The sequence below is a fragment of the Vulpes lagopus genome, chromosome 12 (assembly GCF_018345385.1).
Source record: "Vulpes lagopus strain Blue_001 chromosome 12, ASM1834538v1, whole genome shotgun sequence".
NCBI classification, from domain to species: domain Eukaryota; kingdom Metazoa; phylum Chordata; class Mammalia; order Carnivora; family Canidae; genus Vulpes; species Vulpes lagopus.
Genome location: NC_054835.1, coordinates 60,323,219 through 60,541,687, shown reverse-complemented (window position 1 = coordinate 60,541,687; position 218,469 = coordinate 60,323,219). Strand labels below are relative to the sequence as shown.

General features: G+C 54.1%; 9 protein-coding genes and 3 non-coding genes across 18 annotated transcripts in view; 8 read left to right on the top strand and 4 right to left on the bottom strand.

Annotated features, from left to right (window-relative positions):
* Positions 1-6,860, top strand: part of RAB40B (RAB40B, member RAS oncogene family) — a 19,662-nt gene extending 12,802 nt beyond the window's left edge. Inside the window, exons 2-7 of one of the 3 annotated variants that reach the window (XM_041726783.1) lie at positions 1,038-1,203; positions 1,964-2,024; positions 3,188-3,248; positions 3,767-3,844; positions 4,462-4,684; positions 5,829-6,860. In XM_041726783.1, the coding sequence (XP_041582717.1) occupies positions 1,038-1,203; positions 1,964-2,024; positions 3,188-3,248; positions 3,767-3,844; positions 4,462-4,684; positions 5,829-6,100 (861 nt within the window). In that variant the 3' untranslated portion in view covers positions 6,101-6,860. Of the gene's footprint in view, positions 1-1,031; positions 1,204-1,963; positions 2,025-3,187; positions 3,249-3,766; positions 3,845-4,461; positions 4,685-5,828 lie in introns of all 3 variants that reach the window. The other 2 variants (XM_041726782.1, XM_041726784.1) reach the window with 2 other exon arrangements.
* A 4,909-nt stretch (positions 6,861-11,769) lies between these two features.
* WDR45B (WD repeat domain 45B) lies at positions 11,770-35,088 on the top strand. Of its 2 annotated transcripts, none has more exons than XM_041725959.1 (10): positions 11,770-11,962; positions 17,659-17,733; positions 23,295-23,396; positions 26,549-26,636; positions 27,807-27,901; positions 31,110-31,300; positions 31,871-31,956; positions 32,664-32,765; positions 33,356-33,477; positions 33,830-35,088. In XM_041725959.1, the coding sequence occupies exons 1-10, from the start codon at positions 11,896-11,898 to the stop codon at positions 33,934-33,936; spliced, it is 1,035 nt and encodes a 344-aa protein (XP_041581893.1). In that variant the 5' UTR covers positions 11,770-11,895; the 3' UTR covers positions 33,937-35,088. The 2 variants fall into 2 exon arrangements, with proteins under 2 accessions (XP_041581893.1, XP_041581894.1); XM_041725960.1 differs by lacking the exon at positions 11,770-11,962 and adding an exon at positions 16,728-17,264.
* Positions 35,089-50,918: 15,830 nt separating this feature from the next.
* FOXK2 (forkhead box K2) lies at positions 50,919-123,230 on the bottom strand. The gene is made up of 9 exons (XM_041725192.1): positions 122,818-123,230; positions 76,270-76,464; positions 73,144-73,291; positions 70,745-70,891; positions 64,746-64,939; positions 63,791-63,966; positions 62,516-62,812; positions 62,127-62,336; positions 50,919-54,048 (listed from the first exon to the last, which is right to left on the bottom strand). The coding sequence occupies exons 1-9, from the start codon at positions 123,228-123,230 to the stop codon at positions 53,852-53,854; spliced, it is 1,977 nt and encodes a 658-aa protein (XP_041581126.1). The 3' UTR covers positions 50,919-53,851.
* On the top strand, positions 123,229-125,070 carry LOC121474036 (translation initiation factor IF-2-like). Its single transcript, XM_041726866.1, has 2 exons — positions 123,229-124,075; positions 124,323-125,070. Exons 1-2 carry the CDS (start codon positions 123,229-123,231, stop codon positions 124,400-124,402), a joined length of 927 nt encoding a protein of 308 aa, XP_041582800.1. The 3' UTR covers positions 124,403-125,070.
* A 13,873-nt stretch (positions 125,071-138,943) lies between these two features.
* Positions 138,944-139,015, top strand: TRNAM-CAU. Its single transcript has one exon. It is a non-coding gene; the product is annotated as a tRNA-Met (tRNA).
* A 97-nt stretch (positions 139,016-139,112) lies between these two features.
* On the top strand, positions 139,113-139,184 carry TRNAQ-CUG. The gene has a single exon. It is a non-coding gene; the product is annotated as a tRNA-Gln (tRNA).
* A 109-nt stretch (positions 139,185-139,293) lies between these two features.
* TRNAQ-CUG lies at positions 139,294-139,365 on the top strand. Its single transcript has one exon. It is a non-coding gene; the product is annotated as a tRNA-Gln (tRNA).
* A 2,270-nt stretch (positions 139,366-141,635) lies between these two features.
* Positions 141,636-159,082, bottom strand: NARF (nuclear prelamin A recognition factor). 2 transcript variants are annotated; one of them, XM_041726794.1, is made up of 11 exons: positions 158,952-159,082; positions 157,477-157,557; positions 155,137-155,280; positions 152,837-152,969; positions 149,700-149,834; positions 147,597-147,715; positions 146,432-146,561; positions 145,276-145,339; positions 144,356-144,493; positions 143,939-144,096; positions 141,636-142,895 (listed from the first exon to the last, which is right to left on the bottom strand). In XM_041726794.1, exons 1-11 carry the CDS (start codon positions 158,976-158,978, stop codon positions 142,654-142,656), a joined length of 1,371 nt encoding a protein of 456 aa, XP_041582728.1. In that variant the 5' UTR covers positions 158,979-159,082; the 3' UTR covers positions 141,636-142,653. The 2 variants fall into 2 exon arrangements, with proteins under 2 accessions (XP_041582728.1, XP_041582729.1); XM_041726795.1 differs by lacking the exons at positions 157,477-157,557; positions 158,952-159,082 and adding an exon at positions 155,951-156,101.
* A 6,240-nt stretch (positions 159,083-165,322) lies between these two features.
* On the top strand, positions 165,323-170,282 carry LOC121473392 (cytochrome b-245 chaperone 1). Its single transcript, XM_041725716.1, has 7 exons — positions 165,323-165,433; positions 165,945-166,066; positions 167,008-167,049; positions 167,622-167,695; positions 168,294-168,390; positions 168,822-168,966; positions 169,330-170,282. The coding sequence occupies exons 2-7, from the start codon at positions 165,982-165,984 to the stop codon at positions 169,448-169,450; spliced, it is 564 nt and encodes a 187-aa protein (XP_041581650.1). The 5' UTR covers positions 165,323-165,433; positions 165,945-165,981; the 3' UTR covers positions 169,451-170,282.
* Positions 170,283-170,429: 147 nt separating this feature from the next.
* Positions 170,430-184,830, bottom strand: HEXD (hexosaminidase D). 2 transcript variants are annotated; one of them, XM_041725712.1, is made up of 12 exons: positions 184,699-184,830; positions 180,361-180,470; positions 177,187-177,274; positions 175,348-175,512; positions 174,749-174,932; positions 173,912-173,983; positions 173,342-173,537; positions 172,672-172,754; positions 171,794-171,872; positions 171,616-171,717; positions 171,330-171,419; positions 170,430-170,792 (listed from the first exon to the last, which is right to left on the bottom strand). In XM_041725712.1, the coding sequence occupies exons 1-12, from the start codon at positions 184,780-184,782 to the stop codon at positions 170,594-170,596; spliced, it is 1,452 nt and encodes a 483-aa protein (XP_041581646.1). In that variant the 5' UTR covers positions 184,783-184,830; the 3' UTR covers positions 170,430-170,593. The 2 variants fall into 2 exon arrangements, with proteins under 2 accessions (XP_041581646.1, XP_041581647.1); XM_041725713.1 differs by lacking the exons at positions 180,361-180,470; positions 184,699-184,830 and adding an exon at positions 177,828-178,632.
* A 2,132-nt stretch (positions 184,831-186,962) lies between these two features.
* Positions 186,963-205,663, top strand: OGFOD3 (2-oxoglutarate and iron dependent oxygenase domain containing 3). 2 transcript variants are annotated; one of them, XM_041725714.1, is made up of 9 exons: positions 186,975-187,344; positions 188,920-189,137; positions 192,438-192,513; positions 193,813-193,855; positions 196,055-196,119; positions 196,579-196,635; positions 200,823-200,976; positions 204,213-204,336; positions 205,429-205,663. In XM_041725714.1, exons 1-9 carry the CDS (start codon positions 187,271-187,273, stop codon positions 205,563-205,565), a joined length of 948 nt encoding a protein of 315 aa, XP_041581648.1. In that variant the 5' UTR covers positions 186,975-187,270; the 3' UTR covers positions 205,566-205,663. The 2 variants fall into 2 exon arrangements, with proteins under 2 accessions (XP_041581649.1, XP_041581648.1); XM_041725715.1 differs by lacking the exons at positions 200,823-200,976; positions 204,213-204,336; positions 205,429-205,663 and adding an exon at positions 197,420-197,719 and having other exon boundaries at positions 186,963-187,344.
* Positions 205,664-214,229: 8,566 nt separating this feature from the next.
* On the bottom strand, positions 214,230-217,462 carry UTS2R (urotensin 2 receptor). The gene is made up of 2 exons (XM_041723698.1): positions 217,314-217,462; positions 214,230-215,497 (listed from the first exon to the last, which is right to left on the bottom strand). The coding sequence occupies exon 2, from the start codon at positions 215,495-215,497 to the stop codon at positions 214,280-214,282; it is 1,218 nt and encodes a 405-aa protein (XP_041579632.1). The 5' UTR covers positions 217,314-217,462; the 3' UTR covers positions 214,230-214,279.
* Positions 217,463-218,469: the final 1,007 nt, after the last annotated feature.

Below are 218,469 nucleotides of genomic sequence, written 5' to 3'. Positions count from 1 at the left end.
AGCCCAGGGCATGATCCTGGAGACCCGGGATCGAGTCCCGTGTCGGGTTCCCTGCACGGAGCCTGCTCCTCCCTCTGCCTGCGTCTCTGCCTCTCTCTCTCTGTGTCTCTCATGAATAAATAAAATATTAAAAAAAAAAAGCACAGGTTTAAAAACACAAGGGTGCTTGGGACGGCCTGGCTGGCTCGGTTGGTGGTGCATGCAACTCTTGATCTAAGGGTGGTGAGTTCAAGGTCCATGTTGGGTGGAGAGATTACTTAAAATAAAACAAAACAAAACGGGGGGAAAAAGCCTAACCCTTTAAAATTCTTTTAAATTTATGAAAACTTATTTTTTTTATTGTGGACCTAAAAAATAAGTACATGAGGACGTTTTGTGAGTCAAAGGAGCCAACCCAATCCAAACAGTGGGTGCACCTCCCAGGTCAAAGACGGAGCGGCTCTGCAGCCCGTGAGCGCCGAGAGCCCCCCGCCAAAGCCCGGCTCCGTGGGCGCCTGCTCGCTGCTGCACGCGGGGGCACGGCCGTGGGCGTTCGGGGCGGGAAGGAAACATTCCGAAATTAACTCTGAAGTTGGTCTCCGGGTGGGCTTTTGACTGCTTCTACACGTTCGATGGGCGCGTCCTGCGTGTGTATCATGCGGCCGTACCCTCTTTAGCACATGGTCCGCTTGATGCCTGCATGTGCACGGACCCTATTACAGGCGAGCGCCTCGTGCTCGGTTACGTGTGTGTCGCACGTCTGTCACTGTGCGCAGCACCGATACTGCGAAAGCGAGACGGCGGACGTTGGTTGCCCCTCAGATGCCTCAGCGGGACCTTGAGGGGCTGTGAAGAGCCCTTGGGGTCACTCCAAAGGGTCATCTCTCGGAGCCTGAAGCTGCCGACCCGGGATGTCTGCGCTCTGCCCCGACTCTGGGCACTGTCCCCTCAGGATGCAAAGCCAGCCCGGTGTCACCTTCCACCGTGCACACCCAGGGATGCGCTCAGCCTTTGTTATTTTTAAAAATATTTTATTTATTTATTCCTGAGAGACACAGAGAGAGGCAGAGACCCAGGCAGAGGGAGCAGCAGGCTCCCTGCGGGGAGCCCGACGCGGGACTCCATCCCAGGAACCCGGGGTCTCGCCCTGGGCCGGAGGCGGACCCTCAATGGCTGAGCCCCCCACCCTGTGTCCCGCGCTCAACCTACTTGAAAGACAGGACGGTTCGTGGATGTGCTGTTCTTTCTCGGGGCTTTGTGGGGGCGCCGAAGCCTCGGCATGGCCATCTGTCCTGGATCACGCCCTGGGCCAGGCATCCTGCTTTTTCTGATTTTAGAAGAAAAACACATGCTCCTTGGAGAAACTTGGCAACAGGGAAAGATTGGGATAAACAAACATAAACGCACTCCAGAAACTTCCGGGTGGACGTGGGCTGCTCCTCGGTGTCGCCCGCCTCCCGCCCCCCCCCCCCCCCGCACACACACGCACAAATACACGCGGGGTTTATCTTTACACAGTCGCAGTAACTCTTCGTATCTCATTTCCCACACGACACGTTTCAGTTCACGTCCTTAGTGTGATAACCTGGGGACCCGATCTGGGTTTAGCCTGGGAGTGCAGCTTAGGGGAGCAGCCCCAGGACAGGAGGTGGGGTCATGGAGGCCAGAGGCCAGTCAGGGTCCCCCCCCCAGGCCGATCGGTTCCGGACCAGAGTCCCCGACCTGGTCCCCTGGCTGTGCTGTACATGCATCGGGCAGCGGGTCGGGCCGCGAGGGACGGGAAGGCCGAGGCCCCACAGAGGGGGCGGGGGGCGGGGCCGAGCGAGTCCAGGAGACCCAAGCAGGGTCCAGTCCGTCCACCTCGAAAACTGTGACTGTGCCGGGTGGGAAGTCCTTTCTGTCCCCCAGGAGGGTTCTCTTCTCCGGTGCGTGGGCTTGAGAGTGACCTCGAGGCCAGCTGCACTAAGCTGCCCCCCCCCTCCAGGCATCGACTACAAGACCACCACCATCCTGCTGGACGGCCGGAGGGTGAAGCTGCAGCTCTGGTGAGTCGAGGCCCCCGGCCCCCACAGACCCAGGGCCTCCCCGGTACCAGGAGGGGCCACGCATGTGACGGGGACAGACCTCAGCAGGTGTGGGAGGTTGGGAGCAAGTCGCCCTCGCCCGGGTCTGGACGGGCCTCTATCTCCGCCCCCCACCCCCCGGCACCCCTGGCTCTGAGGTCTGGGTCACCCCCGGCCTCTGCCCCTCCAGCTCCGGGTTGGGGGGAGAATCAGGCTTTCCTGCTTTGACCGTCCACTGGGTTGGCCGCCCCCCCTGCAACCTGCCTGACGACTGTCCCCATGTTACCCCTGCCCCTGGACCACCTGCATGGCTTTCTGTGCCTGGACATGCCTAAGCCCCATGAGCTGGACGCCCCTCTGCTGCCATCCGCAGGTGCCCCTGCCCGGGGAGGTCAGCACCCGGCCCCTTCCCGCTGCCCGGCCCCTTCCCGCTTCCCAGCCCCCGAGGATGTTCGGGGTTGTGGGTACGGCCCTGCCTGGTGTTCTCTGAGCTCCCCGCTGCCGTGGGTCCACAAGGTCCAGGTGTCCTGCCCTCGCCTCTTGTCGCCCGACCCCTGCCTGCTGTGCCCGCCACCTGCCACCCCTGTCCAGGCCTGAGGCCTGCGAGGCCAGGGCTTCTCTCTCCCGGGAGACCATTGGGCCCCACTCTCAGCCCATCCCTCCCGCACGCCACCCCCAAGCGCCCACTAGACCTTCCTACAGACTCCCTGTCTCGCGTGAGCAGCGTGTCCTAGCAGGGCCCACCCTCTCGGTCAACAGCGGCACATGCGCCTCCTCGGCTGCTCCGGCCCCCCCGGGTTCGCCCTCATGTGCGGCGGGTGTTCCCACCTGGCGAGAGCCCCGGGCTCCCTGCAAAGCCAGTGGTTAGCGTCCCAGGCCTGCCTCCTTGCCCTTGACGGCTCCTCACCCCCGGATCCGGCGCGGGCCCTGCAGAACCTCGGGCCCGCCGCCCCCCCGCCCTCGGCTCCTTGAGGACTCAGAAGGCAGGCCCGGGTCACCACCTGCCGGGGTGGGGGGGAGCCATTCATACTGAGGATGGGCCTGGAGCTGCAGCCCACCCTCGTCCCTGCGTCCCCGTGCAGCACGTTTTCTCGGCTCCGGGGCAGCCGTGATTTCCTCTCACTGGCCTCCACCGTCTTTTGCAGGGACACCTCCGGGCAGGGAAGATTTTGTACCATATTCCGCTCCTACTCCCGGGGCGCACAGGTAACACCCCCGAGCCGGGAGGTCGGCCTCACCGAGTATGACCCCGCGCGGCTCTCTAGTGGGCGCCTGGAGGGCAGGGCGGCTCTGGCCTGGGGACTGGTGCAAGGTCTGCAAGAGGCCCTTCTTCAGCCCAGGGGCGCGGTGGTGCCTGCGTGTGCCTGCGGCCGTGCGTGTGCCCGTGTGCACGCTCAAGGGAGCGCTCCGTCCAGGGGGTGGCCCTGCAGTCCCCCACATGCCGCGTCCCTAGAGCGGCTGCTGGATGTGGGGGATGTGGTGCCCGTGCCCACCTCACCTGGACATTTGGGGGTTCACTGACGAGCTCCTGAAATACCACCAGGAATGACTATTTAGCTGCTCTACTTGGTAGATAAGTAAAAATAATAGGTTTTCTGTTAAAATAAGTAAACTGGTAGTTGAGCTGGTTGTGAGCCCGTGACCGAGTCGCCTGCGGCCCGGCCGGCGCGGCCCCGAGCTGTGCCCGCCTGTCCCGCAGGTGAGCCCGGTGCCTCTCCCCGCAGGGCGTGATCCTGGTCTATGACATCGCCAACCGCTGGTCCTTTGACGGCATCGACCGGTGGATCAAGGAGATCGACGAGGTAGGACCCGGTGTGGCAGGCGCCGTCCGCGTGGGCACGTGGGGGGTGGGCACGTGGCCCAGACACGAGGCTCTGGCAGCATGCAGGCGGTCACCTCCCAGAACAGCAGGGGCCCTCATGTGGGGACCCACCCGGCCCGCAGTGTGGACGCTCCCCGGGGCTGCTGGACGGCCAGTGTGGACGCGGAGGGGTCAGAACCGCCCCGTGGCATGGCTGTCCCGCTGCCTGCCCAAACACATCGCCGGAAACAACAGGAATCTATTGTCTCGCAGTTTGGAGGCCAGAAGTCCAAAATCCAGCGTCGGCAGGGCCGGCTCCCTCCAAGGCCCCAGGGGAGGGTCCTTCCCGCCCCCTGCAGCCTCTGCCGGCACGCGGTGTGCGCCCCGTGAGTCCCGTGTCCCCTCCTCCCCTGACAAGGACACCAGTGACTGGCTTTAGGGCTCCCCCCAACCTAGTCTTCACTAAGCACATCTGCAAAGACCCTGCCTCCGTAGGACACGGTCCGCGGTTCTGGGTGGGCACGAGTCCGGGACGGTGCATTTGCCTGTGCGCCCAGCGGTGCCAGCCAGCACCAGATCTGGTGCAGGTAACCCGCTTGCGTCTCTCTCGCCCCGCAGCATGCCCCTGGGGTCCCTAAAATCCTGGTGGGGAACCGGCTGCACCTGGCCTTCAAGCGGCAGGTCCCCACGGAGCAGGCCCAGGCCTACGCGGAGCGCCTGGGCGTCACGTTCTTCGAGGTCAGCCCCCTGTGCAACTTCAACATCACGGAGTCGTTCACGGAGCTGGCCAGGACCGTGCTGCTGCGGCACGGGATGGACCGGCTCTGGAGGCCCAGCAAGGGTAGGCACCTCCTCCCGCCCCGGGCTGCCTCCCACCCGCGTCCACCCTCGGAGTAAATGCGTTTAATCTGAGAGAAATCACTAGAACGTTTCTGTCGGGAAGTTCACGAGAGGCATTTCTGTGTGGGCGCAGAGGCGGAGGGCGTGTGCACAGGCGCTGGGCAGGCGCCCTGCGCCCACGGTTCTGGGAAGAGCACCGCGTCGGGAATGACTCACTTTAACTCATTTTGTTTGCAAAGAGGGGAGCTTGAGAGGAGCATCGAGCACTGTTGGCAGTCTCTAACCTGAGGCTGGAAACTGCTCAGAGCCTCGGTGTCAATCTACCCGAACGCCTGTGCCGACTCCGTCCACCTTGCGGGGACCCCGCTGGGACAGCCGCCGCGGATTTCCTCTGACGCCCCCGTCAGCAGGCGGCTGTCACAGGAAGGAAAGACAAGCTAGTCGTCGAGTGGGGCAGCACGGGGTTGAGGGAGCAAAATCCGATTCTTTTAATCAGGGATTCGCGGCCGCAGCCCTGCCTCCAGCTTGGACGGGAGGTTTCCCGGGGCGTCAGTATGTGCATCCCGCCTCCAGCTGTGGATGGACACCCAGTGTCCCGCGGAGTCGAAACCACCCCCAGCTGAGAGCCACGGTGCCAAGAGAGCTCCTGCTGGGCCCCCTGGGCCTGACCTTCGGGGCTAGGAGGTGGCGGCTGTGCCAGGAGGCCCCCCATCCCCATCCCGGGGGGCCTGACCCACGAGGAATGGTGGAGACGAGAGCCAAGCATTGGCTTCCGAGGCGTGCTCTCGAACACGCCCCTGTACAGCTGGTCACACGTGGGAGGGGGGTCACCCTGACACCCTGGGTCTCTCACCCCACGCCGCGGTCAGGCGAGTCCTGGGGGAGGACCTCAGCAGCCGCCGTCTCCCCTCCGGGTCTGCCCACCTTGGGGCCTGGAGGGAGGGCAGCCGGGTCTCCAGTCCAAGGCGCCTGAGGCCGGGTGGCCGGGTGGCCGGTGGCCGTGTCCCGAGGGCCGGGAGCGGGCGCGGCGGGCTGAGAGCCCGGCCCGGGGCGTGCGGCAGGGAGGCCGTGAGGCGGCAGGTCCGCCCTGGCGTCGCTCTGTGTCGGGCACGTGAACTAAACTCGGTTTCCTTTCCTTCCCCAAGTGCTGAGCCTGCAGGACCTGTGCTGCCGAGCGGTGGTGTCCTGCACACCTGTGCACCTGGTGGACAAGCTCCCGCTGCCCATGGCCCTGAGGGGCCACCTCAAATCCTTCTCCATGGCCAGCGGCCTCAACGCCAGGATGATGCACGGCCGCTCCTACTCCCTCACTGCCAGCTCCACGCACAAGAGGAGCGGCCTCCGCAAGGTGAAGGCCGCCCGGCCGCCGCAGAGCCCGCCCAAGCGCTGCCCCAGGAACAGCTGTAAGGTCTCCTGAAGCAGGAGCACGGACGGGCCTCCAGGAGAGGCTGGGCAGTCCCGCGAGGGACAGGGACAGGGACAGGGACAGGGTGGCGGGAGCCCGCTCCAGGGCCGGGAACGCACCTGCCGATCACTCCTGCGACCCAGCCGCTCCGAGCGCTGAGGACACAGCTTGACTCCGATGCTTCTCCACGGACAAGCACGAAGCTCTCGTTTGACACGCGTGTTTGTCCGGGGGCTTGGCTCTCGACGACACCGGCGCGGCCTCCCTCGTAGACCTGCTTTAGAGGTGCGGCGGCTCACGCAGTGACTGTGAGGTGCAGCGACTCTGGAAAGCAGCGGGAGAGAGAGATCACCCTCGACCCCACGACCTCACGAGGGCCCTTTGTGAACCTGCAGTTCACACCCACGCGCTCGTGGACGGGCGAGGCGGGAGTCGGAGATCACGCTCGGCCGTTCCGTCCAGCTCGGGTCTGACACGGATTTGATACAGTTTTTGCTATGTTATTTACCATGTTTGGGGATTAATAAGTGATTTATATGCATATTTTTCTGTAAATCTACATTTTTTTGTACAAGACGTTCCATAGGTTATGAAGCTAAGGGAAGAAAATGCCAAAGATACCTCTAGTTGCGTCGAGTCACAACGCATCCAGATCGGCAAGGAAACTACCGTTTGGGCCGTTTCGGTAAGGAATGCAGTGTGCCCTGTTGTTGAAGAACATGTTTCTGGACAATAAAATGCGTACCTGTTTCTTTAGGGCCGTCGGCTGGTCCTTTCTGATTCTGCTCATATTACTGATCACCGGGCAGGGTCTCAGCTTCCTGGGGGTACCTGCCCGACATCTCCCTGCAGCAGCGGGAGGTTACTACAGGGAATCCAAAAAAAAAAAAGAAAAACTATCAATGAGAAGATGCCCAGGTGTTCTCAGTTTCTATACACAATATACAGATTTTTAGATATTTAAGGGGCCTGAGAATTGGAAGCAACAGCTCTATCTGGAGATGGGCAGGTGAGGCCTAGAGAGGAGAAATGAGCCCAGCCAGCGCTGGTCGCCGCTGAGGGCCTAGGGCCAGGCTCCAGGCCACTCCTTAAGACGACTGGTAATGTTCTAGAAGGAATATCCTATAGTTCCCCAAGCCCCTGTGACCTGGAGCTCTTCCGGTGTTTCTGGAGCACACTGGTCCCCAGGGGGACACCAGAAGCTGGCCGAGCCAGTGAGGAGCCTCCAGGCCTCTGCCCACACCTGGATCTCAGGCTCTTGCCCCCCGGGGATAAGGGTACATTTCTACCATGCTCAGCACTCCCAGGGTGGGGCACTTTGTAATCGTAGCCCCGGGATGGGCCAGAATGGCCCCAAGATGGCCCAGGATGGCCCCGGGATGGGCCGGGATGACCCCAGGATGGCCCCGGGATGGCCTGGGATAGCCCCAGGATAGCCCTGAGGATGGCCCCGAGGATGGCCCCGGGATGGCCGTGGGATGGCCCGAGGATGGCCCTGGGATGGTCCAGGATGGCCCAGAGGATGGCCCCGAGGATGGCCCCGGGATGGTCCAGGATGGCCCTGGGATGGCCTGGGATGGCCCCAGGATAGCCCGAGGATGGCCCGAGGATGGCCTGAGGATGGCCCCAGGATGGCCCCAAGGATGGCCCAGGATGGGCCAGGATGGCCCCAAGGATGGCCCCAGGATGGCCCCGGGATGGCCTGAGGATGGCCCGGGATGGGCCAGGATGGCCCCAAGATGGCCCAGGATGGCCCCGGGATGGCCCGAGGATGCTCCTGCAAGTCATACTTCACAGTATAAAGTGCTCTTAGCAAACGGAAGGTATGGAAGTAAAGTGTGCATGTTTTGGTGGTGAATGTACTAAAATATGTAAAGTGAACCCTGGAAAAACCGCCCCCCACACTGTGTCTTCCCCGGCCCACCCCGCTGGCAAACCCACCCAGAGTGGAATCAGGAATATCTGATTGTGCCCCAGATGTTTGTAATTCTCTTTTTAAGCATCTAGATTCAAAACATCACAGACAAGTGCATCTTCCGTCGCCCTGTGAAGGTCACGGCCCCGCGCAGCAGCCTCCGGGACAGAGAACTCACGTCGGTGAGGGGCTGCGCAAGCAGACCCTGACCTGGGAGAAAGGGTCACATGAGGCTCCGTGGCATCGGCCTGCCCAGCAGCGGCAGGTGGAGCGGCTGCCCTCTCCAGAGAGCCTCCTCATCGAGGCAAGTGCTGGGGGGCAAGGGAGGCGGTCCAGCCGCAGGGGATCCCCATGGACAGCCGGACGGACACAGGAGGGCCCAGCCAGGAGGGCTGGCGCCAGGCCGGGGGTGTGCTCGCTGCCCAGAGCTACCGGAGGCTGTTGGCCAGACGGAGGGACATGGTGGGGACGGCGGCACACGGCTGCCAGGGACGGGCCCGCGGTGGCACCGGGGCGGCTGGAGCCGGGGCTGAGCCGCGTCCTAGGCAGGGCTCGCCGTCCTTGCCCCCGACCCTCCTCCCGGGCCGACCCGCGGCGGGGTCTGCTGGGCCGCTGAGCCCGCGGCCGCTTTCTCTCCTCTCTGGGTCCTCTCAGCCTTTCTTCCCACGACCCGCCGCTGAGCTGAGCGTGCGAGTCCGGCTTCGCACCGTGCTCCGTGCTGCGGCTCCCTCCCGCCCCATCCCACCCGAGCAGTGCCCCTGAGTTCTGGGGCAGGAGGGGGAAGGCGGGAAGGGAGCCGAGCCGGGAGCGGGGCGCCCCCAGCTCCCCAGACCCCGGGCGATTGTGAGCCGCCTGCGGACGAGCGTGTTTGGAAGGCGGGAGAACGGGCCCAGGTCCAGGCGGCCCGGGCACTGCCCGCTTCCCGGCCCCACGGGCTCTCCCCTCCGGGGCCGCGGTCAGGCGTGGGCCCGAGTGCCAGCCTCTCGGGCAGCCTTCCCGCCCCGACTCTGGGGAGCGCCTCACGGGGCCGCTGCGTGCTCTGCGGGCTTGATGCCGCCCCGAAATTGGGCCACTGCTTCACACTCGGCCTTCGAAATGGGGATGATGCGTGGCGGCTTCCTGGGAGGCTCTCTAGCCATTTTACCCGTGAAATAAATCACGTGCAGCCGCCTTGGAGCCTTGCCTCCGAAGCCGTCCGCACGCTGCGCGTCTCCCACGGCTGCTCTGCCGGGGCACTGCCCGCCAGCCAGGCCTGGTTCCTTCTGGAAGCTCCTGGAGACAGTTCGGGGCTGCTCCAGCTCCCTGGCTCCTGGCTGTCCCCAATCTCTGCCTCTGCGGTGACAGTGACACTCCTTGAAATGTCGTTACCTTCAGGGCCCACCTGGACAATCCAGGACAGTCTCTTCTGCCCCAAAAGGAGCCACATTTACAGGGTACAGGGGTGGGGATGCGGACATCGTCATCACTCAGCCCACCGCGTGTGCCTCCGGCAGTGGGCGATCCGGGTCTTGCCCCCAGGAGCGCCGCCATCCCCGATTCTGCGTACACCACACCCTTTGCCCTCCTTCTGCGACCATCCCCGTGCATACCTGCCCCCGAACAGCCGTGCTCCGTTCGCCGTTTTGAGCTTCACACCAGAGGTGCGCTTCTGCAACCTGGGTCTGATGCTCGACGTTGTCTGGAGACTCATCACCCAGACACCAGCGGCTCAGTTGGTCCCATTCGTGCCTCTGCACACCCGCGTGCTGTGGGTGGCACGCGCTTGCTTCCCCACAGGCGGCTTTGTGCAGCATTTCCACCCATTTTGGAAAACCCTTAATAACCCATCATGGCCCCAGACACCTCGCAGAGTACCCCCCCCCATGGAGACCCTCCTCGGGTCACGGGGACACACAGGGTATCCTGAGGCTCCGTGAAGCATTTCTGTGGCCTGTGTTGTTAAAACATTAGATGTCGTTTTCCTCCTAGAGATAGGGAGCTGGGCTTTGGGAAGCAACGCACCTCTTCCCTACGTCCTCCATCTCCGCCCAGCCCCGGTGTGCGTCCCAGAGGTAAGAATGTTCCCCCACCCCATTAGGAGAGGGATTCAGTGAGGAGCCTGGCCCTCATTTCGAGCCACTGCTCCCATCTTGGCCTGAAGGCTTGTGAGCTACCAGTGGGCCGTGCTGGTGTCCTGGGGTTGCCGCAAGCAGATGGCTCAACAAGGGACACCCATGTCCCCACAGCCTGGGGGCCCCGAGGGGAACCCCCTCCAGCTCCTGGGGGCGACGGCCATGCTCAGCATGTGCTGGCTGTGGCTGCACGGCAGCAGCGTCAGCCTCCCCTCAGGTAGCCATCCCCTCTATCATCTCGCCTTTTCTTTTTTTTTTTTTTAAAAAAAAAACTTTTTATTTTATTTTATTTATTTATGATAGTCACACAGAGAGAGAGAGAGAGAGAGGCAGAGACATAGGCAGAGGGAGAAGCAGGCTCCATGCACCAGGAGCCCGACATGGGATTCGATCCCGGGTCCTCAGGATCGCGCCCTGGGCCAAAGGCAGGCGCTAAACTGCTGCGCCACCCAGGGAACCCCATCTCGCCTTTTCTTCTCCACCAAGGACAACACTCGTCATGGACTTCAGGCCCACCCTAAATCCAGGGTGATCTCATCTTGGGATCCTTAATTACACCTGCAAAGAATCTCCAAATAGGGTCACAGTTACAGGTTCTGGGCGGGAGTATGTCTGGGGGCCACCATTCAACCTATTCCAGAGGGAGGTACAGCTTTGAGCGCCCGGGGTTAAGTCACAGAGGCTGCGGTGAGGGGCACGGCCACCAGCCCCCTCCCCAGCCGCCTGCTGCAGGTCACAGAAGGACACGGAGGGAGGTGTGGACCGCACGGGGCCCCAGACCAAGGGAAGGGCAGGGTCTCTGCCAGTGCCTGCCTGGAGCAGCCACAGCCAGCCGGGCGGCCTCTGGCAGCAGGGTTGAGTCTGGGGCTGCGAGGCCGATGGAGGTGACTGAGACCCTGCCCGGGGCCCTAATGACAGGCCCCCCTCCTGGGGAATGAGGCCCTGATGGTCCCCTGCTCCCTGCAGGCCCACACGGTCCCTTGAGGGGGTCTGTGCTCCGGGAGGGGCTGTGGCCGCAGGGGCTCGTCCGCGGGGTTTCTGTAGGGGCCTCTGTCTTCCACCTACTTCCACTTCCCCCGCGTCTCTATCCTTGTGTACGTTTTACTGCTGTTTATCGCAAAACCGTATAATGTGTTATCGTTATTTTTTAATTTTTGTTTATTTATCCATAAGAGACCCAGAGAGAGAGACAGAGGCAGAGACCCAGGCAGAGGGAGAAGCAGGCTCCACGCAGGGAGCCCGACGCGGGACTCGATCCCGGGACCCCGGGGTCACGCCCTGGGCTGCGGGCGGCGCTGAACCGCCGAGCCACCGAGCCACCAGGGCTGCCCTGTATTGTTATTATTTTCGCTGTTTTCAACCAATAAGAAGTCTCTTACACTTAATTTACATGGTTCCCGGGGAGGAGCCTCTCCCTGCGTTTGGGGCTCTGGGCCCGGCTGCTCGCGAGGGGCGCGGTGGGGCGCGGGCGCCGCTGGGAGCCGCACCGCCGTCCCGCGTGGGCTGCCCTCGGGACCCCCCGCCCCAGGCCCCGCCCCTCCGCGCAGGCCCCGCCCCCGCCGCGGCCCCGCCCCGCGCACGTGACATTCTCGGCGCTCCCCCGCCGCCCTGGCCGGGCCCAGGTGGATGCGCTCGGCGCTCCGCGGCTTCCTGGCTGCGCGCGCACGCACGTCCGCCCCTCGCTTCCGGCGCGGCGGCCTCCGCCGGACAGACGGGACCGGGCGCCCGGCCTCCCCGAGGGCATGCGGCGCTGAGGGGCGGCGGACCTCCGCGGCGGCGCCATGAACCTCCTGCCGTGCAACCCGCACGGCAACGGGCTGCTCTACGCCGGCTTCAACCAGGACCACGGTGAGGGCGCCCCTGCGCGCGCCCGAGCCCCGACCCGGGCTCTTCCGGAGCCTCAGTCCCCGCCCGGCCCGGCCGCTCCCTCGGTGCCCGCCGACCCCGGCCGGGCCCGCCCCCGACGCCCCGGACCCGACCCGGCCGCTCCCCCGACGCCCCCCGACGCCCCCCGACCCCGGCTGGGCCCGTCCCCGACGCCTCCGACCCGACCCGAGTCCTCCCCCAACGCCCCCGACCCCGACCCGGCCGCTCCCCGGACGACCCCGTCCCCGGACGACCCCGACCCCGGCCGGGCCCGTCCCCGACGCCCCCGACCCCGACCCGGCCGCTCCCCGGACGACCCCGACCCCGGCCGGGCCCGTCCCCGACGCCCCGGACCCGACCCGAGTCCTCCCCCGACGCCCCCCGACCCCGGCCGGGCCCGCCCCCGACGCCCCCGACCCGGCCGCTTCCCCGACGCCCCCCGACCCCGGCCGGGCCCGCCCCCGACGCCCCCGACCCGACCCGGCCGCTCCTCGGACGCCCCCGACCCGACCCGAGTCCTCCCCCGACGCCCCCCGCCCCGACCCGGCCGCCCCCCGCCCCGCCCCCCGGCGCCGCCCCCACCCGGGGCGAGCCCGCGCTCCTTCCGGGAGCCGCACCCTCCGGGGCAGCCCGGCCCTCGGCCCTCGGCTCGCCCCCGCCGCGTGTGCCGGGTCGGCGGAGGCTCCGCTCTCGGGGGCTCGGCTGCACCGCGTCGGAGGCGGCCCGAGGCGGCCCGGCCGCTGTAGCCCCGGCGCCGGCGGCGTCCTGAGCGGCCCCGAGCCCGCCGGCGCTTCTTCTCTCGCTGCGTGAAGTCGGCGGCGCCAAGGGCCGCCCCGGTGAGGGCACCTCCGGGAAGGGCTTGCGGCCGCCGAGGCCCGGGTGATGCAAGCGGAAGGCCCGCGGGGGCGGCGGCTCGGGAGCTTCGCGGCGTTGGCGGAGCCGACGGTGCTCGGTGCTCGGCGTCGCGGGCTGCCTGCGGGGGCCACACCTGCCCGGGCGCTGACCGCGGGGCCCCGCGGGGCTGGGGCGGGGCGGGGCGGGCCGCGGGGGCCGCGGGGACACGCGCTTGCCGGGGCAGCAGGAGTGGGGCCGACCGTGCTGGGGTCTGACGCGCAGAGGAGGCCCGCGTGAGAGATCCCTTTAAGGAGTTAACGGCGGCGTAACGAATCCCTAAGAAGTAGGTGTGCGGGGCGCCGGGCATCGGTGAAGGGTCTGCCTCCAGCTCCGGCCCCGATCCCACGACCCGCGGCCTGGGATTGAGTCACGCACCTGGCGCGCCGCTCGCTGGGGAGTCTGATCCGCCCCCGCCCCACGCCTCTCATGGATAAGTAGCATCTTTAAAAAAAAAATGGAAAGAGATGGCAGCCAAGTAGCAAAGGAGAGAAGTAACTATAAAACTGGTGGTACCTTTTGTGTTTACAAAAGTGAACAGCTGGGCCCCGGGCGGCTCGGGTGGAGCGTCTGCCTCCAGCTCAGGCGTGACCCCGGGGGCCGGCATCGAGTCCCACGTCGGGCTCCCCGCAGGGAGCCTGCTTCTCCCTCTGCCTGCGTCTCTGCCTCTCTCAGGAATAAATAAATGAAATCTAAAACAACAACAACAAAAAAAGTTCAGTGACTTGAACTCATTGAACGCAAGACGATCATTCTTAGACCTGCCTTGATCCTGAGGGAGGAATCTTCAAATTAAATTTCAGTATAGTGATCAGGGCTTGTAATGATGTGGATTAAGAAACCAGTGAAGTTTACGGTATTTTTACAAAGGTTCATCAAAGGTTGTTTTTTTTTAAAATGCAGTTGCGTAGGGCACCTGCGCAGCTTGGTCGGTGGGGCCTGTGAGTCTTGGCTTGGGCTCACGTAGGGGTCTCGGGTCGTGAGATCCATTGAAGCCTGCTTGGAATTCTCCTCTGAAAAAATAAATAAAATACAGCTGTGGCTCTTAAAAGGCTGTATTTCAATTGTCTGAAAAATCCCTTTCTGTAGGCCTAGCTCATTTCATTGTAACAAATTGTAAAGTTAATGTTTTTGAAGGAAAAAATATGCTTTTATACTTAACCTTCTGGTTACCCTTGGGTCAGTTCTCTATTCAACTTATGCTAGATTGTTGAATTTATTATATTTTGTTTTTACACATACGACTTTTAATTTCTACTCCGGATTTTTTAGATTTGAGAGAGAAAGTGTGTGTGAGAGAGTGTGTGCGTGTGCACACCAGGAGGGGGCCACAGAGGGCGAGGAGAACCCCAAGCCAGCTCCCTGCTGAGCAGGGATCCCTGTGGACAGGGAGCTTGATCTCATAACCTTGAGACCATGACCTAAGCTGAAACCAGGAGTCAGATGCTTAACCAACTGAGCCACCAGGCACCCTTCTACTCAGCATTTTTAATGCTCCTTGCAATTTTTGGCTTGAAGTCAGTGCTTTTTAAGAGTTTTTTAGTTGGAATATAGTTGACACATAGCATTACATTCATTTCAGGTATACAAGAAATGATTTTTGAAAAAACTGGCTCATAATTTTTAACATTTAAACTTTTATCTTCTAGAGAAAATTTGCGTGATGGTCTTCAAGACTCTTAAAAGTGTTGACATGTACATTTCTATAATTTGGCTCCCAATGTTCTTTCTAGCCCCTTGGGAAACTCAAATTTGAGTGTGTACCCTTTCTCCATATAGTTGCTTCTCGTCCCTGGATCAAGACCTGAGGCCACGGATTGCTATCCTTGGCCTGCTTCACTGTAGTTCCTGGGAGGGGGCGGTGGGCGGTGGGGGCTGGGGCAGGGGGTGGTGTAGTCGTGGTGTATTTGCACGTGGGCTCTATGTGAGGAGCCTGACAGGCACACCTCGGAGATACTGCAGGTTTGCTTCCAGACCACTGCAGTAAGGGGTGATCACAGGAAAGTCAGATGAATATCTTGATTTCCCAGGGCATGTACAAGTTACGTTTACACTATGCCATAGTCTGTTAAGTGGGCAGTGGCATTACGCGTAGAGAAAAACGCAGGGCAGCCCGGGTGGCTCAGCCTTCAGCCCAGGGCGTGCGATCCTGGAGACCTGGGATCAGGTCCCGCGTCGGGCTCCCTGCAGGGAGCCTGCTTCTCCCTCTGCCTGTGTCTCTGCCTCTCTCTGTGTCTCTCATGGATAAATAAATAAAATCTTAAAAAAAAATAAAAGAAAAATGTATATATACCTTAGTTTTTTAAAGATTTTATTTATTTGGGACACCTGGGGGGCTCAGTGGTGGAACATCTGCCTTTGGCTCAGGGCATGACCCTGGGGTCCCAGGATCCAGTCCCACATTGGAGGGAGCCTGCATGGAGCCTGCATGGAGCCTGCTTCTCCCTCTGCCTGTGTCTCTGCCTCTCTCTGTCTCTCATGGATGAATAAATCTTTAAAAATAAGAAATATTTTATTTATTTGAAGGAGAGATCACAGACAGGGAGAGTGGCAGAAGGAGAGGGAGAAGCCGATCCCCCCTGAGCAAGAAGCTTGACTCGATGTGGGGCTGGGGCTCTGGCTCTAACCCAGGACCCTGATACTGGGATGCCAGGATCATGATCTGAGCTGAAGGCAGATGCTGGGGGTTGCAGATGCTGGGTGACCCAACCGCTGCACATAACTTAATTAAAAATACTTCATTGCTGGCGCGCCTGGTGGCTCAGCCAGTTGAGCACCTGTCTTGGGCTCAGGTCATGGTCTCAGGGTCCTGGGATCCAGCCCTGCATCGGGCGCCCTGTTCGGGGAGCCTGCTCCTCCCTCCCTCTCCCTGCTGCTCCCCCTGCTGTGCTCTGTCTCTCACTCTGTCAGATGAGTAGGTAGGGTCTTTTTTTTTTTTTTTTTTTTTTAAGATTTTATTTATTTATTCATAGAGAGAGAGAGAGAGAGAGGCAGAGGGAGAAGCAGGCTCCATGCAGGGAGCCTGATGTGGGACTCGATCCCGGGTCTACAGGATCACACCCCAGGCTGCAGGCGGCGCCAAACCGCTGCGCCACCGGGGCTGCCCGAGTAGGTAGGGTCTTAAAGCTATTTCATCGCTAGAAGAACACTAGCCATCATCTGCGTCTCCATCGTAATCACTGATCACCAATCGTCGTAACAGAGCTAATAATGGAAAAGCTTGTCATCTTACTAGAGTTACCAGAACGCGACACAGAGACCTGAGTGAGCAGGTGCTGTGGGCGAGGGTGCTGATAGACGTAGTGGAGGCAGCGCTGCCAACCTTCAGTTAGGAAGACGCCAGGATCTGGGAAGCAGAATGACGCAAGGTGTGCCTGTCTGTGGGGCAAGCTCTGCCGTGATTCCAGCTAACCCGGGCTCCGTGGGGTCCCCAGCTTTGGGCGGGGCTTCCTCTGTGGGAAAAAGTTGGGTGAAGACAGCAAGGATGATGCCCAGCCTCTCTAGAGGGCGGTCGCCAACCTTGGATGTTTGCAATACCTTTCCTTCTACCTTTTATGGGAGTAGGCCATCCTTGACAGCACGCACGCCCTAAGTGTTGAGCTTGGCGAGTCTGCCAACCTGAAATCACCTTCCAGCAGCGGTCAGGTTAAGGAACCGAACCCACCTGGCCATCCTGTGCTCCGTCCAGTCACCGCCCCGCTGCCGTCTCACAGCGGTGTGCATTAGTTTTGCTTGTCTCTATTCTCGTGTCTGACTTTTTTCTTCAACATCACATTTGTGACACATTTTCCACACTGCTGAGGATCATTGTAGATCAATCTACCGTTGTAGGGTGAGGGGGCATTTGGGTGGGTTCCCAGTTTTTGGCTATTAGGACGTACTAGTGCAGCTGTGAACATTCTTATGCACGCCTTGGACGAACATGCCTTGTCACTTCTGCAGGGCATATGCACGTCGGGGTGGAGCTGACCACTGTCGTACCTCGCGCACACAGTGTCCCAGAGCCGTGGTAGTGGTTTGCAGTCCACCAGCGGGTTGAGAGGTCCCAGGCCTCTAAATGTACTGTATATTTGTCATGTTCACCATCTTGGCCTTTTGGGTGGACGTTAATTGGACCATTAACAACCTGGTGTGTGACTATGACGGATTTAAAGCTTAGGCTTGTTGACAGGTGGGAGGAGGTCGTGGGAGGCCTCAGGCCACCTCTGAAAGGCCGCACTGCAGCAGCCCTTTACTCCCCTGCCCCGGTTTGCTGTGTCCACACTTGCTGGGATTGCTGGCTCGCAGCTGTCCTCTGGGAGGCCTGGGCTTTCCTGTTCTGTCATTGCCTTTCCAGATCTTGGTGTATGACACACAGCACTGGAGAGACATGTTCGGAGTGGGAAAGCCAGTGGTGAGTGTTAGCTAGAGGCAGGTGTTAAGGGAAGCGTGTGGCGGTGGAAGGGCTTGTGGAGGTAGCTGGTGAGCCCCTCCCGGAATTAGTGTTTGGGCAGAGCTGGTCTTCAGCAATGCCAGAGAACGACCCTGCAGGAGGAAGCTGGAGTGATTCCAAAGGCTCTTTTTCAAGTTAGATGACCGAAAGTGTTGTGCTGGGTTATGCACGTCGTGTGATAGCAGCCCTGGGAGGGTAGTTGTGGCGAGAGCAGACCACGTCCGTGTGGTCAGAGCATCTGCAAGGGGCTTAGGAAAGGCAGCTTTCTCCAGTCCCCTTGTTTTTGCCATTTTGGGCCTGGGGTCCTTAGCTGAGATCTCACTGCAGTGATTAACGTGTCTCTCTCACACTTTAGGATGCTTTGCATGTGGGATGGAAAACGGATTCCGAGTCTACAACACCGATCCGCTTAAAGAAAAAGAGAAACAAGGTAAGAGTAGGTGACATTTCACGGTGTCTCCCTTTTTGCAGCCCTCAAAGAATCTGCATTTTATCTCATGTTTGGCAGAGCGGAGGGGTGGGTGGGGTGCTGGTTTTGAGAATTAAATAGGAGGTTCATGGCCCTCTGCCCCCCTGGACGGGGTGGGGGTGCAGGGGTGGTCCAGATGGCACGGCCCAACTCTGATTGCTCTGGTGGGTGTGAACCTTGAAGCGTCGTGTGTGTTTGCCCCGTCTTCAGGTCTCGCTGGTTGCAGTGGGAGAACACGGTGTAGTTGTTGCGGGCCATTCTCTGTCCCTGCTGAACAGGAGGGCGTAGAGAACTCAAGTAATGGGTTTAATAGAGTATATGGGACTCTTGACCCTTGATAAATGACTGCTTAGAAAATACTATTTGTAACAGTAAGTGTTTTTAAATTTTTTTAAAAAATATTTTATTTATTCATGAGACACAGAGAGAGAGAGAGAGAGAGGCAGAGACATAGGCAGAGGGAGAAGCAGGCTCCATGCAGGAAGCCCGATACAGGACTTGATCCCAGGATCCTGGGGTCACGCCCTGGGCCGAAGGCAGATGCTCAACCGCTGAGCCACCCGGGCTGCCCTGTAGCCATGAATTATAGTGGCTTCTGTTTACATATTTCAGTGTTTTAAGTTATGTTTTTGTGGAATACAAGTTTTCAAAAGCTTCTTAGGTGAAGTCAGGACTTCTGTATACTAATATAATGGTGGGCTTTTTTGCCATTTGACAGGAAAAAGTGGTAAATTTTGCAGGTAGAATTTTTCCAATTTATTTTTCTCCTAATATATTTTTCTTAAGCTTTTGGTGTCTCCTACGCTTTACTTGATTGGAGAATCAAGCTCTGTCAACAGATGAACAAATCTCAGATCAAAGAAAATGAGAAACATCCTTTTTCTTCCTACAGTTGTGGTTTTCGTTTTAATTCAGTGCACAAGTTATATTTTCTGAGTGGAACTGTTTCTTGTCTGTAGGAGGTAGTTACTGCATCCACTAAACAGCCCCCTTTCATTATCACAACTAATAATCCAGCTTCAGGGATTTTCAGAAATCTTTCTGACCGTGGCCGTGGCTTGTAAGACAGTGGTGCTTTCCACCTAGGACTTGACTTTGTGGGCTCAGCTGTACAACTTCCATTATCAGAGAAAGACGGCGCAGGGACTAGTTCAGGGCTCAGGTTCTAGGCCCACACTGTTGAGCGGAATCTGGCTCTATCCCTCACCAGCTGCTGTGTGACGTGGGGCGGCAAGTTCCTCACCTCCCCTGGGCCCCGCGCCTTGCGGGAAATGAAGGTGATACCTGTCTACCTCCCAAGATTAGTGTGACGATCAATGAATTAGGTGCTCAAAACACGTAGGTTGGTGCCTGGCACGCTCTTAGGTGCTGTGTAAGCTCGTGCCTTCCTGCTCTGTCAGCGGCCCTGCGCTCTTACAGGGCACGGGTCATGGTGGGAGTCTCCTATCAGTCTTCTAAGTATCTGACTTTTATTTTTTGGTTGCTTAGTGAATTAAGACAACTCTGCTTTATATAGATAAATAGTTACAAAATACTTTGAAACAATTTGACTTGTAAATTCCAGGATACTTTTTACTTAAAGTGCTCCAGAAGCTTAGGAGTTACAGGCTTAGTTTTAGTTTGAATCATTAGCAGTATATTGACAGCTATTTCCTAATTACTGAAATGTTTATAACAAATTCAGGATTTTTTCTAAAAATACGTTAGTCAAGAAGCTTTAAAAGTCTGAGTTCCAGGGCAGCCCAGGTGGCTCAGCGGTTTAGCGCCACCTTCAGCCCAGGGCGTGATCCTGGAGACCTGGGATCGAGTCCCGCGTCGGGCTCCCTGCATGGAACCTGCTTCTCCCTCTGCCTGTGTCTCTGCCTCTCTCATGTATAAATTTAAAAAATCATAACAAAGAAAAAGTTCCAGAAAGGTTTGCCATTGTCACACTGAGGGCAAGTACTGTCCTCCTGCTGCTCAGCTGAACTGTGTCTGTGTCTGGAGCAGGCTTTCCCTCAGCTTAGCTCGGAGTGAGTTTGAAAAGGATCCTGGTGGGGCCACGCTGTGCTTTTTGATGGTGTATCTGGAGAAGTCCATGCCTATGCACTGTACTTGGTCTGCTGTTACATTTCTGGCAACTGACAACTGGACGCAACACAGCCTGGACCTTGTTCCTGTTTTATCTCGGCGCTTTGTGTTTCCTAAATGAGGAGGAAGGAAGTGTGCCTGCACTTCAGCAATCACCCCCAGATCTGGGCTGTCGGCCCTGTTGTCTCCAGTGTGACTGTGGCACTGAGTAGATGTGATTGGCCGTGAACTGCCTCTTGCAGTTGTGCCCGCCGCTGGCAGGGACTGGAAGCTATAGGAGCTGTTGGACCCTCCTAAGCATTGAGGGTCCTGGGTCTTATTCACACCTGAAGCGGTTGCAGCTCTGCTCCGCTCCAGGAAAGCCGTGGAGGCCCAGGGAGGACTGCCTGGCGTTCACGGTGATGCTGTGGGGCCCGAGTGTAGGACTCGGATTCACATCTGAGCATACACAAGACGGAAGGTTCAGGAATGATGCATTTGGATAGAATAATACCCAGTGATTATAGAAGTTAAGGAGTATTTTTTTAAAAAATTGTATTTATTATTTATGATAGTCACACACACACACAGAGAGAGAGAGAGAGAGAGAGAGAGGCAGAGACACAGGCAGAGGGAGAAGCAGGCTCCATGCCGGGAGCCCGACGCGGGACTCGATCCCGGGACTGCAGGATCACGCCCTGGGCTAAAGGCAGGCGCTGAACCGCTGAGCCACCCAGGGATCCCCAATAAGGAGTACTCGTTAAAAGTTAATTTCACCTTTTCATTTAGAAACAGCTCTTTTGTGGTGCACAGGTGATCAGAGCCTGCGTAGCCCACGCTCAGTGAGCGTACACAGCCTGCAAGGCGGGCAGAGGGGTTCGGAGGGGCTCCCGTTTTCCGAGTCCCTCACTTGTCCCTCCATGTGACCCGTGCTCTCCATGGGCTGTCGGCAGCCGTATGTGGGGAAGTAGCGAGGACACCGCAAGAAAGCACAGCATGTGACAGACAGGCGGTGCGCAGGTGAGGCCCGCCTGTTCCTGAGCCCGCGGGTGGTGACCGGTGCCTTCCCGTGTCGAGTGCTGCCCTGGGGCAGAGGACAGTGACGAACAAGATGGGCAGGGTCCTTGGTGACACACCCAAGTATCTAGAAATAAGAGGTGACCTGTTGTGCACAATTCCTGATGTCACCCAGTCCAGCAGCCTACCTGAGGTGACCGTGTGCTGGGGCCTTAATCCTCGTTTGTCTGACGTCCCAGAGGTTCACCTGGACTTCGTGCTCGTGCGCTCACCCGGCGTGTCCGAGATGAAGGGACCAGAGAGCGATGAGAGAAGCCTGCAAGGTGGGGGGCGTGAGCTGTCATGAGGGGTGGCGGTAGCGCGTCAGCGTGCAGCCAGGCGGAGGCTGCCGAGAAGCGGACCATGGCATGGCCTGTTTTACGGCCTTTTTTATTTTTAATTTTTTAAAGATTTTATTTATTTATGAGAGACAGAGTCAGGGACCCAGGCAGAGGGAGAGGCAGGCTCCCTGCGCAGAGCCCGATGCGGGACTTGTCCCAGGCCCCAGGGTCACGACCTGGGCCCAAGGTGGCCACTCAGCACTGAGCCCCCGGGTACCCCGTGTTTCGTGGCCTCAGTGGTACAGTTCAAGTTGGTAGAATCTTTTTGTAGGGTGATTTGGCAAAATGTGTTTCACTACGGACACACATACTGTTGGATTCACCAATTATACCCAGAGGATTTTATCTGAGAGAAAAAATTGGAAGTTACTAGATGTTTGTATAAAGATATTATTGTTGATCCTGAACAACACAGGAATTAGGGGCAGTCACACTCTGCTCTCCCCACTCTACAGTCAAAAATCCATGTATGGGGCAGCCCAGGTGGCTCAAGCGGTTTAGCGCCACCTTCGGCCCAGGGCCTGATCCTGGAGACCCGGGATCGAGTCTCACGTCGGGCTCCTTCCATGGCGCCTGCTTCTCCCTCTGCTTGTGTCTCTTTTTCTCTCTCCTCTCTCTGTATTCTCAGAGATAAATAAATAAAATCTTTAAAAAAAAAAAAAAAGAAAGAAAATCCATGTGTGACTTTTTTTTTTTAAGATTTATTTCTGAGAGAGAGAGAGAGAGAGAGAGCGCGCTGGAGAGAGAGCACGGGCATGAGCAGGGGGCAGGAGAGATGGAGCCAGAGAAGCAGACTCTGCTGAGCAGGGAGCCTGACATGGGACTTGATCCCAGGACCCCAAGATCATGACCTGAGCCAAAGCCAGATGCCCAACTACTGAGCCCCCCAGGCGCCCCCATATATGACTTTTGGGTCCCCCAAAACTTAACTGCTTATAGTATACTGTTGACCAGAAGCTTTTTATCAGTAGCAGTCAGTTAACATGTGTTTTGTTTTTTATACGTATTATATACCGTATTCATACAATGAAGTAAGCTCAGGAGAAGGAAACAGTATTAAAATCATAAGAGAAAACACATTTACAGTATCAGACTGTGTTTATTCAAAAAAAATCTGCATATAATTTGACCTGTGCAGTTCACTCCCGTGTCACTCAGGGTCAAGTGGATTGTCAGTCCTTTCTAGCGTTTCTACTAGGCCGTGAATTTTGCATTTCTCACTGAGTGAGCTGATGAACTTTGGAATCATCTCGAATAATCGTGACTGATCTGTTAATTTCTGACTTTCAGAGGTTTTGCTTTCTCTCTTGCCCTTTGCCGTGCCCTCCCTGTGCCAGGAGCTCTGGTCATTTCTCGCCAGAGCTGGGGAGAGCAGCGTGGGCTGGTCCTCCTCTGCCACAGAAACCTTCCAGAGTGGGGTTTGTCTCTCTGAACCCTAAACTTCTCACCAGGTTCCTGTTGCCTTCCCTGAGCAAGGGTTGTTGGTCTTCCTTTTGTCGTGGAGGACATCTGAAAATCTGCTGATGTTTTCTTCTTAACGTAATTCATGAATACTTTTTGAGCATTTCAGACCAGTGAAAGGTGTTTTAAATGATAAACTCAAAAAAAAAAAGTTATAAACCCTGCTTTTACATTGAAGCTTTTTTTTTTTTAAGAATTTATTTATTTATTGATGAGAGAGAGAGAGAGAGAGGCAGAGACACAGGCAGAGGGAGAAGCAGGCTCCATGCAGGGAGCCCGATGCGGGACTCGATCCCGGGACTCCAGGATCACACCCCGGGCTGCAGGCGGCGCTACACCGCTGAGCCACTCGGGCTGCCCTGGTCCATTGGCTTCTTAGGGTGCTGTGGGCTTCGCATTTATACCTGGAAACACGGCTCATGAGGATGGGCTGCTAAGGGAAGTGCAAGCCCACAGCTCTTTCTCTTGCCCGGCCACCCAGCAGTGTCCTTGCTGATGGGAGTCAGGTGTAGATGGCTGATAAAGTCAAATGCTGAGTGTTACGTTTCCCATTTTTTCCTGTATTTGAATTGTAAAATATACATGCTAACTTTTTTTTTTTCAATATCATTTCAGAATTTCTGGAAGGAGGAGTTGGCCATGTTGAAATGTTATTTCGCTGCAACTATTTAGCTTTAGTCGGTGGTGGGAAAAAGCCGAAATACCCCCCCAACAAAGGTAAAGTGACAGTGTGCTTAATGATCATGCCTCATGTGTTGTAATGTCGGGAACTTTTTAGAGCATCTGGGGTTTGCGGCTCCATTTGCTCTTCCCTGGTAGCCCTGTGGAGCGTGAAGGACTAGTCACCAACAGGAGGCATCTGGAGAGAGAGGCTTGATTCTGCTGTTCCCGGGAGTGTGTATGGCAAGGGTCACTTGCTTCTATTGACGTAAAGCACGTGCTTTTCAGTGAATGTTGGCCAAACAGGGGGCACGCCGTGCCTGTGGACCCGGTTTTGTTCTGCGTATTCAGCTGTGGGTTGGTATCATAAATGTTAAGGGGTTCGTTTTAAAGCGAGGTATGGGAAGGTTCTTCTTCCTACAAAGAGGCGCTGAGTTGCAGGAGCATCGCTTTGATCGCCACATAGAACAGAACCACACTGCTCTAGGTGTAAGAGCACTTTTGGTATGTGCGTGCAGGTCTGTGTGTGTTCAGAGATCGCGATGTAAGAGGTCTGGCTTTTAAAGTAGGGGAGAAACAGAGACTACCCACCACAGTTGTGTCCTTCCTGCCTTTAGACCCAGGAATCTCTCGGGGGAAGAGAAAGGAGGGCAGGACAGCGGAAGGGGTGGTAGGGGGATTGGGGCGGTGGGTGAGGACTTTGGGTACAGAGGAGGTGGAATCAGGAAAGCAGCCCGTCCTGGCTTAGGAATGTTCTCGTCTAGAAGCAGTGTGGTGGACACGGCCGCCCTTACTCACAGGAAGGGGTAGGGAGAGGAGCGAGTGGCAAGTGCTGGTGACCTGGCAGCCCTGGAGGACTGTGGGGTCGAGCCCACTGCTGATGGTTCCTGAGCAGGTGGGAGGGGGTGGAGTGCTCTCTTTCCAGCTTCGGCAGGAGGAGAAGGTTCCGGGAGGTGCCGTGGGTGTGAGCGCGAGCTGGAGGTCTCCTGGAGACCACCTGGGGTGCACGACCGTGGCAGGCTCTGCGGCCCCGGCTCAGAGCTGTCGGGAGCCCCGTGGAGGGCGTGAGTGGGGTGGGGAGCAGAGCTGCTCACAGGGGTGAGCCCGGGGGAGCAGAGCCTGTGGCTTGGGAGTCCTGAGAAAGGCCATCCCGACGTGACATGGAAGCCGGTGTACTCGGGGTGCAGGGAGGGGTCACTGTGGAATAGAGGTTACTTTAGGGGCATCTGGGGGGCTGGACGTTCAGCTCTTGACCTCAGAGTTGTGGGTTCAAGCCCGGCATGGAGCCGCCTCAGAATTCCTCCCCCTGGCACCTGCGGGGTCGGTGTTTGCCTTGCCGTGAAGCGTGTTACTGCTCACGGAGGAGGAAAGAGAGGGCGGAGCCCGGCCCTCCCGTGGCACCAGGGGGTGGGCCACCCTGGGGTCTCCTTCACCTGTCACCTTTGTTCTCTGTTACAAAAAAACCCAAGAAGTTAACGTCTCAGAAAATTTACAGACTTAGATGAAAGCCATTTTCTAACAAATTTTGAGTTAAACCTAAATTTATTTCTTGTAAAAGAATACTAAAGGCAGTTTTAAAAATCAGCTTGGTTTGTTTAAGCTTTTATGAGATTAAGGTTTTTTTCAATATCAAAATTGTTGAATTGACTTTTAATACTTTAGTAATTGCAGATAATAAGATCCACAGCGTTGACACGTGAAGAAGCTGGTGTTTGGTTTATGAAAGAGTTAAAATGAGACTGGAGATGGGTGGTCGCCGTGCGAGCAGGCGAGCAGGCCGGCTGCTCGGAGCCGAGAGGCCTCCTGATTCAGGCAGGAGCTTAGAGTTGCACAGGACGGAGAGTTCCAGAACTAGGGGACGCACCTGCTGTCAGGAACTGTTACAAGGCAGACCTGCCAAATCCCGGGCAGTACACAGAACCTCCAGCCACGGGGCCCGCGGGAGGCCGACGGTGACCCCGGGTCCGTGGATTTTTCTCACTGCCTGGGGCATTGCATCTGGTCACTTTCCTTTTGTGAGTGAAATTTTGTGCTGCTGGCTCTGGGGATCCGTCATGCTGTTTCCAGAAGTTTCTAAAAAGAGTTTACTCGTATTTGTGACACTTGACGTGGCTCATCTTTGGGACCCTGGCTGGATTGGGCCAGTTTACCTTTGCTTGAATTGCAGACTTGGCGTTAGGTTGCGGGGCCAGGGCAGTGTACTTGGGGGCTGTGTGCGAATCCTCTGCCTGCGAGGTGGTGATCTCAGCGAGGGGGCTGCGGGCGGACTGCCCCCACCCACCCCCTGCGCCCCCACCCCCAGGGGAGCCCACTTTGGGGATTTGTGAACGAAGAGACTTAGCAAACAGGGACGGTGTTTTGAAGGGGTAAGGACAGAAGCCTCTGCTCCATATTTGAGTGGTTATAAATTTTTACCTTCTCAGTAGTAAATTTTATAAAAGTTTGGTAGTTCTCCTAGGTACTGTGATCTTTTGATTTCAAATTGAGGTCCCGGAGTCCATTCTGGCAGAACTTGCCCCGAATCCCACCTCCAGGACTCTTGTTGGTCATGGGGCCGGGACCCCTGGGGACCGTGTGCCGCCCGGCCCACGACGGAGGCAGTGTCCCTCCCTCACGCTCTTCCCGGACAGCTCTGCGAGACGAGGCAGGGGTCGGGGTCCAGACGGCCCGTGCCTCATCCCCCTGCGCGCTCCGGCCCTCCTCATCCTCGGGGGTCATCTGTAATGTTCTCAGCCCTTGGGACGCAAACCACTGATGTTTCGTGGACCACATGAGTGTGCGCAGCAGAATGCGACTGAGGAGAGTGAGGACCGTCGGGCGGGGTCGAGAGAAACCCCCAGCCCTGGTTCTTTATCCACGGAAACGGAAGCCTCTCTTCTCTGGGTCCAAGGGTGTCTCCAGCTTGCTTTGGGTTCAGGCGGGTGGAAGCCAGGAAAGGGGGCTGGGGAGAAGTTCGCCTGGAAACTAGGCAAGGTGGGCAGCATGAGGAGGGGGTGCATGTGCGTGTGGGTTGCGGGGTGGGGGGGAGAGAGCGTCGGCGGGGGTGGTGGGAGGGAGCAGGTGAGCACCCCGCCGCCAGCCACTGCGTTGGGCGGGGTGCAGTCCCCTGCCCCCCCACTCTGAGCCTGGGCGCCGGGAGATCCACAGCTCCGCGGAGGTCAGGACCGTTCCGCGAGGCCCCCGCCCATGAGTTCTCTCTGAAATTTCAGTGATGATCTGGGATGACCTGAAGAAGAAGACTGTCATTGAAATAGAGTTTTCTACAGAAGTCAAGGCCGTCAAGCTGCGGCGAGATCGGTAGGTTTGCCATCTCCGTTTTGAAAGTGGGAATAGCCTCTTTCGCTCAAGACGGCTGAAATACTTGAGGAAAAAACGTGTTTGGGAAAATCGTGTCTTCAAATGTGATGATTGTAGTGATAAGCCAAAGGACGTGGGGTTCTCTGTGTTGCTGCGGGGGAGGCCTGAATTCTAGGGGCTTCCACGGATGGTTGGGAAGCAGTGGCTGTGCCTGGCCGCGGCCCGGGGGTGCTCAGTCCTTCCCAGGACAGTCCCCGTCCCACAGGCTCCCACTGAGGACGCAGGGCTGAGCCGCCCCTCGGTCCAGCGTTTCCACACGCTGCCTCAAAAACTGTTACCTGTGGGGCAGCCGCTCTTTCTGCTCACGGGTCCTGTCCCAATGCTTTAATAAAACCACCATTTTGCACCAAAAAACCCCCAAACTGTTACAAGTTGGAAGATGAAGATTTGGAGACTCCTCGCGGAGATGGTGGCTTTGCTGTCACCTGCTGAGAGTACGGGCCTCTCGCAGCCACCACCGTCATGGTGTTGAGGAGGACACAGAAGTCTTTCCTAGTAGGTTGAGCAAGATAGTTTCATTAGATTGGATTTTATTTATTTATTTATTTTTTTAGATTGGATTTTAGTTTGGTGTGATGCATATCGACGCTCCGCTACGGAAGGGGCGGAGCCGAGCAGGGTGCCTGTGAACAGGGAACTGTCACACCTGCCTTCTTGGGTAGCTTGTGACTTGCAGTAATGTCCTTGGTAGGGCCCCAACAATGCAGAGGCGGGGGCCATGTCCAAGGACCTGGCCGTTCCCAGCGTTTCTAAAGTATCCAGACGTGGCTCCGGTGGATAAATAACTCCTGCCCCGTGTATTCTATTTGGTTCTTAGTCTGGGTGAAATATTTGATGAGAATGTCCTTAAACCTCCGAGAGATCTGTTAGGCAGCCTGCGCCCAGGGGCCCAGGGGAGAGGCCCTCGTCCACCAGCGCCCGCCACACCCCGGGGCTCACGGGTGACCTGCGCCAGAGACGTCGCCGGCACAGGGCTCTGGTTCGAGAATGGTCCTGTCTGTGCTGTTTGGACTCTCTAAGTTTCAAAATTATAAGAACAAAAATCACAAAAGTCTGGAGTTTCGCTTTGGGGAATAGGAATTCTGATTGTGTTTTTTTTTTTCTTTCCAGAATCGTGGTTGTTTTGGACTCAATGATCAAGGTGTTTACGTTCACACATAACCCCCATCAATTGCATGTGTTTGAAACCTGCTATAATCCTAAAGGTAAGACGCTCAGAGGAGGGACGACGGGACTGGCTCGTGGGGACGTATGCGGGGTGCCCTCTGCTGCGGCGGGTCTGCGAGTGGCCGGCGGTGGTGAGATGGTGACACGGGTCCTGAGGCGCGTGGGGCCCCTGACGGAGACCGGCTTCTCCGTTTCCCACGCACGCGCTTCCCTCGGTGCCCGCCGCCGCCTCCTGGGAAGCTCAGCCCGCTGGCACCTGGCCTGCCAGGCAGGGGCTGCGCCCTCCCCTCCCACCACCTTCGGGGGCCGGGTGGAGGGACGTCCCCGTCCCCCACCCCGGGCGGCGGCGGCTGTTCAGGAGCCCCTTGGGGGACCTCACAGTTGGGTGTTTTCACTGGGTTCTGAGGGGTTTCCTTTCCTTTTTCTTCCGGAGCCAGGATTGTATGTGACACTGTTCCCCATTGTAGCATCTTAATTTCTTTTTAAGATTTTTAGTGTTTTTCTTCTAGCTTTATTGAGCTGTAATATGCATAAAACTCACTCATTTTAAGTGTACGGATTGATAACCCGAAGTCTTGGTAAATGCCGTAAGCAGCCGCGTAACCTCCGCCTCAGTGGAGCCGAGTCCAGGCGGCCCCGTCCGCAGCGGCCCTCGAGTTTGGCCTTTTCGGGCCTGTTCGCGCCTTTCTCCTGGCTGACCGCTTCTTAGATTCCTCCGTGTGTCGTGTATTATTCTTTTCCTTGTTTTTATTGCGAAGTAATCGTGCGTGGTGTGGAGAGAGCGGACTGTTCATCCACTGCGGTGGTTTGACTGTTACGAACAGAAGTGGCCGCGAGTGTTCACAGACACGCCTGTGCGTGGAGGTGCCGTTTGATTTCTCTGGGGTGACTGCTGACGAGATCGTTCGTGTGCTGGGTCATACTGTGATGACGTGTCCACGTTTATAAAATACCTACAAAATGTTTTCCGAAGGGGCGGTGTCTTCTTGAACCCCCCTCGGGGATCTAGGAGAGCTGGGTCGCGGCAGGTCCCTGCCCAGCACTTGGTGTCACTCCGTTGCCTTGGCCGCTGCCGTGGCCGCAGGAATAGTACGCGCCTGGGCTTGAGTTTGCGTGTGTCTCTCAGGACTGGCGCCGACGAGCGGCTGGTCATGTGCTTGTTGCCATTCAAACGCCTCTTACGAAGTGTTTTCACATCTTCTCCCATTTTAACATTGTTTATCTTCTCAGTTGTGAGACTTCTGCGTGTGTTCTAGGTAAGGCCCTGGGTCTACTAGTTTTGCAGAGATTTTCACTTGGTCTGTGGTTTTTTGCAAAAAAGATATTTTCTTCTAGAAGCTTTAGATCTTCACTTAGGTCTTTAATCCTTTGTGTGTGTGTGTGTGTGTGTGTGTGTGTGTGGCGTGAGCAAAGGCCCAGATTTGAATTTTTCTTTATGAATATCCAGTTTCTAGTGCCATTTGTTAAGACTACTTTTTCTGCATTGAATTATCTTGGTACCTTTTTTTTCTGATCAGGTGAATAGAAGATTTTTCTGGACTTTTTATTCTGTTCCAGTGGTATGTCCTTTTGCCAGTACCATACTGCTTTGGTATCTGGAGCTTTAAAATAATTCTTAAAATCAGGCTGTGTAAGTCTTCCAATCTTTTTATTTTACAAAAAAATTTTAGTCATTCTAGGACTTCACCTTTCCTTATAACTTCTAGTGTCGACTTGTCTGTTTCTTCAGAAAGGCTGCAGAGACTTGAATTGTGACCACACAGACCCTGCGGGCGGATGAAGATTCTAGCCGTGACCGTAGTAGATCCGATCGGGTCACTCCTCCATCTGTCAGATCTTTGGTTTCCTTTTTGTACATCGTGTTACAGTGTCTTATACAGATGCTGTTAAATTTATTCCTAAGTATTTTGACTTTTTATGTAATTGTTAATGGAGTTTTTAGATTTCACAATTCTGTATTCTCAGTGGCTGGCACTGTGGAGGACATACATTTGACAAAATACATTCAAGAATAAGTTCAGGGACGCCTGGGTGGCTCAGTGGTTGAGCATCTGCCTTTGGCTCAGGGCGTGATCCTGGAGTCCCGGGATCAAGTCCCACGTCGGGCTCCCTGCATGGAGCCTGCTTCTCCCTCCGCCTGTGTCTCTGCCTCTCTCTGTGTCTCTCATGAATGAATGGTAAAATCTTTAAAAAAAAAAAAAGGGGGGGGGATCCCTGGGTGGCTCAGCGGTTTAGCGCCTGCCTTTGGCCCAGGGCGCGATCCTGGAGACCCGGGATCGAATCCCACGTCTGGCTCCCGGTGCGTGGAGCCTGCTTCTCCCTCTGCCTGTGTCTCTGCCTCTCTCTCTCTCTCTCTCTCTCTCTCTCTCTGTGTGACTATCATAAATAAATTAAAAAAAAAAAAAAAAGGTAAGTTCAGCAGGGCAGCCCGGGGGGCTTAGCGGTTCAGTGCTGCCTTCAGCCCAGGGTGTGACCCCGGGGTCCCGGAATCAAGTTCTGCATCGGGCTCCCCGCAGGGAGCCTGTTTATCCCTCCGCCTGTGTCTCTGCCTCTCTCTGTGTCTCTCAGGAATAAATAAATAAAATCTTATAAAAGAAAAATAAGTTCAGCAGATGTTTCCGATTATGAGGCTGTCTCACTGGAGTTAGCTTTGTTTCTTTTTTTTTGTTGTTGTTTTGTTTTTTTTAAAGATTTTATTTATTTATTTGTGAGAGACACAGGCAGAGAGAGAAGCAGGCTCCAGGCAGAGAGCCCGATGCAGGACTCGATCCCCGGTCTCCAGGATCACCCCCTGGGCCAAAGGCGGCGCTAAACCACTGAGCCCCCCGGGCGCCCCTGGAGTTAGCTTGGGTTGGTCCTCTCGTACCTTTTACAATGAAAAGATTGTGTGCGTCCGATATAAACGGAAACCCTTGGGGGCGCCTGGGGGGCTCAGTCAGTTAAGTGTCCAACTCTTGGTTTCGGCTAAGGTTGTGGTCTCAGGGTCAGGGCATCGAGCCCCACATCGGGCTCCACCCTCAGCAGGGAGTCTCTCTAGCTTCTCTCTCTCCTCCTCTCCTCTGCCCCCTGTCTGCTTGGGCACGTGTGCACGTGCTCTCTCTCTAGGAAAAATAAAATCTTTAAAAAAAAAAACAGAAAACCCATGTGTAAGTCTTATTTTTTTATTTTATTTTTTTGTGAGGTAGAGGGCAGAGGCTTGTAGACAGTCGTGAGTCCTTGATGGGTTTTTTCTCTGTCTCCGAGCAGGCCTCTGCGTCCTGTGCCCCAACAGTAACAACTCCCTCCTGGCCTTCCCGGGCACGCACACAGGCCACGTGCAGCTCGTGGACCTGGCCAGCACCGAGAAGCCGCCCGTGGACATTCCAGCCCACGAGGGCGTCCTCAGCTGCATTGCTCTTAACCTGCAGGGAACAAGAATCGCAACCGCATCTGAGAAAGTGAGTGCGTGTCCCTCCGTTGACAGAGCCGCGCCCCTGCCCCGCCGCCCTTGCTCTCGGGACGTACCGTGTGGGCCCCGCAGAAAGGCAGCCCTTCCTTGGGGGTTCTGACTCTTACGGGTTCCCACCTTCTCTTGGGAATCAAGTCAGAGTTGACTAGACCGTGGAAAAGTCCCGTTACTTGGGGAAAGCTCCTGTTTTTGGCAGCAGAATCACTGTTGCTTTTTGTAACCGGCCGTGGAGTTAGAGCAAAGATGGCGTTTCTCTAGACAGGCCTGACAGCCCCACAGGAACGTCCCCCCGGGCTGCGGGGCCCTCCTCGGCTTCTGCCTGGCCGTAGGGGCATGGGTCAGTGGGGGGCTGGCGCCCAGGGCTCTGGCTCCTGCCCGGTGCTGTTGGGCTGGAGAGCCACCCGCTTCTCGGGGACAGCGGAGGGAAAAGTTGAGCGTTAGATGATGGGCGGGAGTTTGGGAAGGGGTTGTACGGGCTAATGGGTTTGTGGGTGTGATATTCGTTTAAGAAAACTAAAAAATCGTGAATGATAATAAAACACTTCACTGTTTTTCAAAGGGGACCCTTATAAGAATATTTGATACTTCATCAGGGCATTTAATCCAGGAATTACGAAGAGGGTCTCAAGCCGCCAACATCTATTGGTAAGAGAGCCCACCGTTCCCCCGGGGCCATGGCTTTGGGTGGGCCGCGTGGGCAGGGCGCATGCGGCGGAGGGCGCGTCCGGGTCCCCACCTGCTGTGGGGGGTCAGGTGTGAGCCTGTTTTATCAGGACTAATTTTAAATTGTTACTGTGGGACTATGTCCACAAGGAGAAGGAATACGATTACCTGCCGTTGACCCATCGCCCTGCCTCGTGCTTGTCCTACTTGCCGTCTTCCTCCTCCTCACTGGCCTCCACCTGATTCTCCTGGGGTATTTTAAGGCAGACGCCACGGAACTCGTTAGCTCGTCTGTAATCAGTTGGGTGCCCTGTGAGACACCGCGGCCCGTGGGGTTTCGTCCTTCGCACCCGTGGCCTTGGCTGGTGCTTAGCAGCATTTGGGTCCGTGTGATAAACATGTGATTAATACGTGACTGTAGGGACTGTGCCTGTGGAGCCCTGTGGGGTCTCCGGTGTCTGCCCTCAGGGCCCCGGGGCCTCCGGGAGGGGTCCGCAGGGAGCCCCTCCCTCTCCCTGGCACCCACTCTACTGGAGGGTGGCTGCGTGGGCTGGCGAATGGGGGCGGTGGTGCTCGGGGTCCTAGGAATGCGAGGAGGCCAAGGTCAGGGGCCAGCTCACAGGCCGCTGCTGCGGGTGGGCGGCTCCTCTGTCCGCACGGAGGCACAGCTCCGTCTCGTGTCCCCGCAGCATTAACTTCAATCCGGACGCTTCCCTCATCTGCGTGTCCAGCGACCACGGCACCGTGCACATTTTTGCTGCCGAAGATCCAAAAAGGAATAAACAGTCTAGGTGGGTTTCCGGAGTTAACCGGCCTCGCCCCTCCTTCGGGCACACTGGGCGTGGGGTCACAGTCGGGTCTCGGTGCGCACTTGGCTGTGTGACGGTGAGGGCGGCGACCCTCGGGCAGCCCAGCCGCGGAGGCCGTGGGCCACGGTACGTGCTACCTGTAGCTTTATTACAAGGACACGGACGCGTGGTCCGTGTTACGTGCAGAAGAGACGGGAGTTGACCGTTTGTTACTGGCCGACGGGAGGGTCTGAGGTAAATGTGGGGAGTTGGTAGTGACGCAGGGAATTTCAGCTGCACGCGTGGGTGTCCCTCAGCCGCTCCTGGTCGGCGGCCACGGAGCGTGGCACGGGAACGGGCACGCCGGGCCTCCTTGCCGTCTGACGAGGGTCCGGTCCCCGTCCCGATCGCGGACCTGGGCCGGGCCCGCGCCCCTCGTGCCGCACTTGCCCAGTTCCTGTGAGCCCGCGTGAGCACTTCGGTTTTCCACGTGACGAGACCAATTGAAAGGACAGACTGTGGCCCGGCTCGGGCTGCGAGGGACCGGGCCCTCCCCGAGCCTCGGCCGTAACCGCCTTCTCTCCCTCCCCTAGTCTGGCCTCCGCCAGCTTCCTCCCAAAGTACTTCAGCTCCAAGTGGAGTTTCTCCAAGTTTCAGGTGCCCTCAGGCTCTCCGTGCATCTGTGCCTTTGGAACGGAGCCAAATGCCGTCATCGGTAAGTGGGGCCCACGGTGGCTGCCCCGTGCTCGCGCTCCCGGGCGGTGTCCCGCGTGGGGCCTGTGCGACCACAGGGGAGACACCAGCCCTGGCCCGGGGCGCCCCAGCAGCTCGTGGGTGCTTGGACTGATGACCCCATGGGGCTTCCCCACGTGTCAGTCGAACATGGGCGCCCCCAGAACGGTCGGGGCTCCCGGACGCCGTGGGCGCGGGGCGGGGCGGGGGCCCCCATCAGCCACACTCACTCTGGGCGGCCACCTGGGGCAAGGCCATTTCCGGGTGAGCGCGGCGCGGTCTGCTGTTGACCTCGTGCGGAGAAACGGGAGTGAAACGGTGTCCTTCTGTCTCAGCCATTTGCGCAGACGGCAGCTACTACAAGTTCCTATTCAACCCCAAGGGGGAGTGCATCCGGGACGTCTACGCGCAGTTTCTAGAAATGACCGATGACAAGCTGTGACTCTGCCGGGCGCGAGCAGCGCCCACGGCCGGCCACCCCAAGGCGTTGTGTGCCCGTCAGACTCTGGGGCGCTGCGGTGTCCGCGGGCCTCATGCTCACGGCGGAGGACCCCCGGGACCGCGCTCCTGAAGCCATCCTGCGGTTGCCTGTTTTCTGAGCAGGGCTTCCTGTTTCCAGTATTAAAGAAGGATCATCCTCCCGGCAGTGTAGACGCTCCCGTGGCTCTGAGCAGCCGGCCCGACTGCTGGCCTGTCACCCATAGTCCAGCTGTGACGCTCGCTTCCGTGCTTCCGCCGCCCCCGCCTGCGCCCCGTGCCCTGGGCGCTCCACACGCGGACTGCGCTGACACAGCGATGGACGCATTAAAATTTGTTTTGGCCGCACAGTCCATCATTTTCCCTGAGTCTGTCACGGGGGGTGAGCACGCGTGTCCGTGTTCGTCCTGACGGCCCCGGGTCTCCACGCGGGGCCACGGTACCAGCAGCCTTAGAACAGGAGGGAGGGGTTCCTTCTCCATCTGGACGTGAGCAACGACTCCGCCGTGCTGGGGAGCCCAGGGTGGCGCCCCCTGCGCCGCGACCCCGCCGTCCCCGAGCCTGTCGTCAGCCTCGCAGCAGCTGCCGGGGCGCCGTCCTGTCGGAGCTGCTGGAATCGGGGCAGAGGCCCGGTGCTCCGTGGGCTCGCCCCCGGGTTTCCGTCGTGCGTGGGGAGCAGAGCAGCGCGTAGCTCTTCAGACCAGCCCTCCGGAGGGCGGCACCCGACGGGGATGGAGGGGGGCCGGGCATCGGGCGCACAGGCCACGGCCGCGGGCAGTGCTGGGGCGAGAGGCCCGCCAGGACCTTTCCTGGCATTGGGCTGAGGCCGGTCATGGGCTCTGTGGTCTTAGTGCTCCCGGAGGGATATATTTGATTTTCTTAAATTCCTTTTAAAGAAACCGAGTTTCCCGGTTCTGGTTTCCGGTTGTGAACGTTGAAAGTCTGGGGCCGCAGCTGTCGTCCTGCCGGTTCTTTTACTGTCATGTAACCAACTCACTTTGTACGTGGATTTCAGTGTAAAGTCTGCATGTTCCTTTTGTGTGTATTTAATCATGAAATTTAATTTTGCACTTATTTGTAATGTTCCTTTTAAATAAAAGTGACTAATTTTGTTGTAGTCCGTATCTGTCGAGGGAAACAATTGTGTCTCACAAAACCGAACCCTAGTTTTGGGATCGGCCGCCCTGGGCCGCTGCACTGCGCGGGGAGCCGGGCTCCGTCGGGGGCGCCGGTCGGGGCTGGGGCGGGTGCGGCGGCCCAGGGCTCCTCGTTCACACGGTCCTGGTTTGTGTTTCCCCAAACACGTCGCACGCGTGGACACGGCACAGCTGTCGCCGCGGGCCCGCGTGGGGCCTGGGAGGCTGAGGCAGATGCGTGCCATGGCCGTGACCCGAGCGGCTCCCACGGGGCGGAGCGTGGCTGCCCCAACTGCTGACCCCCGGGGAAGGCCGCCCAGCAGGCTGTGTCCCTCCCGGGAGCCCCCCGCCCCGCGGCGTCACCAGGCTTCCCGGTGCCCCCGGGTCTCTGCACGGCCTCTGGTCGACCTCGGGAGCTGGGCCTGGAATCTCGACCCTCACAAGGGCCCGGCGGAGGCCGCGGGGTGGGGGCAGGGGGGCGCGCGGGGTCGTGGCGGGGGGCGCGCGGGGTCGTGGCGGGGAGGCGCGCGGGGTGGGGGCGGGGAGGCGCGCGGGGTCGTGGCGGGGAGGCGCGCGGGGTGGGGGCGGGGAGGCGCGCGGGGTGGGGGCGGGGGGCGCGCGGGGTCGTGGCGGGGGGCGCGCGGGGTGGGGGCGGGGAGGCGCGCGGGGTGGGGGCGGGGGGCGCGCGGGGTCGGGGCGGGGGGGGCGCGCGGGGTGGGGGCTGGGGGGCGCGCGGCGTCGGGGCGGGGAGGCGCGCGGGGTCGTGGCGAGGGGGCGCGCGGGGTCGGGCGGGGAGGCGCGCATGTTGGGGGCGGGGGGGTGCACAGCGTCGGGGCGGGGTGGCGCGCGGGGTGGGGGCTGGGAGGCGCGCAGGGTGGCGGGGGGGCGCGCCTGGACACGGGCCTGCCTGACGACCTCGAGTTGCCCCCAGGTGCTAATGTGTTTGTTGCTGGCCCTTTAGGGACCCGGAGCGTGGCCCGCCGTCTGTCCGTCTGTCCATCTGTCCGTCTGTCCGGCTGCATCTGCCGCTTTTTCTTCCAAATGGGCTTGAAAGTATCTGGGGTAATAGCCTCAGAGAAGAGCATTTTGGTGCAATTACCGAAATACAAAAGTGTCCCATGCCGAGGGACCAAGCGTGTCAGGACCCTGTCACCGCGTCCCCGACACGCAGGTGCTAGCGTCTCCTCAGCGGCCTCAGACCCACTCGTCTAAGTGGCAGGAAACTGACTTGCGCGGAGGAAGCTCTGAGTTTTTCTCTGGTGTTTCGTGGGTCCCGTTGGTTTCAAAGTGAAAACTCTTACAAACTTACGGCTTGGGAAGTGGTGTTTCTCCGTGTGCCTTATATATTTATCATCACGGGGCCTGTTGAACTTCTTGAATCTGTAAATTTATGACTTTCATCGAATTTGTTAAACTTTGGGCCATTATCTCCTCATCCAGTTCTGCTCTCGTCTCCTGGGAGCCAGTCTGTCCTGGTCACCAGTCACTGTGCCTGTTTATATGATTTTATGTATTTTTTCTCTTTTTGTTTAAGAAAAATAGGTTAATTTTGATCTACCACTGACTCACCGGTGTCCTATCACTGCCCATTCTGCTTTAAAGCCCGTGACCACGTATTTTCTTCTTTTAAGCACGTCTTTCTTATTTCAGATACTATTTGTTCTAAAATTAGTATCTGATTCTTAGCAAATGTTCCTGGTCCTTTGAGCAGTCTTTGTTACGTCGTCGTGCATGTTCAGGGTGCAGCTGTGGACGTCTGCGATTCTAACATCTGTTTGTCTTTATTCTGAGCAGCAGTCACACTCGTGTGCAGCACTTTCTGGTCGTGACCTGGGCGTCGCATACGCACCCGGCAGATACCGTATGTTCTGTGTCTCTGAGGATCACAGATATTTTTTTTTTTGTTTTAAGCACCTAAGCCTGCTGAAGCTGTTCTCGCTCCGCCCCCCATGGCAGGTGGCGGGTGGAGGGCAGCGGGGCGCCCTGGGCTCTCACTGGGTTCACAGCCGTGGGGCTGGGGGCACGATTTTGTCGTGTAGTTTTTCTGCATCTGTTCAAGTGCTCACGTTGCCCTTTATTCTGCTCCTGTGCCTCACGTTGGTTTCTGACGGGTGGGCCGAGCGTGGGGTCGGAGGCGAACCTCGACTGGGCCGAGGCGTGTGATCCCGCCACCCCTGTTACTCCGTGGCGCTGCTGAACGCTGCTTGCTCGTGGTAAAGACCGACCGCGTGTCCGAGAGCTCCTCGTACCTGCAGTTTTCACTACATTGTCCCTCCCACGTGCTGATATTGTGGGTTTCAGGTTAGAAATTGTGTGGTTTGGGCATTAATCTTGAAACCATTTGCTTTATGCAACAGCCACGGAAACACACACGTGCACCGGTACCAGCCAAAGCCAGAGTGCGCCTGACGGGCAGGAGGCAACAGCGCGTGGGGTGGGATTTTTTTTTTTTTAAGATTTTATTTATTTATTCATGGGAGACCCACAGAGAGGCAGAGATGGGCAGAGGGAGAAGCAAGCTCCCTGCAGGTACCCGGCGCGGGACTCGATCCCAGGACCTTGGTGTCACGCCCTGAGCCGAAGGCAGATGCTCAGCCACGGAGCCCCCCGGGGGCCCCCAGCGGAGTGTTTCTAGTCCATCCACGTTGTAAACGTTGCCCTTTGTTGTCCCGCAGGACCTGCAAGGGAAGGAGGGGCAGTGGGACGAGGGAGCCCGTCCCCGTCGCCCTCCAGGCCGATCGCAGCCTCTGCGGCACCAGGTCCAGGCTCGGGTGGAGCCGCGCAGGCACTGCCACCAGGACACGCGCCTTCACTAACCAGTAACTCAAGGTTTTAGCTTTTCCTTCCAGTTACCAGTTGGCCCAGTCCTCGCCGGGGGTGCGCGGCGTGCGTGGGTTTGGACAGCGGCCCCGGCGTCCCTTCCCACCACCTCCACGCCAGCTCCGGCCACCGCGGACTTCTGGCTTTTTCAGAAACCTTACAACAGGAGTTTCCTGTGGCCGCGGGGACAAATGGCCACAAGCAGAGTGACTTAAGACCGCGGAAAGTTACTCTGCTACAGTATCGAGGGCCGCGAGTCGGAGTCGGTGCCCGCAGGCTGCTCCCTCGGCCCTGGCCCCTGCGCCGCGGTGCCCCTGCGTCCCCTGGGGCCGGCCCTGCTCAGCCGGGCCCACCGGTGGGTTGCCACCGGGAGATGCGTCCCCGGTCCCCTGTCCCCTCTGCCCCCGCTCCGTCCTGAGGACCCCTGGCCTCCCCCTAACCCGATGGCGTCCGCACCTGTTTGGGGTTTGTGAGGCCACGGCCCATGAGGGACCGTGTCCGCTGGTCCGTTCACCCCCGGCGACATGGGCCTCGTTCCCACGCTGGGACCCCGCGCAGCTTTCCGTGTTCCCGAGGCTCGGAGCCCCTCCCGGAGCCGTGCCAGTGGGCGCCGTGCGGTGGGTCCGCGGCCCGGCCGGTCCCGGGGCAGCTGCCCACCGCGTGCCGGCGTTTGTAGCCTCGAAGAAACGTCTGTCCCAGTCCTTCGCGCTTTTTTTTTCTGGTAAAACACACACAAGATTCACCACTTTAACCACCTTTGGATACCGGCCGGCGGCACGAAGTCCGTCCACAGTTGACGCCGCCGCCACCGTCTCCAGAACTTTTCATTGTCACAAACGAGAACTGTGCCCATTAAGCAAAACGTTCCCGTTTCTCCGCCCCCTGGGCCCCCGGAGCCTGTGTCACCTGCCGCCTAGGGGGCTCTCCCCCGCCCCCCCCCGGGACCTCCGTGCGGAGAGTCACCCGCTCTCCGTCCTTTCGTGTCCGGGTCCGTCCACGTGGAGAGGTGCCCGGGCTGCATCTGTGTGGTTTTAAATGGGGTTGACTTTTTGTGGAGTCGTTAAGGGTTCTAAGTACGTTCTGAGTTCCAGACCTCTGTGGGGCCCATGGTTTATAAATATTTTCTCCCATTCTGTAGGCTGCCTCTTCGTTCTTGATAATATCCTTTGATGTATGAATTTCAGCCTTTTATGGGTCAATTTTAATTGACATTTTCTTTTGTTGCTCATACTTCTGGTGTCACACCTAAGAATCTGTTGCCAATTCTGAGGTCATGAATGTTTATTTCTATATTTTCTCTTTATAGTTATAGTTCTGATGGTTTAGGTCATTGATTCATTTTTTTTAGAAAATTTTACTTACTTATTTGAGAGAGAGAGAGAGAGAGAGTGTGTAGGGGGGAGGGAGGATCTGAAGCCGACTCCACACTGATCCTACCACCAGGAGATCATGACCTGAGCCGAAACCAAGAGTCGGTCCCTTAACCGCCTGAGCCACCCAAGCGCCCCTCATTGATCTATTTTGAATTAACTTTTGTATATGAAATGGGGTTAGGTTCCAGCTTCCTTGTTTTGCATGTGGTTATTCATCTGTCGAAGATGCTATTCTCTCTTCTTGAATGTTCTTGGCTCCCTTGTTGGAAATCCATTGGCCATTGATGCTTGGGTTGATTTCTGGACTCTGTTGTATCCCATTGGCCCATGTGTCTACTCCTCATGCCAAAACCACAGTTTTGATTCCTGTATGTTTGTAGGAAGTTTTGAAACTAAGAAGTGTCAGTTCTCCAGCTTCTTGAAGGCTCTTTAGCTACTTAAAGCCCCTGATAGCCTCATGGATTTAAGGATCGGCTTTTCTGGGACACCCCGGCAGCTCAGTGGTTGAGCGCCTGCCTTCGTCCCAGGGCATGATCCTAGAGTCCCGGCATCGAGTCCCACGTTGGGCTCCCTGCATGGAGCCTGCTTCTCCCTCTGCCTGGGTCTCTGCCTCTCTCTCTGTGTCTCATGAATAAATAAAATCTTTTTTTTTTTTTAATTTATGATAGTCATGCAGAGAGAGAGAGAGAGAGGCAGAGACACAAGCAGAGGGAGAAGCAGGCTCCATACACCGGGAGCCTGACGTGGGATTCGATCCTGGGTCTCCAGGATCGCGCCCTGGGCCAAAGGCAGGCGCCAAACCGCTGCGCCACCCAGGGATCCCAATAAAATCTTTAACAAAACAAAAAAGGATCAGCTTCTCTATTTCTGCACAAGGCCACTGGGCGTACAGGAGGGACAGTGCTGAATCTACGCGTTGCTTGGGGAGGAGGATGGCCATTATCCTACCTGGCAACACAGGAGGAACTTTCCATTGTTCAGGCCTTTGTAATTGCCTTCAGCAGTGGTTGGTCATCCTGAATCTACAAATCTTCCACGTTGGTTAAATTTACTCCTGGGGGTTTTATTCTTTTAATGCTCTGATAAATGGCATTGTTTTCATTTCTTTTTGGATTGTTCGTTGCTGGTGCACAGAAATACAGCCGGCCTTTGTGCCTTGGCCTTGTGCACTGCCTCCTGCCTGCATTTGCATCTTTGCTCCAGTAGCTTCTTGTGTGTGGATTCTGTGGGATTTCCCATCTGTACGATCACATCATCTGCCAATAGAGATAGTGTCCCTTCTTCGTTTCCAGTTTATATTTATTTTCTTAAAACATTTTATTTATTCATGAGAGAGAGAAAGGCAGGCAGAGACCCAAGCAGAGGGAGAAGCAGACTCCCTGCCGGGAGCCCAATGTGGGACTCGATCCTGGGACCGTGGGGTCACGCCCTGAGCTGAAGGCAGACGCCCAACTGCTGAGCCACCCGGGCGCCCCCCTTTCCAATTTAGATCCCTTTTCTTTTTCTCACCTAACTTACCCGGCCAGGCCCTCCAGAGCGCTGCGGAACAGCAGAGGCGACAGCAGGTGTTCCTGTCTCCCTGATCCTATAGGAAAAGCTTTCAGTCTGCTCCCATGGAGTCTGATGTAGGCTGCGGATCTCTGAGATTTTCCTGCTTGAACTTCGCCGGCTTCTCGCTCATTATCCATCAGACGGGAGTGTTCAACCTCCGTTTCTTCATCTACTTTCCTGCCCTTTCCTCTTTAGTTCTCCTCCGGGATCCTAACAGTACGGACGTGTGTGCTGGACCGTGTCCCGCGGCTGCCTTCCCCACCCCCAGGTCGTTTTAACTGCCCTTCTTCAAGATCACAGATTCTTGCTGCTGCCTGCCCAAATCTGCTTTTAAACACCTAACACGAAATTTTTGTTCCAGCTCGTGTACTTTTCAGCTCCAGAATTTCTATTTGGTTCCTTTTTATAATTTGTCTTTTCTGATTTCCCTACCTGTTCCTACACTGTTCCGACTTAGCAGTCTGTGGTTTCCACCAGCTCCTGGAGCGTATTAAGACAACTCAGTAAAGTCTCTGGTCTAGTAAGTCTACTTTCTGGGCTTCCTCACAGATGGCTTGTCCATTTTTTCTCCTGTGTATGGCCCACCACTTCCTGTTCTTTTCTGTGCTTTGTAATTTTTTGTGGACAACTGCACATCCTGGCTGTTGCGGCACGGTCGCCCTGGAAATCGGATCCTCTCCCGCCGGCCCCACGGGACTGCTGCTGCTCGATGAAGGCTGTAGGGGTCCGTAGGCTCGGTCACTTCTCCAGCTGCTTTCACAAAGACTGTATCTCTTGTCTTGTCTGGGCACTGAGGTCTGCTCCTTTAGCTTGTGTTCACCTGATGTTATGTCCGAGGTTTCCTTAAGTTCCGGGATCCAATAAGATTTCTCAAAAACAGGGACACCTGGGTGGCTCAGTGGTTGAGCACCTGCCTTCAGCCCAGGGTGTGACCCCGGGGTCCCAGGATCGAGTCCCGCATGGGGCTCCCTGCGGGGAGCCTGCTTCTCCCTCTGCCTGGGTGTCTGCCTCTCTCTGTGTCTCTTATGAATAAATAAAATCTTCAAAAAATTGTTTTAAAAGATACATTCATTTATTTGAGAGAGAGAGTGTGCACACAGTGAGGGGGAAGAGGGAGAGAGAGAGAAGACCTCAAGCAGACTCCACCCTAAGCACTGATGTGGGGTTTGATCTCATGACCCCGAGATCACAACCTAATACTATTTCGGGGGGCACCTGGGGGGCTTAGTTGGTTAAGCATCCAAGTCTTGACCTCAGCTCAGATCTTGATCTCAGGGTCATGAGATCAGAAGCCCCACATTGGGCCCACACCATACTGGGTGGGAGCCTCCTTAAAACACAGAAACGCTATTTCAGCTGCATTTCACAATTTTAAAAAATATTTTATTTATTTATTCATGAGAGACGGAGACAGAGGCAGGGGGAGAAGCAGGCTCCATGCAGGGAGCCCGACGTGGGACTCAATCCCAGGTCCACAGGATCAGGCCCTGGGCTGAAAGTGGCGCTAAACAGCTGAGCCCCCCGGGCTCCCCTGCATTTCACAATTTTTAAAAAAGATTTTATTTATTCATTCATGAGACACACACAGAGAGAGGGAGAAGCAGGCTCCCTGTAGGGAGCCCGATACAGGATTTGATCCCGGAACTTCAGAATCATGCCCTCAGCTGAAGGCAGACACTCAACCATTGAGCCACCCGGGTGCCTCGCGTTTCACAAATTTGATATATTTTCATGTTCATTGTTACAAGTTCTTAGGCTTTTTAATTTTCTACTTCCTCTTGAGACTTCCTCTTTACAGCATGGATTATTCCAAAATACATTGTCTCCTTTCCAAACATGTGAGGTTTTAAAACTTGCATTTGCTCTTGATTTCGGGTTTATTTACCCATCAGAGAACATACTGCCCCCGATTTTAATTCTTTCAAGTTCATAGTGTTTGCGACCCAGGATGTGTCTGTACTGGTGACTGTTCCACGCACACGGAAGGAACGTGTCCTGCTGCCAGGAGAGCCCTTCACTAACCATGAGGCCAAGTTTGTTGATGCTGCTGCTCAGAGATTCTGTGTCCTTGCTGACTTTCCGCTTGTTTTTTTTTTTTTTTTTTTTGATTTCCCAGAGGTAAGTGTTGATGTATCTTTTTTTTCCCCCTGAGAGAGAGAGTGCATAAGCGTGATGGGGGTGGGTAGGCAGAGGGAGAGAGAATTTAAGCAGGCTCCACACTCATTGCAGAGCCTGATGTGAGAGTCAATCTCATGACCCTGACATCATGACCTGAGCTGAATTAAGAGTTGGATCCTTAACTGACTGAGCCCCCAGGCTTCCCTGCTTAGTTCTATTTTTAAGTCATCTCTACACCCAACGTGGGGCTCACACAACCCTGATATCAAGAGTTGCAAGCTCTAAGGAGCGGCCAGGCAGCCCCAGTGCTGATGTATCTACATGTAATGTGGACTTGTCTGTTTTGTTTAGTTCTCTTGGGTTTTGCTTCATTTATTTTGTGTGAGAAGTGACCCCTTTATCATTCCTTGGTGCCCTGATCTGTGCTAACTTTCCTGGTTTCAAGCCAGCTCTGTCTGGAAAGACCGGAACTCCTCTTCCCCTCTTTTGATCAGCCTTGGCATGACATCTTTTTCTCCAGCCATTCCTTTCAATCCTCGTGTCTTCATATTTACAGTGGTTTTTTGTTGACAACATGTAGTAGGGTCTTGGTGGTTTTTTTTAAGGTTTTATTTATTTATTCATGAGCGACACACACGGGGGGGGGGGAGAGAGAGAGAGAGAGAGAGAGAGAGAGAGAGAGAGGCAGAGACACAGGCATAGGGAGGAGCAGGCCCCATGCAGGGACCCGAAGTGGGACTCCATCCCAGATCTTCAGGATCACGCCCTGGGCCAAAGGCGGCGCTAAACCGCTGAGCCAATGGGGCCGCCCCCAGGATCTTGGTTTTGGATTCACTTTGAAATCTTTTACTCGGTGCATTTATTTTTTAATTTTATTTATGATAGTCACACACAGGGAGAGAGAGGCAGAGACACAGGCAGAGGGAGAAGCAGGCTCCATGCACCGGGAACCCGACGTGCGATTCGATCCTGGGTCTCCAGGATCGCACCCTGGGCCAAAGGCAGGCGCCAAACGGCTGAGTCACCCAGGGATCCCATACTTGGTGCATTTAAACCACCGATGTTCAAAGTGATTACTGGTATAGTTGGACTACTGGCCACCACAGTCGTTGCTGTTTTCTCTGTTGCCCTCCTACTTTGAAAATGATAATCCTGGGGGTGCCTGGGTGGCTCAGGTTAGGATCCCAGGGTCCCGTGATCAAGCCCCACATTGGGCTCCCTGCTCAGCGAGAGTCTGCTTCTCCCTCTGCCCCTCACCCTGCTCATGCTTGCTTGCTCTCGCTCTGTCTCAGATAAATAAGATATTTTTAAGGGATGATCTGCTTAGTAATAGTGTCTTTTGGGCATTAATCTTGTTCCCTGAACTCCTGGACCTGTGGTTTCATGTCTGACACTGATTTGGGGGAAATTATCCATCAGCGTTGCTTCAAACATCACCTGCGTCCCTGAAGAGCCCGGTTTCCCCCTGCTGCCCCTGTAAGCCAGTGGGCGCGGCCCGCCCCGCAGCCCGGATTCTGCTCTGCTTGACGTGATTTCCATCCTTGTTCTCATTTCACTTTGGGGTTCCTGTTGATGTTTCCTGAAGCGCAGAGCCGGCTTCCCTGTGCCCAGCGTGCTAAGCCCATCGGAGACCCTCGTTTCGGTTAGTGTTGTGTTTTTAACCCCCAACCTTCCTTTTAAGTTGTAGGATTCCGTGTGTCCGTACGTCGCCCACGTGCCGTCGGTGCCCCACTCGGTCATCACAGTTGCTGTACCTCCGCGGCCTGGTCACGCCATCCCTGCCCTGCTGGGTCGGAGGCTCTCTCCAGATTGTGTTTTTCCCTTGAGTTACGACTGGTGGCGTCTTCCGGCCCGCAGAGCCGCTGTGCGTGAGGAAGGGCTGCACGCGGGCTCAGCTCGGGCCTCCCGCCCGTGTCCCGAGGGGGTCCCTGGGGGAGTCCGGAACAGCTGTCGTCTTTCGGGCTCCCTCGGTGGAGCCCAGAGGTCCTTCAACCCCAGGTGCAGTTTCCCGCCTGCCGCCGTCCCCGGTGCTTCCTGCCCAGGCCTCCCCGCCCGCGCACCCAAGGAAGGCGCTGGCTCTTGTGGAGCTCGGCGGGGACTCGGCGGGACCCAGGGCCACTTGCAAGCGCCTTACACTCAGAAAGTAAAACCAGGGCCCTGGCTTCCTTCACATCCCTGCGAGGAGGGGCGTAGGCCCTACGGGACGTCCTCGTTCCCTCCCGGTAGCTCTGCGACCTTCGACGTCAGCACAGCCGCTCCTGTTGTTTTTGATGTTTGCACGATACGTCTTTCCTGGCCTTTTACTTTTCACCTGTCCTCATCACTTACAGTAAGTTGGGCCTTATTTTTGATTCAGTCTGACAATCTTTTTATTTGAAAAATTTAGTTTTGAAGTATAGCGGATACACGACGTCTGGTCGTTCAGGCGAACAGCACAGCGATCGGCAGTTCTGCACGTCGCCTGGCGCTCCGCACCGCAAGCATAGGCCCCGCTGTCCCCGACGTCCGTACGGTATCAGCGACTGTTCCCTGTGCTCCGTCCCCCTCGTGCCTGACGTCCTACCTGGAAGTTTCTACCTCTTCATCCCCTTCCCTGACCCCAACCCTCTGGCAGCCACTAGTTCTCTGTATTTATGGGTCTGTTTCTGCTTTGTTCATTTGTTTTCTTTTTTATTTTTATTTTATTTTATTTTAATTTTTTATTTATTTATGATAGTCACACAGAGAGAGAGAGAGAGAGAGGCAGAGACACAGGCAGAGGGAGAAGCAGGCTCCATGCACCGGGAGCCCGACGTGGGATTCGATCCCGGGTCTCCAGGATCGCGCCCTGGGCCAAAGGCAGGCGCCAAACCGCTGCGCCACCCAGGGATCCCTGTTTTCTTTTTTAGATTCCACGTATGAGTGAGGTCACATGGTATGTCTGTCTTGCTTCATTTATAGGACACCGTCCAGGCCCATCTGTGTCGCAAATGGCAAGATCTCATCCCTTTTCATGGCTGGGTAGTACCTGCAGCACGTGTGGGGGTGTGCACCCCCCATCTTCATCCATGCACCGATCCATGGACACTGGCTGCTGTCATAGTGCCGCAGTAAACTAAGGGCGTGTGTACCTTTTCAAGTCAGTATTTTTCTTTGGGTAAATACCCGTTAGTGGAATTACTGGACCACAGGGTAGTTCTATTTTTAATTTTTTGAGGAACCTCCATACTGTTTTCCACAGCGGTTGCACCACTTCACACTCCCAACAACAGTGCGGAAAGTTCCCTGTTTTCCACGTCCTCACCAGCGCTGGTCAGTCCTTGTCTTTGATAATAGCCATTCTGACAGGTGTGAGGCCATCTCCGTCGGAGTCTGACTTGCACTTCCCTGATGACTGGTGACGAGGAGCAGTGTTTGGAAGGAAAGCGCTGTGGAAAGGACTGCACACCCCCCGGAAGGAGCCCTCTACCCTTTCCCCCGTGAATGGACAAAAACCTGACTGGGTTACAGGCCACAAAGGGTTAATCAGATACCCCCCCTCCCGGCCCCCCCGACTCAGGGACGCCCTGGGGGCTCAGCAGTACCAGGGCTCAGTGGTCGAGCTGCCTTCGGCCTGGGACGTGATCCTTGAGTCCAGGGATCAGGTCCTCAGGTTCCCCGCAGGGAGCCTGCTTCTCCCTCTGCCTGGGTCTCTGCCCACCCCCCTCTCCTCCTCTCTTTGTCTGTCTCTCTCTCTCTCTCTCTCTGTGTCTCTTAGGAATAAATAAGTAAAATTAAAAAAAAACAACCGACTCAGAAACTCTGGTGGGCGTGCTCTCCGAGCCCTCCTCTTCGGAGCTCTGTACTATGGCTCAGTAACCACTGCTGCCCACGACTCTTCATTCTTCCACGCAGCGTGACCAAGAACCGCGGGCACTAAGGCAAAGAAGTCCTGTACGTTGGCCATCCGCCGGCCGCCGCTGGCCATCTATCTCTAGGTCCTCTTTGGAGAAATGTCTGTTTGGGTTCTCAGGCCATAGTTTAATCGGGTTATTTTTTGGTGTTAGGTTGTGTAAGTTCTTTGTTTTGGATGCTACTCTATCAGATAAATCATTTGCAAATTAGCTCTCTGGGGTCGTAGGTTCCCTTTTGTTCTGTTGATGGTTGCCTTTGCGGAGCTTTCCTTTGGGTGCGGTCCCAAGAGTTTAGTTTTTCTTGTCTGAGGAGATATACTCATAAATATGTTGCTGTGGCTGACATCCAAGATATTACTGCCTTTATTCTTCTAGGAGTTTTAGGATTTCACATTTAGGTCTTAAATCTATTTTGAGTTTATTTCTGTGGATGGTACAAGAAAGTGGTCCAGTTTTCCCAGCACCATTTGTCCTTTCCCCGCTGTATATTTTTGCCTTTGTCATGGATTAACTGGGTTTATTTCTGGGCTCTCTGTTCTGTTCCATTGATCTCTGTGTCTCTTTTTGTGCCAGTTCCATTCTATTTTATTATAGCTTTATAGAAGATCTTGAGATCTGGGATTGTGACACCTCCAGCTTCGTTTTTTCTTGAGGTTGCTTTGGTTATTGTGGTCTCTCGTAGTACAAATTTTAGGATTTTGTTCTGATTCTGTGAAAAATGCTGTTTGTGTTTTGATAGGGACCGCAATAAATCTGTAGAAGGCAGCAGTATAAACATTTCCACAACATTGGTTCTTCCAATCCACGATCATGGAATGTCTTTCGACTTAATTTATCATCCCCAATCTCCTCCATCAATGTTTTAGTTTCCAGAGTACAGGTCTTTTACCTCCTTGGTTACATTTAGTCCTAGGTGGGATTTATTTATTTATTTACTTACTTACTTTTTAACGATTTTTATTTGCGAGAGCACGGGTGGGAGGGCAGGAGGGTCCCTGCTGGGGGGCCCCATATAGGGCTCAAGCCCAGGAGCCTGCAGTCACGACCTGAGCCGAAGGCAGATGCTTACCTGAGTGAGCTATGCAGGTGCCCACGCAGTCTGCTCTCTGATGCATTTGAAAACGGGACTGTTTGAACTTCTGACAAGCTTTTTTATGCTGAGACTGTTTATATTGAACGTAACTGCTGATGATTTCATTATTGTTTGCTTAGTTCATGGTTTTCCCTTGTTTTATGTTCCCTGCTTCCTTTTGTATTTGAAACATTTTTAGCATTCCATTTTAATTTACCTTTTAGCTTTGTGTTATTATAATATTCAAAGTTTTTTTTTTAAGATTTTTTTAAAAATTTTTTTTGTATTTATTTATGATAGTCACACACACAGAGAGAGAGGCAGAGACACAGGCAGAGGGAGAAGCAGGCTCCATGCACCGGGAGCCCGATGTGGGATTCGATCCCGGGTCTCCAGGATCGCACCCTGGGCCAAAGGCAGGCGCTAAACTGCTGCGCCACCGAGGGATCCCTTTTTAAGATTTTATTTATTCCTGAGAGACACAGAGAGAGGCAGAGACCCAGATAGAGGGGGGGAGCAGGCTCCCTGTGGGGAGCCCAATGTGGGACTCGATCCCAGGACCCCAGGGTCACACCCTGGGCTGAAGGCAGATGCTCAATCACTGAGCCCCCTGGGCATCCCTCAAGACTAAATCTTAAGTTTCACTAGTCACTGGTATTTTAACATGGTTTTCCTGGAGTTTAACTTTTTGGGGTTTACTGAGCTTTGTGAATCTTATATTTGTCTTCTGTCAAATATGGAATATTTTCAACCATTTTGTAAAAAAATTTTTTTACACCAATGTCTGTCTCCTTTTGCTGGGAATCCAATTACCATACACCTTAGATCATTTTATACTTTCCCACAAGTCCCCAAGAGTTTGTTTGCTTCCAAATGTTTTTATCCACTGTATTTTTCACTTTAAAGTTTATGACTTATTTCAAGAGCATGTACCTTCTTTCGTGGAGTATGGTTACAATAAAAGATATTTATATAAAAGCTCTTTTTCTGAGTATTCCAACACATTTAAGTTGACATATGTTGACCTTCTTTTCCCCTTAAAAGATTTTCCTGGCTCTCCATATGATGAGTAATTTTGGATTGTATTGTGGACATTTTGACTGAGACACTCTGAATCTTATTAAAATCCTGTAGACAATATTGATTTTTTTTTTCTTGGAGCAAGCAATCCATCTATGTTCAGACGTGCTGATCTGCCCGGGGTGGGCTTTGGTTCTGGTGCCCACTGGTTTTCAGGCCCAGGGGGTCCCACTTGGGTCTGCACCTGCGTGAACCAGGAGTCAGTTATGTAGCAGTTCAGGTAATAACAGCTCCTACTTCCTTGGCGCAGGTCCAGGCACATGCATGCAGCTCAGGGAACCTATGGTGTCAGAGGGACTTTAGGGGATCTTCTCATAGTTCCATCTCAGATACCCCTCCTCTTCATCCTGTGGCTAAAGAAGTTCAGGTTTTGCCTCCCTGTGGTGCTGCACACTGACTGGGTCCAGCATGGGGCCAACGTGGAGGCCCCAGGGAGGGAAAACCACTATCACAGGGCTTCTCCGCTCCACACCCCCCCGTGGCACACGGGGACCCCTCTCCCGGTCCATCCTGCCCAAGCGCTGTCCGGGGTGCTGCCGACAGGTGTATAGCTTCATCGTTTCCCGTGTCCACAGGCCCTTCCCAGGCGCTGCCCATTGGACAGGGACATGACCCTTGGGTAGTATCTGCTTCTGATGTGCAGTTCTGGCATCCGGGCTGCCCAGGAGATACGAGAGGGGAAGAGCTGGGAAATTAGCAGCATATTGGACACACCTGCACTTTCAATCCCTCAGCCCCCATCTCCCTGCTACGATTTATTTTCCAGAGACCCAGGATGATCACTTTATCCCGTTAAGGGTTGTTAGTTGTAACCACTGGGAAGACACAGGGTAGAGCGTGCTTACATCATGGGGACCCAAGAGGCTTTTCCAGTCTTGGGGAATTTGTGCTCCCAGGTTTACCCAGCTTGCTGTTGCTGGGTTCGTAATGCAGAGGTGGTGCAGCATTTCACAGGAACCAGAGTGCTGGCCAGTGGCTCACAGCATTAGTCACCAGGAACTGTGGTTCTCATGCCTCCCTGTTTACGCCAGAACGTATTATCTGGCGACTGCAGGTAGGTGCACAGTGTGCCCTGGTGTCTTCACTGCAGACGGGACACGGCCCTACACAGGGGCCAGGCCTACCTGTAATTAGCAGTGCTTTTTGCTACCTGGAAAGATCTCAGTTAGTGAATGGTTTCCTTTCTCCAAAGGCTCTTTTCTTCAACGTCTTTTTCTTGGATGAAGTAGCTTATCCTCTAGGACAGCTGTCACCTCTGCTTCCACGGTGTAACTTCAGGGTGAATTTAATTACCAGAGTGATGCTTCCTGAGAGAAGGGGGATGAGGCTGCAAGCCTCTGAGAGCAGCTATCGGTACAACGTGGGCAGCAGACCTAAGCAAGCCAACAATGAGGCTTCCTTCTGTCGGTGGAGGAATGAAGTGCCCCCAGGAGCCTTGCAACGCTGCTTCGCTGCGCTCCCACGGGGGCTCAGCGCCATGCTTGGTACCCGCTGCCACTGTGGCCCAGGGCTACCAGCACGCTCCCGGACACCAGCCCACATCACAGGCTTTCTGGGAGCTGAGGATGGAGCTTGCACAGCCACGTGCCTCTTCAGGTGAGACTTGCATCTCGTGGGAGGATAAATCTCAAGTTGTGAAGAAAAGATAGCAACAACCTCAAATAGGTTTTAAAACTTCAGTGTTGCAGATAAACATCAGCAAAGCCCGTTAACTACTGCCTGTGACCCCTTGCCTGTTCCTCATGCAGTCACGTAACACCCCTTCCTAGTGGCTGAGCCGACACCATGGCAGTGTGAGCAGCTCCTTTGCACATTTGCTCCAGTGCCCTAGGCCTTTGGTACGCTCAGAACATGAGTTACAAAAAATTTTTTTTAAAAATGCTTGCTTTAGTTTATCAAAATAACAATGACAATGATACTCTGTATTCAATTAAAATTAGTAAAAATATTTTATTGAATTTCAGGAACTTGGTAATTTTAAAATTTCAAATCTTTGCACACAAATCACCACTATACTTTCTAGGGTTGTGGAGGTTAGGACTTAAAGATTGTCACTTATCTCCTTGTGTCACACAGCACAGAGATCCCAAGTCCTGGCCCTGCCCCACCCGCCCCTTCTGACCATGACTCAAGGTCTGTGCTGTTCTAGGGAGGATGGCAAAGGGGGTGGGGTCTTTAAGGAGCTCAACTGTCCACGTGGAGACTAACGATGCCAGAGTAAGATGGATCCAAAATTATGCCCAGACTCCTCGGAACACACCTGTTCTGTGGCTCACATGTGAATTTCTCTCCTGTTTTTGTTCGGTTCAGGGCAAAACTATTCAAACGAAGTTTCTAGTCCCTTGGGGGACTCAGAAGTTTGGCAAAGATCAAAGCAGAAACCTCCTGAAATCAGACATTTGGGAACTGCCAGTGAACAGCTGAGAGTTCAGTGCCACATGTCTGCTGATGGGGCGGGCCCCAGGCATCAAGCAGGGTGGAAGGGACACAAGCTTAGTGACCCTGGGTGTTTTGAGGGCTCTTGGAAATTCAGCACTAAACTGAACATTTTTAACTGCCTCTGAGATATGGCTGTTTGCAACTCCAAGGTTTTTTTCTACCTTCTCCTCGATATTCTTACCTTTCCACGTGCCAATCAGCCAGCTGAAGGAGGCAACAAGAAAAGGCCCCCAGGCCCTCTGAAAAAGGCCCACACCAGCTACCTTACAGCAAAAAACCAGCCTCCTCTCTCCTTTAAATGTTGAGAACTGGATGCTTTTGTTAATCTACAATCCCAGAAGAAATCCCTCCAGACTCACAAAGTGTCTGTGTTTTAGGCTCAGAAATAACCAACTGACAGAGCGGGCTTACTTCGGGAGAATCTACCCGTCTCTCTGGATGGTGACAGGTACACAGCCGTGTAGACACATCTCCAGGAGGACATACGATGCCTCTGCCCAATCCAGTGTTCCCGCCGGGGCAGCTGCGACCACTCACCTGCCCAGGGCTCGGCAGGGCCTACAGGAGCCATGATTGGCAGGTCTGGACCACTCAGTGGAGCGACCTGACCCTACACAAGACACAATGCAATCCAAGTTATTTTGTAAATTGCGAACCTTCTGAGTAAAAAGACAAAAATATACATTCCAAGGTATCTGTAAAGTGCATGGAAGATGCAGACTGCTGCCCTGAGGTGCTCTGATCCATCCGTGCTTCAGCTTGCAAGTTAGATTTTGCTACTGTCACACACGTGGTATCATTCACATGATGGTTTTGTTTTTATTTTTTTAAATGGCTGAGTTATAAATCCAGCTAGTGTGCAGTAATTTCATAATTTTTAATACGCGTTATCTGCAATAACATTGTGACAGCTCCATACTGTGGGTTGACACACAATACTTAGAACAGATTTATCATATTTGGTCTGTAGGTAAATAATAAATGTTTTAAAATTGCCTAAATATACCATTCTGAGCCGTTTCATTCCACCAGGAAAATACAGGGTTTTTTTCTCCTCTCTTTAAAAAAAATTAAATACCAAAATAACTACATTTAAATAAATAACATGATGATGATGACATTTAAAAGTTCACAATAAGGCCAAAGCCCTCTTCTATTTGCACAGCTGCTCAGCCCTAACCCCCCGGAACACTCTGGAAAGGCCAGCGGTTTTCTTCTGGGGCAGCATGACTGAGGCCGGGCGGGGCCTCTACTGCTGTCTCACCTTTGTTTCCTTTCATCTCACTTTTGCTTTTTTGTAGGAGAGAAGTCAGCTTTAGGACTGCAGTTCTGAGAGGCTGAGGGGGATTTCCTGTCACAAACCAGAGAAGGACCCTTGTGTTAACATGCAGCTTCGACTCCACCCAGCACCTGCTCCCATGAGCCAGACAGACCGCATCGTCATCAGGTGGGCAGCTGGTCGGACGACGGCTCTGCGCCTACAACCGGTGACAGTGACTAGCGAACACGCCACGGAGAGACCTGTGACACTCGTCTGAAAAGGGTGTGTGGTATAAGACTGAATCTTTTTTCCAAATGAAGTAGGAACAGTTCTGTCGTTTTAAACACACACAACACTTAGGAGGCTTGTTTTACTTAGAGTGGAAAATTATGCCAGGGACAAAGTCAACACAAAGGAACAAACAACAAAAAGTAGCAGGAAAGAGACCCGGGTAAGTGCAGCTCCAAGAGTCCAGCAGTTCAGTCATGGTGAACATGCGGCCCAGCGAGGGCGTCCATCTGTCCGTCCGTCCCAGATGCGTGCGGCACCTGCTCTAACACGGAAAACCTGCAGATGTCATCAAGTAGCTCCATCTGAACGTTAACAGGACAGACAAAAGGAAATCATTCCATAGGCCGAAAACAAACAACAAAAACAAAACTACATTGTTTCTTTTCCCCAAATGAAATCAACACGAAAGGTCCTGTGTGATTTCAAATTTTCCAGAGTAGAAATGGAGCGATCTGAAATGTCAAAGACCCCGTTATTTCGTAAAGAAAGTACACCTCAAAATACTCTAATTCCACATGTGAACAACAAAAGACTGTCTCATCTACCAGTGCCAGCTCCAAGGCTCCTGGGGGGCGGCAGGACGGTCCCCGCCCTGTCCCAGCAGCTCCGCTCCGGAGGGACAAGCTGAGCTCGGGGTGGGGAGACACTGCCGGACCAGGTTTTGTTGCATGTGGTTTTGTTCAGGTGTGACTTCTGTCTTTAAGGAGTTTTAAGGCCACCTGGGTTTTGTGTTTTCAGTGCTGAGGTGAAGTCCAACCGCAGGGCCCTCTACCCACCGAGACGACACGCTCCGAGTGTCGGTGAGAGGCAGTGTCTCCTTTTGGCACCACAGAGTAGATATTAAAGTATGAAAAGCTGTCCCAGTCGCTAGTTTTGGACACCTTTCTCCCTGCCGGCTGCTGGCGGTGTGTCCACACTCAGGGCGATGACGATGCTCTCGCCGTCCTCCGTCTTGACCCGCTTCAGCTCCGGCTGCTCCGTCGGGTCGCCATTCTGGCGCTTTGTGGGCAGGGAGGCCGACGCCGATGCATGTGTCGCCAACATGTGCAGAGGACTCGCCACTGCTGCAAAGAGACAGTGAATCAGACCTCATGTTCTTGGGTGCACCCCTGTCCCCCATCAGGCCCCCACTGGTCTGGCTCTGTTCCAAGGGTAGGCCTCTGTGCGTCACTGCCAAGGCCCGCAGCGGCCACGGGCACAGGGGTCTGGACTGGACTCCTGGGGACCAGAAACCCTGGAGCAAGCTAACCGGCCGGCGGGTGTTCTCAGGGACAGCCAGTATCTCTATTCCTTCAAATAGTGTGTCTCTTCACAGAGCCGCTGGGGAGGCCCGAGCTCGGGGTCAGGCCACGCGGCTGCTGCCGGCCCTGTGCAGAGGCCCCCCACGGCCCACATGGCGCTCAGTGCTCCTGGGTCACGTCACACACCAGGCCTGGAGTTGACACGCAGACGTGTGCCGACAAGGCCCTGGGCTGGCTCCCCGGCTCCCACCCACCCCTGCTCTGCGCACACAGGGAAGCTCCAGGAGATGAAAAGAGCGGTTGCTTCCTCTCCAGAGAGTGCCACTTCCTCAGGGTGATGAGACGGGCTGGGCTGCAGAGGAAGGCCCGACAGCCTGTGGGGCACAGCAGCACTGCCAGCCCATCTGCCCCAGCGTGAGGCCCCTGAGCCCCGATTCCCCTCCGGCCCTGTGTCAAACCAAACCCTGGAACCGGCCACGGAAGAATGCAGACGGGGGGGGGGGGGGGGGGGGGGGGGGGGGGGGGGGGAAGGGGACGGGGGGACAGACTGTGCTCCTGGAGTGAAGTGTCAGATGAGCGCGAGGCTGCCCGGGTAGTGAGGAAGGGAGGGTCGGCTCGGCTACAGGGCCGCAGTAGGAGGTCAAGTGCAGGGCCAAGGAGACACAGGGGTGCAGGACGCCGGGACGTGGAGGCGCCCCCCAGGCCCTGGGGAGGGGATGCACACTGGCTCACCCGGACCAGAAGGCGCAGGGGCAGCCCGGGGGAGCCAGGGGCCCAGGAAGCACTTGCACTATTCAGAGCAACCTTCCTTTTACCCGCCTCAGGAACACAGTTGTACCTTCAAACAGTCCCCACCCACCCACTCCTGCTCACACGAGGGCCTCAGGCGTCACTGCCAGGTGGCCGTTCATGCGACAGCACCCCTACTGGCTACTTGATTTTTGCCAGACTAGCTATAGCCAGCCGAGGTCTGCGGGTCTCAGCCACCCGGGGAAACCCCACAGAAGCGGCCTTCACCTGCCAGGCTTGTCTGCTGGCTTTGTGCTTAGGCCCCTTGTGCCTGACAGAGGGGTGGAGAGCGCGCATCGTCCTGGGCAGAGGGGCCCCGGGGGACTTTCAGGGCCGGCACCAGGAGAGCTACCAGCCCCCGGCCCCGCGTACGGCCACGTCCTCAGGGATGCGGGGGGCCTGCTTCCTCCGCACTGGGTGTTCCTTCATCCAAGTGCCCTGTCCCTCTTGGGAATAGCAGCCTGGTAGCTGGGGGGGCGGCGCTGACACGCAGTTCAAGGGGAACGACACCCCCCCTACCGGGTCAGCGGCGCCTGACACAAGTGGGAGTGAACCGGCGCCCAGAACGGAGCCACGCAGCACAATGGCACTTGCTGCCATTTGTCAACCAACTAACACCTTGTTCTGCATGTGTTTCTGGTTAAAGATGACTTGCTCCACCCACGCATGGAATCACGGACACGGAGCACGAGACTGAAAGCAGCTCCTCTAACCCGCTTGCTCCGCAAGGCACATCACACCTGTGCTGAGCACCAGACCTTCTCAAGACTGTGCTTAGGGTCCATTTTAGACAAGAAAATCAACAAAAACACAAAAGAAGAAAAACATGGCACTACACTGTGAAAAGGCCACACACTTATGGTCAGAGCTGAGACCGGGGCGGGGGGTGGGGAACACTGTGGTCATCTACCCCAGGAGGAGCCAGCACGCCACACCCAGGCCTCCACAAACACCATGCTGTGAGTACTGACTGGGGATGAGGCAGGTACGGAGGGCCCAGTGCATGAGGTCCTCTCTAGAAGTCCCACAGAGCACCAGCCTCAGGCAGGCTGGGCACAACAGGTACCCGCCTGGAGGTGCAGGTGCCCTGCCCACGGCTGTAGAGCAGCAGCGGGGAGACGGCAACGCTCCTCCACCCTCCTTACTTGAACCTTCCCATGCCCCTCAAAGGAGTTGGGGGCAGCTCCTCCCTGCAGCCCAGCTGTGGGGAACACCAGGCCAAAGGCCATGGTAGTCAAGCAGGTACTCTGCCGGGGCTCCTGGGGGAGGCAGGGGTGAGTAAGGACACTGGACTCGCTCAACAGAGCACAGCATGCAGACACTAGGACACGGGCCCCTCCTTACCACCTGGCAGGGCCAGGACACACGAAATCATGGCCAGACCCCCTGCGTGAGAACTGGAAGCCACTTTCTGTAAGAAGCAAGGACAAGTCAAGTGTGGACCCGGGACTCCTTCAGGGTCACCAGGAACGTGGTCAGCAGAGGGAGGACCCACTGCCCCCCGACAGCCTAGGGCAGCAGGCCCAGCAGGGACTGACTGAGGACCTTTGTGAGAGAGGCTGCAGGAATGGTCAGAGGCACACCTTCTGGGGAACAGGTCGAGGAGCCCCAGAAGCTGCCGGGAAGTGGATCTATCACACACTGGCCCAGGCCTGACTTCCGCATTCATTCTCTGAGGCCAGCATTACCCTGATACCAAAGCAGACAAAAATACTACAAGTAAACTACAATTATCTCTGACAAATACTGACACAAATATCCTCAAGACGACACGAATAACCAAATTCAATAGCATATTAGAGGGTTATACGCCCCAAGTGGCGCTGATCCCAGGGATGCAAGGTGGCTGAACATAAAGCACCACACACAGAGAGAAAACAAAAACCCCACTTACGCAACATACTGCGTTAATAAAGGAAAAACCTGGGGGATCTCTGGGTGGCTCAGCGGTTTAGTGCCTGCCTTTGGCCCAGGGCATGGTCCTGGGGTCCCGGGACTGAGTCCCACATCGGGCTCCCTGCATGGAGCCTGCTTCTTCCTCTGCCTGTCTCTCTGCCTCTGTGTGTGTGTGTGTGTGTGTGTCTCCCATGAATAAATAAATAAATAAAGGACCCCCCCCCCCCCGTGATCATCTTAATACAAAGTGCACGATACCCCCCGGAGTGACTGGTGGCTCAGTCGGTTAAGTGTCCGGCTCCGGTCGTGACCTCAGGGTCGTGGGACGGAGCCTCGTGGGCTCTCCGCTCAGTGGGGAATCAACCTGAGATTTTCGCCCCTGCACCCCACTCCCACCTTCCACTTGTGCTCTCTCTCTCTCTCTAAAAGAAAAGAAAAACCCATGTGACAGCATTCAACCCCCTTTCATTATTAAGCTACTCAGCAAACCAGGAAGAAGGAAGCAATTCAACATGCTAAAGTCTGTAGAGGACAACCCAACCCACAGCTCACATCAGCTTCGATGGTGAGGACGACGCCCCTCCAGATCGGGAGCAGAGCAAGGAGGCCCGCTGCCATCGCGATTCGATCAGCAGCTCTCGCCCCGGCCACTGAGCAGCAACAGGAAGGAAAACCGTCTCTATTGGAGACGACATCCTCCTTGAATGCAGAAAATCTTAGTAAACCCACAGAAGAAAACCCCCAAACCAAAAGCTATTACAATACATGAATTCAGCAAAGTTGCAGGATACAATATCAACAGGAAAAAACTGGCTGTGTTTCTATACAGAGACAATGAACAACTTCAAAAGGAAATTAAGAAAACAATTCCAAAGAAATAAAACAGGAGAAATTTAAGCAAGGCTTTTACACTGAAAGCTACAGAACACTGCTGAAAGAACTCAAAGACCTAAACACATGCAAAGACGTCTGTGCTTACAGAAAGAACTACTGCCTGGAGCAATCTACAGGCTCCGTGCAGTCCCTATCAAAATCCCAAATGCTTTTTTGTGCAGAAATGGAAAAGCTGATTCTGTACTTTGCATGGAATTGCTAGGTATCCAGAATAGCCAAAATAACCTTGGAAAAAAGAAAAAATAATAAAGTCGGAGGACAGATACTTCTCAATTTCAAAACTTCCTATAAAACTGTAATAATAAAAAAATGTGGCTTTGGCACAAGGATAGACATGAAAATTAATGAAACAGAACAGAGAGAAACTCATACATCTGAGGTCAAGTGATTTTCAACAACCATTCAGTGGGGAAAGCACAGTCTCTTCAAATGGTGCTGGGACAACTGGGCACCCACATGCCAAAGCATGGAGTCAGGCTCTTACACCATATACAAAAATGAACTCAAAATGGATCAAAGACCTAAACGTAAGCGTTGAGTATAAGAAAATATAGGGCTAGGTCTCCATGACCTTGGATGTGGCAACGGATTCTTAGCTAGGACACCCCACAGCATAAGATACAAAAGGGAAAAGAGAAATGGGAGTTCACAATTGAAACTGTTGCATCAGAGACACTATTAGGAAAGTGAAGAGACAGACCCACAGAACGGGAGGAAAATATTTGGACCTACTATCCAGAAGATATAAAGAGCTCCTGCAACTCAACAACAAAAAAATGGGCAAAGGACTTCCATAGGCACCTGTGTGAAGACGACCTACAAATAGCTAAGCACATGAAAAGATGCTCAATACCATCAGTCATGAGGGAAATGCAAACCAAAACCACTGATCCCTGGAGTGCCTGGGTGGCTTAGTCGGTTGAGCATCTGACACCTGATTTCAGCTCAGGTCATGATCACAGTGTTGTGGGATGGAGCCCTGCCTTGGGTTCCACACTCAGCGGGGCAATTTGCTGAGATTCTCCCTCTGCCTCTGCCCCTCCTGGCCCTTTTCCCTCACACCGATATCACCTCATACCCAATAATATGGCCATGGTGGGGGAATCTCAGAAAATAACAAGCGATGGTCAGCATGTGGACAAATCAGAACCTCATACATCATTAGTGGGAATGCAAACTGCTGCCACTATGGAAGACAGTTTGACAGTTCCTCAATAAATTAAACAGACTTGCCATATGACCAGGCAATTCTACTCCTAGGTATACATTCCACCCCCCCCCCAAATGAAAACAAGGACTCAATGCATATACATGAATGTTCACAGCAGCACTATTCACAACAACCAAAAGGTGGAAACAACCCAAATGTCCATCAACTAATGAATGAATCAACCAAAATGAAAACATATTCAGCCATAAAGAAGAGCTGACACAGGCTACATCGATGAACCTCAAAACGTGATGCTCGCTGACAGAGATCAGATATAAAAGGCCTCATATCCTATTTTATTTACAGGAATTGTCCGGTGTAGGTAACTCCACGGAGACAGCGACCAGGGGCTCAGTAGGAGGGAAACAGGAAGGAACTACTTACTGGGTATATGGTCTGCTTCTAGGATGAGGAAAATCCTTCTACACTCATTAGAGGTAAAGGTTTCAAGACACTGTGAATACACCCAATGCCACTGACTTGTACATTTTAAAAGGGTCAATTGTAAAAAAAATAAAAATAAAAAAAATAAAAGGGCCAATTGTATGGTATGTATATTTTACCATTATTTAAAAAAAAAAGAAGATGACCTGAAAACTAAGGAGATCCTAGGTATAAAAGACTTATTGCTTATTTTAGGGGCACCTGGGTGGCTCAGTGGTGGAGCCTTTGGCTCAGGGCGTGATCCCAGATTCCTGGGATCGAGTCCCACATACGGCTCCCCGCAGGAAGCTTGCTTCTCCTGCTGCCTGTGTCTCTGCCTCTCTTCTCTGTATCTCTCATGAAGAGATAAATAAAATCTTTTTTAAAAAAATTATTGGTTATTTTATTTATTTTTTAAAGATTTTATTTATTTATTCATAGACACAGAGAGAGAGGGGCAGAGACACAGAGGGGGAAGCAGGCTCTGCGCAGGAAGCCCAATGTGGGACTCGATCCCGGGTCTTCAGGATCACACCCCAGGCTGCAGGCGGCGCCAAACCACTGCGCCACCGGGGCTGCCCTATTGGTTATTTTAAAAACAATAATGGCAGGTGCTTACATAGTACAAGGAAGTTCTTTTACAGACGCTGAAATATTAACACATGAAATGATACTACGTCTGGATCTGGGTGGGGAACAGATGGGGGAGAATGGAACAAGATCGGCTGTGAGTTAATTTCCAGAATGTTTGACATTTTCCGTAATAACAAACTTATAAGAAAAATATCAAAGCTGATGACTTTGACAGTTCGTTAATAACAGGTAGAAGCATGCTTTCCCTTCTCCAGAGTGATTTACAAGGTAAAGGCAGCCACATGCCATGCGGCATCAAGCGACACCTGACACTGGGTAAGGAGAGGCCAGCTCCAGGCCACCCTCCGAGCCTGCAGAGTCTTAAAGCTCGCCCGCCACCTCCTCCCTCCTCAGCTGGGCACTGCCGCTGGAAAGGAACATGAAACAAAGGGACACAGAAGACAGGTGCTGTGATGTGGCATCATCACTGACTGGATACAAACCCCTTTCCCAAGCCAGTGATTTCTAAAGTAAAAGGCTGCAGCCAAAATAAAGGAGAACCAACAAACATAATTTAAAATGGTTTTTGCTAAAAGATGACTAAACCTGCAAGGCGTTTCAGTATTTCTTCTACATTTCATTCTTCCGAAAGGAAATAGGGTCTTGGGGCTGACACTGCAGTGGTTGTCAATGATATTGTGGGGCTTTCTTTAAAGCCCCAAGATTAAGAAATTTCATCTTTAATAAAATTTTAACTTGTAAGAATTATACTTTTGGTTTTTTTTTTTTTTTTTTTTATACTTTTGGTTTTAACCAACACTGCAGTAGTAACTACTGATAAATCAACCCATTAGTCACAGACCATGAAATCTTAATATTTCTGCAGCCTCTTGTTGCAGAGTAAAAGTATGCTCAATAAAGCACATTCACGCCTGAGATACTTGGCATCTGTACAAGACCTGTGAGGCAGGCGGGCCGGTCTGGGTGCTGATACGTTCTGAGAATGTGTAGCAAATCAGGGCAGGATTCTATTAGCACATTTAAGAAAACAGTATAAAACTTTTATTTTAAAACATCAATAATTTCAATAGGAAAACGTAATCTTTGCTTATTAAATTTATAAGGAAGAATTTTATATTCCGACTTATACACGTGAAAGGGATCCATAGTTTTTCCAACCCCTTCCAGCAGACTGGTGGACATAGAGGCCCCTGAAGGCCACACCTGCTCAGTCAGGGAGTTGGACAGGGATCCTTGAGGGATCCCGAGACATGGGATGCCTGGGAGTGCCTGGCCTGCACCATGGCTTCAGACTGAGCGGGACTCGGACCAGAAGAGGACTGACCGTCCACCTCCCAAGGCCACCTGCTCCCAGCTGCACCCAGGACCAGCCACAAGGACAAACTGCTTCAGAAAGAAAAGAGGCCCAAACAACTCTCCGTACTTAGGAGACACAGAGCCTGAGAGGAAAGCCTCTTAAGCAGGTAACTCTGCAGACACCTCCACTTGTCCAGAGACTGGCACACTGGAACGCTCAGGTGGTTAGTGTTCCCCAGACGAGGTTCCACCTTGTTGTTCCAGAGCATCTGCGGTTAGGCAGAGTGGGAATCTGAATCCCATGAGGTAAATGCAGGCCTCCTCCGCCCCTCTACAGCTCAGGAAGGGGTGGGAGGCCACCATGGGTAAGCCTTCCGTTGCCACCCTCTTTCAGAGGAACCGTCTGTGGGCACAGTGAGCTGCTTCGGGCCAGCAGCCTGACTCTACTGCTTGGGGTCCTGCAGGCCTCCGCGTGCCTGGGCAAGGAGCCACTGCTCAAACAGCAGCAGCAGTAAGGACACAAAACTCCTGAGCGGACTTAACAGCCAGCAGGACGTCTAGCCTTCACCTCGCTCTGCAAGCCTGGGTGAAAGGAGGTTCCTGGTCTCTTATTTAAGAGCCAAGCTCCCTTGGTCGGCCCAATCTTCTCTAGTTTAGAAATGCAAACATTTCCTGAAACAAGAAATGACAATTGTAACAGTTGGAACTGAAACATGGAACATGCCATTCATAAAAAGGAGAGCAAAGGATCTTCGCTCTTGATATCGGTACCCTCTTACCCGTGGAGGACGCTGCTTACCATTGTTCACCTGGCCGTGGACAGCGGCAGGGATTGGCACCACGTGAGTCCCGTTTTGCGTTACAGTTTTTATTGGTAGCTGGTGCTGACCCAGAGGTGCCTGTTGCACTATGGTGACCGTCTGCACAGGGGTGCTCTGTGGCGTCTGAATAATCCGGCTGGCAGCGCCCAGCGTGGCATGACTGATCGCAGGAACCGGTTCCACTTTCACTGAAATTTTTAAAAAAGGTAAGGAAATGATACCAACAGATATAACTGGAAAGCTTACAGAAATCTCACCAGGTGGCTGGCAAACCTAAGACTTTACGTGATCAGGAGGAAAGGGTTCTAGGCGAACAAGGCTGCGGGGCGTCCGGCAGCCCGAATACCCTCCTGCTCCCGTGGCTTACCTTTCACTTCTTTGTGATCTCCATTCTCCTGCGGCTCTGCCTTTGGAGGGGCCAGCACCGCTGCCTGAGTGACCACGGCCTGGCCGGCGACCGTGTACGTGCTCGCAGGGGCCAGGCCGGCCACGCTGGTGACGGACACCGCGGGGATCTGGTGGACGACGTGCACCGTTTGCACGACAGGCTGCTGGGAGGTCGAGGTGGTCACAGGAGCGGCGACCGTGTAAGTGACGGGCTTGATCGTTGGCGGCAGCTGCCGCTGCACGGCAATTAAAACGGGCTGACTAGACAGAGGCGAGCCTGTGGGGGGTGAGGCAGCAGGGTGAGGTGCCGGTGCCCGCGGGAGCCACCTGATTACAACCACCTGCTTGACACACAGGCTGGTGAGACAGGGCGCCCTTCCTCTGTGTAACAGTGACGTCATGCACGACGGGAGAAACGTGGTATTTTAATGGATAAATTTAATGCATGTATCTAACTGCTAAAAACGCAATCCTCGTTGTGTTCCGGTCTGTGACAAGTTTTCCCACAGTTCTTTCCTCATGAAAAACAAAACGTCAATAGTATATGGGAAGAAGCTGCCTGCTGAGGCCCAAACAAGGGGGCCACGCTCCCCCAGGACCAAAGTCTTTTATCTTACGGTGGGGGCGAGAACTGCAAAGTGCAGATGCAGAGGTACAAGCTCTGTTCTCCGTGGCTTGGGCACAGAATAAAGGAGAAGACACTCGGGTGACAGGGGCCAACGTGGTCAGGAATCCCACTGTATCAAAACTGCACTCTTTGCCAACCAAACAATAAGAGAATTAGCTTGGACACATTTCCGTGCTATGGGGGGTGCATGCGTGCGTGCGTGTGTAATTCCGCAGAGCGCACATTTTTATTCTGCATTGTGACTTCATAATGAAATGCTCACATATTCATTAAGTAAGTGAACAGTTTCTGCTGCCAATCAATGTCTAGTTTGTCTAATTTGTGTTATTTCTTTGGGAAATTTTTTTCATAATTTTTGAATGATGAAGCAATTGAGAAACAGACTGATTCTAAATTATTTCAGGCAACTACACAAACTATTTACAAAAAACAATGTGCACTGATTTTTTTAAACAGTCACGGTGCTGGCAGCTTTTCCAGCTTACGGCATGCAGGTACTACAGAGAAAGCACCAGGTACAAGGGAGCCGAGAGCTCTGGGGTGCTCGTCCGAAGAGCTTGTTGGCACCCTGCCCACCCCCACCCCCCCCCCGGCCCATCACGCCTGCCCTGTTTCTGCACATCTCACCTGGTGCACTCTGGGCAAAGCGGGCCTCCTGGATGACGGCCAGCTTGGGCTGTTGGGCGCTGGGCTCAGGCTCCAGGGGGGCCGGTGAACCTTCCCTCGACAGGCTCTCGGGGGTCTGGGCTCCACTGGAGTGAGCAGACAGTACTCCAGCGTGATTGGGGGAGGCTGGGGCGCTTCTGAATCACCAAAAAGGAGAGAGTGGATTTTTACAGGTGAAGCACTCACAAAGCTGCCTTGTTTAATAAAGTGCATTCTGAAAAAAGGGGTGTCATCTGTCTTCTGTCAACCGACTACAGCTCTGTAAGTCCTACTGTCCGCCTGAATCCTGTGACCTGGGACGGACCCCCAGCGAGGCTCCCCCTGTCGGGACAGCCAGTGGGCCAGTGCTGGGCTACCACAGCTCCGTGCCCAGCACAGGCCGCACCGCCGTGGAGCCGCACGGGCTGCCCTTTCCGAGCAGCTCCTGCCCACAGGCAGCAGGGGCTGGCTGTGCGCAAGCAGACAGGGGCTTAACACTTACGTCATGGTCACTTTTTGTTTGTTTAAAACCATAGTATCTATAAGCTAAAATGTAATCTGAGAGTCAGGCAATTAACATTGTATCAATTTTGAGTCTAAGCAGCTAAAATGCGGCTTTGAAGAGCTGTTCTCATGCCCAAGAAAAGGAATGCTCGCTGCCCACCAAGCGCCGTGAGCAAGGAGTCCAATGAAGCCACAACGGCAGCAGGGGAACAGAGCGTAAATACAACTTCATCAACAATCTGCGCTGTTTCAGATCACTATTAAGAAAAAGTCCATGGATAGCATCCAACACCTCTTTTCAAATCCCCACCCCAACATTTAATCATAATGCATTTGGCAGTTCCTTCACTTGCAAAAGGAAAATTGACCAATACATGGAAGGTAAATTCACTGACCAGTAAGTGAGGTCTTTTTATTTGTCTTTTTTCCTTACCTAGACGAGAGCGGTCCCAGAGGGGTTCTAAAGCAAGGCACGCCCCTAGGCCGTCTTTTCCTAAAAGCCTGCTCTATTAATTTGCTTTCAGAGGCAGGATCTATCCTCCAGAATGAGCCTTTGCCTGGTTCTTCCTGGGAACGTGGTACTTTGATGAAATAACGATTCAGAGAGAGATTGTGGCGAATTGAATTCTATGAAACATAAAAAAATACGTAGAATTCATATATTTCTTTGCTGAGAAATCAAAATGTGCCCCAGTTTTAGTGCCCTGCAAAGCAGAAACGTAGCATTCAGCCCTTGTAGAGGGCAAACAACTTTAAAGGCAGCACTGTACTGGAAGAAACCAGCCCCTCTCCCCTGAGTGAAGAAAGGGCTCGGGGTATGACCCCTCCACAGAGTAGCAGGGTGGACGCCAGGGGCAAGGAGGGGACCTGGGGAATGAGGAGGGGTGGGAATGAGGAATGAGAATTCCCTTTTCCGCAGGGGAAGAGGCAATTTCCAACAGGAAAAATGTTAACTTCCATCTTTTTTCCAGGTGGGAAACCAAGGATTATCACTGCTGTCATCTGACCTTTCCTGTGGGCCTCTCCCTGCTTAGAGACGAACAGAACCAAAACAAGCCAATCCCTTAAAATAGTTTTTGAGCACAGAATTAGCTTGTAGGAATCTGTCATAGCCAGCTAAAATGAATTAATGCAATATAAAGTATTCAGCAAACCAGCAAAGGACAGAAATAAGCTAAAGGTTGGGAAGTATCATGGACACCAGTAACAAGAGGACTTTCCAAAATGCTTCCATGTTTTTTAAACCTGACCCACAAAATAATCTTGTGAGGCACACACAGGAAACTTCTCTCTCAACCCCTACTCTCTTCTATTACAAAAGCTTGGCTCACAGTTCGCAGACAATTTCAGGAAAGGTCCACACTGCAACCTGAGTAACTCTCAGCAGCACACCTGATCCTGAGCTGAGCTCTCCAAAAGTCAGGAGCAGCCAGACGAGAGTCATGCATCCACATCATTTCAAGTTTATATTAACATTGAAATTTAAAATCACTAAATTAAACAACTGAAGTTTCAAAATGGTGGTAACTCACAGTAAAACTCTGGGCTATTCAAAAATCACTTCTAAATTCTCCAATTAACTTGCTAACAGAACTGCTAACCACAGCCTGAAATACCGAATTGCCAGAGGTGGCTCAGGAATCAGAACGTATCTAATTCTACTTTACAGCCCATCTCAGGGACTCTTCAAGCGTGTCAGCAGTCACAGGCTGTGATAAATACCCCCCAAGTCCATGGAAGCCAGGCACTTCTCTGGCAACATGAAGCGATGGTTAGACTGCATCTGTGTTTTGTGAGACTGTTTATTAATAAACACATGCGAGAGAGACAATATTTTAGTAACTGCAGATACTATTATGTTTTATCATAGGGTTTAAGTACCAAACCACAATACCTTTCTACTACTTCCTTCAGAAAATCAAATTGTTACTGGTGCTTCCATCAGAGAAAGATAATCCTCCTCTGAATGCACACAGACATTTCGGTGTTTGGAGGACAGAGAAAGGAAATTCCAAGACTACAGGTTGGGAAAAGCAGACCCAGGCCACGACACTACAGGGCCCTCTCACTGTGAACAAGGCAATCCTTACGACTGCCCAGTGAGGGTCAAGAGGTCCTGTCCTGACTGTACTGTGGGAACCTGGCCACCTGGGCAGTTCACAAGTGCCCACCGAGCCACACTGAAGAACATGGGAGGTGAGCAGACCCCATGTGAGGGCTGTTAACTGAGCGGGTTAATGTTCATGCTGCCAGGAGGAAAAAGGGATGTGAGCACAGTGGGAGTCTGGAGGCAGGAGGTGCCACTTCAGGGGACTGGTACACTGGCATTTCTTCCCCCTGATACAGGAGAACAGGCCCAGGGCCTGCGGATCCATGACAAGTTCCCAGATGAAGGAGCTGGTATATTTATACTGTGTCTTGAAAAACAGGACAGAGCCTAAGAGGCACCATCACAACAGGGTCTAATCTCCTCTCCACTCACAACGAGCTCTCGAACACAAAGGCTATGGTTTTCCAGCCAATAACACTAGAAAATATGAGGAAGTAGTAAGAGATATTTAATGTAGACACAGACAGAATAAAGCAACTATATTTCTAAGGTAATTTAAGGCCTTTGTTATTTGATCAAGTCAAGCTATATATGCTAAAATCACACTGACTTAGACTCTAATGTTTCAGAAATTATTTTATGCAGAGAAACGGCAGCTTATTATTCTTTAATAAGTAAATACGAGGAAAAGGATCTGTGATCCTTAGCATAGTCTCTCCCCCGCCCCAAATCCTCCCCTAATCCAGGCTGTTTCCCAGAACCCACCCTCCCTGAGCACCTGCCCCTCCTCTCTCCTGTCCCCTGGGATGACACAGACCCAGGGGGAAAGCTGCAGAGCTGGTCATCGTCCTCCACGAGCACCTCTAGCACTCCTGCCCAGACCCTGGTTTCTGTTCCGTCCATCCTAATCACACTGAGCGCTCTACTAAGGACTCCTAGAGAAACTGATGAGAAGGGAATATGTTAAGTACCTTCCAGAAGGAGATATTAATGTGCAGGATGAGGGGAGCCCAGAGCACTCCCGCCACTGTGAGGAACCAGCTCTGGTCCTTTTTCAAAGGCCCAGAATTCAAATCTTCTAGTCATCACAAATACTTCAACTCTGGGCTGGGTAAAATTAGAATTATAAATGATAAGAAAACATTATTGCGGGGCAGCCCAGGTGGCTCAGTGGTTTAGCGCTGCTTTCAGCCCAGGGCCTGATCCTGGAGACCCGGGATCGAGTCCCACGTCGGGTTCCCTGCATGGAGCCTGCTTCTCCCTTTGCCTGTGTCTCTGCCTCTCTCTCTCCCTCTGTGTCTCTCATGAATAAATAAATAAAATCTTAAAAAAAAAAAAGAAAAAGAAAAAAAACATTATTGCATAAATATGCAACCAAAGAAATACGCCATCTTTCCAGAAACGGCCACATTTTGTTTTATCCTAGAGTTTCCTCTAGACCAATCAAAAAGCTTTGCCATGTGTAAACAATACAAAATACCAAAAGAGAGCCTGAAAGGTAGCTGTGGACTTCCTTCCATTAGGTGTCAGAACAGGTGTGGTGGGAAGGGCTAACACATGGCTCTTAGGAACTGATGCAGAGCACGGGGCCCAAGTCCGCCAGGTCTCCCTCTCCTTGCACAGCCACCTCCTTCACCACACAGAGGAGGGCAAGGGGCAGTCTGGAAACCCAAATTTTATTTTTTTTAAATATCTATTTATATGAGAGAGAGGCAGGGGGGTGGGGGAGACAAAGGGAAAGGGAAAGAGAATCTCAAGCAGACTCCCCGCTGAGCAGAGTCAGACACAGGAGTCGATCTCTTGACCCTGAGATCATGATCTGAGCCAAAATCCAGAGTCGATGCTTGGCCAACTGTGCCACCCAGGCACCCCTGGAAACCCACATTTTAAAAATGGGCTGTTTTGGGACATCTGGGTGGCTCAGTGGTTTAGCGCCTGCCTTTAGCCCAGAGCGTGTTCCTGGAGTCCTGGGATCCAGTCCCACATCAGGCTCCCTGCATGAAGCCTGCTTCTTCCTCTCCCTCTGCCTATGTCTCTGCCTCTCTCTGTGTGTCTCTCATGAATAAATAAAAATGGGCTGTTTTAGATGACAATCTTCCCCCTACTCTCTATGCAAAGAAAATCTAGAAAAGAAAATGGATCTGGTTCTTTTGTGAAACAAAAAATGGAAAAGTTTTGTTTTAAGCCAAAAGTGAGGAAATGGGAATAAAGACTCACATATACAAGGACTTTAAGCATGGTCACTTTGGGAAGGGCACCTCAGAGAATTCTCATGACAGAAAAGGGACACATGTGGGTCAGTGTCCCACATGTGGGGATAGCTAAGGACCTCTTAGGACAGAAAGAAATTGAGTACGTGTCCATAGATTAAAGGGAGGAGTGCAGCAGGAAATCCCTTTCCTGCTAAAATGCTGGAGCCAGGAGGTGTGAAATGTCCCAGGAGCGGCCTGACACAGGCAAGAGGCGCAGTCACCCTTATGGACCTTGATCTAGACAGAAAAGAAGATGTTTCAATAAAAACATTAACGACAATTGAATAGAAAGGGGTACTTGCTTTGCAGCAGTTATGTGTGCATGCTCTGCTCTCAGTGCGCTCTGAAGTCAGGAGCAACCAGTGCAAGTGGGGATCACACCTGACCTGAAGCACTCCCCACCAGACTGAAGCCAGGAGGAGGCCACCCTGGAGAGCTGGCCTTTGTCCTTCAGCCAGAAAACCACATGATGCTTGGAAGCAGTTCTTGAATAAATAGATATTAGGAAATGGGGAGAGAGATCATTCGAAGTCTGGCCAGCCTTTTCAGAAATACTCACTCCTATTACGCCCAGCTAACTGGTGTTTCCAATCCCCAGAATTCTGCACTCAATGAGCTGTACATCACCTATCACAGTCCTGACAGGGCACCCTGGGACCTCACCTGCCCACACACAGGGAGCTGTGTGCCAGGTGCAATCACCAGACACAGACACAGGTTATCATCTGGTTCTGCTTCCTCTGTTTTACATTTTCTCTGAAGTACAACTTCACTGTTCTAGATTAAAGTACAGTTAGTATTGCTGGGATTTCTTGTCCAGTGTTTTGAGAGACCTGCTAGGAAGTTGGATATGAAAGTGTTCTCCCAAACCCAGCATTTTCCTCACCACCAACTAAGAAATGGCACCTAGCTGTGCACAGGATGGCAGGCAGGGTACAGATCACCCAAGCCAGGAGGGGAGGCTGGGTCTTATTCCATATCTTCCATAATCAAAGACCTGTACATGACTGAAGATCCCTTAACAAAGGAAATGTTCAGGATTTGGCTGGTGGGCTATTTTTATTAAAACATGTTTACGTTTACAGGTAGAAGAAGAAAGTTCTTGCCCCTCATTAAACAGAAAATGGATTCCCCCAACCCCTACCCCCATCACTAGGTTATGGCTATGGTTTGGCATCCATTTCTCAAAGAGTCATTTACTCACTAAGCCTGAAAGAAAGACTGTTTCCATTCTCCGTTAGTTAATAAATTCAGGAACTGCAAACCTATGTTTCCTCCTTTATTATGCTTTTAATATTCTGTATTTCAGACTTGCCTTTCCTCTATTGTCTGAATTACAGAGGTCCTACTGGACGTCCAGTAAGTGGACACACACAACACAGACACACAGAAGAAAAAAAAAATGCTTGAAAAAAAAAAAGAATGTCAAAGCTTAAAAACCAAACTAAATTAAAAAACTGAACAGGGAAATATGCACTGATTTCAAAGAGTCCTCTGAGGAGGCCCAGGTTCCACAGACACTCTAGGAACGATCGGACTGCACAGGTGCACAAGCAGGCAGGCTCCCCAATTTACCATGCAGGGCAGCACCACGTTTATCTGTGTCCCTGTACTGAGCAATGGGAGAGGTCTTTTGAAGAAAGGTTCCTTGGTAAAACAGTCTGAAAACCATCTCTGTGCAGACTTGGAGAAGCTAGGTACGTCAGCAGATGCAATAAGGAAGACAGGAGAAAGCCTAAGTGAGGGATAGGCCGGGTTTCTAACCCTCCTTTACCTCAGACACAGGGAGTTAACTGCAACGGTGGAAGAGAAACCTCGCAAACAAATCCGTGCCTTTCCTATCCGTGGGGCAGTGACCATAAAAAACACAGGCTGAGGTTTGCTTCTAGAGCCGCTATTCCTTCTGCTGTGCAGGGGAGGTGAGCGCACAGGGTTAGCGGCGTCCAACATGCCTCCTCCCTGAGCAAAGGAGGGTCTCCCTCACCCTGTTCTGCTTTGCCCTGTGCCCAAGGTAAGGAAAGCAGCTTAAGTCCTCTCAGTTATCAATCAGCATCTACTGCCACATCACAGAAATATCTAAAAAAAACAAAAAACAAAAAAACAAAAAAAAACACCCTGAAACAGATTTACCTGCCAGCCCTTGTCCGCTGTCCTGTAGTACGGATAGTTTTTAGTGATGTGAGTATAAATTCCATTTAAAGTGAGCTGCTTATCAGGAGCCATCGTAATTGCCTGTACGATTAACTGTGCATAGGAATAAGGAGGCTTTGAGTCATCCTGTAGTTAAGTTAAAAAAAAAAAAAGAGAGAGAGAGATTACTGAAGATATCAAAATTTTTACTAAATTTACTAAAATTCAGGATTGTTGTTTTTAAGTGTTCCTGTGAAAATGCTTAGTTTTCCTTAGTACAAAAATATATAATCTGAAAAACATTTGGAAAATTTTCATGAGACAAATGGAAAAGTGTATAAGCAGTGTAACAGAATATTAAAACCACATAAGGAGAAACCCCACATGGCAAAAACAGAAAACATAAGGAAAAAAAGCTACTTTTCCTGACCTCATTAGAGTCCAGGGCAACACATGTAACATCACCGCCAGAGGCCCATCACATGGATCTAATAATAAAGTGAAGAGTCAGCGTGGCGAAGGGTGGAGCGAGCTGGCACTCCCTCCCAGGGCTCGGTGGGTCCTCACGCACTTAGGGCCAAAGGGACAACGGCTCAGAACCACCGCGTACCCATCAACTGCGAGGCTCCTCCTTATAGGAAACCCCACACAGAGGCAAGCACCGCATGCCACATGCTGGGCGCCTACACTGGGGTCTCAGGGACTTGGGCGGATGCTGTTCTAGTGTGCAGGGCTACTGTGAACACTGCAGAGCGCGCACACCCCTGGTGCCAGGGTGCTCAAGGCCACAAGTGGCTCCTTGTCACTGTAACAACTCAGCCCCCACATACATAAACCCAATGGGGAGAGGGTACACCCCTGGTTGTGAACTGGGAACTGTACGTATCAAGTTAAATGGACCACGAAGCATAATAGTAGACTCCAAGCAGTAAGCTACAAAGAATATATTCAAGATGATACATGTTACTTGAGGTTTAAAAATGAACAATTTAGACATTTTTTAGGGATAAATACAAATGGAAAGAACAAACAGAGGACTGTCAGAAAAGGTAGAAAGACCTGCCAAGAAGAGGAGCATGGGCTTCAACCACCCGGGCTATGCTCCATCCTGCCAGCCAGTGGTGGGGACATGTTCCATGCAGACTGAACCACCCACCACCCCAGCACCCCAGCTTCAATAGCTAGTACTTGGGCTGGAGCACCTTGGCCGGGCTCCCCACCACTTATCCTGCGCTGTACCAAAAGGCCAGGCAGACGGCAGAGCTGGAGACCACCCAGGTACCAGGGAGAGAGCGTGAAGCCATCTCCACTGTGCTTATGCCATTCGGTGTGTTTCTCTGTCAACCTTTATTCTATACGTTTCTAAAAACTTTTTTTTAATTGAAAAATGTAATATGGATAGGAAAGCATGTAATACATCCTTATCAGCTGAAAACAAATGTTTATAAAATTAATGTCAGAACAACACTAGGTCAAGAGAAGAACACAGCCAACATCCCAGAAGCTTCCACATGCCCGCCGAGCCCACAGTGTCTACCTCCCAGAGAGGCCCCCATTACTTCTGACATTTTACAGTAATCACAATCCCACTGTGATTAATTAAAAGTTTTATCATCTCAGAATGCATCCTGAAAAAAACACAATTTAGTTCTGCCTGATTTTAAACAGGCAAATGGATAAAACAGAATCCTACAGAGGGTGCCTCTGTGCCTGCCTCCCCTGCCCAGCATGCCCCATGCACGAGGCTCCCGGCTGCTGCAAACAGGTGGTGCATGGCTATGGTGCATCCATCCCATGGCTGTGCCTGTTCTATTGCACAAATAATAATACTACACACTGCTTTATCTTTTTCACTCAGCATTATACCAAGGACACTTCCACAGCAGTAGCTATGCTGCATGATAGTCCCCTGCTGGATCACTCTTCTCCAATGGGGCATTTAGGCTGCTTTCAATTTTCTATTAACTTTTGTTTGCGATTTCTGCCATTTCCTTTAGATGCAGTCCTAGAAGTGGTGTTACTGGTTCAAATAAAAACATGCATGGTCACAGCAAGGACCATCCCAAAAATGTGTGTTCTGTGCACCTGTGCATTCAGACACAAGCGTCTGTGACAGCAGGACTAAACCCCAGGAACAGTTTCCCGGGACAGAGTACACATCACCTTGTTGAGGACCAAGGGGTTCTCTTTTCCTCCACCAGCTCAGCTCTTAGCACCTGGACTCACTGCTGCCCACCGGGAAGCACCCAGTGCTGAATGACCAAGCTGTGCATCCCCCTCCGACATGTACTTCACAAAAGGCCCAGTTGGGGATGTTACTAGACCTACAAGCAAAGAAGTGAGGACAGCTGGCTACGTGACGGCCTCTGGGTTCTGTTTCAAGGCTATAAAACATTTACCTTTGGGCTGTCTCCACCAGAAGCTTCCTTTTCATTTTCTGGCTGCGAGTTGTCGGCCATTAAATTGAGGTCAGCTGGTATCACACGTCCCATTTTGTACCCCGAAGACCCTGCTCCCCGGGGGCTGGATGGGCAGGAGTTTGCAGCACTGTGGATGGGAAAAGGTTGCTGCTATCAGACTATTAGAGAACATACGTCACACTGTGCTTCAATGACCCGTTCTGATTTCAAGTACAAAGTAGGAGAGCATCAGCATTTCCTATGGAAAATGGACTCCTTAATTCTCTTAGAAATTTAAGATCACTCCAGAAAACATGGAAATGAGGTATCTGCTTCCACATGTGTTATCTTAGTTACATAATCATAAAACAAACTCTCAAAGAGGGTGGTGGTCCACTTGTTTCACCAGTGAGGAAACTGAGGCTCTAGATGGTTCTAGAACTTACCAAGGACACAGAGCCATATGTGATGGCCCCAGGGCTCCAGCCCGGCAGAGGGCCACAGAGCACGTGCTCCACTGACTCCCTTCCCACCAAGGACATGGCCTCCAGCTACACTAGAAAGGTCAGGGACAGTCTAGAGAGAGATGAAGGCGGCTGGCCAAGTGCAGGGAGCACAGAAAGGGGATGAGGCCGTGGACATGGACCCAGGTGGCATCAGGCCCTGGAGCATATGCATCAGGTCAGTTAGGACACAACATACCCTAAATGCGGAAACAGGAACTTATTTTTTAAAATTAATTAATTAATTAATTTTTAAAGTAAAGTCTACCTTCAACATGAGGCTCAAACAAGTCCAAGATCAAGAGTTGCATGTTCTACTGACTGACTGAGCCAGCCAGGCACCCAAGGAACTGATTTTTAAAGACATGCTTTTTTTCACAAAGGCAAGGCTAGGGTGCTGCTTCTTGATCTCTGTGATGACCGAAGGCCATCCACACTCACCTGTGGTGGTTCACCAAGCTGCACATTTGAGCTCCTGCTCCCTTTTCTATAAAGGACCATATTTTAAAACGAGAATGAGCTATGGAAATGGGAGGGAATTACGGTAAGATCGTCTAAGAAATCCATCCAGCTACACAACAGTATGTGCAGTTACATCTGAGTTGTGTTTGGGGAGGAAAATATTGCAATATATATTACAAATATATAGAAAATTTCTGGAAAAAATACCAAAAAACAGGAGTTACCTCTGAAAACCTGAGCTGAAAGTGGAGCAGAAGGAGAGGGAAGGGGAGGAGGCCCAGCACCGTGTGCAGCACTATTGGCCTCTCTACAATGAACATACACCAACAGTACATGCATTCACTCACTGGACAGGTGTTTACCGTAGGCCAGGAACAGTCTGCAAGTACTACTGGGGAGAGAAGCAGCAGGACTGCACTTCTTTAGATGCAGCATCTTAACTTAAACACTAGCTACCAGTAAGAAGTGCTGCCATGGGAAGGTGAGCGGCCCCACAGGGCTGGCTGCTGGGTTTGGAAAAGGCAAATCTGCTCCAGCTGTAAGTCATCTGCAGTCAGGCTCCCATGCTGCTGAACCACCCAGTGCAGGCGCTACACTGATCAACACTGGCTGCAGTGTGAGGCTCCAGGGTGTGGGGAGAGACGAGCAAACAGAACAAGAGGAAGACAGAGCAGAAGATGAGGAGGGGCTGGGTCAGGAGCTCTTCCCCATGCCCCCACCCCACCCTGGCCCTGAGTGCCCATGCCATTGTCTAGGGAGTTGGTGTGCCTGTCTCCACTGCTGCTGCCCCTCTGTAGGCTGCTCTCCCACTGGGGTACACAGGACTTCCTCCTCTTCATCTGTCACTCTGTGTACTTTCACACAGTGCTGTACAAAACTCTGGCCATGTGGTTGCTAACTGTTGTCCCTCTGCTGACACAATGGCTATTTGGTCCATGTAGTCACATGAGACAAACTCAACCAAGTGGGAGAGACAGAGGCAACTTCCACAACACAGCAGCCACAGGATGGAGGCAGAGGAGGGAGGGGCCTGATGCCAATAGCAGGTGCTATGCAAGACGCCAGAGCCAGTCCACTCGCCACTCCCTCCACTTGAAAAATAAAACCCAACACGGATACCCTTCCAGAAGCCTACCGCTGATGCTCATTTTTAAGAAACAGAAGTGTCTGCCTGAAAGATATAAGCCAGAGCCACCAGTTCCCCGTGTCTTCTCCCTGGCTCTGCCACATGCAGTGTCAGCCTGGACAGACGAGACAAACCCTGCCCTACCGCCCAGCTGTGCCCTGGACAAATCTGGACAGCAGAAGTCTGATTCAAGAGCACAGCACAGGCATTCATTTTGCACCTACATCTACATTACTCACAGCTAAGCAGAAGACACCCAGATACACACTATTCCCTTCTTCCGAGAGCCAACAGAACCTAGGAAGACTGACTCCTTTGAGTTCTGCCCCACATCACAGCACTTCGACCACACATGGCCACCTAACCTGCTCTGATCACACATGTCTGCAGGATCCCATGGCTGTTCTTGACCTGACCCTCAGCTACTGTCCTCTGAGACCTCAGCACAACCTAAGCACTGTGCTCTGGATTCTGGGTTCTGTACCAAGAGTGTGCCCCGAAGCCACAGACCTCTGCTTCCTGAAGCACCCAGTCTCTCTTAGGACATCAAGACAAACACAAGTGGGTTGCTTCATCACTGTGGTCAAACTCATCAATCCAAAGTACAAGTCATGAGAATTTACATGAAACTGCAGCAAACTAAAAATGCAAATGAAAACGTTATCTCAGAGTTTACAGCAACATAGCAAATTACCTGCCCCTTCACCTTACACTCAAATACAGAGAGTCCATAAGTGAAGACCAGGATCACTTGGGAACTGTGTTTCATACTCAGGAAATGGGGACCAAAGGGTGTTCAAAAACTGAATGGCATGTGAAGCCCCCTCACACCTCCCTCTCTGCACATGTCCATTCCAGGAAGGGAGCTGGCGCTGCTGTGTGCTCCTGGCTATCATTGTGATTTATGACGGCTTCTTCGAGTCCCAAGGCAGAAGGTGAGGAATGAAACTGAGATGTGGTTATATCCATCTCAGTAGGCATGACCCCACAGCCCAACCCTATGGTGACCCCTGCCCACCACATAAGCTGCTGTACCTGATGGTTCCCGTGGGGGAGGGAAGGGGACTGATGAGGTGGGCCATGGTGTCTGGAATGTTGATGGTCAGGGGCGAGATGTGGGCCTGCACAGGCTTCACCGGGGATTCGGGAGCCTCCTGCTTCTCCCTCTTCTCACTGGACAGGGCAGTGAACGTAATCTTGATGTTTGTGCTCGGGAACCTGAATGTGCACCTGAAAAAGAAAAGCCAACTGTCAGCACCTGCCTACCAGACTGGAGGATGGGGTGTCCCACTTACAGCAGAACATAGAGCCCAAGTGTCCCCAAATTCCACTGGAGCTTCATCTTGTGTGAAGAAGCCATGAAGAAGCCCACTTCAAGCTCACTCCATGTGTTATGATTCACTTAATGAATGAAACCACAAAGAGGCATTTCATGACTTTAAAATACTAGTAAATAGGGACACCTGGGTGGCTCAGCGGTTGAGCGTCTGCCTTCGGCTCAGGGTGTGATCCCGGGGTCTTAGGATCGAGTCCCACATCGGGCTTCCTGCATGGAGCCTGCTTCTCCCTCTGCCTGGGTCTCTGCCTCTCTCTGTGTCTCTCATGAATAAATAAATCAAAATCTTTAAAAAATAAATAAAAATAAAACACTAGTAAATAAATACATTCTTCAGACCAGCCAAATATAAGTAGGCAAAAGAGACTAAACATGATCTAATCTGCATTATTCCTTTTAAAATAAATATACAAGTCTATCTGGGTCATTAAGCAATGTAATTTTGTGGCTATTTCTTAATTAAGAACAAAAAAATCACTGCTTTTGAAGAACCCTATCACCTTTTACACTGAGCACATAAGAGCCAGAGATATTAAATTTCAGGGGAAGGGTTTACAATTCAATACTCTGGTTCACCTTTAATATAACTTCCTTGACATAACTGAAGTATATTTATTAAAAAAAAAAAAAAAAGTAATGCAAGTCAAACATCTTTAAAGAGTAAGATTTAAAAATAGCTCCACAGGGCAACCCAGGTGGCTCAGCGGTTTAGCGCCGCCTTCAGTCCAGGGTGTGATCCTGGAGACCCGTGATCAAGTCCCGCATCAGGCTCCCTGCATGGAGCCTGCTCCTCCCTATGCCTGTGTCTCTGCCTCTCTCTCTCTCTCTCTCTCATGAATAAATAAATAAAATCTTTTTTAAAAATAAATAAATAAAAATAAAAATAGCTCCACAGACTCCCGGTCTCTGATCTCACACCCAGTTAAATATTAGTGCCTGAACTGTCCGCATATAAATGGCCAAACCACCAGCTGACAGTACTCAGCTGACCTCTGTAGGTCCACCCAGGGCACCCATCTTGGTGGTCAGCTCTGTCCACTACTGCCCTACCTGGACACCTGCCAAGGAAAGATTCAGCATGTGGATGGAGGGCACATGTCCCTCCCACTTTGGTGACATTTTCAAGGTAACTCTTGCCAACACTCTAGTTGAGGGCTAGAAAGTAAGCCAACTGGCAGGGTTTTGACACTTGCTGCCTGGTTTCCTCCCCCTACACTCCATCCCTCGAATGCATGGACATCAAGTTCCCTGTCCCTTTACTTCCCTTATGAGGAGCACCAGTCAGTCCTGCAGCCTCAGTGGACAGAGCAGAACCTGGACTACCTGGTTCCTGGCATCCAGCACCCATACGCTTCCCTGTTTCAACTTCTTGGGGCTCCCTTTTTTCAATCCATACTGGACTCTCCTTTACATCTCCATGTCCAATGCCCCAGACCAAGATTCCAGCCTCTGTGTGTCTCTGTCCACATTTCCTGCCTGGACAAGCTCATCCAGGCCTGTGACCTTCACCTCTATACATTCCTAAATGACTCCAAACTCCACATTTCCTACACTGTGGGCCTAATCTCTCCCCCATCTTCCTGATACCTCCCTCTGTACCTGCACTGACCATCTCTAATAAGGCCTCACGTCAGCTCCTCTCCAGAGCTCCCCCTAGCAGTGAACAGCATCACCCAGGTGCTCAGGCCAGAAACACAGGATTCACGTGGTCCACAAGCCATCAGCTCTCACCTCACAACATACTCATCATCAGAACTAAAAACATCTGCTCTACCAGAAGCCATGTTAAGACACTAAAAAGACAGGCCACATTTTTGTCTTGTCCAATTTTTACAAATCATATATCAACAAAGGACTCATGTTGACTATAAAGATCTATCTAAAGGGAAAAGTAAGAAAATAATCCACTTAGAAAATAGGCAAAAAACTAAAAAAAAACAAAAACAGAAAACACTTCACCAAAGACAGAGGAGGCAACTAAGCATGAAAAGATGAACAGTTAACCTCATTAGCCACTAGGGCAAGGGAAATTAAGACTGCCATGAGATGCCATGAGATGCCTATTAGGACAGGTAAGACTTACCAGGCTGACAACACCAAGTGACAGGGAGGATGAGGAGGGAGAGGTCTCCCTACACTGCTGGTGGGAAGGTAACACAGCGCAGCCTCCTGGGAAATCAGCCTGGCAGTTTCTCCCGAAGTCTCACACATGTATCAGAGGGCGAGGACCAACTGCATTCCTGGGCATGTATCCAGGAGAAACAAACACTTACGCTCACACAGGAACCTGCACAGGAATGCTCACAGCAGCTTTATTTGGAACACTCAAAGATGGGAAACTACTCCAATGCCCTTCGATGGGAGAATGGTTCAGCACACAGCGGCTCCTCCACAACGCGAAACACCACTCGGCAACTAAACGGAATGAGCTCCTGGTACAGCACCCACTGTGCAGGGCGCTGTGCCAAATAAAAAAAACCCAGGCCCCAGAAGTTTTATCCTCCATAAGTCCATTTAAAGTAACATTTTCGGGATCCCTGGGTGGCGCAGCGGTTTGGCGCCTGCCTTTGGCCCAGGGCGCGATCCTGGAGACCCGGGATCGAATCCCACGTCGGGCTCCGGTGCATGGAGCCTGCTTCTCCCTCTGCCTATGTCTCTGCACCTCTCTCTCTCTCTCTCTCTGTGACTATCATAAATAAAAAAAAAATAAAATAAAAAATAAAAAAATAAAGTAACATTTTCAAAATGACAAAATCACAGGCTTGGGGAAGAGACAGGGGCTGGCTGGGTGCTGGGGGAGGGAGGAGCGTGTAGCCCCAAAGAGGGAACAACAAGGAGTCCTGTGTGTGCTGGATGTGTCATCTGCATCTCAATCACACCATCACCAAGACACACAAAACACACCTATACAGGTGACAACATGTCACAGAATCACAATGACACACCAGAACCATCAATGCATGCAAAAACTAGTGGGAAAACCCATGTATCTACAGCCCCAACCACAAGCTGCCATACCACCTACCCGCCCCCCCTTGTCCCCCAGGCTGCTCCTGTGCAGTGATTCTCAGCTCCCAGGGACACTGAGCAGTGTCTGGAGGCCAGACAGGGATGCTGCCAACACCCCACAGTACATGGACGGCCCCACCACAGAGAAGAGATGCCCTGGGCAAGTCCCTCCCCTGCTGTTGGCCTCTCTTGCCCAGCCCTTCTCTGGGTCTGTCTGCACCCAGCAGCTACAGTTGAGTTTCTGAAAATATGCATGCAGTGTTCAGACACAAAAAGGCCAAAGGGAAAGTCAGCCTCCTCCCTACTGCCCTTGGGTAGTGGCCCTTCCCTCCCCATCCTTCTTCCCCTTCCAACTCCCCAGAGGCTCCTACCCCACGTCCCCTGCCTCTCATCCCTTCCTGCCCTCACCTGCTGCAAGGAGGTTCCCTCCCACATCTCACCCACCTAAGAGCCTTCCCTACAGGCCCTGCCTTCACCATGGCCACATGACTCTACGTTACACCCAGGATCGCTTATAGTCACCCTCAGCAGGCCGCAAGCTCCCTAAGAGCAAAGCCCTTCCCTGCTGGGGTCACTGCTACAACCCGGAGCTTACAAGAATCCCTGGTATACATGACACAGAACCTCAGTCCACACTGTGGAACTAAAAAGGGCCCAGTCTCATGTAATAAAAAGCTACTTAAAACAAGCATATCACATGAATAAAACAGAAAAAACCACAGGTAAACACCCTTACTGCTAGTATGAGATCTGAATCAACTCTCAGCTTAGAGAACGTGACTAAGACCCGATGGCCACTCAGTTCTTAGCGTAACATACATGACAACTATACAGGGCAAGTTTTCCTCCCTTTCCTTCCACATACAGCAGCTGAGCCCCTGTCCTCAGACAAATCATTCTCCTGACATCACCAGGAAGGCCGGGCTGTCAGAACAGGCTCTACTACCCAGCCCGCAGGCCTCTGATCTCGTAGAGCAGTCACGTCACTGAGGCTCAGCTTTCTTCCTCGTGAAACAGATCGCAGCATCTCCCTCTTAAAGTCTTGGTGATTAACTCAGGTAATATTTACAAATGCTCAGGTGTTTAGTGAGATGAAAACCATATTACCTCCAGCTCCACTTCCAGACTTCCAGTAAGTCCAGACTTACTTTTCCTACAGACAGAATCTGCTATCTGTCCTATCGTCACCCTGAAAACTTAGAGGAAGCCCAGTGTCCAGCAGGACAACAGCACACACACCTGCCTGTCCTCCACGCGGCGTGAAGCCAGCCAGCGCTGGGCACAATGCCGACAAGGGAACTCCAGCGAAGCCAGCTCTTCCCTCCTTCACAGAGCATACACAGCTCTCTCAGCGTTTATTTCTGCTTTTCATAGTAAGTGCACTCCCTCCACATTGGTCCTCAGCTTATACTTTTCTAGAGTGTCACTGACCTCTGTGCACGTAGGAAGGGCTGAGTACTGCCTTAGGGACAGGGTCCTGCCCCCTCAAGGACCTCCTTTGTGTCTGAGTCCCAAGGTTTCCAATTAAAGGTGATGATGGAGACTGTTCCTGGGGTCTCCGTGGTGCAGGTGCTGTCAGGAAACCTCAAGCTCCAAGTGCACGCAGGGTGTCTAAATGGAGGCAAGGTGCTATCACACCACCCACTGACAGCTTCTGACCTATGGCGTATGAGACTTCCAACCTGGCTATCTCTGGACACTGCCACCACCGCCCCACCCCCTTGACAGGTGAAGATGGTGGAATGTCTCCACTTTCATCTAAGAGGAAGCTTCTCATATGTGTATGAGCCATGAAACGTACCTAAAAACCACCCAGACATCCTGGTAACTTTTTATTTTTATTTTTATTTTTTTTTAACTTTTTTTTTAACTTTTTATTTTTAAATCTAGGTTCTGATTACATAGGTGAGTTTCTGTGAAAATTCACCAAGTTACACAGGTATGATACATGTACTTTTCTGTACAAATAGTATACTTCAACAGACAGGAGTTATTATTTAAAAAAAAAAAAAAAGCCACCTGTGGGGCGCCTGGGTAGTGCCATCAGTTACGTGTCCGACTCTCGATTTCAGCTCAGGTATGATCTCAGGGTTGTGGCACTGAGGTCCAGGTAGGGCTCAGTGCTCAGTGGGGAATCTGCTTGAGATTTTCCCTCCCTCCCTCTCCCTCTGCCCCACCCCCACCACTCACGCATGCACACACACACTTTCTCTCTCAAATGAACAGATAAATTAAAAAAAAATTTTTTAAATTAACAAATGCTAAAAAAAAAATGCTGATAATGTGCCAGGGTTTCACAGTGCTATTTTCTATACTTCTGTGCTAGCAATGGCCTATTTCTTTACCTGGGGTGTGATCACACTGGTACCCACATTACAGATATAAGTGATTTTTCTATGTAGGTTACATTCAAGGTAAAATACACTACAACTGTTTTCAGGTTCTCTATGGAGTTCAATTAGCTTTGAAATCCTCACTCCCCTTCAGGGTAGGTGAATGGCTGACCACTGCCTGCCTTTTCTAAGCTAAAAATAAAACACAGCAGGATAATTCTGATTAGTTGCCTTACAAACTAAAAAGGGCAGCAAAAACATTATAGTAGCTTGAAGGTGTTGATAAACCCAGGTGAGGGGATCCTCCCTGGACCTCTGCCTTCCCAACACTACCATCAAGTGGCCTGAATTTCAGGATTGGAAGTCCCATCCTGCTTGTGCACCCTGATCCACTTCCCTGCGGTGGCCTGCAGGCGGCAAGGCTGTGAGTGCCCGTGTCTCACACCTACCGTCACAAATACCTAACATGAGGTGTACTTTATTTATTTTAAGGATCTTATTTATTTATTCGTGAGAGACACAGAGTGATGGAGAAGCAGGCTCCCTGCAGGGAGCCCAATATGGGCCTCAGGACTCCATCCCAGGACCTCTCTGAGGTGCTCTTTAAAAACACTTTAATTGCGGGAAGCCTGGGTGGCTCAGTGGTGGGATGCCTGCCTTCGGCTCAGGTCATGATCCCGGGATCTGGGATGGAGTCCCGCACATCAGGCTCCTCACAGGGAGCCTGCTTCTCCCTCTATGTCTCTGCCCTCTCTCTCTCTCTCAGTCTGTGTCTCTCATGAATAAATAAATCTTAAAAAATAAATAAAATAAAAACTTTAATTGAGGTGCGCCTGGGTGGCTCAGCAGGTTAGGCATCTGACTCCTGATTTTGGCTCAGGTCATGATCTCTGGATCCTGGGATGGAGCCCGTGTCAGGCCCTGTGCTGGGCGTGCAGACTGCTTAAGATCCTCTCTGTCCCTCTCCCTTGCCTCATGCATGCACACTTGCTTGTGCACTCACTTTCTCTCTTATCCTGAAAGATTTGTAATGAAGCTCAATACAAGAATATAAATGTTTATAAGACCCTGACAATTATGAATAACAGATGAAAGAGAAAGATAAAGAAACAGTACAAGCTAGTCAGATGGCAGAATCACAAATCACTCGGTGAGAAACGACCAGAAGCGTGAATCACAGGACAGCAGCCTGGGGGTACTGAGCACCTCTGAGAACTGAGAAGTTGCACATCTTGAACCACAAATCAAAATTTACAGCAGCAACACAAAAGCTGATGGTTTCAAACATATGGAAAGGACCCTGATAAGAAATTAAGTATCTTTTACTTCAACAAATGTTAATGATTTTAACACAGATTCAGACTTGCACACATCTCTTCCCCTCCGTGCTCACCCTCCTGTACTTGGTGCCTGGAATGGGAACTCTTACAAATGAGATCTGCACACCAATGGCCTCAGCCCAGAGCTCTGAATAATGAGATTCGCAGAGAGCCTCCTGACATCCTTCTCTGCTGTGCCATGGCTCACTCACTCAGAAAGACACACCCCCGGAGCTGGAAAGATCTCACAAGGTGTGAGACTTCTCCCTACTCAAAAACACACATCTGGATGCAAATCAGTCATTATTAGGTTTACTCTGGAATCACTGAAGTTTTTATTTTTTTTAAAATAGTATATATTTTTTAGGATTTTTTATTTATCCATTTGAGAGAGAGAACCCGAGCAGGGGGAGGGGCTGAGGGAGGGAAAAGCAGACTGCCCGCAGAGCAGGGACCTTGTGGTGGGGCTCAATCCCAGGGCCCTGAGATCATGATCTAAGCCAAAGGCAAACGCTTCACTGACTCAGCCACCCAGGTGCCCCGTCTCTCAAGTTTTTTAGAGTATTTCAGAAATTTTAAAAACTTCACAATTGTGATCCATCCACACAGCACCAACTTGGTTTGGTGTCTTGTAGATGAGAAGACCACTCTGGAAGGAACCAGAGTAACTGTAGAGGTGCAGGGGAGAGACCTGCAGACACCTTCCCTCCTGCCATGGCACAAAGTGGCAGCAATACCCCCGCGATGGGGTGCACACCACCTCACCTCTGGACTTCCTGCTAAAAATAACTAGCATTATCTCACCAGGAGGAAAAACATCAGACAAACCAAGGGGCATCCTACATAATAAAGGGCCTGTCCTCGAAAATGTCAATGCCATGAGAGTCAAAGAAAGGCTGAGGGATAGTGACAAATGAGAAGAGGTCAATGAAAGTGTGACCCCACTCTGAAAACCATTCTGGTTTTTCTTTTGCAATGAAATTCTTCAGCAAATGACCGCTGAAGTCAAAGCAAGGTCACTGGGCTAGATCACAGTACTGTACCAATGCTCACTGGCGTTGGTGCCAGTGCCATGGTTACGGAAGATAATGTTTTTAGGAAACACACGTGGGGGAAGAAAAAAAAAGGAAACACACGTGGGAATACTTAGAGGTAAAAATCCATCATGCATGCAACTTACTCTCAAAAATTTCAGAAAAAAAAATGATAAAGCATGTGTGGTAAATGTGACTATTTGGGGAATCTGGGAAATGGGAATTTCCTGTTCTATTTTTACAGCTTTTCTAGATGTCTGAAGTGATGCAAAGAAAAAGAAAACATTTTTGGAAACTTTAAAAATGTCCAGTGCATCTAGGCCATCTATGCCAGGCTAGGAACTGTGCACAACGTCCGGCATATCCATGACACCCGTGACAAGGTAAGCACACACACAGAGAACGTTTGGAGACCATCTGACTCCCCCAGCTACTCACTTGCTTGAGTTCCACAGAAGTGCTGGTCTACACTGGACTGGACCTTTGCTCCCGACAACCTGAAAGCCTACTCTGGACCATAACTCTCATCCTCTTCCCTTCTGTGGGCATCTATGACATCTTAGAGTCCCATCAAAATCCAAGCACAACTTTGTGGGACAAAACACAGTTAATGAAATGTCACTTGATGGGTGGCTGAGGGGCTCTGTTAGTGAAGCGTCTGCCTTTGGCTCAGGTCATGATCCCAGGGTCGTGGGAGCAAGTCCATCAAAGCAGGGGGGCTGCTTCTCCTTCTCCCTATGCCTGCCACTCTCCCTGCTTATGTCCTCTCTCTCAAATAAATTTTTTTAAAAAGGAAGAAATGTCACCTCACCGTAATTCTCACTGACTCCTGATCCTCGTCCTGGGCCTCAGGCTAAGCACTACGACCTCAGTTTGGGAGTACACAGGACAGTACCATGGCCACGTTCACACACTGACCCTGACACCTGCATACTCTCATTCACCCAACACGGCTGACATCGGTTACATACACACACCATCTCATCCCTGGGCTTCCAAATTATGACCTAAGAAGCCATGGTCGGTGGTGACACCATAGTCCATACTCTGGATTTCTTCTCCCTCAGAAGAATTATCTGTCCCATCTTCAATGCAGCAATCGTCTCACAGAGCAGTATCTCCCAAACCATGATCCTTCAGCACAGCACACAACATCCACCAGCCAGCAAGGCTGAATCCTGCTGTGGTAACAAATGGCCCCCAGATCTCTGTGGCTCACAGCAAAGGTTTGGATCTATCATCTGACACTCACACTACACAGCAGCTGGTCTGCTCCACATTCGTCTCACTCTGGGACCCAGGCTACTGTGGTGGCCCCATTTAAGAAACTGCAGTCCCAAGGCAGAGTGAAAAAACAGAAGGCAGGAGCCAAGTCCAAGAGCCACACCTGCAGTCAATGTGCAGAAGGGGCCCATGGGAAGGACCTCCTCCACGTTAGCAATCCCAAAGAGGGGGTCTGGAAATCGTTTCAAACCCTTTCACCTACACAACTAACCACAGAGACACGAGGCTGAATTGCTGACCTGTTTTCAGGGGAAAAAAAGGAGAGACCAGTTACTCTAAGTCATTCACCTATAACAAGTGGCAAAGATAATCTACTGTAAAGGGGAGAAAAATCTCATAGTTTAATCTCACAACTGGCAAAGGAAACTGCTGTGTTGATAAAAACGTGTTGTACAGGGTGGACAGCGCTCCAAGGCCATCGACGTGTGAGCGGCAATGACCACCCAGACGGTGGAGGCAGGGACACCTGGCACAGGTGGCTGAGCGATCTCACAGCCATGCATCTGCTCTGCACTCAGCGGGGAGTCTGCTTCTGCCCTTCTCCCTCTCCCTCCCCACACCTGCGAGAAAAAAAAAAAAAGAAAGAAAGAAAAGAAAAGAAAAGAAAAGAGAGAGGGAGGGAGAGAGGTAAAGAAAGAACGGAAAGAAAGGGAAGGGAAGGGAAGGGAAGGGAAGGGAAGGGAAGGGAAGGGAAGGGAAGGAAAGGAAAGGAAAGGAAAGGAAAGGAAAGGAAAGGAAAGGAAAGGAAAGGAAAGGAAAGGAAGAAAGAAAGAAGAAAGAGAGAGAGAGAGGGAGGGAGGGAGGGAAAGAAAGAAAGAGAAGAAAGGGAAGGAAAAGGGAAGGAAGGAAGGAAGGAAGGAAAAGAAGAAAAGAAAAGAAAAGAAAAGAAAAGAAAAGAAAAGAAAAGAAAGAAAAGAAAAGAAAAGAAAAGAAAAGAAAAGAAAAGAAAAGAAAAGAAAAGAAAAGAAAGAGAAAGAAAGAAGAGGGCAGCCCCGGTGGCGCAGCGGTTTAGCGCCGCTTGCAGCCCAGGGCATGATCCTGGAGACCCTGGATTGACCCACATCAGGCTCCCTGCATGGAGCCTGCTTCTCCCTCTGCCTGTGTCTCTGCCTCTCTCTGTGTGTCTCTATGAATAAATAAATAAAATCTTAAAAAAAAAAAAGAAAGAAAGAAAGAAAAGGAGGGGGGGAGGAGGACGACGACGACAGCAGCAGAATCCTCTACATGTGAGGAGACCTGTGGACCTTTAGGCCTGGAAGGTGAGAGGTGGGAGGAGGAAACCAGTGGAGACTCCCCAGTTGCCCAGGACGTGTGGCACTCACACCCTGGGGGCAGTGAGGACAGAAAGGGGACGGGGTTCGGAAACAGAAAGATGCAGCCTGTGGATACACTGCTAAGCGTGGGCTGAGGGAAGACCTCAGGATGCTCAGGAGACAAGGGCACCAATTACTAGGATGGGGGTGGGTGAGAAGCAGGTTAGGTGGACGCATGATATGTGACATGTCCCTTAGCCACCACCACAGGGAGAGGTCTCCCAGCCCTTAGTGAAGCCCGCTGGACACACACCCCAGTGTCCTCAGCACAGAGACGGCGCCTGTGCCACGTCCCAGAAGAGAAGGAGCCTGAGAAACTCAGCCAGCAGGTGTGGCAAGAAAACCACCTTAGGGACTCAAACAAGCATTCCTTCAAAGCAGCATCACTAACATAAGAGTTTAAAACGGGTTCCGGGGCACCCCCCGGGGCGCAGCGGTTTAGCGCCGCCTGCAGCCCGGGGTCTGATCCTGGAGACCCAGGATGGAGTCCCACGTCAGGCACCCTGCACGGAGCCCACTTCTCCCTCTGCCTGTGTCTCTGCCTCTCAGTCTCTCTCTCTCTCTCTGAATAAATAAATTTAAAAAAAAAAATGCTTATAAAACGGGTTCCGGTCCTAACTGAGCCCTGACAGCAAGCCATACTGCTTTTTTTTCCTGCAAAAATGGAAGACAATTACTCAGCCTGAGCCCCGAGAAGACTGAAGCTGGAGGTGCTTCTGTTCACCGCTGTCTTCCACCAGTCTCCTCAACTGTGTGAAACACGGAAACGTACGGTGCCACCTTTCCTGAATCATCGCCCCCACCCAGTCAAACCCCCTACTCATCAGTCACCCCCTACCCTACGCTGCCTCTGCCACGAGCAAGGAACAACGTGCCCACGCCACGGTCAGTGCTGCCGACAGGCCACCGGGCCGCCACCACCAGCAGCCTGAGGTGGCCCGAATCTGGCGGGCACTCCTCCGCCCCAGAGGAAGCAGAGGCTACTCATAGGGCACAAGTTGTAAGTACAGAGCTTGACCAAGTTTGAGACAGTTTAGAACAATGAAAAAGATACTGGAAAAAAAATAATCAGAAACCCCAAGTAGTCTATACTTTTGTCACACCTCAGCAATGAAACTCAAGCAACACCTATCGCCTCAGCCTGAACTTCCTACCCTGCAAACTGCTAGAACACTAGTTTTCCATGAAAACCTCTGAAATGTGATGCGATGGTGCACATTACAGCAGGCCGGGCTGTCCCAGTCCTGATGAGGTCCAGGTCCAGCAGGATCCTCTCCTCAGAGCATAAACCTGTCGCTTCAAGGAGACGCCTGCAGCTGGGGCTCGGGACCTTCCTGCTGAGCCCGATCTTTGCGTGAAGCATTGTACTGCCATGCTTTGCTCCAAAATGACTTAGAAACTACACAGCTTATGATATAAAGCCCTTGCATAGGAGGCGCCGGCTGTGGAGGCACATGCCGGCTCAGCCACACGCGTGCTGTGCAGAAGGGCGCGCAGAGGCGGCTTAATGCTCTACTACCATCATCTTGAAATCCTCAAGAATTTCATTTCTGAATTTATGTTTTGTAAGTGAAGCCCAATGACACATGGAGTATAGGCTCGGGGCATGGAGCCCCAGCTCTCCCACATCTTGTCCTCCTGCACCAGCACCTCTCCCATGACCATCCTCTGTCCCAGATGGGGTCTGGAAGGGACAGGTGCCCGGGAGGGTCTGCACTTCCCCCTCGAGTGCCCCCTGCCCAAGAAAGCTTGATGTTAAGTAACAAATGAAAACACCGTGGCAGGCTGAGAAAGACCAGAGAAGAAAGAAGAGGTCTTTTCCTGTTTTCTCAGTCCACATTTTCACTGCACCGGAGCCCAACTATTATGGGCTGGCCCCGTGTCCTAAGATATTAGATGTTAGGATGGTGCACTTCCAAAGGCAGACCTGGAAGTCTGATACCCACATATCTGGAAGCCTCAATTCAAGAAACACGGCTGACCCAACTTCGGGCACTGGTGCTGGATTTCCAGCAATACACTCGAGCAGCAGCTTCACAAGTTGCTGCCCAGTGTTTGAGTTTTTCCTTGATTTTTTTTTTTTTAAAGATTCTATTTATTTATTTATGAAAGAGACAGAGAGAGAGAGGCAGAGACAGGCAGAGGGAGAAGCAGGCTCCCTGCAGGGAGCCCAATGTGGGACTCCATCCCAGGATCCCGGGATTACACCCTGAGCTGAAGGCAGATGCTCAGCCACCCAGGCGCCCCTTTTTCTTGGTTTAGAGAAGAATTGTGTGAGTGTTTTGTCACTCCTCCTACTCTCCATTTGCTGTCAGGGGAAAGGCCGACTCAGACGAGAACATTCATTTAAGATCCTGATGCCAGTCTGGGGGTGAGGCTGGCAGATGTTGGTATTGTTGACTCTGATGCTCTGTGCTTCCAGCAGCCTTATAAAACATGATACAAATTCTGCTTTAATTTTCAGTATGTAGGGCAGCCCTGGTGGCTCAGTGGTTTAGCGCCATCTTCAGCCCAGGGCCTGATCCTGGAGACCCGGGATCGAGTTCCACGTGAGGCTTCCTGCATGGAGCCTGCTTCTCCCTCTGCCTGTGTCTCTGCCTCTCTCTCTTTCCCTGTGTTTCTCACGAATAAATAAAATCTTTTTTTATTTTTTTTTATTTTATTTTTTTTAATTTTTATTTATTTATGATAGTCACACACAGAGAGAGAGGCAGAGACACAGGCAGAGGGAGAAGCAGGCTCCATGCACCGGGAGCCCGACGTGGGACTCGATCCCGGGTCTCCAGGATCGCACCCCGGGCCAAAGGCAGGCGCCAAACCGCTGCGCCACCCAGGGATCCCATAAAATCTTTTTTTAAAAAAATTTTCAGTATGTAATCCTCAGTCATTCAGGACACGCTCCAGACTAATGGGGACTTCTATTAGTTGTGAGAAGTAATCCCAATAGCAGCACTCTCTTGTCTGAAAGGATACATCCACAGCTTTTGGTGCAGATGGCTGGGTGGACTCTGGCTGTCTCATTCATGGTAGCAGCCGACAAGTGCACTGAGCATACAGGAGGTGCTCAATGAGAAACAATATTCCTCTGAAGTGGGACTGCTTTTGAGATTACTCTATCCCAAACTTGCCCAAAGTTTGGGACTCATGTTGAGACCAGAGTAGGCTCCCCAACAAACACATGTTGCCCAGATTCAGTTTATAGCAATCCCTTCTGCTAATGCAGAAAACCAAGAGCCTCCAAATCTCTTTTTTTTTTTATTTTTTAAAAGATTTTATTTATTTATTCATGAGAGACACACAGAGAGAGAGGCAGAGACACAGGCAGAGGGAGAAGCAGGCTCCATGCAGGGAGCCCGACGTGGGACTCGATCCAGGATCATGACCCGGACCGAAGGCGGCACCACACCGCTGAGCCACCCGGGCTGCCCCAAATCTCTCTTTTTTAAAAGATTTTATTTATTTATTAATGAGAGACACACAGAGAGGCAGAGACACAGACAAAGGGAGAAGCAGGCTCCCTGAGGGGAGCCTGATACAGGACTTAATCCCAGGACCCTGGGATCATGACTTGAGCTGAAGGCAGATGCTCAACCACTAAGTCACCCACGTGCCCCTGATTGTACATCTTTAAGTGAAAACTTAAGGAGTCAACAAATGAATATGTACAATATATGAATAAGCCACCAAGAAATGAAAAGGCAGGGACACCTAGGTGGCTCAGTTGGTTAAGCATCCAACTCTTGAAGCTCAGATCATGAGCTCAGGGTGGTTGAGATCAAGCCCTGCATAGGGCTCTGCACTCAGCAGGGAGCCCGCCAGAGATTCTCTCTCCTTGCCTCCCACTCTCTCTTGTTTTGTTTTGTTTTTTTTAATTTTGTTTGACAGAGAGAGAGAGAGAGAGAGAGAGAGAGAGAGAGAGAGAAAGCATGAGCGGGTGAAGGAGCAGAGGGAGGAGGAGACTCCCGGGTGAGCAGGCTTCACAGGGCTAGATCCCAGAACTCTGGGATCATGACCTGAGCAGAAGGCAGATGCTCCACCAACTAAGCCCCCAACTAAGCCCCCAATGCCCCCCACTTTCCCTCTCTTAAAAAAGGCAAGGAACAAAACAGGAGGAATATTTGTTAATACACAAATGCAAACAATCTGTGTTCAGGATACATAAAATTCAACAATTAAGAACACAAACAACCCATTAAAAATGGTCAAACAGGGGATCCCTGGGTGGCTCAGTGGTTTGCCACTCGCCTTCAGCCCAGGGCGTGATCCTGGAGTCCGGGGATCGAGTGCCATGTCAGGCTCCCTGCATGGAACCTGCTTCTCCCTCTGCTTGTGTCTCTGCCTCCTCTGTGTGTGTGTGTCTCATAAATAAAATCTTTGGAAAAAAAAAAAAAAAGATCAAACAGACTTCTAATAAAGAAGATACAAGGGCACCTGGCTGGCCCCAGTCAGCAGAGCATACCACTCTTATCTTGGGGTCATAAATTCAAGCCCCACATTGGGCCCAGAGTTACTTAAAAAAAAGGATACAAGAATGGCCAAAGAGTATGGGAAAAGATGCTCAACATCATCAGTGAAATGCAAATCAACCACAATGAAATACTACTACACATCCAATGAATGGCTAATATTTTGCTGACAAAACCAAGCACAGACAAGGATACAGAGCAACTAGAACTTTCCCACAATGCTGGTGGAATACAAAACGGTGGGACAGCTTTGGAAAAGTTTGTCAGTTTATTTGGCCAAGAGAAATGAGAGCATCTGTTCATACAAAGACTTGTTCATGAATGTTCACAGATGCATGATTCGGAATAGTCCAAACTGGAAACTGCCCAGGTAACCAGCAACTGGTGAATAGATCAAAGGTGGTATGGCCATACAAGAAAATACTTCTCAAATACCACTCAATAATCACAAAGGAAAAATTGCCCAAATAAGCAACATGGATGAATCTCAGAAAGGTTAATCAGAAAAGATAAACTGAACGAGTATATCTTGCATGATTCAATTTGTAAGAAATCCTAGAAAAGATAGGACTAGTCTACAGTGACAGGCATATGAGTGACTGCCCATTTTCAGCGGGACAATGAGGGAAGACTGCAAAGAGCCAGGAGGAAGATCCCGGAGAAGAGACATTCTGGTATTTTGACTGGAGTTTTGGTTCCGTAGGTGTATACATTTGTCAAAACTCTTTGAAAAGAGCTTTGTTTTATCCTATGTAAAATAAACCTCAAAATTATTTTTTGTTCATCAAAAAAAAAAAAAATCTGGCAACAATATATTTATATATGTATAAGTTATGCTATAACATAGTTTATATCATACACTATACAGCAGAAAATAGCAAACAAACGGGATCAGAAAAATAACAAGTATATTTTCTTCCTAAACTCTAAAAGATCAACTCGATCTCTTTCTGGGGTGCACACACCACCTCTGGACTAATATCCTAGAGACACATTGTCACATTTGTTTTACCTGTGAATTTCCACCCACATACTCTGGTTTCTCTTCAGATCGTATAAATCTTTCGCCTGAAGTTCCACGCACAAGGAATACAATGCCTAGAATTATGGGAGGTTCCCCCCCAATTTCACTGAAATATAACTGCAATATAACATAGTATAAATTGGGGTACCTGCGTGGCTCAGTGGTTGAGCATCTTTGGCTCAGGTTGCGATCCCCAGGTCCTGGGATCGAGTCCTGCATCAGGCTTCCCATGGGGAGCCTGCTTCTCCCTCTGCCTATGTCTCTGCTTCTCTCTGTGTGTCTCTCATGAATAAATAAATAAGGGCAGCCTGGGTGGCTCAGAGGTTTAGCACCGTCTTCAGTCCAGGGCGAGATCCTGGAGACTGGGGATGGAGTCCCGCGTCGGGCTCCCCACAGGGAGCCTGCTTCTCCCTCTGCCTGTGTCTCTGCCTCTCTCTCTGTGTCTCTCATGAATAAATAAATAAAATCTTAAAAAAAGAATAAATAAAATCTTTTAAAAAATGGTATAAACTTAAGGAATACAATGTAATGATTTGACATTGTGTACATTTGATATGGCTATACTACAAAATGATTACTACAAATAAGGTAAGTTAACATCTATAACCTTGGTTACAATTTTATGTGTGTGGTGAGAACTTTTAAGATCAATTCTAACAACTTTCAAATACACAAGATATTGTTAACTACAGACAGACACTATGCTGTACATTATATCTTCAGAACTTATCTTATAACTGGAGGTGCCTCCCCTTTGACCACCTTCACTCATCTTCCCCACCCTAGGATTGTATATTCTAGATCAATAATAAGGCTGCCAATGACATAGTAGTAAGAGAGATCACTGTATTGACCTCCTTGTCAAATGATGAGTTTTTATGTATGTTTGACTCTGGGGTAAGGCATTTTATCGGTAGCGCACTTTATAAAAAGATTAATTTTGACTATTTATAGGGACACAAAAGCATAACCCAGAAGGGAATGGCAAGGACTGCTTTCTGAACAGGCAGCTCTGACATGGGGTTACCCTCCACCACACTGAGGTGCTTCAATGGTGAGCCCGTGCACAAACATTTACACTTTCCCTTGTCAGGTGAGCTACACACAAGAGATGTACATCAGCTGAACCTGCAGGAAAGCATTCTGAAAATACTATGTTGAACTGCCAATAAGCACAGGAAATGATCCTCAACTCATCATTTGTCCTCAAGAGAAATGCAAATTATAACCACAAAACACCACCACTACACATCCACTAGGAAATCTAAAATGAAAAAGAGAATGCAACACTGATGAAGCTGTGAAGCCACCCAAACACTCCCTTACATGGTGTTAATGGAGTATAAACTGTACAAAGCATTTTCCAAAGTGGTTGCACCTATGAAAGTTGAACATATGCACATCCTGTGAGCCAGCACAGCCATGGAGCCAAGAGTACACCCAACAGAAATGTGTGTGCTTCTCAAAACACAGCTACAGTAATCGAAAAATTTCAATTACAAAAAGTCTTCCAACTTACAAAAATATCTAGAAAAACTCATGGCAGCACGGTCCATTATAATAGACCAAAATAAAACCACCTCAACTATAGCAGAATTGTGGTATACCCACATTACTGAATACCTTATGGCAAAGAGAATAAGTGATTAACAGCTAAGTACAAATATATGGGCTAGGGGATCCCTGGGTGGCGCAGCGGTTTGGCGCCTGCCTTTGGCCCAGGGCGCGATCCTGGAGACCCGGGATCGAATCCCACGTCGGGCTCCCGGTGCATGGAGCCTGCTTCTCCCTCTGCCTGTGTCTCTGCCTCTCTCTCTCTCTCTCTCTGTATGACTATCATAAATAAATAAAAAAAAAAAAAATATATGGGCTAATCTCACATTTTATTCAGTGAAAAGCCAACAGCACTCTCTGAAGTCCATGTATACGAAGTTCAAAAGCAAACAAATCCGCCTCTGGTTTAGAATTCAGGACAGTGGTTCTGTGGTTGGGAGGGGTCCTTGTGGGGTGCTGATGATACATGCAACGTTTTTTTTTTTTTTAAGATTTTATTTATTTATTCACAATAGACACAGAAAGAGAGAGGCAGAGACACAGGCAGAGGGAGAAGCAGGCTCCATGCAGGGAGCCCGACGTGACTCAATCCCGGGACTCCAGGATCGCGCCGTGGGCCAAAGGCAGGTGCTAAACCTCTGAGCCACCCAGGGATCCCCCATGCAATGTTTCTTTCTTTCTTTTTTTTTTTTTATTTATTCATGATAGTCACAGAGAGAGAGAGAGAGAGAGAGAGGCAGAGACACAGGCAGAGGGAGTAGCAGACCCCATGCAGGGAGCCCGACGTGGGATTCGATCCCGGGTCTCCAGAATCGTGCCCTGGGCCAAAGGCAGGCGCAAACCGCTGCACCACCCAGGGATCCCCCATGCAATGTTTCTTAACGGGGGCAGATTACATGGTAGGTTGTCATTAAGCTTTGCACTTAGATCTGTGCACTTTTCTGCGTGTGCATTACACTAAAACAACAATGACAATTATGGAAGATGACAATCAAGAATTTACTTGCAAAAAAAAAAAAAGAATTTACTTGCAAGGTCCAGGTGAGAAATCACTAAGTCAAGAGCTATGTAGAAGAGGGAAGGGTAAGGGACAAGTGTGAGAAATGTCCAACTGAACTGACTGAGACAGACGTAATTCCACCAATGTAGAGAAGCAGAGTAGACCAAGGAAAGGCTTGAACTCCACCGACCTGAATGGACCACACTGGCTCATTTGAGAAAAGGAGCGCACCTGAAACAGATAGAAATAGCAGGACTGCAGATTCAGAGCTGGAGGCTTCAAGCTACAGAATGAGAATAGACACCTGTCAGCATCTTGCTCCTCATAACCCTACTACAATGACTTGCCGCCAAGCAGCCCTACACCACATACAGGTCCACAATCCCCTGTTCACAAATTCTAAGAGATAAACAGCTCCAAAAACCCTGACCTGAAATCGTCTGGCAGCCAATTCTGACCCAAACTGAGAAAGAGCTAATTATAGCCTTTAATTATCCTGCTTAGAATATTCATGTATTTCATGACAGAAATCCTAATGTGTTGAATTACAGGGTGCTAAGAGTGTGAAATAATATAGAGTACACACAATGTACTACTTTTCTAAGATCTAAACTACTCTCTGGAGCACGTCTGGTTCCACGGGTTGAGGATGGGATCCACGGATTGAGGGTGGGATCTGTATATGTATATGTACTGCCTGTTGGCTATGCATTGTGCTATTTCCCTATGAATTTCTCTAAAAAATTCTAATTTGTTTGAGGGGAAATCAGATGGCTTGCTTCAAAAAGAAAAACTCCACTAAGCTATTGTCTACAACAGAATATCAATTAATATTTGTGTTATTAATAGGCAATGAATGCACATACATAAAATGTAAAAGCTACCAAAGAGTGAAAACTAAAAACAGCAAGATTCCATCCCTCCTACAGCATTCCCACTGCTCTGGTTTCTAAATAGATCTCAAAAATAGATCCCAGAACTATTAAACTATTCAAATAAACAAGTAAATAAGCAAGCCCTGAGCTCCAAGCAAATAGTGTCTGCTTCTCTGCTCACAACCATTTTTCTACCTCCCCAACATAGAACCCCCACAAGAGGCTCTTACAAAGCCTTCTTAAGAAGGATTTGTCTATATGCAACAAGTTCTTTTTCATCTACTGCCTCACTGGCAACTAGAATCCCATTTCTGGGTCACGTTTGACCCTCAATAATTGGATCAGCCTCCATAAATGACCAAACTACAATGCATTTTTCTTTTTTAAAAAGACATTTCATCAGGAAATCCTGACACATGCTACAACACAGAAGCACCTTCAGGACATTACGCTATGTGAAATAAGCCAGATACAAAAGGACAAATAACTGTATAATTCCATATGAGATCCCCAGAGTAGTCAAATTTATACAGACAAAAGTAGACTGATTGAGGCTGGAGAGGGGGGCTGGGAAGAAGGGGAATAGATGTTATTGTTTAATGGGGAACTCTTTTCTTTTACAAGAAGGAAGTTTAGAGATGGATGATGATGGCAGTTACACAGCAATGAGAAAGTGCTTAATACCACTGAGCTGTACATCCAAAAAGTGGTTAAGATGGTAATTTTTTTTTAAGGTAGGCTCAACACCCAGTACAGAGCCCAACATGGGGCTTGAACTCACGACCTTGAGATAAAGACCTGAGCTGAGATCAAGAGTCAGCTGCTTAATTGACTAAGCCACCCAGGCACCACTAAGATGGTAAATTTTATGTAATGTGTATTTTACCACAAAATTTTTTAAAAATCTATAAAGAGCACTTACAAAATTGTGTCTGAAACACGGTGAGCAACTCATAGGTATTGTTTCTTTCCTTCCTTTTAAACAAAGACATTTTATCAAGAGAATGAGAAGATGAACCAGACTAGAGGAAATACTAACAGAAAACATAATTGATAAAGGACTGTTACCTAAAACATATAAAGAAGTCTTAAAACAAGAAAACAACTCAATTTAAAAATGAGCGAAAGATCTGAACAGACACCTCTCCAATGAAAATACACAGATGGCAAACACACATATAAAACGATGCCCCACATCATATGTCATCAAGAAAATGCAAATTAAAACAATGAGATATATACAACAAAATAGATGTATCTCAAAAACATCATGCTGAGTGAAAGAAGTCAGACACAAAGTAGCATATGCTCTATGATTCCACCTATATGAAATTCTAGAACAAGTAAAATCAATCTATAATGACAGAAAGCCCATTAGACACTGCTTGGGGCTAGAGGTTATAAGGAGACAAAAAGAAACTTTTTGGGGGTAATGGAAATGTTCTATATTTTGATCATAGTGGTGGTTATATAAGTATATCGTTTGTCAAAACTCAATGATTTATACACTATTGGTGTATTTTATTCTATGCAAATTATGCCCTAATGAGTATGATTAAAAAAAAAAAACTGAAAAACCACCACACACCTATTAGAGTGACTAAAATTTGCAACACTGACAACACCAAGTGCTGACAAGGATGCAGAGCCAGAAGCTATCGCTGTGGTAGGAATGCAAAGACAGTTCAGCCACTTGGAAGACAGTCTGTCAGTTTCTTAAAAACTAAATAGACTCTTACCCTATGATCCAGCAACCTTTTTCGTACTTACCCAAAGGAGCTGAAAATGTGTCTACACAAAAACCTGCACATGGATGTTTATAGCAGCTTTATTCATAACTGCCAAAATGTAGAAGCAACAAAGATGTCCTTCAGTAGGTGAATGGACTGTGGGACATTCTGACAATCGAGTATTATCAAGCACTAAAAAAGAGAGCTTTCAAACCATGGGAGGCCGTGGAGGAAACGTAACTGCATGTTACCAAGAGCAAGAAGTCGATCTGGAAAAGGCTGCAGAGTGTACGATTCCAGCTCCGTGACATTCGGGGGGGGGCGGGAGGCAGACGTGAGACAGTGAGACAATCAGGGATGGAGCTGGGGAGGGGGCGGTACTCAGGGCAGTGAGGAGTTTTAGGACAGGGAAACTATCCAGCCCAAGAGGGTGGACGCACGTGGTCATACATGTGTACAAACCCGTAGAGCGCACAGGAGCAGGGGCGAGCCGTGATGTGTGCCATGGGCTCTGGGTGATTATGAGCTATAACAAATATACTGCTCTGATAAGGATGCTGATAGTGGGGAAGGCTATGCCTGTGGAGCAGAGGTGCATAGGAAATCTCTGTGTCTCCTGCTCAATTTTGCTATGAACTTAAAACTGCTCTAAAAATAAAGTCTATTACCAAAACAACAAAAAAAGACATTTCAAAATATTATTCTTTTTTTTTTACAGTTTACTTATTCATTTGACAGGGAGAGTGCACAAGCAGGAGGAGCAGCAGGGAGAGGGAGAAGCAGACTCCCTGAGATCATGACCTGAGCCGAAGGCAGATGTTTAAATGACTGAGCCACCCAGGTGCCCCTCAAAACATTACTCTAACAGCATGTCCAGTTTTACTTAGCTGGCACTTCCAAACAGTTAAAGGGGGAAATAGATTTAGAAAACACTGAACCCGCACATGGGAAATGATCTCTGACTTGTAATGGGGGTGCGTCCACTCTGGCAACATTATGTCTTTAAATTCACTCAAGCAGTTTAACTGACTTCCTATCTCCTTCCCAGGTAAATAACCTTAAGAGTAACCAGAGAGTTTTAAAAGGCATAGAGGAAAAAGAAAAACACAACACAGCCAGCACGGGGATCCCTGGGTGGCTCAGCGGTTTGGCACCTGCCTTTGGCCCAGGGCGCGATCCTGGAGTCCCAGGATCAAGTCCCCACATCGGGCTCCCGGCATGGAGCCTGCTTCTCCCTCCCTCCCTCCCTCCCCACCTCCCTCCCTCCCTCCCTCCCTGTGTCTATCATAAATAAATAAATAAATCTTAAAACAAAACAAAACAAAAAAACCCAACACAGCCAGCACGACTTGCACACTGGCTGACCAACTGCTGGCCAATGCAGCTCTGGCCACACTTTGGCCCTTCACCTCCCCGACCTCCAGGCTCCTTTTTGATTTTCCTCCTTTCGAATCTCCAATGAGCCAACATGAGCTTTAAAGATACAATGCCATTTAAACAGTCATCTATGCACAGTAGGAACCTTTTTCAGACATTTGTCAGAAGTTTTCCTTTGAGTGCCACATCTGGTTGTTACACAAGTTGTCAATTAAAAAAATAAAGGTTTAATTTAATAAACAAAAATGCTTAATTGTTAAACATTTAGAAACTACAACTACTTTTTTTAAACCCTAACTCCAGGGCAGCTCAGGTAGCTCAGCAGTTTAGCGCCACTTTCGGCCCAGGACGTGATCCTGGAGTCTCAGGATCGAGTCCCACGTCGGGCTCCCCGCATAGAGCCTGCTTCTCCCTCTGCCTCTCTCTCTCTCTCTCTCTCTCTGTGTGTCTCTCATGAATAAATGAATAAAATATTAAAAAAAAAAAAAGGAAAGAAAAAATAAACCTTAACTCCATTAAGTTGCTTATTTCAGAAGTACTTTCTATTTCTTCAGAACACGCCTCTCCCCTTTCCCTCCAATAGAGGCTGGCCAGGCTGCCAGGAGGAAGTCTGTCAGCAAAGCCAGAGATGCACACGCACACCAGCATGCACCCACTGCCTCAGAAGATCCCAAGGGGCTGCTGTACTCTGGCCAACACAGTTTTAACAAATAACATGCTTTTCCACTCAGCAAGCCCAGGTGCCCAGTGCCAGGAAAGCCACTCATGGCTCACCTACTGGTATGTGCCTTGTGCTGTCACTCTTGTCAGTGACATAAACAATGAGAGAATACACGACAGAATGAAGTGCCAACTTGATAATTATTTGTGCATATGTGGATTCCCTCCCTGCCATGGTGCCATGAAGAGACAGACAAGGAAAGATTATACCGATTGAGAGGAGGCAGCCCTCACAGCACTGCTGGGCACACAGGAGGGAGGAGAGGGTAGAGTCAGTGCAGGTCCCCGGGACGGCTCTGGGCCTAGAGAACACACCCCAGGGAGGGCAGCCCGGATGGCTCTGCGGTTTAGTGCTGTCTTCAGCCCAGGGTGTGATCCTGGAGACCTGGGATCGAGTCCCATGTCAGGCTCCCCATATGAAGCCCACTTCTCCCTCTGCCTGTATCTCTGCCCCTCTCTCTCTGTCTCTCATGATACATAAAATCTTTAAAAAAAAAAAAAAAAAGAGAGAGAGATAGAGAGAGAGAGAGAGAACACACCCCAGGGGGCGAGGCATAGAACTCAAGGGAATAACCACACTCCCCTGGTATGGACCAGCTGGAGAGGGCGGGAAGGCTTCAATTCAATTAGCTGCAGAGGGATACATACCTACAACAGAAAAACATGAACAAAGGGAAGGAATGGGGAGAAGACACAAAAGTTAAAACCATCAAACTGAAATCTCTTACTTCCAATTCTCAAAACCATTTCAGATTTTCCATTCCAAAAGGGAATAGCTTTCAGTTCTGTATTTTACGATGAACTAGATAACATTATTTCGTTGGGCATGGCCCAAGATTCAGCCATCCCTGCTGTGTGCCACGGTTAGTGTTTCTGAGCAGGTTCTAGAGAGTCTTCACTCATGCTTCCGTATGGTAAACACCTGTCACCTGGGTTACCCACCATCCAAACATCTTTCCTATTTGAGGGAATACCCTAGAATAAGTAGTGCCAGGGCCCACCTCCTACATCAGAAGCAGAAGGGTACAGATGTTCTGTCCCACAGCTTGCTGGCCTTAGAGCCCAGGCATGTGACCCAGGCCCTACCAAATCAGTAATATTGTGGCGGGCTATTCATACAAAAAAATTGTTAAGGACCAACACGGTGTGCCTCTAGCCTATTCAGGGTGCTGTGAATCTTCTGCACCCATGGGACAGGCAAGCATAACTCATGGCAACCATATCTCCAGACGATGGCAGCTGGCCTGGCTAAGAGAGGCTGGGAGAGCTGAGCAGCTGCAGGGGGACATGAAATCACATGGTGGAAGGGCAGCTCCCTGACCAGCCAGCCAGATTAACAACATGTTCCCTGGGGACTTGAGGCCCGGAGAAGGACCCGCACAGGCCACACTGCCATCAAGAGATCACAGAAACCTCACACAAACCCAAATGGAAGCGGAGCCTACAAAAACCACCCCTTTATCCCTCAAAACCCTCAATGTCATGAGAAACAAATAAAAGCTGATTAAGAGGTCCAAGGAGCCCCAAGGATTAAGGGACATGGCGGCAGTCTGTGTGGAACTCGGGACCAGGAGAGGCAGTACTGGGGTAAATGAGAACAATGTACATGGAGCGTGGACTAAATACAAATGTTGTATCAAAATTATTTTTCCCGGGTGGCTCAGGGGTTTAGTGTCACCTTCAGTCCAGGGCCTGATCCTGGAGCCCTGGGATCGCATCCCGCATCAGGCTTCCTGCATGGGGCCTGCTTCTCCCTCTGCCTGTGTCTCTGCCTCTCTCTCTGTGTGTGTCTCTCATGAATAAATAAAATATTTAAAAAATAATAATAAAATAAAATAAAATTTAGCATTTAGGGGCACCTGGCTGGCTCCATCAGAACATGCAACTCTTGATCTCAGGGTTTTGGGTTTAAGCCCCACGCTGAGTGTAGAGATTACTTAAAAATTTAAAAGACTGGGAATCCCTGGGTGGCTCAGCAGTTTAGCGCCTGCTTTTGGCCCAGACTCGATCCCAGGACTCCTGGGATCAAGTCCCACATCAGGCTCCCTGCGAGGAGCCTGCTTCTCCCTCTGCCTATGTCTCTGCCTCTCTCTGTGTCTCTCAAGAATAAATAAATAAAATCTTTATTTATTTATTTTTTTTTTATTTACTTATGATAGTCACACAGAGAGAGAGAGAGAGAGAGAGAGGCAGAGACACAGGCAGAGGGAGAAGCAGGCTCCATGCACTGGGAGCCCGATGTGGGATTCGATCCTGGGTCTCCAGGATCGCGCCCTGGGCCAAAGGCAGGCGCCAAACCGCTGCGCCACCCAGGGATCCCAATAAATAAAATCTTTAAAAAAAAATTTAAAAGATTAAAAAATAAAATGTTTTCAAATAAAATTTAGCATTTCAATTCAAATCCAATAACTTGTTCAATCTGTAGATGCAAATTTAAAATACCATAATTTTAAATAAGCCTAATTTAAATATAATATCTGATCTAAAAGTCAGCTTCATAACTGTAAAAGCCTCAATCCTCCTCCATTTCTCCCTCCTACCTCCACATCAAGTTTTCCACTTCAAAAAGAAATCTCATCACCTCCTAGTTTAAACAAATTCTCAAGTGTTTTCTCTCTCCACCAGAAAATAAACCAAGAAATAGAAAATACGAAGACTCTAAAGACTCATCTTGACTGTTGGACTGGAAGCCCATCAACTGTGTCCATGGCGGAGCCTGGCTCAGGATGGCCTAGCTGGAAGAAATATCCTAAGTTTGGTGGGGTTTCTATTCCATATAAAACACGGTACAGGGGCGCCTGGGGGGCTCAGTGGGTAAAGCGTCTGCCTTCGGCTCAGGTCATGATCCCGGGGTCCTGGGCTCAAGTCCTGCGTCGGGCTCCTCTGCTCAGCAGAAGCCTGCTTCTCCCTCTCGCTCTGCCTCCCCCCGCCCACTTGTGCTTTCTCTCTCTCTTAAATAAATAAAATCTTAAAAAACAAAAGGTGGCAGAACACTTTGTGCTTTCATTTTGTGCCCCCACATGATCCACAGAGGAGCCCCCATGCAGCCAGCAGTCCAGAGCAGCCTGCACCCTCCCCCATCCCATGCACTGTATCCACAAGCAGAGAACAGACTAAAAAGGATTCCAGGAGAATGAAGAGGAGTGTGGGAATGACAGACTCAGGGTGATCTTCCCTTTTGCAAAATGAACTTAATGGTACTGTCTAATATTTTTAATAAAAAGAAAGCAGGGAACATTTAAAATGGAAATATGCATTCAACACAGGAACACCACTATGAAGAATCTAGTACTTTAAAATTCAATTGCAATATTGTTTATGATAGCAAAATAGTTCATCTAAATGCTGAATAGGGGACTGTAAAGTAAATCACAGTGTGCCAAAGAGAAGCTCTTGAAGCCAATTACAACGAATGTTTAAAGAGTTAACACCATATGACGATGAATGGATAATGAAGATGTGGTATATATACAAAACGGAATACTACTCAGCCACCAAAAAATGAAATCTTGCCATTTGCAATGCCATGGATGGAACTAAAGGGTATGCTAAGTGAAATAAATCAATCAGAGAAAGACAATTATCATATGATCTCACTCATGTGGAATTTAAGAAACAAAACAGAGGAGCATAGGGGAAGAGAGGAAAAAATAAAGATGAAATCAGAGAAGAAGACAAACCATAAGAGACTCTTGATCATAGGAAACAAACTGGGGGTTGCAGAAGGGGAGGAGGATGGAAGGATGGGGAAACCGGGTGATGGATATTTAGGAGGGCACATGATATGATGAGAACTGAGTGTTATGTACAACTGATGAATCACTGACCTCTACCTCTGAAACCAAAAATACATTATATTACTTAGTTGGATTTAAATAAAAGTTTTTTAAAATTAAAAAAAAAAGAATACCATAGAAAAAAGTCATGTTGAGTTAAAAAAGGAAATAAAAATCCTACCTATAATAGGATTTAAAGCTACCATTTAAAAACAAATGCAGGGGATCCCCGGGTGGCGCAGCGGTTTGGCGCCTGCCTTTGGCCCAGGGCACGATCCTGGAGACCTGGGATTGAATCCCACATCGGGCTCCCGGTGCATGGAGCCTGCTTCTCCCTCTGCCTATGTCTCTGCCTCTCTCTTTCTCTCTCTGTGACTATCATAAATAAATTAAAAAAAAAATTAAAAAAAAATGCAAAAAATAAAAACAAAATGAATACAAAATAAAAAATTCAAACCTATTCATAGGGTAATGCGTGTATTTTAACAATGGCTACTCTGGATGGTGGGATTATTGCCAATTTTTCTAATCCATTTTTACAGTTCCAAATGTTCTATCCCAAGCATTATTTCATATTACTTAAAACTTTTTAATATCTTAAAATAAACTTTACTTGAACATTTCTAAAAAAACTACCAGCATCATGGGGATCCCTGGGTGGCTCAGCGGTTTAGCGCCTGCCTTTGGCCCAGGGTGTGATCCTGGGGTGCCGGGATCGAGTCCCATGTTGGGCTCCCAGCATGGAGCCTGCTTCTCCCTCCTCCTGTGTCTCTGCCTCTCTCTCTCTCTCTCTCTCTCTCTCTCTCATAAATAAATAAATAAATCTTAAAAAAAAAAAAAAAAAAACTACCAGCATCATACCAATTTGTTTCAACAAGTATCTGAATTTTTTGGAACTAACTCTAAGTGGGTGCCCAAAACTCTAGCCCACAGTCCCCATCAGTAGATTGGGGATTAGCCCTCAATCAACTGCCAATTAGCCTGATGCACTCCAACTTAAAAAACCTTGTGCAACTTACTGTTAAGATTTAAATTCTTTTTCCTAAAGGGTGCTTTCTGGGATTCCTGGGTGGCTCAGCATAAGCATCTGCCTTCAGCCCAGGGTGTGATCCTGGAGACCTGGGATCGAGTCCCGCTCGGGCTCCCTGCAGGGAGCCTGCTTCTCCCTCTGCCTGTGTCTCTGTCTCTCTATGTAAAAAAAAAGAAAGAAGAAAGAAAGAAAAGAGAAGAGAAGAGAAGAGAAGAGAAGAGAAGAGAAGAGAAGAGAAGAGAAGAGAAGGAGAGGAAAAGAAAAAGAAAAAGAAAAAGAAAAAGAAAGAGAAGAGAAGAGAAGAGAAGAGAGAAAAGAAAAAGGAAAGGAAAGGAAAGGAAAGGAAAGGAAAGGAAAGGAAAGGAAAGGAAAGGAAAGGAAAGGAAAAAGAAAAGAATAGACTTTGACCACAAACCCCACAAGTCTGACAGCACATCCTATCTGCTCCTTACTGGGTTTACCTGCAAAACGCTGTGCTTTCAGCTGATGTCAAAATTGAAAAAGTTGAAAAAATAAAAATAAAAAAATTGAAAAAGCTGGGCAGCCCGGGTGGCTCAGTGGTTTAACGCCGCCTTCAGCCCGGGGCCTGATCCTGGGGACCCGGGATCGAGTCCCACGTTGGGCTCCCTGCAGGGAGCCTGCTTCTCCCTCTGCCTGTGTCTCTGCCTCTCTCTCTCTCTCTCTCTCTCTCTGTCTCATGAATAAATAAAACCTTAAAAATATATATATATATTGAAAAAGCCAGGACACCTAGGTAGCTAGCTCAGCAGATGAGGGTCTGCCTTTGGCTCAGGTTGTGATCCCAGGGTCCTGGGACTGAGTCCCACATCAAGTTCCCTGCAGGAGCCTGCTTCTCCCTCTGCCTGTGTCTCTGCCTCTCTCTGTGTGTCTCTCATGAATAAATAAAATCTTTATTAAAAATTTTTTTGAAAAAAAAAACAAAATAATCTATGCCTTAATATAACCCTGGAGGATTTCCCATCACTTCCAATTTAACATGTCCAAATGAAATCCAATCACTTCCCATTGGTTAGCATGGCTATGGGGTGTGGGTTTCCTCCCAGGACATCAGGGGACACATACTGCCCTGTGACAAGGACCTAGTGCTCCTCCACACCCACACGGTCCTGATTAGCTGCTGGTCTCAGCACCCTGCCCACTGTGGCTCATGGCCCATGCAGAACCAACCCCTGTGCTTCCACTTCTCACATTGTGAAACAGGTGACTTTCTGGGAGCACAAGCCTAGGTCCTTCCCCTCCCCCTCGTTTCCTCTCCCTCCAGCCAGGAGTAAATTCACATCTGCAGAAAGAGACTAAGGATACCACACTGAGAAATACCACAGAGAGGAAGAGACATCATAGGCCTTGAGAAGCACCTGAGACCACCTCATTTCATACATCTCCATGGTGGAGCTTCTGCTTCACCAGCTTGGATTCTAGCACTCTACAGGTCAAAGGGAGCTCAAAACAAGAACTACACAGAATGAAGGAGGTGCAGTAAAAAAAAATAAATAAAGGGCAAATCCGGAAAAAAAAAAACCAAAAACAAAAACACTATGGGATTAGAATATTAATGCTAGGGACGCCTGGGTGGCTTAGCAGTCTGCTTTCAGCTCAGGGTGTGATCCCAGGATCCAGAATCAAGTTCCGCATCACGCTCTTTATGGGGAGCCTGCTTCTCCCTCTGCCTCTGTCTCTGCCTCTCTCTCCCTCTCTCTGTCTCTCATGAATAGATAAAAATCTAAAATAAAAAAAAAAAAAGAATATGAATGCCAAAAAGCATAGAAGCCACCCAGGGGACTCCATGTTACTCTTCAGTAGGGCTTAGCACTTGCTCTGCCTCCTGTGTGTTCAGACTTCATCAACAACACCAACAAGAACCATCAACAGGAGTCCAGAAGTAGGCCTTGTACCCACACTTCCTTCACCTCTGCGAGCTGCCCAACATGGTATCACTGCTCCTCCCAAAGAACACCTAGAGATGGCTGCTTCCATACTCCCTTGCAGCCAGGTATGGCCATAAGTCCTGGCACAAGGCAAGAAAATGCACAGAAATACCTGGGATTTGGGGAAGTGACCATCCTGCTGCCTGGAATGCAGAGGTGAGGGCTAAGGCTCTGCAGGCCATCAGAAACCACGAAGACAGGAGCCACCATGGGTTTGCATTTTTAGAACAAGAGAGAAATACACTCTATGGATTTACAATCACTCACCTACAATTCTGAAATCCCCAAAGCCTCGTTTTGGTGTTGTTTGGTTGCAAAACCTGATCTGAAGGCAAGAATGTGCTGCAGAAACAGGACCTGTTTGTGTGAGGGACAGCAATGCTCAGCCTTTGTGGGGGATGCCAGGAACTGAGTTATAAGCACTGGGTCGTCCTTCTACATTCCCAAGAGATCTCTCTCCTGTGGTCGGCGCAAGGTTCTGCAGACTTGCCTCCTGAACAAACCTTTGCTAGCTTCTGTGTCTGGTCACCAGCCAGACCCCGGCCTGGCTCTGCCATCGATTTCCAGCCCCCTTCTCCTCAGGAACAAGCAAGTCCCTTATGTGGTCATGGGATCACCCTTCCAGGTCCCTGGATGGCAAAGGACAAACTCCCAGACGGGCAAGGTGTTAGCCAGCCTCAGGACCCCCACCCATCAGTTGACGTACACAGCTTTCTAGACTGTGTCTAGGCCAGTTGACCCCAGCCTCCCTGCCCCCGCCTCTCCCTGAGCCCCACAGTGACTACACCAACCTTTCTGCCTTCTGCCAAGGCAGAGTCATGTCTCCTTGGCCTCTGCATCATAGCCCTGCATGAAGGAGCTCCACCACTAGGCGCTCCAGTCAAAAAGACAAGGCAGAGTGTCCTCATAGATTCTAGCTGTGGGCTCATCAGGAAGGAGAGAGGAAAGCTGAGACCAGACAGAAACAATGTTTATACTAGAGTTTAAAGTATGTACATCTAAACAAAGGAGGTGCCCTTCAGCCCCTGAGCTGCCTCAATTGCCATCCAAAGACCCCTGGGCCCTCTCCAATCAGGGCAAGGACAGGTGCCCAGACATCCAAAAAAAGACACATTGCTACAGGATAGGAGAAGAGTGACTGTGAACCGTCAAAGCATGGATGCCAACAAAAGACAGGATGGTCTGGCACATAATTAGAAGCAACCCCTCATTTTTTCAAAATTGAAAAAGAAAAGCATTCTTTGCCTGTGTTCATAGATAAAAACTTGCACAAACCCAGTAACTCAACCACTTACGTTTCATGATTTTCTTTGCTAATCAGAAAGCCAGAAAGGACTACAATTGCTATTACACTGCCCTATGATGGCAATTCAAACAACACAGAAACCTCAACACATATGTTGTATGCCATACAACATATACACCAGCAACCGATTCTATATTATTTCCAAGTCCTCCTTTAGAGGAGGGCAAACCTCAAATTTTTGAAAACTGCTGATTATTTTAAAAATATTCCTGAGAGCTGAAAAAGTGATGTTATCTACTGATGGGCACAGTTACCACAATATGTAGACATAACCTACTCTAGAAAAGACATGACATTTCAGGACAAGACTAATACTCTTCCATGTCAAAAGCATAATACAAAATAAAACATCCACTGGTATCTTCAGATATTATATGACATACACAGGAAGTTTCTCAGTTGTAAAGCAATGACACTGGGTCTAGACGCTGAGTGGAATATGGTGTACTCGCAGTAGGATATAAGTAACTAGTACGCCTAAAAGAACAGAGTAGTCTCAATCGTAGCAGTCAACTTTGAGATGTAACCTTCCCTTATTAAACAAATATATGCTCCTTACAACAATTCTTAAAAAAAAAAAAAAAAAAAAAAGTGGGTGCCTGGCTGGCTCTAACGGTGAAGCCTCTTACCTCCGGCACAGATCATGATCTCAGGGTCCTGGGATCGAGCCCCGAATTGGGCTCCCTGCTCAGGGGGGGGGCCTGCTTCTCCCTGTCCTCCATTCTTGTACCCCCTCTCACTAGCTCGGTCTTTCTAAAATGAATAAAATCTTAAAAAAAGAAAGATAACAGATGCCCATTTGGACACACATATTCTTGTCATCTTAATAGTGTTTTTTTTTTTTTAAGATTGTATCTATTTATTTGAGAGAGAGTGTGTGCATACACGCACATGAAAGGGGGAAATGGGAGGGCAGAGGGAGATGGAGAAGCAGACTTCCCGCAGAGCAGGGAGACGGTGTGGTGCTCTACCCCGGGACTCTGGGACCATGACCTGAGCAAAAGGAGACGCCTAACCAACTGAGCCACCCAGGCATCCCTTAATGGTGTTTTAAATCTAGGTATGCATGGAGTATATCACACACAAACTCTTACATACAATTCCACCACACATACTGTTCTTCAACTTTTCCGGCTAAATATGGGAACTTCTTTCTATGTAGATAAATATATTTTAATGGCTATGTTAGTATTTTTTGAGCACAGTGTAGTTTACATAAACTAAATGCCAAAAAAAGATTAGATAAATCAGAGCAATCTAAAAATCTATTTTAGTTTGTCTTACAGATTTCCCCATGTTCTAATTTATAGCTGTTTTTTGGCTTTGAATAAAGCTTGGTGATTAAGAACATTGGGAAAAAAGTTAGATGTGGGTTTGAATCTAGCATTTCTAAGCTATGCACCTTTGGAGTAATACCCTCTAATCCTCAACTCTCCTAAAATAGGGGCAAGAATCAATCCGACAGAGGGGCACCTGGATGGCTCTGTCACTTGAGTGGCCGACTCCTGACTTCAGCTCAGGTCATGGTCTCAGGGTCATGGGATCAAGCCCCACGTCAACCTCCACGCTCAGCCTGGAGTCTGCTTGAGATTCTCTGTCCTTCAGCCTCTGCTCCTCCCCCTCCTCCCACTCATGCTTGTATGTGTGCTCTAAGATAGATAGATAGATAGATAGATAGATAGATAGATAGATAGATAGATAGATAAAAATCTTTAAAAGAATCAATTCAATAGAATTCATGGAGCACCTGAGAGCAGGCACTGGGAAAGCCAGTGGGTCCTCACAGGCAGCTGCTATCCCATCTTCATTATCATCCATAGGTAAGAAGTCCACCCTCCCTACAGGCATGCTATCTACATGGTAACATTTTAAAACATTGGGAATCCCTGGGTGGCTCAGTGGTTGAGTGTCTGCCTTCAGCTCAGGGCATGATCCTGGAGACCCAGGATCCAGTCCCACATGAGGCTCCTTGTAGGGAGCCTGTTTCTCCCTCTGCCTGTGTCTGCCTCTGTGTGTGTGTCTCTCATGAATAAACAAAATCTTTAAAAAAAAAATTTAAACATTGCAGCAACTTAAAAGCAAAATTATTTCTTCCTTTACCTTAATACAAAATGTCCCTCCTAGGACTAGGATTGCAGATATTAGGAAACATTTCTTTCTTTCTTTCTTCTTTTTTTTTTTTTTATTTGAGAGAGAAAGTAAACAAACGCGAGCAGGGGAAGGGCAGAGGGAGAAGGACAAGCAAACTCCCTGCTGAGCAGGGAGCCCAATGCAAGGTGATGTGGGGCTCAATCCCAGGACCCCATGATCAAGACCTGAGTAGAAGGCAGACACTTAACTGACTAAGCCACTCAGGAATCCCAGGAAACATTTCTTTAACAAAAATCACTTTTATGGTCTTGGCTTTAGAGGAGGGCGATTTTAAAGAAAATAAAAACATATCAACAGCTGTAAGACCACTGAAGAACAGGGATCCCTGGGTGGCGCAGCGGTTTAGCACCTGCCTTTGGCCCAGGGCACGATCCTGGGGATCCGGGATCGAGTCCCACGTCCGGCTTCCGGTGCATGGAGCCTGCTTCTCCCTCTGCCTGTGTCTCTGCCTCTCTCTCTCTGTGTGTGACCATCATAAATAAATAAAAATAAAAAAAAAAAAGACCACTGAAGAATTTCCTATTTCCTAATTCAAAGTACAGATCCTAACAAATTACTAATAGCCAAGACAGACTTATTACAAATGACAGTCTGATTTTCATGTAATTTTGCACTCAAGGTAATTTAGAAATTTTTTTAAAAAATATTTTATTTATTTATTCGGGAGACACACAAAGAGAGGCAGAGACATAGGCTGAGAGAGAACCAGCCTCCATGCAGGGAGCCCGATGAGGGACTCAATCCCGGGACTCTGGGATCACGCCCTGGGCCAAAGGCAGGCGCTCAACCGCTGAGCCACCCAGGTGTCCCTAGAAATTTTTCCATACTTCTATTTCATTTTTTTAAAGTGAGATAATAAATTTAATTTTACTCAAATGTTGTCACATCACTAAATCCAAGAAAAAGAACTGCTACTATTTCACACTCAGTGCAAAATGAGAAAAATGAAAATTAAAAGGACTAAAACTTTCACTCAAAAGAACTGACCAGGGCAGCCCGGGTGGGCCAGCGGTTTAGCACCACCTTCAGCCCAGGCCATGATCCTGGAGACCTGGGATTGAGTTCCACGTCGGGCTCCCTGGATGGAGCCTGCTTCTCCCTCTGTGTCTCTGCCTCTCTCTCTCTGTCTCATGAATGAATGAATGAATGAATGAATGAATACATACATACATACATAAAATCTAAAAAAAAAAAAACAAAACTGACCATCAGAAGTGACACCAGCAAAACAGGTAAGAACCTCCAAGTTCTCATTCACACACACACACACACACACACACACACACACAAACACAGAGGAAAACAAGCAGCAACTGTCAGAACCAATGTGTGAAAACTCTGCAAGGCAGTCAGAAGTCTGCAATCACCAAGTGCTGCATCAGGAGAAAGGCACCACGGAATGGCAGGCAGGTTTTAGATTCTCCTGCTCCTGCCTACCCTCTCTGGCAGGGCAGCAGCAGGCCTTGGTGTTGAAGCACAAACGGTCTTAAGCAAACACAGTCTCACAGTGGTGGCAGCCTGGTTTGCCAGTATGGGGCTGTTTTCCTGGTTCTGGGGTTCACATTTATTGTGCATATCTATTCTAACCTGTCACAAGCTACCTTAAGGAGTGACACAGGCACTCCCGTGGTATTTCATTTAATTCAGGCTGAAAAAGCTTGAAAACACTGCAAGTTGAGTAACAGCCCTCAGAACCTGTGGCAAAAGATTACAGTCCAAACATACATTACCTAAGGTAAAAGCTGGGGAGTTTCTCTGGGAAATTAGGCCACTCAAAAGTAACAGGTTGGGCAGCGCGGGTGGCTCAGTGGTTTAGCGCTGCCTTCAGCCTAGGGTGTGATCCTGGAGACCCAAGAATGAGTCCCATGTCGGGCTCCCTGCTGGAGCCTGCTTTTCTCCCTCTGCCTGTGTCTGTGCCTCTCTCTCTCTCTCTCTGTGTGTGTGTGTGTGTGTGTGTGTGTCTCATGAATAAATAAAAATCTTTTTTAAAAAAGTAACAGGTCATATTAAGAAGTTCAGAATACCCCACACATGTCAAGGGCAAGATGCATGCTTACACAAGACCTGAGAAGACTCTGGGTTTCCACCTTGGGCTGAATCCTAGGCATAGTGCAAGCCTGATCAAGAGCTGAAGGAGGGGCCAGGCAAAGAGCCAATTTAAAAGAATGGGAGACAGGAGAGCTGCCGATGTTCAGGAAATCTCTGTTGAAACACCAGCTAAACACAAGATATGAAACAAGACTTCAGGGACTACGCTGTCAAGGAATAAAATATTTGCATTAATAGTTTGGATAAATCAAATCTGATTTCTAGAGTTACTATATCGTAATAGCCAAATGTTTTCAAAGGCACACAAAGAACAAGAAACAAATCATAAGGCACACAAAGAACAAGAAAGCATGACTTAGTCAAAAGAACAAAATAAATGAACAGAAACCATCGCTATGGAGCACCTGGGTGCCTCAGTGGGTGAAGCATCTGCCTTCGGCTCAGGTCATGATTCCAGGGTCCTGGGATCAAGTCCTACATTGGGACTCTCCCCCAGCTTGTGCTTTCTCTCACTCACTGTCTTGCTCTCAAATAAAATCTTAAAAAAAAAAAAAAAAAGAAAGAAAGAAATCATCTCTGAAGAAGGTGAGACACAAGCCTTGCTAAACAGACTTTATTATTTTTTTTAAAGATTTATTTATGGGATCCCCTGGGTGGCTCAGAGGTTTAGCACCTGCCTTCGGCCCAGGTCGTAATCCTGGAGTCCCGGGATCGAGTCCCACATAGGGCTCTCTGCATGGAGCTGCTTCTCCCTCTGCCTGTGTCTCTGTCTCTCTCTCTCTCTCTCTCTCTCTCTCTCTCTCTCTGTGTCTCTCATGAATAGATAAATAAAATCTTTATAAAAAACAATAATAAAATAAAAATTTATTTATTTATTCATGAGACACACAGAAAGAGAGGCAGAGACACAGGCAGAGGGAGAAGCAGGCTCCCCGCAAAGGAGTCCTATACTTGATCCTGGATCCAGGATCACACCCTGAGCTGAAGACACCCAACCGCTGAGCCACTCAGGCATCCCTAGACAAAGACTTTAGAACAACCATGTCACAGGTACCCAGCTTAATCAGTTGGTGGAACATGTGACTCCTGATCTAAGGGTTCTAAATTAGAGCCCCATGTTGGGTGTAGAGATTACTCTAAAGTAAAATAAAAGTGTTTAAAAAAACAACCATGTTATCTTTCTCCCCCCAAAAAACATAAAAAACAAACAAAAAAAACATATTATATGCTCAAATAACTAAACAAAAATGCAAAGAACTAAAGGAAATCAGAAAAATTACAAAGGAACAAAACAGGAATATCAATAAAAAGGCAGAAATTATAAGAAGGGACAAAACAATAATTCTGAAGTTGAAAAGTACTATAACTTTAATAAAAGAAGACTGAAAGGAGCTTTCAAGGGCTCATGGGACATCAGTAAGTAGACCAACATACACTATATGGAAGTCCCAAAGAAGAAAAGAAAAAGCAGCAGAAGGAATATTTGAAAAAATAATGGCCAAAAACATCTTAAATCTAATCAAAGACATAAACCTACAAATCCAAGAAACTCCATAAACTCCAAATAGTACAAACTCAAAGGACCCACATCAAGACATTATAATTAACCATCAAAAGACAGAGAGACTCTTGAGCAGCAAGAGCAAAATAAACTGTCACATACAAGGACTCTCAATAAGGTTAATGGCTAACTTCTCATCCAAAACCATGAAGGCCAGAAGACAGTGGGATGACACTTAAAGTGATAAAAATAAAATAAATTTAAAAATTAAAGCTCTCTACTGAGAATTATATCTGGTAAATCCGTTCTTCAAAAATGAGAAAAATTAAGACATTCCTCAATAAATTGAGGGAATTAACACTAGGCCTGCCCTACAAGAAAGGCCAAAGGGAATCATTCAAATGAAAATTATAGATCACTAAACAGGGGATCCCTGGGTGGCTCAGCGGTTTGGCGCCTGCCTTTGGCCCAGGGCACAATCCTGGAGTCCCAGGATGGAGCTCCGCATCGGGCTCCCGGCATGGAACCTGCTTCTCCCTCCTCCTGTGTCTCTGCCTCTCTCTCTCTCTCTCTCTCTCTCTATCATAAAATAAATAAATAAATCTTTAAAAAAAAAAAAAAAGATCACTAAACAGTTACTCAAAACCATATGAAGAGGGTCACTTGGGGGGCTAAATTAATTAAGCATGTGTCTTCACTTCAGGTCATGATCTCAGAGTCCTCCTCCTGGGTTTGAGTTCCGCATCAGCTCCCTGCTCAGTGAAGAGTCTGCTTCTCCCTCTGCCCCTCCCCTGACTCGTGCTCCCTACACCCTCCTCTAATAAATAAAAATGTTAAAAAAAAAAAAAAGAAAGAAAAAGAAGAAAAAGAAGAAGAAGAAATAAAGATCTCCAGTGAAGGTAAATACATGAGAATATAGAAAAGTTAGTATTATTGTAATTTTGATTTGCAATTCCACTTTTTTCTAAGGATTCAAAATACAAATGCATAAAAAATTATAAATATGTTATTTGGCACACATGTATAAAGATGTAATCTGTGACAACAACATAAAAGGGAGGAGGAAGGAAATATACAGGAGAATTTTTGAGGTTGGTACCAATTCAAAAATAGATGGCTTTAAATTTAGGATGTTAAATATAATCCACATGGTAACCACAGAGAAAATATCTTTAAAATATACACAAAAATAAATAAGAGAATCACAACAGTTTACTACAGAAAGAAAGAAAGAAAGAAAGAAAGAAAGAAAGAAAGAAAGAAAGAAATCCATCAACTAAACACAAAATCAGACTGTTAGGAAAAAAATGAGGGACAACAAAACTGTAAGAACAGCAGAACAGCTGAAGACTTTCCCTACCAGTAATCACTTTAAACATAAATGGATTAAACTCTCCAAAATACTTGAGACAAGAAATTTAAATATTTTTCTTTAAAAAAAATATTGATATTTACTCAGCCAATTCTCCTAGATCAGGCAAAGGCAATCCACACCACAACCCCATGAGGTCAATTCAGTAATATCCATGTTTACAGAAGAGAATCCTTGGGCTGAGAGATTAAATAGCCTAATCACATGGGGAGGAGACTCTCACCACCCCTGCCCAAGCAGTGCTATGACACCGATCCAGTAGTTTGATGAACATACACTGATGGGTGCCTGCGTTACTCATTTTTAGCTCACCCTCAATCTTTCCTTTGTGGAGAGAAACACACAGAAGGAAATAACAAGTAACCTGTGATTTGGTTCTTAAGTGAAAACCCGGGAAAACTGCCCTCTAAAGAACAGAGAGAGGGGACCTAAGACTTGACCTAGCACCTATTGGACACCAGGAACTGAGAGACCCTCAGTCTTCTCAGCAATAAAGTCTTTTTAATTTTGTTACTCATTTTTCATGTTTCATGGAGTCTTTTTATAACTATCTCTCTTTTATTTTTTCACAATTTTATCTTTTTTTTTTTAAAGATTTTATTTATTTATTCATGAGAACACCCAGAGAGGAGAGAGAGGCAGAGACACAGGCAGATGGAGAAGCAGGCTCCCTGCAGGGAGCCCAACGTGGGACTCCAGGATCAGGCCCTGGGCTGAAGGCGGCGCTAAACCGCTGAGCCACCGGGGCTGCCCTCACAATTTTATCTTTTACAACAAAATTGCCTTACAGCTAATTAGTTACGTGGCAAAAATGTTTGGAGTGAAAATACAGGACACAGGCAAAAATGCAGTATTGTTAAAACATCACCTACACACTCAAAATGCTACTATATACTGAAAGAGCAGAAAAAACATTAAGTGTCCAACTTACTTGTTTAGGGTTTTTTGTATCCCATCTGTTCAAGTAAAAGTCAAAAGATGAATTTCAAACTGCCAATTATTATGACAAAATACCATGAGAAAATGACATCTGACAGCAGTTGTTTGTAATGTGGTTGTAATGACATTAATGTCATACTCCCTCACATCATCAGTCATTTTTCAGGGGAATCAAGACCAAAAAAAAAAGGAACCACCCCACCAGAACAATTCAGTCTCTTTCCCCACATTAACTGTAAATGTTTTTACAATAATCTTAGCAATCTAACTAAAGCCAAAAAGATATGCCTGAGAGTACACATTCCAAGAGGGAGAACACTGGGCTACTTCCTAAAATACTAAGACCAATCATACAACCTAAATTTATAGAAGATGTTCTGTTGAGTGTACTTCCAAAACTGCAAAGGGAGTGATTCCACATCAGGCCTCTCCACCTCAGGCTTTTTAGAAAGGTGCCTGCCACTGAACTTGAAACAAATGTTTTGTTAGCTTAAAGATTTTAAGAGGGTACCGTATGTAAAAAAATTACTAAGATCCACTCACAATAGCACCAACTGTCATTATCAACTGCCATAAGATTGTGCTTGGCGGGGGAGGGTCTCCCTCTCCACTACTGACATCTGGGGCTGGATCATTATCTGGTGTGGGGGACCATCCTGTGCATTATGTTTAGCAACGGCCCTGGCCCACTAGATGCCGGAAGCAGCACCCCACTCCCAGTTGTGCCAACCTAATATGTCTCCAGATATTGCCAAATGTCCCAGGAAGGGAAGGGGATCCCGGTAAGAACCACTGTTGTACTCTAATATCTTTCACTGGTTAAGACACACACCCATTCTATCCCAAAAGACAAACTGCAGCAAAAGCCAAATAATGTCTAAAATCCCTATGGAATTCTCAACAGAGCACCAAACATACACTCTAGAAATTGATGGACGTAGGAAAGGCAGTTTTTTTGTTTTGTTTTTTTGTGTTTTTTTTTTTTTTTTTAAGAGTGCACTAGCGTGTGCATGGAATTGGAAAAGGGAAGGGACAGAGGGAGAGGGAGAGGGAGAGAGAGAATCTCAAGCAAACTCCAGGATGACCACAGAGCCTGACCTGGGGCTAGATCTCATGACCCCAAGATCATGACCTCAACCAAAATCAAGAGTCAGACACTTAGCTAACTGAGCCACCTATGTGCCCAAGGAAAGGCTTTCTAAAAAGTGCTTCCTAATCTCCCCATATAAGCACTTCCTGGGATGACAGCAGTTATTACCTTGTGGTGTTCAAACTGCTTCAAATCACAGAAATGGTGATGTGTGCCTTAAACAAGCCCTAGTATATTGTTTCATTAGCATATTCAAAAAATCTTCATCAAAAACTGGGACTGGAAGCGTGGGAGCTGACTTACTATATCATCATTATTTAAGATATTGTAAACTCCTCCAAAACCCAAACATAAAAGAAAACATGAGCTATGCAGAAATGTTAAACAGATAAGAATACTACCCAAGATGTTAATTTGCTTTCATTAAAAGTTTCCTTATTTTAGAAACCCTCTTCATTTTCAAAAATACAAAACAAAACAAAAAACACCTTTCTCCTCAGCAAAGCAAGAATAGTTGTATTTTCACAATGGAAAAATCTGTTGTTACTATAATAGTCTCATCTTCTGGAATATTTCCACCAATTATGCATGAAGCTTTGCTGAGCTTCTGCAACTCTGGATCTAGACATAAGTACTGGTAATGGGGGGGGGGGTCACGTGTGACTGGAATCCCATCACTAGACAGATGATCAGCACTTGAGAACGTTGACATAACAGTATCGTCCTAAATCAGGACTCAATGGGTACACGTATTTTGGATCTATACCAAGCGATGATGGCTCTGTGCCATTTCCAGGGGACACAAACACAGATGGGACTCAGTCCCCACACCAGGGAAGACCAACAGAAAAAAACCTGAGCACAAGATGATCAAGAGGGAACATCTCTCCCTTTCCTTAGCCTGACAGCACAAAGGGCCGGTGGCCTGCTAGTCCTGAGAAGAGGCTCCATGACCCACCACTACTAAGGGGTCCTGAGCACCAATGCCAGCCTGGAAAGCACTCCAGTGACACTACCGGCCTGCAGAGGAGTCCAGCTCCAGGTCCATGCTGCCTCCCAGAAAGAAACCACAGCCCAAGTTTCCAAAGTATATGTGGTTCCTTACACTTCAAGAAGTAAAGCAGTTTTAAAAACTGAACTATAAACCACAAAGTTCTTCAAATGGAGAGAGAAGCCATCCTTAACTTCCAAAACAACGGTTTGGCCAATGGCATTAATGAACAAGTATCCTTCGAATCAGACCACAAACAGGACATAACTTTTAACCAGTTCCCTTCCCTGACTTTGCACCTAAGGCAGAGGCATGTTTCCTTTTCAAAACCCTGAATCAGGAAAAGTTTGTGGTGATGTTTACATTTTGGAATGGAACAGAACCAGAACAGAGGCTTCAGGAGGGAGGGCACACCAATGGACCTCTCCTGGCCCAGCCTGCTGGACACCACCAACCACATCCCACCACCTGTCTTTGTGTTCAGGTGCTAGGAGGAAGGGGCCAACTTCTCCCAGCTAAAGGAACTTCAAACTTCACTTACTCCAAGAGGCCCTAGATCAATTTGCTGCAGGCATGTGTGCGTGTGTATGGAGCTACGGACAAGCTAAAGAGCACTGGCCGTTGGAACACTGCTGCCCTCGTGACACGTTTTCTGGCACATTAAGTCCTCATGGGCTCCTTCACACCAGGATAGGTGATGGACAAAACACATGCAAGCCCCTAATGTAGCAGGGACACTGACACAGGGCTAGTTGTATCATGCAATGTCAGACAGTTGTTATCCCAGGTTACACAGGAGAGAACAAATATTCAAACAGGTTAAGTGGCAGGGCTGGAATCTAGCCGCAGGGTGTCCAGCTCCAGAGCCCCTCCTCACCGTCTGATACAGTCAGTACACATATGACCACCGCAGGTTACAAGTCCTCCCACACAGGCTTGTTTCTCAAAAGATGTTATAAATTCAAATTATTTTAAATCTAAACCATCTTAAACCACTCATTAAACATTAAAATAAACTGAGTTGGGGATCCCTGGGTGGCTCAGCGGTATAACGCCTGCCTTTGGCCCGGGGCGCAGTCCTGGAGACCCGGGATCGAGTCCCACGTCGGGCTCCCGGTGTGGAGCCTGCTTCTCCCTCTGCCTGTGTCTCTGCCTCTCTCTCTCTCTGTATGTCTATCATGAATAAACGGATAAAATCTTAAAAAATAAATAAGTTTTACCACTGAAAGAATTACTACAGACTAAGTGAAGTGGAAGTTAACCGGGTTGTTGGGTTATTTTTAACTTAGTAAACTGACAATTATGTTAAAATAGATGCCCTGTGTTCTCAATATCTACAAATCAGTGATAAAATGTATCTCAATTTGGCAAATGAAAACATATTATAGCTTTTAAAGAAAAGCTCACAGTGGTCATTAAAAGCAATTCATTTGGGGATCCCTGAGTGGCGCAGCGGTTTGGCGCCTGCCTTTGGCCCAGGGCGCGATCCTGGAGACCCGGGATCGAATCCCACGTCGGGCTCCCGGTGCATGGAGCCTGCTTCTCCCTCTGCCTGTGTCTCTGCCTCTCTCTCTCTCTGTGACTATCATAAATAAATAAAAATTAAAAAAAAAAAAAAAGCAATTCATTTGTACACTGGGCACTTTTCAAAGTGCAAAGCACCTCTGCCCCTCTACTATGCATATGCCATGACCTGTCACCTAGGCCTGGGTCCCGGAGCCCAGCAACCTTGGGTCCCTTTCTCAGCTTTGCATACAAGATCGTCAGTCTCAGGTCATAAAAGGAAGGCATCTCAACCAACCCTGCAGCCCTGGAACAAGAAAACACAACAGGCCTCACTAGCAGTCTACTCTGGTCTTCAAACAAGACATCCCCCACTGGATCTTCTACCGGGAACCCGGTCGACCTTCACACCTTGCCTGTGTCCACTCTGCATCCAACCAGGCCTCGGCCATGTCTCTCAGGGGTTCCTTACCCACTTCACCCTGGTGACCCACAGGGTCTCCACTCCTCCTAAGCCTACTCTTACTTCCATCCTCCTTACAACAGCCTCCTGCCTCACAAAGTTCTCACACTCTCACTTCCCCTCATTCTCCAGCCCCACACCCAGCCTCATTCCTCATCCTCCAAGAGGTCCTGAATGTCAAGGCCATGGCTCCTCATGGAACATGACATTGGTGACATCTGAGTCACTGCCCTTTCCTGAGGCCATCTCCCCTCCTGGAACTCTGCTTATTTCCCTCTGTTACTGGTATTCTCTGGGAATCTCAGTTCTGCCCCATGCCCATTTCTGAGCAGGACCACGTCACTGTGAATCCCTTCAGTTCTCTTCTTGGAGTCTTCGCCTGGCAAGCTCCAGAAGCCACTCTCTGCTCACCTCTCTTCAGTTCCCAACCTTCGAGGATGCTATCTCTGATTTAATGAGAAAGTCTTCAGATGTGACATTACCAAACTTAATCTGCAAGTTAAAACATGCCATACAAGAAGGAAGGAAGGGCTGTATCATGAGTGATTGGCAGCTAACCCAGCACAGGAACAGGGTCACTCTTCTAAACAAACACAAATGCAGTTTCAGGTGTTAAACAGCTTGCAGCAACAGTAAATTCAACGTGTTCTATTGGTTTGGCTTATTAGATAGTCTAGGGCCTTTCTGATCAAAAGTATGTCAAACTCACTTGACATTTCAAAGTATGTGAACAACTGTTAAAGAGTTGCTTATTTTTATTTATGAATTATACTTAGTTTGCTTCCATGGCAACAACAAGAGCAACAACACAGCCAGGCATTCCCGTACAGCAGATCTTCCTAAAACACTTTATTGCCCACTCAGGCACCAGACCAAGACCCTAGAAAAATAAGGACCCTGTCCTTAAAGACATTCTTCATTTTGTCACTGACCACACTGAAAATCCTCCCCGCCCAGGCCCAGGCAAACCTCACACTCCACAAGCAGGCCCCAGGTTCCTTCCAGGCTCGATCCCACCTTCTTCAGCACTAGGCTACTGGCCAGGGACACCCCTGAGGCCGTGTCCGCCTGCTCACTCCTAGGAGCACCCCCCACGCACACACACACACACAGGTGGCCCAGGGTTCTTCGACTGAGTCCACCCCAGAGAACTGCCCGCCCAGTACTAGTAACACCTGCCCCTCCAGTGAGTTAGACACTTCTGAAGAGGAAAAAGTTTGCATATCTGTACACACAGCCCCACATACTTGGCTGAAAATCAAGGATTTGTGGAAATCACCTGTTTTCTGGAAACCACACACCCTGCAGTCATGTGCATGCTCACACACTTGAGGACTCCAGCTGGGCCCACCAATCATCATGGAGAAACCATTTGTATTCAGACCTTACCCCAACCGTTTAAAATACAACACCCAACACACAAGATCATGATCCTCATCTTTCTCTTCCCCTTAAATTAGTACATTTGGTATTTTAATAAAACGATGAACCGTACTCCAAGCCCAAACTACTTATGCACTTTGCAAGTTTTCTGCATGTAAATTTCTAGCAAATACAAATACTAACTACAAATACAAATTCTCTCTAAAATCGGAATTGGACTTAAAAATCACTGTCATTCAAATCAGAGACCAACCATGGATCGCGCCTTTTTAAAATTTGTATGGGGATTTTCAATTCGGCGGACACATCTGCATAACGCCTCTAAATCACACAAGCTTTTAAACTTAGGCGACTTGACTTTTTAAACTTAGAACTTGAAAAAAAAAATAAAAATAAAAAAATAAACTTAGAACTTGTAAAACCAACTTTAGTTTCAAGGAGGAGATTTTTAAAACGTCTCTTAACTATGTTTTACTAGTACCAACTGTCTTTTCACTGTTTCTTTCATGCACCTGTATCTGTTAACCCCTCTACAGCAGACATGCAGGAAAGAGAGGTGCTCCAAAGTCCTACCAGTTACCCACGCACTTCACGCTCTAACAACGTCAAAATCCTTCTGTGAAAAAGAATCCCTGGGTCCCTAAGAAGCGCAGGGCTCGTGGAAGCCTTGGCAGCCCCGGACCTTCTCAGCGGCTCTGCCCGTGCTCAGCCCTTCTTCAGGGCTCACCGTACCCCTCAAAGGGGGTCTGATTTCTGCTCCCTCACCAACAGCCAACCTCGCGTCCTTGGCGTGTCAACACGAACAGGCCTGGCCCATGACAATCAGAGAACTTCCCCTAAGAACTTCAAGACCCTCAGAGCAAAGACACAAAATCCTTTGCCGCGACACCAAGTTGTCTGTCAACGACCAAGTGTGGGGTCGGACAGCGGCTGCGGCGCACACCCCGCAGCCCTGCCACCCGCCCGGCGAGGCCTCAGTGGGCCTGGGAGCGGCGGGCGCAGCTTTCCGGCCGCCCGAGCACCGGAGCACAGCCCGCCACGTACGAAAATCAGGGAATTAAGGAAAAGCAACAGCTCTTATCAGCATCCCCAGAAACTGAAAGCGGTTAAAAACGTGTTTGTGGACAAAGGCCGCATTTGCAACGATCTAGAAAGTAGCCCCTGAGGAGTAATTAGCATTTCCTAGACAGCAGCCTTGGTCGTTTTGTTTTGTTTTTTTGCAAACAAAGTAAACGGCAACTTCACAGAACCAGAGGCGCAAGCGGAATGGCCGGGCCGCGACCCGACTGCCCCCGGGGGAGCCCCCCTGACGGCCGCGCCCCCTCCTAACAGGTCCCAGCTCCTCGACGGCCTGAAAGCAGAGACGTGCTGGGAAGTGCCCAGTTTTCCCCAAATTTCTAGGTGCAGACTCTAGAGCGTGTCGGGAGGCGTCTGCGACGTGTGGGGCCGCTACCCCCACGGCGGCAGGGGAGTCCCTGCGGCCCAGAGCACATCTCCTCAGGCACCTCAGCGCGGAAAGGAAGTCTCCGGGCGGCCATCGGGGGGGATTCGGATTCTGAGTCAAGGAAACGGAGGTTTCGGGTCGCGGCCGGGGCGCGCACGGGGGGGCTGCCAACGAGGCGGGGGTCCCGGGAAGGCGCGCCGGCCCACGCGCGGGGCCGTGGGGGGTCACGGGGGTCACGGGGGCGCTGCGGCCCGGGCCCACTCACACGCGCGGCAGCTGCAGCGGCGGCGCCCCGCGCCTCTGGAACACGCCGTCCACGAACACGCCGTTCTTGCCGAGGCAGCGCAGGTAGAAGTCGCCGCCCGCGTCGGGCCCGGGCTGCGCCGACGGCTCCGGGGCCGCCCCGCCATGGCCGCCGCCGCCCGGGGGCGTGAAGATCTCGAGGTGGCGCCGCGAGATGAAGCTCGAGTGGCCCATGCTCACGTCCACCGAGCCCTGCGACGAGTTGCGCCCGATGGTCACCGAGCGCTTCTTCATCAGGTACTCGAACTCGCGGCCCTCGAGGCGCGCCACGGCCCAGCCGCCCGGCGGGGACCCGCCGCCCGCGCCCCCGCCGCCCCCGGCCCCGCCGCCCGCGGGAGGCCCGCCCGCGCCCGGGAGCGCCGCGGCCGCCGCCATGGGCCTGCGAGGGCCCGGGCCGCCTTCCGCCGCCGCCGCCGCCGCCACGGAGCTGAGGGCCGCGCGAGGCCGCCGGCCGGCGAGCGACGAGCGGCGGCGAGGGGCGGGACACGCGCGGCGCGCTGCGAGCCGGCGGGCGCCGCTGACGGACGGCCGCGCGGGCCAATGGGCGCGCGCGCAGCAGTGGGGCTACCGCGGCCGGCCAATGGGCACGCACGCCGCCCGGGAGCCCGCACGTCCTCCGCGGCGCACGGCGCAGGCGCGGCCCCAGCGGCCTGGAAAACCCGGGGCGGAGCGCGGCCGGCGCGGGGCTGCGGGGGGCTGGCCGCGGGTCGAGGTCGCGGCGGGGCGGCGGCCCGGGTGGCGCGCGGGGGCGGGGCGGGGACGGGGAGGGGCGCTCCCGGCACACGGAGCTGCCCGACGCCCGCGGGTGGCACCGCGGACCCCCCCCCGCCGCGGAGCGCCGACTTGCCCCCGCGGGCCCGCGCCCACGGCTCAGTACACGAGGTCGGAGTGTGGAAGCGGCAAGCGGGAGCCTCCGGTCGCGGGCGAGCTGCGGGGGCGCCTGTCCGGCCGCTGGAGGTCAAGCCCCGCGGTCGGGGTGCGGGTCGCTGGAAAAGCCCGACTTTCAGGCAACAAACAGGCAGGCGGCCTGCCCCGACGTGCGCTTCGCGGACGCGCACAGGCCCGCGGAGCGCCCCACGCGGCGGCGGCACGCGTGAGCCTCAAACCCAGCGTCGCGCCGAGGGGAGGTGCTGGGGCCCCGCACGGATGCGTGTCCGCGGCGTCCTTGCACGTGGTCACACGCCCCGCGACGAAAAGCCGGGTCATGCCGCGCAGCACTGGTAGGGGCCGCACGGTCCTGAGAAGAGCCCCCACCCCCACCCCCACCCCCACCCCGGTGCGGGGACACTCGGCGCCAGGTCAGAGGCTGCTCGGAGCCATCGGCCTGCGTGCGAGGAGGAGGACCCGAGGGCGCCATGCGGGACGGCTCGGCGCGGGGCGCAGGCAGCACCGGAGGACGCCCGCGAGGTCGGGGAGGTGCAAGGCACACGCGGACCCAGCCTGACCAAGACTTGTTCTTCCATTCAGGTGTGCGCCGAGCATCCAGGCTAGGCCAGACGCAGGGGCAGAAGAGAGCAGGTGCTTATGCAGGCGCACACCTGGAGTAAGTGCGGACGCCGAAGAGCAGCAGGTGCTGAGCCACGACTACTGTCCACCCAATGGAGGGGAGCAATATCGGTGCATATGTCGGTTTTGATCAAGACAAACAACGACGGACGCCCGGGTGGCTCAGGGGTTGAGCGTCTGCCTTCAGCTCCGGACGTGATCCCGGGATCTGGGATCCAGCCCCACATCGGGCTCCTGCGTGGAGCCTGCTTCTCCCTCTGCCTCTCTGTCTCTCTGTCTCTCATGAATAAACAAAATCTCTAAAAAAGGAAAAAAGACTAAAAACGAGTATATTGGAGATTTATCTCTTAATAATATGGGCTTTTTTCCAGGGCTTTCCCCCACTCCCCCAACACCTAGTCCAGGGCTTTTTTTCTCCCTCAACACCTAGTTCATATATCCAGTGATGAGAATTGCTGGAGTGAGGCAGGGCACAGAACCAGTATTCCCTATTTTTCATAACTGTATGCACATAAGTAAACATAACTAGAAGTTTCATTAGAGTGACCTAACACTGTTCTTTGACCCTCTTCTAGTTGCAGGTGGTACGTGAGGGTTGAAACCTTGTGGGACTGGGAGACGCTGGGTCTTGGTGCAGCCAAAGCAGCACTGAAACACCACAAACACCACGCCCTAGGAATAAGGGCTACACACCAGGAGTAAAGATAAAGCAGAATATTTCAAATGAAGAGCTCATTAAATTTTCTGAACACCAGAATGGACACACTAAAGAGGATTTTTTTTTTATTTTATTTTATTTACTTATGATAGGCACACAGTGAGAGAGAGAGAGAGGCAGAGACACAGGCAGAGGGAGAAGCAGGCTCCATGCACCGGGAGCCCGACGTGGGATTCGATCCCGAGTCTCCAGGATCGCGCCCTGGGCCAAAGGCAGGCGCCAAACCGCTGCGCCACCCAGGGATCCCTAAAGAGGATTTTTCAACTCAAAGTTTCATCAGTAGAAATCATCCGAAAACAGAAAAAAAAAAAAAATAGGATGAGAAAAAAAATAACAGAGAGGAATGTTAGAGACCTATGGGACAAGATCAAACGGTCCAGTGTGTGTGAAGTGAAGTTGGATGTCTAGAAGGAAGGGAAAAGAAATTGGAGCAGTAGAAATATTTGAAAAGAGAATGTGTAAGAATTTTACAAATTTGTAAGAGTACACTGACCTACAAATCCCGAGAATTTAGCAAACCCCAACGAGGACAAATTCAACAAAAAACACTTGGAGGCATATCATGGTCCAACTTCCAAAGGTAAAAATAAAAGTCATCAAAGGAGGGCAGCCTGGTGACTCCGTGGTTGAGCATCTGCCTTTGGCTCAGGGCGTGACCCCGGGGTCCTGGGATCAATTCCCACATCCCGCTCCCTGCATGGAGCCTGCTTCTCCCTCTGCCTCTCTCTCTCTCTCTCTCTCTCTCTGTGTGTGTGTATCTCATGAATAAATGAATAAAATCTTTTTTAAAATTATTTTTAAAAAGTCCTAAAAGGAGAAAAAATATTTTTTAAAGTTTTATTTATTTATTATAGAGAGAGAGCACATGGGGGAGGGCAGAGGGCAGGGAGAGGGAGAATCCCAAGCAGGCCCCCTGCTGAGTGTGAAGCAGGATGTGGGGCTCAATCTCACGACTGGAGTTCACAACCTGAGGTGATGACCTGAGCTGAAACCAGGATTTGGATGCTCAACCGGCTGCGCCACCCAGGCATCCCTAAAAGAGGACAAATATTTAAGAGACTTATTACGTTCAGGGAAACTTCATTGAGAATGACTTCTCAAAAGCAGCGGGCCCCGGAAACCAACAGGTGGCACTTGCAAAATGCTAGCGGTCACACGGTCCTTGGGACTAGTACTTAATACCTAACAAAAATATCCTTCAAAAATTAAGGATGTATTTAACTTTTAACATCTGTAGTAAAAGGCATTTCAGGGGCACCTGGGTGGCTCAGTGGGTGAAGCATCTGCCTTTGGTTCAGATCATGACCTCAGGGTCCTGGGGTTGAGTCCTACATGGGGGTCCCTGCTCAGCGGGAGCCTGCTTCTCCCTCCCCCTCTGCCCTCCCTCGTGCTCACTTGTTCTCTCTCAAATAAATAAATAAAATCTTAAAAAAAAAAAAAAAAGGAAGGATTTCAGATAAACAAAAGAACACTGTCACCAGAAGACCTGGCCTTCAGAAAAATACTGACGTTCTTCAGGCCTGAGGAAAGCGACCCCCGTGGAATCCCAGATCTGCCCTAAGGAATGAAGGACACCTGAACAGGATGACACGGGTGACTATAAGAGACATTCAAGGGGGATCCCTGGGTGGCGCAGTGGTTTGGCGCCTGCCTTTGGCCCAGGGCGCGATCCTGGAGACCCGGGATCGAATCCCACGTCGGGCTCCCGGTGCATGGAGCCTGCTTCTCCCTCTGCCTGTGTTTCTGCCTCTCTCTCTCTCTCTCTCTCTCTCTCTCTCTGTGACTATCATAAATAAATAAAAATTAAAAAAAAAAAAAAGAGACATTCAAGGGATCCCTGGGTGGCTGAGCGGTTTGGCGCCTGCCTTCAGCCCAAGGTGTAATCCTGGAGTCCCGGGATCGAGTCCCATGTCAGGCTCCCTGCATGGAGCCTGTCTCTGCCTCTCTCTGTGTCTCTTTCTCTCTCTCTCATAAATAAAAATTTAAAAGTCTTTTAAAAAAGAGACATTCAAAATAATTTCTTGAAAAGATTATCAGATGACTGCTCAAAGCAGATTGTAAAGTCACGTGTTGTGGGTTTTAGAGCAATGGTGTGCAGTTCCGAGCCACACCAGGACACGTCCCGTACAGGAGCCGCCGCCGCAGAGGCCTCGCGTGCGCTTCCAGTGTGGCTGGCGTGAATGAGGAGCTGAACTGTAAAGTTGTACGTGGTTATAATTAATGTAACTTGACGTTTAGCTAGCCACAGGTGGCTACTGGCTACCAGGGCAGGCAATGCAACCCTCAGAAATAAAAAGGTCGCAGGAGAACAAAAGGTTAGGAGGCAGGTCGGTGTTATTTCACTGTTGCATGGTCGGTCGAACGCTGTACGATTTCAAAGTGAACTGTAATTCCCAGCTCAGCAGTAAGTATAAATGCATATATCACATATGAGGCCCGGTAATAGCTACATATTAAAAATACAGTAGAGGAGATGAATGGAATTATGAATAGTCCAATAGCGAGCAAGAAAGAATAGACGCAACAAATACAGAGCAAGGGAGTGGCTTTAAACCCAACTGGGGGGATCCCTGGGTGGCGCAGCGGTTTGGCGCCTGCCTTTGGCCCAGCGCGCCATCCTGGAGACCTGGGATCGAATCCCACGTCAGACTCCCGGTGCATGGAGCCTGCTTCTCCCTATGCCTGTGTCTCTGCCTCTCTCTCTCTCTCTCTCTCTCTCTCTCTCTGTGACTATCATAAATATAAAAAAATAATAAATAAATAAATAAAAAATAAAATGGTTTAAAAAAATAAATAAACTCAACTGGGTCAATCACATTAAATGTAAATGCCTGGACCACTGCAATTAGAGCCAGAAACTTTGAATAATGACTTTACAAAACACGCTTTCGATCTAAAGACCAAGACAAACCAAAGATACGAGGATGGAACAAGAAGCATCACCCAGACACACATCCTGTGATCGCCGGTGACACCGACATGAGACGAGGCCACACCCTGTCGGGACCGTTAAGGGACAGGGTCAGCTCAGCAGGAACGTGCAAGAATCCCAAGCGCGTGTCAGAACCGAACTCCCAGGGCGCCCGCAGGCTCGGTCAGTGGAGTGTGCGGCTCTGGATGTTGGGGTTGTGGGCTTGGATCCCTACACTGGGTGTGGAGATGACTTAGATGAAATCTTTAAAAACAAACAAACAAAAAAACAGAAACAACTTCCAAGTGTTCAAAGCAAAACTTGACAGAACCGAAATGAGGGAAGAACCCACAGATGCAGCTCAAGATGTTAACACTATGTAGTTACTCGAGGGGGCCAGCGGAGAAGTCCAGACGGAAAGGACAGCAAAGGAGGCCTGGCCCGTCCCAAGTTACCATCGGGCAGGCTCTGCTGGAGGAGGCGCCGTCAGAAGTGTGTGTGTGCGGCGTGCCAGGTGCTGAAAGGACTCGTGGATCCTGACTCAGGCCGTCCTTACGCCCCACGTGCACCTGACAGATGCTCCGCGGCCGGCACATCACCCTGGGCCGCGGGGGACAGGGAGGCCGCTCGCCCCGGATCCCCTGGGCCACGGGGGGCACAGCCTGGCGGGCCCTCCACCACCTCCCTGGAGAGCCGAGGGGCAGGCCGCCGCTACGGGCCGCTCACGGCGACAAGGGGTGCTTGGTACGTTGCAATCGTGAATTGCCGTAGTTCCTACAAAACAGAAATTCAGGGCACCGTCCAGCTCTGCGGTGGTCTCATTTAACAAACGCGTGCACCCTGCGCTTGGAAGCCTGTGCCCTAAGGATACACCCCACGCCTCAGCATTCCTCCCCGAACTGCAACGCCGTCCCCGGGAGAGCGCCACACCCAGCAGAGGCCACTTCCCGCAGAGACCCCGTGGCCAGCTCTCGCCCAAATGGCCTCGTCCTCCCACTGCTCCCGAGCGGCGTCACCCACCAATCCAGTCGCCTCCTGACGTCGTACACACACGGGGCACCTGAACAACTCGAAGGCCAGGGCACAGCTCCCAGCACAGCCAGTACTGGGTACTACCTGACTCCCTGCAAACCGTACTACGAGGCCACCGTCGCTCGGAAGCCTACCAATAGCAGTTGATTAACAACATGTTGTACGTTAAATGTTTTGTGTACTGTATCCTCACCAAAGAAAATAAGCAAGACTAAGAAGCTGGTGAAATCATAAGAGAACACAAGGTGGTGGGACGCTTGGGTGGCTCAGCAGTGGAGCCTCTGCCTTTGGCTCAGGGCGTGACCCCAGGGTTCCGGGATCGAGTTCCGTGTCGGGCTCCCCGCAGGGAACCGGCTTCTCCCTCGGCCTGTGTCTCTGCCTCTCTGTGTGTGTCTCTCAAGTATAAGTAAAAATAAAATCTAAAACACAAAAAAGCAAAAAACATTGCTACTCCATTGTATGGGGAAAATCCACCTGTAAGTGGACCTACTTGCAAACTCATGAGGTGCAGGGCTCCTGGCCCCAGGATGTTGTAACCTGTGTGTAACAGTTGTTGGACGTTTAGTAACTGATGGGCTGGTGATGTTTCTTGCTGCCTTCCTCTCGTGGTTACTTAGTTTCTGTGATGTTAGGTCCTATCTCCTCAGCTGCAGAGACTTCCATTTATACTTTTCTTTTTTAAAAAAGATTTTATTTGGGGATCCCTGGGTGGCTCAGCGGTTTAGCGCGTGCGCGCGCGCTCTCTCTCTCTCTCATGAGTAAATAAAATATTTTATTTTTATTATTTTTTAAAAATAAAATCTTTTAAAAAAACTTTTATTTTTTTTATTTATTCATGAGAGACACACACAGAGAGAGGCAGAGACACAGGCAGAGGGAGAAGCAGGCTCCCTGCCGGGAGCCCCATGCGGGACTCAATCCCAGGACCACGGATCACGCCCTGGGTCGAAGGCAGGCGCTAAACTGCTGAGCCCCCCAGGGATCCCCTATGCTGTAAATTTAAAGAGTATTATCATGGATGTAAGTACTATATTCAATAAAGGACAAATTTCACATTTTCTGGTTTTCTTCTTTGAGAAACACCAGTACTACATGGTAAAAAATCATCACCATGAGCTCTCTGCTACCCAGCCTCCTGAGGATGAACTGTTGTGGTTGATTAAACACCCTGGGCTTAGGGGCAGGTGTGTTTGTCCATCAGCATCTGCACAGCACCCAGCAGGCAGTAGGTATTTCATACATTTGTCACATTGCTGCACTGAATTGAGGTCTACTTGATAAAGAAATCCTAATTTATATGATTATGGAGCTTCAAATAGTTGTGATACAATCACAACATCACAACCACCTGACCTTAAAAGCTTACTGACGCACCTCCTCTTGTGGACCGTTCAGGAGTCTGGCGGTCTCTTGGTGCCCATAAGCGTAATAACCAATATCATTTTTTCACGGTCATGATATATATGGAGAAGTACTTGTCAACATAGAGCTCACCCCAAGTGTTGGAGTAGCTATATTGGTATAGATTCTTAAACAAAAGCAACAGATACTTGAATATTGATTTGCTAAACTTCTGCCCTGTTGGATCTGTAGAGTAAGCATCATCCCGATCAAAACCTCAGCTACGGATCCCTGGGTGGTGCAGGTTTAGCGCCTGCCTTTGGCCCAGGGCGCGATCCTGGAGACCCGGGATCGAATCCCACGTTGGGCTCCCGGTGCACGGAGCCTGCTTCTCCCTCTGCCTGTGTCTCTGCCTCTCTCTCTTTCTGTGTGTGACTATCATAAATAAATAAAAATTTAAAAAAAACACCTCAGCTGTTTTTTTTTTTTGTAGAAATTGACAATCCAATTTTCTTCTTCTTTTTTTTCTTTTTAAGATTATATTTATTTATTCATGAGAGACACAGAGAGAGATAGGCAGAGACCCAGGCAGAGGGAGAAGCAGGCTCCATGCAGGGAGCCCGACGTGGGACTCGATCCTGGGATCCTGGGATCACGCCCTGAGCCGAAGGCAGACGCTCCACCACCGAGCCACCCAGGCGTCCCAATCTTATGCATTTCCATATGATTATGAAAATTGGGGGCACCTGGGTGGCTCGGTGGTGGAGCGTCTGCCTTCGGCTCAGGGCGTGACCGCAAGGTCCTGGGATCGAGTCCTGCATCAGGCTCCCCACATGGAGCCTGCGTCTCCCTCTGCCTGTGTCTCTGCCTCTCTCTCTCTCTCTGTGTCTCTCATGAATAAATAAATAAAATATTTAAAAATAAATGCTAAATTTTATAAAATAGGCAAGAGGCTTGAGCAGCGACTTCATGAGTATGAATGGCCAGTAAGTGTGTTAAAAGTGTGCAGCATCATTAGTCATCAGGGAAATGCAAATTGAAACCACAGACATGGGCAGGACGGCTAACGTTACTAAGTCCACCGTCCACAGGTGCAGATGACGATGTGCAGCAACTGCAGCTCTCACACGGGGTCGGCGGGACGCAGCACGGGGCGACCACGGTGGGAAGCAGTTTGGCAGCTTCCTTGTGACGCTACACAACCCAGCCGTCCGGCTCCCAGGTACTTCCCCACGAGAAAGCAAAGCCCGTGCCTACAGGATGGCTGCGACGGGAGTCTTCAGGGCAGCTTTATGCAAAATAATCAAAACTGAAGCAGCCCGGGGCACCTGGGTGGCTCATCGGTCAAGTGTCCAGCCGCTGATGTCAGCTCAGGTCGTGATCTCAGGGTCGTGGGGTCGAGCCCCGCATGGGGCTCCGCACTCGGCGGGGAGTCAGCTTGGGCCTCTCTCCTTCTCCCTTCCCTCCACTCGCTCTCTCTCAAATAAGTAAATAAATCTTTAAAAACAAACAAAAAGCCTGAAACAGCCCCAGTGTCTTCGACAAGTAAGTAAACCAACCACGGCGCATCCACGCGACGGAGTGGCCAGTGAGGCAGGGCTGCCCCCCGAGGCCCGGCCGCAGTCACCGGTGCCGCCTCTCACGCGTGCCTCCGGGCTGCGTCCCGAGCGGACTGCGGGAAGTGTTCTGAGTTTCCACAGAAAGGTAATTAGGAGCCAGCAAGGTGCAAGGTGTACAGGCCTCTGACCGGGCAGTCGCCGAGCTAGAACGCGCCGGCGCACAGCTGTCCGTCCCTGCCCTGCGGGCGAACAGAGGATCCACGGACACGTCCACGGCCACCCGCATTGGCCGGTGGCATATCTCCTGGGGAAGAAGTGGACGGTGGGTGCTCAGCTGTGGACAAGGCCGACCGGCCGCCTGGTCACCAACAGAGTCCACGGCCATATTCACCAACTGCTACCAGGAGCTACTCCCATTTCTTAGGATTCTGTCCTTTTCCATTTAAAAATTAATGTCTTACTTTGCCATTTCAATTTAAAATTACATTTTGATTAAGGTTGGAACACATAATTAGATCACTTAGAAGGTAAAAATTGGTAAGTTTTAAATCCCATCCGAGTTTAGGAGAGAGCTTTATAGATGAATAACACATCCATCTCTAACTGAACTTCATCCTAAACAAATGAGAGCTTTAGAGATGAATCTGATGATACCAACTTTTAAAAGAAAATCATTAAATTATTGATATTAAGTGGACCTGAAAGTGTGTGTTTCTAAGGCCTCCTTCACCCAAGTCTCTTCTCCGCAGACGACCCCCAGGAGCTCCTGAGATGGGGGAAGGCGTGTTCCCACCCCGCGTACTCCAGGGGCAGGCTCGACGGGTGTGCCGGGGTGCGCGTCCTGCACACGTCGTGGAGCTACGTGCGTTTACCTGCCTGGTTAAGGCAGTGCCCCCCGGAGGTGACCAGGGGCGGGCGGGCCCTACACGAGTGGCCCCACACACCCCCCAACCACATGTACGAGCTTGACAAGAGCACTAGAGATGGCCTGGTCGGGGTGGGAGTGAAGGCACGCAGCACGTGGCCCTCGCGGTGCCCAGCAACCCTCGGCCGGCCGGCCACAGACCCCCTAGCACGAAGGTCCAGGGCCCCTCCGCCCCGGGCCACCTTTCTGAATCTCTGAGCCGACGCTGGTGTCCTCCAAGGTGCAAAACACAGACTGTGGGACAGACGGGAGTGAAAGCACAGCTGCGGGCGCCCTGGGCTCAGGTGTGGCCCCGGGTCCTGGGATCGAGTCCTGCCTCGGCTCTGTTCCTCCCTCTGCCTCTGCCTCTGCTTGTGCGCTCTCGCTCTCTCTGTCAAACAAATAAGTAAAATCTTTTAAAAAATTAAACAGCGAACCGGCGCTGGTTTCCCAGCAGAGGGACCTGCCGGCTCCCGGGAGGGGAAGCGGGGGTCTGAGCGCACACGCCTCCTGCCCGGAGCCGCAGCAGCCGCCTGCCCTCCGCGCCCCCCCAGGGGCCAGCCCCCCGACACCGCCCTCGCCTGGGGCGCAGTTGGGGATGACCTTACCATACTGATTCCCACGGTGGCCCGTGCGGAGACTGTCCTCAGCCTGCGGCCTGGCTGCGTGGGCGCGTGCGCGGCAGCCGGTGCTCGTTGGGGAGCCCAGCGCGGGGCCGCCCCCGGGCCCTGAGCCCAAGGCAGAGCTGCGGCGACCGTCCGGTGCCCCCCGCGCCTGGCCAACAGGCACCCGGAGGCCTCGGCACCCCAGAGGCCATTTCGCGCTCACGGAGGCCGCGGCGCTGCCTGCAGGAGCCGGAAGCCCGAGGCAGGGCGGCCCTGCCCCCAGGACCGCGGCACAGAGAGAGAAGCCCACGGTTTCCAAAAGCGGGCAAGGAGGAGTTCTGACGCCGGAGAGCGAACGCAGAGTGTGGAGAGACTAGAAGAGTCTCCAAGGCTCTGGGCTGCGCGGGCTCCCGCCAACCCCCAGGGGACACTGTCAGACCCAGTGGCAGGGCAGGCCTGTGCCCGAGATGCCACGGCCCGGGGACGCCAGCAGCACTCCCCGGGGGAGGAAGCGGAGCTCCCCGGAGAACCTCGGGGGTCCCCGGACCCGCCAAGCTGTTCTCCGGGGGCCACGCCGATCCGTGTTCCCAGCAGCCGTGCAGGAGGGCTCCTGTCGCCCCACTTTCCACCACGGGGTGCGGCAGCCGCATTAGGGGGTGCACTGTGGTCCCCAGGCCCGGGACGCCCGGCATCGTGTCCTGGGCCGACCGGCCACGATCAGAGCAAGGGACTCTTGGCCCCTGGTGGTGCTTTCAGGACCAGAGTGATGGGCGTGTGTATGTGCCGACGGGGCCTCAGTGGGGAGGGGACTCGCACCCAGGACGGGGGAGGTGAGCCTGTGTGTGGGGTCACATGGGGGGCTGGACCCCAGGCTGAGGAGAGCTGGCGACCTCAGGGGTAGGTCCTCTGCTCAGCTGGGACGTCCACGCAGGGCCAACCCCGGGAGGCTGGCGAACACGGCCCTGCCCAGGGGCCTGCGTGACGGAGGTGCCTCCTGGCGTCTGCAGCACATCCCCGTAGCTGCGCTGCCCAGCTGCCCAGGTGCTCACCGGGCTAGAGGCTGCCCAGGGGGCCCTGTCCTGCAGCCGCACACACAGGAGCATGTCGGGAGGGGACAGGCTGTGAAGGTGTGGGGTACTGACCAGCAGAGTGCAGCATCCCCCCAGCATCATGCGTCCCAACTGAGCTAAGGCCCCACCGTGTGGATGCGGGTCAGGCCGGAGCACGCCCGCGTGGGAACATATTCTGCACAAGTGGCCCCCACCGTCCCAGCCAATGCTTCTCCCCCTTAGTGTTTCAGAACGCCCGTGCTTGGGGACACACCCGTAGCAGCACTGCCAGCGAGCCCTCGGCGGAGGAAGGCCAGCCTCTGACGCCAGACAGCGCACACCAATCTTAGCATATCTGAAGCATCTTGTCCCAAATCTGGAAGTGTCAGAAGAAATAACTCTCGGACTGGTAGCGACTCAGCCAAAGGGCCTAAAGAAACGTGTGTCCCAGTGACACAACTCCACACGCACAGCACAGTCCCGTCTGGGGGCGCAGTTTCTCCATCACACCGTCACAGATCCCAACGCCGCGAGGAGCAATTTCAAAATGCTTTTGAGCTGCCCTGTTAGCCTTAAGTTCAGACTAACTTTGGACACTTTAGAATTACTGATCATAGGAAGTCCAGACACGACCGGAAGGAAATGTGTTACAGAAAGGAGAAGCTGAAACAAAAAGTCTCGTAGACAATTCAAAAAAAATCAAAAGCGTATCACAGTGGAAACCAAAAACACTAATGGTCAAAATCATGAATAGCTAAGAAAATATGGATAATGGAAATGACACAGAAATGGAAAGTATTCTGAGACCCAGGACACCCCTAAACAGGAAGCAAAAAAGCAGAAGGAAAGAGAAGCAGAAGGAAGATGGTAACGGACGGGAAGCCAGGATGCCGCCCGCCAGCAGGGTGCCCCGGGGGCCCAGAGCCCCCGACTTTGAGATCTGTGGGCTTCGTGGAGTCCTCTGATCCTCCGTTACACCTGTTACCATGAGTGAGAATTCCCCCAATCACATATAAGGAAAAATCCACATTTTGGGTCATGATCCCATTTACAGAGATCAAGGTAACGTACAATCGGCAAGAGATGCTTCTCAAAACATTTCGAGTTTTTTTTTTTCAGTTGTCCTGCATCTATTTAAAAGATTTTACGTAATCTCTGCACCTAATGTGGGTCCCGAATTTATAACCCCAAGACAAAGAGCTGCATGCTTCGGTGACTGAGCCTGCCGGATGCCCCCGAAAGAAGTCCTTTTAACAGGAAGACAGCTACATCGCCTTGACGGGCTTGCTCCGAGGCCGCAGGTCGCCTGTATTGTTTGCTTATAATTAGTTTCAACACAGACGCGTCCTCAGAACCGCCACAGGCACGAGACTCCACAGGCCCGCAAACACGGAACGCACGAAGTCCGATTCGTGAAGAGGCAGGAGTCACAGCGGGAAGTGGCTTCCCTCCCTTCCTGGTCCGACCTGGAACCCTGGCCAGCCCGACACCGAGGCCGCTGCACAGCCCAGGCCAGTCCCTGCGCCCAGGCGCCTGGAGCTCCTGGGGACCGTCGGGGACCGTCAGCTCCCGCAGGCGCCCTGGCCGCGGGACAGCAGTGCTGGCGGCCCGGCGCACCGCCAAGAGGCAGGCAGAGCTGACGATCTTTTCTTAAACTACTAACAGTCTTTAAAAAAGCAAAATTTGATCGACCCTGTGTTCTATCTGCTCCATGAAAACGGCACGTCACCAAATCTTTGTCAGGAAGCGAGATCATCAAAACACGTAGAAGAAAATAAGTAAGGGGTGCGGCAGGCAGGGAGTCGGGGAGAGGTTTCACTGCGCGAAGGCGGCCGCGCTCAGCAGCCGGGCGACGTGGGCTTGTCGGCACTTCTCTTCCCCGCCAACCGCACCTCCATGCCTAATTGTCAATTTTTCATAGAAAAGTGCTGTGACGGGCACAGGCTGTGACCTCACTGTCCTGCGCTGGTGTAGGTCCTCCCTGACCCTGACCCGCAGGTGGGTGAGCTCCCTGACCCTGACCCGCAGGCGGGTGACCTCCCTGACCTGCAGGTGGGTGAGCTCCCTGACCCTGACCCGCAGGCGGGTGACCTCCCTGACCCTGACCTGCAGGTGGGTGACCTCCCTGACCCTGACCTGCAGGCGGGTGACCTCCCTGACCCTGACCTGCAGGCGGGTGACCTCCCTGACCCTGACCTGCAGGTGGATGACCTCCCTGACCCTGACCCACAGGCAGGTGACCGCCTCTCCCCCACCCTGACCCTGACCTGCAGGCGGGTGACCTTCCTGACCCTGACCCAGGGGCGGGTGACCTCCCTGAGCCTGACCCACAGGCAGGTGACCGCCCCGCCCCCGTGACCCGCGGGCCGGTGACCTCCCTGACAACGACCCCGACCCGCGGGCGGGTGACACCCCCACCCTGACCGCCGCCGGGCATGCCCCGAGGGGTCGGTGGGGCGGTAACGGTGGGGGCGCAGAGTCTACGCTGCCCTGGTGGCGAAGTCACCAGACGAGTCCCCACGGCCCCCCGCCCCGCGATCCCACCGCCCCGCGATCCCACCGCCCCCGGCTCCCCGGGAACGCGCCCCGCCTCGCCAAGTGCGCACGCGCCGACGTAGGGGCGCCGGCGAGGGGCGGGGCGGCAGCGCGAGGGCGCCCGAGGCGGGCGGAGTGAGAGCACGTGACCCGCCGCCCACGTGACTGCCGAGGCCGGGTCCGCCGACGGGCGGGGGCGGGGCAGGGGGCTCGGACGGGCGCGGGCGGAACAAAAGGGCTCCTGCGTGCGGCGGACCGGGCTGCGCGGGCCGTGCTCCTCCCCGGGGACGGGGCGACGTGCGGCGGCCCCGCGGCCTGTGCCCTCCCTCCCGGACGGCCGCGCTGCCCGAGGGACGGCGCCCGACGCGGCCTCGCCGGTCTGCTGCGGGGAACGGACCAGGAGGGCGCCCCGGGACCCCCGCGACCCCGCAGCCGGCCCTGCGGGTTCCCGTCGGCCCCTCGGTCATCTGAGAGGAGCTCGGGCAGCGTGGCGGGGAAGTCCCGCACCCTCCCTGCCCCCCCGCAGGTCCCGCACCCTCCGTGTCCCTCCAGCCCCTTCCCTGTCTCCCCCCCGCCGTCCAGCCCCCTCCGTGTCCCGGACAGTTGGGTCCCGGTCGTCACCCCTCGCTGCGTGGCCCGAGGCGGCCTGACACGCGGCTGTAGGGACCGTGTCGCCGGGCGGAGCCCTTTTGGCTCTTTCAGGAGCGGGAATCTCGTGCCCCTCCGGCCCCCCGCGGGCTCCGTCCCAGTCCCCGCGCCTGCGGGTCCCCGCGGCCACCTCTCCGTCTCCACCCGCACGTCTCGGCTCGGCCCGTGGGCGGCATCCAGGGCGCCGTCCCTGCCCGCGGCCGCCCCTCTCAGGCTCTGGGCCCGGCGCCGCCCCCAGGCCTCTCCCTGCCCTGCTCCTGGCGGCCCCGGTCCGGCCGCCCTCGGTGCCCCCAGATCCTCACGGGCCGGCGGCAGGGGCCGGAGGGCGGCGAGCCGGGTGCAGCCCGGGGAGGTGCCCGCGGGGAGGTGAGCGAGGGGGGGACGGGCCGGCCTCCTCGCCTCCGGCCCCGGCCCCGGCTGCCCGGTGCCTCGGCCCTCGGCGGGTCCCTGCACCCTGGGCTCCGCGCCGCCCTGCGCCCACCGCTTCCTCCCGATGCGCCTCTTGCCTGAGACGAGACCGCCAGCCTCGCGGGAAGGGCCCTACGTGCTTTTTACTTGAGGAGGTTCAACATGAAAGATATTTTTGCTCAAAGGATTTTTATTGAGAATGTTCTTGGGGGAATAGCTCATACCTCTTTGAAAGGGCAGGGCTTGGGGGGCCCCCCCGGGGGGCTCAGCGGTTGGGCCTTCGGCCCAGGGCGTGATCCCGGGGTCCTGGGATCGAGGCCGCACGCGCTCCCCGCAGGGAGGGAGCTGCTCCTCCCTCTGCCTGGGTCTCGGCCTCTCTTTGTCTCTCTCAGGAATAAATAAAATCTTTTTTTTAAAAAGGGCAGGGCTCTATGGTTTGTTTTTTATTTTTTTTGATTATAAACAGCAGCAAGGTGTCAAAATGCTTAAAAGCGGTTTTATGTCGGAGAAAGCGCTTTACTGGGCACAGAAAAGAAGCAAACCGAGAGGAGTAGTAGAATCGACAGAAAACTCCACTCCGCGGGTGACCTAGAGCTCGTCCCGGTGACCAGGACTCGCATGGTTTCTGCCGGGGGCCGCGGGCGCTCTGCGCCAGGAAGGTGGTTCCTGACGTCTCGGGGTTTGTGTGTAACAGCCCGAGAGGACACGGTTCCGAGTTTCTTTCCTCAAGAGGCTGAAGCAGGGAAAGCAGAAGTCCAGTTAATTTACGAGCGGCGCTGGCCGTGCCCTCTGCCGGCCCCTGGGGGCTGCCATGGCCTTCCCGGTGGCCTCGAGGGGCTGGGACCAAGGACCTGCCCCAGGCGGGCGGCAGCAGCAGAGTGGCGCAGCGGGAGCGTGCTGGGCCCATAACCCAGAGGTCGATGGATCGAAACCATCCTCTGCTACCTGCTCTTCTTTTCCTGGTGGTACCGCAGGCCCTCCTGTCGCTCCCGGGCCCCTTCCACTGCCCCATCGGGGTGTGTGGCATCCATGGCAGCAGCCGGTCCCATGGTGTAATGGTCAGCACTCTGGACTCTGAATCCAGCGATCCGAGTTCAAGTCTCGGTGGGACCTGTACAATTGGTCTCCCTCCCCTGGCTTGTCTTTTGATCCCCACTTTGGTTTCCCTTCTTCCAGGTGCACTCAGGCCAAGGGTGACGCCGCAGTGGCCCTGGTGTCTTATGGTTCTGTGGTGTAATGGTCAGCACTCTGGACTCTGAATCCAGCGATCCGAGTTCAAGTCTCGGTAGAACCTGCCTCACCTGTGGCCCTTTTGTGCAACCCCCCCCCCCCCCAGTCCCCAGTCGTGTGCGATGCCACCGTCACCAGGACGGTCCATACCTTCCCAGATCGTCACCAGGACGGTCCGTACCTTCCCAGATCGGGTTCCCCTCTTTCGGGCTCCTGTGGAGAGCCTGACTGCAGCCCCTTTTTTCCCCAGTGGCTCCTCCGTGGCCACCTATCCCCCACCTATTCCTTGTGTGTCTAGGCAGCCAGGCCCCCTCGCGCTGCGCTCGGCTGCCTGCGTCTTAGAGAACATGGTCTGGTGCGGGGGCTGACTCTGAGACCTCCGGTTCTCCCAACCTGCCTTTGAGGTGCCCGGACTCCCCGCTCCCACCCCAGGCACCCATCCCCAGGGGCCCTCCAGGCAAGGACCGTGGAGCTGGGTCGTACGGGCGGCTCCCAGAGCTCCTGCTGCTTCCCCAGAGCGAGCACCTCAGGGCCCTCCTTATCTCTGTCTTTTTAACACCCACGTCCTCTCTAGCTCCGCTTTAAAAAGGGGAGACCAAGGGGCGCGTCATGTCGCAGCCAGAACCGCTGCCTTCCTTGGCTAGAGCGGATTGAAGGGTCAGTAAGGGGCGGGGAGCCTAAGTCTGTGTCTGCCTCCCGAGACCTGGGCAGAACCGCCCTCAGCGTCGAGGAGCTGCTCCCCGCTTCCCGGGTGCATTCCAGCTCGGCTGCCCCAGAGTGATTTCAGGCCTGGGCCTCGGCCGCCTCCTTCCCGTCCTCCCCTGGTCTGTTTGGGGCCCAGGTGGGGGCCCCGAGGAGACTCACCCCCCGCCCCCCTAGCCCGAGGACTCCCCGTGATATGCTGCGGTGCTTCTCATCTGCGCAGGACTGCTTGGATACAAAAGTGCTTAACCATCGTCCTCCCAGGAGCTGTTAGGTGCTGCAGGTGGTTCACCCGTGATGCAAACGTCATAAGGAACCTTGTTCCCGGGGCACCCGGTGGCTCAGCGGTGGAGCGCCTGCCTTGGGCCCAGGTTGTGACCCCGGGGTCCCGGGATCCCGGGATCGAGCCCCACGTCGGGCTCCCCACAGGGCGCCTGCTTCTCCCTCTGCCTGGGTCTCTCAGGAATAAAAATCTAAAAAAAGAACGTGGTGGTCGTACTTGTCCGCTGGGCTGCCGTGCGCGGCTGCTCGGGAACGCCTCCCCAGAGCGAGCTGCCAACTGCCGGGGGGGCCTGCTCTCCTCACGGACCCAGGAGCGAACGTGTAGGTCTGTTCGTGTGTGAGCGTGCGAGTGCTCAGAAGTGTGTGTGCATGGGCGTGGACGTGGATTCAGTTTTAAAGTAAGATTTCCACCCTGGCACCGGCTCCTCTTGTTTTTGAAACGTCTGGCTTATCCTCATTCAGAAATTAAGTGCCAGCCTGTCCCAAAGGGACACCCGCGCTCTGCTTCCCTGAGCGGGAGAGCCGAGGCTCCGTGGCAGTGGCTAGGTGCTCCGCCTCGGGCTGCCTGCGCCAAGCCAAGGCAGGGAGGGAGCCCGGTCCCCGGCGGGTGGGCTGCCTGCCTGGGCCGCGGCTCTCCCCTCCCCTCCTCCTAGTGGTCTCTACACTTCGGGCCAGCAGCCCAGGCCAGAGCACCCTGCGACTCGCCCCACACCCTCGGCTGGCTTCAACCTGGAGGTGTAGGCAACAGGAATCCCAATCCCCCTCGTGCAAAGCTGAGGAAGGGCCAGTGTCTACACTGGCAGGAACCAGCTCAAGCTCTAAGGCCAGGTGGAAATGGAATAAAAAACCCAGGCTCTGGTCTGGTCCGGAGCAGGGCAGGGGGGCGCAGAGCCGCTCACCACCATGGCCCACACACACACAGACCTGCTGGGCTCGTTCATGGTCCATGGAGCACGAGTGGGACCGCGACTCCACTGGGCGCGATGCGAGTCAGGACCTACCCCGCCCTCCGCCTCGCTGGGACAGACATGCCGTGTGCGTCACCCAGCCCACACGGGGCCGCCCTGTTCTCTGCACGGACGGCTGGAGGCCGAAGTCAGGACGAGCCCCGCTCCCCGGGGGCAGCAGCCGGTCCGTCGGCCGGGCTCTGGCACCGCAGGCCCCGGCTGTGGCTGGACGAGCTGCTCTTGATGGAGGAGCAGTGACCGCACAGCTGGCTGGTGGCCTCCTAGGCGCCTTGGGGACAGAGGCCAGCGCTCCTGCACCAGGCCGGTGTCACCGGGGAGGGGAGGGGTCAGCCCGGGGGACAGCGCACCAGCCCTGGCGGGGAGACCACTGCACACGCTCGGACACGTTCTCCAGCTGTTTATTCCCTCATCGGTCACCGTGGAGGAGGAGCCCCGACTACGGATATATTGAAGGAAAGACAATCGCACACAACACCCAGCTACGGCCCGGGCAGGGACAACACGACACGGAACACAACAGACACAGAGCCTGCGGGGGCTGCACGGAGGGCTCCGGGGCGGCAGCGCCACGGCCACTGCCACAGTCCAGGTGCTTCGAGACCAACTCCAGGCCGTGCGTGGAGGTCTGTCACTTCAGGACAAGCCCCGACGTGAGCGGCCTGTGCCTCTCCAGTGGCTTCGGCCCCGTCTGTGGGTGAACGGCCTCGCGTGCCCCTCGAGGCGTGCTCACAGGGGGAGGGCCGGGCAGGAAGGGAGGGACTGCGGTGACCCCCCCGGCCCCTCCTCCTGGGGCAGCACCCCTGCCAGGCCTCGTCCGCCCCTAACAGCTGAATGGAAAGTGCACATCTGGGGCCAGGACACCGCGGGCCCGCGCATCTGGGGCCAGGACCAGTGCCTGGTCGCTGGCAGCCCAGCAGCGAGGAGCGAGGCCACCGTCACCAGGTCTGCGTATCAGCCTGAGTCCAAAACGATGCAGTGGACGCAGGTTCTGGCAAAAGCCTTTCAGGAGTAAGTGGCCAGTGCCCCACACGCCCCACGGCCGCGCGCCTCCTGCCGTCTCGGCCGTTTCCTCGTCCATCGCTCTGAGGCCCATGAACTGTACCTTCTGGACACTTTTTGGATTTTTTTTTTTTAAGCCTAAAAGATAGTAGTTTGTCTTCATTCTTGTTCTTTGGGATATTTTTCAGTCTTAAGATAAAAGGATACTTAAACTGGGGCAATCCTTCTCGTGTCAAGATATTCCAGCCACACACACGTCACGACGTTAGCACCACATCAAACCGAGTGACGGGGCCACCAGCAACCAGGGGCAGAGACTCCTGAAAGCTGCGGAGCCGAGCGTTTGCCCGCAGGGTCTCTGCTCCCAGGCTCCGCAGCACCTCCCTCCGGGCGGTCGACCTTTACCACTTGATATCTCGGCTGAGCACAGGGAGCCCGGGCCCCTGGTACTTGGTGTGCAGGGCCTCCTGGGCTCTGGGCGAGTCGGCCCCATCCAGCCACTCCTGGTACAGCTCCTGCACATGGGCGCTGCTCTCGGGGGGCCGCACGGGAATGTCCGCGTAGATGCCCTCCATCTGCCGCAGCAGCGCCTTGTCCGCGCGCCCGTCCTCGGTCTGGGCTTGGCCCCTGCCATTTAAACATCCTGAAAGACAAGCAGGGAGCTTATTCTTTTCCTCCTTTTGCTTTAAAGGGATGGTTTTGGGGCAGGAATGACGGCAGCAGGCGGCAGCGTGCTGCCCAGGCCAGAGCTCTGGGGCCTCCGGTGCTTACCTACGTGTGGCAGACGGGCAACGGTTTTACATAAAGTGGGGTGAGCTGTCAACCTCTCGACCCAGAGAGCAGGGGGCAGGCCGCCGGGCAGCCACACCCCTGGGGTCTCACAGAGCCTCCGGGACCTCCCAGGTCTGCGGCTCACTCTTAGGCTCCCAGGTGTGTAGACTGAGGTCATGACCCAGAACCGGCAGCTAGTCTCCACCCTGGCTGAGCCCCTCTCCACCCGTCCTGGGCAGCGCCTACCAGCGCCCCCCTCTCCAGACCCTCAAGCCCCGGGGCTCCCCCAGATGTAGGCACCGGTGAGTCTGCCCAGCCGCCACCCAGGGCTCGGGGGCTGGAACCCTCCCCCTGCACTGTGGGCCCAGTTCACCCAATGAACCTCATCCTCACCGGGTCTGCTGCTCTGCACCCCGCACGCCCTCCCCAAACGCCGGCAGGTTTTCACCCTGGCCCTGCCTCCACTCCCCAGGCCGGCTTCAGTCGTGTGGGCCTCCCCACCCGCAGAGCGCAGGACCCTCTCCCGACACCCGCACCTACTGCACCCACACGTCTCTGGCCTCCGCTTGGGGCCCCTGCCCTGGTGCCTTCCCGCTGGCCTCCGTGTCTCATGTGGGTCCCCCTGCCACCCGGGGCAGAACCTGGCAGCAGGTGGGGCCATCTAACGAGGAGCAGGCTCTCACCTGGTGCCCCCAGCAGCGGCTCTTCGCTGGGACTGTGATCCCAAGGGTTTCCCAAGGGGACCCCCTGGCTTTCTTGCCACGCGGTGAGGGAAGCAGAGCCACTGTGTCACAACCACCAGGGCAGCACCCGCGGTCCTACCCAGCTGTCAGCTGAGTGAGGCTTGGGGGCCCCTAGGGCCCGTCTCCTAGAGGGCTGTGAGGGGCACAGTCCCGCCCAGACCCCACGTCTTACCCCCCGCGCAGGCGAGCACCTCCACGAAGTGGTATGGGAACCTGCCTTTCTTCAGTTTCAGAACCACGTTCTGGATGTTTCGGAAGCCGTACGCAGCAGCAAAGCGTAACAGAACCTCCCCGTTCTTTTCAAGGGTCACCTCCTGGAAGTCTTTGTTCCTGGAAGACAAACAAAATGGACTTTGATCTACAGAGTCCTTCCCCTGTGGCTGACAATTATCTTCCAAGCTAAGTTTGAAAATTAGCAAATGAAAAGTCTGTGAATAAGGACAAGGCTTTTTGATCTTGGCTCTTCTAAAGCCTATAAATAGGACAGCCCCCTACGCCCACCCCCTTGCAGGGCCACGCACACCCACACACCTACCCGCCCCCCCCCACCCCCGGGGCCCTGGACAGAGCGCCGACCCCACTCACAGACCTCAGGGTGCGGTAGGTGACCTCCCCCACGTCCTCGTCAAACAGCTGCTTGGCTGCGTGTCTGAAGACGTGCGCCAGGTACCCGTCGGAACTGGCTCCGTCGTGGCGCCTCACCTCCTCCTCCTTCGGGCCTCCAAACCTGGCCAGGCGAAGAGCAACAGCAAGCATGAAGTCAGGTTCCAGGTTTATGATCCCCACGCAGAGGAACTCCTTCACGGATATTTAGACTTTGAGTTTTCCCCATCAACACGAGCGGTCACCTGGGGCCTCAGATCGCGAGGCCCACTCGGCGCGCGGCCTGGTTACTCCCTCTGCTGCGCCGGCATCTGCGTGTCCCCAGAACAACCTCGACGCTTGGGGACAGAGCTGGGACTCTGAGGGCCACTCGGGGTCATGTGCACGTGCCCCAGTGGGGACAAGGACAAGCACAGGCTCTGGCCACAGGCCAATGAAATTCCAGACACCTCCGTGAAGCTTCCACACAAGGGCCATGACTGCTAAGCGGCCCACGTCTGCCGTGCGCGGAGCCCAAGACATACGTGGGGTGGCGGCAGCGGTCATCGGTCAGATCACCAAGACAGCAGAACCCTGGGCCCTGTTCCCACGAACGGCCTCGAGGGAGCTGCTCTTCCCCAGAGGGGATCCGGCCTCAGGCTGGCACGAATGCCAAGGCCAGGAACATGCGAAGTTCAGGAGTGGGGGTGCGGACACGTACACATTCCCGCGGCAGCCCCGGCGCCCACACTCCCAGCGCCAGCTCCGCTCACCGGGGCCCTGCTCACGTTCCACTGGGGACACACGGCTGAGGGTCATGGTGGGGGCCGAGCCGCGACACGGGAAGCGGCAACCCCAGGTCGGGGTCCCCTGCCACCCCGTCTCTCTGCCGCCCACAAGGGGCCCCTCCCTGCAGAAGTCACTCACACAGTGTCGACGGCAGCATCCTTCACCGTGAGGTCACTCTGCTCCATTATTTGAGCGATTTCACCTACAGACAAATGAGGCGTAAGGACACGCCAATAGGACATCGCTTCCTCGGGAGCTGCTTCCAAAATTACGTCCCCACTGGAGATTCTGTTAAGGTGACCTTGGCCACGGTCACTCTGTGGTGGGCAGGAACCCATTTCTAGCGCAGGATGACGTTAATGTGTGAAAACTTCTGATAAAACGTAAGAGAACAGTCCAACTCCTCCCTCTGCTCTCGAAACCAGGGATTTTGCAAATTCTCTCTCCACGTCTTTGTTTCTGAAGCAGAAATCTTGTGCATACAGCCTCCCGTGGACAGATGACCAAGACACAGTGGCTGCATTTATTACGTGGGGAACGGGATGTGCAGCGGTGGGCTGAGAGTCAGAACCACTTTCCTACTTCCCTTTACATGAGGGCCCCCAGAAACCCTTGCTGGAAACAACGAACATTTCTACCAACCGCCGTGGCATCGTACTCGCACGAGAAAACTCAACATGTGAGAAATGTAGTAAAATGGACTCTGTATCCAAGAGGGAGACCTGCATACGGTCCTCACGAAAACCCACCCTTTGGCAGGTGTGCGCACGCCCTCCTGTGTCCCTTCCACGGCGCCTGTGCACTGGGGCCCCTTCCAGGGGGTCCCAGTGCTGGAGGCTCAGGTCAGGGGATCTGCACCCGGAGTCACGGCTCCTACAGGGTGCGGGGCCCGTCTTCAGAGCCCGTGTGAAGTACACCTCGCACAGGTGTAGCCCACCCACGCCACCTCGTGACTGCGGCGTCCCGCTGCGCTCCTGGGGGCGCCAGGGAGCCACCTGCACCCGCGCACACAGAGGCCCTGTTGCGGGCTCTCGGCCTATGTGCGAGCGCAGGGCACAGTGCAGGGGCTTCCGGCAAGGTCACTGCAGCACCACGGGTCCCCTGACTCCAAGTGAAAGGGCCTCACTGTGTTGCCAGGAGCACGTCTGGTTCGTCAGCAGAGCCCCCGCTCACCCGGACCCCACGCTGTGCGAGCGCTGTCCCTCTCCACTTCCCTTCAGTCAAGCCCTCGGGATCCTGTCGTGACCCCAGAGGACGACCGCCAGAGGCCCCAGGAGCACCCAGGCCCCCTCACCTGAGGTTAATACGCAGTCAGCACCCCGGAAGCCATGTGGAGCGGTGGGGAAGTCTTCTCGAAGGGCCTCCAGTTTCTTATCGTAGCAAGGAGCCACAATAACATGGAAAATCTTGTCTGGGGACAGGTTCTGGGGAGAAAGAGCAAACCCGGTTTGTGGCTGTGGGCAAGTGAGGAGGGGCAGCTGCAGGCTGGTGCCTCCTCAAGGGCGAGGCCACGCAGGCTCTGCGCCCAGCAGGGGGGGCAGCATCGGGTCCATGCGTGGTGCCGCCTCGCTACCCCCAGAGCCTGGAAGGTCCATGGCCTGGGAATGCCAGGGCAGGGCTGCAGGGAGCTGAACCCGTCTTCCCGCAGACCCTGAGCCGGATCGGCAGCCACACCAGGGGCTCCTATGTGGAGGGCAGAGCCTGAGGATGGTGCCCGTCTGCCCGTCCGCCCATCCGTCCGTCTGCAGGCCCACAGGACAGCTTACCCTCTAGGGCTGGCAGACTCCTGGACCCCCTCAGTAGGGGGGTAAGCACAGGATGAAGCCCCACAGCTCATTTTTCTGCCCGCCCCCCCACCGTGAACAAGGATGTCAAAGGCACGTGGCCTCTTGAAGCTGGCCCTGGGCCTGCGGGACCCTAGTTTCCCTCTGTTCCCAGTTTCTGCAGGGCCAGACCTCACTGGTTCCCTGGAGAAATGTATGATCTGCATGAGGAGGACTGTGGGCACCCGGGCAGCTGGGCACAGACCACAGGAGGGTCCAAGCCATGGGTGGCATCCAGGCGTCAGGGACCTCTGGGAGGACCCAGGCCTGGCCTCTGCTGGGGCTCCCGGGGCGGCCCCATGGCTGCAGGGGGTCTGAGTAGACACCTGGAGTGGGGAAGGACAGCACAGGGACCCGCTGAAGACGACATGCCACCCATAGGAGAGGGCTGGGCAGCTGAGGGACGTGGAAGGCCTTGGGGAGCCTGGCTGGAAGTTTAACCATCACGTGAAGGTGCAAGTGGCTAAGGGAGTCACAGACCTGCTCGCTGTGCTCTGGGGGCAAGGCCGGGGCCCCCCTTAGCAGGATGGACAACATTTCCACTTGGTCTGGGGCCCAGAGCACCCTGGACGTGCCTGGTGGGAATGTCCACCATCTCCTGGGCATGCACTACCCTCAGGGAGGAGGTCAGCTCACCTGCCGCCTGGCGAAATAATCCTTCACCAGAGAGCCCATGATCTGTTGAGGAGACTTGGCGGTGCACAGGTGGGGGGTAACGGGGTGGCCCAGCACCCGTTCGGCGTATCGGACCCAGCCTGGGGAGAGAGCGGGTCCGTCAGCTCCTCACAGTGGCTTCCTCCTCCTTCCCATCACACACAGGAGAATTCTGAGCGCCCAGACCCCGTCACCTGGGCCTCACACCTCTTCCTTCCACTTCCAGGGAATTCGCGGCAGCTCCCCGGCCAAGCCGCTTTTCCTCAGCACCCCGGGCCATGGGGACCCCAGGTGCACACACCCTAGACGGGAAGATGCCCCTGCCGGCCCGACCAGAGGATGGAGGGGAAGGACGTGCAAACCGTGTAGCGGGTCCCCCCAGAGAGGACAAGCTTGGAGGAGCAGCCGTGAGGCGTCTTCCCAGGGCCGCGGCCCCACTCCCCCGTGGGCTGCAAGGCTCTTCTGCTGCCAGCAGCCACGCTCCGATGCGGCAACAGCCACAAAGCCTGCCCAGCTTCACTCACCTACTGGAAGTTAACAGGCAACCACTGCCCACTTTTCAAGGCAGTGTCCTAAGAGGACGTCCGCACCAGCGACGGCGAGGAGAGCGCCAGCACACTCGCTCTACGCCGCTGGAGGGCCCAGCGTGGCAGTGAGCACTTCCTGAGCTGCTGGGGGCCACTGTGCCCTCCGGGGTCAGCCCTGCTGCTGTGGTTCCCACAGGGAACAGGGGCCAGAAGACTGCGGGGGCCAGAGCTCGCACCCTTCTCCCGGGCACAGCCGGGTGAGAGGCAGAGCACATGGGGACGCCTGCTGACCGATGTCATGGGGCGGACAGCCGCCGAGTGACAAGCTGCTCCTCAGCCAGGGGCAGCCAGCCACCTCCCCGGGACCACTCCTCGCCGGGAGGAGCAGCAGGCGCCAGTCAGACGATGCGAAAGTCCCGTCTGAACAAACTCAAACGGGAGCCATCACCTGCACGCAGGCCTGAGTGTGTGGCGAACGTCTGTGGTGACCCAGAGGAACCCCTAGGCCCACGGTCACTGGAGCCTTTGGGGGCCCGAGGCCCCTCCCACCACGGGTGCGGCCCGGTAAGGCCCCAGCCTGCACCTGTAGACACGGCTCTCGGGCAGATGGCATCTGTGCTGCGGGTGCTGAGGGCAGGCCGCTGTGTGCCAGCCAGGGGACCAGCAGGGACGTGGAGGAGGAACCAGGGCCCGGGGCGCCCCACATCTCTAACCACACAGGGTAGCACTTCCCCGAGGATCTCTGACCTAGAACTCGACACAGCCCATGCCGGCCCTCACGGAGACGCGGCCGTGGGTTCACAGCAGCACGGATGTGACAACAGCATCCGTGTCCTTCCTTATAAACAGCTGACCCCCTGCCCCCGCCCGCTGGCCATCCTGATGGGATGGGATGGGGGATGTGCCCAGAGAGGCGGCCCGGCACCAGGCACCCAGGAGCTCTGCAGGTATTCTGCGGGGCACCGGGCAGAGATAACCCCCACAGGAGACATTCCATCCCTGTGTGCACAGCAAGAGCACCCCAACACCAGGAGCCCGCGTGACAAGGCCATGCCCAGAGGGCCAGCATGGGACCACCCACAGCCCCGTCTGCCACATCGCATCCTCTGACCCTGAGGTTGCTCTCATTTCCTTGCACTGTTGTAGAACAATGTGGATTTTGACAAGGTTTAGTTTTGAACCAAGTCTCACCTCATGTCCCTGAATCTGACACGCTTGGGTATAAAGACCTCCTGAAGCAAAGTGCATCATCCAGGAAGAACATTCTAGAAGCTCGAAAGCTACACGTAAACAGACTTGGACAGCTCATACCCTGGATGCAGCAAGGATCATCAAGTGGGGGGGTGGCCGGTCTGCACCGGGCAGGGGCTGAGTGGGGGGCTCCGGGGTGGGCCTGCTGGGGTCTCTCCCAGCACCCCGCTCCCTCCGGATCTAGGATGCCCAGTGGCTTGGGCTATGACCTCTGGCCTCACCCACCTCCGCTCCTGCCCCCAAACACGGACCCGTGAAACACGGTGCCTTCAGTGAATGGAGGCGCGCAACGGCCCCAAGTGCTCACCTGGACAGGCGGAGGTGAGCATGGGCAGCGCGGGCTCTTCCTCGCTGTGCTGCTGGTATCGACGCACGAACTCCTTCTGACTCTCCAGGATGCTGAAATCCGCGGCTATTGTTGTATCGAACACATAGTGCACCCCTGCAGGAAAGAGGGCTGCGTTCAGCTTCCCCTCACCTCAAAGTCTGCAGGCTCCGGAGCAGACTTCACGGGCGGGTCCAGGGCACCCTGGCCTAGCTGCTCAATCTCGCCTCCTTTCCACCACGAACTGCAGAAGCCCAGGACTGTGTCTTACCTCCTCCTTCAAACAATAAACATGGGTCGTTTCTCAACAAGAAAATACGTATGTTTTCCTTCTCGCTCTCTCTACGTCTACACGTACATAAACACCTCACAGTGGCCATAAAATTAATGGAAGGTTATAAAGTACCGCACACGCTCTTCTGTCAGTGGTTAAATTCCAGTCTGTGAGGATCCTTGAATCTTTGAAATAAATAAAGTCAGTAAATTGGCAGACCATACTTTTCTGATGGCCTAATTTTTATGCTGATTTGTAACTAGCTTTTCTTTTTTAAGCTATCTTTTAAAAAATAATATCATAGGGCAGCCCGGGTGGCTCAGTGGTTTGGCACTGCCGTCAACCCAGGGAGTGATCCTGGAAACCCAGGATGGAGTTCCGCATCAGGCTCTCCTCTCCCTCTGCCTGTGTCTCTCATGAATGAATGAATGAATGAATGAATGAATGAATGAATAAATAAGTAAATAAATCTTTAAAAAAAATACCATTTTAAAAGTTTTTTATTTTTAAGTTTTTTAAAAAAATTTTTTTACTTGAGACAGAGAGAGAACATGAACAGGGGGAGCAACAGAGAGAGAGAGGGAGAAGCCAACACCCCTTCCACTCCCCTGAGCAGGGAGCCTGACTCAGGGCTCAATCCCAGGACCCTGGGATCATGACCAGAGTGAAGGGAGAGGCTTAATCACCCATGTGCCCTATTAAGCTACTTTCTAGCATTTTTTTTTAAAGATTTTATTTATGATATATATATATAGAGAGAGAGAGGCAGAGAGAGAGAGATGCAGAGACACAGGCAGAGGGACAAGCAGGCTCCATGCAGGGAGCCCAACGTGAGACTTGATCCTGGGTCTCCAGGATCAGACCATGGGCTAAAGGCAGAGCTAAACCACTGAGCCATCCAGGGTGCCCTCTTCTAGCATTTTTTAAAAAAGATTTTATTTATTTGTGAGACAGAGAGCGAGAGCGGGGTGTGGGGGGGTGGGTGCAGAGGGAGGAGCCTGATGTGGGACTAGACCCCATGACCCCGAGATCATGACCTGAGCTGAAATCAAGAGTTAGAAGCTTAACCAACTGCAAAACTCAGGGACTTTTTTTTAATTTTTAAGTTAATTAATTTATTTATGATAGAGAGAGAGGGGCAGAGACACAGGAGGAGGGAGAAGCAGGCTCCATGCCGGGAGCCCGATGTGGGACTCGATCCCGGGACTCCAGGATCGCACCCTGGGCCAAAGGCAGGCAACAAACTGCTGAGCCACTCAGGGATCCCCAAGGGACCTCTTTTAATCTAACTTTTAAAAATAAATTTTTCTGGGGCACCTGGGTGGCTCAGTGGGTTAAGCATCTGCCTTCAGCTTGGGTCATGATCTCAGGGTCCTGGGCTCAAGCCCCACACTGGGCTCCCTGGTCAGGGCAGAGTCTGCTTCTCCTTGTGCCTCTGTCCATCCCTCTACTTGTATTCTCGTGATTTATCTCACATAAATAACATTTTTAAAAAATACATTAAAAAAATAAATTTTCTTAACACTGGCACATAAGCCTGAGCCAAAACAATATACTTTTATTTTTTATTTTTTTATTAAAAAAAATTTTTTTTTAATTTATTTATGATAGTCACACACACAGAGAGAGAGAGAGAGAGGCAGAGACACAGGCAGAGGGAGAAGCAGGCTCCATGCACCGGGAGCCCGATGTGGGATTCGATCCCGGGTCTCCAGGATCGCGCCCTGGGCCAAAGACAGGCGCTAAACTGCTGCGCCACCCAGGGATCCCAACAATATACTTTTAATAATTACAACAAATTTAAGAGCTTTAATACCTGTACCCAGTGCAAATCTTAAAATTTAAGATTAAGTTAAATTAAATTAAAATTAGTTAATTTTTCTTAAAAAGAAACATTATAAAATGTAAGTATCATCTTAACATATAAGGGCCAACTCTTTACTTAAAAAATTCGTCCCCAAAATAGGGCCTTTCAGTACGAGAAGTGAGAGTATCTAGGAACTTTTTGGTCTCTGGTAAAGCCCAGCTGCCCTGAAGCTTCTTCAGATCATGAGCATGAGGAATGACTGCCCCACGCTCGTAGCCGTGGCCATCTGGAAGCAGGCAGCGAGCGGAGAAGCCACCCCACCCAGCGCTCCAAGGAGCAGAGGCTATGTTTATTCTAAGGGTCCCCTTAGTAACCCCCCATGTGGTTAGGTCTTCAAAAGCCACTGTAGGGGCGGCTGGATGGCTGTCAGGTAAGCATGTGACTCTTGGTTTCAGGTCAGGTCGTGATCTTGGGATCCTGAGATCGTCTCTCTCCCTCTGCCCCTCCCTCGGCTCATGTGGTCACACACACACTCTTTTTGCCTAAAATATATACATCTTAACGAAAGAACCCACTGCAAAAAAACCAGAAACTCATGTGCGCAAGTATCTCCAGTTCTCATGTTTGAGAGGGAGGACCTTCCTTTGTGCACAGGACACTGCCCGTCCTCTCTCTGCTCTTCGGAGAGCATCCTGGGAAACCAGATGCGGATCGTCTTGCAGACATGATGCTCTATCATCTGCCAGATGCCGTCTGTGGGCCCTGGGAGCCCGGGCAACACGGTACTCCTCAGGGAGTGCAGGAGCCACCTCCACGTCCCCAGCCACCCCATCACGTGCTGCCCCTGGACGGCCAGCTACAGACAGCACAAGACACTCGTCCGCACAGCAAGGGGGGAAGGGAGGCCCGACACCTGCGGGTCAGCGGCAGGGTCTGAAGTCCCTGTCCCTGCTGTGCCCTGGGGAGCTGAACTCTGCAGATACGAAGGGCAGCCATAAGCTGGCCTTGTCAACTCACAACAATATCAAGGCGCCTCACCAAGACTTTTGAGGAAGCCGCAGAGTCTTCTGGAAGCATCAGTCACACTGAGGCGGAATTTGGCAGCAAAGTAAGGCAGAGACTGAGGGCACACCGACACTGCCAGCACCTTGTGCTGTGAAGGGTCACATTTCTGGGGGAACAGAGAAGAGGGTCAGATGCGGCTGAGCAGTGATGGAGTCGGCCACACGGGTGTAGCACGTGTCCTCTGAAAGACTGGTAGGTAGCACATACCTGCACTAGCAAGTGACGAGAAGGAAATGGGAAAAAATTAGGATGAAAAGGTGTGACATCCCAAAAGATTGTCAATTTTTTAAAAACAATATTCTATCAATAAGTGCCAATGCCTGGATGAAAGTGGGTAACTTTAGGAGAAAAATAAATATTACAATATTGGCCCATAAATAACTGAAATGACCCTACAATGATTAAAACCACTCACACGCCAATATACGTCAATTAAAACAGAATATAGACACTGAAACAGCATCTAGAATCTGTCCCCAAAGAGGCCGCAATTCCCGCTCAGTAGGGCAAACCATAGGATGCACGTTTCTTTTAAAGAGAAAGGAGAGAGACCCTGAAGCGGGCTCCGTGTTCAGCACGGAGCCTGACACAGGGCTGTGACCCCACGACCCTGAGATCGTGACCCGAGCCGAAACCAAGAGTCAGACGCTTAACCGACTGAGCCACCCGGGCGCCCTAAATTGTGGGGTATTTTTAAGGAGCGGATCATTCTCACCTCCTATAAACTGTTCTAAAGGATACCGTACGAACACGGAACACGGCTGTCGGCACCCTGTAACCGAAAGGAATACCGGCAGCTCAAGAAACCCCTCGAGAAGTCTGAACAACTCATCACCAACACAAGGGCCGGAAGGCAGGAGCGGCTCGGGCCAGGTCACCGGTTAGAGCCTCCCACGCGACCTCCGAGCTGGAGCTTAGGGCAGACACCGGGTTCCCGCGATGGAGCTGCACGGTCAGACGCCGCCCGGTCGGTAAAGGGGAGGCCCCGGCAGTGGTGTTTGGGGGCTGAGGACTGGGCCGCTCAGCGAGAGAGCCCCCACCCTCGGCCGGGGACGTGCAGGCCCAACTGGATGTGGGGAAGGGGCGGGAATCCCGCCCCTGAATCACCCCACAGAAATGTGGAAGCAGGGATCGGGGTGGGAGTCCCAGCCGCTGACAGAGGCGGCAGCTCCGGGCACCGACGCTGGGCTCCCTCTGCCTGCGCCCCCGGGGTCTCCAGGCCTCACTCCACTCTCTCAACGTGCCCTCCTCTGAGGGAGCCGCTCTGGCAGCGGCAGGGCGTCGGCCTGAGCCCAGGGCCGCGGGCGGCAGAGCAGAGAACGGGAACCGCGGAGCCCCGACGACAGCCTGGCGGCTGGCTCACCCCGCCGGAGCCTCCCCTGCTTCCAGGCTCATGAAACAACCATTTCCTCATTGTTTATACCGGTCTGAGTTGGGAACCCACCTTCTGCGGCCAAAATGCGGACTGGTGTGCACCTGCCGGAAGGGTCTGCAAGCATCTACTCAAGAGTTAAACTTTATAAGCCTTTCCCCTGACGTTGACTCAGGCGTCAGCGTCGGGGGGGCGCTAAGCTGCCTGACAAGCGAGCCGAGTTCGTTCCCTGCAGTAAGACAGGGAGAGCCACTTTGCTCAGAGAAGGACGAGGAGCAGGTGGGGAACCCCGGGGAACCCGACCACCAGGAGGCAACAGACACACCGCGACAGCGGAAGGTCGTGCATTGCTCTCTGACGCCGGGACCTCGAAGCGCTGGGGGACATGTCCAGGAACAGGCCCCAGGGGTGGCGGCCCACCACGTAAACCCACGCTCCTCATGGATCTGCCTCGCTCCGGCACCCCGAGTGTTACGAGAGGCGGGGGAGTGCCTGTGGTGCCTGCACGGCTGTGGGCCGGGTGGGGCGCGGAGGGCTTCCCGGGAAGTGGCCGTGAGCGCGAGGGGAAATGCTTTTCGGCCCCTCTGCCTTCACTTGCCCTTTCACCTGTGCTTCTGTCAGGAAAGCCACTGGCCACAGCTGAGCGGCACGGGTCTACAGGACAGCCGAGGGAGCACAGCCGAGGGAGCACAGCCTGACAAGCCCGTCGCACCAGAGCCCCGTCTCTGGGAACAGGCGAGGCATCCTGCCTCCCGCCACATCGGTGAGGGAACTGGCGCCCGGGTGGGGGCTCTGGACAGGGTTCACCCCAGCGAGGGCCAAGCCGTGTGCCCTGGGCCCCAGCAGAGGCCTCCGCGCCTCACCTCCACCCCCAGGGCCACCAAGCGCCCGGAAGCCCTACCTTATTGAGGTTCAGAACTCGAAAGAAGTCCTTGACGTTCTGCTGAGAAACCTGGAGTCCCTCCTCCGCGGTCACACAGCTGTCACACGCCAGGCAGTCGCTCAGAAATATCTTGGCATCAGCCAACTTATGGAATTCTCCCTTCTACAAAAGAAAGATGTTTTCATCTAATTCTTCTTCAGTAGAAACTCTAACACGTGCTCCTCTAGAGAGAACGTTAGCACGAGAGCATCACAGAATGCGGACGAGGGTCACCCTGGGCAACACAGAGCCAGGCCTGGAGCTCCGGATATTGCAGTCGCACAGAACAGGCCACAGTGACACCAAGGAGGGACACGGGTGACACGCCAGGGTAGGAGAAGGACAGCGCTGTCACGTGGTGGGAAGAAATCCACATGCCCAAGTCCAGGGAGCTGGCCCGGCTCCCCTGCTCGCTGTCCCCTCTGTCGCCCGGGAACTCCCGCTCTCAGCCCGCTCTGTACCCCCCTGGGGAGCCCACCTAGGCCCGTGGCTCCCCAGGGAAGCTGCAGCCCATCTCAGGAGGTCTGCACACCCCCCGAGGCGGCCAGAGCTGTCACTCCGAGGGTCTGGAGCACGTGGCCTGGCACACGCCTGGGGCCTAGTACCTGCTGCTGGGCTGCGCTGAGAATCCTGGCCCTGGGTCCCCACAGGGGCGTCCGTGAGCCCAGTCTGCATGGTTCCCAGCACGACTTCCTCAGGCTCTCCCGGGCCAGACCCCCTCCCACCTTGCCTGCTCCTCCCGCCTCCTACACATGTGCCAGCGCCCCCACTGCCAACAGCTCTCCAACCTCACCTCCAGTGGAGCTTGTTCCCTTCCCAGGCTCCGGGAAGCTCTATCTGGACCACCAAATGCCCCCAGCGTCCCACGCTGCACGCGCCCTCCTGCCTTCATCACTGGTGTGGCTGCCCAGGCCCCCCTGCCCTGTCTCCCAGGTCCTGTCCTTCACTCTCCCCTGCTTGAGCCTCCCCCGACATAGGCTCTGTCCACACCTCCCCCATGCCTGGTGCGTGCACCCGCCCCTGAGCTGCTCACCCTACTGGGGTGCCGCCCACTGTGCTGGCAGGGTGCTGCTGAGGCTGTGCGCACACCTTATCTGCACCACCACAGCCCTGGGAGGGAAGTAACTCAACTCCCCAAGTCACTGATAAGGAAACGGGGGCCCCAGGGTTTAGATGTCTGTCCTAGGGGATGTGGCCAGAGGGCAGGTGGGGGAGGTGCCAGGCACTCCCTGCCTTTTCTGCCTTTGCGCCCTGGTGCTGGTCACATCTGCGGCTTGCCGGGCCCTACAGCTGCCAGGGCACAGGACGCAAGAGGGGATAGATCGGTTCCTGTCAGGATCACCAGACTAAAGAGAAACCTGCGGCTGTTTGTCCCACGGTGCCTGCGCTCCACTAGTGGTCAGGACCAGTCCTTTCCAAGGGAACAGTGACCTCTGCTACCCAGCAAACGTAAACCATCACTACTAGCTAAGAACAACTTAAACTCTCAAGAACTCAGCTAGGGAAGAAACCACTAGAAAAATAAACTTACAGGACTACGAGATCTGAATTATTTTATAGATTATCTTCCTAAACTCCCATTTTACAGAACGGAATTTTTCATTTAAAAAAAAAAATGGAGATTTAGGGGCACCTGGGTGGCTCAGCAGTTGAGCATCTGCCTTTGGCTCAGGGCGTGACCCCGGGGTGCCGGGATCGAGTCCTGCATCGGGCTCTCTGCATGGAGCCTGCTTCTCCCTCTGCCTGTGTCTCTGCCTCTGCCTCTCTCTCTCTCTTTCTCTCTCTCTCTCTCTGTCTCTCATGAATAAAGTCCTCAAAAATTAAATTAAAAAAATGGAGATTTAAGTATTGTAACGTTATTTTTAATAAATGACTAAAGATAATATTTTTCTTTTTTTAAGATTTATTTTTATTTAATCATTTGAAAGAAAGAGCGTGCAAGAGCACAAGCAGGGAGAAGCAGACTCCCTGCTGAGTAGGGAACCCGATGTGGGGCTCAATCTCAGAGCCCGGAGATCATGACCTGAGTTGAAGGCAGACGCTGCACTGAAGGCCCCCCAGGCGCCCCCTTTCTCTTTGTTCTTCACGCAGTTTGTTTTGGCGTGGTGTATTCTGCGAAGACTTGCTCTCGGGCCCTTCTGTCTCAAAGGTCGTGCGCTTACGAACAACCATTCTGCATACCCGCGGCCCCTGGCAGGGACACCACCACAGCATCTTCTTTCTTAGGGCAACGATGTGCAGGGGACATGACCCCACCAAGAGGACAAAAACAGCCACAGCGTTTACCCCAGGCTAATGCAAAACTGAGAAATCACTTGCCTCTGCATGGTCCTGGGCCAGGCTCGGTACGCCGACTGACGCATTCTCTTGGTCCTCGGTCTTTGTTTTCTTATTACATTCCTTGATAAAGCAAAGGAACATATAAAAGTACGACTTTTAACCTGACTCTCTCAACTTAGAAAGGTGTATACGTAGGCTCTGAACCATTCACCTCCTGTGCAGAAATCTTTTCTACAGAAACAAAAGCGCCTGGACTTGTGGACACACACACACATCCTCCTCTATCCGTGTCCTTGCAGTAACTGAAAACTAGAAGTAACGGGGCCTTCCACCAACAGGTAAATTAACACCGACAACCGGGACGCCTGTCATACTTAGAATACAATGAATGAACGAATTGTGTGTAATGCTCTGAAAATGTATTTCCCTATAATGTTAAGTAAAAAAAAAAAAAAAAAGCCGGGGGGGGGGGGGATGATGAAATATTTATGTAATCCAACTTTTGAAAAAAAAAAATAAAATAGGGGCAGCCCTCGTGGCCCAGTGGTTTAACACTGCCTTCGGCCTGGGGTGTGATCCTGGAGACCCGAGATCAAGTCCCGCATCGGGCTCCCTGTGTGGAGCCTGCTTCTCCCTCTGCCTCTCTCTCTCTTTTTCTCTGTGTCTGCCATGAATAAATAAATAAAATTAAAAAAAAAATAATCCCCATTCCTCGCCGAATGGCTCTTTATGTTATCAGAGCCTAGGAGCAAGTGTGGAAGGCGACTGTGGTTACTATGGTTACCCAGGTGGAGCCAAGGACCAGCTCCCGTCCTCCCTACCTTCCTGTTCTGTCACTATAATGATGTAAGTCGCATAAACACTCCTCAAAAAACATGTTTTGGCGATTATTTTAATCATCCACGTCAAGAACAGTGCTCGCTGCGGCTGCCCTGAGTGGTTACTCAGGTTGGTTCGCTTTACCGGTTCGCTGGTGTTTCTTTTGGCTTCAAAAATGTTTTGAAAGGACAGACAAGTGCACCGAGAACCGGAAAGACCAAGCATGGGCCCAAATGTAACGTGACCCCGGGGCACCTGGAAACGCACCCGCAGGTGCAGGAGCGCCGGGGCATCTGGCAGGTGCAAGTGTCCGCGGCGTACAGGCCACCTGCGGTCGCGCTCTACCCGCTGGAACCAGGACTGAGCCCGCGAGGTGACGAGGTGGCCCGGACGCACAGGGGCCGGGAGCGGCCGATCCCAGAGCCGGGGACCGCGGGACGGGGTGACCCGGGGGACCGCGCCGCGGCCGGCACCGCCCGCTCGGGGCTCCGGGGTTCCGGGAGGCCGGTGACCGCAGGCAGCGCCGACCCCCAGCAGCCCCGCCCCGGGCCGGGCCGCCCCGGACCGCGACCTCCAGACTCCGACCAGCCCCGCCCCGCCCGGGCCAAGCCCCTGACCCGACCGCGACCCCGACCCCGACCCCGACCCGGCCGACCCTCGGCAGCCCCGCCCGCCGCCGCCAGCGCGGGGCGCACCTTCCGCGTGCAGTGCTCACACTTCATCTGGAGCGGGGCAGGCGCGGGGCCACGGCGCGGCCTCTGAGCAGCTCCGGGAGACTCGGTCACCGACGCCCGGCGCCCGCCGCCCTTTGTTGTAGTCACCCCCGGCGCGGCCCCACCCCCGGCGGCTGCGCTCCACCAATGAGAGCGTCGGGAAGGGGCGGGTCACAACCCTAAGCCAATAGGAGCGCAGAAGGGGGCGGTGCGGCTCCCGCCCACATGTCTCCGCCTGGACCAATGACAGCCGCAGGAAGGGGCGGGCCGGGCCCCGGAGCCAATCGGAGCGCGCGGGGGCGGAGTGCGGCGGACACCTGGAGGCCCGGCGGGTCCCCGCGCCCATTTGGCGGCTCGTGGGTCGGGGGCGGCACGGAGCCCCCGGACGGACTCTCTCTAGGAGGCGACCCGGCGTGGCCCTGGGGCGTCTGGCCCGGCAGCTCCGCTGCACCTCAAGCCTGTCCCAGGCAACGCCAGGCCACCGCCATTGCCGCCTGGAGGCGCGTCACGTAGGCCAGGCAGGTGGCAGTGCGCATGCGCGGATGGGCACCACGTGGCGCCTCGAGGACGCTGCGAGGTGGGTGTGAAGTCCGGGCGCGCCCCGCGGGTGTGCGGGTGGTGGGCGCTGGCTTTGCAAATCGCCAGGAGTTATTATTTTCTTGGTAAAACGGCACCGCTTGCAGGGCTAAAGCGAAAATGTTTGATTTGTAATAAACATTTTCTCAAGTCAGTGTCTGCGCTTTGCAGGATGATTGGGCATGTGAAGAGCGCATTGGAAAGTTCAATGGAGCGTAAGGAAAGCAACGGGTGACCTTGAAAATAAAGTTGCCAGGCCTTTTGGTAGCAAAACGGGTTCCTGGGGAAGTAGAGGATTGCAGTCCAGACCACAGGACATCTGCACCCAAGCCATAGGCGAGTCTGGGGCACAGACAGGAAAGCGGGTGCAGGAGAGCAGAAGCTCCTCGAGGCTGAGCTGGGGCTGCCTCTCGCTGGCTGGAGGAGACCCAGGGGCCTCCTGCTCGGGTAGCAACCTTGTGCTTAGGTGGGCTCTGTCCGCAGGTACCTGCTGGGTGTGCAACTGCGAGCGGGTGGGCGAGAGCTCCCCCTGCCTGCCCCCTCCGCGTCCTAAAGAAAGTTTCCTTGACCCCGTTTCATAGTTTACAGTAGTTGGTACAGCTGTTTACAATCGCATGAGTGAAACGCAGGAGGTCTTCATTGTTGCCAGACTAACCCCTGCTTGACTCAAATCTACGTGGCACCTCTCAGAAAACACATTCCTTCCATTTTCAGCGGATAAGAAGATGAATTTAGGTTGTCATTTGTATGTATTTCTTGCCATTGTTTTAGAAACACAATTTTAACCACAATACCATGACCATGTGTGAAAACAAATTACAATGACTTATTATTTAATTTCATCAAATACGTAGTGCCCAGGTTTCCCTAAATTGAACCTCTTTAAAAAAAAATTAAATCAGGACCTGTATAAGGTCCAATATGTTCATTGCTTTGTGTGTTTATGTCTCTTTTAAAAGATTGTTTTTTGTTCTAAAGTAATTTGAGGCTCACTTAGAAGTTGCAAAGACACCACAGAGTTCCTAGTCTGAAGGCATCCGCATCACTCTCTGTCGTTGCACATCATCAAGCAATCAGGTGGTTTGGCTGTAGGCCTTCCAAGAATTGCTGATGCATCCTTGTGGAGTCCTTAGTAAACCCTTGCCCTCTGAATTTCCAGTAGAGTAAAACGATGCCTGGGTGGCTCAGAGGTGGAGCCTCTGCCTTCAGCTCAGGGCGTGACCCCGGGGTCCTGGGATTGAGTCCCACATCAGGTTCCCTGCAGAGAGCCTGCTTCTCCCTCAGCCTGTGTCTCTGCCTCTGTCTCTCATAAATAAATAAATAAAATCTTAAAAAAAATGTTCTCATGCCTTGTTTGAATAGTAAATTTTTTGTCAAGACTGTTCCATAGATGTGTAATTCCATCAGGAGGTTACACTAACTCCTTTCTGTGATACTAATTAGCGCCCATTGATAAAACTGCATATGTCCGTTCATTCATGATAGCAATGCTTTAATCCTACCATTTTAAAAAAATTTACTAGCAGGAATACATAATGAGAAATTTCTCTCATTTGCTATTTGGTTACTCTGCTGTACGTTTTATAAAGAAAGGCAAGATGAATGCATAAACTGGCCCAAAAAATCCAAGTTCCTTTCTCAGCATCCTCAGAAAGTGAACAAAGAACTTAAAAATAGGGACGGCTGAGTGGCTCAGTTGAGCATCTGCTTTCCGCTTGGAGCATGATCCCAGATCCAGGGATCAGAGTCCCACATCAGGCTCCCTGCAGGGAGCCTAGTTCTCCCTCTGCTTGTGGCTCTGCCTCTCTCTGCGTCTCAGTAAATAAATAAAATCTAAAAGAAAAAAAACTTAAAAATATATCATTATGCATTACGGATTTTGGGGGCACCTGGGTGGCTCAGTCAGTTGAGTATCTCAGCTCAGGTCTTGATCCAGGGTTGTGAGTTCAAGCCCTGTGTTGGGCTCCACACTGGGCATGAAGCCTACTTAAAAATATATATATATGGATTTAAACGCTTGGAGATTTTCAGTTCATTTGAATTATTGATGCTCACATTTTTTTTTTTTTGCATAGAAAATCTCTTCAGCTAGGCTCCAAATTTTTTTGAGAAGATGCTAGATGCTAACAGTCACTTTGCTTTTTGATAAATTTGCTTTACATTTCCTGCTTTAGACTTGAAATCAATCTTTTCTCCAAAAAGCTTGGTTTCTTTAGTAGGAATTGGTATTTTAAAACCAGAGAATGGATATAAAATTGCTCCTTGCTACTGCATTGATTGTTGTTTCTGGGACTTTTCAGTGGACAGCATAAAGAAAGATGTATTTTTTTTATATTTGTTTATGATAGAGAGGGAGAGGCAGAGACACAGGCAGAGGGAGAAGCAGGCTCCATGTACCGGGAGCCCGACGTGGGATTCGATCCCGGGTCTCCAGGATCACACCCTGGGCCAAAGGCAGGCGCCAAACCGCTGCGCCACCCAGGGATCCCCAGAAAGATGTATTTTTTTAAAGTGAAATTACTGTGAACTCACACTGGTCCTTCTAAGTCAAATCCAGGAATACAGGGTTCTAATTAATTGGCCTCATTGACCTCTCATCCATTACTCCTGTTCGAAATTCCTGGTTCCCAGTACTACCTACTTAACGTACTCATTTGCATGGTCTTATATCACCCACATAAAAAGTCTCAGACTAACAATGTTAACTAAGTCTATCCAGAATAAAAATACCACGTTTTACATATTATGTTTCAATATATATTTGCATCCTCTAAATTTTTTTTTTTAAAACATTTTATTTATTCATTTGACAGCACAAGCAGGGGGAGCAGCAGAGGCAGAAGCAGACTCCCCACTGAGCAGGGAGCCTGATGCAGGACTCAATCCCAGGACCCTCGGATCATGACCTGAGCTGCAGGCAGACGCTTCACCAACTAAGCCACCCAGGCACCCTTGTATGCTCCTCTTCTTAAATGATAGTGCCTTACGGACATTTCTTCATCTTGCTTTTATCTTTCAACAGTACGTGCTGGAGAGCGTGCTATAGCAACATACAGAGATATTCCTCCTTCCTTTTTCATAGTTGCATAACACCCTCTGTGTGGATATATGTATTTGACAGGGTCCAATCAAGAGAGAAAAAGCACACTAATTTGAACAGAGTTTAATATAAAGAATTATTAGCAATAACTAGGGATTGGAGTAAGGGATTGGGCAGTAAGGAGAAATGAGTTTATAGGGTCACCTGGGTGCCTCAGCTGTTAAGTGTCTGCCTTTGGCTCAGGTCATAATCCCAAGGTCATGGGATCAAGTCCCATATCAGGCTCCCTGCTCAGTGGGGAGCCTGCTTCTCCTTCCCCCTGTACCTCCACAGTGCTCGTGCTCTCTCTTGCTCTCTCTAAAATAAATAACATCTTTACAAAAGAAATGAGATTATAAAGATTGCAAGAATAGTAAGAAACAAAGAGTAGCCACAATCATCTCATCCAGGGCTATGACAGCGAGGAGCCCACTCTGTCCACAGAGTTGAGATCTAGACTGTTGGATCTAGACCCACTTTTGGCTCGCTGGCAGGCAGAGAACCTGTCAGATGCTGCACTGGTGGGACATGCTGGAAATCCTCCCTACAGGGTGCTGGGGAAAGGTTTTTTTCACAGTTAACAGACAATGGTTAGTATCATGCCAGAGAGCACACAAAAAAATAGAAGACTCAAATCCATTTTCATGGATCAGGCACAGAGGTGTGAATTTAGAGCTGAGATATAATGTGTTGATAATTGGCACGATTTACAATTTTATTCATTCAGTCCCCTATTTATGGATATTGTATTTCCAGTCTTTTTTTTTTTTAATTTTTATTTATTTATGATAGTCACAGAGAGATAGAGAGGCAGAGACACAGGCAGAGGGAGAAGCAGGCTCCATGCACCGGGAGCCCGACGTGGGATTCGATCCCGGGTCTCCAGGATCGCGCCCTAGGCCAAAGGCAGGCGCCAAACCGCTGCGCCACCCAGGGATCCCTTCCAGTCTTGATATTGCCAATATTCACGATTTTAACCAAATTGTCACTTGTTCACACGTTTAACATTTGTTAAGAGTCCAGTACAGGCTTCATTTTTAAATAGCTTATAATCTCGTAGAAAAGAAAAAATTGGGCAACCCTGGCGGGTTAGCAGTTTAGCGCCACTTGCAGCCCGGGGTGTGATCCTGGAGACCCGGGATTGAGTCCCATGTCGAGCTCCCTGCATGGAGCCTGCTCCTCCTCTGCCTGTGTCTCTGCCTCTCTCTCTCTCTCTCTCTCTCTCTCTCTCTATGTCTATGAATACATAAATAAAATCTTTAAAAAAAGAATGCAAGTAATTGTAACAAAGTAGAATTTCCTGGGTCTCCTCTCAGTTCTGCCTAAATCCTGAGGAATAAGATCCCTTCCAACTGCAGCAAGCAGGAAGGACCTAAAGGAGGTACTAACAATTCAAATGCACCTTCAAGATAGGGAAGGGGAGTCTTTCTGGAGGAGACGGAGTGTGAGCTGAGGGGTCAGGGAGCCCACTGTGCTCAGGCACAGCCCAGCTCTGCTGCAACTGGAGTAGGTGGTCTCAAAGTGTGGGTCCTGGACCAGCGGATTAGCTGACTCGGAAGCCCCCTCCCACCTGGGAACAGGTGCCAGCCATCTGTGCTTCCACAAGCCTGCCAGGTGATTCAGATGCCTGCCCAGGTTAGGGAGCCACGGGCAGGGAGAAACTGAAGCAGATGGGTCAGGTCAGGTCGCGTGTCTGTGTTGGTAAACCTCCTGGGGTTCCACGCACCCGTGCACACGTTTCTCTGTAAGGGGCTACGCGTTGCACTAATCTTACGAAGGCTGTAAAACATGTTGAGAATAGGAAAGGGACAAAGGAGAAGCTCCCCTGTTCTTCCAACATCCCTCTGAGGTGGTGGGTGGGGGCTCCTGACCGCGGCCAGGTGATGGGGTCCTGCTCGGGTCCTCACCTGCGGCAGTAAGAGAAGGTGGCGTTTGGCGGAGGGAGCAGGTGGGCCTCCTACGTGGCCATCGCAAGGTTTTCCCGGAGGAAACTGCCTTTCCCACGGCGATCCTTTGGGGACAGGCCAGCCCGCGAGAGCCGGGCCCGGTTCCGGGAGCCTCGGGGCGCGGCAGTCACCGCAGCGGGGCTCAGTTTTTAGGGCTTGTCAGGGCGTGAACAAGCTATTCACGCTCCTTCCATGTTACTGAAGCTTTAGCATTTTTGCCAGAGCTGGTTCACGTGTACTGTTAGCTTATCTTCGCTTTTTGTTTGCATCGATTTTTTTTTTTTTTTTGAAGATTTCATTTGAGAGCAAGAGGGGCTGGGTGGGGAGGCGCGGACCCCGCGGTCGGGATCTGAGCACACGCTCCACCGACTGGGCCACCGGGTGCTTTGATCAACGTTTTATTCTTATTTTTTTATTTTTTTAAAATATTTATTTATTTATTTATGATAGAGAGAGAGAGAGACAGGCAGAGGGAGAAGCAGGCTCCATGCACCGGGAGCCCGACGCAGGACTCGATCCCGGGTGTCCAGGATCGCGCCCTGGGCCAAAGGCAGGTGCTAAACCGATGCGCCACCGGGATCCCCTGATCAACGTTTTAAGGGAGACTTCTGAGGCCCAGTTTACCTTTCCAGGCTTCCTGGGGCGTCACCCCCGCGGCCTCCGCTCGGGCGGCCCGAGGCGCCGGCTCCCCCGCCCCCCACCGTCCCTCCCGCCCCCCGCCGCGGGCGCTGCTGCAAGAGGCCCCGCCCCGGAAGTCGGGCCCGCCTCGCCCGGAAGTCGGCCGCCCCGCCCCCAACCCCGGAAGTGAGCGGCCCGCCGCGCGCGCGAGGTCCCGGCTCAGCCCCCGCGGGGTCGTGTGCTCGGTAGGCGCGGGGGTCGGGCCGCCGTCGGGGCTGCGGGCGGGCTGCGGGTGGGCTGCGGGCGGCGCGTGGTGGCGGGAGCGCCGGGCGCGGGGGCCCTGGCTGTGGGGAGCCGCTGACCCCCGCGCCCGCCGCCGTTCGGGCAGCCCCGGGCCGCGCCACGGAACCCACCCTCGGTGCGTGCGCGGAGAGCCCGGAGCCCCGACTGCTGGGTGCCAGCCTGGGTCCGCGGGCCGGCAGCACCCGCCCCCGGCCCCGGCCCCTCCCCCGTCGGTCCCCCGCCGATCCCGCCCCTCCCGCCCCGCCGATCCCGCCCCTCCCCCCGTCCCCCCCCCGCCCCCGCCGCCCGAGGCCGCTCGCAGTTCCCTTTCTTGGCGGGGGCCGCGCGCTCCGGGAGGCTGCGCCGGGGCGAGGCTCGGTGCTGCTGGGGCCGCGGGTTCCCGGAGCCCCCGGGCCGGCTCCCCCCGGGCGGGCGTTCGGACCCCAGCCGCCGTCTGCCCTCGCCCTTCCCCAGCCCGTCTGCGTCGGAGCGCTGCCCGCCCAGGCCCGGGATGTACATGCAGGTGGAGTCCCGCAGCAGCTCCTGCCTCCATCTGAAGAGGGCTCCGGGCATCAGGTCCTGGTCTTTGCTTGTTGGTAAGGATTTCCCTATTTCCCCCAAGCTAAAAACCTAACTTTAAAAACAACGGAAACAGGGATCCCCGGTGGCGCAGCGGTTTGGCGCCTGCCTTTGGCCCAGGGCGCGATCCTGGAGTCCGGGGATCGAGTCCCACGTCGGGCTCCCGGCATGGAGCCTGCTTCTCCCTCTTCTCTGTTCTGTGTCTGCCTCTCTCTCTGTCTATGATAAATAAATCAATAAATCTTTAAAAAAAATAAAATAAAAAAATAACAGAAACAAACTTGTCTTGTTGCCCCCAAGTACAGCAATTCTCGTATCTTTCCAGTTTTTACCGCACGGAGTGCGATTGTCCTTTTTCCACCTCACCTTAAGGTTGTGCCTGTTCTCCCGAGGTCCTGGTGTTCTCCTTTTCCTTGCCTCCCAACGCCCGGGTGCGGGTGTCAGGCTGGGCGAAGGCCCCAGTTCGCTCCCTCACTGTCCCTCCGGGCGTCCAGCACGCGGGGGCAGCTGCAGGCCGTTGGTGGGCCTGGTGTGAGGAGTGGTGTGGCCGCGCCTTCAGCAGCCTGCCTCTGGTCCGTCGTTCCCGACACCCTGCTCGTGGCCACCTGCCTGTAGCGCTTCATGTGCCACACGTGGTCCTTGCGCACATGCTACGCTGGCGGAGTAAACCCCTGCTGTCCGGCTCCTCCCTCTGGTTCGCTGGTCAGCCCTGGAGCCCCGGGTAGAGGAACAGATTCCCGGAACGCAGAAGGGCATTTGCCATGCTCCCGAGCGTGCCTCCTGCCTCTTGCTCTCCTTCCTGAGCCATGGTCTCTGGTTCCCCTGCTCCCCACCTCCAGGCATCCCTGGCACCCGGAAGGCCTGCTCTCCCTACACCTCTGGGCCTGTGGCTCCAGGTGAGGGGGCCCTAGGCCGCTGGTGGCCCGATAGAAGCACCTGCTTTCTTTTCTCTTCGCAGGAATCTTGTCCATTGGCCTGGCTGCTGCATACTACAGTGGAGGTGAGGTGCATCCCCCTGCCTCCCTCCCCGCCCCCCTCCCACCCACCCCGTCACTTAGTCTGAGAAATAGAGAAAAGAGAATTCGCCATTACTGGTGCCCACTGAGCCCCAGCCTTTGGGGCCACAGGCGCCTGTGCAGGTGCTGCCCCAGCCTGAGCGCTGGTGCGTCCTTCCCAATAGCCTGTCCCCGTGCCACCTGTGCTCTTCCCTTCTCGTATCTGGAGCACTTTCCCGGGTGATGAAACTTTCTTAAAAGGTGCTCTTGTATTTGCCTAAGGCTGTTGCAGGCTAAGCCACGCTTGTAGCTGCCCCTGCAGGTGCCTTCCTCCACCGTCACACCGTGTCTCCAGCAGATGCTGCAGGGAGAGTGGAGGGCACAGAGCTGGCCGGACATTTCACATATGGTTCCAAGTGACAGGCAGGGCCAGCAGTGCCGGGCGGCCACCCTGGGCCAGGTCTGCTGGCCCCAGGTGCCACCCCTGCCCGGTATTGGCTGGCGAGGGGGCCCATGGCACGCAGGCATCTGCCCGCTGCTGCTGCCCCTCACCCGCTGCCTGCTGTTTGCTCTGCAGATAGTCTGGGCTGGAAGCTCTTCTACGTCACGGGCTGCCTGTTCGTGGCCGTGCAGAACCTGGAGGACTGGGAGGTAAGGCCAGCGCAGGCGAGGGTGGGGGCGCTGTGGGAATCACTGCAGGGGGAGAGGCTCGAAGGCCTCACACACCTCCTGTCCTCAAACTTCAGCTTCGAGGTTTCTGGTTAGTAGGACTCAGCCCCCGGGCTGAGGGATCCCCCGAAGCTGTATTTCTCCTAGACGCTCTTTGCGATTGCTCCCACCGATTTCCCTGCTCCGTGGTGTTGCCGTAGCACGGAGCAGATCGAGGGTGCCCTGGGTGAGGAGCCGTCTCCTTGGTGGGCCCTTCCTGAGGAACCACAGGACCCACGGTTGCTCTCTGGCCCCGACTCCCGTTTGGTGACCACAGCTTGGGGAGAGCACCTGCTCTGATGCCCCTCTTTGTCTCCACGCCCCCTGGCCCCGTGCTCCCGACACGTGGGAGCCCAAGAGGGCTGTAGGTGTCCGGCTCTGGCAGAGCAGCACTAGGCCATCAGGGTTGGGGGGCAGTTGGGTGACTTCCGGAGTGTCTGCTCCGGTGAGTCCGGGGCCCCTTCTGGAAGTTTCACGTGTGGCTGGCTTGCACACAGAGAGGCTGGCAGCCGGGTGATCCCCCTTCTGGCTGCTTTCCCAGGAAGCCATCTTCAACAAGAGCACGGGGAAGGTTGTACTGAAGACCTTTAGCCTGTACCGGAAGCTGCTGACTTTTTTCAGAGCTGGCCACGACCAAGGTGAGGCATGTGGAGGACGGGACCCGGGGCAGGAGCTGCTTAGACCAGGCTAGATGGAGGGTGGGGAGTGCGACTGCAGAGACCAGGCCAGAGGCCTAGAGGTGGGGAGGGTCTGAGCTGGCCGCTTGGTGACCCCGGGTGCCGACACTGGCAGGCAGTCTCTACTCTAGCTCAGTGCTCGGCCCTTAGGCACCAGGAAGGCCTTTCTCAGCGATTGGGGAGGATGAAGCCGAAACACGGGCAGAGCAGGGCCGGCTTTCCAAGGGGACAGCGGGTGCCGTGCTCCTCCTCACCCCGTGGGCGCTCACCGCAAGCCTGTGCTGCGGTCACTAACCTGTGCTGCCATCCCCTGCAGGGTGGCTGCGTCAGGGCACAGGCGGGAAGGGCAGGGAACCACTGACACCCCCCCCCCCCCCCCCCCCCCCCCGCAGTGGTGGTCCTGCTGAATGACATCCGGGATGTGAACGTGGAGGAGGAGAAAGTCCGGTATTTCGGGAAGGGCTACGTGGTGGTGCTGCGGTTCGCGACAGGCTTCTCCCACCCGCTCACCCAGAGTGCTGTCATGGGCCACCGCAGGTAAGCTCTGGGCAGGTGACTGCTGCCACAGTTGGCCACCCATATCCCCCGCCGTCAGGTGGCCCCCACAGGGCACTGCAGAGCTGGGCACAGGGAGGGTGTGTGGAGGGACAAGGCCTGCCCCTGCCGCTGGGGGAATGTTGGGAGTCCCTACGGGGACAGGAGAGGTCTCCATGAGGACAGGCTGGGCTGGGTCAGCTGGGGGTGGGGACCAGAGCAGAAGGCACCATGTGGGAGGGGAGCCTAGGGGTGCTGGAGGCAGGTGGTCCAGCAGGAGACTGGGGGGGACTTTCTGCCTCCCCTTGGGTAGCGGGCACCTGTGCCCCGGTAACCTGCCCTTTCTCCCGGTGTCGGCCGGCCCAGTGACGTGGAAGCCATCGCCAAGCTCATTGCCACCTTCCTGGAACTGCACCGTCTGGAGAGTCCTGCGGAGCTGTCTCAGAGCAGCGACAGTGAGGCTGATGGCCTGGGGACCCAGAGCTAACGCCCCTGAGGCCCTGCCTGCGGTTTTGGTGGTGCCCAAGTGGGCCCGATGGGCCACCAGCAGGTCTTCCTCCAGCCCTGGCTGTGTCCCTGGCAGTCCCAGGGTGGGACCCTCTGCCGTTCCTGCTGCTTGCTTCTGCCTTCTGAGCAAAACCACAGGCTGGATTTTGGACTTGTCTGCAGGCTCTGAGCTGTGCAGGGAGAGCGTTGGATGGCCAGCCCCAGCCTCGCCAGCGTGGGCAGGTTGTGAGGGCACGTGCACCCCACTGGGGATCAGGTCTCTGAAAAGGAAGCAGTGCCCAGGCTCCCTGGGGTGGGGAGGGGGGTTGGCCAGCCCCGGCACCCCCCAGCAGTTCGGTCCCAGTGACAGCAGGGCCAGCAGCTGGGTCAGGCCCAGGGATGCCAGGGGGCTGCCCACACAGGCGTGTGCCCCACCCCACCTGCTGCAGCCCTTCTCTGGTTACTGAGGTGCTGGCCCAGGAGCTGTGGGCCCCACCTGGCTGCGGGGCAGCCGCTCCCAGGGCCTCCGCAGCCCACAGGGAGCCCTTGTCCACTGGGACCGCAGCTGGGCTTTTGCAGGTGGCAGAAGCCTGTGTACGACCCGGGCCAGGGTGGCTCCCATAGGAACCCAGGCGGGACCTGGTGCCACGAGGACCCTCTGAGCAGGCGCTGCAGAGCAGGGAGCACGGCCTGAGGAGTAGACCTGCCCCCTTCTCGGTGGAGGTCCCGACAGCCCTAGTTTGGGGGCGCGGTCACTTACACATACCAAAGTCAGGTTTTAAAGTGGTAAAATTCAAAAGCTTTTTTCTAAAATAAAGTATGAAATGCTGTAACTGGTTTCTGGCGTGATCATCCTGACGAAGCTGCCCCAAGGCAAGGAGGGACTGTTGGGCCCCCCCGGGTGAGGAAGGCCCCACTGTGGGCCTGAGCCGCTGGCCGGACCTCAGGTCGTCGCCAGGTCTGACTCCCACCAGCACGAGTTCCGGGTCCTGCTCTTTATTTTAACCCAACAAGCTCTACACACAATCAGGAAGCAGGCCTCTGCGTGTCTTCCTTGCATGTTTTCCACTTGCCTTCCAGGCGCTAACCGTCTGCCCCGTGGGTGCGGCGGGGGCGGGCATCAGCCGGATGCAGGGCCCGGCCCTCAGGGGTCCTGACCTGCCTGCGGGCTGGCGCTGGGGCTGGCGTTGGCTGCCTCCCTCAGGTCCTGCAGCAAGGCCTGCAGCCGCTGCAGGCTGGGCCGCACGTTCTCCTCCAGCCACTCCTCCACGGCGTCCGGGTAGAAGACGCGCCGCAGGGCGGCCTCCAGCTCCTGCACCACGGTGCTCCACCTGGCCAGGAGGCTGAGCAGCACAGGAGCAGTGAGCCGCCTGCTGGCACCCCGGGGCGGCAGCCACAGCCTGTGCACTACACACCCTGAACGACCCCACACACGGAACGGGGCTACTGGCGCCCACCGCACAGGGCGGGTCCAAGCAAGTGTCCTGTTTCAACATCTGAAACGAATGCTCTTCGCAGCTGACCTGCAGGGTTTTTCTTTCCGCGTGAACCTGTCAACGTCTGACAGTGTCCTCCGCCCCGAGGGGACACCATGTTGGCCTCAGCTCAGCGCGGTGGGCCGGGACAGCACGAGGCAGGGCCGGCTGGCCCCGATGAGCCCTGGACCCCGTCCAGGCACTCACTGACCCTCACCCTTTGGGGCTAGGGATGCCCTAGCTTCTCTGACGCCCACGGCACAGCTGAGGCAGGAAGTTGGCTCACCTAAGCATTCATGGCTGCAATCCTAGAGAGCTTGTCTTGGTTTAAAGCAGTAGCCAAAGGACGTGCAGCCCTGGGGGGGCCCGGGCCCGGGGGTGGCTACTGGCAGGGGGGCGGCTAACCTGAGCGCCGGGGGCTGGATGTGCTGGACCATGACGGGGTGGATGAGCTTCCGCTGGCGGTGGTAGGGGCCAAACCAGCCGGTCACGTACCTGGGGGCAGAGCCACACAGGTGGGCGCACTGCAGCCAGCAGCCCAGCCCGCCTGGGGCGGGGAGGGGTCGTTAAAGTAATACCTTTGAAAAGACTAAAAAATCTGATAGAAATTTTAAAACCCAGTGAGTGTTTGTGTAGGGCGGGCCACCCCCACCCCGGCCCTGCACCCCTGCCCTGCACCCCTGCCCCTCACCTGTCCCTCTCCAGCAGCGCGTCCACGGAGCTGCGCAGGTGGAGGCTGACGTGCGTGACGAGGGCCAGGATGTCGCTGCCGGGGAAGGAGCCGGCGCCCTCGCTGCATGGAGAGCCGCCGTGCTGAGGTGGGGGTCCGAGCGTGGGGGGAGAGGCAGGGCCGGGGGGCGGGCGCTTACCCTGTAAAGTCAGTCGTTTCTAGGTTTGAAATCCCGAGGAAGTTCTCCACTCTTGCTTTAACATCTTCGGCAAAACCTCCTGCAACGAGCACAGACGGAGGTGGTCAGAGGGGCCCCTGGAGGAGAGAGGCAGGGAGCCTGCGCCACGCGTGGGCCTGGGTGGCCGGCAAGGTGACCAAGGAGGCCAGCGTGCACGGGCCAGCCCCAAGGAGACCTCGGGGACAGCTGGGTGCGGGGCTCCTCACTGAACACAGGAAGCGGCTCACCATGTGAGACATGGGAAGATAGAGCAGAACCACCACCAGGGAGACCACCAGCCCATATGCACCACCTGGCACATGTGGTTCCTCACTGGTGGAATGTTCCAGAACAACTGAAATGAACCAGCGAGGCCTGCAGGTACCAGTGTGGACGGAGGTCAGGAGGCCCTACCAGCCCATCTCCACAGCAGGAGGAGGGCTTCGTGGTGGCGGTGCCCACCACAGGGGACGGGCAGTGGAGGCCAGCCCCTAGCGTGTCCCCGCACCCTCTTCTAAACGCGTCACAGCTGACACTTCAGAAGCACCAGAGGGGAGGCTCAGGCCCACCCTCCACGTAGGGCCTCAACGTGCTATGGAGCCCATGCCCCGCTTCCCTCGGTGCCTCTCACCCCACACGCAGCAGGCAGTCCTGCTGTGGGTGCCCTCGGTTCACGTGCACGTGGGGGGCTTGGTGGCACTGGGCACCCAGCAGTTACACGGCACAGGCACGGCCACCTTGGGGGCTCACGGCCTGGGGGCACCGGGCAGGCGGGTGGCTGAGTGAGGAAGACACAGCCGGCCGTCGGGGCTCGGCTCTGCGCGTCCCACGCTCCTGCGGCCGCGAAGTGGGGACCTTACCGTGTAGGAGCGACTGCAGGCAGACGGCCAGGGACGGGATCCCCACGGGCAGCAGCTCGCACAGCACCGAGAAGTGGTCGTACCTGAGGCCACGGAGAGGCGGCTCAGCCCGGTGCCCACGCCCGCCCGGCGGGTGCTCCACGGCCTCCGCTGCCCGCGGCCTCTAGGGGCCCCTGCACGGCTGGCCGCTGCCTCCGGAAATGTCCCCCAGCCAGAGGCCGTGCCGGGGCTCAGTCTGTGCACTCGACCCCCTGAAACCCTCCCCCGTTCCTCCTGGATCTCGCCTCGGGGGACCCGAGGACGGGCAGGGCCCGGGGCCTCCGGCTGCCCGCCTCTGCCCTGACCCGGCCGGGAGCGCAGCTTCACTGGCAGCTTCGCTTTTCAAACGGTGTGAAATCCCTGAAGAGCTAAACTCCGTCCTCAAGGCCGCCCTACGCATGGCTCTGGAGGCCGGGCCGCCGGCGTGCAGAGGCGCCTGGGGCCGGGAGGGCCAGTGTGCTTGTGGCTGTGCACGCCCCCTCTGCAGAGTCTGGGGGTACCCAGGCCCCTCCCTCCTAGGAGCACCAGTCCCCTCCCAAGAAGCGTGAGGCCCAGACCGGACGGGACAAGCAGAGCGGCTGCGATCTGGGCGGTCGGCCCGAGTGCCTCCCTGGGGCCCGTGTGGCCTCACCTCTGCCAGCCGGTCAGGACGATGCCCTGCAGCATGTCCGCTGGCCCCCTGGCCGCCACCCGCAGCCACTGCACGTTGTTCCTGAGGTGGTGCTCGATGGGGGTCAGGGCCTGGCTCGCCCCCGTGGCCCCCTTGAAGGCGCTGGCAGCCCACAGCCGGAGAAAACCACACTTCCGGTACTTTTCCATGAGAAGAGCTAGGCGAGAACGTGCGTGGTGTGACCGCCTGGGGCCCCAGGAGCTGCGGCCGTCAAGTGTGGACGCTGCGCTTGCCCAGAACCCGGGAGACCCCCAGCCGTCAGGTGTAGTCCCCGACAGACTAAATCTCAGTGAGAGAAGGGACCCCTGCTGTGTGCAGGTGGCCCCTAGTCCAGCTGCTTGTTAGGAAATCTGGACAGAACAGGCCATCTGGTGAGTGACCCGGGATAGGACACGTGCCTGGGGTGCTCCTGGGCTGCCCGGGCGAGCCCGGGGAGGGGCCTGCGGGGAAGCAAGGCAGGTGGCAGGATCCCGATGCACCAAGGGTCAGTCAGGGCTGCAGGGTGTTGGGGGCCGTGGCCAGGGTACTGACCTTTGCCGTGGACGTCCAGGTCGGCCCCGTAGTCCCAGAGCACGGGCTCCACCAGCTGTGGGACCCCCGATGCTGGGGGCGGAGAGCGCTGTGAGCGAGGCCGCCGGACACACCCCTGCGCCCTGTCCTGCGGCCTTGTCCGGGGCGGCTGGCCCTAGGCACAGGCTGGTAAATGCTGCGGCCCTGCAATCGGCCAGCTCCGGAAATGACCAGACTGGGTTCTGTGACAGGTGAGCCCCCGGGCCAGGGTCCCAGAGCTTCCTGCAAGGGGGACACGCTGGTCTGCGTGCCGCGGCGGGGGCGCCGGGACAGGTACAGCGGGAACACACCACGGCCTGGGTTTAAGTCTAACCAACCTTGTGAGAACCCAACGGGCCACACGTGGGCCGGGGCTGCCTCGAGGACACCCGGCCTTGCAGACCCTGGGCCGGGGCGGAGCGTGGACCACGGGTGTGTCTCTGTCCCACCCCAGGGCCCCGGGCAGGGGGTGGCCCGGGGGAGGCCCCAAGGGGCTGCTGCATTCCTGGCCCGGTAGCCAGCGTGAGCTTTCGCCACGGCCCAGCAGGGCTGCCTCAGGGTCCTGTGGGGCTGAGGCGGCAACAGCACCGGACACTGCCCCCGTCCCCTCCTGCGGGGCCCATGAGGGCCCCATGGCTACTGTCCGGTCAGACCTACCACCCTGCACTCCGGTGAGACCCCGGCAGGGCTTCTGGGGGAGCGGCATTTTGTAGAAGAATGTTTAAAGGGGCTCTAAGGAGGCTGCCCGGAGTGAGCTTCGGGGAGGGGGCCTGTTGGCTCCTCACTCCTGCCACCAGAGGCGGGGACGCGCCTGCCCACCTGCGAGCTGGTCCTCGGGAATGGCCCGCAGCATGTCGTCCCACACCAGGGGCCTGGTGGCCGGGTGCCGGGCCAGCACGTGGCAGGCCACTGCCTTCATGTGGGACAGGCACAGTCTGGCTTTGGTGTTGTGCTCCTGCTGCAGCCACCGTCTCGAGGCCTCGCCCTCCCCGAGGTAGTAGACCTGAGGGGAGCCCAGGGCGGGTTTGACCCTGCGCAGGGACACCGGTGCCAGCTGCCCATGGGGAGGGGCCGCTGAAGGGGCCCTCCTTCTGCACCGAGTCCCGACTCTACTCCTGGGGTCCTCCGGAGGTTCGCAGCAGCCCAAGGGCAGAAGGCTGAAGTGCCCCAGCCAGCAAGCAGGTACACGCACGGCCCGGCCTGCACTGCTGGGGTGCGGACGGCCCTTGGGGCGCCAGCCCTCCACCCCTATGCTGCAGGCTGCACCCGCACCAGGTCACAGGGCAGCCAGCGTGGGCGCCCACACTGGGGGCAGCTCCTCGGTGGGGCGAGGGCCCGAGTGAGGGAGGGGCCGCTGCAGCAGGGGAGCAACACCCGGCAGGCCAGGCTCAGGGGTGAAAAAGCATCGCAGGACCCACCTCGTCGCAGCCGACATGGAGCCACCGGGCGCCCGGGTGCAGCTCCATGACCTGGCTGATCATGGCTCCCACCAGCGCCAGGGACTCGGCCTCATGCGGGTTCAGGGTGTTAGGGAAAAGTGCCACTTCTCGGAGGTGAGCGAGAGCCTCGTGCTTCAGCACAAACTGCAGAGACAGAAGGGGACATGAGGGGCGCCGGGAGACACGTCCGCCGCAGGGGCTGGTTCTGGCTCCCACGGGGTCACCCCAGAGGGTGCTGCTCCAGGTCACCCAGAGGGCTGCTGGCCGGGCTGAGCCTGTTGCTGGCTCTCGGCCCTTTCCTTCCCGTCAGGTCTACCCGGGCTGGGTGAAAAAGGAAAAGCCAGGCTCACTCACATTCGGATGGAGCTGCCACCAGCTGGAAATGTGATGGGTGACCGTAAAAACGAGAGCCCCAGAGGTGACACACACTCTCCTCACAGCCCAGCTGACTGGGGGCCACACACGCCCAGCTGGGGCGGACGGGGCACGGCTGACCTCCCAGTGCCCCCAGCCTGTGGCCCAGACCCTGGCTGACCACCAGCTGCGAAGACAGAGGGGTGGCCTGAGGAACCCAGGCCAACACAGGCCATCACAGCTACACAGGGCCGGGGACGCGGACTGAGCCCCCAGAACCACGAGAGCACGTGTCTGTAGTTCCAAGTCACTGGCTGACATCCTTTGCTGCTGCGGCCCCAGGAAACACACCAGGAGAGCAGTCAGGCCCCTCAAGGAGCAGGAGTGGGGGGGGAGCGCTGCAGGACAGTGGGGCAAGGGGCAGAGCGGCACCCTTGGGGGACCTCCCCCAGGTCAGGCGGTGGTTCACACGAGGCTGGAGCCAGAGGGATGGCAGGCGCCAACTCGAGAGACACAGCAGCAGAAGTGGCAGGACCTCACGATGGCCCAAGTGCAGGGGTGCGGGGGGTGCCAGAGCGCGGCAGCGGGGCCAGGGTTGGGGGTCATGAGGACGGGGAGGGAAGCAGGAGCGGACGTGTGTGGTGTGGAGAGGGAGCGTGAGGCGAGGGGCCCCGGGGAGGAGCCACGGGGACGCCGCCTCGTGTAGCGGGATGCACCTGCTAGCGGAGCAGCACAGCCAGACCTGGGCCTGCAGGGGCGGCTTCGGGAGGGAGCGGATGCGGCTGCGGCTGCGAACAGCCTGTGGTCAAGGACGCCCGACCAGAACCTGTCGCTATGTTTAGTGACTCGGGGGACAGAGGGGCCCTGGGGGATGCTCTGTGGACTGTGGGCCGTGGGAGTGGAAGTGAGGAGCCCAGAGAGCACAGCACGCAACGTGGGCCAGGAAAGGCCGAGGCCTGAGCGTGGGAGACATGGGCGCGTAGCAGGGGGGACTTGCGTGTGACTGGAGGAGAACGCAGCCCCTCTGATGCTGGCCGGGGTCGGGGGGGGGGGGCGCCCACAGGCCCAGCAGGCGTCCCCACTACAGAAAAACACGGAACCTATAGCCATTAAATCAATGTTGTGTCAAATCTGTTTCCCATCTTTTGATGCAGATGTGAACATATTTCTGAAGATCACACAGGAACTTGGGGAGATATTTTCAGTATTAAGCGATGAATACAAGTTAAAAAGGAGAACAAATGGACTCTCGGGGCTCCATGGGAATCGTGCATCCCCACTGGCCCGTCTCCTGCATTCTGTGGACAGAGGTTGCTCGGCCCTAAAGTTTGCAGGGCAGGGGCTTCTAGGAAAGAACTGCTCCTTGTCTGTCATCCTTTGGAAATGTGATGGGTGACCGGCCACTGCCTGTGTGCCCCCGAGCCCACACCTGGGCACCACAGAACTGGGGTTCCTCCCACTTACCTCCATGTGTCCAAACGTCTGCACCAACGGAATGACCTCTAGCTCATTCAGTGTAGCCAGATGTAGGATCTCTTTAATTTCAGGGGGGCTAGGAGACAAAGACCACCCAGAGGTTCACACCAGCTCCTGTTGGCACGCCAGCCCCTGTAGAAACTCCAGCTCTTATTCACACTAGCTATCGACACTCCAGCCCCTGTTCACACCAGCCCATTCACACCAGCTTCTGTTCCCACTCCAGCTCTTGTTCACACTAGCACCTGTTCACCTTCCAGTCCTTATTCACACCATCTCCTCTTGACTCTCCAGAACTTGTTCACACCAGCTCCTCTTGACCCTCTACCTCTTGTTCACACCAGCTCCTCTTGACCCTCCAGCTCTTGTTCACACCAGCTCCTCTTGACCCTCCAGCTCGTTCACACTAGCTCCTCTTGACCCTCTAGCTTTTGTTCACACCAACTCATTCATACCAGCTCCTCTTGACCCTCTAGCTTTTGTTCACACCAATTCCTCTTGACCCTCCAGCTCATTCATACCAGCTCCTCTTGACCCTCTACCTCTTGTTCACACCAGTTCCTCTTGACCCTCCAGTTCTTGTTCACACCAGCTCCTCCTGACCCTCCTGCTCTTATTCACACCAGCACCTGTTGACACTCCAGCTCTTCTTCACACCAGCTCCTCTTGACTCTCAGCTCTTATTCACACCAGCACCTCTTGACCCTCCAGTTCTTGTTCACACCACCTCCTGTTCACCCTCCAGCTCTGGTTCACAGCAGCTCCTATTCATACTCCAGCTCCTGTTCATATCCCAGACCCTGTTCATACTCGCACTTCTGTTCATGTTCCCCCTCCCTTGTCAGGTTCCAGGTGGGCTCTCCTGGGGAAACTAGTATGGTCGGTATTTCCTAAAGCTCGAAAGATACTCAAGGTTTCAGAGAGGGCTCCCACCCTAGAATTTGGGGAAATGATGCTCTGTTATGTCCTCAAATAATGGTTTGCTTTTTAGCAGCTATTCTTACCAAACTCTGTAAAAAGCTGAAGCCATTTTACAAGAAACTGGGCCATACAAGGAATCATATTGTACAAAGGGGGTTGGCAGATGGCTCAAGGACAAATTCATCTGCTTGTTTGCATACAGCCCATGACCCAAGAATTGATTTTCAAATTTAATATGGTTGAGAAAAATAAAAAGAAAAATACTTCATGACGTGAAAATTACATGAAATTCATATTTCCATGCCCACAAGTAGAGTTTCATTGGCACTCAGCTGTGGCCACTCACTGACATTTCCATTCATGGCTGGCAGCTCATGCCCCACAGATTTCAGTAACAGAGACCAGGTGGCTGCAGAACTGAAACTACTGCCTGCCCCTTTATTTTTTTAAAAAGATTTTATTTATTTATTCATGAGAGACACAGAGAGAGAGAAAGAGGCAGAGACACACACAGAGAGAGAAGCAGGCTCCATGCAGAGAGCCTGATGTGGGACTCGATCCAGGGACCCCAGGATCATGCCCTGGGCCAAAGGCAGACGCTCAACTGCTGAGCCACCCAGACGTCCCTGCCTGCCCTTTAAAGAGAAGCTCATGACCCCTTTCATAGAGAAAATTTAAAAGATCTTCGAGGTTGCAGTAAGGGGGCTCATCCCCGTGGGGGTTAGTGAGCTCCATGAGTGCACCTGAAGGCGGGAATGCTCCGGGGGGCACAGACGGCACCTGGGAAAGGCTGGCTGCCCACTCTGGCACCTGCTGTCATACATGGATTTATTGCAAGAAAGTGAGTTACAGTTTCTGTGTTTGAACCATCTCATAACCAGTTCTATAAACATATGGACTTCAAATAGACCTTTTTCAAGCTTCACAGGTACCCTAGCACTTGTTTCCACTTAAAAAACAAACGACCAAAAAGTGTTCATCATAAGAAGAAAAACAGAGCAGCATGAAAAGAACGCAAACTTCCAGCAACCTCACTGCAGCGTTAACACTCTGGACAAACACACGGAGCACGTACACCCCGCGGAGTTCTGACATAGACCGAACCTCCCTCCAGAGCGGCCCACCAGCCGGACGTATCTTTTCTCACCCTTGTGAACCCAGAGCATTAGAACCTTTTAAAAATCTTCACCGGGATCCCTGGGTGGCGCAGTGGTTTGGCGCTTGCCTTTGGCCCAGGGCGCGATCCTGGAGACCCGGGATCGAATCCCACATCAGGCTCCCGGTGCATGGAGCCTGCTTCTCCCTCTGCCTATGTCTCTGCCTCTCTCTCTCTCTCTCTGTGACTATTATAAATAAATAAAAAATTAAAAAAAAAAATCTTCACCAATTTGGGCAGCCCCGGTAGCACAGCGGTTTATTTTATTTTTTTAAATTTTTATTTATTTATGATAGTCACACAGAGAGAAAGAGAGAGGCAGAGACACAGGCTGAGGGAGAAGCAGGCTCCATGCAGGGAGCCTGACGCGGGACCCGATCCCGGGTCTCCAGGATCACACCCTGGGCCAAAGGCAGGCGCCAAACCGCTGCGCCACCCAGGGATCCCGACACAGCGGTTTAGTGCCACCTGCAGCCCGGGGTGTGATCCTAGAGACCTGGGATCGGGTCCCGCGTCAGGCTCCCTGCATGGAGCCTGCTTCTCCCTCTGCCTGTGTCTCTGCCTCTCTGTCTGTGTCTCTATGAATTAAAGAAAAAAAAAACTTCACCAATTTGATAGCCAAAACGGCATTTCACTTAATTCACTTTATTGCTACCATACGCTTATCGGCCACTCTTGCTCTGGGGGCGGGGATCAGCCCAATGTCTTTTGCTCATTCTCCTTTGAGGCTGTCACTGACTTACATGGACGCCACAACCCTAAAGCCAAGCAGGGCGCACCCATGGCCGCTGTATCTGCTTTTATTAATTCTGACACCCCCTCTTTTAACCTCTGCTATCCTGATAAGGTCCCAACTGTGGCCTTAAAGAGCAGCATCCGCTTCCCCTCAGCCTTACCCCTGCCCCCACCCTTCTCCCTCCCCCTAAATGCTTCCACATTCTCTCCAGTAAGCGTATTTTATTTCTGTAACTAAGACAAGGGTTTAAAAGCCAGAAGAGGGCTGCCCAGCACTGCCAAACCCCTGCCCGCCCTGCCCACGCCTCCGGGTGGCCCCGCACATCCGCTTTCTCCGTGGCTGGGAGTACCTGTATGCGTGCTTGGCTCTCAGCAGCCTGAGGTGGCCCTCGTAGGGAAACATGTCTTCGTACTCGAGGAGGAGCCCGTTGGCGCCAAGGGCATGGAACAGAGGAAAGACCTGGGGGAACAGGGATGCTATGAGGAAGCGACTATCTGAAGGAAGGTGACAGAGGTGCCACGTGTGGACTGTCTTCCTGCCTGTGGACATGGGTCGTGGCTGATGCTCACATTTCTCCTGCAAATGTTTACCCTGGAATGCGCACTGCGTGCTACACCAAATCAAACCCTCTGCCGCGGCAACCTGTTCGCTTGGCACAGGAGGCCTGCACCTGCGCAGCAGAGCTGTGGCTCAGCCTTGGGGTTCAGCCGGGAGGCAGGGAGAGGCTGCGGGTGTGCAGGGACGGGCTGTCCACTTCCTCCTCTATCTCTATTTCAGAGGATATGAATTCCTATCAAGCGTGTCCAAGACGAGTTCACGTCTACCATACAAAGAATTGAGATTTTCTTCTAGTCTGACACCAAGGCTGGGGTGGAAAAGAGCACATTCTAGGAGCCATCGGAGGGGCCTCCTGCAGGTATCTGAAAGACCCACCCTGCCCTGGACAAGGGGCACTGCAGGTCCAACAAGACTTTAGCACTCCTGTTGATGTGTCTGTCGAAGTTTCCTCTCCTGCGAGCATGGGGACGTTCTGAAGAAGCTGGATGGAAAGAAGAAAAGAGCCTGGGGCTAATGCTCAGCTGCAGACAATTCATCACGAGCAGTCGACTGCAAATTACAAAAAGAGGCAGACAAGCTGGAAAGGAGGAGCTCGTGCAGGTCAAGCACGCGGATAACGTGACATCAAGGTCTCGGCATTTCCCCATTTCCTCAGTATTTTTGCTTCTGGTGTCCAGCTTCTGGTGTCCATCGCAGCCTCCCATGGCCCTCTGACCACCACGGCCTGTATGGCACTCTGGCCGTTGGGGTTAGTGGCGATCCGTCATGTCATGGGTGGTGGGGAGCTGTGGGGCCGGGCAGCCCAGGTGTCCCCAACACATACCCCAGCCCAACATGGGTGACAGGGCTGGGAATAAGGTCCTCGCTGTAAATCCGCAGGAGCGTGCACGTGCACACACACATGGGGGGTGATGCACTGAGCCCCCTGCATCTGTCGTTGAGGCTCAACATCATTTCACCTAACTTCCACTTTTATGACTGGAGTATTTCTAAGCAAATCCCACACAACTGTTTACCTGTAAATACTTCAATATACATCCCTGATGAAGATCTTTTTACAAAAGCACACCCCACACCACCATTATCTCATCTAACCAAATAATTTGTTAATGTCATCCATGCTCTAATTAATTTTCCTGTGTCTAAAATCTTGTCACATATGGCTTGCTTGAAACTAGTCCAGACAAAGTCAATACACTGCATTGTTTGAATGGATCTCTTAAGGTTCTCTGATTTTTAATAGTTCCTTCTACTTCTTTGAGTTTGTTGAAGAGACCAAGTCACTTATTTTGTATGATGTTACAAACTTTGGATTTGACGGATGATATTCCCAAGATGTCCTGTAGCGTGTTTGCCTATTTCCTATTCTCATGGGTGCCGATGGTTAGACGTGAAGGCCTGATTACATCCAGGTGTTATTCTTTTGGCAAGAATACTTCACAGACAGTTCTAGAAGTCATAAGTCTGGCTGCCCCACCGGAGTGATGTCAGGCTGATCAGTGATGCTCAGGGGCATCAGCTGACCCACACCTAGAGCCTCTGCCTCCTGGTTTCAGCCACTGCTGAATGACTGCCCAGCGCACTGACCGGGAACTGCAAGGTGGTGACTTTCCAGGTTCATCACTCCTCGGGGGTGATGGCTGGAACTCTCCCTCACGGAAGAATTTCCTCTCAGTGATTACTTGGTCACTCCAGCCCTGATGATGCTGGGCCTTCATATGCAAAGGTCAATTTTGTTGGATACAAAATCCTTGAATATCTTAAATGTTACTCCCTTGTCTTCCTGTCACAAAATGCTGTCAAAATATCTGATGCTGATCTAATTATCCTTCCCTCATATGGAACTTGTACCTCTTTCCTGTGTGCCCAAGAGTTTTCATTTTTTTAAAAATCTGATACAACTACCATATGACGCCCTAGTGTCTATCATCCCAAGTATACGATATGCCCTTTAAAAAAAAAAAAAAGATTTGTTTATTTGAGAGAGTGTGTGAGTCAGGGGAGGGGCAGAGAGAGAGTGTCTCAGGCAATCTCACACCCAGAGCTCAGAGACCAACTCCAAGCTTGATTCCACAACCCATGAGATCATGATCTGAGCTGAAACCAAGAGTCAGGTGCTCAACCACTGGAGCCACTCCTGGTGCTCTAGGTACGCCCTTTCAATAGACCCATGTATTCTTAAAATTTGGAATAAAAAACACAAAGTGTTTTTGTAGTTTCTGGCATTTGTCCTACAGCACTGCCTTGGTTCTTCTTTAGGACTGTTGCAAACTGAAAACATGGCTACAATCTGTGCCTTCCTCATCAGGAGGCAATATCTATTCCCAGCCTTGAATCTGGGCTGACTCTGGACTTGCTTTCCAAGAGTTAACACTAGGCCCAGGAAGGCTTGCAGCTTTGGCTCCCACGCCCTCAAAGCACTGCCCTGTGACCACCATGCTAACAGAGGCTGGCCTGGCCTCCGAGAGAACAGGAACCCATGTGCAGGACCAGAACCATGGTGCCCAGTGGAGAGCCAGCACTAACTGGTGGATGTGTAAGGCCCTCTTGGACCATCAACTGTTCCTAGTTGTCAGGGGACAGGCAACACAGGAGGGAGCCCAGGGTGAACCAGCAGAACCACCCACCAGCCGCGGAAAGAGGAAATGATGATGTTGGGCCTCCAGCAGCAGAAGACTGAGGCAAGGGCTCCAGCTGCAGGTGAGTTGGACCTTCTTTGCTTATCTTCTATAACTTTCAATTTGTTAGATGCTTTTTATCTTTTCACGTTTGACAGCCTTTTTCCTTATTTATTTCCCAATAGTATGCTTTCCACAGTGTCTGCTCACTTCTGTTCTTCTGCCTTGATCTATTTCAGCCAGACACCGCCTGTCTCCTCTGCATCCCTGCTCCCCTCTCAAAACCTGTTCTCTGCTTCACTTTTTTTTTTTTTAAGATTTTATTTATTTATTAGAGAGGAAGAGAGAAAGAGCACAAACAGAGGGAGCAGCAGAGAGGGAGGGAGAAGCAGACTCCCATCTGAGCAGGAAGCCCGATGTGGGGCTCGATCCCAGGACCCTGGGATCATGACCCAAGCCCAAGGCAGATGCTTCGCGGACTGAGCCACCAGGTGCCCCCCTGCTTCACTTTCACTGTTCCTGCGCAGCTCCTCATGGATTCGCTCAATACTGTGTTTTTAATGTGGGGCTCTGTCGTTCTAGAAGTTTCTGGATGGTATTTCTGAGAGCCGTAGGCCTCTCCAGCATTTTCCTCTGAGTCTTTTTGCAGTCTCAAATTGCAGCCAGTGAAAGCCCTCCCCTGTTCCTTTCTTGACGGAGGACAAGTACTTGTGAGCTGTTTCCTGGTACTTCTGGTCTTGGCCCTGTTAGAATTCCATTCTCTTTCCTCTATCACCTCCTGCCTGGTTATTAATCTCACATGGGTGGTAAGCTGTACCACTTGCATTTGAGACACATGGGGATACCCCATATCTACTTTTGCTCGAGAGTGTATTAGTTTTCTAGGGCTGTTGTAACAAATTATCACAAACTGGGCAGCTTAATACAACGAGAATTTATTCTCTTCCAGAAATAAAAAATCAAGGTATGGGCTGGGCAGTGCTGTCTTTGAAGGCTCCAGGGAAGTGTCTGGTGTCACTGGCAGTCCCGGCATTCCTTGGCTTGTAGATGCATCCCTCTAATCTCTGCCTCTGTCTTCACATGGTGCCCCCCTGCAACCCCTGTGTCTAAATTTCCCTCTTCTTACAAGGACGTCACTCATTGTATCAGAGGTACCCTACTCCAATATGGCCTCATCCCATGTTGATTATAACGGCAAAGACTGAGGTTACATTCACAGGTGGTTAGGATTTGAACGTTACCTCTTTGGGAGATGCCATTGAGCCCACAGCGAACAGGCTGTGGGTTTCTTTTGTTGTGTTCACCCCTCTCCCCACCCCTTTTGCTATCCTAATTGCTGTTTTATGAAGGCATTTGGGGGAAACTCAAAATCTATGCTGCTGCCAACGCTGTGCCCCGACTTGGAAGCCCATGGTTGTGCTCTAAGCACACCATCCTACAGAATACTGTTCACAACTTTGAGGACCAAACCCAAGCAAGGAAAGACCATCTTAGGGGGAAGGGGCTCTTACCTCAGAGAGGTAGGAGACCTTTGGTGGAGCTCCTTTAAGGTCCAAATGAACTAATCGCATCTTAAATGGTGAAGAACCTGACATTTCACTATTTCTCAGGAAGTCATAGAACAATCCCTTGTCTGGGCGCTTCTTCCTAGTGGAGAAATCCAAAGTCATAAATAGGCACAGGCTCCTTTTAGCCCCTGCCCTCCACTCTGTGCTTCCATTCCTTGGGAGGAAACTCATTTCACCAACATGAAAATGAACCAAGAAGGCTCCCTCATATTCAGGTAAAGGGACCTTTGCCATTTAGTTATGATTAGCCCCTAAAATAGAATGGCACCGGTTTCCTTATAAGATGTCTGTGACCTATAACAACACAAATGATTACAAAATAGTGTTTTAAATTAAAGACTGTCTCCAGTGGTATACACTATGCTAGTGTAAACACGCAAATATGTCTAAACATTATTCAGGCCCTGCAATATGATTTTTCTGTAGGAAATTTATCCCTAATTTATTTTACCTTGAAGAGCATTAAAGAAAACCCCTGACGTTTCTAGAGCTCAAGTCAGTTTCATTGTATGGAAGAAGAAACTGTAAAAGTTTAGTTTAGGTCAGAGAACACTAACTAGGATTTAAAATAGGCCACTGATAATCTGAAGAACAAATGAGCCACGAGTACATGGGGCTGACTCGCTTTTATAAAGTAAAGGAAGTAGCGGGATGACAACATAGTAACTGGTAAGGAGTGTGATTTCTTTTTTTCCCTCTAGCTATTTTTAACATACAAAGGGTTAGATGAGAAAAGGGAAAGAAAATCTTTGTGTATGGGTCATGTTTACAGCTCAACAATTCAAACTACTCATTCAGTGTGAGGACTCATAAATCCCTGAACCTAAGAAGTCTATTATGAAACAAGGAACATAAAATAGACACACAGGGCAGCCTGGGTGGCTCAGCGGTTTAGCACCGCCTTCAGCCCAGGGCATGACCCCGGGGTCCCCGGATGGAGTCCCACGTTGAGCTCCCTGCATGGAGCCTGCTTCTCCCTCTGCCTGTGTCTCTGCCTCTCTCTCTCTGTGTCTCTCATGAATAAGTAAAATCTTAAAAAATAATAAAATAGGGGATCCCTGGGTGGCTCGGCGGTTTGGTGCCTGCCTTTGGCCCGGGGCGTGATCCTGGAGTCCCAGGATCGAGTACCGCGTAGGGCTCCCAGCATGGAGCCTGCTTCTCCCTCTGTCTGTGTCTCTGCCTCTCTCTCTCTCTGTGTCTATCATAAACGAATAAATAAGGGCAGCCCCGGTGGCGCCGCGGTTCAGCGCCGCCTGCAGCCCAGGGCTTGATCCTGGAGACCCTGGATGGAGTCCCATGTCGGGCTCCCTACATGGAGCCTGCTTCTCCCTCTGCCTGTGTCTCTGCCTCTCTCTCTCTGTGTCTCTATGAATGAGTAAATAAAATCTTAAAAACGAATAAATAAAATCTTTAAATAATAATAAAAATAAAATAGACACACAAAAACTAGCGTGATTAAAAAAAATTATATTCAGATCAGTCTCAATCACAAAATTCTCAAGGCAATTCCTGAAATCACCAGCTGTTGGATGGATGAGTTTTGTGAAAACACATTCTGAACGCTGCTTTTATTTATTTTATTTTTTTTAAGCTTTTATTTATTTATTCACGAGAGACACACAGAGAGAGGCAGAGACACAGGCAGAGGGAGAAGCAGGCTCCCTGCGGGGAGCCCGACGCGGGACTCGATCCAGGGTCTCCAGGATCGTGCTCTGAGCCAAAGGCATCCCCTGAACGTTGCTTTTAAAGCTGAATTCTTAAAAAAAAAAAAAAAAATTCACAAACCAATTCAATTTCCCAGGGACTGGACTTGGAACGCTTCTGAGCCGGGAGGCGTGCGCATCCCCTCATCGGGAGGGAAACCCCGCGCCCGCGCCCGCATCGCCGGGCCAGGACCGCCGGGGCCTTACCTGCCGCAGACGCGCCGGCTCAACAGTCTTAAGTCTCAGCAAAACCTAAAGGAAAAGCAGCAGAGAAGTGGGTGTTCCGCGTCCGTCAGAGCGTGCGGGTGTCTTTACCTGGATGCCTGCCGACGGGCGGCCTCCCGCAGACCTGGCTGGCTCGCCCCGGCTGCCCGGGAACCGCGTGCGCAGGTGCTGCAGCCCCGGGCCCCTCCCCGCCCCCCCCCCCCGGCCCGCCGGCGACCCCTCCCGCCCCCCCCCCCGGCTCCGAGCCCCGGGGTCCCAGCGGTTCCACTTCTCACCCAGCGGGCGGACGCACAGGCGAGTCCCGAGCGCCCGCGGGTCCCAGCACCCGGGGGGGCGCGGCCCCGGGGACGCAGCGGAGGCCGCCGCGGGGGAGCGCCGCGAGGTGCGCGCCCAGGTCCGCGCTCCGCCCCGCCCAGCGCGGCGCTCGGCCTCCGATTGCTCGGGCCTGGCCGCCAGCCCCGGGGTCGACGGCCGAGCGCGTCGCTCTGCGTCCCCGGCCGCGCCGGCCTCGCGCACCCTCTCGCGGCGCTCGCGCGGGGCTCGGAGCGGCTCCCGCGGTCGGCCCGGCTCCGCCGCGGCCCGGTCCGATGGCGCCGCAGCGGAGGGGCGCGCCCAAGGCGCCCGAGGGCAGCGGGGCGGCCGAGCGCCGGCGCCCGAGCAGGTACCGGGCAGCGCGGGGACCCGCGAGCTGCGGCGGCGGCGGGCGGGGCGTGGCCTCACGGGCGTGACTGTGTGGTGGGCGTGACCTCGGTGGGCGTGGCCTGTGGTGGGCGTGGCCTTAGGGGGCGTGGCCTGCAGTGGGAGCGGGACCCCGTCCCGCGTGCAGAGGGCCCCACGAGTCCCGAGGCCCCGTGGTCTCGCGCGTGTGCCGCCTTGGCGCTGTGCACAGGCGGGCGGGCGGCTGAACGAGTGATCGTCTCCTCGCGGAGCCTCCCAGGGACTTCTCCTGCAGCTTTCGGAGCTGGGGAGTGCTGTGGTCGCCCCCGCCCCGCCCGGGGCAAACCCCGAGCGCCAGTGCTTGCCCTGCGGCCTGGACCTTGCTCCGCGGCTCGAGGCTCCAGGGAGGCTCCTCCGTGCAGCGCGAGCCAGCTCACCCCACGCGCGGGTGCTCACCTAGAGCAGACCCCAGAGGGTGTTGCGTCCAAATCCAAGATGCAGTTGCCCCGGCCCCCGCCTCTGTCCCTTTCAGATTCCGTAGCCACGCAGCAGCTCTGCCTTGCAGGTTGGGGTTCCAGTCATTAGGCTGCTGAGTCGCCCTCCCTATCTGCAGTTTGGGGGAAGATAATGATGGCCCGCTGGTGTCCACCCTGGTCTAAGTAGAGAAGGCTGGGTGGTCTCGGGGTGGGGAGTCTTTCTGAGCTGGGCAGACCCCCCACCTCGGTGCTGTGATCCCCGTTTGAAATGGTCTCCTATTCACTCACCATGGGCTGACCGTCCTGTGCCCTCCTTGGGATTTATTTATCGGAATGTGTTGTGTTTATTAGCGCTGAAAAAGGTGGAGGGACACAGACAAGTATAAGTCAGGGTTCCTGCATTTCAGGAATTAAGTACATACTTGAAGAGACAGGGCACACTTCCTCAAAAGGGTGCCTTGATCTTTTGCCTTATTTTGTGCAAGTTCTTGAAGCCCTACAGCCACCGAGTCACCTAGACAACAGAGCACACAGCTTCTCGGTTACACACGTGCACACATACGTGCATGTACACAGATACACAGACCATGGGCACGCATGTAGATACAGATGTGCACACACACACATGCTTACAACTTCAGGTTGTGCAAAAAGTGTCTTAATTGCAGATCAAATGAAAAATTTTGGTGCTTGTATTCTCTTCTTAGCTGGCTCGTGGCTTACTTAAGTGGGCTTGACTCACACTTAAGCTGCTGTGTCGTGCGCGTGGGCATGTGCAGCGGTTGGTGCAGTCCGTTTCAGCGGCAGGCAATGTGATTGGCAACAGAGATGCAGGTTCTCCGTGGGCATGGCTGGGCTAGGAGGGACACTGGCTGGCAGTTCATTGTGCTGCCAGCATGGTTCGGATGGGGCTGGGGGCCACATTCCCCACCACATCCTCTCAGGCTGGTGAGCACCTCTGGATTGGTCGAGAGTAGCTCCGACCTCCTTTAGTGCAGAGCAGTTTAAGGCTTGCTGTAACTAAGTGGGTGGAGACCCTGGTCATCCACCTTTCCAGCACACGTGGGTGCCTTTGGGTGACTGTGGTTGTGTTTTGTCCTTAGCACAAAGAGTGTCCGGGCACCCAGGGAGGTGCAGAGGAAGTGGCTAAGAACCTCCGTCCTGGGGGCCTGCGCCGTGCTTGCCGGGCTGCTGCTCTGGAGCATTATGGGGGGTGATGATGGTGTCACCGAGGTCCTGGCTCACCGTGGCGAGATCCTGCCCGGACGGTTCATCGAGGTGCCCTGCTCAGAGGACTATGACAGTCACCGAAGGTTTGAAGGTAGGCGACGCTGCTGTGGGCTGGGAAGGAGCAGCATGTTGCAAGGAACGCACTGTGTTTGTGATGCATCAGTCTTTTGCTGCAGTGAAGTGGTGGGAATCAGATTGAAAGTGGTGTGGGGACCGGGGGGTACAGCCAAACGTTCGCTCTCTCAGGTGGGTTAACCCACCCCCAACTGGGAGGGGCAGGGGTGCTGGTCCCCGAGGGTAGCCTTTCACGGAGGTGCCTGCACTCTGACGGAGGGACCTAACAGAATTGGAAAGGTAGGGACAAGAGTGTTGAGATCAGAAGAGGCATTGCGTGGAGAGTGTCACAGTGTTGTCGCTGCAGAAAATGTCACTGCCAGAAGCCCTTCCCCAGGTCAGAGTGACCCATCGTGGTGGGGGGTGGGGGCCAGGAGGGCGGGAGGGGCCGTGGCGCCCAGAGGCAGAGCCACCCTGCACCTGCTGGCTTTCTTCCCCCACCCCCCACGTTCCTCCTACTGCTCACTTTCTCAGTTTTTAAAAACCTAGCCTGCTGGGTCTTAAGACAGCCTGGGTCTTAAAGACAGAATCCCATTAATTGTTTTACCCAGAGCGATGCTCTGGACCTGAACTGGGAGAAGGCTGCCGGGTGCTTCCACCGCCACGGTGAGGCCTGCTGTGGGGGCCCCGGTCCCTCTGCCTTCACCGAAGGTGTTTTCCGCAGCGACAGCTGAAGTTCTTCGTCTCACCCATAATAATCTAGCAACATTAAACCTTCACACGAAGTGGGGGGGGGGGCAATGGGGAGTTATTATTTACTAGTGCAGGGTTCTAGTTTGGGAAGCAGAAAAAATTCTGGAGATGAACGGGGATGATGTTGGCACAACGTGGATGGGAAATGGTAAATTTCATATTATGTACATTTGCCACAATCAGAAGAAGAATTGAGGTATATTTAAAGCTTCTGGACTTCCCCTGAGCTCTTCAGGCTGGAGGGGCTTCCAGGTTGGAGGGGGCTCCTGATGAGGTGAGGAGGCCCAGCCCCCGGTGGGGGGTGTCTGGACGGGGCACTGCTCCGTTGGGGGGGGGGTGCTCACGCACATGCACTGATGAGTCAACCAAAATTCACTTTTTCATCCAAATTACTCTCTTGACCCTTACGCTCATTGGGACACACTGTATCGCTGTTGGGCTTCAGCGTTTCAGAACTCAGGGGGTTTTGGTTCTCTCTTTTTATTTTATTTTATTTTTTAAATTTAAAAAAATTATTTATTTATGATATACGGAGAGAGAGAGAGAGGCAGAGACACAGGCAGAGGGAGAAGCAGGCTCCATGTAGGGAGCCATGTGGGACTCCATCCCGGTTCCCCAGGGTCATGCCCTGGACAGAAGGGGGCGCTAAACCGCTGAGCCACCCGGGCTGCCCTAAAGGTGGATTTCTGACCTAATCGCAGTGTAGCTAGCTAATGTCATCTGTGCGGTACACATCCTTTGATATTGGCTCAGACTTTCTTTTTTTTAAGACTTACTAATTTATCTGAGAGAGAGCCAGCCCTCGCACGCGGAGGGAGAGGCAGAGGGAGAGAGAGACTCTTGAGCAGACTCCGAGCTGAGCGCAGAGCCGGTTGTGGCCCGATGTCACCGCCCTGAGATCGTGACCTGATCTGAAATCAAGAGTCAGGCACTTAACCAACTGCACCGCCCAGGTGCCCCTCAGACTTTTTTTTTAAGAATTTATTTATTTATTTGAGGAGAGAAAGAGCAGGAGCAGGGGGTGGGGGCATGGGCAGAGGGAGAAGCAGGGTCCCCGCTGAGCAGGGAGCCCGACGCGGGGCTCGAGCCAGGACCCGGGATCATGAGCTGAGCCCAAGGCAGGCGCTTCACCCACGGAGCCCCCACGGGCTCCCAGACTTTCTTTCTGACCTGATACTTTGTTAACGTTGCACGTTACTTGGCAAACGGTCGCGTGCGGAGTTCTCGTGATCCTCCTCGCCCCCTCCTCGCCCCCTCGTCACGTGTGCAAGCCCTCCCCATCCTCGTGGATTCCGTGTCCTTTGTCCATCAGCTCCCGGGAGAGGCGTGCGGGCGTCGCCAGGCGGCGGTGGCTCTGGCAGCTTCTCCTGTGTGGCCTTTCGTGTGGGCCGTTCCGTACCTGACACGATGCCACCTGTGTTTGCTGTCCTTCCGTCTTCCCGGGAACTGTTCCGTCACCCCTAAATGTGACCCTCGTCTTTCCCTGTGATGATTCTTTTGTCCTGAAGCACAGCGGTCACGCAGGTACCGCTCTCCAGGCTTTCTTTGGGTTATCGTCGTGTCGGCTTTTGTTTTTCCCTACCGTGTCCTTATGTTCATGGAGTGACCCTTATAAAAAGCATACATGTGGCTTTTAAAAAATGTGTAGCTTTTGTTTCTGATGGAAACCCCTGTGTGAGTAGGATCGCATTTGGCCTCTGGTACTGAGGCACCCCTCCCCCGACGGCCCCCAAGTAGAAGTTTCTTTTTCCCACGTGCAAGGCGTGCAGAGAAAGGCCCCGCAGCACTTGACACTCGGTGTGTGGCTCGCTCACTCTACCTCCAGGCACCAGGCTCCCGTCCCAGGCAGGAAGGGAGAAGAGGGTGAAAAGCCACAGGTCACCAGCCCAGCCTGTCCCGAGACTGTCCCACGGCTCCGTGTCGTGGCCGCGATGGCAAGGGAGCCTGTCCCGCTCTGATGCTCTGCTCGTCGACCTGACTCTGGCCTCGTCCCCATCTGAGCTTCTCTGCCCTCCTGCCCCTAAGCAGCTGCACGTCCGGGTTCAGAGGGGCAGAGGGAGTGCGGGAGGGACACGCGGTGAGCACCTTTGCTGCAGCATTTGCCGGGTCCCTGGGACTAGAGTTATGAGCACAGTTTGTGTTGTCCCAGGAGGGCCTTGTCCCAGGGGCTGAGGAAGGCTGGGCCTCTGGTCATGGCTTATCATGGGGTAAGCAGACTCCGAGCTGAGCGCCTGGGGCGGCTCTGGGCTCTCTTCCCAAGGGTAAGCACAGTGCCAGGTCCCCCTGAGCATCCCGCCCGGTGTGGGGCCACCAGGAATGTGGCGTGTCCAGCAGGGGGTGTCGGTATGTCCTGCACTTGCACCAAAAAAATCATTGTTGCTTCTCTGAAGTTTGCACCTATGTGGGTGTCCTGTATTTTATTTGCCAAATCTGGCCCCCTAATCCTGTGGAAGGCACAGCCCCACCCCACAAAATTTCCCGGGGGTGGGGGCCCACCGACAGGGGAATCCTCAACAAATGCAAGTGGCAGTGTGGTTGGGGTTCAGCTTGGGTCAGCGTCTCATTCTGGCTCGTCTCTCTCCAGGCTGCTCCCCTAGGAAGTGTGGCCGGGGGATCACCGACACGGTCATCACCAGGGACGAAGCCCAGCGGATTCGCAGGTACCTTCTGTCCCGCAGCCTTTTATTCTGTCTGTCCTGAACAGGCGAGAAAGTGGGGCTGGGGACAGGAATCAGACAGTTATTTCTGAAAGGTGATTTAAAGACATTCATTTAGGGGCTTCTGGGTGGCTTAGCAGTTGAGCATCTGCCTTCGGCTCAGGGCATGACCCTGGAGTCCTGGGATCGAGTCCCACATCGGGCTCCCTGCAGGGAGCCTGCTTCTCCCTCTGCTTGTGTCTCTGTCTCTCTGTGTGTCTCTCATGAATAAATAAATAAAATCTTAACAAAAAATTCATTTAGAATTCCGTAAGAATTTCCCTGTGTGCTTCAGGGGCAAAAGTAGGCTTTTCCACTAGCGGTGACTCACGACAGGGTGAGAAGTCTTACTCAGATGCGGTCCACACTGGACTTTGTTGGGGTTTTAAAAACAAGATCTTAAAGCTTTGATTCTGCAACAAATTATTCAGACACAAGAGCTGTTTGGACACATGTCGAGTGCGAAGCGGAGCAGCCGCTGGCCCTCACGCTGCCTGTGTGCCCTCTGAGAGTCCCAGCAGGGACACGCTCCCCCTGTTTCTAGATAACAGTGTGGGGCTCGCCGGGCAGCAGTCAATGGAATCGGGGTTGATCGTCCCCAGGTCAGTTCCTCGGTTGCCATTTGTCTATTAAATGTGCTAGAAGCTCCTGCGTCTTCAGAGGTGGGCCATCCTGTCACGCCCGGCACAGGCCTCCACGGTGCCTCCGCATCCCGAACTGGTGATCGCAGAGGCATCCCCCCAGCCCGTGATGACCAGGACAGGGACCTGGGGCAATAGCTCAGCCAATGTGAGTGGGCACCAGCTCTCGGTGCTCAAGATGGAATTTAAGCCCAATTGTTTCTTTCTTCTTCTTCTTTTTTTTTAAGATTTTATTTATTTATTCATGAGAGACACACAGAGAGAGAGAGGCAGAGAGACACAGGCAGAGGGAGAAGCAGGCTCCATGCAGGGAGCCCGATGCGGGACTTGATCCCAGGACCCAGGATCACGCCCTGGGCCAAAGGCAGGCGCCAAACCACGAAGCCACCCGGGGATCCCCAAGCCCAATTGTTTCTAAACTGTGTCATATTTAACAAGACAGTGAGCAAATATTGCCATTTACTCATTTAGCTTTGAAAATTAGTCCTTTGGTCTAAATATGTGTTTACATCATAAATATTAAACAGTCTGTTAAGATTGCTTAAATCATGCTGGTTGTTATTTGCCTGGACGTATCACAGACAGTTCTACTAAGTCCTGACTTATAATGACCTCCCCACAGCATAGCCGAGAAGGGGCTCTCCCTGGGAGGATCCGACGGAGGGGTGAGTTCCTGCTTCAGTTTTCTTTCTACCCCTTTAGCATGCTCTCCGTCCAAGGGCGAGGAGGCACCAGGTACATGGGGCCTTTGGGTGTCCCCTGGCCTCCCCCGACGTTGCTAGTGTGGACAGGCCATATTCAGTGGGCACGAGAGCGTCTCCCCTCCTCACAGTGAGGCACAGCAGCCTGCTCCAGATCTCACCGTATTTCAGACAACCTGCTGGGGGCAGGCGGATCTGGTCGTGGACAGGGAGCCGACAGTAGGTGAGTTAGGAGCTCAGTGAGGAAGGTGGCGAGCCCGGAAGTGGGAGGGGCTCCTGAGACACAGTGACAAACATGCTCCCCGGCCTCCAGACTGGAGACCTCACAGGTGCCGTGTGCGGGGGCCCCAGGGTGGGGAGGCTTCCCTGGGGGATCACATGAACCATGCCTCCACCCAGGGCCTGGAGACAGGACCTTATTTGGAAAAGGGGTCTTTGCAGATGCCATAAGTTCAGGGCCTGAAGATGAGATCATTTCTGGATTGGGGTGAGCCCTAAGTCCAATGGCAAGTGTCCTCCTGCGAGAGACAAAGAAAGAGATTTGAGGTAGAAGAGGAGAAGCCACAGGAAGCCAGAGGCAGAGGGGGAGAGATGCAGCCATAAGCCAGGGACTCCAGAGCCACCAGAAGCTGGAAGACGTGGGAGGAATTCTCCTCTAGACCTTCAGAGGGAGCGTGGCCCTGACCACAGCCTGGGATCTCTGGCTTCAGTCGCTATGAGAAGATAAATTCTGGTTAAAGTCCCCAGTTTGTGGCAGTCAGTCACAGCAGCTGCTGGGAACCGAGGGCAGGGCAGCCTCCTGGGAGTCGCTCTGCCTCCTGGGCAGCCTCTGGGAGTCCTATTCCTACGAGCCCCGCACAGGAGCTTGCCTTCCCGTGTGGTGTCCTGAACGTGGGTCTCCTCACCCAGCGTGTGAAGCTGTGGAGGGTGCAGTCTTCTCTGCATTGTTTGGTGATTGCTGAATTATCCCCATTATGCAGACCCGAATCAGTCCACATGTTTGAAAGCCCTGGGAGGATTAGTTTATGGACTTTGCTAGAATTTCTAAGTATTTCTGTGATTACCTGCACGACTTTATTTTATTCTGCAAAATTTTTCCCTGGAGTTCTGAAAATGAAGTTCTTCTTATTTCAGTTTGGTGTGATTCAGGGGGAACATTTATTAAGAACCCACTTGTGCATGGACTCATCTCTTACTCTTTGTTGGGCATTCCCCTAGGAAGTTGTCTTGTAGCAAATTAACTGGATTTGATGCCTTTTCGTTCAGTTAACATTCATTAACCTCAAATTATGTTCAAACCCCTGGGCTGGTCACTGTGCCAAGGTAGAGAAATATAGTAGCTTCCCAGATAGCATAAAAATGACCCATGCTGGTGACCACTTCTCCCAGACAAGGGAAGGACATGGGGTAGGCAGGGGTGCAGAACACTTTGATAGTCCTTTAGAAAAGCATGACCCGGCATCCCAGTCCTAGGGGTTTACTCAAGAGAATAAATGCATCTGTCCACACAAACTTGTCTGCCAGTGTCAGGGCAGCTTTATTTGTGATAGCCCCCAGCTGGAAACAACCCACGTGGTTGTGGCTCCCCAAACCACGGAGTGCTCCTCACTAACAAGATGGGGTGGATGTCTGTAGACACAACGGCATGAGCAAACCACGGAGTGGTGATGCTGAGTAGAAGAAGCCAAACCCAGAGAGAATGCATCTTGCATGATTACATTCACGTCTAATTTTTAGAAAATGTGCATCGGTCTGTGCTGGCAGGAAGCACATCACTGGTTGCCTGGGCAGGGAGGGGTGGGTGGAGAGAGGCAAGAGGCAGGATGGCAAAGGGGTGCAAGGACATTTGGGGATGTAGTTGCTATCTTGATGGTTCACGGGTGTGTGACATCAAAGATTATCAAATTGTGCAGCTCATGTGTGCGTTACGCCTCAACAGGGCCGCAGGAGGGAGGGTGGGCAGGGTGTGATTCGGCTGCAGGAGTTCACAGGTCTGTGGGCTGTTTTCAGACAATCAGGCTGGGGAGGAGAGAACCAGATCTGTCCTGTATCTACCCTGGGTCCACCTGCCTTGAAACCCAGCATCGCTTCCCGGACCCAGGGTGAGCGTAGGACGGATCTCCAGGCCCCTGCTACCCTGTGCTCTGTGCACATCTTTTCCAGGCGTCCATCCTGGACTTGCACTCAGGAGCCCTATCTGTGGGGAAGCACTTTGTGAACCTGTACAGGTGAGAGCCCAGAGGGGGCTGCAGCCCTCACTGTGCCGGGTGACCTCGTGCCCTTGTGCATTTCTTAGGGGGGACCTGGGAGGTGTGGCCCGTCCCCGGGGCAGGATCCTTGTTCACCAGCCACAGGGAATGGTCTCCTGCTGTATCAGGGGCTTCTCAGGGCTTTCTCAGGAAAGCGGGACCAGCCTGAGGACGAGGGGGTTGGGGTGAGGGGCAGGCCTGGCTCCCGGGATGGACCCGGATCCTCCCGAGGCCAGAGACGCAGGTTCTCCCCACCTGGATGCGCCTCGCTCTCAGGGCTCTCCCTTTCATCACGTGGTGGTCACTGCAGAAACAGAGGCGCCCAGCAGGAAACACCGAATCTAAAGGAAATAAGGAAACACTCACGTGTTACGATAAAGCGCTGACAACAGACGTCCAATGAAACGTTACATTTGTTAACAGCCTATTTTTTCACAGATACTTTGGAGATAAGATACAAACCGTCTTCTCAGAAGAGGACTTCCGGTTGTATCGGTGAGGAGGGAAGCAGTGATGAGGTCAGACGTGGAGGCAGGTGTCGGGTGAGGGGGAGGGAGGGTCAGCCAGGGGTGGAACCCAAGAGCGCCCCCCCCCCGCCCCGCCTCGCCCCAGGCCACACCCCCCGCCCACTCCAGCCCCGCCCACCAGCCCTGTCACTCCCCAGGCCACACCCACCCGCTCTCCAGCCCCGCCCACCAGCCCTGTCACTCCCCAGGCCACCCCCGCCCACCCTCTCCAGCCCCGCCCACCCTCTCCAGCCCCGCCCACCAGCCGTGCCCCGCCCCTGACCACACCCGCCCTCTCCAGCCCGGGTCACCCTCCTCGCCACGCCCTCCAGCCACGCCCCCGAGCCCACCGGCTGGCCACGCCCACCCAACCCTGGCCCTCAAAGACCACCTCTGCTTCACCCACCTCCCACCACACCCACCAGGCGTGTCCACCCCAGCTGATGGCTTGCCCTGCCCTGGCCCATGCAGGGTGCTGCGCATCCGCCAAGGCTGTGACACAGCCCTGGTTTGTCCTGGGCAAACAGGACATGAGACAGAGGGTCTCGTGACAGCTGAAACGCGCACCCTATCAGAGTCGGGGCAGGTGGACACGGGGCTGGTACCTCTCTGTCCGCGGATGCAGGGAGCCCATAAGCAGAAATACTGAGGGGAGGGGGTTGCCTGTCTCGGCTCCATGGATGGTTTTTTTTCCTTCCTTGGTGCTCTGTGCAGTCAGGGCGGATTCACGGAAGGTACTAGAACAGCTGTGGGTACACTACCTGCCTTGGTAGCTGCAGGTCCAGCCAGGCCATCGAGCCCACACGGCCCAGGGAAGAAGCAGGCCAGCGGAGGCCATGTGCACCCCCCGTCTGCCCCTCACACAGCTCACCTGTAGGAGGCCGAGCCAGCCTCAGGTGCTGCAAGAGCTGCTGGAGGAGCAGCCCAGGGTGCTGCAGGGGCCGTGCCCACTCATGGGCCTGCCACACGTGCCGGTGCCGGGTGTCAGGCACAGCCCTCCTGCCCTGGCAGCTCCTCCACTGGCAAAAAACCTGGATTGGCTTTTTAAATTAAAACGTTTAATTCTTAGATAACCCGGATTCCTATACTGTTCTAACAACACAGGGAGATCGCCTGTGCCCTTCACCCCGTGTCCCCGACCGTCACAGCTCGGTGTGAGCAGAGCGGGGCATCGCTCCCAGGAGTAGGCTCCAGGGCTGCCCGCCCTCCTGCTCAGAATGCCTGGTTCTACCTCATTTGTGTGAGTGTGTGTGATTCTGTTACCTGTGTCGGTCACATCGGGGCTGCCAGTCATGGTACCGAGCACCTCGTCAGCAGGCGTCCTCCGCGTTGCCCTTCTGTCCCCTCAGCGCCAGAACCCACCCCCGACCAGCAGCCACGGAGGCCCGTTGCTACTCTAGCCCCGTGGCCTGGAAACAGCCGCGGCTTCCCCTTGGTGACGTCTCTAGGAAGACAGCTCCTGGTCCAGAGCGACACACAAATAGTAGCGACAGTGAGCGGGGCCCTTGACGCCGGCCACGCACTAGTGACCTCGGTCGGCCCTGAAGCCTGGGCCTGGAGTGAGGCGGGGTCTTGCAGCGCAACGGCCGGGCGCCTGCTGGGGCAGGAGCCTGCTCTGCAGTCCCCTGTGGCTGGTTTACCTTCCTTACCGCCTTTACTGTTAAGGAAAAAGGGTGGGTCGGTGTTTTAACGTTCATGACGTCAAGGTTTTATGAAACATAGAAACGATCACCGCGAATGAAGGGAAGACGCTGGGTTTGTGTCTCATTCGAGTGCAAACCCGCAGAGGGGAAGGGATGTCAGTCAAACTGTCGTCTGGTCACACACGGAACCCGGGAAGAGTCACACGTGGGGAACGGAGTTTCTGTTTCTGGAGTGAAAACCCAGTTGGCTGTTGCACGGAGAAGCACGAGTACTGTCCCCAGCACGCGGGCGCCGCGAAGAGGCTCGCCACAGAGGCATCGGCTGCCGGCAGCGTCAGCACGTCTGTCGCGTTCCGTCAGGGCTTAGGGTTTAATAGCAGCTAGACTCTAACTACTAACTAACTGGTAGTTATCAGTGAAAAATGGAAGGGAACACTTAGTTTCACAGAATAAAACAGTTACTAAAATAGTAATAACTGGAGCGCCCGGTGGCTCAGTCGGTAAAGCATCTGACTCTTGGTTTCGGCTCAGGTCATGATCTCAGGGTCATGGGATCGAGCCCTGCTTCGGTCTCTGTACTCAGTGGGGAGTCTGCTCGGGCTTCTCTCTCCCTCTGCCCCTCCTCCTGCTTGTACCGGCTCTCTCTTAAAGATTAAAATCTTTAAAGAATAATAATCATAATCAATGGTTAAAACACCTCAAAGTACATCCTCACACAACGTCAAGGAAACAGCAGTGTCTGGAAGGAGGCCATGGGACTCTTCTCTAACCTTCTCTGTTCTGTGGTTAAAGTAGCTGAGCATCTCGAGACACAAGACTATTGCCAGTACGAGATCCCACCGTGGTCTCGTTTATGGTGTGGGTTGTCACAGAACATATCCGCTGGAACAAGAGCGAGGTGTGGGGACTCCCAAGGCCTTGACCTGGCCACCGTCAGAGGAGCTGCCCACATCCCATGAACGGATTCTGATGATTCACACGATGTACCAAATGCTCCACTCATGTGTCCTGTGAGCTGCAGGGAAAACTGTCTGAGGTTGGCTTATGGCTGATGTTCAAGACAGATGTTCAGGGTGACACATTCACCGGGCCACACCTGGGGTATCGCCGAGGCAGTCAGCACATGTGGGGAGCAGTGCTCCTGCCACACACGGCACGGGCTGTCCCTGGACCCCGAGTCACTGAGCCCGCCGCTCCTGGCGGTGCTGAAGGTAAAACCATCAGCTTGCTTCCCATCTTTCCTGGGCCGCCCTCTGTAGGTGGGCGTGGGGGGGCATGGGGATGTGCAGCAGGATGTGCAGAGCTGTCTTGGTGAAGCATGGGCCCCGCAGCAGCGGAGACAGACGGGAGGCCTGCATGCCCCGGGCAGAGCATGGGCTCCAGGAGAAGCAGCGGCACCTGTCAGGACACTCACGGCCTGCGCCATCCATAAGCTGTGTGGTCGGAGGACAAAGTGGGAGAAGGTCACGAGCCTCTGTGTTCTTTGAGGTTGTTGAACTGGGACATTTGGCTAAACGGTGTTTGCAAAGCATTGCGCCCTGAAGGTGAACAGAGATGATGAAGGAAACGGAGCCCATGAAACAAGTGACCTTAGTGACATTCTCCTAAGTGGTTTTTCTGACCGGCTGATGAGAGCTCCTGAGCGCCCTGTGTCCCCACCTCGCTGGAGGGCTAGAGCATCCCCCCGAACACCAGGGTGGTGGAGTAGTAGTAGGTGGAGTAGCACCCTGAAATGGGTGCAGGGGGTCCTGGGAAGGGCCCGGTGCTTCCCGGGGGGGGGGGCCCTGCCTAATGTTGGAATGATTTATGTCCCGTGGTGCTGGAGCCGCCTCGTTTGTGGTCCTAGACATGGTTCACTGTATGTTCCATATGTGTGCACATAGTTCATGGGTAGGCCCACGTGTGAGCGTACGCGTGGGCGTGTGTGGTGTCTCACAAGCACATTTTGTGCATGTGAGGAGTATGCACGTCCGTGGGGCGTACGTAGGCAGGTCCACGTGTGTGCATGCGTATAGGGCTGTAGGTAGGCAGGTGATGTGTCCACCTGACGGTGGGTCAGGCTGTCTCTCATTGCTGCCCTGTGCCCTGGTCTCTCGGAGGTCAGCGGTGGTCCAGGGCAGGGTGGTGCCCCCACCACGGATGCCGACAGGACTGTGCCCCAAAGCCCCTCGCCACACAGCTGCGTGTATACGGCCCGTAGCAGGCGGCAGCCCCAGCCCCTGACCACGCTCGGTGTGGCTCTCAGGCCCTCCACCAGGAGTCGTGTGTCCTGTGCAGAGGGCCGCTCGCCCCCACTGCTGCTTCCGCTTTCGTGTGTCCCCCCAGACAGCGTGGCCATTCCTGCAAGGAGCGGGTCCTCGGTGCCTGGCCTAGCACAGGGCTCCCTTGGCACGGGGGGCTGCCGTGAGAGTGTCCGTCTTGCCGCCCCCCGCAGTCCATGTCTGGTCGAGTGGCACCGCATGGCTCTGTGGGACCCATGGAAAATTCTCTGTGGCCGTGCAGCTCCTGAGTGACGCGTGTGTCCTCCCCACAGGGACGTGCGGCAGAAGGTCCAGCTCACGATCGCCCAGGCTTTCGGCATCAGTGTGTCTTCACTGTACCTGACCAAGCCCACGTTCTTCTCGCGCATCAACAGCACTGAAGCCCGGACGGCTCACGACGAGTATTGGCACGCACACGTGGACAAGGTGAGCGGCCCCGGGGCTGGTTGGCGCCGCCCAAGCTGGCTCAGCCTGGGTTTCTGAGTGTCCACCCGTGGCGTTCCATTGTTGGGGTTTTAGACATCTTCCTTGCTGATGTGAGGAGTGTGCCCTTGTGTTTTAGGGGAAAACCCTAAAGCCCGGGGACCCCGGGGGTGTAGTCAAGGCGGTAAACCCTGCCCCCACGTATGGTAAAATGCACGGTAAGAACACATGGGCACATGGCACCTCCCCTGGGGCCTTGAGCTGTCGCCCCCACGGCTGCAGGGGGCCTCCCTCGGCCTGCCTTCCTCCCACTTCCCACCTCTTCACGGGAAGGTCTCGACCACGCAGGATCTTCTGGATCTCCCATGCTGGATCTCCTGTTGTTCTGTAGACATGGCCCCAGCTAATTAATGATCTTGACCCACTGAATTGGAGCCCGTCCCCCCTGGTTCTCAGTGTGCTGCCAGGGGATACCTGAGGGTGGCAAGAGGGCAGCCCAGGTGACCTACGACCCTCCCTAGGGCCCTCCCTCACATCCCTTGATGCCAGAACGAAAGAAGCAAATGAAAAATACCCAGAAAGCTTGGGATGAGTGATGAGGGCAGGTGGGGACACATGCTTGCAAATGGCGCTTCGGCTCAGAATCCCGCCGGATACGCGGCCGTGGTTTAACCCGAGGACCCCGGTGTGGAATCAGTTCCAGCCAGCTTCAGTGCAAGTGGCATCTGCGGCCAGGGGCTCCCAGCGGGCCCCCGCTGCCCTGGGGGCTCGGCCAGGTGGAGGCCGGACGGTGGCAGCCCCGTCCCCTTGCCCCTCACGGCTTCAGCAGCTCTCCGTCTGTTGGTCACCACTCCCCGACCGGATCGTCACCTTGCTAGCAGGTGGGTGACACCTTGGCCGTGAGATGAGCACAGACATGGCCCAGGAGGAGCGGCGTTACGGTGCCGAGGGCGGAGACGATGTGCGTGGACAGGCGGGCACGCCCCGCACGCGGAGAAGGGAGCCCGGGAGGAGGCCCTGCACGAAGGACGAATCGGTTCAGGAGAAAACACTCCGCACGGCACGTCTGCGTTCTCGAACTCTGAGGATAATACTCCTCAGGCGGGAAGAGACGTCAGGAGCGTCGGCAGCCCCAGGCTCTCCAGCGAGACGCCTGGAGCCGAGAGGCCACAGGGTCTGCACGAGCCAGGGTGGCCTGGGGGCCTGCGGGGCAGCCACGGGCCGCTCACGTGTGGACGTGGCAAAGGCAGTCCTCAGACATAGGAGAACTCTAGAAGCTGGCGTCTGCCCTCACCCGCGCGGCTCCCGTCTCAGGAACGGAGGCACCGCAGCAGAACTCGCGGGTCCCACGGCCTCCCTCCCGGGTCCCTGGTTTCCTGGCGAGTCCTGGGGGCGGGTGGGACGGGTCAGGCTCCGGGACTCGCCTCCCACTGCATGCGGCGCGTGTGTGGTTTTGATGGCCGTGAGGCTCGCTGCCGAAGCTTCGCGGGAAGCGCTGCCCCGGGAGACTCGCAGGCTTACGTCCCTCTGCGGCTTGTTCAGTGACGGGATTCCGGACAAGGGGAGCCTGGGCTGGCGTCTGGGGGAAGCACACCTGAGCCCAGGTGCGTACGGGTCCAGCCTCATGGTGCGCGGTCCCCAGTTTATGAGAAGGTGACACTGTTCTCGGTCACCATGGCAGCCTTGCTGGTCGCCCCACCGCCCGTCAGGAGGTGACTGTTGTCATGGTGATGGGGTGTCGGTGGTTGCAGGGGGGAAGGCTTTGGAGCCTTGATCAAGTATGTCACATGAGCCTGGCCCGGGGCTTCCAGGCCACTCCCAGGATGCCTGCAGGTGTAGACATGTAAGACTGGCTGGCAGCCCGGCAGCTTAGAGGCAGGAGTCACGCGCTCCAGGGCCGGCGGGGTGATGGTTTGGACTGTAGTCCAAGGACTCTTCCCTTTCTCTCTTACCCCAAACTTGCTAATGAACGATTCATCAGCCTGGAAAATGTCATTAAGGAATTAACATCTGTCGTTTGTTGTGCATCATTATCTTTGCACAAAAAAAATATGCAGACTCAATAATCCCCTTTATTAGCCAGATCCTGACTCATGTGAGTGGGTTCTTGGAAACAACACCTCCCGTGCGTGTTGCAGGCAGTTAGCTCCTCCTCAGCAGCCTGAGGTTTTTAACCAAACCCTGCAAATGTCACACCGAAAACGTCTTCACGTGGCGCCCCTTGTCTGCCCTGGCTACGAACAGGGCCTTGTATCCCTGACTTCGGGGCATCTGAGGAAACAAATGACAGCCGCCTCCTGTTACATCCCTTCGTCCAGGCTGGGGGTGGGGCCGATCGTCAGAGGGTCCGTGCTCGGACGAGCCGCCGACCCAGACCTCGTCCGCATCGCCTGCTTTGCGCTGCCCGAGCCGGCTTCCCGAAGAGCGTCTACACACACCGAAGGGCAGAAGCTTCAGGTCTCTGCCAGTGTGAGGTCCCTGGGGTCGTCCGGGTCAGAGACAGACAGAAGGGTGGGTGCCAGGGGGTGGGGTGAGTGTGTGGTGGGGACAGCTTCAGTGTGGGAAGATGCTGGCAGACTTCTGGAGACAGACGGGGAGATGGTCCCGACACCAGGACTGGGCTTCGTGCTCCCGGGCAGGACACGAGGGTGGTCAAAATGGCAAATTCACATGTGTGTTTTACTACAGTTAAAAACAAAGGTTGGGGCAGCTCCAGTGGCTTAGTGGTTTAGCGCTGCCTTCAGCCTGGGGTGTGATCCTAGAGACCCAGGATCGAGTCCCACGTCGGGCTCCCTGCAGGGAGCCTGCTTCTCCCTCTGCCTGTGTCTCTGCCTCTCTCTCTGTGTCTCTCATGAATAAATAAATAAAATCTTTAATAAATAAATAAAATAAAATAAAAACAAAGGTTAGACTAGCCCCACATGGAAGAAAGAGCAAAAGCACTTGTTGCCATACTTGTTCTGTGTGGATGTGGGAGACTGGACCTGCTGGTTAGCGAGTGGAATCGCCGCGGCGTGGGCTTGTCTGCGTGCGTCCTGCCAGGAGACGGCCTCCCTGAGCTGTGTGTGAGTCCCAGGCAAAAATGCGTGACTGTGGGCTTGAGCGGGCCGTCTGTGACGCCGCGGGGGCAGCGAGCAGCCCCGTTGAGAGGTGGACATGTGCCGTCTGCTGACCGTCCTGGGCCCATGAGCCCCGCCGGCCTCCAGACGGTGACCTGCCCCCTCACGCTGTGCCCACAGGTGACCTACGGCTCCTTCGACTACACCTCGCTGCTCTACCTGTCTGACTACCTGGACGACTTCGGCGGGGGCAGATTTGTGTTCATGGAGGAGGGGGCCAACAGGACGGTGGAGCCCAGAGCAGGTAGGAGCCCCGGGCGGTGGCCTCGTGACGCTGTTTGCCTGGATCTGTCTGTGGGTCCGCGGCCGCCAGGCCCCCTGCCCACAGCGCAGCGGCCCCCAGAGCCTGTCCTCCCTGCCCTGCGGCGCGGCCCTGCTCTCCCCCAGAGGGACGCAGCGGCTCCAGGGACGTAATTGTCCCGACCTGAGAACGTTGAGAACGGCACCGAGCACGGGGTGGTCCTGGGGCCCCCGGGCCAGCACAGCGTGGGTGCTCAGAGCCGCCCTGTGAGCACGTGCCGAGCAGGTGGCCACGCTCCGCTGGCAGCGCTTCTTCTGAGAACATCTTGACCTCACCTTTCCTCACAGATATTTTCACAGGCTGTGAAACTAGGGGTTGATAGGGTTTTCCTTTCTCATCATAAACATCATTGCTTTATTCGGAATCACTTTTTGCTGAGAGTTGCCGTCAGCGGGTCACTGCCTGTTTTCTCTGCTGCTTCCAAGATTTTCCCAGATCTTTCATTTCACCCATTTGACTTGTCTTGGGCCTCAGTGTGGACTTCTTTGTATTTTCCCACTTGGAGTTTGCTGCACTCATTGGACTAAAAGCCAGCAGTGTTCCTCACGTCGGGTCACGACAAAAGTTTGGGTCGTTTCCTCAAGTCCTCCTTTTCTGCCCCAATGTTCTTTGTCCCGAGGCTCTGGCAGCATGAACGGTGGGACCTTCGTGTGGTCCCAAGGCCTCCGCAGACCGCAGGCACCGGGGTCCCAGGACCGAGTCCCACGTCGGGCTCCCTGCATGGAGCCTGCTTCTCCCTCTGCCTGTGTCTCTGCCTCTCTCTCTCTCTCTCTCTCTCTCTCTCTGTGTGTGTGTGTTTCTCATGAATAAATAAATAAAATCTGAAAAAAAAAGATCCTAGGCGTCAGGCCTGCGAGGCCACGGGCGGCGGGCCTGGGGCGGTCACATGGTGCCCTGGGTGGGACCTCCGTCCCCCCAAGTCCGGGCCTGCCCACCACAGAGGGGGCGTCACCGGGCCTCGCCTGCTTGCCGCGCCCCGAGGCGGTGGGCCCGCCGTGCTGTTGGCTGTGCGGTCACTTCTCTCCTCTGCCCCAGGTCGGGTGTCCTTCTTCACCTCGGGGTCGGAGAACCTGCACCGTGTGGAGAAGGTCCAGTGGGGCACCCGCTACGCCGTCACCATCGCCTTCACCTGCAACCCCGACCACGGCATCGCAGACCCGGTGTTCACGTAGCCCGGCCGCCGGCTCTGCCCGCGGAGCAGCCACAGGACGGCGCCCCTCCCGCCCTTTCGGCCCATTCCCCCAACAAGGTGCCTTATGAATCCCCCCGACTGGTTTGCTGCCGCATCGGTCATTTCTCGTCCGTAAGCGAATTAGGGGGCCGGCCCCCCGCCTCCCAAGGCCCGGGGGCTTCAGCGCACCCCGGCCGCGGCCACGTGTGCCCCTGCCCCGAGCGGAAATCCCCGTTTGTGAGGAGAGTCGGTCGCCCCGGCCGCACCGACTTTGGAATGTGGACACCGTGGGCGTGGAGGTCCCATGGAGGTCCCGTGCGTGGGCGGCTCTGGGCGGGACCGCGGGCATGGTCGCTGACAGCAGCGTGGGGTCCCGCCTGACCTGGCATCCCCGACGCCACGCGGGTCACACCCCACGCAGGCCCTGCACGAGCCCGGAGAGGGACCTCCGGGGGGGCGGGCTGTATTTATAACACGGGGGCAAACGACGAAGCGGGGGCAAACGACGAAGCGGGACAGACGCGCAGCGTAGCAGACGGAGGCCGAGCAGCGGGCACCACCAGGCTGCGGGCAGTTGCCTCCCGGCGGTCTAGCCCTGGAGGCTCGGGGAGGAGGGGGCTTCCTCCATGGCTCGGCCCGTCCCTTTTGGGCTGATTGACGCTGTAAATGCTAGTTTCCTACTTGATCTTGAGTCCAGGAGAAGCAGGTGTAGACAGCCAGCCCTGAGTCCCTGTTTCGGGGCCCCGCCTCTGCCCCCCACCCTCCTGCCCCCCTCGCTCGCTCAGAGCCCTGCTGAGGCCTCACGTCCAGGGCGGGCTGGCCTCGCCTCAGACAGGTTCAGGGGCTTGGAGCAAATAACCCCTCAGAGGGGACGCCAGACCCCACACCTGGATCGGGGCCCCTGAGACCCCAGCTGGTACCCCTCCCTCCCTGGCAGCTCAGGCGCCCCTCCCTCGCAGCCCAACACTGGTGGGCACACTGCTCACTCCCCTAAAATCACCCCCAGGGCCGCCCCCTGGCTGCCAGGCGCCGACTGCCCAGCCTGGCATGTAGGGGACGCACACTGTCTGCCTCTGCTCCCCCACGGCCCCGGGCTTGAGGAGGCCGAGGGCAGACCCAGAGGTCCCCGCTGCAGTCAGGCCCCAGGCTCGAGGTGGCCTCAGAGTTTCACGCTAACACCTGGGTTTGGGGGGAGACACGGGCTCTGGGCTTTCGGCCCGGCTGCGGGGCGTCTGGGGCCCCCCGGGGCAAAGGGCAGCTGAAGGGCAGGGGCTCCTGGCTCAGCCCCCGCCTGGAACCCTCACGTCCGGGTTTCTCCGCTGTGGAACAGAATAAGCACATAATGAAAGAGGGCCCAGTGGTGCGCTGGCCGAGGAGGCCACGGGGACCAGGGGGACACGCATGGAAGGAGGGCAGGGAGGGGCTGGACCCTAGGCCACAGACCGCCAACCCCACTCCGCATCCAGCCCTGGGTTTCCGCAGCAGGGGCGGGCAGGGGGTGGACAGGTCGGAGCTGCCAGCCTACGGACCTGACCCGGGCAGCTCGGGGGACGGCCGATCCCGGGAGAACTGGCCCCTCGCCCCGCGTGGGGTGGGCCCTCGGCCAGCCTGGAAGGAGCAAGTCTGGGGCTCTGGCTGCTGGCAGCCTCGCTCCCTGCCTGCGCGTCATCTGTCTGGAATTCCAATGGAAAAATCTACCCTGGCACTGGGGCTCTTGGATTCCTGGTTTGGTGGTTAGTGGGTGTTTGGGGGCCCAGGCTGGACTCTGGCCCCCATCCCCCTTGCACGGGGACTCGGGCACCCACCTCTGCTGGCTGAGTCCCCTCCTTTCTCATGCCTGGCTGGCGGTTGAGGAATGTAGCCCCACAGCTGGGGACGAGCCCTGGGCACTTTCTTCCAGGGATGAGGGAGCCCCAGAGTCCTGTCCCCCAAGGCTGGCCCTTCAGGAGATCGGGATCAGGAAGCCCGGCCAGCTGAGTGTGTGCAGGTGTGGAAGGAGGTGAGTTCAGGCGGCCCTCCCGGACAGGGCCACGCATCGCCCCACAGGCGCTGTGCTGCCACCCACACGAACGCCAACACTCCCCATCCCGCCGAGGTGCGCGTGGGGAGCACAGCCTCCCCGGCAGGTGAACGGTGGTGTCTACTGCTTCAGGTGCAGCTCCCTTCCCAAAGAACGGTTCCTGCGAAGACCAGGAGTGTGGGGAATGCAAGTGTGGGTTTCTCATTGATAAATCACCTCCAAAGTGCAGCTGTCCTGGCGTGCCACGGAGTCCCCGGGCCTGAGCCCCCTGCAGGCCACCCTCTGGGGGGTGGGGGCCCCTAAAACAGCCCCACCAGGGCGGTGATCCGTGATGGGGGGCCGGTCCCTCTAAGCCAGAGCCGCCTGGAGCCTGGGGCAGGAACAGGCCTGCGTCCCTGGTAAACCCATCATCCCACGGCTCCCGGCCCACGCCAGCCCGCCGCCAGCCCACCGCCAGGGAGTGAGACCTCTGCTGGGCTCTGAACCGTCCCCACCGTCCCACAGCCCCTCCACCGCCTCCCAGAGTACAGAGGACAAAGGAAATGAGGACAGGCAGCGGGTCCTCGTCAAGAACACACTTCATTCACTCATTGATTCCCCACTATCCTATTGGGCCCCACAGTCTGTCCCGGGGAGTATGTAGGGTGAGGGGGTGGGGGCTGGGCGTCCAGGGGCGTGACACCCGGTAGGCCACGTGCCTGGAGGCCTGGCACTGCCCGGTCCCAGCTGCTCCCTGTCCCGGTGGCTCCGCTGCCCAGGGTCTTCCAGAGGGGCTCATGCCCCACCTGCACAGGCCTCCCCTGCCCTGGCCCCCCCCACCCCGGCCTCCTGCCCCACCAGCCCCACAGACCGAAGTCTGAATTCATGGTACGTTCAACGGAAGGCAGCCCGTGCTTCACACAGCGATTCCAGTCACCTTCCAGGAAAAGAAATCCGTTGCCCACATGCGCCCCAAATGCCATCTGCTCCAGGGGGACACAGACACAGGACCCCTCACACCTGCTGTTCCATGGCTGCGTGTACGCAGGGAAACGGGTGCAGAGACCCCCATGCCAGTGCTCCTAGTCACTTTGTGGACGATGGGCCGACACAGGGCCCACAAGCCATCAGTGGGTAACAGGGGGCAGTGCAGCCACCAGCTCCCCAGTGACAGGAACAAAGTAGCAATGACCACAGCACGGAAACCTGGAAAGCACACAGATGACCCGCTGGTGGCCAGACCCTGCCAGTAAGTCCTGAGAGCAGCAAAACCTGTCAAGGCGAGTGGCGAGGACACGGCTTCTGGGGCCCTGCGAGGAGGGTCTGCACAGTTCTGGGGGGCAGGGCCCCATCGGGAGGGGGGACGGGGGTTCTGGGTTCTAAGTCACACTTACAAAAGCCTTCCAATTCCTTATGCTGGAAATCTATTCTAGCATATTCTAGGGAGGAGCACCTGGACGCTTCCATCCATTGAGCATCCCACTCTTGGTCTCGCCGTGCTGAGTTTCCAGCCCTGTTGGGCTCTGTGCTGGGCATGGAGCTTGCTTAAGAAAGAAAAGAAAAAATAGATTCATTGTGTTTTTTCTTGTTTTAATGATGTTATGACTCACAGCTGCCATAGAATCCATCTGGATTTTACTTTGCCTGGATGCAGCCCACGGTCCTCCTGCTGGAACTTAACCTCCCTCCTGTGCTGGACACCTCGCTTTCTGGGGGACCCCGGACTCTGGGCTGTTCCATTTCTGAGCCTGGGCCACCCTGTGTGAGCGGTCAAGGCCTCGGGGGACAGTCTCGTGCCTCAGAGGAAACCCCCTGGCTGTGGTCATCACTCCTCTACGTGAAGTGCAGAGGAGAGTCCTCCTATTGTCCCCAAACCCCAGGGCCCAGAGCACAGGCACCCTGAGCCCCCCACGAACAGAGACCCTCCTTTCCAGATGGGGTGGTGAGAGCAGGTGGGATGGCTCAGCATGTCCAGAAGGAAAATGAACATTGCAAACTGTCCTGGAAGCTTCTAGAGACCCAGGAGCAGCCCGGAGCACCCGCATGGATGGCCTGGCCTTCGTGTTCTTCCTCCTGTGCAGATCAGGTGTGGAGTGGACAGCATTTAAACAGCTAGGGAGCTTGTCGTCACCCTGGGTGCCCCTTGGCCGTCCTGCGCCCATCAGCCTGTGTCCAGCTCCCCCATCTCCTCTGCTGACCCTGCTGCTCTGGAGGCTGGGCTGGACCCACATGGAGGGTCCGCTGGGTTCCCGGCAGCCAGTGTTGTGGCCTCAGAGCACCTGCTGCTCCCATCCCTCCCCCTCCCCCCTGCTCTCCCTTTCTGTCCAGGGAGGAGGTCACCCCTGAGGCTCCCGTGACCAGAAGCCTTGTCTCTAGATCAAATTTCCCCAGAAAAGGGGAACATACCACATTTCAACCGAAAATTGCCAACCTTCCCCCACCTGAAAGGGCACGGTCCCGTGTGTCCCCAGAGCCCAGGCGAGGAGCCAACAGATGGGCCCTAGAGCCTGCGGAGGCAGGCCTGGCCTGTGTCCCTGAGCCCCCAACCAAAGCCTGTGACCTTGGGCTCCAGATAACATGAGGGGGTCACAGAGAAGGCCCTCCCTCCCTGGGAACTGTTGAACGGCCTCCTGGCCCGATCTGAGGCACACTAGGCCCATGGACGTGCCTGGCCAGAGTCTGTCCGGGTCAGGGGACAGGGGAACTGGCCCGTCCGGTTGATCCATGGGGATGATGGCCACGGCGGCGCCGTCCGCCTCCCGAGGGCCCTGCGGGGCCCCTTCCCACCCACCCCCCTGGGCTCCCTGTGCTCAGAAGCCAAGGCGCCATGGCCCGGGAGGGGAGGCTCCAGCCGCGGCCACCCAGCCCTCCCTGAGCAGCCCCGTCCTGACGCCAACCTCAGCTGGTGTGCACAAGGCCCCGCCTCACAGACACTTGCCTCTGAGAGGCAGTCAAGGTCAGAGCGGCCAGTGCACCCGAGCAGCTGCGCTTTTATTATGAAAGGGCGGCGCGTGCCCAGGGGGAGCACGTGCGGGGAGGCTCCGGGTCGGAGCCCTCTGGCTCTGCAGGGGACACGTGCACGAGTGTCCAGAGCAGCTCTGCCTGGTTCGGGAAGAGGCGGCTGCGGCTCACAGCCTGTGACCCATGGGCACATCCGCAGTCGGGTGGCCCCACAATGAGGACTCCACTCTAAGTAGGAACAGGGTGCTGACCCCAGTACAACGTGGGTGAGTGGCCCTCTGTGGCCCACTGACTCCTCACGGGGTGGCCTCGTCCACTCGGCTGAAAGCCTTAGAGCGAAACGCGGCGGTTTCCCAGGCAAGCAGGGCTTCCACCCCCGAGGCTGCAGCGCGAACGCCCCAGCCTCCAGCCCGGGCTCCCTGATTGCACAGTCAGTCCTGGGAAGAAATCCCGTGTCCTCGGTGGCCTATTGGTTTGGCTTCCCTGGGGCACCCCGGCTGGCGGCTGGGTTGGTGATGGTCGCACCGCCCTGTGAACTGACAGGTGGGTGCCCGTGTCCCTGAGCAAGGACGGCCCTGAGGGCTGGGAGCTCAGTTCTGGCCCCTGCACATTCCAGCTGGGCGACCCGTCTCCCTGGGACTCCCCCCTCACACCCGGGACCCCCCCACCCTCCGGCTGGGGGATCCCTTGCCCTGGGACACCCCCACCCACAGCCCACCCACTCTAGTCCAGGCCTTTCGAGCCCCCTCTAGCCCCTGCCCCGGCTCAGGCCTCCTGGAACCCTCAGCGGCCTCAGGACCTTGAGGGGTGCGGGAGGCTGCAGGCAGGGGTCCCCTTGCAGGAACCAGCCTGGCCTCGGAGCAGGCAGGGCAGCCTGGGGGGGGCCCGGAAGCCCGACTGTGCCCCACAGGTCGTGGGTGTTGGGCCAGACGAGGCCTCCATGGATCTCCCGGCCTCCAGGGGCCCTGGGGTGAGGCTGTGAGTGGGGCCAGGGAGGGAGGGCTGCACCCGCGGAGGGCTGACTGCGCCCTACAGGAGCCCCCACGATGTGTGAGAGGAGGGCGTCTGTGTGCAACCCAGGCCTAACAGCTCCGCCTCTGAAGCACAGGGGAGGGGGTAGGCCAGGGTGGGGCACAGTGGGGGGATGGGGGAGGGGGAGGGGTGGGCCAGGGCGGGTCACCTGGGACTGGGGCAGGAAGACGATGACAGGTGGGGCCTGTCGGGGAGGCAGTGGGGGCACCTCCACAAAGCAGGACCTTGATTTCCTTTCTGACCAGCCGTGAGCCCGTGGGCACGAGGCCCAGAGACGCAGCCTGGGGCTCTCCCTCCCCGGCCCTGCAGCGTCGCCCCCCCCCCCGGGTCCCCTGGGGGGAGTCCCCCCACCCCCACCCCCCCACCTCCGCTGAGCCTGCCCTGCTGAGCTTGCTGGCCGCCCGAGGTCCTCAGGGTGTGGGCTGTGAGGCGGCTGGGCCTGGCCTGGCCCGGGGCACTGGGACCCGCGGCCACGCACAGACAGGCGTCCCCACCCGGCTGGGCCGAGGCGAGGCGGGTCCACGCGGCCCGGGTCCACAGGTTGTGTTTCCGTCTGGCCCAGGTGCGCCCACGGGAGGGCACGTCCTCCTCCGCTTGGCCCGGCGGGGGGACTCGTGGGTCCTGGCTCGGCCGCCCTGCGCCCTGGAGCTGTGGCCCCCGAAACTTGCTGCCCTGCACCTACCTGAGCCTCCACCCGGCCCGGCCTGAGGCTGTGCCCTGCCGCCTGCAGGGAGTCGGGCCCCCCCAGACGCCCCTGCTGCTGCCCTCGCCTTGGCAAAGTAACTCCCTGGAGCTTCTGGGTGGCTCGGGTGGTTGGGCGTCTGACTCACCCTCTCACCTCAGGTCTCCGTTTCAGGGTCGTGGGTTCAAGCCCGTGTTGGGCTCCGTGCTGGGCGAGGACGCTACTTAGAAAAAAAAAATTAAAATTTCAGAGAGCCTGGGTGGCTCCCCCGGTGAAGCATCTGCCTCCAGCCTAGGTCAGTCCTGGGATGGAGTCCGGCCTCAGGCTCCCTGCTCAGCGGGAAGTCGGCTTCTCCTCCTCCCTCTGACCCTCCCCTACTTGTGCTCTCCCTCTCAAATAAAATCTTAAAAAAGGGACGGGCGGCTCTGGTGGCTCAGCGGTTTAGTGCCGCCTTGGGCCCAGGGTGTGATCCTGGGGACCTGAGACAAAGTCCCATGTCGGGCTCCCTGCATGGAGCCTGCTTCTCCCTCTGCCTCTCTGTCTGTCATGAATAAATAAGTAAAATATTAAAAAAAAAAAAAAAAGGGATGCCTGGGTGGCTCAGTGGTTGAGCATCTGCCTTCCACTGAGGGTGTGACCTCGGAGTTCGAGGATCAAGTTCCACATCAGGCTCCCCACAGGGAGCCTACTTCTCTCTCAGCCTCTCTCTGTCTCTCTCATGAATAAATAAATAAAATCTTTCAAAAAAGCTTTTTCAATTTAAAAATATTTTAAAAATGTAACTTCCTTAGTATCATTCCGAGATATGGTGCAAAAAACATTCTCACGTGCAGATGAACAGGGGCTGCAGAGACACTTTGCGGGGGGTTCTGGTCTCCAAAGCTGGGGGCTTTTTAGCACATCCTAAAATTAGGATGTGGGAAGCAGAGTCCCCGGGTGTTGGTCAAGGTACACACTTTAGGCCATTCCCTTCCAAAAGTGTTTGGGGTCTTAAGCGGGACCGACAGCCCCAGACCCCATGTTTAGGGGCCACTGGCAGGGGCAGCAGTTCTCTACCGGCCCATGCCTTAGGATCCTGGTGGGGCCTGGATGGTTCTCAGTCTGACTTGCAGCCGAGGCTGAGACCGGCCTAGGGGTGGGGACTGGGCCCCAGTACAGAGTGCGCAGGCTGGTGGGGCGGAGAGAGGCCTAAAACCCTTCTCCGGGGCTGAGGGCAGAGTCTGGTGGCCTCTGTGTGCCCAGGAGACATGAGACAAAGCCCTGTGCCATGAAGGGGTGTGATCCCAACGCCCCCAGTTCCTGCCCCACTGTACCATCGCCCAGTTGCCCCCTCCTCCCTGAGCAAGGTGGGGCTGGTCTTCCCCTACCTTGCCCACAAGGTTTCAGGTCCCACACCGTAGGGCCTGGTGCAGGCTGGATGGCACCTGCCCACCAGGTCAGGACAGTTGGACCAGCCTCCAAGGGAGATACCAGCTGGACCAGCCTCCAAGACTATTCACATCCTCCTCACCACCCAACGCTCCTCCTGGTGCCTCCTCGTGCCCTTCCTCATCTCCCCACCCCTCGACATCCCATCCCCACTGCTGAGGCGGGACAGGGGCGCAGAGCTCAGGCTTTATTGTTCTAATGCTGATGCTGCCCAGAACAGAAGAGCCACGGGGGAGCTGGGGAGGTCAGGAGAAGGGGCGGTTATGGTGCCACAGCCAGGAGGGGAGCGTGCCGCCACGGGGGGCAGCAGGCACGCACGTCTACTGCTGTGGGCGGTGAAGACTGTGTGTGCCGTGATCTTCAGGAGCTGGTTCTGGGCCTGAGCCTCCCACGGACCCTCCTCAAGGGCCCGGCTGTGGGGCTTCCGGGCTGCTGAGGCTGATGCTCCTTTTGATGCAGAAAGGAGAGCAGGGAAGTTTCTGGAAGAAGACTAAGTAATGGGGCTGATGGGCTAGGAGGGGCTCGAAGGGCAGCCTGCATTCTGGGGCCCTTCACTGCGGGACTCCAGCCACCTCGGACCTCGGACCCCAGTGTCACGTGGGGCCCGGGTCCCTCAGGCGCACAGCACTGTCGGGGCCGCCTGGGACGCGGCGGCAGTCTCCGTGGCCTGCTGGCCACTGGAGGACAGCGAGTGGCCGGAGCCACGGTGGAAGCGGACACGGCACCGCGGGAAGTGGCCGGCGCGCATGGGCCCACGGGCGGCCCTGGCGCGCAGCGAGCGCTGGCGGTACTCGCGGTAGTTCTTGGTGAGCAGCGTGTAGAGGAAGGGGTTGACGCAGCTGTTGCCGTAGGTGAGGCAGGTGGTCAGGTAGTTGACGATGCGCGCCGTGCGGGGCGTGAGCGGCTGGGCCCCCCGGTACTGGGCGAGGAGCTGCCACAGCCAGAAGGGCAGGAAGCAGGCCCAGAAGAGCAGCACGATGCCCAGGATGAGGTAGAGCACCCTGGGGTTGGGCAGCCGCCGCGTCTGAGCGAAGGAGGCCCGCTGGGACAGCCAGTAGGCCCGCGCCAGGCGCACGTACAGCAGCCCGATGACCACGCCGGGCCCCACGATGCTGGTCCCGAAGAGCAGCGTCAGGTAGGCGCGGTGGGCACGCTGGCCCCAGACCGGCAGGCAGAGGCTCTTGGGGCCCCTGTGGACCAGCCGGATGGCCAGCATCATGGGCAGCGCCAGCAGCAGCGCCAGCAGCCACGTGCCCAGCGCGAGGACCTTGCGGTAGCCCTTGGAGCGCTGCGCCGTGTCCAGCGGCCTCAGCACCGCGGCGTAGCGCTCACTGCTCATGACGGTCAGCGTGAAGATGCTGGCGTGCATGGTCAGGAAGTCCAGGCTGAAGAGGACGCGGCAGCCCACGTCGCCAAAGTGCCACTCCTTGGTGACGTAGGTGGCCACGATGAAGGGGATGCTGAGCAGGTACAGGAGGTCAGCCAGCGCCAGGTTGATGACGTACACGTACATGGAGGCCGAGGCGTGCAGGAAGCGGCACATGACCACCAGCGTGTACGCGTTGCCTGCCACGCCCACCACGCCCATGGCTGAGAGCACTGCCCCGATGGCACCGGTGGCCACCAGGTCCTCCAGGGAGCTGGGCTCCGTCGGGCTGGCCCATGAGCCGTTGGGGGAGGCGTCGGGGGCGCCCGACAGCTCGGGGACGGTGCTGCCCGTCACAGCCAGCACGGGGAACCCGCTCGCTGGCTCGGGGCTCAGCGCCATCTGTGCCGCCTCACGCTGGGCTTGGTGCTGGGCGTGCTGCTCCTCTGGGTGGGGTGGTGGCATCTGCGGGCAACAGAAGGACATGCGCTTTAAAGATCAGCTCAGGGGGCCTCAGCGGTGGGGCGTCTGCCTCCGGCTCAGGCTGTGACCCCGGGGTCCCAGGATCGAGTCTCACATCGGGCTCCCCACATGGAGCCTGCTTCTTCCTGTGCCTATGTCTCTGCCTCTGTCTGTGTCTCTCAAGAATAAATAAATAAAAATTTTAAAAGATTTTATTTATTTATTCATGAGAATATACAGAGAGGAGAGACAGGCAGAGACACATGCAGAGGGAGAAGCAGGCTCCATGCTGTTTTGTTTAGATTGCAGAAGTAATATCCACTGATTTTTAAAGTTCAAATAGAAAAAAAACGTGTGGTGGAAAAGGGAAAGTGTTTGTGATCTCTCTCTATTCACATGGGGACACGAGCCTTGGCCGTGCCATACACAAAAACAATTTGAGGTGGACTGTGGATCTGCATATAAGAGGTTAAATCAATCCATCAGCCAAGCTTCTGAAGAAACATAGAATACCTGCAAGACCACGGACAAAGGTTTCTCACAAAAGAACAGGAAACGCTTGCCAAAAAGGTAAAGGCCAATCAAACAGACTTTGTTAAAATTAGGGGCCTCGCAGGGAGAGTAAAAATGTAAATCACGCCCCGGGAAAAGGTCACTAGAGGACAAAGAACTAGTAACCAAAATGTAGGAAAGAGCTGTGCATCAACACGGTCTAACCACGTGTGGGCGGGGACATCAGGACAGAATTTCTCAAAAGAGGAAATCGGAAGGTCTGAGCAGCGCACGAGAGCAGCTCGGGTCGTTAGTCATCAGGGTCACTAAGGTGAAGACCACCGCGCCCTCGGCGGCGGCAGAGCCAGAAGGGCAGATGCCCGTGCCAGGCCCCCGCAGCGGCGGGTGGGAGTGTGACACCCAGCAGCCCCTTCGGAAAGCAGCGTGGCGCCGGCCTCGGTGGGACAGCCCCCTTCCCCGCACGTTCTCGCTGGGCCCCCGAGAGATCGAGTGCGATTGTCCCCGAAGACAGCAGCCAGAGGGTTGACAGGCAGCCTAGTCCTGGTATCCGGGAGCTGGGACAACCCAAATGTCCGTAAATAGCCGCACGGATAAACACTGACGTCTCCACAAAGACAGGTCGCAATGAGCGGAGGGACGCGTCGGTTCAGTCCCTGACTTGGATGATCAGGCAGACCGAGGAACCCGAGGACACCGCCGGGTGGTCCTGGAGACCGGGCTGCTGCCCAGGCAGGACAGCGGCGCCAGGGGTCAGAGCAGGGCTTGGGGCGTTGGGGGGCCCTTGGGAGGGGACGGAAGCGTGTCCTGACCTGGGTTGAGGTTCCCGGGCACGGACATCGTACTTAGGGTCTGTGCTTCCTGGATGAAGATTATCCTCACAAGAAGGGAAAAAAGCCCCCAAACGTGGGGTACGGAACCACGGAGGAGAGGCGCCTATGTCCCCCCACCTCCCAGCATCCAGGGACCGTGACGGCTTCGGGTTTTCTTGCTCTGCACGTCCAGTGTCTGCAGTAACAGGTCCCACCCTGTGGACCCACCCCACGCGCAGAGGGGACCCGGCCCAGCCTCTGGTCAGGTGCCGGCCAGGGGTCCCCTGGGGCTCCCGACGGCTGCAGGCCAGGGGGGTGACCACCAGGGACGCGGAGCCCCGCGGTGTCCCCTGCCACCTGCGGCTTCCACAGGGCCAGCAACACCCCAGCGCCCTGACACCTCGATGCCTGGACACCCCGATGCGCCAACGCCCTGTCACCCCGGGACACTCCCGCCCCAGCCCCGGCCGCCGCACTCGCCACGGCGCCGCGCTCACCGGACTCAGCGGCGTGGGGTCCACCCTGAGCCCCGGGTCGCCGTGCGGGTCCCCGAGCGCTGGGCGGGGCGTGGGGGCTCCTGGGTCGGCGGAGGGGCGCCCGCCCCGGTCCCGCCAGGAAGGCTGCGCTCCCCGCTCCCGCTCCCCGGTCGTCGCCGCCACCTGCCCGGCCGCCAGCTGAGAATGCGCGGGGGCGGGTATTAATAACCCGGGGCAGAGGGGGCGCTGGAGGGGGCGGCGTGGGGGCGGGGGAGGGAGGGGCGGGAGGGGGGGGCGGGGGAGGGAGGGGCGGGAGGTGGGGGCGGTGCTGGAGGGGGGGCGGTGTGGGGGGCGGGGGAGGAGGAGGGAGTGGGAGGCGGTGCTGGAGGGGTGCGGCATGGGGGGCGGGGGAGGGAGGGGTGGGAGGTGGGGGCGGTGCTGGAGAGGGGGCGGCGTGGGGGGCGGGGGAGGGAGGGGCGGGAGGTGGGGGCGGTGCTGGAGAGGGGGCGGTGTGGGGGGCGGGGGAGGAGGAGGGAGTGGGAGGCGGTGCTGGAGGGGTGCGGCATGGGGGGCGGGGGAGGGAGGGGTGGGAGGTGGGGGCGGTGCTGGAGAGGGGGCGGCGTGGGGGGCGGGGGAGGTGGGGGCGGGGGCGGGAGGGGGGGCGGTGTGGGGGGCGGGGGCGGGAGGTGGGGGCGGGGGAGGGAGAGGGCGGGAGGTGGAGGGGAGAGAGGGGAGGAGGTGGGGGCGGTGCTGGAGGGGGGCAGCGTGGGGGGCGGGGGAGGGAGGGGCGGGAGTTGGGGGCAGAACGCGGGCGCTGGGCGCCAGGCCTTGGGGCGCCAGGCCTTGGGGCCCCGAGGCGCGGTCGGGGCGCGGGCCCCGGCAGGACAGGTCGGGGCAGGAGAGTGGGAGCCCCGGGTGCTCCGTCGGGGCAGGACGAGGCACCGTTTCCTGCCTCGCCCCTGAGCGTCGCCCTCCGAGTCCGGGTGCAGATGATGCGGGGACAGTGGGGGCGACTGAGGGGCAAGGAGCTGGTGCCACTAATGACTCACACTGTGCAACCGTCACCATCTCCACAAGTTTCTTCTCTTCCCAAACTGAAATCCTGTCCCTCAAACCCTCTCCACCCGCATCTCCTGTCTCTGAGGTGTCGCCCCGGGGACCTCGCGCCCCCGCTGTC

What these genes read in the sequence shown, in the direction of transcription:
- HEXD (XM_041725712.1), bottom strand. Translation starts at nt 184,782, where the DNA reads ATGTCAGGTTCTTCACCATTTAAGATGCGATTAGTTCATTTGGACCTT. An exon ending in AGGTCTCCTACCTCTCTGAG is followed by an intron (nt 180,471 to 184,698) that starts GTAAGAGCCCCT and finishes CTGTTCCCCCAG; the next exon opens with GTCTTTCCTCTGTTCCATGC. An exon ending in GTCCTGACCGGCTGGCAGAG is followed by an intron (nt 172,755 to 173,341) that starts GTGAGGCCACAC and finishes CCGTGGCCTCAG; the next exon opens with GTACGACCACTTCTCGGTGC.
- WDR45B (XM_041725959.1), top strand. Translation starts at nt 11,896, where the DNA reads ATGAACCTCCTGCCGTGCAACCCGCACGGCAACGGGCTGCTCTACGCC. An exon ending in CAAGCCGCCAACATCTATTG is followed by an intron (nt 31,957 to 32,663) that starts GTAAGAGAGCCC and finishes GTGTCCCCGCAG; the next exon opens with CATTAACTTCAATCCGGACG. An exon ending in AAAAGGAATAAACAGTCTAG is followed by an intron (nt 32,766 to 33,355) that starts GTGGGTTTCCGG and finishes TCCCTCCCCTAG; the next exon opens with TCTGGCCTCCGCCAGCTTCC.
- FOXK2 (XM_041725192.1), bottom strand. Translation starts at nt 123,230, where the DNA reads ATGGCGGCGGCCGCGGCGCTCCCGGGCGCGGGCGGGCCTCCCGCGGGC. An exon ending in TCCCCCACGGGAACCATCAG is followed by an intron (nt 73,292 to 76,269) that starts GTACAGCAGCTT and finishes TCCCATCCACAG; the next exon opens with TGCTGCAAACTCCTGCCCAT. An exon ending in CAGCGGACAAGGGCTGGCAG is followed by an intron (nt 64,940 to 70,744) that starts GTAAATCTGTTT and finishes TATGTTTCATAG; the next exon opens with AATTCAATTCGCCACAATCT.
- OGFOD3 (XM_041725714.1), top strand. Translation starts at nt 187,271, where the DNA reads ATGGCGCCGCAGCGGAGGGGCGCGCCCAAGGCGCCCGAGGGCAGCGGG. An exon ending in GAGCGCCGGCGCCCGAGCAG is followed by an intron (nt 187,345 to 188,919) that starts GTACCGGGCAGC and finishes TTTTGTCCTTAG; the next exon opens with CACAAAGAGTGTCCGGGCAC. An exon ending in TGGGAGGATCCGACGGAGGG is followed by an intron (nt 193,856 to 196,054) that starts GTGAGTTCCTGC and finishes CATCTTTTCCAG; the next exon opens with GCGTCCATCCTGGACTTGCA.
- LOC121474036 (XM_041726866.1), top strand. Translation starts at nt 123,229, where the DNA reads ATGGGCCTGCGAGGGCCCGGGCCGCCTTCCGCCGCCGCCGCCGCCGCC. An exon ending in GGTCATGCCGCGCAGCACTG is followed by an intron (nt 124,076 to 124,322) that starts GTAGGGGCCGCA and finishes TCTTCCATTCAG; the next exon opens with GTGTGCGCCGAGCATCCAGG.
- LOC121473392 (XM_041725716.1), top strand. Translation starts at nt 165,982, where the DNA reads ATGTACATGCAGGTGGAGTCCCGCAGCAGCTCCTGCCTCCATCTGAAG. An exon ending in GTCCTGGTCTTTGCTTGTTG is followed by an intron (nt 166,067 to 167,007) that starts GTAAGGATTTCC and finishes TTCTCTTCGCAG; the next exon opens with GAATCTTGTCCATTGGCCTG. An exon ending in TGCTGCATACTACAGTGGAG is followed by an intron (nt 167,050 to 167,621) that starts GTGAGGTGCATC and finishes TTTGCTCTGCAG; the next exon opens with ATAGTCTGGGCTGGAAGCTC.
- UTS2R (XM_041723698.1), bottom strand. Translation starts at nt 215,497, where the DNA reads ATGCCACCACCCCACCCAGAGGAGCAGCACGCCCAGCACCAAGCCCAG.
- NARF (XM_041726794.1), bottom strand. Translation starts at nt 158,978, where the DNA reads ATGAAGTGTGAGCACTGCACGCGGAAG. An exon ending in GCTCACCTCCGCCTGTCCAG is followed by an intron (nt 147,716 to 149,699) that starts GTGAGCACTTGG and finishes CTCTCTCCCCAG; the next exon opens with GCTGGGTCCGATACGCCGAA. An exon ending in TGACTGCGTATTAACCTCAG is followed by an intron (nt 145,340 to 146,431) that starts GTGAGGGGGCCT and finishes ATTTGTCTGTAG; the next exon opens with GTGAAATCGCTCAAATAATG.